We start from the raw sequence: 288,358 nt of genomic DNA on the forward strand, positions 1-288,358 counted from the left end.
TTTGTGCGGTGGGAGACAGGGGTCTAGTCTCATTCTTCTACATATGGATAACCATTTTTTTTTTCCAGCACCATTTGTTAAAATGGCTGTGCCTTTTCCACAGTGTAAGTTTTTGGCACCTTTGTCAAGGATCAGATAACTACATCTGTGTGGGTTTATCTCTGAGTCTTTTGTTCTGTTCCATTGGTCTGTATGTTTGTTTTTATGCCAGTACCATGCAGTTTTTGTTACGATAGCTCTGTAGTATAATCTAAAGTCCAGTATTGTGATGCCTCCAGCATTGCTTTTTTGGTTCATAATTGTTATGACTATTCTGGGTTTTTTATTCTTCTGAATGAATTTTAAGACTTTTTTTCTAGTTCTGTGAAGAATGTCATTGATATTATTATGGGAATTGCTTTGAATCTGGATATTTCTTCTAGTACTTTGACTATTTTAACAATATTAATTTTGCCTATCCATGAACATGGGACGCCTTTCTACTTCTTGTGTCTTTTTCAATTTTCTGAGAAATAATTTTCATGAAAGATCTCATGTATTTTAGAATTAGAGCAAGTCCTAAAGAGTGCAAGGTTATCTAAACATTCTCCTTTAAGATGTTACAATGGTTGGAAAATAAGAGAGGAACTTTTTTCAATACCAACTGATCAGCTCTTTTGGGGGCAATTATCTCAGCAATTTCCCTTCTTGCAGTATGTGAACCATGAACCGTATACCTGTTGGTCCTATAATCTTTCTATCACCCACATGGACTTGTTTGTGCACAGGCACATGCACACACACATACACAAACACACACACACACCACTGTCATCACCACCACCAACAGTAACATGAGTATGTTTGTGTATTTGAGCATAGATATGCTCTAAGGATAAGAAATGCAGAAACAGCAAGAGGGATTTCAAGGCAAGTGCAAGAATTTTCCATTCCTAGATTTCTTTTTTTATTTCTTTTTTTAGTTGTAGTGGATGCAATACCTTTATTTCATTTATTTATTTATATGTGGGCTGAGGATCAAACCCAGTGCCCCACACATGCTAGGCAAGTGCTCTGCCACTGAACTATAACCCCAGCCCCATATTCCTAGATTTTATAATTAATAATATCAACTGAGATGCGGTGGGCACTTATTAATTGGTAGGTACAACTCCTCTTAATCTGTGACTTCATTTGAAGATTGGGTCCAGATAGGCTACCTCCCATAGGTTGAGTCGACTGAGGTGCTGTTTGGTCATTCCAGTCTCTAAGAGGAAAACAGGAAATTTGTCACCAACTGATTCACTGGTCTTGGGATAGTTTCATGTGTTTGGGAGCATGCAGGGACTTTGTGTGTATAATTCTCCTTTTTTTTTTGGTATTAATACAAGTTCCATCAGGTGACAGTTTCTCAACAAATGTTTCTTGTGATCAAACAAATGAGAATTGGATAAGCCAGACAACCCACTTTCAATAATGAGGAGGTGGAAATCACTTGGAAGGATTTAGGGGTGAGTTCAGTCTGGGTAGAAATCCAGCTGCTTCTTCCTGTCATTGGCAAGGTACTTAATCTTGCCAAGCTGGATCTTCTTCTACTTTCAGGAACACAGTGAGGACTAAATGAAGATGAACTTTGTAAAATGACTAGCATGTCTTTGGCAGACGTATGTTGAATGTCGAATAAATGAACATCTCACGTTTATCATATTTCATAAGGAAAGCAAGTTCTTTTACCTTTAACACCCAATATCTAAACATTTAATTTTGGCTGTGAAGTTTCACATATGGTAATAAAGACACTTGTGAGATATATGCCGAATATTCTAGAATGATGGTAACTGACAATAGTAGCATCTATTATTTACAGACCACTTGTGTACTTTGTGTTTTGCTAAGGGTACCTCATGGAATTTTTTTCATCTTTACAATTACCCTATGAGTGAGGTGAAATTGTGTTTTATGGACAATAAAACTGAGATTCATATTATGCGTGTGCATAATCATTTGCCTCATAAGTGGCAAATGAAAACTCAAATAGAAGTCTGCCTGACAGCAGGTCCCGAGCTCCCAAGCTTTTCTATGCTTTTCATAAAATTCATGACTCTACCATGTAATTCATACAACTGTTAAAAAAATCAATATTCTAAATACAATGAAACCACACACACAACCTTTTAATTTTTATTTATATTTCTTAGTTTAAGAATTACACACTAGCCAACATTATTATATATTTACATGCTGAAACTGGCTGCAATAAGTTTAAATTCAAGAAAATAATTCTTATGTGCTATTCATTTATAATCCTCATTTTTTACTATCTCATGTATCCCAGAGGTTTTAGTATAGTTCTCTTTTTAGAAAGACATGAAAACGGATGCAGTGATACCCACTCATGTTTGCATTTCGTAGACATTGGAAAATGTGCATTATGTGCATGTTAAGAAAGGCTATTAGGTCATCAGTAAGGCTGATAATCACTACATTGTGAAGAAACTAGAATATCACTTTTATAAAAGGACAGTTCAGAACTATGCAGGGACAGTATTTATAACAGAACTATTTAAACACCCATGCAAAGGAAAATTAAAAATGTATGGAACTAATTATAGGCAACTTTGTTTGAGTTAATTATGGTTAAAATTACCATGGCTGAATTCTAATTATTGAACCAAAAAATAATATAAGCTGAGGGAACTGTCAACTTGTTTCAAATGGTGCAAGGACATAGATATGGCATCAGATTAGAGGACAATGTGACAGGGGAGTGACATTTGGTTTAGGAACTCAAAGAACATAAAAATTTTGTTTTTTATCATTTTGGATCATATTTATCACAAAAGCACTTCTTGAAGCAAATTAAAATTCGATGTCAGAAATTTTAACATCTACAGCAATATTCTACTTCATTTTCTAAAAACTAAGCTATTTAAGAGTGTTTCCCCCACCCACCCCCACTTTTAAAAATCATGTCTTTAGGGAAGTATCTTTATGAGCATTCTGCTGCCTCCTTACTAGTTTCTACAATCTTCCTAGTGCATTTGGAAAATGTTTTGTAAACCTTTGGTGTGAAGCAGTGTCTCCCCCCCCCCCATTTCCCGTTTTTTTTTTCCCCCCCCTTTTAAAAAATAATTCTGGCATCTTTGGTTGAAAGGAACAATACTATCTATGGACAAAAAGGCTACTGTTTAAAAGAAAAAAAAAAAAAAACCTTCTAGTGTGCATTGTGTGTAGCAATTTTCTGGAGCTGGTATGAATAAGCATTTTTATTTTCTGTAGTGCCATCAATGCAAAGTTTTGCTTTTTGAAAACTAATATTTAATTTGCCAACTTTGGTTTCTAGTAGTCTGACATATTAAAAAAAAACTCTATTAAGTTATCAATAATAATTTCTCCTTCTTTCCATTTGCTGTTTATAAGGCTAGCTCTTGTTTTTCAAACTGACTACAGAAAACACTACTGGGTTTCTCACAGCACAGGGAGAGGGAGAGGAAGTGAACTAGAGGGGAGCGAAAGATTACGAATGTTTGTGCGTGTGTGTGTATGTGTGCATGTGTGTGCGAACTGAAACCCTTCTGTCTGGGATTCCCAAACCATGTATGCAAAAGGGTGTTTAAATTACTCTGCTGGGGCACTCCAGTAACTGTACTTAGTAAATACAAACAAAAAATTCAGAAAAAAACAACAACAACAGTTATTTGTATCTATTGACTATTCATTTACAGCATGTTTGATTATTTACATAGTATTATAACACATCAACTGAAGCCATAAACAGAATTAGCACGTTGCCTTACCATAAAATACAAATTAGAAGTTAAAAATATTTAAGAAATCTGTTTTAGTATTTACACACTCTCAGTGAAAGTCATGGTTGCTCACGTAACATGTACTTTGTACACTTAGCGAAACGGCATGATTGCTACAGTTGTATTTTTCCCTAACCAACAGGGTGGGGTTTTGTTTCATTTTTTTTTTTTTCTCCTCCGGGGAGGAATTTTTTTTATCATTTTCCATTTTCTTAAGACATTTTTGCTTTTAAATCACTGATGGACAATGTTGTTTGTATCCTTGAAAAAGAGCAATTAGACAGGCAATGTGAGAACTAGTTAACTTGGATGTTCCGAGGTACAGTACTATTGTAGTGTCAAACTCTGCAAAGGTTCATAAGAACCGTGGGCATTGATGCGTTGATATGAGAAATGCTCAGTACCCTGTATTACTTATTTCAGTATGTTGATTGTTGGTTGCTAAATTAAAAATACATATACACTGGTTTGGTGAAGGAAACAAAATGTATTAGCTTATTCCTTTTGTTTTCCAACATATGGATGCATATATATGCATGTATGTTTACATGGATTTATATATACACATATACACATGTAGATATGTTGTAAGACCTGTGTTTGTTGATGTTGTCTTGCGGTTTCTGATTTTGAATATGAAGTTAATCATAAAACTGGAGCACAGTTACCTATAGAAAATGGGAATCGTCTTAGTTGCCAATTTAATGCAGGTCTTGCTTAAAATAAACGTGGTTCCTTTCTCCATTATGCATGCGTTCCACTGCACTTTCTTTACGTGTTGTGCTTTTGTAAGCTGATGAGTTTTTTTTTTTTTGTATTCCTAATGCTAGAAGGTAAAGTCTTTTGGTTTACAAATCATCATCATCAGTAGTAGTAGTAATATTTTACTTAGCACTGCTTTTGAAGACATGAGAAAAGGTCTAGATGGCACTTCTTGAGTCTTTTCCCCTGTTATTGAATTGCAGTAGAAAGAATTGTAACATTCCTTTGCAAACACATGATTATGTTGCATGAGTTTTCAATTCTGAAGTGCATTTCATACCTACTAGCAGTCATGTACAATATATATATACAGGTTGAGATCAAAGATTTCATTTAGACTGTGCATTTTAGAGTCAGATTGCCTATGAATTTCACAAAGATGAGAAAACACCTTAATTGCTGGCTATCTTGCAGTTTTATAATCAAAAGAAAAACTATACATATGTATAAACTGATAGTAATACCATATCAGAATTGCAAAAACACACCTTTGTGGTCCTTTAGTTTAACTACTGGCTACCAAGCTGACTAGTTGTCTGGATTTATCAGGCCTAGCACCCTTCCTTGCATTTGATGACTGTACTCAAATTCAACTAAACATGTAGCTTAGAATAAATTCTACATCTACTGTTATTTCTGGACAGAATGAGTCAGGTTTTTTTCTATCTATGTTTACTGAGTACCAATATATGACTTTTGATCTATGACATACATTCTGAGGTTCCATCTTTTTTCCTTTGCCTAGTTTCTTTACATCACTGAGAGCAGAAATGAATTCCTGGTCATATGCATCTGAGGCTCATGCTATGAAGATGTATCCCTCTGCAATGATTTAGATTGTTGACTTGCCTGGACATCCAAAATTTTGTTGTAATCATAAATGACAATATTAAGAATTTTTATGGCTTTTATGGAAAATGCAAATCAGAGCCTGCTTCTAGACTTGGGCTCTGAGTTATGTCTAGAAAAATTTTTCTGAAGTGACGTTTTAGACTTGTGCCCCTGAGTTATTGATATGCTCCTTCCTGTTATTTCTACTCAAACTTTACCCCCTGGCCACAAGGGGCAGGCACTTTTATTAGTGTGATGTCCAATAAATGATTGCCTAGGAAAAAGCATGTCCCTGGAGAAACTTGAGAAATCTCTACTCTGAGCCTACAGGGAAGAGCCTTGGTCAGATTCTGCCCAGAGATTATACTCAGAGGTGTTCAAGTATGTAATGGAAAATGAGAGCCAGACTTTCTAGGGAAGTCTGATGAAAAAAATTTCATCCCACCTTGGGGCAAATTCAGAAAGTTGAATGACAAACTTTTTATTTTCTTATGTTGTTTTTCTCTAATAGTTGGAGCAGAAGAGCAACAGGACTCCATAATATTCCAAACTATTGAATCACAGGGGGAAGAAAACACACATTTTATCCACAAGAAGGTAACTGGCCTTGGCTCATATGCATGATTAGGAATGTTACTTTGAAAAGAGGAGACTTTTGTTTTCTAAGTAGAAAAGGCAAAGTCATCTTATGAGAAAAAGTTCAGTCAAATCAACTTTACAGAAAATTTAGCCATTCACTATTTTCTACACGAAAAGCAAAATATGAGCCTCACATTGATAGGAATAAAATATTATCAGCCGATTGTCATTTCTGTCCAACATATGAATGCATATGTCCAAGTAGTATAAAAAGAAGCAAATGGAGTAATTTAAAATAGAATAAAACCAATACACCACATCAACTTAACTATCAGTTATATATTTTCCTGCAATATCAACGGAGGCTCATTACTTTCAACACATTAATGTGGCTCTGTTGTTATCCTATTGTTCTCTAGCTTTCAAATTTTTCTTGATTAAGCAGATCGCAATAGACAGAGTGGAAGCACCCTTAAGAAAATCAAACCCAGTGAACCCACAAACTCTTTTCATGCACATACTCTTTAAAGTATTGTTTGCTTTCAAAAATATAAAGGTGAACTTCATTGCACATATGAAAACATAGTTCACGTGGCCTCCCAAAGGCTTACTGTGCCTGTCTCCTAAGAATGTTATCAGAATTTTGGAAGCAAGAAAAGCTGAAGAGGACCATTAATCCTTTAAAGCAATGAACAAATCCTCTTTTTGAAATACCCTATTAAATTCAAAAAATAAACTTAGAGGGAAATGTTGCAGAGACACCTGGCACTCTCTAAGGAAGATAACCTGTGTTTTAGCCATGCCTGTGTCTCTACAGTTCCGCATGACTTCCAATCTAACCTGAACATCTAAGATACTTCTAGTTCCACTAACTTTCCTATTCCCTGGATGTATTCTGATTATATAAAGTATAAAAACCTCTTTAGATATGCTGTCAATCTCTCATAATGCTAGAAAATAAATCCCTCTTTCTCTACCCTTTGCCACTGGACACAGTATGCACAGGCCAGATGTTGTGGGAAGGTGATAAGGGTTATGCTTGCTTGCTTTAAATTTGTTACAACACTCATTTCTGGATTTTTGACTTTGCTCTGTGTTGTTAACTCTTATTTTATCCACCTAGGAAATAGCTTTTTGCAAAATATTCTTTTTGGCTTCCATGTATGATAATGTTCAGAAGAGTCCCTACCTCTAAATGCCAAAATGAAAGACATCCTAGTTAATTCTCAAAGCTCGAACACAGACAATGGTCAAATTGGTTGACTGAGTCTCTGCCTTGACCCCAGTCCCTTTGTCTCCGCACCCTAATCCTGCTCCAACTATACGAGAATCTACCAGTTCAGTGGCCATTATCTCCCCATGACACTACGATCACCTTGATAACACAGGCACAGACCATCTCAAATTAACATGTGTGCATGGTATTGCTGAGAGTGTTCCGTGAGCACAGTGCCATCTCAACTGCATGCCAACCTTGAAAATGAACACAGAGAGTATCTGGATGTGACCACGTCTTAGGAAAATGACTGACAATGCTATTGAGCCTACTCAGACCATCTTCTCAATGATTCCCCTCTGAGTAGCTGCATACTATGCAGATAAAATGGAATGCTCAAGCTCAATCTCGCCATCATGGGTACAAATCATTTGCATTTTATCTGGAAAACCACAAGGACCTTAGTGTATTCATTACTTAGAAGAAGCAACCCAAATGGTATGAAATGGACCACAGGATAGGCCAGCAACTAAGGTATTTTAGCATCACTTTTGTCCTGGATTGATGTGTTTTCCAAGTCTTACGTCAGGCTGTACAACTGTTCTGAGGAGGAATCTAGTCCTTGATTCCTGTGGGAGGCCATGTTTTAGTTCACGTAATAAAGCCAATAGACAATGTTGAAGAAGGAAAAAACCACTGGAAAGAATATGCGGGACCACCGATCTATGGCGTTCACATCAGTCAAGTCGGGGATGGTGATCTTCAGCTGCGAGGCGCGTCTCCGCAGGCGACTTTTCTTCTGTGCCACGTGTCGTTCCAGAGCATTTCGGCCAAAACTATGCCTGGGCAACCCGGCTTTCCGGTACTGGATGTTGGAGGCATCGTAGGCCATCATGGTGCTCCTGGGGTCCCCGAGTCCCATCACCTGCCTCCGATGTGGCCATTTCGTTTTTTATCTCCAGCGTGCTCAGTAAGATGTTTTCGTGGGGGTCCATCTGCAAGGGAGAAGAAGCAGAAAAGACAACCAAAATAGTAATAAGCCTTTGTTGGTGCTTACAATGCAAGGAACTGCATTAGGAACACTTAGGGCTGAATTTGTCATAGTGGGAAAGACAACTAGCTAGCTTTGCTATTCCATTCTGGAGTTTGAAGTGTGGTTCCTTCCATCTCCCTAAGCTCACTGATTTTCAATTTTCCAATCTATGCAGTGGTGTGATAATCCATCCCTGGAGAATTGTAGTAATTATGCAATTTTATAATACAGAATAGACTGCTGCTAGTACCGCTATCATTATTTGTTCAGGGTACGCAAAGAACTGGAAGGCAGGACATGCTTTAAAGAATTTGTAGTCTTTATATGAACATATAAAGTATTAAACTATAGTAGGTAGGAGATGAAGTCAGGTAGTGAATTACAGAATTATGCTCATAATAGTTGCCTGATGATAGATTAATGACAAAACCTGAAGTAAAAATAGCAGGTAACTCTCAAGGACTGACTATATATGACAAGCACTTCTTCATATAATTTCATTTCGTTGATACTTTTTAACACCCACAGAAGAGATGTCACCTTAAATTTGCAATGTCAATATAAATAAGGTAAAGGAATCATTTTGAGCAGTATAAAACAGGCCACATGTGACTTGCCAGAACACAAGGGAATTCAGAACAAGGAATTTGAAAATAAAAGGATAACAAACAGACAGTTGGAGGTAGAGGTGTGAGTCTGGGGAGGGACGGGATTGAAAGGGAAGAGAAAGGGACAGGATTAGAGAAGAGAGCATGTCCAGAGTGGACTTGCTCAGTTGAACTCTCTTAATTCAACTCTCTTTTTAAAATGTTTTCTGCTTGTAGATGGACACAATTCCTTTATTTTATTTATTTATTTTTTACATGAGACTGAGGATCAAACCCAGTGCCTCACATGTGCTAGGCAAGCTCTCTACCATTGAGCTACAAAGCCAGACCTGATTCATCTCTCTTGATGCATTCTTCTTTTATTTTATTTTTTTTTCTTTTGTTTTTTGTTTTTTTTGGGTTACTGGGGATTGAACTCAGGGACACTGAAACACTGAGCCACATCCCCAGTCCTATTTTGTCTTTTATTTAGAGACAGGGTCTCACCAGTTACTTAGCATCTCACTTTTGCTGAGGCTGCCTGTGAACTCCCCAATCCTCCTGTCTCAGCCTCCCAAGCCTCTGTGATTGCAGGTGTGTGCCACTGTGCTCGGCTCTAGATGATTTCTTCTTGCAGAGTGAAAAGTAAAGGATGAATACTGACATCACGATTCTCAAACATTAAATTATATAATGCTTTGTGCTGTGTTAAGATTAGGGTGCCTTAACTTTTTTTTTCTTTTTCTTTTTTTTTTTGTGGTACTGGGGATCGAACTCAGGCTTGCGAGGCAAGCACTCTACCAGCTGAGCTATTTCCCCAGCCCTAGGGTGCCTTAATTTTAAAAGGCTCACTTGTTACATATGATAAAACCTAGCCATATCAAGTTATCATTAATAATAGACTATATTTATTTTGGTAGAGAATAAGGATATACCAATTGCCATTAAAATTTTGGATTTACAAAGTAAAGAAAAAAATGAACAGTGATAGTCACCAATGACACATGGAAACAAGGTTACCAAAACATTTAATTGGAAAATTCAATGTTCTGAGCTTCATGAATTATGTAGATAGCAAAAAAGGTTTATATGTTAACAATTATTTTTCAAATGTGTTTTACTGGCCCTGAATTATAAATTAAAATCTAAAATCTTTTGAGAAACAGAAGTTATAAAATATAGAACATGCTGGAATATATTAGTTGACCAATTAATCTGCCCCTTGATCAGCTAGTCTGTATGTTTATTATGGTAGCATTTTGCATAGTGAAAAAAATAAACAAATATATTATTAAAATTAATTTTAAACATTTCTAAGACCTGGAAACTAAACTAAATAAATTTTGAAAGAAAAGGCCGATTAGTGGTTTTAGTGATGGATTCCTGATCCCCAGGGAAGCAAAGAAACAGTTAAAGGCTGGTGCTGTTTTCCAGTTCTTGGCAGCAACTGCTTGCCTGAGGCTCATAATCATACTCTTAAAAGGCATTCTTCTCCCAGTTTATAGCTGAAGGCATTCATCAAACTTCCAGATACTAAATGGAACTGGGACTCAAACCTTGATCATTAAAATTCAAAGGGGAGAAGTGGGAGGGTACCATATTCCAAAACCCAAAAACACAAAGCTGGTGGAAATGGAACACCTATTGCTCCTTGCTATTTCAATAATGTGCTTATTGTTCTGTTCTTCTCTGGGTTGTTAACTCTTTTTTTAATCACCTAGAAAATATTTTTTTAGCAAACATCCCTTTGACCACTGTGCATGATGATACTCAGGACTCTCCCCGTCTCAAACACCAGGACTATTGCTTTTTTACTGAGCAACTATAATAAGAATATATGAGTTGATACCAGAATTGGCTGAGTTAAAAGTATCAACAACAGTAACAACCACAATGGAAACTATAGGCAATGGACTACTGTGAGGGGAAACTTGTTCCAGGTTTAAAACAAATGATCCTTGGATAATTCATTTAATCTTAGTGGGTTCCCATCTTATTGCTTACAGAATTCAAAAGCTCATTTAGAAAATTCCTGAAGTCTTATTGACTTATTTACCCATTTCACAAATTAACAAGTTATTGATTAAACATCCTCAGTGTGCCTGACACTGCTAAATATTCTAGATGCAGTTTAGGGGAAGTTAGCATCGTGGCAGGGTCCCCGAAGGTAGTAACAGTCTCCAGAAAGAACTGGCTTTGGAGTCAAAAGACTGTACTTTGGGTCAACCATTTGTTATTTGTCACCTGGGAAAAATAAATGTCTCTGGATTTAGGTTTCTTCAACTATATTGGTATCTAAAAATGAGATTTTGGGAGACTAACTGAATTAAAATATATGAGAAGAACCTGAGACAATAAAGCACTAAACAAAATTAATTGTTACATCATGCTGTTAATGAAGTAGGATATATACAGGTTCCAATGACATAAAAAGAATAGGAAAAAAAATACATAACCATGCTCCCCACCCAAAGATAAGGGTATTTATAGTTGCCCAGCCTTGCACTATGTAAGGTCTCAAAAATTTACAACCAATCTCGTTATAAAAATACAATAGACATTAATTGAATGAATAAATTTGATGTTCTGGACAAGGGATGGGGACTGGCCTTTCTGTGGGTAAAGCTAATCATGCCATCCCTACTGGACATCTGGTCAGGTGGCAGTGGGAGTGTGTCGGTGCCAGAGAAGATGTATTGAACAGTAACATCAACTAATGAGGTGCTGCTGCTCCTTGGGGTGAGTCACATCATTATAATACTTCATCCTTAACATAAGCCTTGTATAGACTCAATTAAGGCCATTAATAGTCAAGGAACAAATAAACCTGAACAAGAAAAGTAACATTTCTCTAGAAATTCCCTATGCATAACCAGGGAGCTGTGGAGAGGGTTAAGGTATAACCATCTTCATAGGTAATTAACCTCTCAACAGGGACAGAACGAAGCCAGTTGTAGTTCATTAGGCTGCACATCATAGTGAAGGCGCAAGACACTGCTTGGATTATCCCATCCTGTATTTCCTTGAAGGACCAATTTCTCTACTAGCACAGGTGGTTCAGTCAACACCTGGGATTGCACCTGTTGCCTATTAGGAGGGGAATGAAGGATGTGGCTCCAATCTCTGAGTTCTGGACTCAGACAACCCAGGATTTGATTCTGGGGTGACAGCTTTGAGACCCTTGGGAAAATCATTCAACTTCTCTGATATAGAGTTTACTCAGATGTAGAGTGGGGAAAATACTGATTCCAGTCCACTGGGGATGTTTTAAGAAATAAATCACAGTACATGGAAAAAGTACTTAGCCCTACTTTGAACATAGCAAAAAATTGTAACTGATCTCTTTATAAAAATGCAATAGATATTCATTGAATGATTACATTCGATCTTCTACTGCCGTGTTGTTAAATGTCATCGACAGATAAACAAACCAGAACTTTGAAACAATCATAATTAAAAAAAAAAATCCTTGCTTCCATTCATGGTTTCTGTAAAGTGCTGAGAACAAGGATTAGTAGCTATTAAATACTATATGTTTTTGTTACCGAACATAAATAAATAAACTGAATATGGTAAATAAATCTAGACCAAATTATTTTCAGTTGTAAGAAACAGAAACTGCATTTCACTTCCTAGGTGAAGAGGGAGCAACATGCTGATAGACAGTACTAGGTGTCCAGGTTCACAGAGCCCACCAGCTTCACCCTAACCTCAGAAGAAAAAGGAGCCCAGAGGCCAAGGCCCCAGAAAGACATTGTCTGTGCTGGTGTGGCAGAGTCGGGAGGGTCTGACGTGTCTTTCCTCATGACACTTTGAAATTCCATTAAATGCTGGTTATGGGGAATTACATTTGTTTCATACCTGTCAGATACACACACCACACACACACACACACACACGTGTACATATGAATGTATATATACATATATACACATATATATACACATATATACATATACATATACATACACACACACACACACACACACATATATATATATATATATTTTTTTTTTTTTTTTTTTTTTTGGTATGGGGGATTGAACCCAGGGGTGCTAACCACTGAGTCCCATCCCCAGCCCTTTTTGTATTTTATTTTGACACAGGATCTCCCTAAGTTGCTTAGGGCCTCACTAAGTTGCTGAGGCTGGCTTTGAATTCAGGATCCTCCTGCTTCAGCCTACCAAGTTGCTGGGATTACAGGCATGTGCCACCACACCTGGCTCAGATCATATTTCTAATAAGGGCACACACAAGGTCTGTCTAATTCATCATGTCCCCAAACTTCTGGCATATTCTTAGCATACACTAGATAAATGAAACCAATTCTTTATTTTACTTTGGTAACTCAATCTCTTTGTGAGGCATCAGTAAGATGGACTTAAGTTTGCAATACCAGTCTGAAGACTGGAAATTCATGGGACCACTTCTTGAGTTCCTTCCCTGCTCCAAGGTTTCTGCCTCTAGTTACACGGTTCTCTTTCTAGAGCAGCATGCTCCAGGTGCCTGAAATTTGGAAGCTTTATTGTCATGGTGCCATGAACCACTTCCATTTCACAACAGATGCCCCATTCTTACTCCAGGGAAGGATAGCTAGCATGTAGTACCTAGAAGCTATGACTAAGAACTTGTAAACTGATCCCCTTTGGTTATCCCAGTACCCCTGTAGGGCAGGCATAAAACATTTCTAGCTTGGAAAGAAGAAACAGAGAGGTTAGGAAACTTAATACAAGTTCACACAGTGAATAAATTGGCAGAGCAGAAGTTAGACTCAGGAGTCTTTCACTCGGCCATCCTGAGACATGGCAGCAGCCCAGATACCCAGCAACAGTTCAGAGCTCATAAAAGAAGACCCTCTCAGTATATGGCAGGGAATGTCATCTGGAATCTTGCAAATTTTTCTTACTGAGGCATGGTGAGCGTGTTAGGAATTAAATGTCACTAAAAGTTGACTAAAGTTCTGTCAACTTCAACACTTTCAGAAAGGAGAGAAAACATCTGGATTGTGGCTGCTCATAAGGCTCACTCATTCCAAGAGCTGTCAGGAAAACCACAACTTTCCCATTCTTAGTTCCTGTGGCTCTGGTGGGGTGTTCACCAGCCAGAGCACTCCTGACACCATGATTGGCTCAGGGAGGGGCAGATGTCTTTTCTGAGCCAATGCCATGTGGCAATGATCATTCAGATAGACACACCAAAGTGAAGACTCTCAAATGCTGACCCTGGGTTTGCATCTAGAAGCACATGGCCCTGAATCTACACATTCTACTGAGATATTTTAACAGTGAAGGCAGATTCTATCTTAGAATCAAAAGAGAGTTCTCAGCTGGATGCTACTATCTTTCTGCATCTGCCCATGTCTGATTTGCTGACACTAAGCAAGCACATTCCTCCCTTCCTCCTTATTTCTTTTCCTCTCTCCCTCTCTTTCCTCCTCTTCTTCTCCCTCCTTCGCTTCCTTCTTATTCCTCTCTCTTTCTCTGTTCCCCTGCTTTCTTTCTCAAACCATCAGGAGTTGGGCTTATGTTTTTTTGAGATGCAGAGAATCCTGAGAAACGATCCATCACTTTGAAAGGTTTCAACAACTCTGCAATTCAGACAGAGCAGGAAAGAAATCAGAGGAATTTCACTTGCATAATATTGTTTTTCCTTACTCAAATTGGAATGAAGGAGACCCATTAAAACAATATCATCTTCAGTATGTTGCACAGAGTAGGGCGTCAATATTTTTGGCTGGGACTTAAGAACCCAACAGTTCCTAGGTTGTTACATGGACTATATTTTGTTTTCTTGTCTTCATCTTATTTATTGTTCTTGTTTTCCCAACAAAAGGTATAAACTGTGCTATGAGTCATCTTCCCAGGTCAAGTGCAAAGATAACAGAGGAGATGGACAGACTTAAAAGTGGTTTAAGGGACAAAGGAGGAAAGCCTTGAGGGAAACTCCTTAAAGTTTATTTACTTTTCATCTCCATCACTGTTTATGGAACAAGAGAACAACTTTTCATGGCTTGCTCTTCAATTCAATAATAATTGCCCTTCCATCGCTTCCATTGAGGTATTTATTTTCACAATGTGTTTTGTATATGATGTTGGTGATAGTCTATTGCCAGTGGCAATAGACTATCACCAACATCATATACAAAATCATATTCAAAAGTTGTTGAAACCTTTCAAAGTGATGGATCTTATCTCAGGATTCTCTGCATCTCAAAAAAACATAAGCCCAATAAGCAGTGGCAATAGACTATTGTCCCAAACTTGAATGTTCGTCAGAATCCCCTGGAGGCCTTATTAAAACAGATCTCCAGTCCCCACTGCCAGAGTTATGGACTCCGTAAGTCTGGAATGAATTTCAATAATCTTAATTTCTAACAAGTTTCTAGTGAAGCTTGGCTGTTTGTTTAGGGTCCATGCTTGGAAAACCCCTCATCTAATGGAAAATGGTAGAAAGCCATGACTTCAAATAAAAAGCAGCAGAGGCCAGAAAAATAATGCAAAATTGAATACCTCCCAGCTGAAAAGCAGCTTTCCCAGAGAACATATGTAGCTGTTGTTTATTATTTACTAGGCATCGTATTAAAGGTTTTATGCAATTATCATTTAGTCCTGATATTGACAATAATCCTATCTAAGAGGTATTACTAATGTCCCCATTTTAAAAATGAGGAGCTTGAGGATTAGGGGTAGTTAGTGATTTGTTCAGAGTTCAGTTGGTAAGTAGTGGAGCTGGTACTTAATCTTTTTTTCCCATGGTTCCTCTTCTTAATTACCAGACTGTACAATGGATATCTTGAGACTTTACTCAGTTATGAGTTTTGTCTTAGAATGCTGTGCATCTGAATATACTGAGGTAACAAATTTTTAGAAAAAGGAGGGCACAGCCAATGTCTCATGAATTTAGCTCATTTTAAAACTGAGCACGCACACCAGCCTGTCCCATCTTCCTCTTCACGTGAGCTGTGAAGACCCTGGAGAAACCACAGCTCTCTCCCTAGTTTTATTAGGACATTAACGAGAGACAATTTTCTTATAACTAATCAGAAGGGATATCTCCACTGTCCTAGAAAACATAACAAAATATTCATCAAAAATTTGTTTCTCTTCGCATTCATTTTCACCTATTCAAAGAGAAGTGAGGATTTTGTCGAGAGTAGTTGAAGTGAGAGAGATGGAAATGAAGGAAAAAGAAGTGAAAAGGGAGGAAGAGAGAGCTCAGTGGACAGACGCTGTTCTTGTGCGTAGACCACCTTGGCAAGGAGTGCTGGGCAGGCCTTAAGGGCCTTCAGTCCAGGGTTCTACACTACCTGCTGTCCATGCTCAAGTTTATACTTATGCATCCATTCCTGACGAAATGGATTTTGATGAGGCTCTGTTAAGCAGACTGATGCCCACAGAGAATGTCTCCTGATTGCTATTCAACAATCTGCTCTTGAAACTATCCTTTATCTGGGGTTAATTGTGCTTATCAATCAAGAGTCGAGTGCTAAGTTTTGGGAAATAGACTGATTCACACCCGCATTCCAGAAACTTCTGCAATGATCCCTTGTGAATGAGGGCAGCTTATACACTGACCAACGCCACTGCTCTACTGGGTAGAGGGAGGAACATTCCTGCAGCATTGGCTTATTTTCCAGAATGACCCCATGCAGTGGTGGTTCTGACAATGGTAAATTCACATTAAATGTTTTGGATTAAGAGGGTTTATGTTGCTTCTTCTTGTCCCCATCCGAACATTTTCACAATTAGGAAAGAAACATGTTTGGTTAATAGAGTTCCGTTTTGCTTTTAAAAGAGACTGCATTAACCACCAAAGGGTGGGCCTTATTTTCATAAAATAGTCAGTTAATTCCAGGTTTGGTTTCAAGTTTACCACTTTCTTTCCTACACCTTTCTCCATGAGAGGTAGATGCTCTGAAGACATGGCCTTAGAATAGCCTACAGTCATATATAGAAAAACAAATCATATCCCTCCGTGGCGGAACAGCAACACACAAGCTTATCTTGGGAAGGGAGAATGGTGTAATTTTAAATCCCAATTCACCTCTCATATCATCAAAAGAAGAGTGAGAAACTGTAAAATTCCAAGAAATCCTCACTGTGCGATTTCCAATTACTCTGGGTAGGAGATCTTGTTTTATCGTCCATGAAATGACATTGTGACCTGTGAGACTTGAACTGCTAAGGCAATGAACTGCTAACCATGTGGGAATATCCAAAGCGCTCTTTCCAGAGGAAAAACACTCTGAAACTACCTGGCATGCATTCAGTGCTCTAAGAGGTGAAAGAAAGTTCACCCACCAGAATGTGGAGCAGAGATTGGTGGACAGCAAGAGAGGCCAACATCTTTGACTCTTTAAATCTCTGAGTCAAAGTGAAAAGAGAAATTATAACCAAACGGAGGAAGTTTAAAACTGGAAAGGAAATATAGGAGAACATGGCTGAAGGATCCAGGTAGTTGCAGGAGGGTAGTCTTTTGTTTTTATTATTGTTACTGTTGGTATAGAAGGATTTCGTTTTTTGCTTTTAAAAACACATTTTAGGGCTGGGGTTGTGGACTCAGTGGTAGAGCACTTGCCTCGCATGCATGGGGCACTGGGTTCAATCCTCAACACCACATAAATACATTTTAAAAAATCAGGGTATTGTGTTCATCTACAACTAAAAAAAAATTAAAAGATTTCAATTGACATATAATAATTATATGTGTTTGCAGCAATATGGATTACCCTAGAGGAGATTATGTTAAGTGAAACAATCCAGATACAGGAAGACAAGTACCATAGGATCTGGTCATTTCTGGACTCTTATAAAAAGATAGCCATTTTTAATAAAAGTCAGTAGGAATAAAAGCTGGGACTTTGTTTTTCACTCTGACTTCCTTACTTCTACTGTATAGTGCCTCCTCTCACAAAACCAGACTGGTAGCATGGAGTCAGGACTACCACCAATCTGTAACAATCCTGCCCATCTGTTACAATTTGGATATGAGAGGTGTTCCCCAAAAGGTCATGTGTGAGACAATGTAAGAATGTTCAGATGTAACCTTGTTTAATGGATTAATTCACTAATACGAGTTAACTGGGTGGTAACCATAAGCAGGTAGGATGTGGTGGGAGGCAGTGGGTCACCAGGACTGTACCTTTGGGAGTTCTGTTTTGTCCCTGATGAGTGGAGCACCCTCTGTTGCCTGGTTGCCACATCCTGAGCTGTTTTCCTCCACAATGCCCTTCCACCATTATGACTGGACTCACCTCAGACCCAGAGCTATGGAGTCAGTTGGCAGAGAACTGAACCTCTGGAACCATGAGCCAAAATAAAATTTTCCTCCTCTGTGTTGTTTCTGTCAGGTCTTTTGATCACAGTGACACAAAGATGACTAAAACACCCTCAAAACACAGAAGTTCCTGGCTACATCAAAGCTAGTTAAATAGTTGAAAATATTTAAATTTATGTTTACAGATTCCAACTTTGTGCTCTTTCTACTAATTATCTTCGTGTAGGATGAAGAAATACAAAGTGGACCCTGGCAGCTCTAAAACATGCTGCTATGTATTTATCGTTTTGATTTTCAATATCTAAATTCTCATGGTTACACATCTCAACCCTCAGCAAACTCTTTAGTAAAGAAACACATTAATGAATTCATTCTTCATGGATCAGTGACCTGTCTGGTTCTCCTTCGCTAAAGTTGTGATAAGGTGAAAAGATTCTGCTGCCCACACACAAAAGCCCATCTGGTCAAGCAGGGAGATGAAATGAGCTTGGGAAAGCTTTAGGTTAACTGAGTTGAGGGAAAATGATGTTTTCAGAGGCAGTAGGAGGCGGACCTCAGGAGCAGAAGGAGAACAGGAAGGTTTTCCTTCCCAGACGACACCAGAAGAAAAGACTTTCACATGAAAGTTGTAATTAACAGCCTCAGTAGTAAGGAATCCTATGATAAGCTTGAACTGTCTTCAAATTGACATTCTTACCCTTTTTGGTCTTTTTTTATGTAGGTTTCTGCCCTTTTCAAACCCCAAAGGCAGAGTGAAAAGAATACGGACCTCAGTAATGAGTACAGGTTCTAACCCTGGCTTACTGCATCTGGGCCTCCGTGTATTTTCAGCAGGAAATAAATGTAGGTGGGCTAAGGGAAATCTCTGCACACCCCTCTACCAGTTCAATCTTCTCTCTGGAAGCTGACAGAATCACTCTGTCCCCAAAGATGGGAAGCACGGGCAGGACATGGGCCTTGCTGCCTTATGTATCTGCAATGCTGACCGCCACCTTTGACACAAAGTAAGCCTTCAAGACAAAACGTGCTAAATTGCATTTCTGACAAGGTTAGTCTAAGCCTGGGATCACCCATTCAAATTGGGTGAGGAAGGTCATATAAAATGCAAAGCAGGTGAAATGGAGAACAGGAAGAAGTTGGTCCTGTCCTGAACCAAACTGGGAAACACAAGCCCTCCTGAAGCCCACTTCAATCTGAAGTGTCCAACATCACTTCAGTGGTCAAAATCACAACCGAGCATTCAGTCCCACCACTGTTGTAGCAAACTGCTTTTAGGTAATTTATAAAAATTTGCCTTCCACAATGAATCAAAATGCAGTCTGTAAAAAATTAAAAGATACATTAAAAAAATTGCCTTCCAGGTTTATTTAATCTGCAATTACCACTCAGCTATTTTTTTTTTTTAAATCTAGGGCATAACATTAAGAAATACAGATCAGGAAAATGTGCCTGGCAAAACTCCTGTCGTCTTGCAGCTCCCTTGCAAATCAGGATTTGGATCCCACACTAGCATTTCTTTCCCTCATCACGTGGGACCTCATAGCAGCAAACTTCCTCTGCATCAGAAATTCTCAAGCAGCCTCCCTAAGTTTGGGTGGCTTAGTGTCTTCTAATCCTTTGACTCTCACAGCAACAAGTTAATTTCCTCTAGAGAATGATTCCTTTCTCTAATTTATTAATTTATGTGGGATCCATTATGATTGACATATTAACTACAGATCACTGATTTTTTTAAAGAATATTTGGATTGATTTAGAAGGATGAATGTTAAATTTGGAGGAGAGTACTTTTCAAATTGCTACATTTAATATTGTTAAAGCGCAACAAGTAAATGCATGATAAATTGAATAATTTCTTTCAGAATGTTCCAGAATCCTTTCTGGGTGCCTCTTCTTAATTTAATGAAGTACATGCTACTAGTTTCTATTAAAGTCAAATAGAGGGAGTCATCTTCATTGTACAGGGGAAAAAAGAGACTGAGATGAGATTGAAGATCTCTGAATAGGGAACAAGTGAAGGAAGCTTATTTGTGATCTGTAAATTTTAATGAACATTTCTTTCCTTTAAAGGAGGATTGGAATTATTAAAGTATGGAATGCAGTTGGATTTTACAAGGTGCTCAAAACCATTTTTTTTTTTTTTAAAGAGACAGGGTCCTGCTCTGTTGCCCAGGCTGATTCTGAATTTCTGGGATTAAGAGATTCTCAGAGAGTCTCCTGCCTCATTCTCCCAAGTAGCTGGGACAACAGGTCCACTCCACTACAACTGCCTGAAAACCTTAATTTTGACAAGTTTTAGGGAGGTAGATGTGAGACTCTGCCTATGCAATTCTGATAACTCACAGAAATTTCAACAGGTGGGAGCTCATGTCCTGAAAGGAGAAGGCTTGTTTTAGTTCCATTATCACCTGCTTTATGGAGATACCTGATTTATCTTTTCATTCCCTGGTTCATCTACCTCAAAGCATCATGAGAGATGATTTGCTGAAGTTTCTATACATGTCATCCAATGAGTAACACAATTTCCCAGCCTACTTCTTTAATAATACCAAAGAAGACACTTGCTTGGTGTCTTTCTGCAAGGCTGGAGACATTCAAGTCAACTGTCTGTAATGCACAGAGGTGAGGGAAGGGGAAGAACAGATAACCTTTAGAAGAGGTAACACGTTTTTCCCAGAGACTTGCACATGCTCTCAGGTCACTAAGAGTTGGGGTGGGGGGACTGCGGCCACACTCCCCTCCCATCATAATCTTTCAGTGCCTGTGATGGTAAATAATGAAGGTGGAAGTTGATCATATTAAATTTCAAAATTAATCAGAAGGTCATGATTCACTTAAAAACTGTCTTTTAAATCTTCCCAGGTCACTGGGGGACTCATGATTTTCTTTTGTCCATGACTTTTGAAATGGACCCCAATCTTATTCCATAAAGTAATGAAGATGGATTTGGACATACCAATCCATTCACTGCCTCAGCTCTTGGTGAGAGGAAAATTATAAACTATTTCTAGCTTTCAACTAGTAGGAAAGAAACATCTGTCTCTTAGGCAAGGCACCAAAGTTTTAATCCATCTAAAATCTGACAATTCCTTCTCCCTGGAATATACTAACTCAAAAACAGAATCTCAGTCCACAGACTTCAAAATATTTCATCTAGACTATAATCAGCTCCACTTCACATCTGAGAGACACAGTCACTCTCTCTAATCTTACCCTCCATCTCCTGTTCTTCATCTAATTTGGCCAAGAAACCAGAAAGCTGACATAATACAAATCATATGGTCAGGACTTCCATGAACATGATTCAAAATTACAGCCTGAAGAAGTAGCAGTAGCTAGTGCCGCAGAATGTGCTGGGGACCTGAAATTCAAATTCTCTCCTACAGAATCTGAGTTTCCCTGGCTCCTGAATGAGAGGACACATGAAGGTCATGTCAAAACAGATGTCCAGAACAGAGATGGGTTGGTTGAGATATGTGGATTCTCACTAATTACTGAATCCTGTAAGTGTAAGTTGAGACTCACATTTAATATTTGTAAAAAGTACTCAGGAAAACTGACTTAGCAATAATTAAAAGCCACAGTTGTGTCAAAATGAACTAAAATGTGTCCTCATAAGCACTGTACACAACCAGGACAACTATGTGCCAAGGGCGTGTGACTATGGATCAAAAGTTGTCCTAGTGAATGTGAATGGCTTATGACTAATCAAAACAGAAGAACTGACAAAGTCCACACAGTTCTCTTAGTAGAACTTAATCGATGCTGAATGATATGAAGCTGTCTAAATAGAACTAAGGAATTCCTAATGTTTGCTTCTTTAGATAATTGAGAGCAGCAGGATTCTCATTCATCCTTCCTTACTCTTTCATGGCTTGCATCTTTCAGATCTCAGTTCAAATGTTCCTTCCCTAGAAAAAGTCTTTCTTGATACCCCTGCATTTTACCAGGTCACCACTGAATGCTATCAAAGCAATGTGAATACTTACTTCCCTGCCCTTATTAAATTAAGAAATATATATTATTATTTTTGTCAGAATTTGTTTATGGTGTGTCTTCTCATTGCAATATAGTATCTATGAGGGCAAAGTGCATGCTTGGTAAGATCTCAAGAAATATTTACTTAAATAGCAGAAAATACCACTAGTCAATGCCAGTGAGTATGCCACACTATGTTCCTGGCCCAATTTTTTTTTGGGAGGGGGCGGGTACCAGGGATTGAACTCAGGGACACTCAAGCGCTGAGCCACATTTTTGTATCTTATTTAGAGACAGGGTTTCACTGAGTTGCTTAGTGTCTTCCTGTAGCTGAGGCTGGCTTCAAATTCGAGATCCTTCTGTCTCAGCCTCCCAAGCTGCTGGAATTACAGGCATGAGCTGGAATTACAGTACCGTGCCTGGTCTGGCCCAGTTTTAAGCAATGCACATGGATTTACAGATCAATTCCTCACTACATTTCTTTGTGGTAGGAACAATGATTATCTCTCATACCATAGGGGAACGAACAGTGAAAAAAGGCTCTTGCTGAAAGTAGCACAATAAATAAGGGAGCTAAGGTTTTTTGCCCAAAAGTCAGATTTCAGTTCTGAGTTAAGACTCAAACTACACTGCCTCCTAGGACCTCATATACGTCCTCTTCAAAGAGTGAAATGCCGTATTGTTTTGAGAGGAAGACTGAGGCAATATGAATATTAGTGGTACCCCCATGGGAACTCCCACCAGTACAGAGGAAAGGAGATAAAGATCATGGGGGAGGAAAATGGTGTCCCTGGGCCTTAATCAGGACAGGGTCAGAGGGACCACAGACCTGTCAGGCTTGGGGGAAGCAAGGGGATGGGAAGGAGTCTCTGTGTCTGCACATTACACTAAGTGTCAAGCAGAACAACTTGAGGGGTCTGTCTTTTCTATATGGAGCCTTTCTGCTAACTTTAGTCTGACTACATTTAGAAAAAGTCACTTTATGAAACGAGAGGACTCCGTATTAGAAGAATATTTATCCCTAGACTGCAGGAACTCTCAGGGAGTTCCTATAAAAATTCATGCTCTTTTGGCCTGAAGTAGTGGTACTGTGTTTAAGAGTGTGGACGCTGAGGCCCGGATGCTCAAGGTAAAAGCAGACTGGGTTAAAGGCAAGGTCCCCCACACTATGGTCTTGAAGAAGATACCTAACCTTTGCGAGCCTCAGTGTCTTCAACTGATAAGAATAAAAGAATATCTGCTTATTGGATTGTTGTAAGGATTACATATGATAACTCATATAGAACACTGAATGCTACATATGATAGACTCAAGTAAGAGTGACTGCTAATATTGTAGAAGTGAGGGGGTAGTGGAACTGAACTAATTGCTGTCTTAATCAGGAAAGGTTTGGTTGTAAACTGGTTTCCAGCTCAAGCAGCTGTGGAGGAGACAGAAAGAGACAAAGCAGTTGCTCAGTCACTCTTTGCAAAACAAATATGTACATCAATCCAGGTGCTTCTCTTTGCCACAGCCGTTGGCAGAGAACTTCCTCTAGGTTTTGAGCTATGTGAATCTTCCTTCTAGCTTCAGTCTGCCAGGAAAATGTCCAAAGTTGAGAGCTCATTATTCACAGAAAGAAGAGACTGTGAATAATGTTTCTTTCTAGTGCTTAATTTGGAGACCTTTCTTGGTTCTTTATCCTTATAGAGGGCAGAGGCAAAAAGTAACTAAAAATATTCCATTTAGTTATCTGCCAACAGTATCAGTCAAAGTTTGGAAAAGGACAGCTTGCACTCATCAGCAAAACTAAGTTTTCAGACTATTTCTGGCTTCATTTATTTATGGGAAATAAGTCTTTCTTCCTCCAAATTAAATGCATCTATAAAGGGAGTTTCATTATGATAATAATGATAATATGAAATTACATTTTATGGATGGTATTATATGGTAGCATTTTAAATTTCAATAGCGATAAGAACATTTATATAGTTAATTAAATCTTGAAGACATGAGCTTTGGAGTCAGCTTTGAATTGCAACTCCTTTACTGATTAGCTGGGTGATTTAGGGTGAGTTCCATATTTTAGTTGAGCTTCAGTTTCCTCATCTTTAAAATTAAGTTACATCATGGCATTATTTGGAGGGTTATTTTAAGACTGAGGTAGGGTGTTTAAGGTGTGCTTTGGTTTGGATCTAAAATGTTCCTCAAAGTCATGTATTAAAGGATGGTTCCCAGCCTGTGTTGCTACTGGGAGGCACTAGAAACTTCACAAGGCAGAGCCTAGTGGGAGGTCTCCTGGTCACAGGGTAGGGGCATGCCCTTGAAGAGGACAGTGGGACCCTAGCCCCTCCTCTTCTTCTGTTTTACTTTTTCCTTTCAATCCCAGTCCTGAGGTTTTGCTCTGGCATGCCCCCTCCCCCCACACCCCATGATATGCTGCCATAAACCCAAAACCATGGAGCCAACTGGTCACAGGCTGAAATTTTCAAAACTGTGATACAAAGTAAAACTTTTCAATCTATAAATTGCTTTACCTCCAGCATTGTTATAGTAATGGAAAGCTGACTAACACCAAGAGCCCACCATCTTGTGTTCCAATGATGATTCCGACTTGCACAACAAAAGGAAAATGTTGCTGAGAGACTTGGGACTTACCACTGCTACAACTGGCACAGAAGATACAAATTGGCTGATTTGAATAGGCAGACAAATGAAATTCCTTTTAGTTTTCCTCTGCCCCCTCATAGTGGGTGTTCTGGTTGAATCTATCTCATTTATTGCAACAACAGTGGAACTTCCTGTCCCAGGTAGAAGCCTGGCTGCTTTAAATCAGTCTTGGTAAACCCATTCCCCTGAAGAGACAGGTTTGGGGATGGGAAGAACTAAGTCAACTAAGCCAGTGACAAGACAGGAAAGGCTTGCTGGAGGCTTTTGAAAACAAAACAAAACCAAACAAAACAAAACAAAAAACAAACAAACAAACAAAAAAACAGAAGTTCCCATCTCTCTTTTTGGATATGAATGAGGAGACAAGGAGCCTTGTCACTAATGGACATCATCTCATCAGAACAAGATAGATATTGGTAGTAAGATTTTCATTGGATGGCTTGTTCTTCCCCTACCCATGATCATATAGATCATATGTGATTGTCACAGGTCAGACATATTAAAGGTGGGAAGAAAAATCAAAGAGCCTCGATAAAAATTCAAAATAGTAACTTCAGTCATTTCAGATAAATCCAATCTAGAACCATGAGAGGTTGTGTGTGTGTGTCTGTGTTTGTGTCTGTATTTATTCTTTTCTAAAAGTATTAGTTTGGGGAGCAAAGTTCAATGTCATCCAAAAGAAATTGTAATAAAAATTCTCTCCATTTATTCGAACCCCTTACTTTTTGTCAAAGTGTTTTCATATCTTTTAGCTCATTCCTCTCCATAACATCAGAATTAATAAAAGTCCAAATCTGGACTCGCTCATCTCATGGATAAGAAAACTTAGGCCTACAGACATTCTCTTGCAATAGTAACAGAGCTTTTCAGAGACTAGCTAGGTTGAGTATCCTGCCTTCCTGAATCCAAATTGGATTCTGTGACTGGTTCTGCCAATTATAGAACTGAGGAAAGATATTTTAAAACAGCTTCACATGCAATCTGTGATTAAAATGTGCAACTTGGGGAGGAAAAAAAAATCTAGGTTTACATTCCAGCTTTCTTTAGTCCTCGTTCTACCATTTACGAGTCTGTGTGATCCTGAGTAAGCTACAGAAATGTCTGGGCTTCAGTTACTGCATATTAATGTGCGAGGAGTTTTTGAGGACTTGTTTCCTACTCATAAGCATATGATAGGTACTGCTAATTGACCAGTTGCTCCAAACTCAGCTACAGAATCCTCAGTATAGTTCTCAGGGCTGGGACTCAAAGTGTAACTCATTGGCACTTCCTGGGTTCCACTTTTGCTGTGCAGTGTGATCCACAGCGCTGCTTGGGCATCTCTGCAAAGTTTGACAGAAATGTACCTCTGAAATGTTGACAAGACCCTTAAGTCACTTCTGCACACATTAAAGATTAAGATGCAACAAGGAATGATACTTTATATCTCATGACATTCTAAAAGCCAATTGCCTACAGAATTAAAAGAAAAAAGGAATTTTCAAAGAACCTTGGGTAGTTCTCTAAGTGTGCTGAAGGGTCGTCATCCTCCACATCGTACTGAGTGGAGGGTTAATTGGTAATATTTTATGTTGTGCATGTGTGCTTCTTTTTTGGGATGCTGAATTAATCACAGGCAAGCTTCCAACTAAACCCTCAGGGGGAGAGTGAGCTGCAGAGGGAACTAGGAAATGCACTTTGGCCAGGGATCCTCACACAGCTGTGGTCAGTCAGCTTCTGTGCATTTGACCAATTACACGGTGAATTACCCCACTGAGTACTGTCACATGCGCCCTCTACCCTCACTGTCCAAAGTTCTGTTAGGAGGACTTCTGTTAGTCCAGTGTAGCCTGCCCAACATCTCTCCATCCCCTTCCAACACCTCCTCCCCCAGGGACTCTGGGACGGGCAGATGATGGTGGACAGGGAGAGCTATTAGTAAGCTGCAGATTGAGCTGGGGCATGAAGAAAGAATTATGAATTTAGTAAGCGAGGCAAGAATATCGAGCCCAGCTGAGAATCTGAAACTTTGCTGAAGAATAAAATCTCAAATACACTCTGGCTCAAATAGTGCAAACTCTCAAAACAGACCAAACAAACCCAGGTTCAAGTCCCAGGTTTGAGCTGGGTGTGGTGGCAAATGCCTGTAATCCAGGCTGCTTGGGAATCTGAGGTAGAAGGAGGGTAATTTGGAGTCCAGTCTGGGCAACTTGTGTCACCCTGTCTCAAAATAAAATAAAAAGGGATGGAAATGTAACTCAGTCATATAGCACGGGCCTAGGAGGTGTGAGATGCTGGGTTCAGTCCCCAGGACACCCCGGCCCCCACAAACACACACATGCCCCTAACAAAAAAAAAAAAAAAAAAAAACCCAAAGTCAAATCCCATGTTTTCCCACTTTGATCTATTTGAATTTGTTACATGCCTCTGGGCCTCAGTTTGGTCTTAAGTCTAATTTTAGATTATAGAAATACCTAGTGAGTAGGCAAGGTTTAAACTTTGGGAAGGAGCAGCATCATTTGGGGAATTTGTTAAAATTTATATTCTTGGAAAATTGGAAAATCTGATTCAAGAGTTAGAGATGGGGCTGAAGACTGTCTTTCTCAGAGTAGTGGCTATTCCAATTTGTGGCCCCAAGGATGACCCTCTGTACAATGTTGTTTGGGGCAGTGGATGCTGAGATATATCCAAGTAAAGGAACAGCCAGCTGCTGGCTTGATGAACGCTCATGGTAAACCTGAGCTTTAAATGGGGATCAGTGGTTCAGACATGGGAAGGGACATACTCATCTCTGTATGCTGGGCACAAGCAGCCACAGAACATTTTCCACTACACCACAGTTCCCCAGTGCACTCATGTTTCTCAGAGGTGCTTTGCTGTGACAAAGAGACTGAGGACAGATACAGATTATGAGGAACTGCCAAGTCCAGGAACAGAAGGCAGGGCTGCACAATGGGCAGGTCACCCTGGATCCCTGGGGCAGAGTTCAGTCTTTATTATGTATCTACTTTTGGCCTTAGGCTAGTCACTCATTCTCTCTGGGCATCAGTATCTTCATATACAACACCAAGAGACTTTTTAAACCTGTTAACAGAATTAAAACGCTGTTTTTCTGGAAGACATACACAGCCTGGCTGGAATGTGCAGGTTCTCATTACCCCTTCTGTTTTTCTTTTGCCTTAGATAAAATGTACTTTTACTCCATGAGGTTTTTCCTGACTGTGCATCTAAAGGTAACATTTCTTTCCTCTGAAATTTACTAGCAGACGATATCTGCACTGCGTGCTATTCATTCTGATTATCACACAGTATTTAAAAATATCATCCTGGTAGTGGGCTATTCCATCACACTGAGAGAGATGATGCTACTGAATTCAGGAACAACCCTGAAGAAACAGAAAAGTCTGAATTCTGTCCTTGTGATTCTCTCATGGCGGAAATCAACTCCGCAGTAACCCCTTCTTAAGTACCTACTGCTGCCCCAGGTAGTTTCTATGTACCCTCCATGTAACTCTGAAGAACACCCCTTCAGACCATAGCAAATGAGGAAACTGAGGTTCAGAGGGGTTTCCCATGCTTACTCATAAGTGACAGTATTGAGATCTGCACGGTGGGGCTGTCTCCAATCCAAAATCAGGTTGGTTTGATTGAGCTGGGTTTGCCTGTGGCCTTAATCACCAGACTAGTTTCCAGGAGCAACAACTGTACAAATTTTTCCTAAATGATCAGCACATTCATAATGTTCCTTCTAAATCTGTATCCCTTGAAGAAGAGTTTGGGGTCATCCTGCAACTGGCTACTGTAAGTTGAAAAAGTACAGCTGACTCTCAAAGGAATATAGCTCATATCTTCGGTTTCAGGGGGCCAAAATTCTCAACTGCTATTTTAAATGATCCCTGAGCTGAAAGTTTACCTAAATGCAGAATAGTGATTCCCAGAGATTGTGAAGGGTGTGTATGTGGTGGCGGGGGGCAGGAGAGAAAGAAGAACCCATTGGACAACTGGCATTAAAACAGAATGAGACAGAAATAAGTTCCAGCATTTTATAGCACAGTGGGGTGACTACAGATCACAATAAACATTTTAGGAACTAGAAAAGAGGAATTTGACCTCTCCAAACATAAAGCAATGATAAGGAGATGGAAATGTTAATTACCCTGATTTGAGCAGTAGTTTGTATAAGTGCACTGAATATTCACACTGAATCCATAAGTATGTGCAATTAATAAATAATTATTATCCTTGATCTTGAGGGGAAGAAACGTGAAAGTAAGTAAGTATTCCCATGTGAGGACTCCATTTGCAGTGAATTCTCAGAGGGGCAGCTTGGGGAGCCGGGACCTCCTACCTCCACTGTGATACATAGATTCTTAGCCTAACTCCCCACTAGGGAGCCAAAGCAGGTAGTCTCTGATCCACTGGGGGACGTTTACAAGACAGAGCCCTTGAAGCTGGTCCAGCTTCCAGAAATATTCTGCAGTAGAAACTAGTGGAAGTGTTGAGAGGCAAAGACACCGCTTGTTTATTGCTGAGGGAGATTTCGAAATTATGTCAGGGTCCATTTTTGTTCTGTCTCCCTGGGTGCCCTTTGTCAAAATTAAATCAGCATCAAGCAACCCTGCAAACCTCTTTGCAGCAGAGGACATAAAAAATTCTTAATTTCTTTAGGAACATGAGGAGGTACTTGCTGGAGGTACTGTTTTCTTTTTCTTAAAACAAAATAATTTAATATTAATAGAAAGATGGTTAATAAAAAATTAATGCCAGTCCTTGCTTCCCAGAGCTGCCCATGAAACACAGCTCTTTTTCTTTCTTTCTTTCTTTCTTTCTTTCTTTCTTTCTTTCTTTCTTTCTTTCTTTCTTTCTTTCTTTCTTTCTTTCTTTCTTTCTTTTCTCTTTCTTTCTTTCCTTCCTTCCTTCCTTCCTTCCTTCCTTCCTTCCTTCTTTCCTTCCTTCCTTCCTTTCTCTCTCTCTCTCTCTCTTTTTTTCTCCCTCCCTCCCTCCCTTCCTTCCTCACTCCCATTCTTTCTTTCTTTCTATAAACAGTTCATAATCTTTCCACAGTTTTATTGGCAAGAATTGCTCTCAGGATAGTGGAACTGCTACTGCATTTCCTAGAATCTGAGACTTTATTGAGTGTAAAATAAAACTATAAAATTCAGATATACTTAAAGGAAGGAAGAAAAATCAATATTCATAGTGAATTTAAGTTTCCTATTAACTTCAGGAGCTTTAGGAGGTGAATATATGCCTTAGAAACCATTGCATATGTTCTCCTTAAAGGCCATGTGAGTAATCCGCAGCTGGGTTTTGATAATGACCCAGGAACACGGTAGAGGTACGCTGCAGAGGTTGGATTTCAAATTCCAAAATGGAAACCAAGTCTGTGCTTCGGAGAAGGGTCACCTATCAACTCTTCCTGTGGTTTGCTAAATTTCATTGAGTGGTGATCTAGGTATTTCTGACATATTAAGTATGTTTACAGAATCAAACTTGTCAGTTGTGATTTCCATACTAGAAAAACACCAGATTTAAAGAAAATGGGTCATAACAAAGTCTTTGCTTTCTTGCAGAAAACAGGATGACCAGATAGGTTCACTGACTCAGAAGGGACACAGAGAGGCTCTGACAGCAAAGCAAAGGGACATGGCCAGAAGGGTCCAGCAGTGCTGGTCCCAGGAGTCTGTGCCAGAATGACATCCCATGTGCTGTGTTCTTTTTCACAGCCATTAAATGGGGTTAGCTTGGCCCTCTATGTATCTAGAAATTATTGATATAATTAAATAAGATTCCATCCGAATCATTTTGAAAAGGTTGAAACACTATCCCAGGATGCAATGTTATTATAATCTATTGTACCTGCCTGCTTAATTATCGCTATTTGACAGCTTACAACTATTTAAATTATATTCTAATTTATCTAGTATAAGAAGCATATCCTTTCAGATGAGTCATTTTTAGGACAGGAAAGTACATTTAGTTACTGCTAACTCAGGAAATTATTTTAGAATATTTCTCTCTATAGATTTTTCTCCCCACAATTTCCCAAAAGTAAACTTGCCAAAGAGTCTATAAGGAACAGTAGAATATACACCCTGTGTAAGTGTATATGCATTATACAGTAATTAATAGTAGCATGTAGTGGACATAATGAAAGTAGGTTTAACTGAAAGAAAGTGAGGTACCACAAGAAATTCAGGTGAGAAAACTGGAGTGTTCTAGAAGGACATGATGTTTGGGGTGAATCAGATATGGGGATCTCACCCTGATATCATGAGAGAGGTTGTCTAGAGTCATCTCACATATCTGGCTTAACATGTGTCCAGGTTGAGACCTGGGTCCTGAGTCTACTGACTATGCTCAAACTGGACTTCAAGAGAACTCTTGCCATTCAGAAGACTCACAAATTACAAATGTATGAATAACTGGATATGATGCAAATTAAAAACTCATGGCATGAACGATAGTTTGGAAAATATTTCTGAGAATCACATACCAAAGCATGATTAGTATCTTAGTTATATTTAGAACTTTTAAAACTGAGAACAAAGGGCACTTAAGATAAATGAATGAGGAAAAAAATAGCTAATTCACACAGAAGTCAATTAAAACAGCACAGACACATATGGAAAGATAGTCGGCTGTTAAGAAGTGCAAATTCACGAAAGATTACGCCCATAATAAGTTGCAAAGAGCAATCAGCAACCAAAGCTGCTGAAAGGACATTGAGAAAGAAAGTCTGCTCACACAGAGGTCAAAACAAACAGGAAATTATTTATTACAGAATATGCCAGTGTTTTTTCCTGGGGGTGAGGGAATTGGAGTCAGATGGTTTTAGCTTTCTTATATTTTTAACAATTATTCAAGTGAAAAATAACCATGTGCTTTAAAAATACAGTTAGGAAGATAAAAATATGCATTTATTGTAGAAAGAAAAGGATTATGGATAAGAATAGTAGGAGAGAAAGGAAAATTCAGCTATTGAGTATTTTTACAAGGCCAACTAATTATCATTCTTTCCTGGATTCAAGATTTTCTTTCATGTTTTTATCTAACACATGTTTTCATGCCATTTATATATATAAGTCTTTTTGACTTATTTAGTTTTCCCTCTTTTTAAAAAAATAGATCTTTGACTTCTAGAATTTAATTTTGAAGAAGTTGGATACATGGTACTACACCTAAATACTCATAAACGGTTGCTCACAGATGTTCATTGAATAATTCATACTCCCAATGATATGAAATGACATATTTATTAAGAACTTAATTTGATTATGTTTCTAAACCAATTTCTGTTCTCTTCATGTGGGATGCACTGAGCCACTGTTATACTACATTCATTACTGTGGTTTTATAGTTCACTTGAATTTCTAGTAGAAATATTCTTCTCTCATCAGTTTTCATTTTACTGATTATAATATGTATTATTTCATACACTTTCAAAATACTGTGTCAAATATATAAAACAAACCACCAAAGAAATAAAGCAGAAATTAATGTCCATTGTAACAACCAATGAAATAAAACTAAAATCATAGAATAAATCCCTTTAAAATGTTGTGTATTTGAATAAAATAAGGTTTCTTTCAGGGAAAACAAAATTTTCTTTCATTAGGAATTTACTGGTGAAAGAGCTTTCTTTTCTTTCCATTTTTGTTACCATTTACATCATTATTACATAAGATAGCCATGGAAACTTCCCTAACTTCTCATACTATTCCTATAAGATTTCCTACTTAATTTGTTTATACTTTGCTTCAATATTTTTTTTGATTTTTGCTTAAGAGTGAATTTGGTAATTCATTTATTCCTTCCTTTCCAAATTCCTTGTTTTTCTCATGTAAGTGAATTAGTTAATAATTTTTAAAACTTAATAGGGTGATGGTAAGTATCCATTTCTTTTTCTAGCCTTTACTGTTTCACCTTAAAGTGAAAAGCAAGAGACAAAGCTTTGGTTAGGCTGGTAGATAAACACCAGGAGGGAGAATGTGCTGGAAAGATCATTGCTCTCAAATTTTCTAAGGGATTTCAATTTAAAGCCAAGATTGAATTTTGGTATTTATTACAAGGGTGAAAAGTTTTTCACTCTTTCAACTTACATGATATGATAAATATTATCCTTTCCTTTTGAGACAACATTTTATGGTTATGTTATAATTTGCATTCAGTTTTCTGTAGATTCAAGTTGATCTAAAGATTTTGTTTCTTCTCAATATTCATTATTAAAGGGAATCCATAGTTTTGTTTTGCTTTTTTTTTTTGGTAAGAGATTGAACCCAGGGGTGCTTAACCACTGAGTCACATCCCCAGCCCTTTTTAAAATATTTTGAGACACGGTCTCACTGAGTTGCTTAGGGCTTCACTAAGTTGCTGAGGCTGGCTTTGAACTCTCAATCCTTCTGCCTCAGCCTCCCAAGCTGCTGGGATCACAGACATGCGCTACCATGCCCAGCTTCTTAGTTGTTTTCATGAACTTATTTTTCTTAAATATGAGTTGACATCATATTCATGTGGATTTCCAAATCCTAAGTTTTTCTTCTTATGATCTGAAGAATTTCAGTGCCACTGAAGGCACTTGATTTTTATTATCTGATAGGATTTATTATTGAAGAGTCTGTGTCAAACACTCTTTTGGAGTAGCAGTGAGATTTTTCTGTTAATTTAAGATGATGAAAATATGCCATTCTACGACAAATCGATTTATTAGTTTCTATAAAGATGGATTTGCCTTCATCTTCACCCTTTTAATCTCTTTCATCTCATTCTTGATCTTTGGTTTGTTATTCTCTTTTAATTTTTGGAGAGAAAAAAGGGATTACACCTGTAATTCCAGAAACTTGAAGGTTGAAACAGGAGGATTTCAAGTTCAAGGCCAGCTTTAGCAATTTAGTGAGACTCTATATCAAAATACAAAATAAAAGGGGCTGGGAATGTGACTCATGGGTGAAGAGCCCTGAGTTCAGTCCCCAATACAAACAAACAAAAACAAAACAAAACAAAAAGACTTTGACATGGCCCGGTGTGGTGGCTCAGGCCTGTAATTCCATTGGCTTGGGAGGCTGAGGCAAGAGGATCTCAAGTTCAAAGCCAGCCTCAGCAACTTAGTGAGGCTCTAAACAACTTAGCAAGACCCTGTCTCAAAACAAAATATAAAAATGGTTAGGGATGTGGTTCAGTGGTTAAGCAACCCTGGGTTCAATTCCTAGTACCAAAAATAAAACAAAATAAAAAAACATTTTGATATGAAGATTTTAAGTTTATTCCCCACCTCTAGTAAAAGAGTCATTATCTGTCTTTTGCATGAAGTCCTCAACACACTCAACACATTTGGTAGGTTTTTTTTTGTTTGTTTGTTTTTTGTTTTTTCACAATGGACATGCTGCTTCTTTGCTGAGATTCTTCATCTTGATGGAGACATTGCTATTGGGTTTTCTCATTTGCTGGACTATAGCTTAGGGATGTTTCTCTTGGGTCTGCTTATACTAATACTCTCCTTGATTTTGCATCTCTGCACTGTGCAGAATCTTGATCTGGGTTGGATGCTTTTGCTTTCATTTTGTTTTTCCATTACTGTTTTATCCTCTGTGATTTTGGACAGAGAAGAGAGAAACTGTACGTGGGGTTTGATTCTTCTGTTTTGCCACTTTAATACTTGACACAACTTGACAGTTTTGTAAGGAAATTGTGTGTGTGTGTGTGTGTGTGTGTGTGTGTGTGTGTGTGTGTACTGCCACACTATTCTATAGTGTCAGTAGAGATGCAAACTGTAACAGAATATCTTAAGGAGCAATATGGAAATATGCATCAACATTTCATTTTAAATGCACATAATTTTGGACGAAGCAATTACATTTTAAGAAATATGCTAGAAATTAATGGTGTGTGAATGTGTTAGCAATGGGATTCTTCTTTTAGAGTTGTTTGTAATGCGAAATCCCTTAGAAACAATGAAGACATCTAACGATAAGTGCTCACCAAGTAAATATTAAATAAATTGCGGTATGTACATTCAGTAAAATCTAGTCATTAGAAATGATGCATACTTAAATATACGAAGAGGTAAGTGGAACATTATAATAGATGATTTAGGTAAAAGAATGTCACTTAATGTGAATAAAATACAATAATATCAAGGATTGTGAGAGGGTAGAGGTGGTCTTCACTGCCTTTTATACATATTTTTAAGAATAATTATGAATTAGCTTTATAATCAGAAAAATAATAATAAAGTTAACAAATTGAAAAGAAAAACTGAGAAAGGCAAATACATACTCTATACCACCAGCTTGAGACTAATGCCAACTATGGGTGGAAGACTCTGCCTGGTACTGTATAAGGTCCTGAACAAAATTAACTCACTTAACCCTTGCAATAGCTCTGTAAGGCAGCAATTAGTGTTTTCAACTTTCAGAAGAGGAACTTGAAAGTTTAAACATGTCCAATGTCACACAGCTCATAAAAGACGGCGCCTGCATGTGAACTCAGCTCAGTCTGACTGACATCCTCCAGTCTCCCAGTGCCCCTCAGAATCACCACCAACATCTTGCTGATTTAGAGGTTCCAGGTTTAAGAGTAGAAAACTCATTATTTAAACTGTTGAATATTAATCCTTATTTCACACTCTGAATATGAACTTAAAAGAGGACTCAAAAAATAGAATCCAGACCATATCTGAGAGAAAGAAGTATAAAACCATAAGATATGAAAATTTATATTTTTAGTGAAAATCATTGAATATTGTTTAACAAACAATATTGTTAAACAAACTATTTTGAGAAACAGAGGACAAGTTCTTGAAAAACTGTGGTACTAAATAATTAGATCAGACAGTATCAACTTTTTCAAGTCATCAGCTAAACAATTTAATGTACCAAAGCAGCAAGTTTTCTTTAAAATATCCTCAAGGAAGGATATTTTAACCCAGTCACTAGAGCAATCACATGCTGTGCTTTGATTTTTAAAAAATACGACATTCTTCGACCTTTGTTGTTTTTAAATCGTAAATCCAAATTCTGACTTTTGTTCATGTTTTCTTCTAATGATTAACATTCTATACAGAATAGTGTCCAATCAAATCAATCTAATTTCAACAAAATGCACTGAAGTTAAGAAGTAAGAACAATAGCAACAACATAATTGAGATAACCCAAGAGTTTAGACACAGTAGGTGCTAGAATGTTGAGGGGATGAGACTAACACAGCAACTGACCTTTCAAACATCTCTTCTCTGGGAAGCTAACCACCTCTCAGGTAATTTCACAACATGTAATGAAAGGAACAAGTCACCCAACACCAAAATATAGTAGCGATTTCATAGATTATGCATATCTAACCCACCCCCCCAGCCCAAGGCAAAACAATGAGGCATCAAGGATTTCTAACTCAAGGCAATAAAAATAAAGAAGAGCATGGTACTTAGAAGCTGCAATAATAGAAGCTCACCTGGCATCAAGTCCTTTGAGGAAACATTCAATATTATTCACTGCCTCATCAAGAAACAGAAATCAGTAAAACAAAACAAAAAACCCTAGAGTTGAATAAGTGGATGATCGGGTAAGAAGGTAACCATGATCCTCATACCTCCTCTTCCTCCACTTGGGAGGGCAATAGGAACGACAATTTGCCAATTAAAATAGCAAACACATGAGGATTCAGAAACTAAACTCTAAATATTAGCAATAAATAGAGTTTTTGAAATTCATTTAAATCATGACTTTTTGACAAGGAATGATTTCAATTGGTGCCTTTTATCCATCATGATAATAGGGCTGAGCCTGCCAAGATGATACTTATTCATAAAATATATAATAAAGCAACAAGGACTTGATGCAAGTATAACATCCTTCCACACAAATTAATAATATAGGATAGAAAGTACAGGTTCCTGAGTTCTGAGTCAACAAATAGAAGAAATGTTTCATTTCCTGCTTACTCAACTAACCAGAAAAAAACAGCAACCAACAACAAAACCAAGAAATGCCAGCAAATGTTACGACACTCTATTCTCTTAAGAAAATGTAAAGGAATCTCAAAACAAGAGCCATTTGCTTTTTTCCTCTAGCTTAATAGCAGTTCCTCAATGGAACTGAGGCTTAGGTCCACCATAGCCATATTGAAAAAACAAACCCGAGATAACACCACGAGGGTCCATGAAAACCTGAATTTATCCCGAAATCTCTATGGATGCATGTCTATAAAGATGCAAAAATCTCAAACAGTACTTTAGAGGGAACGGCTAAGCAAATTGGTCCCAACAGAAATACAAATAAATGGATTAAAAACTGGCTATCTAACCGTATACAGAGAGAAATCGTAATTGGTAGTCCGTCTAGTTGGGGAGAGGTTTCCAGTGGGGTCCCACAAGGATCGATATTGGGTCCCATTTTGTTTAATATCTTTATAAAAAATCTGGAAGACAAAGTAGAGAATGTGCTAATTAAGTCGACTGATGCCAATAGATTGGGATGGGTAGTTAAAGTAAATTGGATATAGATAAATGCGACTGGTCTCTAGAAAGCACAGAGATAGAGCAATGCTAACAGAGTATGGGAATGCCAATTATTTGGGTTAAAAAATGTATTTTTAAAAATTAATTCCAAGCAGTAAAAATAGATTAAAGAAATCTTACTGGCTTTGCATTACAGAAGATTAGGCACAATGGAAAAAGACAATACAGAGAGTCACAACAACCATGAATGCAGAATAAAGAACACCTTCAAATGAAGATCTTTTGGGACAGCTTTATTTACAAAACTGGGGGTTGTAGGTTTCTCGATGCAACAAAGATATCAGAGGCATTTCAAATGTGTAATCAATAAGGTGGTTAATTAGGCAAGAATAACCAGCTTCTCAAACATGCATGCATCATGTACTTAGTGACTGGCAGAAAAATAAACCAGGAGAAAACATAAGACTTGAAGGAAAAACAAAGGAGAGTTGAAAATCTGAAGGTCTGAGCAAAAACAGGGAGAGAAATTAATCAAAAGCAAATTCTATCAGGAAACACTCAGGAATACACACATATACACAAGAAGTCAAGGGACAACAGGAGGACTCTCCTGACACTAGCAGGGAGATTGGATTTTTTTTTCTCTATTTTTACTCTTATTTTGGGAGGTAATATATTTTCTGAACTGCAGAGGACACTTGGAAAAAATACTTCATAGACCTCATATTGGTTTGAAGATTATTTAAAAAAATCTCAGTATTTCCTAATCTAATTTGTCACATGAAAACAACTATGAAAGTGACACTTGCTTATGGACTTCTATTTGCAGAGAGGTAGTCTTTTTTATTTTATTTTTTTAGGTAAAGTTAATTAAGGTGAATATATGAACTAATGTGGAATGAACTTTTCAATTTAACTTGAACTTTATTTTTTCATTTGTTAGCACTGTGGAATATACATTGACTTTGGCTGGGAAAACCCAAAGCATACCTCAGAAGTGTTTTCTTTGCTATGCAACATGGGCTGTGGCATTTTCTTTGAGCGTTTTAGTTTTTGCATCACTTAAATGATAGGACAGGAATTTAGAAGCTACAAATTTCCTTCTTCAAACAAAGAGTTAAGAGAAACTAACACAGAAATGGGAAAAGCATGGAAGCATCTGCTGAAGGAACAGTGGGTTCCCACCTGGGCGGGCTTCCCATTTTCATCCATACCTGACCCCAGAGGGCGCAGTTTAACAATAGGTTTAGGTGACTGGACACACTACTTCCAACTCTAGGAAATGATCAAAGGTGAAAAATTCAATCCCTCTCCTAGAGACTGATTTTTTTCCAGAGTATAAAATACTTAGCTGATGATATGTGCCCGATCTTTGAAAAAAGGTAACTTTAGAATTGCAGGTGAAAAGAAGGGACATGCTTGACAAGAAATAGTGGCATTACTCCTGACACCAATGCAAAAAAAAGTATTGGACAATCAGAACCCAGCGTGGATCCCCTCCAACCTTTCATACTGGGTTGAAAAAGAAACCTTAGGGACCCGGAATGATAGATGCATCTTTTTTATTTTAATCTGATCGAGATGTATTCCATTCTACAAAATCATTGATAAAACTTGACATAGTGGATTCATAAAAGTTTTATGATGAACACTCATTGGACGATGACTTCCTTGCTTTAACTTTAAAATTTCTGACAAACAACATTCCTTTCCATGTCAGATTCTCCTTAAGGGAAGTGACTGCCTCCTACCTGCTAGACCATGTAAAACACATGAGCAAGAGTCGCCAATAAGTCTGGAAAGTCTAAAATTTATTCTAAAAGTAATAATGTCTGACACTGATATTTTATTAATATTCACCACTTACTGAATCCTTATCCTGCATTGAGATCACGTTTGATAAATATTATTTGTTTAGAATAAAACAAACTTATTATTTTTTCGCCTGGGCCTCCGTTTCTCATGTTGGAGACTGAGGAGTGGATGCTCTGGGCTGGCCAAGTCTTTGCTGCAGATGGCTTCCCATGCACTAAAGGGTGTCCAGTAGCATGCCTAGCCTCGTCACACTGGATACTAGTATCAATGTCCTTCTTTTGGTTTCACATCCAAAAATCTCTTCAGACATTGCCAAGAATTCTCTGGGAGACAAAATCACCCCTGTCTGTGAAACACTGCACTGAAAGATCTCTAGATATCTTTCTTATTCTCTTGTATTTTATCACCTCAATTGTGTATCTATATGCAGCCCAGAGGGTGGGCTTTTCAACCTGGTGAGGAACCTGACAAGTGAAACTTTCTCTACTCCAGTTCAGTACGATTGAATGTAAAACATCTAAAGCTTTCCAGAGTTAGTTCCTATAAAATATCCACCATCCAGATCTTAAATTTATCATTTAAATGTAAATTAGTATGAAAAATAGGGTAGATGAAAGTGAAAGAGCTCAGATGCTATCTTATTAAGTCAGCCTTGCGTTAGGCAATTGATTTAAACTCATTTTAAGCTGCAGTCCTCTGAGATAGTTTCATTTATTCATTCTCTTTCCTTTACTAACACTATAATATTAGGTAAATCATGAAATGGATTTTAAGAATACTGTGACATTTGACAGCCCAAGAAAGCCATAAGGGTAGGTTGGAATCTACCAACCCAAAGATTCTACTAAGTGAAATCCTGGGCATGGGAAAGGAATGAGCAATTTCCTTGGCCCCATGGCTCATTGGCTTTCAAAGCCTATGCTTATCATTTGTCTCATTATTAACATCATCTTCTGAGAAAGAAGTGCCTTTGGTTAAAGAATGACTAAAATCAAGTAATAGAACTATGGGTGTGTGGGAAACAAATGTATCATAAGCTTCCATAGGGTTTACTTCAAATAAATCCCAGTGGTAGAGATTATTTATATGCTCTATCCTGAAATTAAACTGACAAAATTAAAAAATTAAAAATTAAACTAGACAAAATTAAAACATCAAATAAATAATCAATTATTGTTGTAGATAATAATTTCAGATGGTTTAAAGATTTTGTTGCTTTCCTTGTCCTATTACCACTTTACTGAATTCAATGGTACACATTGTTTGATAAACACTACTTAAAGCAGATACTAAGTCAAGATCTTTCTTTCTTTATCTATTTCAAAGGGTCTAAACTTGGATTACTGGGAAAAGCATACATAATTATACTATCTAGTGCAGCAAGTTCTACAAGATGATACCAGGTGAAGTTCTATTCTGGGATTAATGTGGATTAGTTCCACTGGGATTTTTGTCAAAAACCTCAAAGTGGTGATTCCTCAACTGGGCTGTAAATCAGAATTCCTGGGGAAACTTTAAAGAATATGAAAAAAAGGCACATGCCAAGATAATCAAATGAGAATTCTTGGGGGAGGGACTCTGCCTTCCATATTCTTTTTAATTCTCTGCAGATCATTCTATTTGGCTGCTAAGGTTAAAAAAGATTAAATAAACATGGTTTACTATTGTGTAGGAAATCTTTGACTATGCCTAACTTAAACAAGATGGTGGCCTCATGTGTTAAGTGTTTCAATGATAAGGGGTGTATTTTCAGGGTGTTAAATAATTCTGTGTCACTTAATGATAAAATGATTCCTCTTTTACCCTCCTAAACTTGTCTGATGACCTCAAGTGGGAAGTCTCAGTTTGTTCCTGAGGGAGTCTTAACAGATCTCTAGACTTGTTTATTATGCTTTTAAGTCAAAGAGAACAAATACTTCAGGTCCAAAGTTCTGTTATTTATATTTGTTTATTTAAGAAAATCTTCCAGCAAGTAATAATAATTAGAGTGACAAAGTGAATTTTTTATAAATTTTAAATAAAATCGGTAAATTAAAGAAATATAAAGTAAATAAAATAGACAATGTACTCATTTATGGGGAAAAATCATGTAGGTGATTCTCAAAGTTTTGGGAAAACCTACTGTTCATAGAAAGGGCTTTCAAAGCTTGGGTGGTGAGTTAGGGCCCTAATTGTGCCTTTCTCACTAAATGTATGTGTAATTTGGAGAAAGTTATCCACTCTCTCCCCTGGCCTTGGTTTCCTCATGTGTTGAGGAAGGCCATTAGCCTCAACTATTAGCATTCCTCTGTGCACTTAAGAAGCGAGAGGGCTCGCCCTCTGAATTTACCTTGTTGACATCCAGACGCATCTTCTCACTGTTGGCACTAGCAGCCTTCTCCGCTGCTTTCTTTTGGCGTTGGGGTCCTCTCCCAAAGAAGATGTAGTTGACCAAAGCATATTCCAGAAGGGCCATGAAAACAAAGACAAAGCACCCCATTAGGTACATATCAATGGCCTTCACATAGGGGATTTTGGGGAGAGTTTCCCGGAGGTGGGTGTTGATTGTGGTCATTGTTAGCACAGTTGTGATTCCTGAAAAAAAAAAAAAGAAACCAGTCAGAATTATGATGCTCTAATTTCCTTTCTGCTCTAACAATCACTGGAAAGGTTAACTTTACTCATTCATACAAACCCTAGTATATTTATTGGGCATTTATTATATACCAGCTCTGTGATGGACCCTGGAGATATGCATAAATTAGCTTACAGTGAACATTAATCACTTTCGGAGATTTCTTCATATTTTTCTTTTCATACTTATTATAAGTTGTGGGTAGCTATAAATATGAATTATGTGTTATCATAGACACATGCATAAAATGAGAATATACATGGGAAGACCATATATATAATATATATATAGAGAGAGTTCAGTTTTGTGATGTAGTGGGGAGGAGAACAGGACATGGAGGCGTCTGAGCTGATTTCTGAAGACTGAGTGAGCAATTTCCTGGTGAACCAGCCTGGGGGATCAATATTTAAAGTACAACTCAGGGTACTGGGGTAGAGACAACCCGATAAACAGGTTGGGTTTGGGACAGAATTCTCAGCCGTTAAAGGGATTTCAAGAAAAAGTATGGGTGCATTATTGATCAGGATGAATAGAATTGTGAGAAGAGTGGGGATTTAAGAAAGGGCTGCATGATGAGGAGTCCCAAGAGGAAGTTTAAGTTAAAGGCCAGTGTGAAGCACTGGCCAGCTTCAAGCAGGAGGCTTATAGACAAATTTAGGACAGTCACTCCGGTAGCAGTGTGGAGTAGGGGAGACAGCAGGTGAGACAATAAAGAACACCAGCTCAGAACCTTTTGGAAAAATCCATGTAAATGACAGAGGGGACCTAAAATAATATCAATGGTTCTGAGATCAATGAACACATTATCCAGATGACATTAAATGAACAACTGTCAACATTCAGAAACTGGAAGTGGAGATAGCAAAGAGGCAGGAGCTGTAGTTCCCATGTTTTAGGGTTGGACCGTTAGGCACACAATGCCCAGACAGATAGCATAGAGGTATTAGAGGAGTCCTTATGGGAAATGCCACACTGGGTTAGACTCTAATTGCTCATCCAGTGGAGTGGACAGTTCTGGTTGTGGGAAGTAGTTTCCCTTGAAATGGTAATTGGAAGGTAAAGAGCGTGGGAGTTCAGAGTCCTGAGCATGATAAATTCCAGTTTTGTAGCCAAAGAGTGATGTGAAAATAGACAAAGCTCAGAGGTTAAGATCACACAGATGGGAAGGTGTACCATCACTATTTAAACCAGGATCTTTTAATTCAGGAAAATATTCCCTTTAACACTGTCTTACAGCATATTTCAAAGGCTAAATTTTATTTCTATGACTTTTTGAGGACATAGTTTTCTGTTTCAATTTTTATCTAGCAATAACATCATAATTTTTATTTTGCTTTTATACTTTCTCATGAAAAGCTACAGAAAATATAGATTTGAGCCTTGGTTTTGCTTTATATTAGATAAAGTACATCTCTTTTCTTTAGTAAACATTTTGAAACATTTCCCAATTTTTCTCTTCATCATTTCAACTATAGGTTATCCTGTTTCACATAAACAATGTTGACATGACTGACTAAATCCTATTTTGAGGTATTTCTGAAAATAATAGCAAATTGCTCACGTAAAAAGATGTTTCAAAAATTTCCTTTAAAAAGTGAATAATTATTTATTGATCCTATAACACAAAGTAAGCAACAGAATTTAACTTTAGGAAAATAGAATATTCTCAAACTGTATTCAGTCCTTCATTCAGCAAACAATTACTGAGCACTGTTCCCCATGCAGGACACCATGGATATAAAACCAGATATGGATCTTTCCCTGGGGATCCTTCAGTGCTTTGGGAGGAAAATGCATCACATAACTAAAGAAACCAAGTTATACCTGTGACTAGTCTACACTGGGGAGTTCTATGGTGTTTTAAGAGTATATATCACAAGGTCTTGACTCAGTCCCAGAGGTCATTCATTCTACTCCCTTCCATCCTTGGGTTATCCACAATCCAGTCATAATAGTGGTCAATATGAATCCCTTCCAAGCTGAAATCAAATCATGTCACTTTCTGATCAATGGCAAAGCCTGTACCACAACCTATAAAAACCTTCATGATCTTTTATTCCTTCCTCCCCAACATCATCTTTACTATGCCTTTCGAACTCACTCTATATTGGCCTCAGGAGATTCGTGCAAACCTATTTATTTGGGCCTCAGGGTCCCAGAAGTAGCTGAGAATATCATCACCTACAGACCTACTTGGGTTTTCCTCTTTAACTCTGTGTTTTAGTGATAACTTCTGAGCTGAGATCAGCTGTGCTTTTCCTAAACTGTTCTTTGTGATATATCCAAGTCCTCTTACCTGGTTGATTTCCCTCTACAGATTTACCTATAATATAATGTGCATGGTTATTTGATTTGTTGTCTATTTGTTACTACTAGAATAAAACTTCCATAAGAGGACTGCTGTATCCAGTGCATAGTTGGTTAGTACATATCAGGAATTCAAAAAATAATTTCTGAATGAATAATGAATGACTTTCTAAGGAAGCAATAATGGAATTGGGATTTCATGGTGAAGAAGTCAACAATTCAATATTTTAAGGGGAATAGTCATAACTGAAAATAATGAAGACTGTGCAGAAGGTCATAAATTTACTTTACCTGGAGTTAATAACAAAAATGTTTAAGAAATATAATTTAGTCTCCTCCTCTGTCATTATAAAAGTGAAAAAAATTAGCCATATGATAAGCTATGCCACAGACGATTTCCAAGCATTCTTACTCTGCTGTTTTCTGTCCTCTGTATGCTGTTCAAAACCACTAAAAAAAATTCTAGACTTTTTTTTGCTTATCCATCCACTTCATATTGCATATCCTGCCTCATGATGGGGGAAAAAAAGTTGGAAGGGAGCTCTTCTCAGGTAAAGAAGCATAGAATAGATGCCAATTGAACAATTATGCAAGCAATATTACATGAAAGATGTTTCAATAAAAATATTAAACTGATGAATCTAATTTCATTACCAACAGCTATATGGTTAACTAATTTTGACATGGAAGAGCTTTAATTCGTGTTTAATTGATTTAATGGTGAATCAGATCACCCAAAGTCTGAAGGCTGAACTCTTGTAAGGTGCAAGGTCCAGCCTTGTCATGCATTACAAATCCCTGGGCTGGGACACTGCACACATATGCAGACATGTAAGCACAGAGCGAAACCCCACATGCAGTTGGAAAATGGCTTACCTAAGGCCACTCTTGCAGCTGAAGCATCATAATTAATCCAGAAAGAGACCCAGGAGAGGATGGTTATCAAGATGGAAGGCATATATGTTTGCAGGATGAAGTAGCCAATATTTCTCTTAAGCTTAAAGCTGAGGGACAATCTGGGATAGGACCCTAGAAAGGCAATTTTAGAATGTTATTATTATTAATCAATACCTACACAATGCTTTCTATTAAAGGTCCATAAACATTTTTATGAATGCCCTAAATTCAATTTCAGTTCTTGGTGAGGGGCACTTTTTTTTCTTCCTGCAAAAGCAGTCAGAGAGCACTGGGATTTTAATTAGCAGGAGCTACTCAGTGGCAGGAGCTACTCAGTGTGGAATACATCCCATACTCACCAGTAATTAAAAAGGATTCCTGCTTTTCCCTGCTCAGCCTCACACACTGTATGAACAGAGACCAATTCTCTACCATTGTGATGGCAAGACTATTTAGGAAAGCCCCTTTCTTCCCTTTCTTAATTGTCCCTCAGCAAATTCATCCTATAGCTTTTCTCCAACATAAGAATTAGGCTGCATGCTCTGATCATAGTAAATAAAAATCTTTTCTGTGTGGGTTTTCATGTGCATGCATCCTTTATTAGTCCTTAATAATTTCAATGCTTCAGTGAGAGTGCTAAAGGGATCCTTGATCCACCTGAAGGTGAAGGATCATTGCTTTTGAGCAACATTTGTGACAAATGCAAATAAAGGTACAGTTTACTAAATCTGGGTTCTTGGTTGTGGTGAACTTTGAATGAGAGACACTGGAGAGCACATTCTTACAATATAAAAAGTTCACTTTAATGAATTGCAAGGGAGATATTTCCATTATTTGAGAGAAGCTTTATTTAGTCTTCTTGGGCTAAATCACCTATCTTAATCTGAAAGTAAGAATATTTTAAGCAGCAACTCATCCCCATAGAGTTTTAGGGATTTTGGAAAAGTTTTCAGTTTGTCTTTTTCCTTTATCTTTTTTCTTTGTATTTTTAGGGATTTGGAGGACATCACACTTTGGAAATAGTTTTTTAAGCTAGAGGCAACTTGGTATGTTTACCAAATCACACAGTTCTTGCTCGAAGTGGTTGGCTTATAAGATTTAAATATCTTTTTGCCATTAAATTAAAATCTAGCAAATGATTGTCTTCCTGTGGTTCTTTTTTTTTTGTTAAAATAATGTAAAAATTATGTTGATGACATCAGGTCTGGCCATCTCAGTCTCAGGGTTGAAAGGGCAAAGATGGCAAAGACATCAGGATGACGTCAACGTCTGGAAGGGGCAGAAGGAAGACCATAAAATTATCCTCTGCTGCCTGGGGACTTTCACTGTGTCTGTCTAGGCTCCAGGATGACCATGCTAAGGAATGCATCAGCTGGGGACATCTCCGACCCGGGTCTTCAACTCTCTTTCTGTATTGTTTCTCAAAACTTAATCCCTTCTCTAGCAAATGAGGGACACGTAGAGGACCCTCTAAGCTTTGCTGGGGTGCCTTCTGGGGAGGAGCTGCCTGGGTTCTGGATGGAGCAACAGGCTCTATGGGGAGCAGGGTTTTCAGCAGAGTCTAAGCTTTCGGAGTCATGATCCTTCCTGGGACACAATCTCAGTGAAAGTGAAGTCTTTTGACAAAATGCGATAAAGATAACTTCTTTTCTTTCTTTCTTTCTTTTTTTTTTTTTTGTGGTCCTGGGGATTCTTTTCCCTGATACAAACCTGTGGAGAAAACAACCTTCTTGGTGATAAGTTTGTAGTCCACGATGGAGAACTGCGGGAGTTCAATCTTGGTCACTCCTGTTACGGCATTGTCATCCCCACGCCAGTAAAACTCAATGTCATCGGTGGTGTATCCATCTGTAAAAGGAAACACACACACGCACACACACACAAATAAATAAATAAATAAATAAAGGAACAAACACACAAAACAAAAAAAAGAACATCTGTTGAGAAGATGTTCTACGTGTAACTCTACGTGTAACAAAAGCTACAGCTCAAGACCGGAATGTGTCAATACCATATTCAGCGTCTAGAGTCTACTACACATTTAAACCCCACCCACCACTCTCATGAGGGAAGCAGGACTAGACCCCCAGGAGACAACACAGGTGCAGAGAAACTAACAGCTCATGGCCTCTTGCAACTGGGAATCACAGGTGGGGCTTGAACCTGGGTTTATCTGGTTAGAAACCTCACTCTATGAAACGCTATCACATGTCATTATTGTGTAACTCTAAATTGCACTCAGAGAGGGCCAGAAGAGGAGAAAACTCCTTGAAATGATCAGCTCAGTACTGACTGCTACCAAACTCTCCCCCATAACATCAAATATCTGAATTACGATATATTTGTGTTCATGTCAGAAGAGAGATGATGATGCAGTGGGTAGCTAATTCTTCAATATTCATATACATGATCTCTAAATCTGATTTTATAACACATCTAATCAAAAACCTCCCAAACTCCACACAACACTAATTCCAATAGTTCTGAGGAGTAGCGGACATGGTATGTGCACAGTTCTTTATCATACACCTACTGTGCTCATCAGTGCCCAGTCTTTGGGGAAAGGAGTATGTATGTGTGTATAACAAAGACCTGTTCTTTGTTCCAATGACACTTTTCAGTCCATGGGTCTAAGTACAATTTCAACAAATGAGCACAGATATCACTGATGGATACCCAAACGTCTAACTGTAATGAATAGCACAAACTGGGCCATAATCAGTGTTATACAAGGAAGCATGCAATGGAGTCCACTGTATATTAACAAAATTGTACAAACTTATTTGCTCCCCCCACCCAAGATATCTCCCCAACAAAAATGCACACATTTGCATGTATTACACTTAAATTGTTACCATATTTATCCCTTCAAAGGACTTTTGCATCTGGATTGTTTGCAAGTCTAAGAGGCAGGCAAGTCTAAGAGACACACAGACACAAATCATCAAGATTGCGGAAGTTCTTTGTCCTTTGATGTGCAACTGCCCCAAAGGATAACTGCACTTTTCTAAGGTCTAAATTTACCTAATATGGACACATAAAGCCTTGGTCTAGGGCAATATCTCAACTATCTCAACCTACTTTTTCATCAGTTCTTTGTACAGATCTCTGTTATGAAATAGTTCAGCATTAGTGATAATTCCACCACCAATAAACAATTTAGAATAACAAAAAGAAGGACAATAGCTTCTAGAATCCAACTAGGTAGTTAGAAGAGCATCCTAACATTGAATGAGTAATGTCTAAACACAAAAGGGGTATCTTTGAAACAGGAAGGTAATCATCTCCCTTGAAAGTGGCCCTAACTCAGATTCTCCTTGACTTCTATGATTAATGCATAGACATTATTACATTCCAACAGCCACTGACTGATTCAGTTCACAGGCCTCATTAGCCAGAAACCCATCCTGTTCACAGAGAGTGCAAGTTCAAAACCCAAACCCTGGACTCATCATTTCATGTGTCTGAGAATCCATCAGAGATTCCTAGTCAGTTAGTCAGTCACTGGCTTAAGACCTGACTGTTTATAATAAGCAGCTCAGATAATTCTATTTTAGTTGGCATGTAAAAATATTGAGAACCACTTGTTTAGCAGATAAAGAGAAAGATAAGGAAAAGAATTAAAATAACAGCAAACTTACTGAGCACTGCCATTATATGACTGGGAATTCTACTGAAAAACTTTACTTTCATTATTTCATTTAATCTTCACAATAATCATTCCACAGGAAGCAGTATTTATTTGCATTATAAATATTAGTCACCCATACTGCAAGTTAATTACTTTTATTTTCATTTCATAGTAGAGAAAACAGATTAAATAACTTGTTAAAAATTACCCATCTGGCGAGTAAAGAAATGTTGTCATGTTTATGTGATTGACCCAAAGACAGTGTTTTTCTACTGCATCTCCCCTCTAGGAAATACAAAACATAAGTACAAGAAAGTAAATACCCATTTTTGTAAAAACAAAATGCAGCCATCATCAAAGGAAGAGAAAAAGAAAAAAGTCACCTCAATATTTCCCATAATGGACTCAGTCTAAGCTAAGGAAGAGGATTTTGAATTCTCCAACTTCCTCTCCTTACCTTCCTAGTATTTACCTTTTTGTGTCCATCACTATAAATCTTACCACAGAAGTTATTTGTAAGTAGAGTACTGAGAATAACTATGGTGTTCCAACCCAGTGGTACAGGAGATGCCTACTGGTTGTTCAACAGGCAGGAACATTATCCAGAAAGATACACTTTTGTCAAAATGCCAGATGTTTGACAGTGTTTGCTAGTTAATATGTGGTAGGGAGCAGGTACTAGATAAATGTAATTGAATTGATAAAATGATAATTTTATACAGATGTGGACTTGGGTGGGTGGTTGTTTACACTGAAGCATTATTCAGATGTTCATTCATTGTGAAGAGACACAAGAGTGTTCACATCTCTGTCTCTTGCTCTGAGTATGGTCCCTGGCACAGTTGGCACTAAAACATTTTTTTTTAATGAATTTGAAGAATGTAATAAGAACTCTTAAGAATAATCCAGAGGTTCTTAATTTTATTTTTCTATGTAATAGTTTTTCCTAAATTACTTTCCTCTATTTTACTTTGTCCTCTATTTTCTCATCTACAAATTGGGATAATAAAAACGGTCACTTCACAGAGTTGCATCTTAGGTAAAAAATTATATAATGTTTTAAACAGACCTTGGCAGATAACGTTCAAAAATTTTAGTTGATAGTATTTAACAAGAATTATTAAAAATGAATGTCTAGCTTTTTACCATTTTGTCACCAGTTCTGAACACTATAAGCATTTCTAGAAGGAGAAGCTCAGCTTCTCCTTGAAGCTGAAATGAAATAATGCAAGTAAAGTTTTTCAGTAGAGTTCCCAGTCATATAAATGGCAGTGCTCAGTAAATTTGACCACACTATGGAACTCCAGAACAGTGCTCAGACATGGATATAAAAAATGTGAAGGTTATTTTGATGTCTAAGGTTTTGAAATTCAATACAATGAAGTAGCCTATTGTATGTACTTCTGAGCTACCACTGATCTTTAAGAGCAAAATCACCAGAAATCACTTTGGTTTACTGAATATGGAATCCTCCAGGTGGAAAGCAAATGGGTGCTTTTACATCATCCATTTCTGAAGAACAAAAGTGAATGATCCATGACACAGCCAGGGTGGGTCAAGTTCAAAACCCAGTTCAGCGAACTGCACAGGATTAGCTTAAAGTGGACCTACTTTCTTCTTACTTTCAGTCTTCTCTGGAGGAATATTTAACAGCCTTTCAAAGTGATTAAAAATGAAAAGAAAACATATGCAAATATATGTGACCTAACTTTCACAGCTTTCATAATGAGTGAAAAATAATTAGATTTCTTTAAAAAAAGATATCAGTAGGAGATGCATGGAAGTTCTTCATTAATGTATTGCAAATCAAACTTGTCTTTTATATTTTATTCATGGAATTCCAGAAACTGAGTCATTCAATTATTTTATATTGTTAGAATCAAAATGTAACCCACATAATAAATTCAGAAGGCCTATGAGTAAACCAAAATATAAATTCATTGTCATTTACCTGGAGGAATGAAAGCTATATGACATGCTACAAGCCTCTGATCAGGAAGGAAAAATACGTACATTTATAAATTAATATAAGATATGAATGATAGATACATTCTCTTTTACATACTAATAAAAACATGTACTCCACAAGATCTAAGGAACAGAAATGCCATTTTAAGCACATCCACAAAATAAATGAATACATTCTTACAATTGTGACATTATTTTATTATATAACATGATATTTTAAAAAAGATTTTCTGCCTCTGCTGTCAGTGTACATGCATATTTTGTTATTTATTAGGTAAATAGTTTATTTTAGAATGATTTATCATTCCCAAAGTCAAACCTGTACCAAGACATCAAACTATAGGCAGTTAGGAGGACACTGGGAGAAGCGAATTCCCGATGCCTCCATTTACTCTTTCTGGTGGAAAATCAAAGTGACTAATGGTTTTTTCTCATTATTTACTTAGCACCTTGTTCCTCAATTGGGTTGGTAAATGTATTAGGGCAATTATATATTTTATACTTCCCATTGTATCCAACAAAATCACAGTCACTTCTCAGTGGTTTGAATTCATTGATTCTCAGTCATCATACCCAGTGGGTAATGGGTGAGAATCACAGTCAGTGTTGTGTCCGTTCACAATAGAAACTGGTGGTTTTGATTTTTTAAGAAGCATCATAAGAACCACCTTACCTCAGATTTTCTTCCCTTTATGTGCACACTACACCACTTTACCTACTTTCTGACTCAAATGTTTCATTGTAAAAACTTAGCAAGCAACTCCCGATCAGTATTCAAAATTTCATGTGGTTCCTATTATTAGTCTGAAAGGAATTATTAGTAAGTCTTGATTTCTGTTCTAAGAGTCATTAATCCTATACTGTGCTTCATGGAAAAAGGATTCCACAAAATATTTGAGAGTAACAGCACATTTGGGCCACTGGCTATATAGAGTCACAAAATATTAAACACAGCAAAGAATAGGAAATTCTGCAATAAAGAATTCATTTACTTTAACTTAGCCATGTCATAACCCTAGTCTATTTCAACAGATAATTTTTTAGCATGTAAAAATGCCCACCTGCATGTAATCATTCTTTACATATTAGACCAGAATAATGAAGACTTTTTAGGGATGTCAAATACTGTCCTTTTTAATCGTGTCCCCAACAAAGTAAGGTAAGTACTTGAGAAGTCCCACAATCCCTCTGAACCTTATCTTGCTTCTTTAGTAAATAATATTTTTTTTCTCCAAAAAAGTTTCCAGCAGAGAAGAAAACATCTTGAATCACACAGAACTGCCTCGTAACAGAGAGAGGAATTTCAGGGGAGACAAACATTTTAGGAAAGTAATAGGATGATGTGCTCAGCAAGAAGGCAAGCACCTCTCACACTCTAACTTGAGTGGCCCTAATTAGAAGCGTATTGGTCCACAATCAGAATGCACTCACTCCAAGCACAGGCCCAGATGCTCTGCAAAAGTACAGGGGTTTTTCAGGAAGCAAAGAGACACACACTTGTCAGCCACAACTCTTCAATTTCAACAATGTGAAAGTGTTCCAAAGACACTCTGGGTGATTGCCCTGACTCCTTAATTGCATCTTATTCACTCTGCTCTTTGGATGGTCTGTTAGACACAAATGTTCTGCTGTCAAATCATTTCTAGACCTCAAGCAGTTTAAAATAATTGGCCTAGGGTAGGTCAGAATTGATTACCTAGTGTTATCTTCATAAGGACACCATCAAGTCGTGGCCTAGAATTCATCCTGCATCAAAGATAATCCATCTGTGTGTGTGTGTGTGTGTGTGTGTGTGTGTGTGTGTGTGAGATTACCATTTTTAAATTCAAATATTAAGATGAAAAATAACAGAAAATTTATAATAATCAAGTAAAATGTCAAATTGTGAGCTTTTGGCCATTTCTCCATTCGAATTTTAATGCATAACTCTGTATTTGTCATTTGTGTTTGGGTGTAGGGTTATCTGGTGTTGTTTCTGCAAGTTTAGCTCCACCATGTGTTTATTAAGTTTTTAAAAATTATTTTTGGAGAGATTAAGCAATTGCTGTAAAGATTCAGCAAAATTAAAATTAAAATATTAAAAATTTAAAATATTAAAAAACAAAAATAGCTGCAATAAATAATGATAGCATCTACCAATTGCAGAACCCTATGCATCTTCAGTTCTTTACACAGTTCTGTCTCTACAGAGAACTGGAGCAGGCTGTGGTTATCAGGACCTTCCCCCTGAATCTAACACTGATCTGCCCAAATGCATAGACTCTAAGTCCTAAAGTAAAATGAAAGAGCCAGAAAAGTTTTGGCTTAATTAACAGGTCGGGGCTTTTCAAACTTGATGTACATAGATATCACTTGTAAATATTGTTAGAATGCAGATTCTTTTAATAGGTGAAGACTTAGATTCTCCAGCGCTTATTAATTCCCAGGGGAGTTGATACTGTTTGTCCATGGACAGTCCTTGATATAGCAAGGGGTTAAAATATTTTACAGAATGAAAGTTGTTTACCATGACCAGGGAGTGAGGCAAAGAATATCTTGGATATAGTCTGATCCACAGCAGAACAAGTTTTTTTTTTGAAAAGTTTTATGAGCTCCAAAGTTAAAATATCTTCTCCTAGTTATGCCTTTCTTATGAGGGACAGAGAAGTTCCTGATGCTGTCTCTATCCAGAGACCTGGTTTTCTTTAATGGTTAATGACCTATAATCACCAACAGACACTAACAACAGAGACTACGAGATGGGGTTAGGTCCAAAATTTTCTCATTTATATTCACACCAGATTTATTTAAATGTTTAGCCTCATTAGGACTAAGACTACTGAACTCTTTAGACTTCTTCATCTTTTATTTATATTCCTCAATGAATTAGTCAGCAACCTTTTACGGGTTTCCTTTCTCTCCAAATTATAATACAAAAGCAACTACTGCTGCTTTATTTAAATAAGCAGATTGATGATGCTGTATCTATGCTTTAATAAGATAAAACAATGTGAAAACAAAAAAAAAATAAAGAAAATTTCCAGATGGCCTTCCCAGGTGGTCCAGAATTAAATAAGAATTCTTCAGTGTGATATTTGAAACTCCATTAGGTGGCTTCTATGTGCAAATCCATCTTCCATTACTCTTCTTCCTCTTTCAAGTCTCTCTTCTACTCATGCTCTTCAGTAATCCTCAGTAACCTCCTGACTCTCAGTTATTTCAAGTTATTTGTTACTTGAAACATTTTCCTGCTCACATCAAATATCGGAACCTTCTAAGGACCAACCTCGATTTCCACCAGGACCCTGTCTCATTTTCCTCTCTTTCCTTACTTCCTGTTTCCATAGTGCTCCAGCTTGATTTCTGTCTCTGTGCTTCTCACAGTTTTGTGTGACAGAATATGTGAATGGGCTGGTTTCTACACAATCCTATCAAGAACCATGTATGGTCCTTCTCTGTAGGTTTTCTTCTCCTTCATAAAGGTCTTAACTCTGGGTGTCACTTGGAATAGCTTGCTGAATTAACTGTGAACATACTAACACCTTGCCTGTGGTCGATCAGATTCCCTTTTGACAGGGTAGTCATTTGCTGAACTGCAAGTGGATAGGATCACAAACCTGGACGCCATTAGTGGTTGGGATGCATAAGTCCTATGCACTAGCCTCAATGTCATTAAAGGCAGTGCTGCTAGTACCAGGTCATAAAAGGAAGCTATCAGGTTGGAGCAAGGGCCCCTGTATTGAAGCAATCTTCCTGATGCTGCTTTTAATACACATTGTCATTCCTGAGGCAAACAAAATTACTGTTTGAGTGGTCACAGCCCTCTGGTAATGACTTCCTTGGGGCTGGTAGATTTTGGAAACCAATCTGCCACAAAATCTCCAGAGGTAGCCGACATCTACAGCTCAAATGCAGTAATGCTCCCTGGTGAGAAGTGGGTAGAGTCATACAGAAGAATTTGTTAACTCAAGAGTGATAATGGAAGATGTTTAAATTAACAAGGCCGATTGAATGATCGAGTAGATACAAACAGCTGTGTAATCAAATGCCATCAACTGTTACTCCAACCCATCAGCTTTCTAATAAGGGGTGACACAGGAAGTAAAGGACTAGCTGACTGATGGAACTGCTTTGGGTCTCTCATCTTAACCCATTCTTTGGTGTATCTTCCCTGGGACATGGGGTCAGTGAGGACTTGCTTCTTTAAGGGATGGCAGGCAGCATGCTCTTGCAGAGAAATTTTTGGTTTAAGAGTTGTTTGTGATATGGACTGTAAGTATGCATCCTAACTAATAAAAAAAATTTTATTCTGTCCCTACTCTCTAGATATATGTCCCTGCAATTGCTGGTATATGCTTTCTTATGAGTATTCAACACATCTAATCCAAATTACCTGGCAAGGTGTGCAGTTCCTTACTCAACTGTGACTTCTCATTGAGAATACACATTCTGTAAATTTGCAGTCTACATAGCTTGGTGTGGAGAGGTGGTGAGTATCAGATGTGCAGTAGGTGTTTACTGAGAGGGACTGAAACTGTGCTTGGTGAGAGGTTTATGTAAACAGCAGTAGGGAGGCCACAGGAGCTGATGGCTTACATGCCACTCATGCAGACAGACATGCACTGTTAAATATGGCACTGCTTTTTTATCTGGGGACATCAGGAGGAGATCACTGAACTGAGCCAGAGTAAGAGCTTCATCAAATGGCCACTAGTGTATGTTTTCCGAGCATTTCCTGTGTGAAACCAAGTGCATCATGAGCATTACCTCATCTAGTTCTTAATAAAACCCTCTGACACAGAAACTGTTTTCCTTATTTTACAGAGGAGCAACCTACAATTTAAAGAGGTTAAGTCGCCTGCCCTAGGGTCAGAAATGGGAACTGAATTCATTCCTCTTTAACACTTGCACTCAATCCCTCAGTTACCATATTTACCATCACACATAGGATTCAATGTCATGTTTTGGAATTATTCTGTAACACGATGGAAATATTTCTGTGCTGTTTTCCCTCACTGTATCCACTCCCCTTTGCAATGTGCTCTTACCATGAAGGGGTAGACTATTTCCCTACATCTTGAAGCTCAGAAGCCATAGTCACCTGCTTTTATCAAAGCAATGGTGAGCCAGTTCTGAGCCTACGCTGCAGGATGCTTTGAAGTGCACCCTTATTCTTTGGCAATCCTGCTGGATGACAAGGGGCATATGACAAGAGTGACCTTCCTTGTAGCAATCGGACAATAAGTCCCCAGCCTACCTGTGAGAGGACAACAGATGCATGAGTGAGTCCATCTAAAATCAGCAGTGCCTGGCTTAGGCTGGTAGAACCTCCCAGTTGACCTGTAGTCCACAGAGCCATAATAAGGGCTTTTGTTTTAATCCACTAGGTTTTGGGTTATATCTTTAAGTAGTAAATACTAATGGAGAACACTAGGTTCTATTTAAAACAGAAAACAAAGCCTTCTGGCCCCCGTGGAGTAGTGTGGCATATACAACTTCACTTCCAGGATAACATTCAGAAGCACAGCTGAACACTGCTGCAGGGAATCTCCCACTGTTTAATGAATATTAGAGGCTGAGCCATATGGCGTATCAAATCAGAAGACCTACCTAGATTTCTGTCCCTGTCCTGCTATATATGAGCCATAGAACCTTGAGCAACTCATATGCTCAAATCTCAGTTTTCACATCTGAAAAGATAATCTTGTTCTAATTCACTAATCCTCAAATTTTTGGTCCCGGTTGCCCTTCATGCCGAATAATTACTAAAAATTCCAAAAAACTGTTGTTTGTATGAGTTATGGCTATTAATATTTACCATGCTAGAAAATTAAAACATATATATATTTATAGATACTTATCATTAATTAGTTGAAACCAACAATAGTATCCTATTACTTGCTAATATGAATAAAAATTTCTATAGAGAATAACTATTTTTCTAAACAAAAAATATGAAAAGAGTATTAGTTGGAATTTCTGCAGACCTCTTTAATGTTAAGGATTTAATAGATGATAGCTGGATTCTCATGTTGGCTACTGCAGTTAGTTCTTGCAAAAACTCATTTCATGTAGCCTCTGGAAAGCATGACTGTACATTGTGAGAGAATGAGAGTAAGTGAGACAAATACAGTCTGGCATTGTTGAGAAGGAAGCTTTGACCTTTGAAGACATCTTCAGAAGGTCTCAGGTACTCCTAGGTGTTAAGTAAAGCTAAATAATTCATTAAATTTTAAAATCGTTGAAAATATGCCCAAACTATCAACCTGGTTTTCCAAGAAATAAAAATAATTCAATCTTCGATAGCTAAAGACTTAAAGGTCATCTTTATGTCTAAGTTAAGTAAAAAATGATATATATTTAAAATTCTTAAAATTTCATGTAAATCAAGTGATTGCCTTTGACGAAGTGGAACATGCATTTTTAAAATAGAAAAATAATGGATTTGTTCACAATTGAAGTTACTGTCCAGCCATATATGGCTCTCCACCTAGAGGAAGGTCTACATATTTACATATGTAAATAAAGTTAGCTGCCACTCCCTTGGCATGGCCCCTAAACACCTGTGCAATTTATGCACAGAAACAGGACCCTGGAAGTGATTTCACTAGTGAAGGGTTAGGAGTTCATATCTGGGACTTCTAACATGAAATAAAAATTTCCACCTTTAAAAAAAGTTATACAGAATTTTGCTTAAGAAGCACATACAGCCTTGACCAATGGTCATGTACATCTATTTTTTTTCCCTAAACTGTTGATTATATTCCTGACTTGGGACGAGAACCATTCCTTAATAGATAAAAAAGAAAAAAAAGAAAAACAAAACAAAACAAAAAACAAACAAACAAACAAAAAACAAACCCTGACACTGAAGATACTGAAGATGAAATACAAGACATGGAAAGATATAAAAAATTAAATAATCATCAAGAAAAGACCCAAATTCAGCCAAGTTAACTGAAGCATCCTTAGGTCTTCATTATTCTTTTATTCAGTTTGGACAGAACATTAGCCTGCACTTGTGCTTTTAAAGATATGTATAAAATGTTACTATTACTATCCACAAATGGTGGGTGGGGTTTTCTCCACCTCCCATCGAGCTTGGGTTGGACTTAATGTGCTTCTCACATACAGAACCAAGTGATGGAATTTCATTTGAGGTTATGACAAGGCTGAAGCTCCTTAGATGTGCTTGTGCATTTTCTTTCTTTCAGATTCCTTGCTCCTCCGTGATGTGAGTTATCCCATGGAAAGACCCATGTGCCGGGGAAGTCAGGGTGGAAATCAGGGAGGACTCCCACCAACACTCAGAGGACCTGAGGCCCTTAGTCCAATGGCTCCTAAGGAACTGAGACCTGCCAACACCTTGTGAGGCTGGAAGCTGACTCTTGCCCATTTCAGCCTTCGGATGAGACTGCAGCCCTAGACAACAGCTAGAATGCAACAGACTGAGAGCCAGAGTCACCTGGCTAAAATACCTCCTATTCCCAAATCTCAGAAACTATGAATAATTGCCTGTTGTTTAAAGTTTATGGATAATTTCTTAGTCAGAAATAAATAATAAACCGTTATATGATATAAGCACTCAATGAACTGAGTATAAAAGGAATGTTCTCAACCCTTAAAGACCATCTGACCAGTCTACAGTTAATATCCTAAGCACTGGTGAGGAGTGGAAAACTTTCCCTCGATCAGGAGCACGATAAGGATGCTCACTTTCACCACATGTACCCAACCCAGCACTTGAATTCCTCACCAAAGAAACACTTAAGAAAGACAAAGAAATGAGAGGAATACAAATTGGGAAGGAAGGACTTAAAAGATCCCTGTTTGCGGATGACATGATCAGACATACACACAATGTTAAGACTGAATTGAAAACTGATAGAACGAACACATTCAGTAAAGATGAAGAATACAAAATCAACATAGTAATCAATATTTCCATATATTAACAATAAACTATCTGAAAAAGAAATCAAGAAACCAATCCTATTTAAAATAGCTAAAAAATAGTTTGGAATAAATTTAACAAATGAGGTGGAATATCTGCACAATGAAAAGCAATGAACATGATAAAATAAACTAAAAATGATACAATAAAATGGAAAGACTCCTGACTGAAAAAATAAATATTGTTCTAACATCTATGCTGCCCCAAACAGTGTACAGATTTAGGACAATCCCTATTAAGATTCCAAAATCATTTTTCATGGAAATAGAAAAAAATGAAGAAAATTCATGTAGAACCAAAAAATCCTTGGATAGCTAATGCACTTATAAGCAAGAGATAACAGTTGTTCTTTGATACCTGAATTGAGCTTTGCTAAGGGGTATGCAGTAGGAGCTCATTGTAGTTAATTTGTTTTTCCCACAAACTCAAATTCAAGGGGCAGTTTTCTCTAAACCATATTATCTTTAAACAGCTACAGTTTTATATACCAATGGTTTTGATGATAAAAGGAAAAGAATAAAGAGCTAATATTACCAACATAGCAAACTAGCATTCAAACAGTGGCCATAGGACATGAAGTATAATTCAACTCTGCAGTATCCTCATGTATTACTGTGCCAACACATCTCCTCCAGGGTCTGTTAAATCTTGTTCTTGGGCTCTACCCCTTGGAGAATTTAACTGTGGAGACCTGTTTGGACCCAGGAGCCTTTTCCATATTTAACGAATGAACTAGCTGATTCTGACTCATGGGCCACATTTATGCATAAGAAGAAACTGTGCTCTAGAGCTTGAAAAAAATCCTTTAAAAATTCAAGAATGCCCTAGTAAATACTTATATTTATATTTTCTTAGACACAGGATATTGAGACTATAATTTTGAGATCTAGAAGAATAAATAGTATTCTATATCTCTATATCTCTATCTACCTATCCATCCATCTGCAATGTTAACACTTCTGCCTTTCCCAAATCATTTCCAGAAATGTGTCTGGGCTCTCTCTTCAAATCTAATTCTCCCTATCTCCCACTACTAATATCATAGACTGTGACTGCATCATCTTATGCTTGGAAATCTGTCACAGCTGGTTAACTGGCTCCACTCCTTCCACTTTTATGTCTCTACAATCTAGACCAGGCAGCGAGCTTTAGAAGAATAACCCAAGAGTGTCACTCTCCTTCCCATTTTACTGTAAAATAAAACAAACATCTTTATAGGACTGACTGTGGTCCTGATTACCTCTTTGAGGCCATCTTCTGCATTTTTTTCTGTTCTTTTGACCATGCTGCTCTGAACTTCTCTTTTACTCTTTCAATATCAAGTGCTCATTCCAGTTTCTGGGCCTTAGCACTTGCCTTCATTTCCTTCATGCAGACCTTCAGATGGATGTTGTCTGTTCTTTATCTAGGCCTGCTTCAGTGACCTCCTCATGAAGCCTGATCTCCTCATTCTACGCTGAGTTTCCCCAGGATCCCCCATGAGAACTCCTGAACTGCTTTCTACAATATTACCTCTTTTCATGTTATTTATAGTTGATCACTCAAAAACAATTATATAAGCTCCTATGGGTCAGGAATTTGTCTCCCTTGTTCACTGTGGGGGGTGTGTGTGTGTGTGTGTGTGTGTGTGTGCGTGCGTGAACATCTATGACATCGCTTGGTGCATAGCTAGTGCCTCAAATATGTTTTTGAATGAACAAGATGAATAAGTTGATTCTTAACTGTTGATTAACATCTGTACCATAGATAAAATCGGTCTTATCATCTATTGCATGTTCAAAATAATCTCAAGGCATCTTGAACAGGTGCAGAGTTTAACATATCAGATGAACAGCTGAACTTTCAAAAACCACCTAAAACATGAACACATAAAAGATATGCTCATGATTCTTCATTTAGATGGGAGCTTTGCCATTTCGTAATATGTACAATTGCATGGAGCCTTATTTTGTAGCCATATTACAAAGAAACAGATCCTTGGAGTACTATCTTTATTCAACAGGGGTGATGATATTTCTTCTGATACTTCTCTAAAATGCCTGACCTAAATCATGAACATATCTTGCTCAAAAGTCAACTTACATTATTAATTTGTTGACATAACAACTTTACTTCTCATATACCAGTCTGCTGTTAACCTCAAGGTTCTACAACATTACAAGGCATAATGGTGAATATGTGATTTTAACATAATAAAAACAAGAATGAGGTAAAGTAAATGGAAACATAGAGTATAGAATCAACACATTTACATGACCAGGACCAAGTGAAGGCAAAGGTAGATTGAATTTACTACATTTTTTCTCAAATTCGTGAATTTACCAAATGTGAGCAAACTGGTACTTAACTAGGCTAACTGAATAACAAATTTTCAGATTTACTGTAATAAAGAACCTTCAGAATAATTTAACATCATTTGAAACTAGCCATATGTTTCACAAGGTCTTAGATAATCTGAATCTGGGTTCTATCCATCTTCACAATTTATGCCGGAGATGTGACAGACTAAAAAGGGTGGCAAGGGTGGATAAATGACTCTTTCCTTATCCCTGCTATGGATGATATACTTGGGTTGATGTCTGCTTTAGGCTGTATCAATCATACTCCTTTTTAAAGAATCTGGATTCGAGATTTTGAGAGTCAGTTCACTTACAGTGCAATATGAAAAGATTATGGTTCTGTAAGGAAGGACAGAACTGGAACAGAGAGACCAAAATGGGCAATGAGAAGAAAGTGCAGCAAGTTCGTACGCAGAAACAGAACAATGAAGTCATGGGAAATGTGGATGGGACTCTTGAGAAAAATCAGGGGGTGCCAAGAGAGAAACAGAGAGATAGCCTCATACCTGGTGGGTGGTTTAGGTCCCCATTTCACAAAGAATCCTGGATATCCTTAGAATCCTGGATATTCCCAGAGAATTTGGGGCATCCTTTTGAGGAGGTCTCTGAGACTGTTTGTTGTTATCTTCTTATTCAGGAAATACTTATCAAGTGTCTACTATATGTCAGGTACTTATGATACATAGGTTTAAAAAATTATGAAAACCAACTACCCTTCTTGGGAACACATTTCAGCAGGGGAGACAGACAAAATTCAGTATTCATAAGAAATTGGTATGTTATATAGTATTATACACTATGCTTAAAAGTAATGTAAGTTAAATGTGCTTTGGAGAACTGAAAAAGTAAAGCAAGGTAAGAAGTATCTGTAGTCTTGAAAGGACAACAAGGTGCCCATTTCCTTGTAGGAAAGCTGGCACATGGACACAACAAGTGATGAAGGACTCAGCCATAAGCCCATTTGTGGAGGAGCATCCCAGGGAGAAAGGACAGTCATCACAAAGAAGCAAAGCCAGGGTCATGTGTGGTGCACTGAAGGAACAATGTCAAATTCAGTCAGCATGGCTGGAACTGAATGAACAAGAAGAGTAGCAGATGAGGTTAGAACTTCATATGCTATTGTTTGAAATGTGGCTTCTACTCTGAGTGAGGGTTTTAAACAAACAAAAAAAATATGACATCATCTGGCATGTGGGCAAAGAGGATTATTTTAAGTTTCTATGTTGAGAATGTTCCACATGGGAGTTGGTAGGATGAAGGGACACTAGTCAAAGATGCTTGCTGTCATGCACGTAAGAATCATGGTGCCTTAAAGCAGGGAGGTAGCAACAGAAATGATCTAAAGTAGTGGAGCGTTAGAAATATTTTGAAGTTCCAAAGAGCACTATATGTAGGATGGAAAATAAATAGAATGAACAATTATGATCCCAAGGTTGCTGTTCTGACTTGAGCAAATGGAAGGATGAGTTAGCATTGACTGATGGGAAAGGCCACATGTATTTTGGGTGTTGGAGAGAAGATATAGGGTGTTCAGTTTTAGATATACAAAATTGCAGATACAAATTCTGCCATTTGGGGAAAAAGTTTGGATTGAAGATAAATATTTGGGTGTAATCAATAGGCTGATTATATTCACAGCTTGGCAACTTTGTGAGATGGTTTACACAAGTGAACGTAGATAAGCAAGTAGTCTAAGAACTCAGTGTTGGTGTATGATGTATTAAGAATTTAGGCAAATGAGAAGAAAATCATAAAGAAGATTGAGAAAAAAAATGATAAGTAAGGTAAAGAGGAACTGGGGCTGGGGAGGTTGTTCCATGAAAGTAAAGAAGGAAAATGTAAAACCGAAGAGTCATCAACAGTGTTAAAACACCCAGCTAAAACAGGTCCCACCAGATGAATACTGAAGAATGTCCCTTTGAGGGGGCAATGTAGAGGTCATCAGCAACCATGATGGGCATAGCGAAGTCACGGTGGGAAGAAAAGGCATCCTGGGATAATTTCAAGGCACAATGGAAGAGGCTGGGGCTCAGTGGTAGAGCACCTGCCTAGCATGTGTGAGGCACTGGGTTCAAACTCAGCACCACATAAAAATAAATAAATAAATAATTGTATTGCATTCCTCTACACTAAAAAAAATATTTAAAAAAAAAAGATACAATGGAAATAGATGACTGAAGGAATTTGGGTACAAAAGGGAATAAGAAGTAGCAAGGCAACTAGCAGTGTTTGTTGAGTAAAATGAAGGTTATTACTATTTTGTTGTTAAATTAGAAGAAATAATTGCCTTCTTATAATACTGGCAACAGAGAATGAAAAATGACGATGAAGGAAGGAGGGTAAATGGCTGGAGCCATTCCCCTGAGTGGGCAAGATGAAGCAACTATATTTAGATGGAAGTATGACAGCAGCTGGGACGAGGTGGCTGTGGGGGTGTGGGTGCTGGTGGTGGGTGGGTGGAGGGGGTATTCTAAGTCCTCCTAGGATGATTCAGCTTTCTTATGAGGTGGAAAGCTAGACCAGTAGCCAAGAGTGAGCACGGGGGAGGAGGTGCTGAGGAAGTAAGGAAAGGGGAGAAACTATGACAGAGTTGTTCAGAAGAGAGGGGGGTGAAGCTCCAGGTAAGAAATTGTTATTATTCAGCCATAAAGAAGAATAATATTATGGCATTTGCAAATAAATGGATGGAATTAGAGAATATCATGCTAAGTGAAATAAGCCAATCCCCCAAAACCAAAGGTTGAATGTTTTCCCTGATAAGTGGAGAATGATATATAATGGGGGTGGGGGGTGGGGAGTGAGAGAAGAATGGGGGAACTTTAGATGATGTAGAAGGAAATGAGAGGGAGGTGTGTGTGTGAAAAAAGGTGGAATGAGGCAGACATCATTACCCTAGGTACATGTATGATTACATGAATGGTATGAATCTACATTGTGTGCAACCATAGAAACGAAATGATGGACCCCATTTGTGTACAATGAATCAAAATGCAGTCTGTAAAAAATTAAAAAATAAATAATAAAAAAATAGAAATTGTTATACAGTAACACTAAAGGCTTAGCTGGACTCTGTGGTCATGGGTTAAAAGCAGGACCAGTCATTACCCTTGACTTGGGTTTGTTGAAGGGGACTTTCCCTTCGTATCTGAAATACCTTAACCAGAATATAGAATGGCACAGAAACAGCCTTGCCTTCTGGGAAATCTAGGGATGGCAACATTTATTTGATATTTTAGTGATGAAAATCTCAGGCATTATTATGTGTTACTGTCTTTGGTTTGTATTGAAAATGGGGGGAAATCCTTGTTCATTTTATCACATTTAAATACATTTAGACATGTTTAATCCGAACTGTTGCAGATCTGTGGGTAAGATGTGCTGCAAAAAAATGCATATATACATATATATGCATTCAAAATTCAACAAGCGAGCTTGTGATGTGCTTGCTATTTTGTTTCAACTCTGTCATTTTGTAACCACTTAATTACTATGTAGAGCTGACAAAACAGTGCATTGTCTGGAGACCTCTGAGAAACATTGATAAACATCTGTAAACCTCAGATGTGTTTCACTGTTTCTGGTATCACTGTAGGTAAGTTTGAATTGAAGTGACCTCAAAGGAACAAGGTGGCACCTCCACCAGTTCACATGCACACACATAGTTCCTAAACTCATGATTTCTCCCCCTTAGGGTAGAAGGATGATGGAGGGATAGGTATGTCTTCACTAGAATAAGATGATGATGAGGATGAGGATGATGATGATAGATACTCACTTTAAGTCTACTTTTTAAACTTTACCATTCATTTTGGTAAACACTATGCTTTGGATTTTGTCTTAATAGACCATCCTATGAATGAGTTATTCCTATTCTCATTTTAATTTATAAAATGTCAAACATATTAAGAACTGTGATGTACAATATGGTAGACAGGGGATAAGGAGGAAAAACCAGTGGGGTTAGTGAATCTGTAATAACTCAAGCTATATTTTATCTTTTAAAAAATGGCAAAAGAGCAGGGGGCAATGGAACACACACTGTAATACCAGTGATGCGGAAGACTGAGGTAGGAGAATTGTAAGTTCAAGGCCAGCCTGGGCAACGCAGGGATACCCTATGTCAAATAAAAATAAAAAGAACTGGGGGTGTAGTTCAGTGGTATAGCACCTGGGTTAAGCCAAGTATTGGAGAGAGAAAGAGAGAGAGAGAGAGAGAGAGAGAGAGAGAGAGAGAGAGAGAGAGAGAGGAGAAGAAGAAGAAGAAGAAGAAGAAGAAGAAGAAGAAGAAGAAGAAGAAGAAGGAGGAGGAGGAGGAGGAGGAGGAGGAGGAGGAGGAGGAGGAGGAGGAGGAGGAGGAGGAGGAGGGGGGAGGGGGGGAGGAGGAGGAGGAAGAAGAAGAAAAAGAAAGAGGAAGAGGAGGAGGAGGAGGAAGAAGAAGAGGAAGAGGAGGAGGAGGAAGAAGAAGAGGAAGAGGAAGAGGAAGAGGAAGAAGAAGAAGAAGGAGAAGAAAAAGAGGAAGGAGGAAGAGGAAGAGGAGGAGGAGGAGGAAGAGGGGAGGGGGAGGGGGGAGGGGGGAGAAGGGGAAGGAGGGGAGGAGAGGAGAGGAGAGAGGGATTATTTCCACTACAGCAGTCTACTGAAACATCTCGGAAGGGATAGACCCTGCAGCAATGAACAAGGCTGCTGCCTTCATTGTTTTCTAACTGTAATTTCTCCCTAACAGCTACTACAGCTATTTAGAAGAACAGCTGTCTCCTAGACTGGAGCAGGGATATCTGACCGTATTAGATGAGCCTAGAATATATGATCATATTAGAAGGCCAAGAAGAAACCAAAGAACACAAGAGTTGTATCAAAAAGGCTCCATTGTTGTCTTAAGGAGGTTACCCTTTGCAAAAATGTTATCATTTGAATATTAATAAAAATGGAATTTGTAATGCATCAAAATCTTATAATATTCTTAAATCCAAATGTGCACCCACATACACACACTTAAACACACATACAACCTACGATGGTCAACAATGGAGAATAGTGGGGAACCAAGTCACTATTTTGAAAATTGGTAAATAAAGAGGAAGAACAAAGTCTTGTCCCTTGTCTACTATGATTATCAAGTAGATTATATGACGGAATTATTTTTCCATAAATATTCCAGCTAATAAATTAAGAAAGGACAATAGCAATTGTATAACTGACCATTCTACAATGAATTGATAAATGTAGTCTGCTAACACCACAAAAAGAGAAGAAATCAAATTTATCTATCTTCGGATGCAAAAACAATTCTCACTATAAAGTACTTTTCCCAAAAAAAAAAAAAAAAAAAAAAAAAAAAAACTCCATACACACACACAACTGGAAGTTTTTATGGTCTTAGACTTAAATACAAACCTGGGAGAGCAAACAAGCCCCAAAACAAAACAAGGAAGGAACCAGACAAAAGATTAGCGATAAGAATACCTTAAAGAGTAGGGCATTAGCATAATGCAAGCAGCATTCTTTCAGGCTGTGGGAAACTCTAAATTAAAAAATGAGTCAGGTTTTCTGACATAAAAATATAAGAAGAAAAAAGGAGAAAGAGGAGGCAAGAAAATTACACACGAAAAATTAGTTAAGAACAATTACAATACTATGGACTTCTTTTGAATCTTAATTGAGCAACCAAATTGTTTAAAAATGAGATAATTAAAAATGCATGAACACTGAATGAAATTTTGTTGATATTAAGAAATTAGTTCAAATTTTAGGTGTAATAATTGTTTTAATCCTGTTTTAAAAGCAGTTTTTATGTTTTGATGTTATAACTGAAATTCTTATGGATACGACTAATGTCTGAGATTCAATGTATAGTAGGAGTATGATTAAGAGTATGAATTAAGTAAAACTGTAAAAGCTGGGTCGTGGGTTCACAAGAGCTCATTACGGTATATTTGCTATTTTTTCTATATGGTTTAAATTTTCCATTGTAAAAAAACAAAATGAAAGAAAAAAGAATAGATCTTCTGTTTATGTACACAGCAAAAGTAGAGAACACGGCTGGGCTGAGATTTAACTGTAGGTTCATGATTTCTTTATTTATTTTCTTAATTAATTTATTTATTTTAGCTGCAACTTCCTCTTTTGGCAACAATATGAAGCAATTGAGTTATAAAGCAATCCTTAAACTGCAGAACAACAAGCTATATTTACAAATAAGGCCTACTGGAATGTTAGGAAAAGTTAGGCTTTTGAAGCATAGACAGCTATTTTCTGAATAACCAAACAGGCTATTACTGTTTTAGTCGCAATTTTAATCAAAAAAAGATTCTAAAAGAAGTTGACTTTCACTATTTGTGCTGTGTTTATGATTTCAACAAGGAAAAGAAAAGACTTGCTTCTTTCTGTTTTGCTGGAGATTGAATCCAGGGCCCTGTGCATGCTAGGAAAGTGCTCCACTACTGACCTACATACCCAGCCCCAAGTTACACTGTCTTTTGTAAAACTCATTTTTCTCTGCTTCACATTTTACTCAGGGTGTTCAAGTGATAAATATCACACAGTATTTTTAAAAAATCTAACACATTCAACATTTATTCTGTAAGCTTGGGATAATATGCACTTATGTGATTATACTATTTTCTATACTACCTCAATTTTCATTTGTGTATAATGAGTAGAAAATATACAAAAATCAATTCTTCATATTTATATACACATGTATATAGGATAATCTATGTGTGTGTATATTTATTTGTATTACTTGATAATGATTTTAATTTTTATACTGTAGGGTTTTCCTCATGGGTCATTTGTTAAATTCATCTGGACACTATGATAAATAGGAAGATTTATGACATAGATAATGGGTTTTTACTTTCTGTGGTGTTCACTGTGTTATATCCATCTCTTGGAACAGTCTAATACATAGCAGGTTTTTAATAAAACTATAATGAAGGGATACAGAATTCTCTGTTGAATTTTAAAGTGATGATATTAAAAAACATTCACACATATAATAACATACATATGAAAATGTGGATTAAAAGCAATTTAAAAATAATATATCTATTTCATCTACCCATTTCTTATTCTGTTATTCCTCGTTATGCATGCCTTTAGTGAGAAATAGAAAAATTATTATTTATGACATAGCACTCCAGACTTCCATTACCAGTACTGGGGAACAAAAAAAAAAAAAAAAAAAAAAGTATCATTCTAGTCACTATAATTATTGCATTCCATAAGCCAGATTTCTTGAAAATTCATTTTAAATTACAGATTAGTTTTGATATTCTTTAAAGAACTCTTCAATTATATGATAAAGTGACATCCCCAGAAGAACCATTCAAAAAGTATTTCCAAAAATTCTTTTATTAAGAAAGGCTTTCTGGGTTTCATTAGAAGATAATTTCACAACCAAATGTCACTCCCAAGGACTTCCTCCTATCTTCAGTCATGATAAAAAAATGTATGCTTTTTCAGATGAAGAAGGCTTTGGACATGTTAAGACAAGTTACTGGTTCCCCGGGAGCCTCAGGCAGTAGTGGAAGGACAGCTGAGAGGGGAGAGTTAACAGGAAGGACAGACCAATGCTCTTGACCACAGACTTACGATTAGACAGCTGAGGTTTATGCTTCTGCTTAGTCTGACATTTCACTTTTACAGAAAAAAATAGTAACCAACTCAATATTTTTCTCACATGTCAAACTCTCGAGATCCAGATTAAATGCTTGTTAGACATCTTGATCTTTCACCCATATTGTTTCTCCTTTCCTGAATAACTTTAAAACAAAATTCAGAATGTTTATCAAGCATTTCAATTTGTTTGATAATTTTTTCATGCCTATTTGTACCATCTTCTGGAATGCATGTTAATATGATAGGGCTGCATGTCTAAGTCCGTCATAATATGCTTAATATGACCTCATTAGCTACACTTCACTACTCCTGCCACCAGCACCACCACCACAACCTCTACCTTTTAATAACAAAATGTGCCAGGCGTTTTTATGCACATGAAGTATTCCTATTCGAAACACTATTATCACAGTTTTGCAGACCAAGAATTAGAAACACAAAGAGGTTAAGATATTTGCTCAAATTAACTAGTAAGTAACAGAGCCCTAATTCTCTTTGTTGCTTGTTCATATTCAAAGTGTTTTCTTATTCACTGTGCTTTGGAGCTTCCCTTGTTAACTGTTTTGTTCAAGTAGGATGCACATGAGTCTTTTTTAAAGTGTAATGAAAATGCTGGTAATTAATGACTCTGTTATTTTATTTTTATTCTTGTTATACAATGGGTTTGTGAATTTTTTTTTCTGTCTTTTAAATCTGACTATAATGCACAATTTGGGATAGTTTTTAGGGATAGGGTTAAGCCAGGTGGGTCCTTCATTCACCTGCAGTTCATACATACTGTGTGCTTCACGTGTCCAATGAGATGGCATTAAAGTTCTCAACTCATCTAGTAAGGGTTCTACAAAGTCAGCTAAGTTGGCACTTTTATATCAGGGAGCTTTTTGTTCTGGCCAATTCCTCAGAGATTCAATGATATAAAAAGTAACCTAGATTCCAAAGAATACAATAAACCATTTCGAAAGGAAATGACAGTCATAGAAAGGGAATCTCTTTCAAAGCTGCATCTAAAATGAAAAGTATGAGTGGCACTGCTAGCTCCAAGGCAGAAAGCTGCTGATGAAGCAGTGACCAAAGAATACCTATTATTTCTCCACTGTCAGGGGTTCCTATGTCTCTATTGCTCTTAGCTATGAAACGGGCAGGCTAATTGTTCTCCACACTTGGAAACTTGAATTTCATTCAAGTGAATGTGCAAAAGATTATAAATTTAGAACCAATCATTTGACATTATCTGAACAAAATCAGCAGAGATCTAATTTAAAAACAATTTTTTTCTCTCTAAATACCAGTCATCTGGGTACCTTGAGAGTAGGGATAATAGTCACTACTATTCTTATTAGCACAAGGTAAGAGCTCAATTAACTCTTAATTGAAAGAATGCATGCAAGAATACAGGAATGTCCTCCATTTTTTTAATAGAAAAGTCAAAACAGGATGACTGGGATAAGTTAGTTAAATCCAATGTGTTGATAAAAATGAACAAAGTATTGTTTAAAGAAAAATCTATTATGTTATAAATTCAGATGTTGCTTAAGATACATTTTACTACGGGAAAACTTTGTGAGACAATAAACGTTTTCTAATTTATTAATCTTTCAAGGCCCTGATTAGGAATCTTGTGATAGCTATAGTCCATATTAAATTCCAAATTCTGCTCTATGCAGTTTTAAAAATCACAGTTTAGCATTTTACAAGACAATTTCAAGTTTTAAAGATAGAGGAAATTTTCTGTACATGATTTAAAAAATACATTAAAATGCTATGACTTATTTCAAAGACATAGGTCAGTTGTGAAGATAAATGAGATAATCCACAAGAAGATGCTCAGCATTAAGGCCTAGTGCCTACTAAGAGCTTAGTCATTGTCAGATGTTGTTACTGCTATTGAAAATTCAAATACAATGGTAAGAATAACCAATCACATATTTTGAGTTCGCTTTAGTATTACGAGTGAGCATTGTTCAAACTTCTAAAACAGTAAGAAGGAATTGCCATCTTTTCTAGATTTTCCAATTTATGCTTTAGAATTTTTGGTTTGTGATATTTAATTCAATTTCCTCCTCATTTCCTACTAACAGTACAATTCATACTCACATGCACATTTGTTACTGGTCATATCTCTCTCAACTGCATTATTGAAAGACTAATTTTTCCTTATCTTCAAAATATCCTAAGAAATGTCACTTTGAGTGTCAGAAAATGTTACCACATGTTTAAAAGTTCAGTGGGAATCATATACACTTACAAAGACCACGTTTTGCTTCGAACATTAACACTGGGAAACAGACAACAGCATTTCACAGCCTTAAATGTCTCCTCCAAAGATAAGGAGGTATTTTAATGGGAAATTTTAAAGATTCATCTGGAATGAAACTCCTGAAGGGCACTTTCAGTCAGGCACATCAGCAGAGATTTAGTTCACTGCACACAGCATACTTGATATAGAAACCCCATGTCTGTTGTCTAATATGCACAGGTAACTCTAAGTTCTCTGCAATATTGTGATTTAGCTTTGTGACCTCATCTCACACAAATGACTTGTTAGGCATTAGAGAGGAAAGATATCAGATAAGGTGGAAAAACTGGAGGCCATTCAATCAAAGATAATAATATACACAAAGTATCAATACTTATCTGGAATGCACTATCAAAATGTCTACTCAACTGATGTGACTGTGACTTGCTGATGATGGAACCAGTTTATGGGAGACCTCTGTGTCACTGTTTTAAGTATTACAGACCCAAGACTGAGACAAAAGCAGCAAAATCTCTCTGATGCTGTAGTGTCTGTTTTCCCAGAACTGGGAAAGCAAAATTTCTCCTAGGCTAGGATTTAGGAAATGCACTCATCAGTTCAGATTTAAATACTGATTAAGACTGTGGTTTAGACATATCATAGTCAGCTTTGACAAGCCTTCCTGCAAAACAAAATGGGGATCATGGTACTTATTCCAAGCTATAGGGCTACTACAAAATTATAAAAGAAAATGTACGTGCAATTTCTTGAAATAGAAAAGCATTAATATTATGCTGTCTTGTTCACAATAATTGAACTCGGTTGTCTTTTAAATAGTCAGACTTCAAAGAGAGCAGTTGGCCCTATAAATCTCTCACATCCTTTTTGGTTTCTATTTCCCAAATTTCACTGATACTTTTCTAGCTATACTAGATTTTTATACTATCCTGAACTATTCAATCTTTTAAAAAATTTTTTAAAAATTTTATTTGTTCTAATTAGTTGTACATGACAGTAGAATGTATTTATGTATTCTGATAAATCATACATAAATAGAGTGTAATCTCTCATTTTTCTGATTGTACATGTTGTAGGATCACATCGGTCATGCAGTCATACATGTACATGAGGTAATAATGTCTGTTTCACTCTATGATCATTCCTTCCCCCATACCCCTTCCTCCCCCTTCACTCCCCTCTACCTAATATAAAGTAACTTTATTCAATTTTCTTTTTAATTTAAACCAGGAGATTTAAGCTTGTGCCTCTAAAGGTAATTCTCAGTTCTTTCTCATAACCAGTATTTGAATGCCAACCCCCACTACTATGGACAGGTAAAGATCTTCACTGCAAAAATTATCATATCATCCCTCACTCTCAAAGTCTTCAATGAGTTTTCAGTCACTAACTGGACACATACAAAATAATTTTAAAATCAAAATCGAATGGTTAGGTCTTGACCTCTGGGACGGAGGTTCTAGTTTGATATTATATGTAGACCTTAGGAATCACCTTAACTTTCTAAGCAGTGAGGCACACTAGAAAGCAAGGTTTTAGGAAGATCTACCTAGCAATATTTTAAAGATTACAGTGGAAGAGAGAAAAAACTTAAAGGTAAGGAGTTGGGAGAGTTGACAGGAGCCAAACACAGGCCGATAGGTACAGCTAAGACTCTCGCCGTTATTTGTTGCCAACATTTTAAAACTCCACAGGATTTCCAATTTCTCATGGAAAAAGTAAAATCTACCTCTGATGGCAACAGTCTCCCGAAGTGGAGACTGTCTACTGTAGACGCAGCACTTCCCACATCTGGTCTGACTTACCTACAGAAGCTGCCGGTATTTGAGGGCATGTCAATTTTTCAGTGCCAGTCCAAGTGACTGTGGCCCAGAGAAGACAGGAGAAAGACTTAGATGAAAGATGTGTTTGAAAGGTTAGATGAGAGATAGTAAAAGACATTCTGAAGGAGGATTCGCAGAGCTTGTTAAGAGCTTAGGTAGAAATAGTGAGGTCTGATTTTAGTTCATTGCCTTCTAAGTTTCTGGATTGATGGCTCATTATTTAATCTGTACTTGAGGTCAAGTGTTCACATTTAAAGAGGTACTTGGTGGTATAACATAAGGTTCCAAGTTTTTATAACAGATTCTGTGTCTCTAGATCTTGTTTTGTTTTAGAAGAAACTAGACATTGATTCGATTACGTATGTTGGCGACTAAGCAATGTTTATGGATGCCACTGGATCTGAATATCTACACTTGGCAACTTCTAGCTCCAGGGCTTCTAACCTTTAGATTTTTTTAGGTCTTATTATTAGAATAACTTGATTTAGAAATTCTGATAAAGTTCCCAGTTTCTCTCATGTGGTTGCAAAAGATTACCATACCCAAATCTATGCTGTGAAATAGATTTCCTGCAGGGAAACTGTCAGCTCCTGCTGTGAGACCATTGAATTGTTCTCAATTAAGGAGTTTGAAGAGGAACTTTTTTTTCCCCTTAAAATAATATTTTAAATGGCAGTTCTATTTTTGACTCTGTAGATAAGAATATGCATTAAATATGCATATCTCATGCAGATTTCTCATACATATGAGTGAATACCATCTCTTCATTTATAAAGATAAATTTTATATAAAGCAGACTTGAACTTTTCATTTAAACTGGAAAGAATAAACGATTTCTCGGAGAGAGAGAGTGAAAGAGAGAGAGACAGAAAGAGAGAAAAAGAAAGGAGGGGGTATGTGATTTTCCTACATCAGAAGTTAGGTTTATTTCATTGCTATTTAAATGGTGAGGGAAAGAAAGGAAAGGGAGAGGACACTAAAGAGGGAGAGGAAGACTGAGAGGAAGGAAGAGGGACAGAATGGATACCACACTCTTTGACATGGGATAATTAAATCAATCAAGATTTCATTAAAAAATAGTCAATGTGATTAGGTGGGTAAACCTTCCTTTCCTTCTTGGGAATGGATCTGCCAAGCTACATGTAGAATTTTCCTTATGGGTTTGCTATATTCAACAATAACTAAAATTTAATCATGTTAGTACTGATCTAAACCTTTAATACAATGTTCTTCAGTGTATGAGTGTTTTTGCCTTTCTTCAAAGTGTAATATTAAACGGTGGCTTTCTTATTGTGCACTAACTCAAGGAGGTAATTAATGATGTCAAGAAGTTTCTCTGACAGTTTCTCAGATATTTAATTTCATAATAAATGGAGCTGTTTCTGCTCTTCAGTGTTCTCCTTCCTGTATCTTCAGCCTGCTAAAGATCAGTTTATGATCAAAATCTTCCAGTAATTTTACCTATCATTTCAATATAATGAAGCCTCTGGCAAGAAGGGCTAGGAATCTTTTTCTTTTATGTAAATATTTGTTCAGTTGTCAATGGACTTTTAAACCAAGTGCCTTACACATGCAAGGCGAGTACTCTACCAATGAGCTACAACTCCAGCCCAGGACTAGGAACCTGAAGACAAATCACTAAGAAGTAAAAACAAAGTTAGGACTCAGTTTAGTATTGCATGACATTGGAATATGACCTTTCTCCTCTTCAAAAATGAGAAGGAAAAAAAAATTCAGATTATATATATATACAAAGGAGAAATACAATGAGGTAAACAAATATCAAGTGGTCTTTGATATTCTTTTTTCCTAAGCCATAAGCAGGTTTACCAATCTTAGGGAAGACAAATATAAATTTTTAGCTACAGTTTTGAGGGACATGACCTGTGTAGAAGTAGAGTGAAAATAATTTTAGGAGAACTATGTGACTTGGAATGACTGATCTGGAAAGAGGAATGAGAATAGACCTACCATCTAAATTTGTCAATATGTGCCAGGGTCTTTGCAGCCAAACTCTGTAAATCTGTCATTTCACCTAGAGGAAACTGAGCTCTAAAGTTCCCATTGGCTGTGGAACATCCAACATATCTGCTTTCTTTCTTCACTTCCAGAATTCAATTAAGTGTTTGGCAAAACCAGGTACTTAGTATCTCCCATCCAGAGAATTAAATCTTCTGCTACTTGTAAATAAAGTGATTTAGTAGTCCACACACTTCCAGTGGCCCCCTTCCATGTGACAGTAACAACCTGAACTCAACAGGCAGCAGCCACCTCTGATGTTCCCTGGAAAATCTAACTGGAAGAGGAGCCAAGTGGTCACTGAAGATGTCCCCATGACGACTAGGTTGGTGGAAAAACCACTGATTGGTGTGCACACGAAAGCCCCACTTCAGCTTTTGCGAAAGTCAACATACACTTTGTAACAGATGTCCCACAGAGCAGGAAGAGATGTTCCTAGCCTGTTTCCCGAAAAATTCATCTAGCAGTATTTAAGAGTTCTATGGTATTTAAGAATTCCAAAGTTACTTTTCCAACACTTTTTTCTAACCTCTTCCTCCTCTTAGCTTTGACAGCTGGTCAGACTGGGCACCAAGGGAGTGTTAAGACCTATTATTACCTTCAACCCCCTCTCTGACAAGAATCATAATCCATAATATAAAGGGGTGGATACTGCCATTAAAAAGCAACTCTTTGTTTCTCAGATTTGGGAAGAAATTCTCTTGGAGGGATACTTTCAGAAAGACCTTGAAGTTAAAGGACAAGGTAAAAATAATGACCAATTAAATTATATATATATATATATATATATATATATATTTATTTATATTTAAATCATGGATAAATAATTCTCGTGCAATAATCATGTATGCATATATGTATGCATGTATCATTTCTCTATAGCTACCTATCTGTCTGTCCATCAATCATCTATTATCTATTTTGGATCATTTCTAAAATATGTATCTACAAAGAATAAAAGACATAGTTCAATCTTTTTTAACAGCATTTAAAGCATCCTGTGGACCAGAAATTAAAGCCTGTTGATTTGAATTTCCGTGAAAAGAAAGCACTGATAGTATGGCAAGACAGAGAACCACGATCAGCCCATGCAACAGAGATTTAATCCAGAGCTGGTGTTCAGGAACAAGGGGAAGATCAGGTAACAACACTGAAGGAACTTTATACCATGCTAAGAGTCCAATGATGGGAGAGTCCCCAAAGTCCTTTTGTTCTATCCAAAAGGGAGTTAAACCTGTGGTTTATAAAACTATTGTATAATTCAATGATTGGCTAGTTGATGAAACTGAGTCTTGTCTGTTGAGTTTTTGTTATTACCTTTTTTTACCCAGAGCTGGCAAGGAAGTCAATTTAGCCCTGCAGATGTTTTGTCTTGGACAATCCCTAGTGTTGTGGATTTTAAAAATTCACTTGCCAAACATTTCAAATCCTACAACAGAGTTTGCAAGTTCTCTTTGGAAAATTAGAAAATGTGGCCCCTCTGGGACTATATGTGTGTACAAGATGCTCTTGCAAAGTCATGACCTTCTGCAGCTGATGGTGCCTATCTTCTTTAGGAAAACAATGGGCTCCACTAGTTCCTGTGTAGTCCCCAAAGCCCCTTGTTATTGTGCTTGTTCAATTTTACTTATTTTCTTCTAACCTACCTAACAGTCACTAGTAGCTCCTATTTTGGTCCATTTCTAAAAGTGTCCTCAAGTCTGAGATAGATACTCATTTACATCTGCCTTCCCTAAGACCCAGAATAACTTAACATCCACTAAGTTGTACTAATATTCATGCCACTCTCTTCTTTATATCATTCTGCTTAGCTAGAAAAAGCATTCATGAACCTGTTTTCCCTATATCGACATCATTTAGTTGTTATTAATAATAGAAGCTAATATTTATTGAATGCTAATTGTTTCTGATACCGGTCTAAACATGTTGCATGATTCATTAATTCAATGAAAATTCATATCAACTTGAATTGTGTATTATAATTCCTCTTTTTATAGATGAAGTAACTAAAGGACCAGTTAAGAAAGCAGTAATTCTCTTGCAATAGTGCATACCTGGACAGAATGACCACAAAGCCTACACTCCACTCTGCTATGCTGCATGGACGAAGCTCTGCTGCATCAAAATCACTATAACAGGGGCCTCCATTCAGGAATGAGCTGCACCTGCCACACTTACTAACACAGAACACGAATCTACAGGAAAAGCACTGGGGGTATCAACTATTTCAAACCAACACATTTGTTGCTTTCCAGATTGATGCATATACTTATGTATTTATTTTCTTCTTGGAAATTCCTAAGTACATGTAAATATGTGTTATATAAAGTTATCCCTTGGGCATCCGAGTGCAATGACTATGGTTAAGTAATCATAAAAAAATACCTAAGTAACATTCCTTTCTCATTTCACACACAAGAGAGAAATCAATCACAGACACAAAAGTTCTGCCTTTCTGGGCTAAATGTCCCCACAGATTCCCACTGATTCTGTGAATTACAGAAGCCTTTCAAACAGATAATGCATTTCAAGGGAATCAACCTCAGTGTGCTCATAAAATGAAGAAAAAGTTTTATGGTACTTACATCGCTTTTTGAATTCAGCTCCTTTGGGTTCACATCCATGGAGAACCTCATTAGAAAAATGCATCTTTCCCCCATTGATCCATTGATGAAAATACATTTTATCAGTCACCATGTACTAAGCCTTTCTACTTTTGGGCTATGGTCTCTGTTATGGCTTAGATAGGAGGTGTCCCCCACAAAAGCTCATGTGAGATAATACAAAAATTTTCAGAGTGAAATGATTAGATTAAGAGAGGCATAACCTAATTGGTGCATTAATCCAGTGGCTGGGCAGTAACTATAGACAGGTAAGGTGTGGCTGGAATTGGTCATGGGTGGTGATTTGGGGGTTTATATTTTTCCCTGGTGAGCAGAGCTCTCTCCACCTCACCTCCCCTTCTCTCTCTCTCTCTCTCTTTCCCTCTCTTTCTCTCTATTTCTTGCCTATCATGTTCTAAATTGCTTTACTCCACCATGCCCTTCCACCATGATGTCCTGCCTCATCTTGGCATTATAGTACACAATTAGAATGGATATGAATTTTCAACAAATTAATGAATCATGAAACATGCTTAGACCAGTGTCTGAAACAGAGTCAGCATTCAATAAATATTAGCTTCTATTATCTATGGAGTTCACCAACCTTGGACTGAACCTCTAAAACTATGAGCCAAAAATAAACTTTTCTTCCTCTAAGTATTTTAGTCAGGTATTTTGACCATAACAATGAACAAGCTGACAAAAACAGTTCTCTCTCTCTCTCTCTCTCTCTCTCTCTCTCTCTCTCTCTGATAGATCATCATGTGCAATAGATCCTTATGTCTCAGAAGTATTCAGGGTTATCCTGGGCAAAGAAGATGCAACATGCAAGTTGATTCTTTCCCAGTTACTTGCTCTCACCTGTATCCTCTGCATGCCAGGGATTTTTCTCCTTCAAATGGAATTTACTTGACAGCTTCTCCTTCTCTATGGCTGATCTCTTCACTAAGCACTATCCAGCTTTTTCAGATCACAACAATGCCTTCATTCTTCAAACCATGGTACTTTAAGTCTGTGCCAATCACTTGAGTTCCATCTTTCATCCCTCTTTTATGTTGTCATCTCTAGTCCAGTCCTCTCTCCTGAGCTCTATTCTTCTCTATTCAAGTGCTTTCTTGACAGCTCATCTAGATTCAAATGTCTAGAAGCATCTCAATGTTAACATGCTCAAAATGGTAATCCTTATTTCTATGATGAACTGGTTCCTCACATAAAGGTCTCCACTGCAGTAAAGACTCCATTCCTTCCATTCTTGAGTCCTCATTTGTCTCAACATACCCATCAGCATACACCACTGGCGTTTACTTCTAAGCATGCTGAATATCTCACCATTTCTCACAAACTCCTCTCCATGCAAGTTATCAAATCTCTAGGTTATTAGCAAAAGGCGTAAAAGTGGTTTGGCCTTTGCAAGTACTTTATTCTCTTCCTAGATATGGTCTTTTTCACAATAAACACAAGATTCAATCCCCAACTTCTTTCAGGTCTGTGTTCAAATCTCACCATACTGGAATGGCCTTCCAGGATTACCACATATAAATTACCAACTTTTACCTCACTGCTCTATACTTCCCTACCTTGCCTCATAGATCTTCATAGATGTAGCACCATCTCTCTCATTATATATTTATTGGTTTTACACCTGCTTTCTCAATCAAAGGTGATATTATCTTCTCAAGGGCAAGATTTTTTTTTAATTGCTCATGTCTAGCATTGAGAACAGTGATTGGCAGGTGATAGGAATTCAATATAGATTTGCTGAATAAATAAGTTAATAAATACTCCTCCTAGGTACAAAGCTGTATTCCTTATGTTTAACAATTTTTTTACAATATCTAGTTCTGTGTGAGACATAAACTGAAGATTTAGAAACTGATTATTTGCTTTTCACATTCTTCATTATTCAGGAATTTGAGCATTTAAGGTGAGTTCTTTCTAGCTCTCAGACACTAGCATGAATCATAGTCCACAGTAAGTATTCAATGACTATTTATCAAAAGAATGACTTCAAAACACCAAGCAGGAAGAGATCAAGTTTAAATCATTATAATAGAGGTTTTAAATATGTGGCCTGGAAACCAAATCTGAGAACAGACAAGCGCTGTTTAAAAATAATTTCTTATGAAAGTTTAAGTATCAGAACCCCTAGCAGCAGTGTCCTGGAGTCCTGGATGCCATCAGGAGAACGGCTGGAGAATGGCTTCTTGATTTCCAAATAGCATGTGATACTTTCTCGGCATTTCCTGCTTCTTTCCTGAATGTTGCCCACCTGACTTCTATAGTGATTTTGCCTCTGTGGTTCCACCTTTGGGCAAATAACACTCCTCATCATTCCATAACCAAAGATGGCTCCTGAAAAGTCAATATTATAGCAAAGTAAGAGAGAGGATTTTTGAGTCAAACAGGATTGGTTTCCAGTATTAGTCCCATTCCAGTTAAGATTAGAATGACTTTTACTTGATTTCTTTAAGCTTCAGGATTTATCTACATAAAAATAGGGATAATAAAAGGACATCATAAGGTTTAAATGAGATAATACCTTTAAGTAGTCCAGTATTTAAGCATATTCAATGATTGTTTGCTATGGTGTCATTGGTATGAGGAAGATGATATTGATTATAATTATTGGATGATAATTCTTGAACCACCAGAAAATAAAATTCTTATTTTGATTTATCACAAGCAAATTCAATTATTGATTTAGGTTATATAATTGACCACACAATCCAAATTCTGTAGTTGACCTTAACCTTCTGCTGCTGTTTCTATTTAACTCATAATCAAGATGAAACATCTCCTTGAATCAAAGTGTGCATTTTGATGAATTTTTTTATTATTTCTTCCATCAAATCTATATGATTAGGTAGTTAGGCCAAAACTGATTAAATAAAAAAAAAAAACCTTAAAATTAGCTTTACACTAATGGTTAAAAATTTTAATAAATGCTAAAACTTTGAAATCATTTATTGAATATCCCAAAGACATAGCCTCAACCATCTTTACAGAAAGATACAGAAACAAGATAAAGAAAAAAAGAGGGAAAGTGGAAGCCTCATTTAGATGCAGGTAATGGTTGATGGACAGAGTATTAACTGACCTTAGCTTATGCTAATAATGAGATAATGATATCAGAGCCAACCTTCCATCTACGATCATGCTCCAATTGGAATCAGCATGGTGTCAAGAGAATCCTAGAATGTAGATGAATTTAAATTTGTAAGAAATGACCTAATGCGGCGATCCAAGATGGCGGCCTAGAGGAAGACTGCACCCCCAGTCGCTCTAGAACCCAGGAGTTAAGAAGGGGAGGCATTGAGAGACTCGGACTGAAATAGAGCCACAGGTGAGTCTGCCCACTGGGTAAAGCTCGGCCCGGGTGGCAAGCCCAGATAGAGGTGGCTTATCGGAGCCGGGCAGGGCAGCTAGAGTCATCCACAGGCAGCCCTGCGCACTCCGGCGGTGGGCCCCGCCCACACAGCCAGCTTCTCCAGGTTCTCAGAACGGAACTGGCCCGCTAGTGAGAGCCTTTCTGACCAGAACAAGCTCCGAGTCCCGGAGCCACTGCAGCGCAACGTACTCCAGCACACAACCAGCTTCAGGGACCAGGATAGGGCAGCCAGAGACCTCCCCAAGTAGCCTGGACCCCTGCGGTGGGAGGTGCCTTCCAAGGCTAGCTTCTCAGACCAGAACGCCCAGTGAGAGGTTTTCTACATAGAACCAGCCACAAGTCCCTGAACCAACGGAGAGCTTCGATCTGCAAGCAGCCTCTGGGATCAGGGCAGGGCAGCCAGAGACCTCTTCAGGCGGCTCTGCCCACTCCGGTCGCAGGCTCTCTTCACGGGGCGATCCAAGATGGCGGCCTAGAGGGTGACTGCACCCCCAGTCGCTCCAGAACCCAGGAGTTAAGAAGGGGAGGCATTGAGAGACTCGGACTGAAATAGAGCCACAGGTGAGTCTGCCCACTGGGTAAAGCTCGGCCCGGATGGCAGGCCCAGATAGAGGTGGCTTATCGGAGCCAGGAAGGGCAGCTAGAGTCTTCCCAAGGTAGCCTTCCACACTCCGGCAGTGGCTCCTCTCACACGGCCAGCTGCACGGTGCAGGCCCACAGTGAGAGCATTTCCGCACAGAACCAGTTCCAAACCGTGGAACCAGTAGGGGGCTAGGGGCAGTTTTCTTCGGATGCGCTGCTTTATCAGATTCCTCCAAGACAACAGGCTACTGAAGGCTGGGAGGTGATACACTGGAAATCTACCGGGACACTATAAGCCAATAGCGGAAAACTGCAATATCTCAGGGTCCCACTGACAGCTGACCAATATGAGAAAACAAGGGAAGAAAATGTCCCAAACAAACCTAGATACTACATCAATAAAACCCAATGACAGCACAGCAGAAGAAATGTCAGAAAGGGAGTTCAGAATGTACGTAATTAAAATGATCAGGGAAGCTAATGAGGAGATGAAAGAGCAAATGCAGGCATTGAAGGAGGAGATGAAAGAGCAAATGCAGGCATTAAATGATCGCACCAATCAACAGTTAAAAGACCAAATACGGGAAGCAAGAGATCATTTCAATAAAGAGTTAGAGATACTGAAAAAAAAACAAACTGAAATCCTTGAAATGAAGGAAACAATAAACCAAGTTAAAAACTCCATAGAAACCATAAGCAATAGGATAGAACACCTGGAAGACAGAACCTCAGACATTGAAGACAAATTATTTAATCTTGAAAGCAAAGTTGGCCAAACAGAAAAAATGGTAAGAAATCATGAACAGAATCTATAAGAATTATGGGATATCATGAAAAGGCCAAATTTAAGAATTATTGGGATTGAGGAAGGCTTAGAGAAACAAACCAAAGGAATGAACAATCTATTCAATGAAATAATATCAGAAAATTTCCCAAATCTGAAGAATGAAATGGAAAACCAAGTACAAGAGGCTTATAGAACTCCAAACATACAAAATTACAACAGACCCACACCAAGGCACATTATTATGAAAATACCTAACATACAAAATAAAGACAGAATTTTAAAGGCCGCGAGAGAAAAGAATCAAATTACATTCAGAGGGAAACCAATAAGAATATCAGCATATTTTTCAATCCAGACCCTAATAGCTAGAAGGGCCTGGAACAACATATACCAAGCCCTGAAAGAAAACGGATGCCAACCAAGAATCTTATACCCAGCAAAACTTACCTTCAAATTTGACGATGAAATAAGATCCTTCCATGATAAACAAAAGCTAAAGGAATTTACAAAAAGAAAGCCAGCATTACAGAACATTCTCAGCAAAATATTCCATGAGGAAGAGATGAAAAACAACGATGCAAATCAGCAACAGGAGGAACTAGTCTAAAGGAATAGCCAAATAAAGGAGAAACCAAATCATGTCAAAAACAAATATGAGTCAATTGACTGGGAATACAAATCATATCACAATAATAACGCTGAATGTCAATGGCCTGAATTCATCAATCAAAAGACACAGACTGGCAGATTGGATTAAAAAGAAAAATCCAACAATATGCTGCCTGCAAGAGACTCATCTCATAGAAAGAGACACCCATAGACTAAAGGTGAAAGGATGGGGAAAAACATACCATGCACACGGACACAGCAAAAAAGCTGGAGTATCCATCCTCATTTCAGATAATGTGGACTTCAAACCAAAACTAGTCAGAAGGGATAAAGAAGGACATTACATGCTGCTTAAGGGAAGCATAAATCAGCAAGACATAACAATCATAAATATCTATGCCCCAAACAGTGGCTCATCCACGTAAGTCAAACAAATCCTTCTCAATTCCAGAAATCAAATAGACCACAACACAATAATACTAGGCAATTTTAACACACCTCTCTCACCACTGGATAGATCGTCCAAACAAAAATTGAATAAAGAAACTATAGATCTCAACAACACAATCAACAATTTAGACTTAACGGACATATATAGAATATACCATCCAACAAAGAACGAATACACCTTCTTCTCAGCAGCACATGGATCCTTCTCTAAAACAGACCATATTTTATGCCACAAAGCTACTGTTAGCAAATACAAGAAGATAGAGATACTACCTTGTACTCTATCAGATCATAATGGATTGAAATTAGAAATAAATGACAGAATAAAAAACAGAAACTTCTCCAAAACCTGGAGATTAAATAATACACTATTATATGATGAATGGATAACAGAAGACATCAGGAGGGAAATAAAAAAATTCTTAGAAGTAAACAAGAACAAAGACACATCATATCAAAATCTCTGGGACACTATGAAAGCAGTACTTAGAGGAAGATTTATTTCATGGGGTGCATTCAAAAAAAGAAGTAGAAATCAACAAATAAACGACTTAACACTACAGCTCAAAGCGCTAGAAAAAGAAGAGCAGACCAATACCAAAAGTAGTAGAAGACAGGAAATAGTTAAAATCAGAGCCGAAATCAACAAAATTGAAACAAAAGAAACAATTGGAAAAATTAACAAAATAAATAGTTGGTTCTTTGAAAAAATAAACAAAATTGATAAACCCTTAGTCACACTAACAAAGAGAAAGAGGGAGAAAACTCAAATTACTAAAATTCGGAATGAACAAGGAAACATCACAACAGACACGAGTGAAATACAAAACATAATTAGAAGCTATTTCGAAAATCTATACTCCAACAAAACAGAAAACCTCGAAGACATCAACAAATTTCTAGAGACATATGAATTACCTAAACTGAACGAGGAGGACATACACAACTTAAATAAACCAATTTCAAGCAATGAAATAGAAGAGGTCATCAAAAGCCTACCAACAAAGAAAAGTCCAGGACCAGATGGGTTCTCAGCCGAGTTCTACAAAACCTTTAAAGAAGAGCTCATTCCAATACTCCTCAAACTATTCCATGAAATAGAAGAGGAGGGAACCCTCCCAAACTCGTTCTATGAAGCCAATATCACCCTGATACCTAAACCAGACAGAGACACATCGAGAAAAGAAAATTTCAGACCAATATCCTTAATGAACATCGACGCAAAAATTCTCAACAAAATTTTAGCAAATCCCATACGAATATATATTAAAAAGATAGTGCACCATGATCAAGTGGGTTTTATCCCAGGGATGCAAGGTTGGTTCAACATTCGGAAATCAATAAATGTCATTCACCATATCAACAGACTTAAAGTTAAGAATCACATGATTATTTCAATAGATGCAGAAAAAGCATTCAATAAAATACAGCATCCCTTCATGCTCAAAACACTAGAAAAAATTGGGGTAATGGGAACATTCCTTAACATTATAAAGGCCATCTACGCTAAGCCCATGGCTAATATCATTCTAAATGGTGAAAAACTGAAAGCGTTCCCCCTAAAATCTGGAACAAGGCAGGGATGCCCTCTTTCACCGCTTCTATTCAACATCGTCCTTGAGACTCTAGCCACAGCAATCAGACAAACCAAAGAAATTAAAGGGATACGAATTGGAAAAGAAGAACTCAAACTATCCCTGTTCGCTGATGACATGATTATGTATTTAGAGGAACCTGGAAATTCCACCAGAAAACTTTTAGAACTCGTAAGTGAATTCAGTAAAGTAGCAGGTTACAAGATCAATGCTCATAAATCCAATGCATTTTTATACATAAGTGATGAATCTTCAGAAAGAGAAATTAGGACAACTACCCCATTCACAATAGCCTCAAAAAAAATAAAATACTTGGGAATCAATCTCACAAAAGAGGTGAAAGACCTCTACAATGAGAACTACAGAACACTAAAGAAAGAAATTCAAGAAAACCTTAGAAAATGGAAAGATCTCCCATGTTCCTGGATAGGCAGAATTAATATTGTCAAAATGGCTATACTACCTAAAGTGCTATACAGATTCAATGCAATTCCAATTAAAATCCCAATGATGTACCTTGCAGAAATAGAGCAACTAATTATGAAATTCATCTGGAAGAATAAAAAACCTAGAATAGCTAAAGCAATCCTCAGTAGCAAGAGCGAAGCAGGGGGTATTGCAATACCAGATCTTCAACTCTACTACAAAGCAATAGTAACAAAAACGGCATGGTATTGGTACCAAAATAGACAGGTAGATCAATGGTACAGAATAGAGGACATGGACACAAACCCAAATAAATACAATTTTCTCATACTAGACAAAGGGGCCAAAAATATGCAATGGAGAAAAGATAGCCTCTTCAACAAATGGTGCTGGGAAAACTGGAAAACCATATGCAATAGAATGAAATTAAACCCCTATCTCTCACCCTGCACAAAGCTCAACTCAAAATGGATCAAGGACCTCGGAATCAGACCAGAGACCCTGCATCTTATAGAAGAAAAAGTAGGTACAAATCTTCAACTTGTTGGCTTAGGATCAGACTTCCTTAACAGGACTCCCATAGCACAAGAAATAAAAGCAAGAATCAACAACTGGGATAGATTCAAACTAAAAAGCTTTCTCTCAGCAAAGGAAACTATCAGAAATGTGAAGAGAGAGCCTACGGAGTGGGAGAATATCTTTGCCAACCATACCTCAGATAGAGCGCTAATTTCCAGAATCTATAAAGAACTCAAAAAACTCTACACGAAGAACAAATAATCCGATCAACAAATGGTCTAAGGAAATGAACAGACACTTCACAGAAGAAGATGTACAAGTAATCACCAGATATATGAAAAAATGTTCAACATCCCTAGTAATAAGGGAAATGCCAATCAAAACTACCCTAAGATTTCATCTCACCCCAATTAGAATGGCGATTATCAAGAATACAAGCAACAATAGGTGTTGGCGAGGATGTGGTGAAAAAGGAACACTCATACATTGCTGGTGGGGTTGCAAATTAGTGCAGCCACTCTGGAAAGCAGTGTGGAGATTCCTCAGAAAGCTTGGAATGGAAACACCATTTGACCCAGCTATCCCACTCCTTGGCCTATACCCAAAGGTCTTAAAATCAGCATACTACAGAGATACAGCCACATCAATGTTCATTGCTGCTCAATTCACCATAGCCAGATTGTGGAACCAACCTAGATGCCCTTCAGTTGATGAATGGATAAAGAAACTGTGGCATATTTATACAATGGAATATTACTCCGCAATGAAGAATGATAAAATTATGGCATTTGTAGGCAAATGGACGAAATTGGAGAATATCATGCTAAGTGAGATAAGCCAATCTCAAAAAACTAAAGGACGAATGATCTCGCTGATAAGCGGATGAGGACATATAATGGGGGGTGGGAGGGTATAGCATTAGGTTTAGGGTTAGGTTTAGGGTTAGGGATAAGGAGAGCGGTAAGAATGAAGGAAAGAAGAACAGTATAGAGGGAAAAGAGGGGTGGGAGGGGTGGGGGGAAGGGAAAAAAATAAACATCATTGCCCTATGTAAAAAAAAAAAGTAAAAAAAATAAAATATTAAAAAAAAAAAAAAGAAATGACCTAATGCATAACTAAAAAGGCCCAACAGAGGTAAATGTCTGAACTGAAGCCCATATGAGGAAAGATGAGGAAGAATGCCTCCTTCCCAATTTGACCACAGCTTAAATCAGAATAAAATAAGGTACTCAGGAAATAGCTGGGCTGCAGACAATTTCAATTGCTGCTTATGTAAGGATATTTATAGCACTGCTGGATTGATATAGTACTGGTGAATTTAGCCAGTGGGTTAAATGAATATACGTTATTAACACAATGAAAATTATCTGTAGGAAAATAAAATGCTCCCCGCTCTAATACTTGTGGATATCAAGGATACTTATCAATATCTTTGTTTTAGTCAACTTTTTCCCTGCTGTAACCTAAAGAACTGATAAGAATAATTTTAGTGGTTTAAAAGTTTATTTGGGGGCTCATGGTTTCTAAGGTCTCAGTCCACAGACAGTTGACTCCGTTCCTTGGGACTTGAGGGGAAGCATAACAACATGGTGGAAGAGTGTGGTGATGGTAGGGAAGCAGCTCAAGACATCACACCAGAAAGCAGAGAGAGATGGTTGCTCCACAAGGACAAAATGTAAACCCCAAACACACTTCCCCAATGACCTGCCTCCTCCAGTCACATCCCTATCTACTCACAGTTACCATCCAGTTAATCCAAATCAGTGAATTAATATATTGATTAGGTTAAGGATCTCATAACCCAATCAATTTACTTCTAAATTCTTTTGCACTGATTCACAGGTGAGCTTTCATGGGGTGGGGGGGGCACTTCTCATCTAAACCATAAAAATCCTCAGTGTTCCTAAAAAATGATACAAACTCTTAATGTACTTTGCTTTCCATAATACATTTTAATTACTGCTGTATGAGGGTCAATTCTACCACAGATTCAAATCAAACTGGAGAAATAAATATATACTGAGAATTTTCAAAATGTTTAAAAGACAGTTTTGATATATATCACACACACACAAAAAAAACTATATATGAACACTGTAAAGGAGGAAGGAGGGAAAGAAAGTAAACTCAGAGGGAGGGAAATAAAAAGTACCTGTAGAACTTAGAGCAGCCATGACAGATTATTTAAATATACATGTCCACATAATAACATTCAAAGGTTTATCTAAATTAAGATAAAGCTACTTCTGCTCTGTATCTGAAATGAAGCATTAAAAAAATGTAAGTCACAATTGGCACATGTTAAGGTTTGGGTGCAGGGTCTTTTTAAAATATAGTTGAGAGTGAGCATCACCTGATGAGTCGTTTAGTGTCAAATGGCCTTTGTGTATGTTGGTGGAGACTTGTTGTGTGGAGTTAGTCTTGTAGCCAACCAGCATCTTATATAACCCAGTGGAAAGCAGATCCTTACAGGGATTCCCCATCCTGCCTCTTCAGGAACTAGTCACAAGTCCCCCAAGAAAGCTTTTCACATCTGCAGAAAGTGTTTATTAAGGGAGAAACACAAAACAAGAAGCCATTGCTGACTGATTTAATTCATATCTCTAAGAAATGAGTTTTCCTAGCAAAAAATGCAACTGAAATCATTATACCTGACCATAATTGTTTTGCTCTTAAACTATTAGCAGTCTTATTAAAAAAAATAAATAAATAATCAGAGTGGCCAAAGTCTGTCAAGGACCAATGAACAGGAATTGTTCTAGATTGCAAGTTCTTTGATGTCAGGGTCCATTTTCATCTGGAAAGCAATTTACACACTACGCCAGGATAAGTATGTGATGCCTTATGGAATTACTTGTTTGGGCTAGGTTATGTTTAGTGTAGAAGTCTAAAGAACTCTATTTTTCTCCTTACAAGAGAGCCCTTATTATATTTATAAATCAGTTACTTGCTTTGTGAAACTTATCTCTTCTACATAAATAAACAGATTATGTTTGCAAATCAACTTATATAGTCCTTTCTAATTCATAATTTTTCTGATCATAAGTTTACTACTGCATATTTAACCAACACGCATAATACTGTTCAGGTTGAAAATTCAGTGAGAATTTTTTCCCTCTTTGGATTTGATTTTAATTTTTATTACTCCCTGTTTCTTTTGGAGGAAGAATTAGGGGAAGTATGATACTAAATATGTAAGACAACACTTACTAGCTTTATCTTTGCAAAATTTACTTAACCTTTTGGAGACCATTTCATTATTGTAAATTTGAATGATGATAATAGCTAATAGGAAATGGTTGTATTGCTTAAGTAATCTTAATTATATAGCTGGGCAGTGCTTAGTAATTGTTGTTAATACTAATAAGGAGAATAAAAATGTTGTCTCACAAATGCCAAAATGTGAATTACTGGAGGAAAGAAGTTATTATTTCTACATCAATCTTAATTTCCTAAAATACCTATAATTAAATACTTGCAAAGCTAGGCAGTTGGACTGAGGTCATGTAATTATTATTATATTATTTTTATATACAGTTCTGGAGGCAAAATCTGTTTTCCCTAAAAGGTCATTTCTGGCTTTGAAGAAATATCCATCATGGTGATACACAAGTGGAAAACTTGTTATGAGAATTCCTGAGAATAAAGAAACACCATTTCCCAAATCTAGTTGCTAAAAACAATACTTGATAGAAGTAGATTAAAATCATTCTGGCTTGAAAGATAAATTTATTAATAGTAAAATGCCACAAAAAGTCTCAATAATGTAATAAAGGGGCCAGTTTGAAAAGCACATCTTCAAATTTTAAAGCAAAAATTATAGTATAAATATGGAACTGGTTATATTTAATTTAAGTTGGAGGACTTCCTGGAATTCTGGATGTGTGGTGCAAATGAACATGTTTGCAGGCGTCACAGGAGAGCAGGTCAAAGCAACTCATTTTAAGGCAATCCAGAGAAGAGGATTTCTAAAGGATTTCAACTAGATTAGAAACAATGGTCCTCATTCTCACTAGTCTTCACCGAACCACCTTCTCTTGCTTTCTTGTTTAAAGCACCTCAGAAAGATGGTAGTTTTCACTTTGAATGAAACATGAAACATACCTGACTCTTCCATGAAGCACCTAACTGACCTTCTCCACACACGCATGCAAAGTTAGGTACTGGCCAAGCAGACAGGTACTAAATCGAAATGACAACATCCTCAGGAACTGGTGCTCAGTGGAGAAGAGAGCTATTTGAAACAAACCCACAGTTGTTTAAGCAATAAAAGACATATTTGCTAACCACCAATAAAAACCAAAGCAAAACCAAAATGAAAGATAACACAAGACTTGATACTGTCTTCACACTACGGAGTTTATAATGAGCTGCTCACAACCTCCTTAATATTAAAAGAATAATATCACTACTACAAAGTGTGTGTGTGTGTGTGTGTGTGTGTGTGTGTCTGTGTGTGTGTCTGTGTGTTTGTGTGTGTGTTTGCTGTTCCTGAGCTTTAGGAGTTTTCCACCTGAGAAATGTTTGTATTTGTAAACACTTCAAATATCTAAGCAATTTTTTAAAAAGTCATACAGCAATCACAGAACAATGTACCTCCAAAGCGATCTCTATTCAGATTAAAAATAATACATTTTACCTATCCAAGAACATGGGAGATCTTTCCATCTTCCAAGGTTTTCTTTAATTTCTTTCTTTAGTGTTCTGTAGTTCTCATTGTAGAGGTCTTTCACCTCTTTTGTGAGATTGATTCCCAAGTATTTTATTTTTTTCGATGCTATTGTGAATGGGGTAGTTTTCCTAATTTCTCTATCTGAAGATTCATCACTTATGTATAAAAATGCATTGGATTTATGAGCATTGATCTTGTAACCTGCTACTTTACTGAATTCACTTATGAGTTCTAAAAGTTTTCTGTTGGAATTTTCAGGTTCCTCTAAATGTGTAATCATGTCATCAGCCAAAAGGGATAGTTTGAGTTCTTCTTTTCCAATTCGTATCCCTTTAATTTCTTTGGTTTGTCTAATTGCTCTGGCTAGAGTTTCAAGGACGATATTGAATAGAAGTGGTGAAAGAGGGCATCCCTGCCTTGTTCCAGTTTTTAGGGGGAATGCTTTCAGTTTTTCATCATTTAGAATGATATTGGCCATGCGCTTAGCGTAGATGGCCTTTACAATGTTAAGGAATGTTCCCACTACCCCAATTTTTTCTAGTATTTTGAGCATGAAGGGATGCTGTATTTTATTGAATGCTTTTTCTGCATCTATTGAAATAATCATGTGATCCTTAACTTTAAGTCTGTTGATATGGTGAATGACATTTATTGATTTCCAGATGTTGAACCAATTAATATTGTCAAAATGGCCATACTACCGAAAGTACTATACAGATTAAATGCAATTCCAATTAAAATCCCAATGATGTACCTTACAGAAATAGAGCAAGCAATTATGAAATTCATCTGGAAGAATAAAAAACTCAGAATAGCTAAAGCAATCCTCAGTAGAAAGAGCAAAGCAGGGGGTATTGCAATACCAGATCTTCAACTCTATTACAAAGCAATAGTAACAAAAACGGCATGGTATTGGTACCAAAACAGACAGGTAGATCAATGGTACAGAATAGAGGACATGGACACAAACCCAAATAAATACAATTTTCTCATACTAGACAAAGGGGCCAAAAATATGCAATGGAGAAAAGATAGCCTCTTCAACAAATGGTGATGGGAAAACTGGAAATCCATATGCAATAGAATGAAATTAAACCCCTATCTCTCACCCTGCACAAAACTCAACTCAAAATGGATCAAGGACCTCAGAATCAGACCAGAGACCCTGCATCTTATAGAAGAAAAAGTAGGTCTAAATCTTCAACTTGTTGGCTTAGGATCAGACTTTCTTAACAGGACTCCCATAGCACAAGAAATAAAAGCAAGAATCAATAACTGGGATAGATTCAAACTAAAAAGCTTTCTCTCAGCAAAGGAAACTATCAGTAATGTGAAGAGAGAGTCTACAGAGTGGGAGAATATCTTTGCCACTCATACTTCTGATAGAGCGCTAATTTCCAGAATCTATAAAGAACTCAAAAAATTCTACACGAAGAATACAAATAATCCAATCAACAAATGGGCTAAGGAAATGAACAGACACTTCACAGAAGAAGATGTACAAGCAATCAACAGATATATGAAAAAATGTTCAACATCTCTAGTAATAAGAGAAATGCAAATCAAAGCTACCCTAAAATTCCATCTCACCCCAATTAGAATGGCGATTATCAAGAATACAAGCAACAATAGGTGTTGGCAAGGATGTGGGGAGAAAGGTACACTCATACATTGCTGGTGGGGCTGCAAATTAGTGCAGCCACTCTGGGAAGCAGTGTGGAGATTCCTCAGAAAGCTTGGAATGGAAACACCATTTGACCCAGCTATCCCACTCCTTGGCCTATACCCAAAGGTCTTAAAATCAGCATACTACATAGATACAACCACATCAATGTTCGTAGCTGCTCAATTCACCATAACCAGATTGTGGAACCAACATAGATGCCCTTCAGTTGATAAATGGATAAAGAAACTGTGGCATATATATACAATGGAATATTACTCCGCCATGAAGAATGATAAAATTATGGCATTTGCCGGCAAATGGATGAAATTGGAGAATATCATGCTAAGTGAGATAAGCCAATCTCAAAAAACTAAAGGACGGATGATCTTGCTGAAAAGCGGATGAAGACATATAATGGGGGGTGGGAGGGGTTAGCATTAGGATTAGGGTTAGGTTTAGGGTTAGGGTTAAGGAGGGGGGCAAGAATGGAGGAAGGAAGGACTGTATAGAGGGAAAAGAGGGGTGGGAGGGGTGGGGGGAAGGGAAAAAATAACAGAATGAATCAAACAACATTACCCTATGTAAATTTATGATTGCACAAATGGTATGCTTTGACTCCATGTACAAATGGAGAAACAACATGTATCCCATTTGTTTACAATAAAAAAAATAATAATAATGCAGTTTCCCCAACTCTATCCCATTTCTATTACATTGACTTTTATCTTTTCCAAGTGTGCAAGTGTTCTGGGTGATGAACACACTTTCTGGCCATGTGGCAGAGTTTCATACATTAATTCTAGTAGCCATTTAAATATGATTTCACTGCCTGCCATGTCCATTGATCTCTTCTTTCTGACTCAATTCAGATTTCACTAACAGAACTTCACTAGCTTCACTCCTTTGGTTGAAAGGAAACAAAGGGCTGAACATGTGTTGAACTGTAAATGTCGTTTCTAGAAGGGGTAACACTTGGAACCACTGTTTCGTCAGAGTATAAAAGAAATAATTGCATTCTTTATAGAGAGCAAATGTGACAAAATATGGGGGGAAATCCTGAAGGAGGAAAGGAGCAAGGTGCTGAAAGAGAGACAAAGGACACAATTCACTGCAGTAACAGACAAGTGATCAATGCCTGCAAACTCTACAGAGTTCATCGCTTACGAATCCTTCCTAAGTCACTTACCTATCCTTCCGTAAACTTCTTGCTCAGGGTCTTTCTTCTACAGGGTCAGATTCAGTATGCTCTAGAATGCTAGTAGTGCTCTAGTATGCACTTTAAGTGGAAGCATTTTGATACAAGTGGTCCAAGGGGGATGCATTGATAAACAAGTTTGAAATAGAATTCATGATTATTAGAATCAGGTCTGCCTTATTCTGCAATTTCCTTCCACAAAAGTACCTTTTCTTGGACACTTCAGGAACTGGATATTTTAAGGTGGGTTTGAGGATTGTGAAAAACTTAGGAAAAACATGCTACATGTGCGTCAGGAATTCTTGAACCGGTCCCCTTCCTTTCCTTCTCTCCTGCAGCAGTGCGATTCACATTGAGAGTGTGAATTGTCACCTGGGCCCTGGAAAGCAACTTGATTATTTTGTGGAAACCAGGTCACCTTCACTGTAGCTTACCAAAAGTCTGGACTTTATGAATTTCTGTCTTTTTTCCTGACAGATGCAAGTCTTTGGAAGTCAAGTGCACCAACTTGGACCCAACTGCAGGTAGTAATAACTGATTCCCCCTCATGAGTTGGGAACTGAGCGGCACTGTGACTGTCAGGAGGGATTAGCTTCCTGTGTGAAGTCTCAAGAGCAATGCTGAGTCACTTAACTGTTCAGGACATGCAATTCTGTGAAAATTGAATCTGACTATTTTAAATCAGAAAGTAAAGATGAGCTGAGGGAATAGCTCAGGGTACAGGGCTTGCCCTGTATATGCAAGACACTGGGTGAATCTGCAGCAAAGAGTTTCTAGAGGTGAGTTCAACCAAGTTTTTAGCAATGCAGAGCCTTGTGACAACACAAATGTTATAAGCATGAGTACGAACTGTTACAGACGTCGCATGGGGTCCGAATGAGAGTGCAGTGAAGCGGGGGTGAGACAGTTGTGCATTGGCACAAAACACAAATGTGACCAGAGATCAATTCTTCTCAAGATTTTAAAAGGAGATAAAGAAATGGGCTTTACCGAATGTGGAGGTGAGTGGGAAGGGATCAAGGAAAAGATAGAGAACTCTCATTATAAATAAATAAACACAACTTTACTTGACTTCAGGGGCCCCATCACCAAGTTCAGAACTAGGAAAGATGAGGAAAAACAGGTGCTGTGTTCAAATGGCAGGTGTCAAGGGACCGTGGGCCTCTTTACACATACACTTACTTCCCTTTTAATCTTTGCATTGACGGAGACATGAACTTTGGAACCACGCAGTACTAAGTTCAAATCCCAGCCTCTGCATTTTCCAGGCTGAAAGACTTTGGGAAAATCACTTAAACATCCTGAGCATTTATAAAATGAATTTTGTAATAGCTACTGTTGGAACTATGCAAATCTATGAAAGCACTGGGTGCAAACCCTTGGAATTAGGAGGATTCAGTATATAGACTCTATCACCATCACGGGCCCTCCTGCCCCTGCAACAGCATTATCATCCTAAGGATTTAGGATACAGAAAAGGATGTGATGCTAACCATGCCTTCCTCTGCTAAGACAAGAGCGGATCCATGGTAGGGAATTAAGGGTAGAAGGAAAGTCTACAGGTGAGTTGTATGGATAATTCATTTATTATGTGCATATATTCTGTCATGGTTGACTGGTTGAAGCCTTGGGTTGAGGCCACATTCCTAGAGAAGTGGCTGAGCTTTATTCTAAACTGTATGAGTGGATGTTCAGGATACTCTTTACAAAAAGAAAAATGTTCTCTGCCACTTGGAGGTAGGTAGGAGCCAGGTAGGGTGATATTACGTATGGTTCTCCAAGTTGAAGATGAAATAATAAAGAATATTGAAATGGCTAAGAGCATGAGATTTGGAGTGAGAAAATTCGGGTTTATATCTAGTCTCTTGTTAGCTTTGCAATTTGAATCAAAAGATTAATCTCTCTGAATTCATTTTTTCATCTGTTAAAGGAGTATAATATCTACTTTATAAGTCTGCTATGTAGATCAACAGGTAATATTATATACACTGTATGGAAATGGATGTGCACTGTATTCTCAATGCATGCTAATCCATTAATATTTCTAATAAGTAATATTATCTGGTTGCATGTTAGACTTTCTGTTCATTGCCATTTTGATATGGTCACACCTTTAGTGAAGTACTCCTGAAAGAATCAGTCTAATCTTAGCCTTGCTGTATGCATGAAGAAAATATTTGTTTTGGCCACACTTGGTCCAAGGTGTTGAAAGGAAAAAGGAGGAGCAAAAAAAGGAAAGAAGGGGGAAGAACAGGGAGATGAACCTACATGTGGCAAACAGGGGCAAATGTCAGGCTGTGAGGTTTCGCTCCTTCCACTCCCAGGTAGAGCTCTATTCTCTGCAGTCAGCCTGAAGTCTGGAGAGTATGTTATTATGGAATAAGGAAATATTCCATCAGAGACATTGCCAAAGTTATTTAGATAACAATCAGACTGAGGGGCGACACATTTTAAGCTCCCTGCCTCCTAGGATAGGACATATCTATTTTCCTCATTGCTTCTGTTAATTATGGTTTGAACTCCTACAATCCTCTATTGAGTCACTGTCTTTAATCATGCATGTAAATGATGCTGTATTCATAGTATTTCCATAATGGAAAATCCTGCTTATTCCAAGACATTCTTTTTTTCACTAGGTAAGTGAGCATCTGGATGTCACTCTTATCCCATGTGTCCTCCTTTCTGGGCACACTCACTGTCACATGACTTGCCTCCCAAGGACCTGGGTTCCACTTCTTGTTATAGAATCTTCTGGATTATGTCATGTGTTTAGAGTGGTAGCCACATGGCTCAATGCCATACAGTGTTCCACGCTCACCATATAATATGGTCAGACAGGCCTATTGTTCACATTGACAAACCAGGCTTCCATTTCTCTCTTAAGCAAGCCTGTAGATTCCCAGAGCCTTTTGGTCCGGACATGCATTCATTCCTTTGTGCAAGTCTTTTGGCAATTCCCAAGGAGAGGCTGCCAAGAATCCAGAGCCTCTGCTTATCCTACAAAATGGACCCTGGATGGACATCAAAAGAATAGGGCTTTAAAGACTTCATTTTTGTCCTCTTGCTGTGTATTCAGGATTTTTTTTTCCATATTCATTTGAAAAATATTTAAGTGACAAAAACTGCTTGTATTCAAGGTCTATAATGTGAAGACTGGTACACACATGCACTGTGTAATGATTATCATAAATTAATTAGCACGTCCACTGCCATCCATGCAGTACTTGAGATCCCTGAAACCTGATCCTTGTATACCCTTTTATCAGGATCTCCCCAGTTCCCTCTTTACCCAGCAACTGACAAGTGCCATTCTATTCTGTTTTGAGTTCAGCATTTTTAGTTTCCATTAATGAGTTCACATGATATTTATCTTTCAGTTTATTTTCAACTCCCTTAAATTCTTATTATGGACTCTTCCAACATTTAACTGGGAAAACAGTTAATATAAGTGACATTACCATTATCTAGCTCTAAGTATCATCACTTCAGAGCCAACAATGCTTTTCTGTTCTTATGTTGTCTAATACAGCTGCCACTTGTCACTCGTCAATTAAAATCAAATTAAAATTAACCAATTAAAATGAATTAAAGCTAAAACTAAACAACAAAAATTTCAGTCCCTCACTTGTACTGGCCACAGTTCAAGAGCTTAGGAGTTATACAAGGCGAATAACTCCCACATTAGGAAGCTCAGGAGTTATACGTGGTGAATAACTCCCACATTAGGAAGCTCTACAAACCAGTTGAACATGTCCACCATTGCAGAACACTGCATTGAACAGGGCTGAACTAGATCCCACCCTCCCACACAAATCACAGATTATGTTGAAGCAGACCTCCAGGTCTCACATCTAAACAGAACACCAAGAAATTCACAATAATTACTTAATGCCGAATAAGCAGTTCAAGTTGAAATTTTCCCATTATAATCAAGTTTCTTAACTTGCAGGTACCTTCAAGTTTTCAGTAAAATTCTGAAATGATATGAAAAATTGTGTTTATATATATAGATAGATAGATAAATAGTATGTATGTATAATATATATATATATATATTTATTTATTTCCCCTGGGGTGCTTATTTATGTATCAACTACATAATTTAAAAGATGAAGCATTTTAAATGAGATGGGCTTCATAACACCATATGGGATAGTGAATTTATTCCTTAAGATAGATTTCTGCAAACATCATATTTTCTTTAATTCATTAGATCATAGATGAGTGTCTGGATTCTGCATCTGTCCATGGCAGTGTGTAATCATGGCGGGTATGGAGTAGGGTGGGCCATGCTTTCTAGTTTCTCTTTGATGCAATTAGAAGAAGATTTCCTCAGAACAGTGGAGGTTATGCCAGGAGTCTTTGACAGTAACTGTTAAGTGTTGGATTTCCTCCATTTATCCTGTCACTCACCTAACCCATACTCACTCACAGAACTGGCCATGTACCAGGACCATGATAAGTTCTTGGTTTGGATTTAAGTATGAGATGATCTCCTAATGGACCCTTGCCTGGAATTCAAATTTGATTCCTGGGATAGCTAGCGTTACTGAGAATAATTTTGTCAAAGCCTAGGGACAAGTTGAGAAAAGGGGAGTGTTCTTAGTTCAACAACAAATAGTTATCCAGTCTTTACGATAAGGCAGGCCCTGCACTAGGTGAACCAGAGGGACACAGTCATTTTCTCATACAAACCCCATGCTCCCATTCTATTTTGCCTAACACCCCCATTTTCTGTTAACCATGGAAGAACCGTCTCTTGATGTGTAGTGTTTGGGGTAATAGGAATGAGAAGATGAGATCATGCAGCTTTACATTTCTTGTAGCCCTCTTCTTTCCAAATCACAGTTTACCTATTCCCTTTTTATATATGCTTTTCCCAGACATTCATGAAATTGACGACAGAATAAGCAATCCCCATCTACAGCCCCAGCTCCCTGGTAAACATCCAGAAAACACACAGTCTCTGCTCCTCTCCAGTCTTCTTTAAGCTAAGAGCCCCCATCCCAAGAGCTGGGATGGGCATTTCCTTCCACTATAGATGCAAATCTCTGCCTAGTGTATCTGCATCTCTACCTACTCTGCACATACTCCCGATTGAATTCCACCACATCAATCATCTTTGAAATGTTTACTGCAAAAATCTTTCATAAACATTTCTCTGCAAGCACATTTCTGGCAAACTTTTCTTTCCTTGCTTCTTCCTTGTTTGTAATGTGCACAGCCCTTCTCTTCTGGAAAATTCTTTATACAACAAACATTAACCACCTTAGTTATTGATGCTTATAATTGTTACTTTACATTTATTTTTAGTATTTCAAGATTGTTATTTTTCATTTTTTTTGGGGGGGGAACAAAAGGTTTTGGGTGGCAAAATGGGAAAGAGCAGGATTGATTGTAGTTTTTTTGTATTCAGTGATGCATGCCAGTAATCCCAGTGGCTTGGGAGGCTGAGGCAGGCAGATCTCGAGTTCAAAGTCAGTTTCAGAAACAATAGGCACTAAGCAACTCAGTGAGACTCTGTCTCTAACTAAAATACAAAAAAAGGACTGGAGATGTGCTCAGTGGTCGAGTGTCCCCAAATTCGATCCCTAGTACCCATCCCTCCCCAAAAAAAAGAGTCACTATAATGATAATGTGGGAAAGCAACATTCTTCTGTGAAACCAACAAACATTAATTGACCATTCGCTCTGGGTCTTGCCCTGTGCTAACCACTAGATATGAAATAATGAGTGACATTCACATGGTCCCTACTGTGGCAATACTTTATCTATAATGGGGACACTGGCATTAGACATAAGAGTATCAGAGTATAGGAGTGCAGTCCTTCAGTGACATTTCCCAATAAAAGAGCAGAGGGATTAGCAAAATGGCAGGTAAATCCAGTCTCTGTGGGGGAAATAGAGTTTAAATTAGAAGTGTACTGCTGCATTGACACTTCAGTTGTTACATTTAAGAAGTTTTGTTAAGTTTTATCCTTGTTCTTCCTAAGTGGTGGTGGTTGTTGCCATTGTTAGGGAGAAAATGAAATTATCACCTTAGGAAGAAAATCCAAATATCTGTTTTGGGTGTTGGCACCTACTTTTTATGTGTCCTTTGACAGCTGATTTATAAATTCTGTACCTCAGTTCGCCCTCTTTATAAAATTAGGGAACAAAAGTCCACTCTGGAACTGTAGCAGATAGTTGGGATAATTAAGCATGATGAAGACTACAAAATTATCTCGTAGACAATGAGGGGCTACCCAGATGTTGCCTGTGACATTCTTTTGCTGCTGAGTTGTTGGGAGGTACTTGGCAGTTCAAGTCAAGGCTGTGGGATGGAAGTGTCTCTCCAAACTTCCTTCCTCACTTCCACTTAGCTGCACCAGCCTAGGTAAGTTGTTTACCTTGTCCACGAGTCTGTGTCCTTGCCCCCGAAAGCAGTAACAATACCTGGAGTTCATACACTTATTACAGGCATGAAGTGACATAAGTCAAGTACAACATTGGGAAGTCTGGAACACTGCCTGCCACAGATGAGCTTTCCACAGCTGCTACCTCTCGTACATGTGAGAGTGTGAAAATATGTGCACACATGCCTGCGTGCATGCAAGTGGCGTGCAATGCAATACATGGGCCTACATATTCGGAAGGTGATAGGATGCAGAAGGATCTCTGGACTTCACTAGGTATTTCTTAAGCACTTCCTACTCAAATTGTTTCTTTTCTGCTTCTCTCTCTTCATGTCCAAATTCTTCTGCTAATATGATCACTAGTCGTGCCCACGAGTCTGTGTTTTGACACAGTGCACCCAGCATCATTTCACCCATAGGAGCTTTGCACTTTGCCTAGGCAGTCTCAGAGATTCATCTTGTCCAGTGAACTTTACCAACATCTGCAGTAGTGACATGATTTCCCTCATAAAATTTCTCAGCCCCAAGGACCCTTACTATGATTTAATGCCACAGGAATCACTTAAATAATTTTCAGTATTATCCAGTTCTCTCCACAGCAAAGCCAGTCTAGAAGATGAAAGAGGAACTTAGCCTGGCACCAGGATACTCTACACTTGTGCTAAATTTGCACCAACCCCTTACAGTCCTTTGGTTAACAGCGAACAGGCCTTATTCCTCATACATCCCAGCAAGCTGCCTGCCACACAGAATCCTGTCAAAGTCCAGGAGCTCCACTTGTTACGGAACACTGGGTTATACCAATACATTGGAAGAAAATACAAAAATATATAAGAAAATATTTTTATTAACTTGGGATAGTGAAATATCATAAGAAAAACTCAAAGCTTAAAAGTCGAAAAGCACAAAGACAAGCTGATGAGACAGCATTAAAAAAATACTACTATGCTAGGATGAAATTCATCAGGAACCAGGTGAGAAGACAACTGGGAAGAAGTGAAAGACATTCTTTCTAAATAAAGTACAAAGGATTGGGTGTGGTGGTGCACACCTGTAATCCTAGCTACTCAGGAGGCTGAGACAGGAGGATGGCCAGTTTCAGGCCAGTCTTCGCAACTTAATGAGACTCTTATCAAAAGATAAAGGTGCAGAGATGTATCTCAGTGATAAAGCACCTCTGGGTTCCATTCCCAGTATTAGAGAGAGAGAATGAATATTAATATTCTCCAAATCAAACATAAAGAATGAAAAATTGAAAATGATAAAAGGATGAGCATAACAGGCAAAAAATGATAGAAGAAAAATATGAGTATCTAATAAGTACTTGAAGAAGTGTTCAAATTCACTTGTGACTAGGGAAAACACAGGTTAAATGGAGAAAAACTGTCTCTACTCATCAGGCTGGCAAAATTTTTTTTTTATAATATTGATAAAATACAATGTAAATTTTCAATTTATGGAATTCTTTAGAAATTTGATGATATCTATAAAAGTTTTATAAACGTTGCATTCCATCAGTAAGTCCAGTTCTCAATTGAATATCCTATAAAAACCAAAGGAGTACAAAAACAGGTGTAAGATGTTCTTTATTGGTCCACTGTCTGTGAGAGGGAAAACTTAGAGAAGACATAAAACATAATGAACAGAAGAATGACTAAAGAATTCAGGGCACAGCAATCTGATGAACAGCTACGGACGTATTGAAAACAGTGAGTCCATCTATCAGTACCGACTGTACAGGATGCTCATGATACAGAAAAGCCCGTGTCGAATATAGCTCTAAAGGTCACACAGTCTCTTAGATTGTTATCCCTGGACAATGAGAGGGAGGATGATAAGACAATTTCATATGTTTGTGTTTGTATCTCATTATGAAATACAAACGTAATATTTTGTCATTAAAATAAATTGTCCCTTCTTTAATCGTGTGGCAATGTTTACTTGGCCTGCTGTCCTGGTATTCCCCATGGTGCAAATCTGGAGACTGCTCCTTCTAACAAGGTATGTTAATCACGCTGGGGTTGTTGGTATAAGAGGTTTATTCACCCCCACATGGGACTTCCTGTGTCTGAGCAGGTTCTCAGTTGAGTACCAACACCACCAAATCTCCCTTGGGGAAGTGAGCAGCTATAATCATTGAAGCTTTCACCAGCCTCATACATTCTGGTTTGCTCAGATCAATTGAACAATTTGTCTGTCAGATGTATTCAGTTGAATAATTTGACAAAAGGATAAACTATTCAACTGATCTGCATTGACAATATAAGGCTACATTGTATCTTATAATAAATGTCTGTTTGGAGAGTTGGCATAAAAATTTTCCAAAACAAAACCACTAAAAAATGAAATTTGAATTTGACGCACAAATGAAGGATAAGCTGAGGAATTTGATCCCTAAGAACAAATTATTTAAGTGATCTGTTTGCACTATTGAGAATGTATCCTTTGAGATTACAGAAGTAATATGAAACTTTTCTAAGGTTTATGATTCAAACTGTAATTTTTTTCTCAAAGCTAAGACTCTGGATTTCAAAGAACATGTATATTAATTCATTGGTGCAAATACCGAGTGCAAGGTGTCTATACCATAAAGAATCCATACACTACTAATGTGAATCACTGCTCAGATTTTTCTGTTTTTATGCTGAAGCATGTAATAAATTCCATGTAAACTGATCTGAAAAAGTTCATTCTTCATGCCAATCTATTTTCATTAGTTTAAGGATGGTAAGTTTAAACTTAACACTGAAAACTAGAAACTCTAAAATCAAATGCAACATAACATAATAAACTGTTGGTTTAAATAGTTAAGCTACTCACAACTGAGGTACCTAGAAATATTTTTAAATGTCATGCTTTTAAACAATAAACCTAAGACCATTAAGTCCTGGTATATATAAATACACAAAGTCTAATAGCCTGTGGATTTAATTTCAACTATACCCTATAAAACTAACACACAGAGACGACAACAGGCTTTGAAAGAAAGCATCCAAAACATAGATGGGTCCCAATATAAACAATAAAGCTATGATTTGGGGTCACAAACTAAGCACATGTTCTTTAAATTAAAAGTTGCTCTTCTTTCACTTGAAGTAAATAACTAAGAATGCATAGGAAGATTTGAGATAATAGAAAATTCCGTTGAATACATATTCTTCTAAAGGTATTTTTTTGGTGTATAAAGTAATGAATATTGTATAAATGGACTGCCAGTCTCTTGCTCTCACTTATAAAAACATTTCTGAAAGACTCAGCAGAAAAGACATGCAAAACTGCATTCATCAAAGCTGTCAGTAGAAGGCTTTAAAAATAATAATTTAAAGACATACCATTTCATAAACTTATTACTTATAACAAATAATAAATGATTCACATTTTTTTTAAACTGAGAAGTAAAATTTGCTTAGGATGCTGGCTTTTTATTATATAAGTCACTTTTGCTGGCACAAAAATTTTCCAATGGAAACACATAACATTCTTGATTAATTCTAACTCTAGAAGAGGTATGATGGGAGATGCATTGGCTACTATGCCTCTAGTAATTCTCATGTCACATAAAAATCACCCTAAAAATCAGATAATGTCCTAGCAGTTTTTAAAACTCTTTCTCCTGCTGATAAAATAGCATAAAGTTACTGCATCACCTAATCTTCAGCCACCCTCACTGGCAGCATGTTGATTAATATTCATGTTATTAATCAGATATAATATTCCTGGAGATAATAATTTCACTTTATCTTTGGTAGTTGTGGCAAAAATGTTGCATACAATATTCACATGGTGCATATATCGAAAATAAATGTAATTGAAGGCTTTATTTATTTCAATGAATATTTTTTTCAAAATCATGGGCTATCAAGGAGAAAATGACTTATAACACAGATGTTCTAGCCCTGATTCTGTCATTAACCAGATCAATGACCTGGAAAATATTGATTACTTATCTGTAAAATTGGATTGTTAAACTAGAGAATATATAACTCTCAATTCAGTGCGCTTTCTTATAATACCAGACAAAGGAAGCAGTTCCAGAATTTGATGCACCCAAGTTGAGGCTGAAACCATTAAAAGTTAAGGTTTTAAGTGTTTGTAATTATCCAGATGGTCCAGTTTAGTGGGTGCCTCAGAACTGACCTTAACTTGTTCACCATGTCAAATTGTAGACAACTAAACTTCTAAAATACTCTTCCCAAATTCTTTACTTTGCTGAATCATGTTAAAAGTGTGAGAAAAAAAATTGAACCTTGACTAAATATCATCTTCGTACTGAAGCATAAATCAATGGGATTTGTTTCGTAAGCATAATCCTTCACAGATCTCATATTTGATATTATCTCTGCAGGCAGACAGAATGTGTGCCTGTGAATGTATATGGGGAGAGGGGGAGGGAGAAAGAGACAGGAGAGGAAAAGAGATGGACAGGCAGAGAAGATGGAGGGATTAAGGAATTGTTTGGGAGTATGTTTTGACCAACATCAATTCATGGAATCTTTTTTCAAAGGTGATTTCACCAACATATCAATTTCTAGAATAACTCAAAACTCCCTAGAATACATCTTAATTCTAATATTTGTCATGGTCTTCTCTCAAGTAAGAAAAAATTATAAGAACTAAACTTTTTTTTTGCTTAAAAAGTAAATAGTATGCACTTTGGATTTGGAAAGATTTAGAATAATTGATGTTTTCCAGAGACATTAAGAGTAATGCAACTAGAACATCACTAAAATTTTCCTGAGCTTAAATTTTTTCAATCCCAAGATAATGATAATTATAATAATAAACATTCATACTACATAGGGTTGTTTGACCATAAAATTTAGCAATGTATATAAAGCATTGTACCCAACACTTTTTACTTGGTGCTAGTTTCCTTTAAAGAAAGTCTGAAATAAACTGGCATATGATACACTTATAGCCCAAGCTTACATGACCAATTATAACGGCTTAACTATATTGGACTTTATACAGTCAAATGTGAATATATCAGTGGAGGCATGTTATCTGCTGCCCTTAATTGCTCAATTTTGTGTGCTTCCTTCAAGAGGACTAACCTGCCCATGGAAAAATATCAGACAAACTGAAATTGAGGGGCATTCTCAAAAAATACTAGCCCAGTAGTATTCTTCTAAAGTGTCAGGGGCATGGGACAAAAAGAAAACTTGAGAGACATATTAAGGGAGACTAAAAAGGTGATATAAATCAATGCAAGATTCTGGACTAGATTCTGTAGTTTTTTTTTTTTTTTTTTTTTTTTTTTTTTTTTTTTTTGGGGGGGGGTGCTGGGGATCGAACCCAGGGCCTTGTTCTTACAAGGCAAGCACTCTATCAACTGAGTTATCTCCCCAGCCCCTGGACTAGATTCTGAAACAGGAAAAGGATGATAGTGGAAAACACAGTGAAATCTAAATAAAGGCTTATTAACGGGATTTTACCACCATTGAATTTTTTCAGTTTTATATATGTTTATGTGAAATGTTGAGGGAAGGCTGGATGAGGAGCGTGAGGGAACTCTCTACTCTCTTTGTCACGTCTTGTAAACCTGAGGCTGCTTCAAAATGTAAAAGTTAGCAAAGCTTAGGTGGAACCCGGCCACATATCCTTCTTACAGTGACCAGCTCTTGGCAACTTGTACCATCTCCTTCCTCCCAGGTCTGGAAGTCCAGGCTCCTTGTACTAAAGGGGCTTCAGCACTGTCTCATACTCATCAAGTTCCTACACCAACACCCGTGTGCCAAGAAAAATGGTTCAAAATATTACACTATACTTAATCATGTGCATCTGTTTAGGCTTCAAAGAAGAAGCAAAAATAGAAAATTTATGTTTCAGGGGCTGTCAGTGTTGTTGGACAGAACTCATTCCTGCTCGGTTCTGAGGAATACCTTCTTTCATGATCCTAATGAATTAACCAGCAGAGGCAGTTCTATGGCAATTAGGTTATGTAAATGTCTTGCCACAAAGACACATCATTAGGTTATATTTTTAAACTTCCATATGTCACCCTAACTTAGCAGAGAGAAACATGCAATGCGGTCTTCATGACAGATTTTCTTAAATTCAGTGGTTTTTCCCATTTCTCCTGACATTTTGTTGCAATTTTAATACTCTGCACATTGGCATTTGACAGTTTTGCTTGAACTAACTTTGTCAAGCAGGAGCATATGTTTTAAAATGGCAAGCCCTGCCCCCCATATTTTTTCTGAGAATGGAAGGTCAATTTACCAAGGCAGATGTTTTAAAAATCTGTAATATTAGATAAGGGTTAATAGGCTATCTACTTCACAGAAAAACTTCCATTTAATTTCTTGAGTCACTGAGATACTCTCCTGGGGTGGGGTGGGGTGGGAGTAAGAAGAAATTGAATGCAAAATTGTTTCACAGGGTGGAATCAGGCCTTGTTCTATTTGGAATACAAATTCTGAATTCTCACGTGGGTTAGAAAACACAGTATCGTGGCCAACAAAGAATTCATAATGCTAGCCTTAGGAATGATGCCCGGAGAGCAAATGAGGACAACAAATTAAGAAATGTCTCTTTCTCTAAGTAAGATCTAAGTAAAAATGTTTCATTATTTCTCTACTTGGAGAATAACAGGTACTGACCCACAGACATCAATAAGATGTAAGGGAAAAATTCTCTTCTAGAGTACCAAAGGCAAGGGACAAAGAATGCACCACCAAATCAAAATAGCATCTATTGATGCTCCGTTGCTCTGACAGGGGACTGAATCAGATTGTGTCCCCACACCAGAGCAACTTCTAGCCCTAACTTCTAAGGCAAACGTTGGGCTATCTGTGAAGCATTTCAAGACTATTCCAGAAGGACTGGGAGTAGGATTAGAGCCATAATGTGTGGGTTGCAAAACTAAAATATGGGTTCCCTTGCTCAGAAATTAAGACTTTCAGAGCAGTGCCAGCAGGGCATTACTCCAGTGTGAAATTCCTCTAATCATGGGGTCCTGTGCACCTGTCCAAACCCAATCCCATGAAGCCACCTCTGGGGCAGACAGAGCTGTGCTCAAAGCTCACTTCCGTCACTTACTCAGATGCAAAAATATTTATCTAGGATCTTGATAAAAAGGTCTGTGTGATAGTATTTATGGTTCTCCTCATCTCATCCTTGTATAGAAATCATTAGATATTTAGTAAAGCAAGAATAATGATAAAATTTTGGACTAAAAGAACACCTAGTGACTACCTGGTCTATCTCCTCCATTCTGTGTCCCTAGCCAGTGACTCTCACTTAGGTCTCCTGTCCCAAAATACAGTGCTCTTTCAGTAATTTCCTGATCCAAGGGTGGTTGTTAAGATTTCAGGCACTGGAATCCAACAGCCTGGGCCTAAATTCTGGCTCTATTCCTCTGTGTAACTTAGGCGAAGTTGCATACCTTCTCTACAATTCGTGTTTCTCATCTGAAAATGGGAACATTAATAGTAATTTTGACAATTATATGAACTACTGCATAAAAATAAATCAAATATTAATTGGTATATAGAACATTTTAAAAATATCAGTTATTAATGTTTCACTTCCAAAAAACATCTTCTTTTGAAAGTCAATAGATAATCATATTGATTAGTAGTTCAAAGTTAAAGGTTCATGTGGATCTATAGACGGTTGAATAACTTTATAAAATAAGTATTTTATTAATGAGTTGATGTGTATGTGGCAGGGTTATTCTTATATGCCATGCAAACTTTTTGTTAAAAATTTAGATTAAATGTGTGGATATCATTACAAAATTTATTAAAGGTTAATTTTGCAACAGATTTTTGTTTTGTTTTTTGTTTCAGCATGGGAATGCAGAAATGACTGACATAAGGAACGACTAAAGCAAATAAGATAAAATTACGTAATGAGGCTTGATTGTTTTATGAAAAACATATGAAAGATATTTGATTGAAAAATTGAATGAAAACTCCATATAAGATCACAAGACTGTGATTTGTCTGGAAGTAAGTACGAGTTTAAGAGTATCCAGTGAAGGAAAGGGTGAAAAGCTATCAAATTTTAGTGTCATTTAATAGCAAGTTCAGGTCTAAAGTTTCCCATTAATTTTTGCAACTCTTTAAAGAGGTAATAATTATTTTGAGCATGTGGGCTATACGAAAAGGACATGACTAGATTTGGCCCATGGGTCACAGTTTGCCAAGTCTGGTCTAATTTAAAAGCAGAGATTGTCAAAGTTCCTACAGTTACATGAAGCCTGTAAGAAACCACTTTCTATATAAGAATGCACATACACTGAAAATAAATTGGTAGAAAAAGATTGATAATGGCTAAAAGCAACCATGATCATAATGCCAGAATTGGTTCTTTTAACATGAAATAAAATATGGGTGAGCCAAAAAAAAAAAGTTACAAGAGAAACAATAAAAAGAGAAATTTCATAATGATAGAAGGGAAAGTTCATCAGTAAGTCATAAAGATAATCAATGTGAATACCACAAATAATAGCCTAAAGAGACATGAAGCAAATATTTACAGAATTAAAAATAATTACACAGAGTTAGTTAGAATGTTTTCACCTTCTTTTCCAAAATTAGATAGAACTAGAAAAAAAATTTAATGAAAATATTGAAGACAGAGAAAACTACCAGAGCCAAAAGATAGTTCTTGGAAAATACTACAATTGACAAACATGTAGCAACACTTATCAGAGAGAGAAAGAGAGAGAGACAGAGAGAGAGAGAGAAAGGCCAAACTCCAAGATGAAGAAGAAAAAGAGGTTATCACTACAGACACTTTGGGCATGAAAAAGAAACTAAATGAATACTACGAACAACTTCATGCAAATTTCTACATCTTCGAAGAAAATGAAAAAAACATCTTAAGCAACTTACCAAGAACAACACAAGAAGAAATAGAAAATTCTATCTGTAAAAGCACTATATCTATTTGAAGTCTAAAGCTATCCAAAACTTCCTCAAAAAAGTGCCAGACCCAGATGACTTTACTTGTGAATTTTATCACACAGTCAAGAGAGAAAAAAAGTACCATGCAAACATTTTAACGCAAACAATTTCATGCAAACATTTTCAGAAAACAGAGGAAAGGCAATGTCTTGATTTCATTTTTTTGAGGCCAGCATAACTCCAAGACCAATTCCTGACAAACACATTATCCAAAAAGAAAATAGTACAATCCAATCCTCCTTGTGATGCAAAAATCTCTAACAAAGTTAGAATATCACATCTACCAATATGTAAAAATGACAATAAATCATGAGCAATTAAGCTGATACCAGGAGTGCCACTCTGGTTTATCATTCGAATTCCAATTGCATAAGGAAAAGCCAGTCCAAACCATATTTTATTTAATGTTAAAAGAACCAATTCTGGCATTATGATCATGGTTGCTTTTAGCCATTATCAATCTTTTTTCTACCAATTTATTTTCAGTGTATGTGCATCCTTATATATAAAGTGGTTTCTTACAGGCTTCATGTAACTGTAGGAACTTTGACAATCTCTGCTTTTAAACTCCTCCCAGTGGGATTCATCATGACAAACTCATACATGCATAGAAATCATTTATGAAGAGATATATTTTACATTTGGAGTTTCTAACTCCATGAAATGCATTAATCCCATTTTTCCTTGCTCTTATTTGTTTTTGAGGAAGAAGTGATGGCTTCAGTTTGAGGTTAAAGCAGAACAGAGACCTCGGAATGAAGCAAATAAAAAAACTAACGTGGTTTGGACTGGCTTTTCCTTATGCAACCATCCATCCATCCATCCATCCATCCATCCATCCATCATGCATTATAAAACACATGTTTCTAAGTTGTCAAAGCACTTTGTATTCATCTTTTTGAACATAATGAGAAGAAAATCCATCAGCACGTGAATACATATACAAAATGTGATATATACACGCTGGAAGCTTACTTAGCCACAAAGAAGAACAAAATTTTGTCACTTGCAGATAACTGGATGGAACTGGAGAACATAATGTTAAGTGAAATAAGACAGACTCATAAAGTCAAGGATTCTATGTTTTCTCTTATATGTGGAAGCTCGAGAGTAAATAGGTAAATAAAAACATCTCATGAAAGTAAAAGGGACACCGTTGGAGGACATGCACTGGAGGAAAGGGGTAGGAACATAAAGGGGAGATACTAGGCAATAAAACTGATCATATTACATCATATACAAGTACAAATATCACAATAAATCACACTTGTATAATTAAAATCCACCAATTTGAAAAAAGAGCATGTACTTACCTCATGGTGCTTATATTCAAAAAAGAAAGGAAGACCCTGATTATAAAGTAGCACAAATAAATATCACGATTACAAAAAGTTTTATGAAGAAGTTTGTTGAGAAAGGAATTAAGGAAGGCTTTGCTAAGAAATAAATTCCAGTTTTAGATTTGAAGGTGAATAGGAGCTAGCTAAGCAAAAAAAAAAAAAAAAAAAACAGAAGAAAATATATTAGAGGCAAAGAGAGCAGCAAGTAAAATGTCCCTGAGGCTATTCAAGAAAAATATTCCCCTAGTACAATGAATTTGCTCTCTGAATCTTAGCTAAAAATGGTTAGGCTGAAGAGCCAAGGCTGCCCATGCCAGCCCCCTCACCTCCTACCCTCAGCCATCAAGCGCTAATTCCCTACAAATCCATGTAGGTTGCAAGAATATAATTGTTAGTACATCCACTTTCGGGTACTTGTGATTAAGAATGTAAGCGGAAGGTCCAGGAAAATGTGTCAAGGAGAAGTTTCTTTTCTTGTGATCATCTTTCTGTGCTCTACAGCCAAAGCGAGAAACTTACTTTAGGTGGGGATTTTAGATCATCATTTTCTATGTAGTACACTGTGATTCAGAAGTTGTCCTCAGATATTTTTGGTTCTATTGTTGAGTTATAGATGCACATAACAGTTAACCAACAAGCTCAAAATATCAGTAATTGGACCTAGAAGAGTAACAATTTAAATTAGCCCTGTAAGGAAGCTGAAGAGCACCCTAATTCAAATGCATTTCCAACTTTCCTCCTGGGTAGTAGTTGGATCATAAGATCGCTGCAACTTCAAAATGTGAGGACAGAGTGATCAGAGGAACTATGATTTCTCAATGCTCCAGGACTGTGACTATCATTTACTTGGCAATGGAGAGTTGCTCAGATTATTCTGGAAAAAATCGATAATATTCTCATTGTCTCAGATTGAGAGAGATGGTTAAAATAAGCATTCCAAACTCTCTCCCACCTGTTTCTTTGTTTGTTTGTTTGTTTGCTTGTTTGTTTGTGATAAATACCCTCCTATGCTCTTGATTTGTTTTTTGACTTATTTATATTTCTCCCTATTCTTCCTATGATTTCCCAAGAATGGTAAGGTATCAGTAGGTATGCACTAAATTGAATAAACAGCTTTAGTTTCAAGTTTACCTTGTTTTCATTAACTAAGTGTATGAATTGCCATAACATGGTTAAATCACCGCCTTCTTAGTCTGTGGAGGTTACTTCACAATACCTAGATCAAGTATCCCTTTGCACCCAATGCAGATATTCAATTTTATTTGCCAATTAAACCTGAAGAAAGCTGGGGAAAAGTTTTAAAAATGACTGAACTTGCAGTATAAATTGATTCCAATCTCAACACTTCCTGTTGTTTTCTAAATTCTTAAATCCCCCTTTTCCCCACTTGTAAAGTAGGGATGACTTTATACCTACACAAGAGGTTACTATGCAGATTAAATGAAATAGTCAATGGAAAGAGATTAGCCAAAGTGCACAACTCAAGATGGCATTTTAAGTGGTAGTACTATGTTGAAACTTATTTTTTTTTTTAACTTGAAACTTTAAAGAGGGTGTGGTGGCTCATGCCTATAATCCCAGTGGCTTGAGAGGCTAAGGCAGGAAGATCATGAGTTCGAAGTCAGGCTCAGCAATTCAGCCAGTCCCTGGTAACTTGTGGAGATCTTGTCTCTAAATAAAATGTAAAAAAGGGCTGGGGGAGTAGCTCAATGGTTAAGCAACCCTGGGTTCAATACCCAGTACAAAAAAAAAAAAAAAAGTTTTGAAGAAGGTTCTTTTAATGCATCTTCACAACCAAAAATTGTATTCAGCTAGCATGGTCTTTACCAAAGGAACTAAAAAGAGAAGGGAGAAATTGGAAAGACAGTCAAATAACAAGTTTGCTGCTGCATATATAAGCAATTTATAATGCACTGTCTGTTGTTTACTTATTAAGTGATTCTGATATAATTACAATTCAAAGCAGCCACTATGATTCAACTCAAGGCCAGTTCATTCTTAATGTATTGTTCCTGTTTCTGTCCATCAACCTTTACCATTTGGCAGTGAATTTGATTAAATGTACACTCAAGTAGTACTTTATGTCAGAATTTTAAGTATAAACAAAATGTTTCAGAATTTATAACCAGAATACATATTTATTTCTATAGGTGGTTGAAAGGGGGCATTTGAAATCCATTAAACTAAGAGTGGCTTTATTTTGGTGAGAAATAGATCTTTTAAAACTTCCTATTTATTGGGGAAAAAAAAACTAAAAAAAAAAAGGAACTAGCAAAGATTTAGAAGATTCCTGGCTCCTTATGGATACAATGATCCCAAGATAACCATACCAACTAAGTATAAGCACTTTCCTTAATAACAGGAACAAAAACGACGAGGGTCACTTTCCATCGTAAAATGGTTTAACAAGTCAATGCCCAGTTCCACTGCTAGGACTCAGGTGTCATCTTTGCTGGGATGCTTTTAATGTAGACACAGTTCAGTGGAGAGCTGATCCAGAGCATGATCCATGGGGAGAGACCGTCTGGGACCGAATCCTGACTCCGCACCTCATTAGCTGTGTGACCTTTACTTAATCTCTTTGTGCCTAATCTTATTCTCATCAGGCTGAAATATTAAATGAGACAGTGAATGTCATGCCCTTAGTACACAGTAAGTATCCAAAAAATTATCAATAGATTCGTAGAAATAGATCTATGAGACTATAGGACAATTCACACAAAGTATCTAATATTTTCATTTAAATAGCCTGAAGTCACTTGCCAAAGAGATTGTGAGGAAGAAGGTTGATAAATCCCAATAGAGGTACATATACATTAGGGGATTCCTAATTCCAATATTTTGAATGTTTTAAAGGATGTATCTAAAGTGAACCTTAGTGAAATAAATATAGTGAACTGATAGATGTATGGACTGCCTGTCATACACAAAGCACCAAAGGAGATACAAAGGCCAGACACCAAGGTTTTTAGCTGCAAGCAGTGGAAACTGGCATGGGCTAAATCAAATAGAAGAGGTATTTATTAAATTGATAAGGAGCAGCTTATAGAAGGCAAGGGACCAGTGGTGGAAGCTATACATTCAGGAACAAGTTCCAGATTTACAGAGCACACCTATTCTGGTAAATTCATCAGGGCCAGCTCCACGGGGCTGGGTATCACAGTTCTTTGCAGATGCCATTGACATGTGCCACCAAGCACTGCCACCCACCCACTACCATGGCTGATTCCTTTCTTAGTCTGGACTTTTCTCTCATTACTAGTTCTTATGCCACAGATTTCAAATTCAAGGTTATACGATTTGTGGTGTCTTGGTCTTGGCACCCCAAGGAAGCTGAAAGTGAATGTCTGGCTTGTTAGGCTTCCATTATGGGAGATGGAATCTCTTACAAAATATAGGTCTCTTTATATCCAGTGTTCTGACATAGGTTGGGAGAAGAAAGTAACAAATATCCTCTAGAAACATATAGTTTATTAGGTAGGATTGAATTAGGACAGAATTATTAGGAATAAATTAATTATAATACAAAAAATATGTTAATCCAATATTAGGCTACAAACAAGGAAGTGATAAATACAACATTTAAAGATGTAGGCTCTAAAATCAGACCAACCTGTGTTCAAATCCCAGCTTAAAAACAAGATATTAACTCACTGAAAACTATATTCCCAACTTTGATTTTATTTATAGTTATAAATGTGATCCAGGATCTGCCAATCAGATGCAGTCCACCAATCAGGACTGGACTGAAAGGCAAAACAGTGACCTTAATCTCTTTGTGCTCACAGCATCTACAGTGAATATTACCTAAGAAGCAGTAGAGTTTGGTTCTAGCAGCCAGAGCAGAGCCCACTGCATTCAGTGTTTGGTCACAGTATCCTAGAAGAATGGGTATCTGCCTTGGCAAGAGAAGGCTGGACTGTGATTTTGGGGAGTCATATCCAAAAACTCAGCCAATAGACTTTTTTTGTTAGTACTTCTAAGAATTCTGTAAACCAAATAACCCCCCTTATGCTTAAATCAGCTATATCAGGTTCTCTTCTCTTCAACTAAACCTTAATACATTTACTTGCTGACCTGAGTGGCATTAGAGAAGTTACATAATTTCTCTAAGACCCATGTCCTCGTCTTTGAAGTGGAAATGATATCAGTAGCTACCACATGAGAGCACAAGGTGAGATGAAGTATGTGTACAGACAGCACAAAGCCAGGCAGAAAGTAACCTGTAATAAATGGTAGTTCCTACTCATGACAGTGAGGATAGTGATCATGCTAATAATGCAATAATCATGGGGTTGGCTGTAATGGAGTTCGGGCAGGGGTGGACAGTGGACTCTGGAGGCTGTCATAAAGAAAGAGGTCAATGATTTGCAAAAACTAACCAGCTTGTTTGACAGTCCATGGAAAAGTAAGTATCTTTAAGCAGTAATACAGGGAACCAAGTTCAGAATCTGAGAAAAGACTGTCTGAGTTCAATAGGCTGCAACTATCTAAGGAAAACAACAGGCATCCTCTGGAAGTGCTCCAGGGAAGGTCTGCAGGTGTCTTTATGCCTCTGGCTTATAGCATTCACATCGGGCTTTACAAAGTGCTTTCCAGCCGTCACTAAAAATGCTAAGGAACCCACAAATGTGGCATTTTCACCTAATTAGAAGCATGTACAAAATGAAGCCCAGCCAGGAAGACAGGTTGCGGGATGATAGCATTGCTGGCATCTTTCCTGAGCCTAAAGGAAAACTAAATAAACAAGTTTGTGCTTCCACATCTTCTCTCTATGAAATTTGCCATGGAGACATTTGTAATATGCAGTGAGGACCTATATACTGCATTTTTTTGATCGAATGGGTAATTTCAAAGCAAGATAAACATTAACAGTGGAAACTTAAAAGAAGGTGGCTGTCACCTTCAGAAAGGTGAATGTACACCAGGTGGGTTTCTTGCAGAGCCTCATCAAACACAGTGTCATGAGAGGTTTAGGAATTCACTTAGCTGTTAAGAAAATGCTTCAGTTCCGAGAACCCGTGATGGGAATCCGTATCTTAGTAATTGCTCCACGCTGTTCTACAGGCTGAAAGCTCAGCTCTGTGCCAACACATTGCTAAGCTTCGCAGCGGTGCCTACCACGTGGTCAAAGGGCTGCATTTTCCTGAACTCTGGACTTATCTGGTTACCAAATGGACTGTTTTAGTCTGTTTTTCAATCATATCAATTTTTGATAATTCCAAATTATTTCTGTCCAATTATTTCAATGTGTAAAATAACCCTAATGCTCCTGAAAGATTAAATTATTTCTACTTATACCCATGCATTTTATATTGGAAAAAAATGTCCATGTAACCTATAAGTCTCATCAAACATCATCATGAATGTAAACTAAGTGCGAAGAAGTTAAAACCATAAAACTTTCATCCTGGAAATTTAAGTAGGCGCTTTCCAGTAAAATATTATTCAAATTTATATATGAAATTATAAATTTGATACTTTCTATGATATGGCAATTCGACTACTGTGACTTCATCTCACACTAGAGTTACTCAACAGACTCTTCTGAGTTGATGAAAACACTGTCCCTATTTGCACCGTCTAAGGAGGACCACACCAGGAGGGCTCACTCGCTGCTCACTGATATCACCTGCAGAGCTTCTAACTTACCGATTCAATAGATCTATGGTGGGGTTCCATCATTTGGAATTTCACAATATTTCCAACATGCATCAAGACTGAGAACCTGTGTCCTAGAGAACTGATAAATTCAGACTCTGAGCTTATACATGGAACCATTTCCCTGTCATGTAAGTGACTGTGGAGATCACACACTGGATGACACTAAGAAAACACCTCCAACCAAGTGAAGCTGTTGGAGTCCTCGTTTAGGTTATTTATCCTACTGAAGACAGAAATAGATGGGGGCCCCAAAGAGCCTTGGGCATCTCTACGAATGGAGAAAAACAATTCCAGTTACATCAGTTCCTCCTGGTAGTGAAAGGAAGAAATAATCTACAGTGCCCAAGTCCCAGATCAAAGTCTCAATTAAATGTGAGAGGCACCAGCCTGCTCTACTCAAGAGGGTACTTGGCAAGTGAGCCCAGTTCCCTTCCTGGAGGTGGAAGACCACCATGCACAAGTGTGGAAGAAATCCAGATGGGTTCAGACAACCCCTATTAGCTACTTGTTCTGATCAAACTAAGCCTTTATTATAAACATGAATTGATACCAAGATCAGGAGACATGTACAAAAAAATCAACAGCAAGAGAAATAAGGAACGAGGTAACAAACACACATTATCACAAGAGGGAACAGAAAGGGAAGGGGGCAAAAGTGAACTTGAAAATAAATAGGCATCCTTAAAATCAAAATGGCATTCCACAGGACAAGAGACTGTGGAAAACAGGTAACCAAAAGTAAAGAGTTCTCAGAAATTGAAAACATGGTTGCCAAACAAAATATTTACTAATGAAATTTTTAAAAATAAAAATATTTATTAGTATGATTTATCAAAATGTATAAATGCAATCTACTGTCATGGACAACTAAGTAGAACAAATAAAATAAAATAAAAATAAATAAGTAAATATTAGCAATCTGGAAGATAAAATTCTATGCATTTTAGTTCACATTCATAGTAGGCTGAGACAGGAGACTCAAGACTTATCTAATAGGAATCTCAGAAAGAGAGAACAAACAATATAAAAAGAGGAAGTGAAAAATGTGAAAAAAAAATAACATTTCTTTGTACCAGGGAAAAACACACACTTAAGATCAAAACGGTTTGTTTTCAATATTAGGACATTCCCTTTATATCCAAGTCAATATGATGGAAGAGATGAAAGGACAGATATCTTGAAGTCCAGATAGACCCTGAGGTCAGAGTTAATACCTGAAGAGGTACCAAAAGTTCTAAGTACACATTCAGGCAGTCTTCTGTGGTCACCAGGGACTCATAACTGCTAAACCAAGACCACCTTCCAGCAAAGTGTCTCCACAGTAAGGATTCCCAGGAAGATTGACCCCTCAATTTCACAATACTAGATTCAATTCCAGACATTATCACAACAGTGATGCAAATTAAATTTGTACGCAGTGACTCTGTGGAGCATTTTCAATGCTCTTTGCGATTTCCTTGATGAATAATTATGACTAAGCCTTGCTGAAGTTTCACAGAAATAAGTTTCTAATTCAAATATTTCCAAGGTCAGCTAAAATTCTTGGGAGCTTCATTAACACCCTCCACTCCATCTCTCCTTTACATGTGTATGTGCACAGGCACATGTATACGCACCTTATCTTCTGTTGAGTCTTAAGTAGATCAAAAGACTCAAGAGGGATTAAATTATTTAGAAAGGCAAAAAAAAAAATAATAATAGGGCCTTAACCTTATTGCACAAGGATGTAACTGTAAAATGTAATCCTATGAGAAAAATCTGAGAAAAGAAAGATTACTAGCTGAATAACAATAGACCATCAGCAACACATGCTCTGTCCTACTTGAAATCTTAGCAGGGAGGTGATGTTCATCTCTTCCTGAGCAGCATGCTCCCCGAGGTATATGTATATGAGATCTGCAACCTTATATAAACCATTGCTTGCCTGATTGTCCTCTAATTAAAATCCTTTGATTTCTGCTGGTGCCAAGCAACCCTCAATGCATAGCCACTTAGAAATTATCCAGTTCCATCACTGGTCCAATGAAAGAACTTCTTCATCCCCAGGAAATGGTGTGATTTTTCCACTGGCTGCAATTGCTATGAAATTTTCTGTTTTTAACTTTTCAACCTCAAATTGTCTTTTGGCATCTTTCAGGGTTGGTCAAATTTTGCCCTTAGGGTAGACGTAGTGTTTTCTCTTAAGAGGAAATTCTGTACTTAATTGAAAATAGCCCTCCTGTTCAAACACAACATCCCCCCACTAGCCTAAATTTCCCTTTCTTGGGGTAAATGTGTCTTCCAACCCCCAATTCCAGTTTCTTCTACTGGGTCCTTCAAATGCCCTGGTTTATGTATATATGCATTTTGGTTTTTTGGATTACTGAATATTCTTGAAGTGTTGTGACTCTGAGCACTACATTCCAGGTATAATATGATAATGATGATGATGGTGTTTATAATGATAAAGGCCACTGCGTATGAAAATGTCACTGTCAAGCATTGCACAAAAATCTGTCTAGTTTATCTCATTATTTATAAGGATCACAATTTTATACAGGAAACCATACTAACAGGTCTCTCTCTCTCACTCACTCATACTCTCTCTCTCTCTCTCTCTATATATATATATATAAATAATATATAATAATATATGTAATAATAATAAATATACATTTATATATATATATATATATATGTTTATGTATTTTAAACTTCCTGTATACCCCTCTAGGACAGAGCCCTATCCACTTACTACTTTCCTCTGTTACTGGTCTACTCACCTACTCCAAGGTACCACGATTTTTACTTTGGGATGCAAGAACACAAGGCACTCTTCTTGCTTCTATGTTTCCCAAAATATTACAGTTGTATTTACTAGTCTATATTTACAGTTGTATTAGCTAGTCTGTAGCATATCTGGCTTCAAGATTAAAGTTGAGCATTTGCTATAGTATATTTGCATTGAATACCTCAAATGCTCAAATGTATAAATCTATATTGATCTCTTCAAAAAGAATGAGTTAAAATGGAATTGTTAAATAAAGAAAACAGTCTTCATTCCATCAATAATCTATCGGCAAGTTGTCTTAAGATTTCCAAAGTGGGATTCCGTTAGACAGCAATAGGCATATTTCTACCCTCTGCTTTCCTACAGCACAGTGAATACCTCTTAGGATGAGGAGTTTGTACCAGAAGGGACCTTTGCCTTCAGCAGCCATGGAAGCTTTACCTGATCAGCAGGTGGTGGCCTTCTTTGGCCAGTTTAAATATTAATAAAACCACAAATGGACTGACATCTAAGTATAGCTGTTAAAGCAGTTTTAAATCTACATCTTTGGAGGTTGAAGCTAGTTATTAATTCTATTTCCTGAGGCAGAAGTAAAAGAAGTTCATTTGCATTTTAGACTGTGGATGTAGGTGGATGAATCATTCTGAGAGGAGGTAAATAGCACTACAGGTGAGATAAACCTGGAATGTCACTGTAAGGACCAGAATAAACTCCACAAAAGTTGAGAAAGGCAAAGCTGTGCTAAGCGTCCATCTTTAGCTGCATTTACTAGTTCTCGAACTTATGCAAACCTGCGGCAGAATGGGACTCTTTTTTGGGGGAAGCGGGTACCAGGAATTGAATGCAGGGGCACTTAACCACTGAGCTACATTCTCAGCCCCCACTTTTTCAAAATTTTTCATTTTGAGACAGTTTCCTTAAGGTGCTTAGAGCCTCACAAAATTGCTGATGCTGACCTCAAACTTCTGATCTTCCTGCCTCAGACTCCTGAGATTAAAGGTGTGTATTCACATGCCTGGCTAAAATGGGACTTTTTTAATATGATAAAACTTCTATTATTATGGTATTATTATTAATTACTTCTATTATTATGGTATTATTATTAATTACTGAAGTTGCTATTTATGAGATGGCTACCACATCCATAGTAATGTGCAGCATTCTTCATCTACAGTATTACATTTATTCCTCATAAAACCTCATGGGATAGATATAATTGTCCCCATTTTAACCACGAGGAAATTAAGGTCTGGGTAAATAGGGTGACCTCCCCAATATCACTCCAATGATCAGTGACTTTAGAGACCAGAAAGAAGTGTCTGATGCTGTCAAAAAGGTCAGTGTATAGGATATATGTTTTAAGACCTCAAAAGACAGGTCTGGCTGTCCACCTCAGTCCACACTTGGAACAGCCTGCTAGGAAAGAGCAAAGTTCTGCACCTTATGATTCATTGTGGATCCCACAGAGGTTGAGACGGCCTGGAAAGCCAACAGAGTTAGGAGAGCACCAAACTCACCCTTAAGACATTGTGTCTTCATTATCTACTCACCCTAAGATAGGATGAGATACCAAAGGAGGAGAAAAAAAAGGACCCTTTGTATTTTTAACTACTTGAGCTAGTTATCAAAGGGAGCAGTTGGGAGAATTCCATATTCCCTTCCAGACAAGGAGTTCACATGTCCCCAGTGGAGAACCTGGAACTGGGGCTGGAAACAGAATAGGGCTTCCTTGCTCTTCTGAGGGACGGAACAGGTCGTGATGAGGTCAGGTAGCTAACATTGGTATTAGAAAGCTTAGCTGGTGCAGAATTAGCAGAGCCACCCCTGACTATTCCCATTTTGAAGATATATGATTTTCTCCCCATCCCATTTTTCGCAGTTTTTCATTTCTGGATGGAACATACTAAGGAGATATAGTTCTTATGAATGTTCTTGACACTTAGTAATAAATTCCAATACAGAAATAATAAATGATACCAAGTTTGCCAAAGCTTTGGAAATCCATTGCTGCCAAATATAATTTTAGACTGATAGCACGAGTCAAAGATTTCTCTCTTTTTAAAAATATATAAAGTTCTAATCACACTGTCAAGAGGTCACAGCATAATATTATACTGTGAGTTTCCTTAGTATGGTCCATAAAAAAATGAAAAATTGTGAAAGTGGGGTATGCAGAGAATCACATATCTTCAAAATTGGAATAGTCAGGAGGGGCGGCTCTGTTAATTCTGCAACTGCTTAGCTTTCTTATACCAGTATCAGCTACCTTGGAAGAAATATTTGACTTGTACTAACAGTCTTAAATTATATTTGGCATCAATGGATTTCCAAAGCATTGGCAAATTTGGGACCATGCATTATTTTTGTACTGGAATTTATTATTAAGTAGCCAGAACATTTAAAGAATTATGCTTACATGGGGTTGGTGTTAACTGATACTTTTAGTGTAACACACTCATAGAAAAATAGGAAAGTGTTATAGTTCCTTTCCCAACCTGTCCTGAAACGTTCAGAGAAAAATCCAGATGAGATATGTCCATAAATTTGTAAATTCCCATGTTCTGTAGACAAAAAATGATGAGTAGTCTCTGATCAAAGAGATGACAAGAACGTGTGGATGAAAGACAGCTTTAAGAGAGAGAAATGGAAGCACCTCACAGTGAATTCTCCTTTCTATTTTGGCAGTTTGGCTCATGGCCTGTATAGTGATAAGTATATCAGGGCCCATTAAATTCTTCAGATTCCATTGATTCTATAGGAGTCTCTGTCGTTTTAAATTTAAGAACAGTAATGAAGCAAACATAGTCCATTCTGACCACCTAAAGTCCTCAGCACTTTATTTCAAGGCTTCTCTCTAAATTCTCTTTAAGAGAATACTAAATACCTGGATAACACCTTTGACTAATGCAATTTTGTATTCATATATGTATTTATTTACATTAGATTCATCTTCCTCACCATAGAGAGCAGAAAGAATGTCTATTGTTCTTTCCATTATACTAAAGCTTATTAGAATTCCTGGCAAATAATTAATGCTCAATAAATAACAAATGAGTAAATTCCTAAATCAATGAATAAATGAATGAGCAAAGAACTCATTCCTAATATTCCCTCACTCCAAGTCATTGGGAATCAAGAATCACGTTATCTTCTCTGAAACAGAACCAATAAACTCAGAATACACTGACAAGGTGTTAATGATTTAGCAATGCTACTATTAGGGTTGATTTCATTTGAGAAAGGGAGGGAGGAAATATGAGAAGGAGAAAAAAGGGAAGGAGGTAGAAGGAGGAAGATGAGGGAGGGAGGGAGGAAAGAAGAGAGAACAAATTAGTGGATAAATAAGGTGGAATGCTAGTCATCAACTGGAAGCTAATTGTTTAAGGGGAAGGAAGGTGAGTTTCACTCTGCTCAATTAGGAAACCATTTCTAATAACAAAGTCTGGGAATCTGCATGTTGTTAATGCAATCTGATATTTCATTCTCTATAGCAATGATCTGCTATCTCTCTATACATTATTAAGTACCAATTTCCCTTAGGGAAAATTTCCTGATTTTTAGAATTGGGGGGATAAGAATGGAGATTTTTAAAAATCTGGTTCCTCAAAACCAGTCTTTCCTAAGGTAAACCAAGTATTAACCACATCCGCATAGGTCTACTCTACCATTAAGGGGCGAGTGATTTTGGACAAATAATTATAATTTTTTGAGTCTGTTTTCCTAGCTATAAAGACAGGAATATCAATATCTACTTCATTTCACAGAGTAACAAATTTTAAATGAAATATATAAATCCTAGTGAATTACCATGTCACTTTTAAAGTATTTATATCAAAATTTAATAACATCATAAAATATTTGGGTGCCCAGGTCCTTAGGTATCAGTTTAAAACAAAAAGGCTGAGGTGCTGTGGAATGAGATTGATCAAATTATATTATGTGCATGCATGAATATGGCATATCCACTACTATGTATATTTATGAACTACTACTAACAATTATTTAAAAACCCAAAAGGCCTAATTTACTTACTGGAGAGGGATATAAAAGACTCAAATGAAGTAAGAGCTTTGAAAATGCTTCATCCATGTAGAAGTGTGATTATTTAAAATCTCCAGAGATTCTACCTCAAAAAAATGCTCTTATCACAAAAAATTCATGAGTGGTGCACAACAACATACTTTTTAAAGAAATAATCTTACATCAACAATGTGAAACTGTCAAAGAGTTTGAATTTTGAGCAATATTTTACCATAAATTGAAGCACAAGTCAAAAAAATGCAACATGCAATGATACCATCCTAAAAATATTTACATAAAATCAATCAATGATTTCCCATAGACCAAGTTCTTCAAATAGTTTTGTAAGGCAAAGATCTTAATTGGAAAACAATGATTATTTGGAATATTAGTAAGCAATCAGCTTTTACAAAATACACCTAAATTTAATTATCCTATCTTAATGAAACTATCTTTTGAATTGTTCAAAATACCCACAATGTGTCATAAATGCGGTATATCTGCTCAGAGCAGGGATCTGGAGTCACATGGTCTGTCACAGTTAAAATTCCTCACAAAGGATAAGAGTGTTCTCACTGCACTCTAGCTTCTCAGTACCTAGAAAACTGGACGTAAAATTGTCAGCTCCCAACTATTTGGTTGACAAAGAAAAAGGAATTCAAAATGTTCTTCCACTTCAGACAATCCCTTGTGTGACTTCTGAAATGAAGACAGGTCACCAAATCAGCATTTTAGCCCAACCAACAGGGCAGGTGACTGAATCAACATGGAAGCTAAAACCACAGCTTAGAAAAGCTACCATGTTTCAGAAGAGCAAAAGCAACACACACACACACACACACACACACACACACACACACACACACATATACCCACCTTGCTTTTCACATGGTCTTCAGCAAGAATATAAACTTAAGACACCAAAAACAGTTTCAAAACTAGAACAAAACATTCCATTAATCCATAATCCATGGACGTTTTAACTAATCTGGAAGACTACGTTCACTTAACAATTACAAAAAGAGACAAAGAGAGGCAGACCATTGGAGAACTTTCTGACACTCTGCTACCTGCACCTATTTTCTCAAGCCTGTTGTGACTGTGTTCACCAACTCCATACTTTGAATGCCTGGAATAGTCTTTGGTCTCCTTCCAGAATCCTATCATCTTCCTTTTATTCCCAGATTATTTCTTCCATAAACATCCCTTCAAAGGAATAAAAGGGTGGCACCATTATGGAGGGAAGACGCTATTTGTCACTGCCTCCCTCCACTAAATTCTGTGTGCTCGCAGAACTTCTGCAGGACTTCGGTCAGCACAGGAACCACTGTAGGAGCCCTCACCTGCAGAGAACCTCAAAGCAGAGTTCACTCTAGCTGAATTCACAGAGAGACTTACAGCTTTCAATTTCCAAGGTGCAGTTTTGTTCATCCAGTGGGTACCGCCGCAGGTCCATCATGCAGGCAGCCGTGGTTGTGATTCTAGAAGAGAAAGAGAAGTATGTGTTGTTATCAGGGCCATGACCTGAGCTGGAAAGTTAAACCCTGGTGTTGAAGAGGATAAACTGGACTCTCAGGGTGACTGCGATTTAGCCTAAGCTCTAAGGAAAAGAAGTGATGCAACTTTTGATAAACATTTTCCTTTGAAAGTCTCCTGCTGTTTAGCAAGTAGAGACTGGACTACATCTGTATTTCCCCAAGAGTGGACCATTAACTACTTGCATCAAAATCACCTGACCATGTTTGACAGACAGGCAGTTCCCGTGTCTGGGTGAAGTGGGATGAACTGTCCCTAGACTGTTTTATAAACCTCACAGGTGAATGAGAACCGTGACAAGCACTATTCCTCTTCCTCTCAGGTTTCCTCCTTCCTTTCTCGAGACCCTAAAATCTACTCTTCCAAAAACCTTACCTTCGATCTACCATTTTTCACCTTTCTCTATATAGTATTTTGCAAGTACTTTAATATTTTAAACATTTACCTCTGCTGAAGGAAACTAAGACTGCAGATTAATGTTGCATTTGACCAATTTATGCTTATTGTGAGGAGCACCACACTCTGTGCTGGGATAGCAAAGTATGATGTAGCTCTGGCTTGGAAGAACGAGTTCATAGGTAGAACTTCTCTTTTGCAATTAAAAATGTCATGAGTACATTTTAAACCTGTAATCCAGGTAGGATGAGTGCATGGAATTCTTTAGAACAGGATGGGATTCTCAACTAGCAATGGAAAATATTTGATTAACTTACTTAATATAAAGAACCCTTGCCGCTTTGACTTGATTCCTTTCCTACAAACGTTTGTTTTGTTAATTTTTGTTTTCCTTTTTCATAAGTCTGATGCTCACTCCAATTCCTTCCTTTCCTTCAGCACATTCTGTTGGCTGCTCTGCTTCATTTCCTTACTGTCTCCATTGCCTCCTCCTGAGTGGGTGTCCCCCTGCCTCAGATCTGAGTCCCTACAGTAACTTCACCTCCCAGCCTCTCCATTTGCCTCCCTACTATGCATTATCCACACAGGAGAATAAATTAGATTTTATGACTCCTCTGCTTAAATATTTCAGTTGTTCTTCCAAGAAAATCCAAAATCCTTGCTGTGGCCTATTGCATCTTGAATACTCTGTTCCTGTCTTTCTTCCCTGTCCCATCTCACAACGTGTCCTCACTATCTTTCAGTCTTTGCACCTGTCCCCTCTGCCTAGAACAGGAGTCTTTCAGGTGGGCACAGAGCCCTCTTTTCTGATCTTTCAACTCCAAATCACCTCCCCAAGAAGCCCTTCTCCAGCTGACTACCCAAAGAGGCTGCCATGACTATGGTCCATCTCAGCTTTCTGTTCATCTCCTTCAAGCAATTGCCACAATCTGAAATTTTCTTGCTTATTCATTTTCCTTAGAACTATTTCTTCCAATAAAGTTTAAGCTGTTTAAGGGCATAGATTCCACTCTATTTACTGCAAGGCACTCAATATATTATCTGTTGAATGGATAAATATGTAGATTTATAATGATGGAAGCAGTTGGTATTGCTCACTAAAAATCTTTGTATTTGGGGGATTATTTTATGGCATTTTTATATGCTTTTTAAACTTTATAATGTGTCTTAGGTTATAAGCATTGTTTTCATTATTTTTTTTCTCCTCATCTGAGGCACCGAGGATTCGAACCACAGTCCTTGCACATGCTAGACAAGCACTCTCCCAAACGAGTTATTTCTTCAGCTCTTGTTTTCATATTTTTAACAAATAGATATAATTTAACCCATTTAAGCAAACCTACATAAATAGTACTACAGTTTATCTTCTTACCAATTTGATTACTTTTGTTTTCACTGGGATTTTCTGAATTTCTATATACCATAAATTCTATTAAAATTAGCATCCACATCTCACTCTTTTCTCAGAGTTAAAACATTAAAATTTATTTTAACTAAGTGATACTTATAATAATTTCTCACTAGTCCACTGATTTTTTTTGTTCGTTTGTGTTTTTATATGTAGATACAATTTGAATTGCCATTAAAACATGGAGACGTGAATATATAGAACAGAAGTTTTCAAGGGAAAATAGATTAGATACATGATAGGCATACCAAACACCAGTACTACATATGTAAAATAGCAGAATTAATTCCTATCTGCAGAAATAGAGAAAATTTAATTCCTTGAATAAGATGAATACAAAAGACATGAATGGTACAAGGCATACGCATAATAGAGCAGGAGACAAACAGAGAAGAACAAACTGTTTAAGTGAGGCGAAGCTGCAACGTTGCTATAGGCTGTGGTCACTCTTTGTGATAATGCACATTCATGGCAATTGTCATCTCTGAACTAGGGCTTTGGACCAGGAAAAATAAAATAGCTAACGCTCTCACAGGAGCAAGAAGTCTTCTTCATATCTTAAAAATAATTAGAAGGAAGTGTTTTCCTCACAACATTCATATTTATGTCAGTGTCTTACTGTTTTTAAATGGCACAATACACTTTATAAAGATAATAGATATTAAAATGTTTTCTGTTCACTCTTTACAAAGAATTGGTAAGTGTCTCTTATTGGACAAAAGTATAAACTTCAGAGCCAAAATCAACCATTTGGAATCCTGATCATACAAAGAAGAATGACCTTGGACAAGCCATTTGTAGTTTCTGATACTTGGTTGCCCTATTTTGCAAATAAAAACTTGCCATCCTAATTTGTTATAGGATGGCAAAAATAGGAAGGGATTTGTAACTAATAATATTTTCTGCAACTTTTGTGGTAGTCACTACTACCAGCTAATGAGTAGATAGCTTGATAACACATTTTACCACAGGTACAGACACCTGTTTATATAAATGAAGAGATGTAGAATATAGAAACTTTTTTTAAAAAGTGGATATATATGTATGTATATATATGAATGTACATAACTTCTCACCACATAAATATGCAACATAAATAATCACTTTACATGTGTATATGTAAGCTCTGTAAGACAGATTATATAGATGCATAACAAAGCTGCATCCTTTCCCAGTGCTTTCTGGATCAGGAACCACAAACTATTTTGTCATGTTTGTATTTGAAGTACACATGACTGGCATGTGTCACCAATTTAAGATGATGATGATGATGATGATTATAATAACAATAATAAAAAACAAAAAAGAAAACATCTATGGTTTTAAGCATTCTCAAACTAAAGATTTTAAGGCAAGTCTCCTTTAAGTACCTGATTTATGTAAAAATTCTCAAGTAATTTGAGAGTTAAGTCATTGTTACTGAAGAAGCTATCCTGGAATGAATCTTATTCAGAAAAGCCTAGCAATAAGCATCTGAATCTGTTCCTTGGGACTTTTTGATTTAAAACAGGACAGAGGCTCTACAGGAATGAGTCAATACAATAAACGCAGTTAATGGGTTTTTCGTGAACATGCCTCTCTGGATCCTGATAAACTTCCGTAATGGCCTTAAATATCTCAACGCCTCTACAATACCAGGAGACTGTGAAGTGAGGCTAGAAGCCTTTTGGGCAGGTATCCTGATTTAAGTTTTAAGACTACATGTATGGTGATAGTTCTGTCTTCAATCAAAGGAAACGATAACAGTGCATGATGCCTCTGGAAGGTGCCTCATTTACCTGTGGCAGATCATCTATAGTTAAAGAGGGCAACATCTTTTATGGGGATGGATTGTACCACGTGATGAAAGCTTTGCCTGGGAAATACCAATATTCTGCTTGGGCCAAGAGCTCTTTGAATAAGTTTTTTATTACTTAGCCACTGGCTACTGTCACCCCACAATGACTTTTGTCATAAAACACTAATGCGAACAAGAAAACTAAGTACACAACATAGCCCAAGGAGTCACTAAAAGCATGTATAAAACCAAGAAATACAACAGCTTTTGCCCCAAAGCCATAACAGACATTTTATAGTGTTATGACCTGAGATTTAATGATGCTACCACATCATTCAAAATTTGGATATGATATTGTGAATCCAAGTTTGGATAAGACCAAAGGCAACTGTTAAGTAATAACTGATGGTTTTGTCACTCAGTCAAAATGAAAAGCCGAAGAATTATAATCAGTGTGACATTGCTTAGGCCTTTCTGCAGACCCTTTAGGATTCAGAGTCAAAACAGATACTTGAGCATGTGAAAACTTGGTTAGAGTTTCAACCAGAGTTTCTTTATCCATTCACCTATTGAAGGGCATCTAGGTTGGTTCCACAATCTGGCTATTGTGAATTGAGCTGCTATAAACAATGATGTGACTGTGTCACAATAGTATGCTGATTTTATGTCCTTTGGGTACAGGTCAAGGAGTGGAATATAGACAGTGGAATATTACTCAGCCATAAGGAAGAATAAAATTATGGCATTTGCAGGTAACTGGATGCAGTTGGAGAATATCATACTAAGTGAGATAAATCAATTCCAAAAAAGCAAAGGTCAAATGTTTTCTCTGATAAGTGGATGCTGATACATAATGGGGGGGGTTAAGGGAAAAATGGAGGAACTTTGGATTGTGTAGAGGGAAATGAGGAGAGGTGAGAGGGCAGGGGAAAGGAGAGATGGTGGAATCATTACCCAAGGTCCATGTATAATTACACCAATGGTGTGACTCTACATCATGTACAACCAGAGAAATGAAAGGTTGTGCTCCATTTGTGCACAATGAATCAAAATGCATTCTGCTGTCATGTATAACTAAATAGAACGAACAATTAAAAATAATTTTAAAAAGAATTTCAACCAGAGGTTATAAGGAAGTGAATGAAGTGACTTTGAACTTGTGCTTTGCTTGTTTTCTTTATATAGATGACAATCTAATTCCATAAGAAATTTTGTGAACATCTTCATGTGAAAAGAAAATCAGATGACTTTTTCACGACTATCTGAAACCTGCTGTTCTGATGCACAGCGTACTTTCACTTCACTAAAATATGCATTTACTTAAAAGTATGACATATTGGATTTATGAAGGATAAAAGGATCTTCTGGCACTAGTGTGCATCATTACCAGAGAAAAATCAACAAGTTAAAAGGTCAGTTATCAAAAATATATCAATACGTATTTTTGCAAGCTTTAAAGCAAAACAAAAAAAACTAAGTTCAGAATTTCAGGTAATGCAAATAAAAGATCCAAATACTGCAGTTAAACATTAGTAAATGAACTCAAATTTTGAATACTTCTCATCTGATCCTTTTCCCTCAGAGTGCTTTAAAAACTTTTGTTGTCCTATTCTGAAAGAAGACTTGACATTGTTCTGTATCTTGTAACCATTTTGGTTGGGAAACTTACCTCTCCTCTATAACTCTCATTACTTTTGCTCTTTATGGAGTAAATGGGTAGAACACTGTTATGAGAGATAGGTGACTTTGGCTTTGGCTCTCTCAATGGTGACAAACACACTTAACTGATCACTCACTAATAAGTTCAAGACACCATTCCTTGTTACTGAAATGTATCTTCTCGATTAAGTCTAATTGTTACTCTCATCTTATAGATGGGAAAATCGAGACAATGGTAAAGTGATTTTCCCTAAGAATCATACAGTGAATGGGAGAGCCTGGATGTGAATTTGGGATGCTTGACTCCACAGTCCACATATTTCATAAAATGCTATAACTAACTAAATAGATGACCTTGGTAAAGTAATTCAGCCTCTCTGGAAGATTGGTCAATTTCTTATATTCCAAACAAGCTTAGAAATTCTATAATCCTATGAAAACACATCATGTTCTGTGACCTTGTATATTTTGTAATTTTGTTTTACCCACACATCCAAATGCAGTATTTCACAGCTGTTCATTCTGTTTCAGTCAATTATGTAGATCAGCCCACCCCAGTGGAACGCACACAGGCCTCCCCCCAAGGAATTCCATTTAATATTCTCCCGATTGAAGGTCTCCCTCAGCAATTTTTTTTTCTTTTTTGTCATTCTATCCTCTTCATTTACCTCCACAGAGGCCTTAAGCTTAAATTAAACTCTCCAAGACTCATGCATAATTGTTTCTAAAAGCTCTTTATAAGTCCTCACAGAGTCACATGCACTACTATGCTCAACTTCGTAATCACCAAAAAAAGTAAGATTGCTAGCAATCATGTTCCCATTTGATAAATCATGCATTTCAGATTAGAGCTATTTGTACTCTTCCACAGCTGTCTGGCCTTCTGTGACTCTTTGATTTTCTGGAATCTTATCCTCTGCAAAGATACTGTGACCGTTAAGGGGCTGCACAGGTTTCTGGATTCTGTCACAAAAGCAGGCACTGTTATGAAAGACAATTTCTTAAATAGCATGCCTGTGCAATCCAAACAAGAGCCTCTGATGAAATCTCATTTTGTGAACATACAAATCCTACTTAATAAAAAATATTAGTAGATAAATACCTACCAACCTAAGTATTATTCTTCTGTTGTCAATCTGTTGTTTACCCCTCTCCAATACTGCATTACTGGTTTTCACATCTACAAATTGATGCTTACATCAGGAGTGGGGATATCCCCACTTCTTCCTAAACTATGCCTCAATGGAAGGGTAAGTCTCTGAGAAAAAGCAATTGTTCTATTTTTTGACTCATAATCGAACAAGTGAAATCTGACTTTGTATCACATTAAGAAATTTAACTGAGGAGTAGGATAACTGGGTCAAAAGGTGGGTTCATTCCAAGTTTTCTAAGGAATTCCATAGGGCATTCCAAAGTGGTTGCACCTATTTACAACTCCCCCAGCAATGTAAAAGTGTGCCTTTTTCCCCACATCCATGCCAACACCTATTATTGCTTGTGTTTTTGAGAACAGTCATTCTAATTGGAGTAAGATGAAATCTTAGGGTGGTTTTAATTTTAATTTCTCTAACTACTACAGATGTTGAACACTTTTTCAGATATTTATTAATCACCTGTATATCTTCTTCTATAAATGTCCAGTTCCTCAGCCCATTTATTGATTGGGTTCAAAGGACTTAAAATCAGCATACTACAGTAACTCAGTCACATTAATGTTTATAGCAGCTCAATTCACAATAGCTAGATTGTGGAACCAACCTAGATGCCTTTCAATAGATGAATAGATAAAGAAAATGTGGTATATATACACAATGGAATATTATTCAATTATAAAGAAGAATAAAAGTATGGCATTGGCAGGTAAATGGATGGATTTGGAGAATATAAAGCTAAGTGAAATCAGCCAATCCCAAAAAACCAAAGGCCAAATGTTTTCTCTGATAAATGGATGATGATACATAATGGGGTTGGGGGTATGGGAGGTGAGAGAAGGATGAAGGAACTTTGGATTATGTAGAGGGAAATGAGAGAGGGGAGGGGGCAGAGGTAAGAAAGATGGTGGACTGAGACAGACATCATTACCCAATGTACATGTATTATTACATGAATGGTGTGAATCTACATTGTGTACAACCATAGAAATGAAAAGTTATACTCCATTTGTGTATACTGAAACAAAGTGCAGTCTGTAGAAATAAAAAAGAGTTTTTAAAAATTAAAAAAAATAAAGTGGGTTTCCTATAGAAAAAAAAAAAAAAAAGAAATTTAACTGAATGAGAATCACCTTACAGACTAGGAATACAATAAAAGATGGGACTCTGATTATTTCAAGTGATTTTTTCATAATGTAAAAACAATGTTTCAAATATGCTGGATATATTTTTAAATGCATTCATTATAACATAACATATTTTATTTAGATATATGATACATTAGAGACATAACATTTCAGAACAAATACCTTAGTTTCAAATCAGTCTTTTTTTTGAACAAAATTTTTTAAAAAGTGGCCCACAGATGTCAATTCACAGCAGACCAGAGAGCCGAGGGCAACCTGTCCAGAGGGTGAGGGTGCTGTCTGTCTATTTGCAAATCATCCTTTTATTGCACTCTCCTCAAATTATCCCATTTTCAGTGTGCCATCTGTTTCCTGTTGGGTTCCTGGCTGATAGAATACATTATAGAAATGTATTTAAAATCTGAGGTTCTTACCAGTTAGGCTGTCAAAAGAAATTAGGGTCCTCTGTCTTGGGAAATGGGGAGAAGGACATGACTGTTTCCTCTATCTTAAATGAACCTCCTCCTTGCTATCTTTCTGGTCTCAGTTCATCATGGCCCACCTAAGAAGTCTCCCCCCTTGCTCGAGCTAATCCCTGCCCTCCACTGGCCACTCCCTCATCCATCTTATTTCCTTCAGAATATCTCTCATTATCTAAAATGGTCCTGTGCATAGATTTGCTAATTGTTATTTTCTGTTTCCTCTAGTAGACTCAGGTCTGTCCAAAGCAGAGTTCCCCATAGCAGACCCCGAAGGATGTTGATTAAGGTTCAACACCTGTGAAAAGAAGGGGGCTGAGGGACTGGTCCTCACCCAACACAGAAGTTCTGGCCAGAGAGCTGCCATTGGAGTGGGAGAACTAGGACAGCAGTGGTCCTTCAACACCTCCCTTCCCCCACCACACGCCATCTTCCAGGTGACAGAGGGAACCTATGCCTGACTCCTTCCTCTGTGGCTTTCCGTCTCTGTCTCTCTTTCTGACCATCTCTGTAAACACTTGCTGAATTCACTGGGCGACATATTCTCTGGTTGATCCAAGCTCTAACCTGGCCTCACAGTTTCCCTGCTGTACAAAGTTGCAACTATTATAACCTTAACCACTGAAACAAAACAGGCTTTACTGTTGCTACTGCCGCTGTTATTTTTTTAAACGTGAAAAATAAATTACTCAGAGCTGTCTGCTATCACATACCCATAACTCAGGATACATTTTGACTTCAACAAAATTCATAAACACCATCATCTCAAGCCTTTCTGCCACTCAGGTGTCTAAAGGTAAAAAAATTTCATTTAAATGGTGTTCTTTTTTTTTACTCTTTAGAAGTGAGGTAGTTTATATAAAATAGGTAGTAAATACAAGGAAAATGTTTAACAGCATTAGAAACCACTAATTTGCATTCAACATACAAATTAAACCCTGACAATTGGTGTTTATATAATCAGCACAAAATTAAAGAAAGTATAGTATCAGGTACTATATATTCTGCAGAAAAAATGATCCTCTTATGCACACTGCTGGGGAGAATGTACAAACATTGTGGAGGGTAATTTGACAACATTAAGAAAAACCCACTGAATGTACAAACCTTTGATAATGAAATTCCACTTTAAGAACTTAGTGTGAAAAGAAAATAATACAAATCTATACACAAGGACCGTTTCGGTCAGCTTTCCAGGGCTGCGACAAAATGCACAGTGGGCAGGTAGATTACTAAAAGTATAGTAAAAGCAGCAATGAAAATAGGGTTGATTTCTGTTTTCTAAAGTTTTCTGTTGTTTCACTGTTTCTGCAATGAATGTGTACTGTTTGTCTCTGAAGAGTGTTATGAAGACCATTTTCCCCATCAGTATCTGTCTACCAAGGTTACTCATTGCTGCTGACTCTATTTGCATAGCATTGATCCTCTGTAAGGATTGGAAATGTTGGTCAGCATGACTGAGTCAAAGGAAGCCACTTCTATAGTTTGCATGTGTCATTAAAATATCGGTAGACATATCATCACTTAATTATGGGTTCTCAAAGTAGAAGAGATGATTAAACGATATCCATCCAAATGTCTTTCTGAAGACTGAGCTCCTTCCATAAGATCTCTATAATTATTTTTCTAATGAATTTATCCAGTGACTTGGAACTCACTCTCTCTGAAAGGAACCCATTCCATCTTTGGAAAGCTATGATTACTAGATAATTTTTTCTATATTTAACAGTAGTTTTGATTTTTTAATTGCAAATTATTTATTCATGTACTTGGTAGGATTTTTCCCCCTTTGTCCAGAGAATGTTTTGTTTCCCTTTCTCTTAGGAATCCATTAGAGTTTTTGACATTGTGTTCTCATCAAAGCTGTCAATCATTGATATTTTTGTTCCGATTCTGCTTTTACCTCGGGAAAATCCTCTGTCTTAAGATAAAAGATTTCAATTTGTTTTGTGGTTTCATATTTTATACCTAATTCTTCAGCCCATCAGGAATCGAGGTTGATACAGCCTGCAATTTTCATGGAATCAGAAGGGTACCATCTTTCTCTTGACGAATTGTCAATTTTTTTAATAATGAAGTAGGGGGTTTGATAAATTCTCATAGTTACTAATAAGACTACAAATTGGTCCAACTTTTATCCAGGGTGACTTGGATCTCAGGAACCTTTTGCATCATGACCCTGTAGGTTTACACCTGGTCATTTTTAAAGGGAATTTAAGTGACAGGGAAATGATTGGAGAAGAGGACTGAGAAGACCACGCATGGGTGTTCCCTTCTGCAAGACTGTGACAGAACCGGTGGGCATGTGCCTGGTGGGCCAACACAGAACCATCCCGCACACAGGCCCGGAGTTCAAGACCTCTTGAAAGAAGCCTCAGAGCCCACAGCTCTGGTCTTGATTTCATTTCTGGCTGTGGGGCTTTGAAGCAGCATATGAAGGGGAAGCACTAATATGAAGAAGTTCCTGCGGAACCCTGGATAATCACTTACCCAGGATTCTGAGAACCATGGCCACAAGAATTGACCCAAAAAGCAATGGGATGATTTTTCTTCTGATTTAGGGGAATCATTTCATTTTCCCTGAAGCTGGTACTCACTTAGATGTTGGGGGAGTGGTGTGTGCGGGGGGCGGGGGGGGGGGTAAGGGTGTGGAGGGCAGGTGCATCTGGACAACTGAAATAAGAAGGGGACCTGGAACTCAGAAAGACTAAATCAGACAAACAGAAAGATGGTTGTCAGAAAAAAAAAAAAGCAGAATTTACTGAAATGCCTTCAAAAACGCATCCACATCTGTAATGCAGGTTGTTTAAAAACACAAAGGAAAAAAAAAAAAAAAGAAAATTGCCTTGATTCCAAATGATGGCACCTCGGGGTAAGAAGCTAAGCTGCCTAAATAATGAATTAAAGCAGAATGAAATGAATCATAATACAAAGAAACTCAGGCTCATTGCAAAGAAGGAGTTCAAAGAAACAGAGAAGGCTCACAAAAAAGAATGAAAATATGTTGAAAGAGATACACAATTTATAATAAATGTCACTAAAATGTTATTGTAAAACATCATCAGAAGGACAGGGGTGACAAAAATCACACCTGATCCCTGGGAGAAAAAAGAAGATTGATAATAGATGACATCAGAAGAGAAAAGGCATATGACACTGTTTTCACATAGACCATCTCCTTTCATCCAGGCTGGGAGATGGGAAGAGGGTTAGAAAAATGAGAGGGCGGGCAACTATCTTAAAGAACAGCTGCACTGTGGGTCTTCCCACCAATCTCCCACCCTAGTCTCTGTCTTTTCTCTGTCTCTGTCTGTTTCTTTCTTGAAAGAAAAGAAATGAAAAGAAAGACGGCAAAGGGTAGTAAATGCTAGTGAGTATTAAAACCCGACTGTTCATTGTTTCACACGTGGCTGCGTGAGCTCTGTTGTTCCAACTGGAAAAGCAAGTGAAGACAGACAGGTGCACTAAGCAACTCCATTTCTTCATGAGGGCCCTGGGGAGTGATGATCAGCTATTCCCATTTTCTGCTACAGACCAAGCAGGACGCTACGGTCATAAGCCTAACATGAAGGACGTGGGGATTCAGGCTAAACAGAAAGATGACTTAGCTGAGAGCGGGACTGTAAAATAATGAGATGACTCTCCGGGGTAGATGGCAGAGTTTCCTTTCTGGAGCCAAAGTGTCAAGACCAGGCTCCTTTGTCAAGGTGACATAGCAGGGGCCATTCCTGCCACATGAGGGTGGTTTTGGAAATCGCTTGCACTTTCCGGTTCACTAACACAGGAGCAAATGCTGAAATCTTCCGCAGCTTCAGCATACCTTTGCTAATCTGACTTCTAATGGGTTCGAGCTTAACAAAACAGACTGCGACTTCCGAGGTCGCTAAATGTAATCACACATCTAAAGAGCTGCAATACAGTCTATGAACACTGAAGTATTTCCACACATGCTTAGTGACTACAAGGGCGAGGTAGAGAGATGTGTCTTTGTCAGGTAATTATCAACAAAATGGCTTAGGAGTAGTCTCAAAGCACTGGACGCAACATTACCTTTTGGGTATAATTTTCATGCTCAAGTGTCCCGTTAGTTAAGGCATCTGTGGTGGTATAACACTACAATGTAGCTAATGAGCAATTATTTCCAGAGCAATTATTTTTAAGTGATTAAGATGCATTGTACCACTGTGACACAACTGGTTTTACATTTGTTTCCGCAATAGCCTCCTTCTTCCCCACACAACCCAACCCAAAGCGTATCAGACTCTCTACCTGAGAGGAAAAAATGATAGTCTTAACAATGAGCAAATACTTGTCATTCCTCAGGAAAATACAAGGCAACAAGCTAAAGGCTACTAATTTTTTTTTAACATTTTATTGTGTGCGTGTGTCTGTGTGTGTATACGTACATATATATACATATATATATATATATATATATATACATATTTAAAACATGGTGTAAATGGAATACAGTTGCATACCACAGTCATCATGTTGTACCTTCAACGTCTGGACTTGTTCATCCTGCCCACCCCAGCCTTTGTGCCGTTTGACCTAGTGCTCCCCATTTCCTCCCCTGCCCCACACTGGTAGGCACTCTTTTATTATCTGTCATTAGGGAATTAAGGATGAGTATAAGTATTAAATTAGTATATAAATTTATAATCTAAAATATCAAAGTGTTCAAGTTTTTCATGATTTGGATAATGAAATTCAGAAAAGTATTAAGTTCCAGAATTGTATTAGAGTTGAATGACAGTAAGTGGACTGACTAATGTGAATCTATTCCTAGAGAGCCTTCATTCTGTAGGACATTTGCTAGGTAGCTCCGTAGAAGGCATTTTATAAAGTTATCAAGATACAGGGCTTGACTTCAATAACAAGCAAAACCCAGATGCGAGATAAACTGATCAGGAAGGTAATAGCTGCTCTGGTTTGTTTCTTGAGTGTTCCTTGAAGGCCCATGTGTTGAAGCCTTGATCAGCAACCCATGACCCTAATGGCTCCCACTGGGACCTTTAGGAAGGAAGTTAGATCATTGGAGATGTGCCCTGAAGGAGATATTAGAACCTCAGATACCCCCTCTTCTCTTTTCTCTCTTTTTTGCTTTCTGATCACCATGAGATAAATGGGCCTCCTTTGCTTCATGCTCCTTCCAAGATGTACTATGCTGTCTCAAGTTTAAATCATCAGGGCAAAATGACCATGGACTGACACCTCTGAAGTCAAGAGCCAAAATAAACCTTTCTTCTTTATACATTGTTTACCTCAGATATTTTGTCACAGTGACAGAAAACTGACTACAATAGCACTGTAACCCCATATGTATTATTTAACCTCTTTGAGGTTCAAGAATAACAGTACAGGAACAATAACAGCATATACCACTGAATATGCATGAAGGACTAAAACAATATGATACTTTGGCATGGAATAAGCATTCCTACAATGTTTCGGCATGAACAAAACTAATTATGCTTATGTTTATTTATATTTATTTCTATTAGGCATCACATGTTAAATACCAATTATTTGTATACAAGATTTCCAGTCAGGAGGGTGATGACTGAAGCAGTCATTGCAGAGAAAGTGAACTATAAACCACATGATACAAGGTGGACAAGAGTTTGCTAGATAGTGTGTGTAGCTGGAAGGGTTATTTAGTCAGCATAAAGCAGTATGATAGCATTTGACCAGAGCCAGGACAAAGTGATAAAATGTAAAGAGTAACTCGAGTGGTAACCAATTTGGCAAAATTTAAACTGGCAAAGTTGGATTATGGCAAACAGTGATTGACTATAAATTCCAGACTAGCTAGTTTAAGCATGATCCATTGAAATTTGCACAGCATGATTATAATATAGAACAAAGAATGCTAAAATTGTAATCTAATCCAAAAGTCAGAAAGTCAAACACCTATAGGATCCAATGTATGACCTCTATAGTATGAGGATTAGCCTTAACGTAAGACAGGGAATGGTGGGGAATGTGGTGAACTAGAGGAAACATATTCTATCTAAACAAGTGCTCTTTGAGTGTATCCTTCAAAGGCTTATGTGTTGAACTTTAATCCCCATTGGAAAGCATTAAGAGCCTGGAAACTCAATCACAACTTGTGGTGTTTGGAGATGGGGATTTTTAGAGGTGATTAGAATCAGATGAAGTCATTAGGATGGAGTCCCCGTGATTGAATTCTTGTGGCTTATAAAAAATAGAATGAAACAAAAAGAAGACCATCAACCTTGGACCAGAATGGATGAGCCCAAATTAACCTCTTCTATTACTTACCCAGTCTGTGGTACCATGTTATTGGCAAGAGAAAACAGACCAATATAATACATCTCACCATAAGCTATTGTCATGGGTGAAGTAAGTATTCTCAACATTTAGATTTTTTTGAGGTAACGAAGAAACATAAACTTGAAAACGAGCCACGCTCATTTAAAAAAGTCCTATGCCAAATATTTCAGTAATTGGATCTGTTCTAAGGGTGGATTTTAAGCAGCACTTGTTATGATCTGTAATTTAATAATTGATTAAAATCAACCCCTGAGAAACTAAGTGGTTCACCTTAATTGACAAAGAGTCAGCAGTGACCAAAGATGGCTGTGCCTGAGACCTGCCTAAAGTTCACTGGGGGAGAAGAGTTTATCTAAGTCAGTAAGAAATCATGAGCAGGTGCCCAAAGCAGCATCTGAGAGCTTCTGGTGCAGATTATCACTTTAATAATGCAGGTGCCTGAATTTTAGTTTATTTTTATTATAGCCTCTAAGTAAGCAGTGTAGCAGATGAAAGGACAAAAAATATTATGAATCAAATGTTTGTCCTCTTTTATTGGTGTTAGTTCAGAATGGAGGAAAGAATATGCCCTGGAATCATTCAGCCACTTAAGACGTGGGCACAAACACCAGGGTTCACTGTTTCCCAGTTGTGCAGCTGGAGGGGTCATGAGCTTGTCTTCAGAGAAGCAATAATGATGCCTAGCGTACACAGTCACTGTGAGGATAACATGGAATTGGATAGCTTGATGATATGCTGTCACTACCATTTAAGTGACAAGGTCATAAAATTTTGTTTAAAAACACTAAGAAAGTCAGGAAAGAAAAAATCGATTCAAGGATCAGGAAAGGATGTTCCGATATAAGTATTTATGGTCAAGTTCCCTGGGAAGTGTAATGTTAAAGCCCACCATGATAATAGCCAGTTAAATTACTAAGAGTCTACTTTCCCATTCACATAACACAGGTAGGTGGGTTACCTACGGAATAGTTCTCAGGATGTAAGTGCCTGCATGTCATCCCTTTGAGTTCTCTGAGGAACTATTTCTGCTAAAGCAGAAATAAGTATGGGTGGGTTACCTATGGTATTGTTAGTAAACTTTTTATAATGCATTACATGAGAGAAGAGTTGTGAGTTAAAGTCAATATGCACAGTGAAGGAAATGAGAGGGATTACTATAAATTTTTCAGAAAATTGATGAGTTGGAGAAATAAGCAAGATTTGAAATAGAACAGGAAGACTTTTGTGGATTCACAAATGTGTATCCAAAGACACAGGCTTAGCATTTTGGGAAAGGGGTGGGGTGACGTTTGGAACCAGTCTTGGATTTCAATCTGGACCTGACGTTTCCAAGTCTTAGATTCAGGGGATACTATAAATTCCTCTAAATTTTAGTTTCCTTTTCTGTAAAATGTAGATTTTAAAAATGCTTATTCTGTATTGCTGCCTGTGAGAATTCAAACAAGACAATCTCAGGAGAAACTTAGAACAATCACTTTTAAGTCCTAAGGGTTCGATATTTGTTACCTGCTCCTGTCCTCATTGCTGTAATCCATCTGAACACCCTAAGAGAGGTCAAGGGGAAAATGGTGAAATAGTCTTTAAATGAAAGAAAGAATGGAGTGACACAAACACAATTTAAAAAATTGCTATAGTTGCATGCATCATATGATGACATTTATATTGAATGTATATGCCTTATAACAGGACTATAGCAGCAAATCCACAGTCATGCCTTTTTTTTACATAACTGGCTGGAATGCTCTGAAAAACAAGCTTCCAAAGCAAGAGGGAACACAGGAAGGATAGCTTGGACTTTCATCATAATTGTTCAAAACTCCACAACTCCAAAGGTAATGCGCTTATGGACAATGAACAATTTCTACAGATTCCACTGCACAGAATTTTTACTACTTCCTCTATTAATGTGTTATTTTTAAAGAAGTGCTGCAAAACACAATGAAAGATATAGCACTTCCATCCTCAGATTCATTTGAAAATAATCAAAGATTAGAAATTTGATTTTCTTAATTCTGGAAAACACAATTTCATACTTAAAGTATAATCACTGTCACATTTTATTTAAGTCGCTATTGAACTGCTACTACTTATAAGAGTGATGTATTAGTTATAAAATTAAATTAAAATGTTATTTTATCTATCCGTTTGAAAAACTATGTCAGGTGCTTCACAATAAGTCACATGCAGAATAATGCTTTATAGAAGTCACAGGCTGAATTTAACCAACTCTTTCAAATGTACAGCATATTGTTTTAAACTGTGAGACTGAATTCCTTTCAGAACAAGATAGGGTCTCCAGTTGTTCTAAGTCCCTACTCTTCACATTAGACCGGTTCCAGATTCACTCCACTCAATAATGAAACAAGCCCTAGTGTGTGTCTGGGTTTGTGACCTTGACTCCCAGATGCTTGATCTGCCCCAAAACAGATATTAGCTATTCAAGAGCAACATAAAATCAAGGTTCAAATACAATGACCCAACAGTTGTCCTTTTTCATAGGAACATAAGTATGTTGGAATAAGACTAACACCACTTAAACTGTGAGCTTATTCCATTTTAGAGTAAAATAACTCTTTTGCAAGTCAAATGGATACCTCTATGAGTTAACTGTGCACTGAACAATCAATTCAGGTAAATAAGAGTGCCCTCAGAGAACTCAAAGAGATGACATGTAGGCACTTACATCCTGAGAACTATACACATGTGCTCTGGAGGCCAATTTGGGGATGTGCCACCACATCTATACAAGTGTTCATGCTTTTAAACTCCTTATTAACATACAACCTTTTAAAACTTTTCATTGAAATAACCTGAGTAACAGCACCCACATGAAGATGGAAGATGTGATGAGAATTATTATAGAATAACACTTTATAGGGACCAAATTTTTGGACTGCAGCACCAGATGCCCTCCCTATTTCCCTTCCACCAGTACCTCTCCCCAAAGGGAACCACTCTCCCAACTTCAGCTCTCACTGATTGGTTTTGTCTCTTTTGTACTCCACATAAAAGCAATGCTAGAGTAGGCTTTCTTTTGTGTCTGGCTTTTGTTGCTCAATGAGACCTTTGAGATACATGCTTATTCTTTATGGGGATGGAGATATCGCAAGCACACGGACCAGGACCATCTGATAACATTTGCAAAATGCTCCAATAAGATGTGCTTAACGGAACTCATTCTATACTCCTTTGTATATGGGGGGAGGATTTGGAAGAACTATGCACAGAAAAAATTAAAACATAAGAAAATTCATAAATATAACTCAAAGCAATATTAACGATGTATCTTTATGAAGGCTCTTTTCTCTTTCAACATTTCAAATTCTTTACTGTCCAGATCTCCAATGATGATCATACATTATTTAGATATCCAGAAAACAAAGTATTACAGTCATTAAAAGAAGGGGCTAGGCGAAAGGAGAGAGAAAGGGGGAGAAGGAGGGGTGGAAATTTCTAAATAAATTCTTAGAGGATTGTGAATAGAAAGGTCAGCAATTTTTTCAGATATCCGCTATTTTGAAAAACAAAATTTACAATAATGCCAACAATTATGCTGTGAATCTTAGTAGTCCATAAAATCTATAGATATACAGACATGGAATAATTATATACTAAGCTGCATGAATATGTGAGCAACATTTGTTGGCTACAAAAGATGACTTGAATTTAAGCTTATAGATAGATTATTTTTTCTCTAACATAGAAGCGATAGCTCAGAAAAGAATATCATTCACACTTTATGGATCTTCAGACTGAAAAAGTGACACTTTGTCAATTAAAATGTCATGTTATCATAGAAAATTAAGGCAGAAGAGGCAATATAAAGTAATCATATATTTTCAGTAGCCCAAAGACCTAGATCCAATATTCTTCTCTATCATTGACAGCTGTGTGACTGTGGGCACAAGACTTAACACTTCTGAGATTTGTTTTTCCTCTATGGAAAAAGTACCCACCTCTAAGAGAGAAAGCACATGAAACGTGTGTTATAGTATCTGGCACAAAATACTCAGTCAATGTGAGTTAAAATGAAAGACTAAGCAAATAAATAAATGGAAAATAAACACGTGAAAAATATAGCGAGCAAAAGTGTACACTCTGTGTTCATTTGGGGAAGGTACTTGTAATGATACTTCCACTCTAGTGCGGCATCTCTGCCACTAGGACATGGAGGCATCCCTTTCACTGGCCAGTGGCCACGTAGAAAGCTTCATGGAAACCAAGCCATGCTATCCTCCATGGGAGTTGTAAATAACAGCACCAGGGATCTCCTCTTGTCAGCACAGAGATCGTGGGTACGTGCCCATTCCTAGTGCTGAGCAATCTGCCTGCACTGTTGCATGCAGGACCTCACTGTCCTGGGGACCCTTGGATTCCAGGATGGCAGCCACTTAGTGACCACTACCTGGGTCAGAGCTCACAGATTTCCCAGGCACTGACGCTCATTCTGCTCTCCCCTGTCACTGTATTCCCTTTTAATTTCTCTCCTCTTTTGTGATCCCAGAGTCCCCCTCTAGCCCTGTGACATGTTTCCCCATCTGTTCACGCAGATGGTGCTATCCAGCAAAGTCAAAAGCCCAGTGTCCCCGAATTGCTCTTGATTCAGTTGGTTCTCTTTACCTCAGAGCAGTGGGAAAAATAAATAAGGAAGGAGAAGTCACATTCTGAAGCATGGGGATGTCACTGTCCACAAAAGGAATACACTCAAGTTCAGTACCTGACTTGAGATAAATGCTGCCTATACAGGAAATTCCTTGCCCTGAGCTTCCCTCAAACCCAAACTGACTGCAATAGTTGACAGCACCAGGAATACAGAATTGGACCTTCCCTAGCCCCAGCTCTCTGCAGTGAGCAACTTGGCTATGTATATTTTACACTATTCTCTCCATGAGTACAGAAATTGAAAATTTGCAAAGATGAAATAAATAACTCTTTGTAATTAAAAAAGGTTACCATTTCAACCATTCCATTTATAATGGGGGAAAAAAAAGAAAAAAGACACACAGAAGTCTGAGTATCAAATTGTAACCACAAAACCTCCAGAAAGGAAAAGTAGCCCAAAGCTATACTATCTTTCTTTTCTAAGAAGTCTGTCATTTTGCCAATAAAATAACCATTAAAACTAAAACCTGTTCAGGGACCAGACTTAATTCAGCCTCTCTGGTGATTTTGGAACTTGAAGTTCCCCAAATCAGAATGTCTGTTAGTTCACATTATTAGGAACCTGGCCTCTCAGAGTAGTGAATCCATTTTTCTTCTGATTAGAAGCTCACTTTCACACAGGGTTGATTTCTCCCCTCGGTTCTTTCAGGGTGTACCTCCATCCAGCCCTGTCCAGTCCTGCAGTGGGTGCAGTTCTCCTTCTCCAAGGTAACTTAAGTGAAGACCAAGCTGAGGTTCATGTTACCCTGTCATTAGGGGTGATGCTTCACCACTGAGACACTCAGGAACTTATCAAGATTCCTTGAAATAACCATGAGCCAATCACATTCCTATCATAGTGAAAATGCAATTCATTCACACACTAATTAGTTAAGGAAGAGACAAATGGGGTGGAGTGCAGCACGGTGTTTCTCATTATCATAAGCATCATTTACATCCCTATGAGACTGACCCTTGTGTTCCTTATATCTAATTTCCCAAAGAGAAAATCAGACTCTGAATCCAACCAACTGGGTTCAAATACTTAAGACTTAGGAGTAATACTGTTTGGGGAAAATGTGATTCTTTTGCCCACATGGTTGTCTCTCTTCTCTCTTGCCACTGTTTGCTTTGCCTCCTATCTCAGGGAATATGTGTGTGCGCCTGGGCACGCACACTCACTCCGCAGTAGAGTCAGCATCCTCCAAATAGCAAGGTTGCACACCCACACAAGACAAGACACAGGACATCTCCACTTTGCAAGCAGTGAAAAAAATCAGTAAGAAGCTACGCATTTTTAGTTACATAATATTTGATTACCAAGAACAAAAGAGAATAATCCCCTTAAACTTGGCCATGATGAATTTCTGAGATATGCATTTGAAAAGACTGAACTCTTACTAGAAAATGTTTTCTCACTGACTCCTCTTTGGTAGGAGGCCAACGTAAGTCACCTGGGTACAACTCTCTACCTGACTTCTCTGCATATCGTTTAAAATACTGCACTGATTGTAAATGTTAGGTAGTGTAAGAAAATACCATGCTACTGGAAATTTCTGCACAGTCAACTTATATTTTCATTTAAGTCCCAGAGTGGGAAGTTGAATTCATGACAATTTCTGATCCTACTCTTTTTACAAAATGCCTTATTATCACCTGTTGAAATTGACATTATCTCAAGCACGATCTCATGGCTAAGGTAGTCGTCTTCATCAATAAACAGAAACACCATGCACTGTCTACTAGATAGGACAATAAGACATTTTTCACCTCAGTAAAACATAATCTTTGATGATTAGTTTCCACATGATATCAGTTTGATTTTATGCTTCTCTATGTATTCCTATTAACTTTATCTTGGCATGCAAATCTGCTATTAGGTGTTATTTTGCATGAGTTGCCTTCACTGAGAGTTGAATGACAAATGAATTTGAGATCAAGCCTGCAGAAAGCACAGACCCCATTCAACTGACAGTCAAATAGACTGATGATAGAAAGTTCTGTTTGTTCTTTTCATTCAACAATTTTTTTTAATTGACTTTTGTGGACAGGCACTGTTCAAGATGTTGGGATACAAGCAGTGGGAACAAAACAGAGGGTCATGGAGTTGACAATCTACAGAGAGGAGAGCCCAAATAAGTATAGTATACAATGCATTTAGTTGTAAAGAAGATAGAATGAAATGATGTCAAATAGTTTAGAAAGTTCTTCTTGAGGGTACATGTGTTTGTTCTACCCTTAGGACCATTGTGATTTTGTTCTTTCTAACTAGAAACTCATTTCTTAAGATATCTGCTTGTCTGGTTTTCAGTAATAACACCTCAAATCAAATGTCTCTTCCTAAAGTAGAAGTCTACCTCTGTCTTAACAGTCATTTTATACAATTTAGATTATTCTGTTCAATTTTCTTCAATAAATTTCATCATAATTTGTAAGCCTTACATTTATCATTAAATATCCCTTTTGCTGGGGTTTATACCTCTTCTTCTATAAGTACAAGCTTCTGGAGGTAGGCACTGTACCTGTGTGGCTTAGTCACTCATGCCCCTCCCAACCTCCACCTACAACAATGAGAGATGTTGACGTAGGAGCTGATAGGATGGACTGATGCATAAATGAATTAATGTTCAATGATTCACTGAAATACAATCAGTCCATTTCATTCAATGTAAGTTACAATTACTAATAGAGTCGCTAGTTTCCTTTCAGAATACTGCCATAGACATTCCTAATATTTAGGAAGTCAGAATACATAGTTACATTCAGCTATTAGTCTTACAAAAATTCTGAGTATGTCTCAGTCTGCTCTTCCTCCTCCTACTCCATGCAGTAGGTTACTTCTATGAATTAAAAGGTATTAAAACATCATGAAGGATTCAGGCTTTGAAGCCAGTCTTGGAATCTAGTCTTTGTTTTAGCATGTAGAGTTGTGCTACTTGGAACAAGTTACTAGATTTGTGTAAACCTCAATATTCCTTTCTTTTAAAATAAAATAATTTTTTTTATTTGTGTTTGATCACATTCCTATAAGTTAAGTGGTATTATTTTCAACACAGAGCTGGCAGTTGACTTTCAAAAATACTCAACCCCCATATTCTTGATTCCACTGTTTGGCTCATTTACTTATCTTACCCTACTTCTTTTCATTACTTGATCACATATAGGATTCCCCCACTAAACTCCAAGTTTTTAAGCCAGAGATTGGTTGTCTCATTGGTCTTTGTAGATCTTCAATAACCAATGTGTTAATGGAAATAAAATAGATCTGGTAGCATCATATCCTATGTTGTGGTTTGAATATGAAGGGTTTCTCATATTTCCTGGGTTAATCAAGGAAATTCAGAGGTAAAATGATGAGATTAGGAGAGCTGTAACCTAACCGGTCCATCAGAGTTTAGACTGACTGGGTGACTGGGTATTAACTGTAGACTGATGGGGTGTGACTGGAGGAGGTGGGTCATGGCGCTGGGCCCTAGAAGGGTGCAATTTCTCTGCGACCCTTCCTCTCTCTCTGTTTCCTGACCACCATGAGTAGAGCAGCACTTCTCTGCCATGCCCTTCTGCCATGAGGTTCTGCCTCATCTTGAGCCCAGAGCAATGGAGTCATTTGACCATGGACTGAACCTCTGAAACCATGTTCCAAAATAAACTTTTCCTCTTCTAAGTTGTTCTTATCAGGTATTTTGGTCACAGTGATGAAAATCTGAGTAACACAGCTCACATCACAATGGACAAGCAGAACAGGTCAAGGTTAGGCAAATGCAGCAATGCTAGTAATGGCAACTAACCTTTACAAACAATATGTGCCCAGCACTTAATACCACTGCAGAGTAGGCACTATGAAGTTCTATTTGACTGATAAGGGAGCTGAAGGCCAGAATGTTGGAGCACAGCTAAGTTGTGATAGAGAGAGGCCTTGAAATAAGGAAGTCAGATCCCAAGTCCAAGTTCTTCCAACTCTGCAATCTTGCTACTCCACTGGCTTTGTGTTCTTTGGCTTCATTATGCAATGATGTAAAATGCACAGATGCTTTCCAGTGTGTTGATGCCAGAAGGATCTTTGTTCTTTATTCTGATCATTTCAGTAGTTTCCCTTAGTTGTCAGCCTATTACAGCTGCTAAAATATAAAGTCCTAATTATTTTCTCCATTATGTCTAGAGAGAACAATCCAACATGGAATTAGCCTCTTCCTCCAAGGATATATAGCCATTCAGCATTGTGTTGCCTTTTATTCTGTCCATAGAGTGCAGAAAATGAGCTATTACTGAGAAGTAAGAGAGCTTGTTTATTTCATAATACAGTGAATATGACTGGGGTCTTCAACCTATTACACTAGTTTGGTTGCCAAAGAGAAGACTTGCTAATTGGTGACCCCCAAAATAAAGAGGTAGAGATAAGTGAGAAATCTTCCTCTTCTATCCATTTAGCAAAACAAGTAACTCAAACTTTTACCAAAAGTATTTTAACTAAAAAATAAATGAATAAGGTGGGGTGGGAGTTCATTTACATAGCTTGGATTATTGTTTATCTTCTTTTTTTCTCCCTCTCCATGAGGAATAAAGATGAAACAGCTATCATTACTTGCTCCAGAAAATAAATATAGGTTTTCTTCAGTGTACTTGGTGATCTTCCTCAATAGTCTGGGAGACAAAGGTAACTTTCCAGGTGCCTGACAGTTAGAGCCACAGCTAATGGCTCCACATTCACTCCCTCCGGGATGAGTACTGGTGCTAAGTTAGCGTCAAGAATGAGGTTTGCATATACTTGAAATGAAAGTTTACAGGCTATCCCTTGATCCGGCAGAAAAACCTGTGAGAGGAGTAACTTGCAGTGGCCTTAGAGTCTCTGGGAGCTTTAGAGGCCATTCTAATAAACTGCCCACTCTGTGTGGCCTCCTTACAGTCAGTGAAAAATGTTCCTCCTGTTTCTAACTAAATTGGGGATTGACCTAATCTTGCAGTGGTCACTTTTCTCTAGTCTGGAGCTCTCTCTGAACTCTACAATATGGCTGTATAATTCTGAAATAAAACAGAATTCAAAAATCCCTAAGCCCCAAATGACTACCAATAGTGCATGGAGTGTTTTCACTTGAACTTGGGAGTTCCAAGTGAAACAAAATCGACCTTTCATTTTTAAGGATTTTTAAGTAGTTACATAAGATAAACTCCTTCAAGAAAAAGAAACATGAAGGAAGTGATTATATTGTTACACCTGATGAAAAACTTCATATCCTGTGGGAACAGCTACAGGTTAGCCGGAAATAACACAGATTTGTATTGCGTAAAGCTGAGAAATCCTGACTTATCAACTTCTGCATGATGACTATGATTTCTCTTTAGATGTCAGATGAATGGCTACTCAAAGTTCCTTTCAGGACCTTGGAAATTTAGGCACTCCATCTCTCCATTCTTTTCCTTACATCAATATTTTTGGTACCAGCTTTTGCATTCATGTACCGGGACAAAGACTGCATTCTTGTTTACTGCAGAGAGTAACTGAGAAAGTGGGTTTTGAGTTCAACTCAGAGCCTTGAAACTCATTAATAAATTACTTACTCCCCAAAACCTCAGTTTCCTCAATTATACAATAGAGGTAATAGTAGCCTGCTTCCTGAGATTATTTGCTGTAATGAGAAAACACACAGTTTGCTGCAAATAAAATTCACTGATTTTATGCAATCAGAATGGTACAAAAATCTCTTTAACTGTGATCAGAGAAATCTCATTAAACTAATGCTGTGAATTACCCACACTGCTTCAAGGTTTTATTTATGGAAGTCCCTTCTGTGATTCATGAGTTTTAATATAAGACCAATAGAAGAAAACATGTTGATACACACATGTATACACATGTGCACATGCACATATACACATATATGCACATTTACACATATATCATACATACCTACATATGTGTATATAAATGTAAAAGTACATACATACATACGCATATGCAGGTACATATTCATAATACCAACAATAGTAAACATCCACTAGGAAATACTTTGTAATAAAATAAAACAAAGCAAAATAAAATGAAGACCTAGGTTCTTTTCATGTTTGCAGAGGGTTCACACATAATGATATCAGCAATATGTAAGTTCTACCTCTGAATCTTCTGTAACTAAGTTATACATACATAGACATTTTTATAGCCTATGGACAACATATCCTCAGTGCTTCTCCTCTTTGCCAATTCAGGGACACTACAATATTCATTCTTCAGTCTGCAGTAGGAGATTCGTGTCTTTTTCAGGAATGCAGTTGGCTTCTTGCCTGCTTGAAAATCCCTGGGGTCTCTGATTATTCCTTTGTCCTTCAGAGGTAAACTTTATACCTTTGGCCTCAGTGCCAACGTTCAATGCTGCGAATGCTAGGTAGCTGGTCAGCCATGAACAAGAGGGTGAGGGAAGAACAATAAAGGGTGGTAACCAACAGGGAGAATGTCAGACATATACAGCAAAGAGAGTCCATAGGTCACAGGACTGGGGCTCGCAGAAGACTTCATCAAAGCAGACAAGCAGCTGGAATATGGGAAGTAGTGTTTCAAACCTCCCCCAGTCGTAGTTAGGGAACTAGGAACTAGCATCTAGGAACAAGGGAACTAGCATCTCAAGACCATATCACACTCATCCCTCTTGACCAGGTAGTCTCCCCTTGTGGCTAGGTCATCACAATCCTCACAAAAAAGTTGCTGAGTGCTAAACAAAGCAGGTAGTAACCACTTTGGGGAATGAGCAACATAGGTGAGAACAAGGGACCCGCAATTCTTAAATACCCTGATTCTGTAAGAACCGGGTCATGCTCCCCAGAGGGCAGCCCACTCAGTGTCTGTCCTCAATATCTCTCCTCTCATTCTAATAAACTCCTGCTTGTTATTCTGTGAGATTTGTTTAACATTCGTCCTGCAAAATCACAAGAACTGGTGTCTATGGATCTACAGGGCCACTTCAACTGTGCAGAGCGTCTCCTCTGTGACAAAAACACAGCCCAAGTCAACTTTCTTCTGAAGTCAAAGGACACAGGACAAGGAGGGACCCATCTAGGCGACAGTAAAGGATACTCACTGATGACAGGAACATGATGAGTCAGCAATATTTAGGAAGAAGGAAGGTGGCCAGACTTTTCCTCTGTATATATTTTTATGCAAATATCCAGCAAAATTTGAACCAAAAAAGCCCTGGTTTCCCATTTCCAAAGTCTGACGGATGGTGTGCTTCTGACCCTAGTATTATTGATTCAGATTTGAACGATTGGCTACTAATGTCAGCCAGACAATGACAACTCTAAGTTGTATAGTAACATCCTAGGCAGCAGCAGCTGAAGAAGCAATAAAAACGAGAACAATCCCTGGTTTGGAAGTTAGAAGTTTGAGATTCAGCTCTGCTTTACCAGTATTGCTATGATATAGGTACAACTGCTGTCCTCTCCAAATCTCCCCTTAAACCAGAAGATGAACCTGAAAATGCTTCAAATGACCTCCAAATACATTTATTTTTAATTTAAATAATTCTATCTTGTGGAAAAAAATATGGAAAGAAATGTCTTTCTACTGTCATGTATGACTAATTAAACACATTTAAAAATTAAAAAAAAATTAACAACATCTTCCGAAAGAAGGATGTATTGTATACCACTCCATTTTATGAGTCTTTCCTCACACGGATGCAAGCAGAGAGATTTTGTTTGATTTTGCTTTGTTTTTCTTCTGCTTGAAAGCTGGGAGAACTTAGAGAATAGGTCATCATGCTCTGACCAGGACTCTATCAGTCCTGCTAATAAAATCTCTTTTGTTCTAACAAAATATATGCACTGGATAGCTCAATGAAAATGAATTAAGCCAATTAGGAAATCCAAGTTAAAAATTGATATATTAATGTTTAATAGGCTGTATTCCAGCATGGGGTAGCTACTCAGTTATCCCTGTGGTAAAACTTTTGGAGAAGAGAAAGATGAAATTAATAAAACCCTGCTTGTCTAAGTCCATTACAGGCTGACATTATCCTTTGCCATTTTCCCAATGACAGAACAGACATAGCAGGAGGTGGCTGAATTGCCTTCTGCTTCCTGCTGGATCTTTCTTTAAGAATGTGAAACTTTAATTAGAAGTGACAAGTTTCTGATCCAATGTTATATACGTGAAGTCAAGGCCTCCCTCCTCGCATAAAAACAAACTGCTATTTTTAGAGGGGTCGGCCATGATGGAAAGCAAGAAAGCCATTCCTTCCAGAATTGTCCTAGTGAAGTCAGTAGCAGTGCCGCTCCAGAGACTTTCCTTTAACAAATTACGACCACACAACTGTAAGATGAAACACCACCGCAAATAGCTTGGCCTGGCTCTCCTTGCAATATGAAGTAAATGTTAAGTAATAGCCCTACATTTTACAGCAATGACCACAAGCACACTTTCTCCTTATGTGGGAACCATCACCCACATCCTATACTGGCTGAAGAAATATAACCTAAATATGTCCTATAACATTTAAAGAATGAAATCGAGGAGGGTTTTATCGACATGGCAACCAGACACATCATGCATTGTTTAAAAAAAAAAAAAAAACACAAAATGGTACGAATAGTGTTAGTTTTTATTTAAAAAACTGTATATATACTTTGAAGAAAACTATATGAAAGTGTATAGAATAAGGAATATGTAACAGTTATCTCTGAGTAGCAGGATCAGGGCAAATTTTTTTTTTCATAATTTAATGCTATTTCTAAATTTTCAAGGAGAAATGAATATCATTCATAATTGAAGGTTTTCTTTGTATTGTTTTTGAAGGCTTTTTGATGTGACAAATATTTATGATGAAAAGTTAACTGTCATAAATAACAATGCCCAATATGGAGTTTAGATTCTGTTTTTATAAAAATATCCACTATTTTGTTTGCAAAAGAGATATCATCTATTGATAATTCACATTAACTGCTCCTTTCTATGAAAAAGTAATGATATTATTTTCATATTTTTAATGAACCAAAATAATTTTTCAAGGAGATAAATACCATTGCCAGATCATGAAAAATGTTAAATGCTGCTGCATGCATGATTAAATGGAAGTCCTAAAAAGATATTTGCCTGGTATTAGCAAAACCACTGTTATAGGTTTTAGGAGCTAGAATAAACATTTACAAATCATTTAAGTAAATACTTAGATGCATCACTAATTTTCAGACTAGACTATTGGTCTCTAACTCCCTGAATAGTATAATTATTCATTCGTTTTAAAATGTTATATATATTTACTTTTAACATATGTATACTATAAACAAATAACAATCTGAATTATGTATATGTAATGTTATGATGGTCAACACTAGATGAAACTCATTCTTACCGGCTGTGCTTTAGCTGGGTTTATGGATAGAAATTCTATACTTTCTATGTCATTTTTTATCTGATTGGGTCAATGTTATTTGGGAACAGAGTACACTTCAATTCATTTGAAATATCTGCCACATAATTTGCTACAAATTCTTCCATCTAGTCCACTGAAAAATCTTTCATTGACACTTCTATAGCTTGGTTACTGCCACAACAACATTCTTCCTTCACCTGGCCATATCTCTTGATTAAAATCTCTAAAGAGTATAGTAAAATACAAGAAGTTTTTGATTTTATTATAAAAATGGAGTAATTGGGCTTCAGCTGCAGCCAGGAGTGTGACTTCTGTGGTCTGAATATTCATTTCCTTCAGATTCATGAGCTGGCCCTAATCAGTAATGTGAGGGTATGAGGAGGCCAGGCCCCTGGAGGAGGTTAGATCCTGAGGGCACAGCTATCAGGAATGCGATCAGTGCTCTTACAAAAGTGTCTCCACCAGGTGACACAGCTGCCTTCCTTTCCCTAGGTGAGGACACAGGAAGGTGTCTTCCACCAGTCAGGAACAGCACCTCATGAAACAGAACCTCAGAAGCTGCCGTGCCTTCACCTTGTACTTCCAGGCTCCTTTTGTACCTATCCAAAGTTATAAGCCACCCTATTTATGGTATTTTGCTACAACAGCCAGAAAAGAATAAGACAGTGAGACTATATTCAAAGATTTCATTATTCTTCAGACACAAATCACAGTTTTCTGTTAGAAAAAAAAAAAAATTCGTGACTCTTTACCATAGCTTTTCAAATAGTGTTGAGAAAAATGGATGAGTGATAAGACGCCAAGAGAAGAAAAGGAAAGGTTTGGTTTACGAAGAATCATGCAGTGCTTGATTAAATGAAAGTTACTGAGCTCACACTTCAAATGGGCCACGGGCATGAGCCACAAGGCAGTTTTTAAAGACTGTCATGGCCGCTTGGGTCTTAAGCCAGGCACCTGTTTCCTTACTCCTGAGCTCAAGCAGCCACGTGCTGGAGATAACTGGTTTCCCCATACATCTGTATCCTCAGCACATCTGACCGTCCTCTCAGTCTTCTTTGTAGTTCTTTCTCATTCAAGAACAGACTGGCAGAGACTGTCTCTTTCTCTTCCGTGCACTTGCTCACTGCCATTCACCTGGTTCTAAACAAAGGACCTCCTGTCTTCTTGCACAAAATAATGAAAATATAATGAATAAGACTCAAATTTGCTACCCATCTATGAATTCACTTATTTAGTAATTTTAAGTAACATTGAACACTTACTATCCACCCATCAGGGTGCGATTCCAAATAAAGAATTTCATTTCTAGTCTGATGTTTGTGCATTCTTTTACATTCATGGATCATTGATACAAAAATGACAGAGTTATAACAAAATTCATATCACCAAATTCACCCCTGGAGAATAAAATCAAAGTTCAGCAAGAAGTGAGAGACCAAAGACCAAATTAAAGCCCACGCTCCATTACACTGCCCTTGGTTAAGAACCTGGTCGATGTGCACAGTTTTGTCCACTTATCCACCCTCGCTGCACTAGGACTCTGTTCCCTGAGTCTAAAATTATTATCAAGCTGAAGAACAATGGAATAACTGACAGGAAGCTGCACACCTGAGCTTCTGGAGAAGGGGAAACAGAGATCCTATCAGGATCAGAACTTAGCCTATCACAGTAGGATCTTAACTATTTTCCATATTTCTAAGTCTCAGTCATCATCATTTGAATTTTTAAGGGTCATGCTACCTTGCTGCGGGTTTGCTGCAGAGAAGTTGGTGCACTATACTCAAAACTCATGCTAACCAAAAACAATGCATCCCCGTGAGTAGACTTAGCACACTTGCTGTTCGCAGTCAGAAGCAATGGGTATGCGCTTGCAGGAGACTCTCACAAGGATGTTAGACAGGTATTAGCTGAAGATCTTTGACCATGCTTTTTGGATGGTGGCTTAGACTGGTCACCTGTGGTCGTGAATGCCACCCACTGAGCCACACATCCTCTGAAATGAGATGGCCCTTCTGTAAATACAGCTCTTCAAAGCAAAGGTGTGCTTAGATGTTTCTCCACCTCCAAAAGGTCAGAAGACATTTGGCTACAGCTCTCTTAAATTATGAGTCATATTTTCTAGATAATAGAACTAGAGGACCACGGATTTTTGAAACAGAACTATCTCCTTTTCCAAATTTTATTATGAATATTTTCAAATATACAGACGAGTAGAAAGAATGACACAATGAACACCTATGTACCCAGTGAATTCAACAAGCATTAAGATTTTGCCATCTTACTGTGTTTTAATGCCTGAATATTTCACTGAAAAAGACCCTCGGAAAGAAACTTGCTCAGATCCTGTAAGTGAGTGTCTCTCCCTCCTCCTTCACTGCTGGCCTTTACAGATCTCAAGGGGCTGCGAGTTTATACCCTTAGCTAATACCTTGAACTCACTTGGCGTTCAGCTCAAAGGCCTTGTTCTACCCAATTCCTTGGCCACTGCCCTGGTATTTAAAGTTCTACCTGTCTCAGCCTTTGATATCCAGTTCTGGAAGACTGCCTTTCAGTTTGCTTTATTCAGGCCAATGAATTTGCCGACACCAAGTTCTTCACCATGATCTTATCTATGACCTAGGAATCTACATAACCCAAATCATCTTTTTAGTAAACTGGAACTGGAGTAAACCTTAAGACCTAAAGACACACTTGTTATTTTGGACCTAATCTGATCAATCAAGTTTAAAGTCTGTATCAATAGATCTAATGAAAGCTTTTTCCATCAAGTTTTTCTTCACTTCTTTTTAATTTTTTTTGCCAGGTATTCTCAGGTAAGTCCTACTATTTATTCCCAACTTACCAGTATGTAAAGAACAGGACAGAGTGATGAAGAGTAATAACTCTGCATTCAGATGATTGTGACCCTTTGCACCATGGCAATATAATTTTATAAATGATTTCATTTATTTATGCTCAATGGAGAAAAAAATACAACCTACTTTGTAGACCTAAAGTTAATATTAAATGAGATAATATATGCATAGTTCTTGCAAAGTGAGAACAATGATAAAGTCTTTCTTAAGTATTATCTTCTGATATTAATATTAATATTTTAAGCATTGTTTCAATACCGCCACTATTGAATATTGACACAAGATAAATCTCCTGCTAGCTCGCCAGCAACAGAGAATGCCAAAATTGTGGGTGGATGAGCAGGAGGAGGGTCTAAGCATCTCTGCATCAACCCGGTCAGTGGTCATTTTAATTGAATTCCTTTTACTTATCTATTACAAATAATCCTCCTGGAGTTGAGAAAGGAAGAGCATGTCTGCATTAGAGTACCAGTTAAGAAATGAATTGTTCTACTATTTATCCATAAAAACTGAAATGAGGTATTCATAAATTTTCTGAAAATTAATCTTCTGAATTAACAATACAATTGAGAGAACAATCACAGTTTGTGAGGTTGCTCTGTGCACGTCAGATGCATTCGAAACCTGCATAGTTTATCAGCAACCCTTTTGAGGAAGTGGGGATGGGAGAAGGATGATTTCCTACCATTAAGTGTCCAAAGCATAGGAATGGTAACCATTTGGTCTTAATAATACAAAGGAGTACAAATGAGTAAATGAGTAGTCATTCTTTTTCTTATTTTTGGTATGACTACTAACAATGTAAAGATGTCAGTTCATTATCTATATTAGTATTCCTTGTCTCTCTCAATTCCAAAGACATTCTGATTGCTGATTTTCCTGTCCACTCAACTTTTTATATATGCTTTCACAAGTTCATTCCCAAGGTTCACTGAGTTGCTATTTATAGTGTAGGTCCTTTGTCAGTACTGGATTTAATATTATTACTATTATTATTATTATTATTATTATTATTATTATTATTTTGGTGGTGGGGATTGAACCCAGGGGTGATTCATCACTGAGTCCCATTCCCAGTCCTTTTTAATATTTTATTTAGAGATAGGGTCTCACTGAGTTGGTTAGGGCCTCACTAAGTTGCTAAGGCTGGTTTTGAACTCCCAATCCTCCAGTCTTGGACTCCCAAGTTGCTGGGATTACAGGCATGTGTCAATACACCCAGTGTTAGTACTGGATTTAAAAGAGAATAGGACATGATCTCTGCCCTAAAGGTGAGTATTCCAGGGAAACAGTAAGAGCCTGGGATGACTTCTGTGTGAATTCTCTGAAGATGCGATGATTTGATGGGAAAGTACGTCCGTCACAGGGCCTGCTGCTTGGTCAATGCTTGCCATTTGCCTCCCACTATTCCCTGCTGAATGGCCAACTTATTATTTCTGTATCTCCCTCTGCCTTCTTCCAGATTCCTATCTCTCTCTATGCTTAACCTGTAAGAAGTGTGAGCTACAACCTTTCCAAAGTACCCTATTCTCCACTGCCACATAGCTACTCATTCATCAAGGTCTTTGTGATTGCCTGTGTTGTGTGGTTGACTTCAAGTTATATGTTTAGCAAAATGAATCTGCTGAACATAATTATTTCCATTAGTACTTTCACAGTGACTGATGTGGTGGGATCTTTTCATACACTATTCAATGTATTTTCTCTCTGTTTCCTTCCTTCCTAAGGCACGTATGTGAGCAGTGTGGGTGTCTAATCATTGCTTTGCCTGCAGGGCTCCCTCTCTGGACTTCCCTGGGTTCTTCCCCTCCCTTGATAGTCAAATGCCATTCTCTATGCAACCATGCTAAACAGAATCTGAATCTCAGTGTGTAAAATAATACATGAGTCAAGCAGAAAACAAAAATGAGATAGAACAGATAAGAAAAATATTCAAGTAGAGGCATCCCTGTGTAGCATTTGGGTCTGGTTTTGAAACTGGAAGAGAGTTCAAATTCCATCTCCAATCTCCAATTTTTTTTTTCTTTTTTTTTTTTTGGTGTGTGTGTGTGTGATCTTGGGCTAGGTTCATCATCTTTTGTTTGTTCATTTGAATGTAAAGTAATAACAATTTCAAATATGTGGGGATACTGTAAGGATTAACTATAGTACCTTCCCCCCTTATCCTTGGGAGGGATGTTTTCCAAGATCTCCGGTGGATATCCAGTGGCCTGAAGTCATGGGGGATACCAAACCCTATGTATACTATGCTTTCTCCTATGCATGAAAATCTGTGGTACAGTTCTATTTATAAAACAAAGCACAGCAAAGGATTAATAACAGTAATAATAAAATACAAAACTATAATAACACAATAATTGAGTTTATGTGAATGTGCTCTCTCTCAAATTTTCTTATTGCACTCACCGTCTGATGTGATGCTATGAGGTGATGCAAAGACTGTGTGATGATTTGCAGGGATGTCATGGACACAGGCACTGTGATGCAGCATTAGCCTACCGCTGACCTTCTGACGCTGTCAGGAGGAGGAGCATCTGCTGCGGTTGATCTGGGATCATGGAGCCATGACAATATTGATGGGTTGATGTCAGGATGAGGTGATGTCAGTGGTTGGTGATCTTTGGTAGCTGACTGCAGAGAACTTTTGGAAGAACATCATAACCTGAAGTTGTTGCTGTCCCTTTTGAACTCATCCACGTATTGCTGAGGAGACGTAATCCTTCAGTGACCACATGAATAACGTTAATGTTGCATTCCATCTGAGGATCACATTCCATAGTCTTGTCCCTTAATGTCTGAATCATTAGGAATCCTTAAGCAAATTTTAGTAATGCCCACACTGCTGGTTCTGCTTCAGGTTTTGCTTCTTCATCCTATTCTGTCTCTACAGGAGACTCAATGAGTACTTAAAATTCCTCATTTGTTAACACTTCTTGATGGCCTCCCATATGTTGTTCCCCTTCTTCACCAAGTATGCTGGCAAATCCTTCTCCACCTACTTGCCTTGTCCTGGAAATGATTTTCTTAACTTCTCCGTCAATCCCTGGGAAGACTTTACCATAATTTATTACCTCATTCCTTAAGTTACTCCAGAAGATATTGACAATTTCTTGTTTCAATTCATCATTTGAATCTTTGATGGATACTATTTCATCAGCAATAGTGAATTATTCCCATTGCTGTATTATATCCAGATTAAGGTCTATATCAATTGCTGACCTAATGCAATCAAATGCCAGGTGGGTATCAGTGGTCTTGACAAACTGTGAACAATGCTCTGGTCAAGGAGCTGAAGCAATGAAACTGTATTTGGAGGTAAAAAATACAACCTGAGCATTTTGATTTACATTGCAGATTCAAGATGGCCAGGGACACTGTCTACTACTAATAGAACTTCAAATTCCAACATTTCCTCTTCCAAGTATTTTCTCACTTTTGAGATGAAGCACTAGTAGAACTTTTTCAAAGACAGGATGGCTGTTGCCCATCTTTCTGATTATGTTTCCAGAACATGAGCAGATAATTCATTTTGTTTCAAGTGCATGTGGATTCTCTACTCTCCACCGTAAACCTGACCTTATCACATGCCCTGTTTCCACACAGTATCAGAGTTAAAAACCTGTCCTTCCATACTTTATGACCTGGGTTCTATTGCACGTCTTAGTTCAAAAGAGCTCAGTTTCACTGCATCCGAAGATATGCTTTGGATGCTATCCTTTGTCCTTAATTAACTTCTTCAATCTGCCAGAAATGTGGCAGCAGCTTCTTCATCAGCAGATGCAGCCTCTCCATAAATTTTGTATTTTTCAGTTAAACCTATTTCTAAATTGGCGTGACCATTCTTTTCTTGCAGTAAATGGTTTGGTGTCCATTGTTTCTGGGGATCCTGTGCCGAAGCCTTCTTAGGCTCAGTTCTTTCTAGCAGAGGACACTGCTGTCAGTTGGAACATGTTTTCTTGACATATCTTCCACCCACAATTTTAATGCTTTTTCCCTCTTAACTAAGCACTTATCACATATTGTGGTTAGAACTCTTACAATTTGAGGTGTGAGAGCAAACTAGCAAGAATTTCTTTTTCCTTCTTTAAAATTTTGCAGTTAAAAGATTCATTGCTTACCATGGATCTTAGCAAATTAATGTATGATGCCTTTTCTTTCCTTATTAACTCAAGCACATTCATCTTTTCACTTAAAGGAAACACTTTACAACTTGTCTTTGGCATATGTCAACTGCCAATTTGACTTATGTGAACTGGCAACTTAGGGCCATAGTAAGAAAACTAAGAGTTATCTGAATGCAAACACTGTGATACCTTGAGAGCTGATCTGATTACCAAGACAGTTACCAAGTGACTAACAATTGGGCAGCATATGCAGCAGGAAAACACTGTACAAAAAGATGATTCACATCCCAGGTAGAAGAGAGCAAGATGGCAACTAAGATTTTATCACATAACTCAGAATGGTGCACAATTTAAACATGGAGTTTATTTCTAGAATTTTCCATATATTTTCAGACCACACAGCTGAAACTGAAGAAAGTCAAATTGTGGATAAGGGGAAGACGACTGTATGATAATGCCTGGGAAGCACTTAGCTCAACGAGTTTAACCCCAACAAGTGTTCAATCAATGGATAATACTATTGTTATTATCACTGCTATTCTATAAAATGGAATAGATAAGAGACAAATGAAAATGTTAAAATTTAGAATTTCTTTCTCTATAATGCATTTTTGATGAATGTCATTTCATCAGCAACAGTGAAATGTTCCCATCAGTCCACTATGTACAGATTAAGGTTGTCTGCATTAGTTATTGATCAAATACAATCAAATACCAGGTGAATAGAGTAGATGCAAACTATAATGGAAAGAAATTCCCTACATTGTATTATTTTCAGAAATATATATATATATATGTATATGTCTTTTTTCTTCATTTCCCCCCAGGATACCATATATTCTATTAATACAAAATAAAATTTAAAAGTAAAAACTGTCTAATTTGAAATTATCCTCATCCAAATAGTATAGCATCTCAACGCTTTGCTGACATGGAGGTACCTTCAAAAATACGTTTAAATACACTATTAATAAACATGAGACAACTACTTTGTTTATTTGCAGGTCAGAATGCTCCTTGGAGGGTGCGAGGGCACACTAAGCCTGCCTGTCATCAGAGGACCATGACCCAGTTCAGGCAGCTCAGGAGCAATTTATAAAACAGAGCATCTGCCACATTCAAACACAATCATTTGGCATCCATGATTTTTTTTCCATTCTAAAGAAACCCTGCATCTCAGTTATTTTGACATTGTTCATCCCTATTCCTTAAAGAAAGCAGCTTTAGGATCAGCAGCTGATATTGGAAGATAATTCAGAAAAAAACTCAGTCTTAGCTGGAGCTAAGTCCCTTTGTAAACATGCTCTCCTAAGCTCTCAGATATTTACAGGATAGGAGGCTTTAACTGTTTATCAGCAAAATTGCAGGCGGAGTACGGAAAATGGCACAATACTCTTCTGTTATAAAAATCAATAATTATTTTGTTCAGGAAAAGTTAAATATTAAAATGGATACTACAGACCTGAGGCCATAAAGGACTGTGCCATCTGGATGCAGGCGGATCATGCGGTTTTTGACAGTCACTCCATGCACAAAGGACTTCTTATCGTTCAGGAAGTAGGTGTCAGGCACCCAGAGCTGATCTGCCACTCTGTTGTCCAAAGTCAAGTTTAAAGGTATTACGTTATAGGACAGCCTCTTGTCTCTCCAGGCTTGCTGAAAGTACATTGTCAAGGTGTAATCCTGTGGACATAAGAAAAGTTTTTATTTGTTACCAAAATAGACTCATGGGATAGACAAGCGCCTCATTGTTAATGAGCAAAAATATATATGAACCACACACTGTAAACTACCGAGAGATAAGGATGTAGTAATTTATTAAATGCATCTTTTTAAACAACTACTATGTCCCATACGTGCACTTTGGTAGGTGCCAGGAATACAGAAGTGAAGAGAATATATCCAAATGAATGACGTTTATTCTATATTTCCCAGGAGGGAGATCCTAAGACATAAATACTTGATAATTAATATATTAATTAACATGGAACAGTTTTTTTAAAGAAAAATATCATCCCTGTTTCTGAAAGTGTAGTATACAGGATTACAGTAAGTATGACATAGCATTTTTTCTCAAAAATAGCCATGTACTTGTTTTCTTGTGTTCTAAAAGAATGAATGAGCACATCAGACCTAAGATTTCATCTATTCATTCATTCAACTAGTGTGTAATTTGTAACTATGATGTGACAGGCACCATGAAAGAACTGGGGATAAAAATGGTTAAAAATAAAAAAGGTTAAATATATGCTCTCAGGGAATTTTGAAATAAAGCATTGAAAAACGAACAAAATATTATCGAATAATGCTCCATTTTATGATGCAAATAAAGCAGAACATGAAATACTTGGCTGGGATTGCAAAGAAAGACCTCTTTAAGGAGTTAGCATAGTGTTGAGAAGTATGGAGCCCATACCAGTGGCTCTGAGCAGAACATCCCAAGCATAGGAGAGTCTGCAAAGGACCTGAGACAACATGGGGTGGCACATGTGAAGAAGAGAACAGAGACTTCCTTGTCAGAGTCCCGTCATGCACAGAGTAGTTATGGACCAGTCAAGAAAAAAGCCTCATGAAGTTCACACTTCAGTACCAAATGCAAATTTAAAATAATGCTTTAGAAAGGAGTTAATTTATTATTGTAGCAACTGCAAGAGTTAAAACATGAAAATTCTAATCAGTCTAATCCAGGTGGGTTTCCCACCAGAGCTGACATTTTCCCTGAGACTCAGATGACTTTCTAGCTAACTGAACAACATTAACTCAATCAATACAGCATGGGAATTTAAATCCACAGATTATGGATCAACCTGCTGGGCTCCTTGCTTTTCAGAAAACGAAATGCGACAAGGGAGCACTGATCTTGGAGTCTCAGTTCCGTTATTTCACAACTCTTTCTAGGGTGTATATTTACATCATCTCTATGTTACTTCTGTTAGAATAACTATAAACAGGGCTTTTAATCCAAGCCTGATCTAATCAGGTAACTATGATGGGAATTAAATGTATAACTGAAGTGAAATTTATAAACTACAAAAGCTATACATTATAAATGAATCACCTGCATGTTTATTGTAAGATTTTATCCACTAGAGGCCTATGGGTACAATGTAATTGCTCTCTCCTCTCCATCTGAATGACTAAGTGAAGGACCAAATGTTCATTTGAAAAAGATAATTACAATTCTAGTTCAAAATCAATTCACTATGCCCTATTTGGGGGTTTCAAGAAAAAAGAAACTAGAATGATCTATTAATCATCTCTGCAACTCTAGGCTCAACACAGTGCCTGGGGCACAAACAGTGAATCAAGGAGTGTCCTATAAGGCACGCCTGTTGGATTTCTGCCCATAACTGAATAGTTCTGTGTATAAGACACACTTTGATCTTCATGAAATCCTCACTTCCCACACTTGGTTGAGATTTATAATCCTAATTTAGTTACACTATTTGAAGGCATAATTTATAAGGTTATATGCTATAAACATGGAACAGTTTTTTTAAAGAAAAATATCATCCCCTGTAAAAATTGTAAAATGTTTTCCATGGTTTCACAAACATACATATTTGTAACTCATTCACAAGTCCATGTGCAGCCTTTTAAATTTATGACCAAACTTCTATTCTAACAAAAGATATATTAACATTCTAAGGGCATATCAAATATGTCAGGGTGGCCTTCATTTCTGCAGTCTTCTGTTTTAATGCAAGGTCTCTAGAAAAGCATTTTATTTATAATATAAAAATAACCTTGAAGATTCACAAATTATATAGCTTGAAATCAGAAGAAAGACCAGATGTGTTGTTTTTCATGTGTGTACATTACAAATAACCTAAAAAGAGGACATAAATGGAAAATTTGATTAGTACTCTGAGAGAATAAATTCAGTCATTTCCATTTCTTGCAGATAAAATGAAAATTTAATTATTATTTGTACTAGAAAATAAAGCTATTTATGCTTTCTTGTAAATAAATCCCCTCGAGAGTTAGGAGATTCTGGAAGGTGCTAGAGCTTACCAATCAGTTGAGATGTGTTTGGACACATGAAATTATATTGTCTTTGGGGCGAAATAAATGGTAATATTGTGTGATCCTGTGTTACATGCTAACTCCTGTTATTTGTCAGCAAGTTACTGCCTACTAAGAAATGCCCCCAGACAGACCCTGGTAATTCTGCAAACTGTCACATCAATTTTCAATTCATTTATTTTTAAATTACACAACTTGACACTATCAAAAAAGGAAGAAGTTCTTGCATCTGAATGTATGCTATTACACATAAAATTTTAAAACGTGGACCTGCTTTCTCTCCTCCCTATACCTTTATGCACCTGAGCTAAATCCTTTGAACTTCCACATTGAGATAACCCCACCTCCACCTTGGGAAGCTGTCTCACAGTTGGTTTATTCAAACCGAAAAGCCCCAAATAAACTACTTCTGGGTGTTCTTCAATCCATGTTATCCCTAAACAGGAAGGGTTTTAGATGATTAAAACTAAAGCCAAAGGATTTTCAACATTAAATAAGTTAGAGTAAGCCTTCGATATGCTCTTTCTCCAACTAATTACAAGTACAAATCCTGATCCTGGAAGGAATAAAATAGCATCTAACTGTGAATTCTGTAGAGCAAATTGGGGAGGCAGGCAGGCAGATTGGGGAGGGCAGCAAAATAGAAGAAAGACCAGCACAGATGGAGGTTCATATTTGCTTTATTTTTCTTCTACTTCTCTTATCTACTTAAAGTAAAACACACATGCACACACACACACCGAGTCAAAAGCATGCATGCCTAAATAAATGGAGATATAGAGTATGTCCCTCAGTTCAACGAGTGAACTGTTAAGAAGCCAAGTCTCCCTGATTTAATCTAGAGATGAAACTCAATCCCAATCAAGATCTTACTTAGAAGATTTTTTGTGCACATTGACAAAATGGTTCTAAAGTTTATGTGGAAAACAAAGGAAGAACAGCCTAAAGATGCTGAAAGGAAAAAACAAAGTTGGAGGTTTGACTTTGCTTGTAAGAGTTACTCTTAAGCTAGACCAAGATGGTGCAGGACCATTGATAGAAACACAGTCTGACAGAACAGGAAGGTCTAAAAACAAAACCATACACCAGTATGTTCACTTGTACTGTGTCAAAGGCACAAAGGTCACAGAATGTCTAATGTTTTCAGCAAATGAACTAGATCAACAGGAACACCTATATGCAAACAGACATAGAGACTTCGTGCAGAGTTCACACCATAAAAAAGACTCCAAACCCATGAGAGATTTCAGTGAAACAAGTAAAACTGCAGAACCTTGAAATGAAACACAAGAAATCTCTCTGAACTTGAGTTAGGCAGAGACTTCTCTGATGAAAAATCAAAAGAAAAATCAATAAAACAAGAAATTGGCCAACTGCATCTTAATGAAATCTGAAATTCTGCTGCAAGAAAAGAGTGAAAATACGAACCACAGACTGGGATGAAATAGTGACAGTTCACACATGTGACAACATAAAGGTGTAAAGAATCCTCAAAACTCATCAAACAAGTCAATGAGAAATACACAAAAGACATGAGCTACACTTAGCTACAGAAGACATACAAACGATGAACTCACGAACTCATGAGTCATGGAAAAACAAATTAAAAACTAGAAAGAGAGCCTGGCATGGTGGTACAGGTCTGTAATCCTAGCAGCTTGAGAGGCTGAGGCAGGAGGATTGCAAGTTCAAAGCCAGCCTCAACAACTCTGTGAGGCCCCAAGCAACTCAGCAATACCTTGTCTCAAAATAAAAAACATTAAAAGGGGTGGGGATGGGGTTCAGTGGTTAAGCACCCTTGAGTTCAATCACAGGTACAAAAGAAAAACAAACAAACAAACAAACAAAACATAAAGAGATCCTACTACACTTCCATTAGAAAAGGTGGAGTAAAAACATGAAAAACTGGGAAATTCCAAGTACTGAAATGCACCACCACTGAAAATTCTTCCATATTACAAGCAGAAATACAAAACTACTAGCCACTTGGGAAATAATTTGACAATTTCTTACACAGGTAACATACATTTGATCTAAGATCTAGAAATCCCATTCTTGGGTGCAAACATTACAGCAGCTCCATTTCAGTGGTTCGAACAGGAAGCTGTCTGAACATTCCTCAACAGATGAAGAAATAAACAAACCGTAAGTGCAGTCATAAAACAAAATACTACTCAGCAATGAAAAAGAAAAAAATTTATCAAAATATGAAGCAACATCAATGGTTTTACAAATATGGTTATTTAAATCAAAGAAGCCAGGATCAAAAAGATATGCATTATAGGATTCCATTTATATGACATTCTGGAAAAGGAAAAAACCATATGGGCAAAAAACGGGTGATTTCCTGACTCAGTGTGGGGAGGTTGACTTGGAAGGGTGAGCAGGAGGAAATGATGTGGTGATCATGCTGTTCTGCATCTTCCTAGCTGTGGGGGTTACAGGATGCTATGCATTTGTTGAAACTTGGGTAGGTGCTTTTTAAAAGCATGTCTTGAATCAGACACACCCAACAGTCCCACCTCCCTGCAGAATGACCTTGAGTGAATCTGTTTGAGTCACAGACTTGTTTCCAACTCTAAAGAAATGGATGAAGTTGGAGAATATCATGCTAAGTGAAATAAGCCAATCCAAAAAAGCCAAAGGCCCAATGATCTCACTGATAAGCGAATGATGACACAAAATTTGCCATAAATTGTCTCCTTCGGGAATGGGGGAGGGGTGTCATATGACCCCCCAGAGGGCCTGACAAGACCACCCTAAATGGTCATAGACTCTCAAACCCCACTGTGTACAATGAGGCCCGTGGACCTGGCAGCTTCCAAGGCCACTTCTAGGAATAAAATCGGTCCATGCTAGGTAGCGCTTTGCTGAGCCCAAATTCAAAAGCATGTTTTCCTGTAAAAATCTTTTAAACATCTAGGATCTCTTCATTTTTATGTTTTTTGTTTTGCTATCTTTGTAATTTTCGTATATCGAGATTTAAACTTTTCCTGTTTCCTTGGTTTGGAATTCTGGAAAATAAAGAGTGAAACAAATTTGTGCGTATGTGTTTTTCTTTCTTCTCTCTTAACTTTATTCTTTTTGGAATGGCCTATTGTTTTTTGGTCAGTTTTTCTACTTGGGTACACAGTAACTGTTACTGGAAATTTGGGAATTTGGAGATACACATACACACACACCAAAAATTCTGCAGCTTTGTCACTGTCTTTTAAATCTCCTTCCATTTATTTTATTTTATACTTTGAAACAAAAATAGTGCAGAGAGTTCCTCTGTAGTACATTTTAAAAAAAATAAAAAAAATAAATAAAAAAATAAATAAAAAAAAATAAAAGTCTTCAAAAAAAAAAAAAACTTCCTCTAAGAGTAAAATTTTCTGTGATAATAAAACAACATCAAATTAGAAAGTTCATTTTCTTATCTTTTTTTATAATTAACTAAAGTATAAAGATTATTAAAATAGCACACCTTTATTAACTAATGTCCTTTTCTGGTCCAAACTTGACCTTCGTTCCTACCCTCCTGGAACCTGTGCCAATTCCGCAATCTTTCCTTATTTTTGATGATGTCAGTACTTTTTTGAAGAGAAGGAGGGTTATTTGGTTGAATGTTTTCCAGTTTTGGTTTATCTGATGTGTCTTTAAGATTAGGTTGAGATTTTTTTCAGTTTGGGCCAGAATGTCACCTTGACAATATCATATAAGTCATACAAGGAACAAAGAACATCACTCTATCTTATTCCTGGTGATATCATCTTGAATAGTGGTTAAGGTAGTATCTGCCAGGCTTCTCCACTGTGAACGATTTCTTTGCAATTAATAAATACCTTGGGGTAGGTATTTCGGGACTAAGGCAAGTGATAACATTATAGAGCTTATTTCTAATAATCACTGTTTTTTTTTTTTCATCTTTCTAAGTCTCTATTTCTCTTTGTCATCAACACTGAACTGATATGATAACTAAGTTGACAGTGTGACAATTGGCAAGACAAGCCAAAATAAGAAAACCCCAACATAAACCCCTGAAGGTGTTCTACCATTAAATAGTGAGAAGTGGCTCCTTGCAGATCACTTTCCATTGACCTAATAATTTCCCAGACCTGTGGCATTGTCCTGGCCACTTCCAGTTCAGGACTTGCTTTCTGGAGGTTGGGTGCAATATCTCCTAGTCTGTGGGTGGGTGGCCTATACCCCCCTGGACCTGAATCACTGCTCACTCATCAAGTTTTACTTTCATCTCATCCTTCCTCTACCTCTGAGCTTTCCACGTGCTTTTGTCTTCTCTAGGCACCTAAGCATTTCTAGTCTATGGAGCTTCTCATTCCTTCTTCCAAAGACTATGATATGGGAAAAAACTGTTATATAATTGTTGCTTTTCTTCCTTCCATTTCTCTATCTGGGGAGAAGACAGCAGAGTAAGGGAGTTGTTTTCATATATGTCTGGGCTGCTATTTAAGGGTGAAAAGACACATTACATTTTCTTTTTCAATAACCGGGTGCTAAATTTTGTTTCCATCAGTGATAAGGTATGGATGTTTAATTTTTTTTTATGATAGCAACATTTTTCAAGCTTTGAAAATTACTGCTACTGTGCTAAAATCCTGAACTTTAGTGATGAGTCTTGCTTGTTGATTTCTTCTCAGATAATACTTTGTCTCCAAAATTAGATGTTTCCAGAGAAATGCCAATTTGTTATAAAGCTTTTATAATTTAGAAAAACTAATTTAACTTTCTTTTAATTACCCCTTGCTGAAAGAATAACAGTTTCTAATATACTATTATTTATTCTTTTTCTTTAGCTTATAGTTTACCAAAACTGAGGGTCTGAGTTGAGAATTTGAGGCCTGACTTTTTTAAGACAGGGCTAATGTTTTCAAGGCAGAAAAATACCTCTGATTTAGGAAGTACAAGTACATGTTTAATTTAAATGCAATACCAGTTTCATGTGAAAAAAATGTGCATGTTGTTTAGCATGCACATTTATCATGCAGGGCATGTTTCAATTTAGGGAAAATTTAGGAAAGTCTTTCCTTCTTTTCTAGTTAGTATTTCCATTATTTTTAAAGTGTGACACAAAAGAATTTAATTTCAAAGATTAGGATGCCAGACTACTTTTTACATTTAAAATCTTATGAATTTGTTTCCTCGTATAAGAAAAAGACATTACACTTGAAGTATAAATTATCACCTAAATAATTGTAAAATCAAAACCAACTTTATATAGTGTTATGATTTGCATCTGGAATCCCCCCCGAAACTCGTGAATTAAGAGCATGGTCCTCAGAGACGGAAGGATTGGATTGTGAGGCTGTAACCTCCTCAGTGGATTAATCCATTTGACAGATTAATAATTTGAATATACTAGATGGTAATTGTAAGCAGAAAAGGCCACTGGGGGCCTGACCTTGGGGACTGTGTCGGTCCCTGGCCCCTTCCTACCTTACTCTCTGTTTCTCAGCTGCCATGAGTAGACAGCTATTAGTCACCATGGCCTTCTGCCATGATGTTTCTGCCTTGGAGCTGGCCAACCAGGGGCTGAATCCTCAGAAACCGTGAAAATAGATAGATATTTTGAAACCCCTCTAAGTTGTTCTTTTCAGGCATTTTGGTGGCAGCAATGAACCATCACAGGCTGAGACCTCCTTGAGAGTAAAGATTGCACTTCACTCACTTGTACCGTCAACATTTAGCACACTATCTGGTAAAGGGAAAGAACGGTATTCGCCTGTTCTTGAGAACATGTGCGGAGATCTCTAAGATATGCATAATTTTGGTTCCAATTTTGCCCTCTAGGGATATTTTTAGAAAATAATTAAGTAGTAAGTTTTCACAGCTTTCCTTCCAAATATTGTCACAAATCTCTTACATCTGTCTCCAATACTAACAATCTATTATAAGGCACTATTATGTGTGAGCTATTTAATGCCATTGGTACTGTCTCCTGTCTCACCCTTGCCCTGTAAAGGGTACCCATAACGCAGATAGAGCACATGTCTTCCTTGAATAATATAATTCAAAGGCTTCTGCTTGCACTCAGAATAAAATCCAAACCGACTACCATGGCCTTACATGATCTGGACCCCAGCTATTTTTTGGCTCGCTTCTCATGTTCTTCGGCTTTTCCTTCACATCAAATTGCTAAGCCCATCCACACCAATCTTTTCTGTTTTGCAGATACTTCAAACTCTTGGAAGAATTTACAAACCTTGTCTTCACAACCGACTGAAAAGCTCTATCTCCAAGAGTAGTTAGCTCTTCCCTGATACTCAGAACTCAACTCAAATCCAATAAAGACTTGAATCTTAGGGCTGGGGCTACAGCTCAGTTGGTAGAGTGCCTGCTTCACAAGCACAAGGCCCTGGGTTCGATCCCCAGCATAGCCAAAAAAAAAAAAAAGACTTGAATCTTCAATATGAAACTAAGTGGAGTACAAATATACAATGAAACATATACAACAGAAATATTACAAAATGATCAACATGCTCAATTTTCTTAATAGAGTATTAATATAGATGATTATATATATTTTTTAATGATTTATTTCTTTTGATTCATTGTAAACAAATAGGGTGCAACTTGTTTCTCTGGTTGTACATGAAGTAGAGGCATACCATTTGTGTAATCATACATTTACATAGGGGGATGATGTCTGTCTCATTCTGTTATTTTTCCTTCCCGCCACTCCTCCCACCCCTCTTTTTCCTATATACAATCCATCCTTCCTCCATTCTTGCCTCCCTCCCACCCCCCATTATGTGTCATCATCCACTTATCAAAGAGATCATTTGGCCTTTGGTATTTTGGGATTGACTTATCTCACTTAGCATGATATTCTCCAGCTTCATCCATTTGCCTGCAAATGCCATAATTTTATTCTTCTTTATGGCTGAGTAATATTCCATGGTGTATATATACCACAGTTTCTCTATCCATTCATCAATTGAAGGGCATCTAGGTTGGTTCCACAATCTGGCTATTGTGAATTGAGCAGCTATGAACATTGATGTGGCTACATCACTGTAGTATGCTGATTTTAAGTCCTTTGGGTATAGGCCGAGGAGTGGGATAGCTGGGTCAAATGGTGGTTCCATTCCAAGTTTTCTAAGGTACATATTATTTTGAAATGTTGAAAGAAAAACAATGTGTACAACATGACTTAATTTTGAAAATATATAGACTGTACTAAAGACTCCAAAAGAAAATATATTAACGGGGATATATCTGTGGTGAGATGTCATATGACTTTAACTCTTCATGTTAATCTGTATTTTTTTGTGTGTTATAAACAAGTCATCACTTCTTTACGTAGTGATACAGGCATCTGATCTTTAGCACAGGTGGACCTTCATGGATGTTTGTGTTCATGGATACACTAAAAATTTTCACTTCTTCATGCTTCCTCCATGGGCTTAAAATTTGGTTATTAAAATCTCTTAAATTCCTAAACCCCCAAGGAATTTTTTCTTCTCCCCACCTACTGGCATTTGAAAGTTAGTTTTTTTTTTTTCTTTTCTTTATCTTTTTCTTTTTCCCACTTGTTTCAAATACCCTAAGAGACACCTGCGTTGGTGCTCTTTTATTTTTCTTAGTTGTTGTCATTCTGTCAGTAAAGGTGCTAGGGTCAGAGACAAGGATTTCCAAAGGACATGACTTATCTATTTAAAGTAAAGGCAACTCTGAGAAGCATGCAAATTTTCCAACAAGCTGTTTCCACCTTCCTAGCTCTTGAAAATGTTCTGTCTTCCTCGTCTGAGCCCACAAACTGATGATCTAATTATAGGTCATGGTAATATGTCCACATTGCCAACCTCCTAAACTAGAATGTAATGGAGTAAAGCTCAGCTCCCCCCTAATAGAAGCCATCACACCAGATGTTCGATTGCAGCATTCTGGAAGAAGCACATGGTATCAGCCCTGACTAATTGTTAGACACACATTTGGGACGTGGGACCTGCAACTAAGATCATCCATAAGGGAAATCCAAGTTCAGAAGCAACTAATGATTTTCTTGCATTGAAACTAAAATACATATGTTCAAGGCAGTGAGCTTTTTCACTATTTTGCATACTTCTCTTTGCATTTTATTACAGACTTACCCTCTCAGTGACCATAGGACTGAGCACAAATAGTTCTAAGAATGTTTAAAAAAATACAGCCAACTATCACTGACCATCTCTGTCTTTTATCTTTATATGTAATATGCCCAGTAGTGGACTCAATTCACCTTGACATATCAGCATTAAAAATATACATTATATGCATGATCTATTACCTATCAATTTCTGCTTATTATTCCACAAGTTTTTCTCAAATTATTTGAGAGTATTTTTTCTTCTCATTTGTCTGGACCCAATTTTAAATACCGAGCCTTGTCCCTTAGGTCCATGCATTTTACACACATTCTTTCACCTATCATCACAATAGCAGTGTAAGATTCACATAGATTTACCCCTTGCTGGCTGCTCTCAGACCTTGGGCATGCTACCTGACCTCCCTGAGAGATCATGCTCTGTGAAACAAAGGAAATTATAGCTACTGTTAGCAAATAAACTCACCCAAGGAATGCAAAGAGTAGAAGGCTTGGCTCACATTCAGTGTCCTAGAAACATTGTTATTAGCCTTATTCTCATCATTTGCATTTCCAGGTGATTCATCTGAGACAGAATGGTGAACAATATTTCCAAGCCATGATTTGGCTATAGAGTTTTTGGGTCATTTAAGCACATTATTATATGAAAGTCACTCTGGAACACCCACCTTCCTGGTAAATTTGAGTTTGTCTCTATTATTTCCCATCATTGTTTCCATTCCCCTCCACCTTCCTCCAAAACTTAAGAAAACATGAACAAACAATATATGTACACATACTACGCTATACAGCAACAATAACAACCACAACGGCAAAAACTAAAACAATTTTGAGCATGTATAATAAATAAATTCTATCTTGGCAAGAGAAAAATAAAGAATGACTATTGATTTCTAGGCAGTTCCTATGGTTTGAAAACTGAAGTTGTGTACACATGCAAGTGTTCCCCATGTGCTCAGAGACCCGATTTTACACAAAGGTGATTGCATTAACTCACTTGAACTATGAAGAAGGATGAAAACAACCTAGTTTTGTAGAACCAACTCATTGCAAAAGTCATAAATTAAGGGACAAGTCAAGGAAAAAGTGCATATAAGGGACATAAGTTCATGAAAATAAAATACAAAACAAAACTTTTTCTTGGCAAGAGCAGAGGAATAATAGTTAAAGATTCCATTCGTTTCATGTGTAAGACACCAAGTTGGGAGTAATTTTGCTTAACGCACAGGGCACATTTGAATAGGAGTCCAACCCCACTGAAACCTAATTTTGCATCTTTCTTTGGTGAATTCTTCGAAAAAATGATAACATTTGCTTTACTCCTGCTGCCCTTTCCCATGTTGTGTTAATAAATTTGTTTCATTCTCAGAAAAATATCTGAATATCATCAACCACTATTATATCCTAAAGGCACTTCAACCATGTCAGACTTGCCAAATGGACACCTCTGCATTTGTTGACATTTTATGATTCAGAGTCAAAACAAACCTTGTATCCATTAATGGTTGGGAGCTCTGCCAAGGAAGACCGAGGCCCCCAAAACCAGGGGCCCTGCTTTCACCAGAATATCAGTCTAGTAGGAGAGAACGACCATCATCAAGTAAGCAAACACTGTTTTCTGAGGCAATCCAGCACATGAAAAACACGGTAAAGGTTGTGAAAAGTTCTGGATGTGGGAAGACAGTCACATTGGAAAGGGTAGATGAGGAATCTGTGAGCAGGTGGTATCTGAGCAGAGAACTGAATGAGTGGGGATAAGCCTAGCCACTTCCTATCTTCCTATCTTCCTAAGATAGGAAGAAAGAGAGTCCTGAGCCCAGGAATCAGTGTCAAGGCCCTGGAGTAGGAAAGGCTTGGAGAAGAGACCAGCTCTTGGTCATAATGTGTTTATGGTCACCCGCTCTGCCTTCTCTGAGCGTGCTGAAGACCTAGAGACTTGCATACAGCTTTGATAAGCCAGGCCTTCCAGATATGGCTAGGCATCTCTGCAGTCTCCCCTATCATCTTGGAAACAAAGTCAATTCAGCCAAAAGATTCATTTGTTCAGGATGTTTTGCTCAGCTTTCCTCACAACTTTACTATTTAAGAAACTCTGAATGAATTTTCTTCCTCTCTTCCATCCCCATTCTAACACCCTGGCTGATGATACGAGGTAACTCCAAATCCTGGAGATGATGGCACTCAATAGCAGGCAAGCCAGCTGTGATTACCTTTAAAGCTTTGATTTATGTGTGCTGGTTACATTTGCATTCACAATAAGTTTAAGGAAACACCAGGAGGAAGAAGGATTATCTTGTTGATTTGGCTTACAAAGATAACAATTTATTCATTCACTTTCAATTGAATAATGAAAGTTATCATATATAAATAGAATGATATAAAAGTATTTTAGGAATCTACCAATAAGGAAAAGCCCAGAACCAGATGACTTCACTGGTGAGTTCTACCAAACATCTGAAGAATTAATACCAGAGCCAAACTTTTCCAAAAGACAGGAGAGGAAGAAACATGTTCAAACTCATTCTATACACTCAGCTTTATTACAGTACCAAAATCAGATAAAGATGCTACAAGAAAATAAAGGTATATTTCTGATAAATAATGCAAAAAAAATCCTCATCAAAATAATATTAAACAGAATTGGAACAGTGCATCAAAAGAATTATACACCATGACAATGTAGAACTTATTCCTGGAATATAAGGGTGGTTCAACATATAAAAATCAAAGAATATAATAAACCACCTTTTTAAAATGAAGGAAAAAATCACATGGTCATATCAATTGATTCAGAAAAAGTATTTGACAAAATTCAGCAACAGTTTCAACAAATTTCTAGTATGAAAACATTGAGCATACTAAGGAGGGAAACTGCCTGCTCATAATAAAGGCCACATATGAAAAACCCAAAGCCAACATCATAATCACATGGAAGACTGAAAGCTTTTCCATTATTATAGGAACAGGACGATTGTGTCTATTATTACTACATCAATTCAACATAGCATTGGAAGTCCTAGCCAGTGCAGTTAGACAAGAAAAAGACAGAAAAGACATTCAAATTGGAAAGAGAGAGAGAAAATTATCTCTCTTTACAGAAGACATAATCTTATATGTACAAAACCCTTAAACATTGTACAAAAAAGTTATAACTAATAAATGAATTAAGAAAAGTTGCAAATTACAAATCAACACTCAAAAATTTGTTGCATTTTGAAATATTAGCAATGTACAGCATGAAATGAAAATTAAGAAAACAATTTCATTTGCCAATAGCAACAAAAAAGAATAAAATAGGAATAAATTTAATCAAGGTATTTAAAGACTTGTACTCTTAAATCTACAAGGGGTAGTGAGGCTGTGGCTCAGTGGTAAATCCCTTGTCTCCCATGCATGGGGCACTGGGTTTGATCCTCAGCACCACATAAATAAATAAAAGCATATTGTGTTCATCTACAACTAAAAAGAAAATTAAAAGAAAAACCTATAATGGTACTGAAAGTGATGAAAGAATAAAGATAAATGGAAATAAAATCTATGTTCATGAACTAGAAATTCTAATAGTTTGAAGACAATACTGCTCAAATCAATCCACAGTTTCAATGTAATTTCTATCAAAATCCAAATGCTTTTTTTGCAGAAGTAGAAAACTCTATTTAAAATTCATGAGAAATCTCAAGGACCCTCAAATAGGTAAAGAAGGAGGAAGAGGAGGAGGAGCAGGAGAAGGAGGATGAGGAGAAAGAGGAAGAGGAGGAGGAGAAGGAGGATGAGGAAGAAGAGGAGGAGAAGAGGAGAAGAAGAAAAAGAAACTTGGAGAAAAAGAGGGAACAAAATGGGAAGTCTCATAGTTCCTAACTTCAAAACTTATTACCATAGAGAGCTCAGAAATAAACCCTTGCACATATGGAAAATTATCTCAAGCAAAGGTGTCAAGACTACTCAACAGCAGGGAATAATCTCAACAAATGGTACTGGGAAAACTGAATATCCACATGTAAAAGAATAAGGTTGGGCTCCTATCCTACCCAATATACAAAAGATAGCAATAGATTAGAGACTGAAACATAATATCTACAACTAAAAATCTCTGGGAAGAAAGCACTGGGGAGAACTTTCATGACAACGAATTTAGCAATGACTTCTTGGATAGGACCATTAGCATAAGCAGCAAAAGCAAAAATAGACAAAGAGGTCTTCATCGAACTTGAAACAATCAGCAGAATGAAAGGGAAACCTATGCATTGGGAGAAAGTATTTGTAAACCACACATTTGATAAGGTGTTAGCATCCAGAATATATAAATAACTCCTATGACTCAACAACATAAAGCCAAACAACCTGATTTAAAAATGGGCTAAAGCCCAGAATATACTTCTCTAAGATAATACATATATGGTCAAAAAATAAATAAATAAATAAAAGATGCTAAACATTGCTAATTTTTACAGAAATACAAATCAAAATAACCAAGAAAAAGCATCTCACACATACTAGGGTAGATACTATAAACAAACAAAAACAAACCATACAAACTAAGTGCTGATGAAAATGTGGAGAAATTAGAATCCTCATATTATTGTTGAGAATGTGAAATGATGCAGCTGGTATAGAAAAGAGTATGGCTGTTCTTCAAAAATACAAAAACAGAATTGCCAAATGACCCAGCAATCCTGCTTCTGGGTGTAGACATAAGAATTCAAAGCAGGGGGCATATCTCAGGCAGAGCACTTGCCCCCATGCATAAGCCCCTGGGTTCAATCCCCTGGAATCACAAAAATCAAATAAAACCAAAAAGAGCATCTTAAAGAAATAGTCACACACCCACATTCTTAACCATAGGACTCACAATAACCAAAAGACAGAAATGTCTGCCAATGGATGAACAGATAAAATGCTACAACATGGAAGACATTTGAGGACATCGAGTGAAACAAACTAGGGACAAAACTTCAAATACTTCATAAATCCACTTACATGAAAATCTAGACTAATCGAATTCATAAAGGAAGAAAGAACAATAGTGGTTTTCAGGAGCAGGGAGAGGAGTTTAATAGGCACACATTTTAGTCTTGAAAGATGAAAAGATATCTGGAGACAGGTGAAAAGTAATAACAAATGTTCAATTTTTTTTCTAAGTATATGATGGATGCTCATTATTTCAGGTACTGTGCATGGTACATGTGGGATGATTTCACAAATCAATAATCTTCTCTCTAAGTTTTGGTTTTTGTAGTTATATAACAAACATTCTTTTAACTTTTTAACAGGAAACAGTGTCATAAAAATGTAAGAAAAACTGGAATTCTTTCCTTCTCCTTTAGCACAAATGCACGAGGAAAAAAAGTCACTAACCACTAACTTTCTATCCCCACAGGGTGATGCAGAGATTAGTTTGACCAATGTGATTAACTTGGGACACATATGTTTTCTAGGAAGGAAAGAAAAGCAAGTAAAATTGTGCCTGATGCCTCTGATACATGGCACCACCAAGTTATTTTTTAAAACCTCACCTTGGAAAACAGCTTGCATACATTCACTCCCTTACTTGCAAATCAAATAAATGCTCTTAGTGATCATTGATGTAAACTACTATCTCAGTCAGATGTGGAACATCTGATAGTGATCTCAAAAGTGATCTCTGAGGAACTTTAGATTATGTAGAAGGAAATGAGAGGGAGGGGGTATGAAAAATGGTGGAATGAGACAGACATCATTACCCTATGTATATGTATGATTACACAAATGGTGTCGTGCACAACCATAGAAACGAATGATGTGCCCGATTTGTGTACAATGAATCAAAATGCAGTCTGTAAAATATAAGAAAAATAAATAAATTTTTAAAAAGTGATCTCTGAAATCTGAGTCAAGTTTGGTTTTTTAAAATTTGTTTTAATTAGTCACACATGGCAGTAGAATGCATTTTGACACATTGTGCCCAAAAGGAGCACAATTTCTCCTTCCTCTGGCTGAACATGCTGGTAGACTCAGCGTCACGCTGTAGTGTAATCATACATGTATATAGGGTAATAATGTCCATCTCATTCCACCATCCTTCCCATCCCTCCCCCCTCCCCCCTGCACCATCCAAAGCCCTTCATTCTTTTCTCCCCTCCCCCATTATGGATCAGCATTTGCTTATCAGAGAAAACATTTGGCCTTTGGTTTCCTGGATTTGGCTTATTTTGCTTAGCATGATATTCTCCAAACCAACCAAGTTTTAAAATCCATTTATGCCTACAGCACACTGGCTAGAGGTACATATTATTATGCATACCAAAACAAAATTATTTACAACATGCTCCTTGTGGTTTTTGATTCCCCATGGAGTTTTCCATAATGGTTCATTAATCTGCTGGTTACAAAATAATAACTTCACAAGATATATTGGGAAAGCAAATGGATATCCCACATAGATTTTCATGAGTATTTGTTATGGTTGACTGCAATCCCTACTTATCCTATTATGTGTTTGTATTTCAAATAAATGTCCTACCTTATTTACTCATACTTATGATGAACAATGCCAATCTAAAGTAAATTGACTAGTTTATTTTTCCCTTGATTCTGAACAGTGATTTTATAAGAAAAGTGGAAAAAAGTATGAGAAAATTGACAGAAAGAGACAAGAAGTGCTATGTGGACCCTTTTCAATATTTCAGATTCTTATTTTCATCCTGCTCAGCATGGGCTGGGATCATTCTCTCTGAAGCAGCAGACTCTGCAGAGATCTGACAATTCTAAAAGGAAAGGACATTTTAAAATGAGTACATATCACTGTGTTCATACTTTTGACAAGCTTGTAGAAGTTGAGAAGAAGGCCAATTTGCAGACCTAGACTGAAGCAAAGAGAATATGCTTAAGTCAATCCTTCCAAGAGAATACCTGATGGTTCAGATGAAGCATAAATGCATATGACTGCTTTTGAAGGCAAAGCCAATTTTTTTTTTTTTAAAGGAGACCAAACTGGCATCGGGCACAGAGAGTTTTATCATTCTCTGTATCAGACATTCTTCATATCCACAGAACAAACTAACGACCAGGATTTCTGGGGTTGAAGTGGCACTCCATCCCTTTACCACTCCACTGTATACCTTACTTTCCGCAAGTTCCAGGTTAGCATGTACATGATCTTTCTGAAACCTGTGTCCTAATGGCCCCACTCTAGGCTACTCCCCGTAAGATCTCTAGACATGACTGCCAGTAATCTTTTAAAAGAATGCTTTAAGGACTTCACTCTCATGAAATCTTTATAGAAAATATGCATACTATGAAAAAACATGATGAAGAAAACTTAAGCAGCTCAAAATACCACAGTCACCATGAGAACACTGGATCTTTCTTTAGGTAATTCTTTCAATACCATGCTCTCAGTATCACACATCTAAGATCTCACAGCATGTAACTGGAGTGCACGTGCGAGTGTGCGTGCACACACACACACTCCCACCCCTATTACTTCATAACCTCTGTATTCTATGAGAACACCATTCCCGGAACTAATTTTCCCCTCTCCACACCACGCCCACCCCTTGCCAACTTCACGATGTCATCAAATGCAAGCTCTCCCACTTTCGGACCACAGAGAGCCTCTTTTTTCCTTTTTATGACTCTGGATGAAGGCAGGGCCTCCAAACATAAAGAGCCAACATCCCTTAGTCACAACAGAGAGGAAAACTGCCTTTTAAAACGGGAACACGTTAACAGGTCTGTTCTGAGTGAGAAATAAACTTCTAATGTGTCAATTCACTGGAATTTTGGAGCCGATTACAGAATCTGGTGTTACTTTAATACTGAAAAGTTTAATAAACCCATTCTGTATTTAGCTCTTAAATTCATTGATTATGATGAAACTAGGTTTTTGGTGGCCAGATCTCTGATTTCCTGTGCCACCTTCAGCAAGACACGTCCTGCAATCTCTGCAAGCTAGAGATAATCATGCCTGCAGAGTAAATTATTTTAAGAATTAAAGAGCACAATAAGTGCTTCTGTGCAAAGTAGGCATGGGCACCAGCAGTTATTATTTAAACAAGCAAATAAAACAAGCAACCATTCTTAATAAGATATCAGTTGTCATTCTTGCAGTCAACCAAAGACACATATTAGCATTCTTTCCCACTAGTTAGGAACTCACCTACTTCTCAAGAGGATTTGAATTAGTTGATTACAAATGTGTTTACCAGGAATCAGTGTCGAGTCTGAGATCACTAAAGGATAAACCTGGTCATATCAGGGCCCATAGATCACTTCATGAAATTTAAAAAGTGCTATTTTATCCACTAGGAAATGTTTCAAAGTTTATGTTTTGATGGTGAGTGTGATAATGCTTCTCATTTTAGCATATTTAAAAAGAAATGACAAGAAAACATTCATTCCCACTGTCAACTAAACTATAAGGTCATCAATTTGAGTTTTAGATCAACAGTGAATTTACTTTTCCTTCTTGACTAGTAGACAGATGTGACAGATGAAAACCAAATATGAAGCATTACATGAATACTCAGTAACAAATAAACATCTATTTAAGCAACAAATGCCATGTGACCAAATACGTGATAACTTATTTTGTATCAAGTGTTTTTCAAAGTACAACACACTGGCCTGATTTTAAAGTGTTCTCTGAAGTAAAGATTAAAGCAATTAGATAAATAGAATCACAAATTAAATATGCAGAGTCTTTGTATTAAAGTTAATATGTATAAAAAACCCTGGAACGGAATAGGAACTTAGTGAATAGTTTGTGTTGTCATTTTTAGTGCTTTCTCTTCCATAAATCTTCTAATGACTATACTTACTTACTTCTGAAAGAAAATTGCCATAGATTTAGCAGAACCCGGTGGCAGATCATGCTCTTCCTTATAAAGTAAAATAAATTTCTGATTTCCCCAAGGAAAAAAAAAAAAAAAACGGAGATTTAAAAAATTTCATGTGGCACAAATATCAATTACAATAGCCCTGCTTTTTGAATCATTGTCTCTTCAAGGAGAACATTATCTACCCCCACCCAAACCAGAGCATACTAATAAGGTACAGTGTATTTCATCCAAAGTTGGCATTAACCACGGTGGGACTGAATCCATTCAAGAAAATTAATAAAAATATGTTAAGACTTAAACAAAGGTTAACGTAACCTGACCCCTGGGCTCTGAGGGCAGAGCTGTCAGTATGCGTTCAGGACTTAGTAACACACTGAAAACATGGAGTCTAACTTGAATGACAGTCAAAGAGAGCAAGTGTCTTTCCCGCCTTCCAGAGTAAGTGAGCCAGAAGCAGTGGAGGCCCCTGAACCTCTGACCTTCATGGGAAATCCAATTCCTAGAACAGGAAGCTCCTTAAGCCAATCTAAGTTTACAAAAGAGGAAACTAAAACCCCAAAACTTATCATTCTTCCCCAAACTGCATGGGCACTTAGTCTGGGTGGAGACTACACCGCAGGGTGTCAAGCAACCCAGACTCAAGCTCTTCTCACCCTCAGGTTCACCATGAGCAATGAGCTCGAGCTCGGTTGCTTTAAACTTTCCCATTCAGCACTGAAATGCCTCCAAGGACGTGGGTGGCGAAGTGGCACTGGAAGCGCGCCCCTCACCAGGCATGCGTGTGTGCCTCGGTTTCAGAGATCTAGGAAAGGAAACGACATGCTCTCTGCAGAAGGAGACTGCCAAAACTGCGCTGCTCAGCCTTTCCAGCACAGCTCCTCTGTTCTTTCGGTTCCGGTGGTATGAGTGGTTGTCACTGTGACATTTTTCAAAGTCCTACAACCTTCCTTCTCACTTCAGTTCTTCTTTCTCAAGACTACTTCATGGCAGAAAGGGTCATCTTTTTAAGTTAATTAATTTTAATAGTGCATCATAACTACATATAAAGGTAGGAATCATTATGCCTCTTCATACATTCACATAATTTGATAAATCTCATTCCCCAGTATCTTTCCTGTTCCTCTCTCCTCCCTTCCAGTGATTCACTTGTTCTACTCTACTGATCTCCCTTCTATTAAGATTATGTAATCACTGCATAATTATATTTAAAGTGTATATAAACAATACATATAATACACATTACATATGCAATACATAATATATAATGTATATATATATACACAATATATATATACGTACCCATGCAAGATTCATTGTAGTATATCCATACATAACACAATTTGGCAGATTTCACTCCTTACCACTTTCCCTTCCCCTCCTCCTCTCTCCCCCTTGATGTTCTTCTTCTATGCTATTGGTCTATCTTCTGTTTTCCTTCCTGAGATCCATCTTTTCTCATTCCTTTTTCGCTCCTCATCTTTCTTGCTAACTTCCACATGTGAGAGAAAACACTTGACCCTTAACTTTCTGAGTCTGGCTTATTTCACTTACTAGCAAATGACACAATTTCAATCTTTATGACTGAGTAAAACCCTACTGTGTGTATGTATATATATATATATATATATATACATATATATATATATATATATCACATTTTCTTCAATCATTCATCTGTTGATGGGCACGTATGCTGGTTCTATAACTTGGCTTTTGTGAATTGAGCTATTACAAACATAGATGTGGCTGTATCACTGTAGTATGCTGATATAAAATCCTTTGGATATATACTGAGGAGTGGGATAGCTGGGTCAAATGGTGGTTTGACCTAGTTTATTGAGGAATCTCCATATGATTTTCAAAGTGACTGTACTAATTTGCAGTACCACCAAGAATGAATGAGTGTACCTTTTCCCCACATCCTTGCTAGCAATTATTATTTGTATTCTTGATGGTGGCCATTCTGACTGATGTTAGATGAAATCTCAGGGTAATTTTAATTTGCATTTCACTGATTCCTGAGGATGTTGCACATTTTTATTTCACATATTTGTTAGCCATTTGAATTTCTTAGAAAGGGAAATCTTTAATGTCTGTTAATATTGAAGCTCTTTTCCATTTATAAATTCAATTGATCACTGGGTCATTGTCAAACCTACCTAAATAGTAGTTATTCTCTCCTCTACAGAATTCAATCTACAAGCACTTGTCTTAGAAAGGCAGTACCCCACAGGCTAGGACATGGCCACATAACTTCTTCTTAGAAACATACTTGATGAATCTGAATTCAGAAAATTCAAAGGATGCCCAACCCCCTAGCATATGAGCCATTGATAAAGTTCTGCCCTACTTCACAGAGAGGTTGAGGAGACTTTCATTGTGAGTTTAGTATTTCATTCCATATTCAACAGTTTGAAAACTAGGCAGCAACATTTCAATTTCACTTGAGAATCTGGAATTGCATAGAACATTTCATATGGGCCCCTGCTAAGATTATCATATAAATCACCAGCCCAGACAAAATGTGTTCCACAAAGCAGGAGTTCCACTAAAACATTTCTCAATAAGTGTGCCATGGGCCAATGTGTTAGGAAAACACTACACATATCCTATGTTTTCTTGGATATTTGCCATGCATATTAGTTTAATGGCGATGAGAAGTCCTGAAGTAAATAAACTTCTTAGCCTTGTTTATTCCAGGATTTTGCAAACTCATTTGACTGTGTAATGAATCGCAGTGCTTTGAAGCACATCTTGAGGAAGGATCACATGGCAACAACCCCGTAATCAGCCTTTCTGTCATTTAGTTTGATGCTTCAGTGACGTAGGAAGGACCTATTGGTTTTTATTTCTGTCTTAACCTGTGAGTTATATCAAGAGCAGGTTCCTTGATCTTTTGATTAATGATATAATCCTGGGGCTAAACAGAGCACATAAATTGCCTCTCAAAAGTGATTCTGTATTAATAAGTAGAATGAATTCATTATTAAAAACTTAAGATTTTAGGGAGAAAAATGAGTAAAACAACAGCAAAACATTCTGTTAGGTTACTGGCCTGATGTCCTCACTGACTCAGTGTTCTAAAAAAAAGGGACTGAACTAAATTAAAATAAACTATGTATGATGGATTCCTGGATTCAGAATCCTGGTTCAGAAAAGTTCATTGTTCAAGAAAGAGGATTTTGGAGCATTCTAATGTGATATGCTATAAGAATAAACAAACACATTTTGATAGAAACCAAGAACTGATAGTTCAAAACACAGAATAAAGCATCATAAAATACATATGTGTGTATACAAAATCTACCCAAAATACATTAAAACAGTAAAAGTGATGGCATTATTATGCATTTGTTTTCTTTTTTCCAACCTGCCTTCTTAATGAAACAATTCTGCCCAAATCCCTGACAGATGGTAACCCAAATTCTACTTGGATACTCCCAGTAACACAAACCTCTACCTGGCAAGGAAGGCACTGCACTGATAGGTCTTTAGGACTGTAAGAAATGTGCTTCCCTGGGGTGCTCACCCATTTGCATGCTTACTGCTGATGCTCTTTGAAAAATGCAACTGATGTGGGCCTTGAAAAATTTACCATCGATTTAGGCACAAAGGGAATGGAAAAAGGAGGGGGAGGAGGAGGAAAGCAAGAGCAGCACCAGATCTCCACTTTGAACATGTTCCATGTCTACCTGATTATGAACCTTCCTGTCTTGATTCAATCTTTATTTTCTTTATTCATGGGTGGCTTCTGTGACTACAACAGGTGTTTTATAACTACTCCCAGATTTTAAACATCAATACAAAATTATCTTGGAAAAAAATTTATTTCCTGGAAATAGAGTGGATGTGTTTGCCATCCACTCTAGTGTGACCAACTTGTGTTCATTTCTGTCCTCTGGGGATGTCTTCTTCACTAAACTACACTGGATGCTCTGTGGATGCCCTGTCATGTGGGTGACTGCAACTGGACACGTCTTCACTGAGAAAGGACCCACTTTTCAAGCACAACAGAGGAAAAAGATCAGAGAGTCCGAAGCGTGTTGGCTGGGGAAAAGACTCTCTAAAGAAGCTGTGTTTGTCCAGGAATTCCTCCTCCTACTCCATCTCCTCCCAAAGGAAGCTAAGCCTGCTGTTTATATACACCTATGGAAACATTAGGTTATGCATAATATCGAATATATTAAAGAACATCTGACTATGATAGGATGGAGTATCTATTTTACGTAATCAAGTGTACACATGCACTTTTGTCTCTGTCCCACAGCCCCTCTGTGTTCAGGCCACTACTGCACCTCACCTGGGTCACTACAGGTGGCCTCACTTCATCCAGCCTTGTTACTTCTCAAACATTCTCCACACTTGTCCCCAACACAGCTTCCCAAAATGCAATTCTTCTCCTTCCGTCACCCTTTCTATGTGTCCCTCAGTACTGTTCTAGAGTCTTCAGGCTGGAATCCAAACTTCTCCTTCTGCTCTATTAGGACTTGCCCAAGCTAACAGCTCAGACTACTGAACATGGAACTTCTTTAAGTTCCTTGATCTGTGAGGCCTTCCAACATCCAGACCTTTGTCCATGCTGTTTCTTCCATCTTTATCACTCTTTTACTCCCCTCTTAAGTCCAGCAACTCCTATTCATCCTTTAGGTTGCAAAACATGTGCTACTTCCTTTGGAAAGCCCTGTCTTCATTCCTCACCTTCACTGCCTCTTCCCCCTTATCCAAATCTGGTTGCATGTCCTCCAATATGCTGTGACAACACTGTGTATTACTTCTGGAGCAGAGTTCATCGTACTGAATTGTAAGTGCTCATTTGCACTTCTCTCTGAGGTACTATGAACTGTATTAAGGCAGGAATTATACTTTACATACTCAGCCTATATGTGCAGTGTCTGGTATTAGTTCACAGTAAAGCAGTTGATAATGTTGTTTGGGAACTCACTGATATTAAGGAAAGAGGCCACCACCCTGGCCTTGGGAGGACCTCATTCTTTTTACAGCATACATGGGATTTCTTCTTCAGGTTTCAGCTCATGTATCTGGTGTGATCTCTATTGATTAGCAGGTTCTCCAGGCACATAATATAACCCTTTGTAAATTCACCTTAAAATACCTACGAAAGCCTGTGTTTGTGTGATTGATTGATCATCTTTTCTGATTATCTTTCTACTTCTAGACTTTTATTCTAGGTGGGGAACTGGACATGGTTCTGGTTATTATGGTCAATATTGTATCCTAGCACCACCAATGACTAGCACAATGAGTAAATACTTAAAAATATTTGTTGAATGTATGGGTGAATCAAAAGATGGATATATAGATAAAGTAACTGTGAATTCAACAACAGAAGGAAGATAGACCCCAAATCACAAGGAATACTTAGAAGAGAAGGTCTGAAGATACCTTCAGGGAAGGAAGTAAAGTACGTGCAGATTCATTTGGTCTTATGTTAGGAAGATCAATACATTGAGGAAAGAAAGGAATTATCTGACTCTGAATTTAGAAGCATGACTAAGGGCAGTTGTTTGAGGAGAATACTGGACTCAACAGAAGATATAATTTTCTGAAAATTGCAGCTATTGAACTGGAGAAATCTAATGTAGAAAAAAGGAATATTCTGTCAGACCAGGGTAGGGTACAGATACAGGATAAAAAGTCATATCAGAGTCATTGTAAATATCAATGATACATGAGAAGGTATGTATGTCAGATAAAAGCTTAAACTTAATAAAAATTTCATTGTGACCACAGCCAAGGTAATAAATAACAACTTCTATTCAGCTCAAGTACTGAGACCCTCAATGTGCAAAACATGCTGTTATGCTGTTATTATATTGAAATATAATAATAAACTAAAAGTATAGATAATGTTAACCTGTTTTACTTTTTTCAAAAAAAGAAACCTGAGAGCTTTATGACTTGTTCAAAGAAACAGTTATAAGACAGAACAGGATTCAAACTGATCACTGCTTCCAAGGTCACCATAATTGCAAGCTAAAATGCACAGAGTGGAATGGACAACACAGATTAAGTATCATTTATCCAATATACTTAGACCCAAAATGTTTTGGATTGCAGATTATCTTTGGATTCTGGAATATCTACACATACCTATGAGACAATTGGGTCTAGAACCCATATCTAAACACAAAACCCATTTAAGTTTCATGGTCATCTAATAAATTTAGCTAAAAATAATTATATGATACCTCAAGAGCACCTGTGTTGATTGCCATTCATCAGAAGCAGGTATGGAATTTTCCACTTGTGGTACCATTTCCATGGTTAGAGAGTTTCCAATTTTCTAGCATGTCAAATTTCAGATTTTCTTTAGGGATGCTCAACCTGCAGTAGAGTTTAGGACAGGGAGGAAGAGGCACTTGGTGTTTCTACCTACCCAGCTTGCATTTCTGGTTACAGTGACCCAGTGACTGCCTGGGGAAATCATCCCCCTTCCTCACCGTAGTCATATAATTTAGATGGTATCAACTCCTAAGATGGTCAAAGATAGACCTGGCTAGATTATTTCAGCCTCCTGGTACAGAGATGTTCTGGGGACTGCAGGCAGGTCAATGGTACTCACTACCTCATTTCTCATGTGCCTTGAAATTGTGCACCTTCACACACACACAAACTGTGGAGGAGGAAGTTCTCCATTTGGAAAACACCTGCCAGGAAATAAAGGTAACAAACTAGCCAGTACAGCCAAAAGATGGAAAACAGTTGATTTCTGATGGGTTTGTGTGAGCATCTAGACTCAGCCATGCCTGAAACCAAAATAATCCCTGGTCATTTTAATTAGTGAGTCAATACAGTCCCTCTTTGCTTAAGCCTGTTTGTGTTCTGTTTCTGTCACTGGCCATGAGTGAATAGTGACTAATATGTGGAAATTTTACTATTGGTTAGTCACACACAGATGGATCCACAATGAACTTTGAAGAATATATAAAATTGGCAGAGAGAAGGAGAAAGGAAAAACTAGTGGGCTCCCTGCTTGGAAATAAGCATCACAAAATTTTCAGAGTTCTCCAAGTGTGGTCTGTATCATTCATCCACTATAACTGAACAGTCTCCATAACTAAAGACATTGCTCATTGACTCTGAACTCCTGGAAATGCACACCTGCAGGCACTCTGTCAACAATGATGGATTGCATTTTAACCTCCTGCACATATCACTGACAAAGATTCCCATCCCACGTCTGATATGTTCCAGCCTGGTTCACATGGCACCATAACACCCTTGCTTGAGTACACAGAGGTTAGTCCAGAAGGACCGCACATCAGTGTGGAGGCATCCGTTTGTGCCAAGTCAAGTCAGCTGTGTCATGCATGAATTTATACCTCAACTTGCATTCATTATGCAACCCTAGAAAAGAGAGGGAGATGCTTTTCCCTCCCACTCAGTCCTATCTTTCTAAGTTTCATCCTCCACAGCTAGAGATAATAAATACTCATTTCAAAGAGCCATCAACTCAACACGGGGGCTCTGCTCTCTTCGAAAATGCCAGAAAAGTCACTGTCATGAACTACTTCATACAAATGCTTTTGGACATCAGTGAGGAGAGCTCACCCAATTCATGTATGTTTCAAATTCCTGAAAGAGAAGGAGTCTTTACCAAACCTCTCAAGAACAAAACAAAAATTAGCTCTTGGATTCAGCAACTAAACAGGGTTCTCCCTAAGCAAAATTCAAATAGACTGAGTACCTTGTTCCCCATCCTGTCCTCATGCTATTCAACAGCCAAGAAACTGTAATTCTTTTCAGGTCTGCCTCTTAGTAGACCCACAGATTCTAAAAATGTTGCTCCTCCAATTTTGCTGGTAAAACCTGCTCATGTTTTGCCCCTTGCTATTCTGTTGGATGACCAGCTAATCTGGGAAATTAATTCAAGTGGTTTGGTATGCCAAACTACACACACACACACACACACACACACACACATGTGCGCACATATATATGTAGTTTAAAACACCAAAGTAATATATATATATATATATATGTAATGACAAAATATACATGCATATTTAACAACTATATGTGTGTGTTTATATTCCTGCTTTTTGAGACGAATTTTCAGAGATCTCCAATTTTATTTTGTCACAGTGGTAAAATGAGACAAAATGTAAGTTGGCATAGGTAATAAGAAAGGTCTTGGGGCTAGTCATTTTATTCCCCATTTCCTACACTCTTAATTGTTTCAAGTGAAAAATGTCATGTCTGTTAAATTGCTAATGTTACTATTTGGTTGAGAATTATGGAACTTGAATGACCGAAAGGGAAATGTGAAATAAATTTCTGGCATATGGAAACAAACAGAAAGGTTTGGGAAAAGGTCTTAAGTAAGCCTGCTTGGATTTAGAACTCAGACCTGCTCTGTTCTTTCTCGGTTGTATGAATTTGGGCTGGTCATTTATTCTTTTTCTCTACTTCCTCATATGTAAAATAGTAATATTAATTCTCAACTCACCAAGCAACTGTGACCATTAAACAAAGTAACATGAAAAAAAGCCCTTCTCCTAGGGCCCAACTTAGAGTAGCATGGAAAGATGGTAGCGGAGTTATGGAAATTACTAGAGGTTAATGAGAACTCCCCAACTGCTATCCTAAATTCCTATGTGTTCATGTTTTTATTACCCAGGATTTGAAAGAAGAGTGTACCTACTGCTAAGACTCTAAAGCTACTCACAAAACCAAGATGATCCAGTGACACAGGTCAAAAATTCCTTAAGAACTAGAAGGGACCAGAGTATGTACACCTGGGTAAGAATGCCAGGTACATCTGCCATATAACTTACCCAAGTGGAGGACACCATAGAGAGTAACCTGAAGACAGGGCTTGAACCAAGAGTTTCGGAGCTATGTTTTCAGTTTTACTTTTTCATTTTCTTATAAGGAACTTAACACCCTACTAGCTTCAAAAGAGCCACCAAGCCCCATCCTGATGTGGACATGTAAGTCCATCCTAGGAATAGATTTCCAGGCAAAGTAAACTTTGTCCTTCAGCTTCTCTTATGGAAAGATGAACTATTTCTCATACTGTGGTTTTTATTCTTCTTTTCCTATCATGCATTATCTCACTTTAATCATGCAGTTTGGGTGAGAAATGACTGCATAAGTATGTTCATCTGATTAGGAAGATAGTGGTGAAAACTTTAATTGTATGGAAATAATTATTGCCTCTGACTTCCTTCTGATTACTGACTTTTGATTACAGAATGTTTTGAGGAAATCTCTCAGTTGTTAAGATGGATGATTTTTGGACATTATGGTTATCTTTTTAGTATTGCCAAGTGCTAAAATTAATTTCTCTTCTAAACTCCTGTCTAATTAAACCAGTATTCACAGCACCAAAAACAAACTTTTCAGTCTACAGCAAAACACGTTTGCTCCTTTGTTACTAATTTTGTGTAGTTGTGTTTCAGAACAAAATACATACAAAAGCTGTATGTAGGTTAATATCATGGCTATACAGTAAGCAACAGATATCATTTCAGCTTGAGTAAAAAGAAGCACTTGGCATGCTCATGAATCAGAAATACTCTCCTGGCTGCCATTATTTTGTTTCATCATGTTAAGTGCCTAAACTTCAAGTTTGTGTCAAGAGGTAAACCTCTTCCTGAGATCAGAGACATTTTGAAATAAGATGTATGAAAATTCAAGCTGAATTGGAACCACAGACTCTAATGAAACAGCCACTGTTCTTGGAACAAATGGATGATTAGCATTGAGGATGAATGACGAGTAACAAGAGTAACAAAGCTCTCAGAAATAGATGTGCTAATCACAGTTTCTTCCTTGCAGAGAAGAGCAGCCCAGTTTCAGCCTAAACTATTCATCATGTAGTAATGTGAGTTCAAGAAAACATAGGAAGATCCGCAAAATTACGTGAAAGCCTCTTTTTATTAGTAACCCATGAAAAAAGAAACTTCAATGAGTCAGATGAAAATAAGTAATATTTATTAAGCATGTATTTCCTACCAGGCACTTTACATGGATTAGATCACTCAATCTTCATTAGTAGCCTTAGGGGAGTGCATACTGCCATTACCCGCCTTTCTCGTGTAAGACAAACATCTCAGGTCAAGCAAAGTAAATGAGTTTGTCAATGCTGCACAGATAGGAAATGAGGGAATTTGAACTCAAACCCAGGAAACTAGACTAAGTATCAGTCTTCACTGGGACAGCAGCTTAGTGAAAAGACTCACTATACCACTTCATTCACTAGAACAACATTTCAGCAGCATATACTTTTTCTCCATTTACCAAGGTAAACAAAACTGCACTGAAGGGATTATATAGTGAAGGAGCTGTCCTTTCAGAAGAAAGAAAATGCCACCCTAAAATGTGTGGCATTAGACTAAAAGTCCCTGCTTACGTTAAGCCTAGTATCCTTAGATCCACTGTGGTCACCACTCGAGGACTACAAGAATACAAACTCCTTCTCTTTATGAGATTGCACTGTTTTTATAGACTTAAATCCTCAGTTAAATAAAATGCTTCCCTAAAGCATGCCAATGAGTCTCATATTATGGTTCATGGGGCAGGGAATACAGAAAATGGTTTTTGGCATAAGAAAATCTAATGTTTGTGCTACAGGCATAGAAAGTGATCACTAGACTTCAGAGAAAACAAAATCTGCCCACGAATCAATGCTTTCAGTGGTTGTTAGGGGGAAATATTTCCTCAGCTGCAAATGTATTCAATTATATAACCATTTAAGTAATTTACCTGTACTTACTATCTGTACCTAGGAGACTTTTATTGGTTTCCCAAATTAGCTTATTTTGTCTTGGATTCCAAATTCAATTTCTAAAAGTAGAAGTTGCGCGTCCAGCATTTTGGGAGATAAACATAAATCTCCATTTAAGGAAAAAACACAAGTCGGAAGAAATCATCCACAGAAACAGTTTAAAGCCAGAGAAGTAGTTCACAAGTGCGGTTTACAGCTTTCTTGTGATGTGAACTTGGGTACGTTACTTGGAATTACAAATCCTTTCACGAATTATAGAAGAGAGATGATGAATGCCTCCTGGTAGAACCTATCTTAGGCTTAACTGAGATAGTACCCTTAAGCACTTACCATGCTGAACAGCACCGTGTTGTCTTCAACCAGCACCCAGAATTATTAATGTCTACCGAACTCTCAAGTTTTATACTGTTAAAAATTGCACCAGTTTTACAGAGGGGGAGATGTGGGTCTAAAATTAGTGACTAACTGGATCAAGACACCAAAGTCATGCTGTGCATGTCATGCACAAATTTTGGTCAGAGCGAAGAAAAGAAGCTGAAACCCAGATTTGCTCCCAGGTAAACGTCTTCAAAACATTCTCCAGCCGTACTTCCAGAGTAAAAAAAATGTTCTCACATGCTGACTGCTCCTCAGTTAGGTCTGAACATTCCCTTGTCCTGGGTCTTTCTACAAAAGGCATGTGGGCTACCCCTACTTAGAGTTCCTCTTCCTGTCTCTAGAAATTCCTTGCAACCTGAGAGGCTCTGAGGCATCACAGGCTACCAATACTTCTCTTCATCTGTCAAAGAATAATCTTCTTCATCAAAAGGGAACACTTCTGGGGTAGATAAAGTCAGCATTATGAAAAGAAAAGCATTCTAATCATAATCAACTTGGCCATAACAACAAAATTGATTTTTTTAAAAAAGAGGTAACTATTTGTCTTCTAAAACACAGGAAAATAATAGCAATAATGTTAATGATTATAAAAGAAGACAAGTTTCCCATGTATGATATAGGGGCTCCAGCCAATTACTTAGAAGGAGAAAACTGATGCTATACAGGAAATATTAAACCTGAACAGATAGAAGCTTTTCTCTATGGGAGTTGAGCCACTGACTCTTGACATGTCACTGCTTAGTGTCTCTTAAGAGAGGAATGTTTTTACTTATAGTTTATGTGCTCACCGCAAAACTTCTATTAACTTGCCATTAATGTCTTCTCTCATTTTAAAACTTTTTCATCATTGATACAAAGGAGACATATTACAGATGAAAAAACTTTATTGTAAGTGGTTCCAACCTAATTCTGGAAAAGAAGTAGGAGAAAAATATCTTCTAATTTATCAAGTTCAAATTTTATCATACAAGTCATTAATCATTTTAGATATTTATTCCTTTCCCTACTGATCTTAAATGTCACTTTTCATGTGTTAAGTTTCATTGATCTACTTAATTCATAAATTTGTTCTTTGAAATAAAAGACTCCCAGGTTACTCTTTAAAATCAATCACACTGACATTTTAATGTAAATTACATTGTTTCCCAATAAATTTGAGAGAATTTAGGTCATTGGAATATCAGAGTTTCAAGAAAATTTGTATTTGTAAAATTATTGAGGTTCAATTTGGTACTTCCTACCATAAATAACTATACATACTTCAAGGCATAGTTCCACTATAATGTAATGTATTCTTGCTGGTACAGAGAAAAATCACCAAGTTTTGTATATTTATATGTTATCTGGCCACTTCAACAGAATATCTTTTAAGCATCTACAGAGAATGTAATCTATTTTTACCTTGAATCCTTTAATATAGTAAATTACACTAATATATTTGCTAATATTAAAGCATTATTGATTTAAAAAACCCTACTTGATAAGGTAGAACCTTCCATAATATCATTACAAAATAGACATCTGTGTTCACAATAAGGAATGATTTCTAATAAGATCTCAAATTCAAATACCTATGGTAGGCAAGCACTTCAGTCAATAGGGTGGTGGTGACAGAGTTAAAATACAACAAAAAACATTATATGAATTGCTTGTATATTCCATGGTGTTCTAAGATTATATTTGATGATGCAAAAATAAGAATTTGAATATTACTATATTATAAATGAGGAGAAATTGTGAAAGTTGGCTTAATTTTTTTCTCTACAATACTAGTTTCAATATGAAATATAAATCTTCGGTGTTTTCCTATCTATAGCTAGATGCCAAAAGGCTATGGATATATATTTCCTGGTGTGAGTGTGTAAGATGAAGGAAAACATTTCTAGTCACTCCTGAGGTGTAAAGAGGTGAACTTATCTTCCTAAGTAGAAAAGTATTAAATGTGAACAGAATTCTAAATACTGCCAAAGTCTGCACTGTACAGTATACTTGATATTTCTCCAGGCAGCATATGATAATGTTTCTCGTTTCTGGAATATTTTACATTTTCAAGCCTGAAATTCCACTTGGTATCCTCATCTATTTTTTTAAAAAAAATCTAAATTAAGTTCAAATCAGAAAGCAAAGACACCATTGACATTTATCATAATGCTTCCTCAAACAGAATATATTCCATTACTTAGAAACTTTGTGAGTATATGAGAGAAAAAAGTATAAAATAACCTATACGAAATCCTTTTCATTGGTTATAGCTTTCTAAATTAATTTTCCCAGTAGTCTAACATTTGAAATGATAACTCTTTTTTTATCTTATAAAATATCCCTTCTTTGAAGGGATCATTGTTGATGTTTCCAAAGGAAAACAAAATCATGATACTATCATATATTACAATTGACAATTCTCAAAGTTATTATTTTCATTTTTATAATTACTTTAAAATTTCAATCATGTATTATTCTACGTTCATGTGATTATAGGATTACTTGAACACTGTTACCATAACTAAAGTTTTCTTTTTTCTTCTTTCTTGAACATACTGGGATCAAACCTAGGCTAGTACTCTACCATTGAGCTACATCCCCAGTCCTCTATTTTAAGATTTTTTTCAAGATAGGGTCTTGCTAATTTGCCCAGGCTGGCCTCAAACTTGATATCCTCCTGCCTTGCTCTCACAAATGGTTTGGATTAAGGCGTGTGTCACCATGTCCAGTGGCAAACTTTCCTTAAATAAGTCCTACCTCATATACTTGTAAAACTAGATGGCGTGGCATTTACAGTTTCTTGAATCTTAACAGCTTGTTCAAAAACAAAAATAATGGAGAAAGTTCAATTATTATTTCATAACAAAAATACTATAGAAGAAAGGGCAGGTTGATATAGTATAGTAATTTGAAAATAAATGAATGGTTTAATAACATTTAAAAAGGCATTTCACTTTCATTCATTTTAAGTTTTTTTTTAATGATTTACTCCCCCTTAGAAAAATTTAAAGATGGTTGCCCTGAATTACCCCAAATTTTCTCTCTAGCAAGAGACTCTTGAGAAATGAAATGCCAGCATTTCAAAATAATGGATTCTGTCCTCCAGAGGGTAGATGGTATTCAAGACTCCATGATTAAAATTATAGTCATAAGTAAATTGTGGTCTCTGAAATTATTTGTGAGATTTCAACCATGCTACTAGTTAGACAAAAGTCAGGATCAACAGCAAAACGAAATATGCTAGTCTAAAGGCAGCAGTGTTAAGACCTCCTCACTGTTGGTAGCATGCAAAAGAGGGACTGTACAGTTTCATTGCCTTAGACTGGCTATAATTAACTGGAAAAAAATAAACAAAAATTTGAAAGATAAGCTGAGCTTCTCCTTGGTTCACTATTGTAAACTTTCATCTTACACATTCAGCAATCAAGTAGGACTTTCCATTTCCATCCCTCACTGGACACAGAGGTCACGAGCAACATGCCAACCCATAGAGCAAAGTCTAGACTGATGAACCATTGGCAACAACTCACCAAAATGCCATCATGGAGGCAATGGGGGAAGAGCAGTAAAATTCCAAGACACCATGGTAGTCACTGACTCTATTCCTTACCAGCTCTGTGACTGAACTTGGAGTAGTCATGTAAACTTAGCAATTCATTTTTTCTATCCACAAAATAATTACCATACTACTTCCTTAGTTAGTTGTTAGAAAGAGTAAAGAATTTAATTGTTCAAATCCTCCCAACAGGTACAAGGTACAAAGTAACTGCACATCATTTCTTAAATTTTCAATTTATTTTATTTCCAATTAATATTATTTTTCTCAAAAATCAAGAGATTTATTGATTTTCTAATAAAAAGTAAGTGTAGAAAACAGAAAAGAATAAACGAAGTTAATAATCAACTAAAATCTACCACTTAGAATAGCAACCATGAAAGAGTATAGAACCTTCCAAAGCACAAAATCTTTTACGACCATAGTACCCATGCTGTTTTGCTATTTGTTTTTTACTTTAAATATATTTTAGATATATGCTACCTCATCAAGTTATTGTCTACAGAGGATTTCCCTCAATTTTAGAGACTCTTATTGGATAATGTGGTTTTATTGTTATTTACATTTTACACTAATATTGACAACTGTGTGAGGAGCATCCTTAAACACTGCATCTTTATGAACCTGGAAAAATGTTTCCTTAGAGAATGATTTGATCATATCTATTATCATTAGTACTTGATTAAACTATTACATAATAATGGCTGTGTTCCCTATAAGATTCATTGCCCTCAACTTCCTTTTGGGCTTTGTTCACTCAAAAATGCATAACTCAAAAATACTCAACATTTCAGGAGAGTCACCCTGATGCTAGAGTTTTGTATCTTATATATAAAATGCTCAGAAACTGAGTTCGAAGTCATTGAACCTCCCAAGGTGAGTTCTAACTGACCAAGTCCATGCATTATATTTCTGATCAAAGCCACATTGCCTCAAGCTCACAGGTAATTCAGAATGATTGCATCTCTTCTTTCAATATACAAGGAAGCAGGGTTTCTTGGAAATGGTTCACTTGACATCTGTCAAACCTCTCCCAGACCCTGATCTTTGAGACTGGCTACAAGGACTGAACCTGGAGGATAGAGCTCCAGGTACGGTGATGGTCATTAACACTGCCCAGCACAGAGGCATTATGATCACTGGAGTGTTCTATCTCATGGGCAGAGTCCCATCCAAGCTCAGCAGGTCATAATCATGTGATCCCATCATCAAATTTAAATACACTCCCTTAAAAACAAAACAAAACAAGAAAAACAACACTAGACTTTCCCAGGACGCCTGGGCTAAATTCAGTCAGTCTTGATGCTGAGGTAGAATCATGAAAATGGTAATATGAGGAAGTACAATCAACACAACATTACCAATAGAGCCTTCTCTTCACAACATCCCCTTGTCCTTTATAGCTCAAAGTCCTCTAAATGCATTACACATGCTAAGTTTTGTTACAACCTTTCAGGTTCCTTGGTTGGACAGAGGCAAAGTCATAAGCAACTTATTTCTTTTCTTCTCCAGGTAGGCTGCTGGCCTGTCCTCAAATTGACTCAGCTCAACCCACATCCAGCGAGGCTGCTTCCATTCTTGGAGTGTAGCCATCCCTTTATATGCCTATATACTTTGGGTGAAATTTTCCTTTACTGGGCTTTCTTGGTCAAATTCAAGAGCACAGAAAATTTCCTTGACTGTTTTCAGTACGAGATGTTGAGATGTTTCTTAGAAAATCGTTTGGTAATAACGACTTTTAGTTCCACTTTGGGAACTAAAGAGTGCATACGTAGCTTCATCCAAAATATTTACTGAAATATTTTAGTAAGTGGTGCAGACAGGAAAATAATTCATGATTAAACAAAATTTATAAGGATTTTCATTAGTATTTGAGCATTTGTTATGTGTCAAAACTAAATGATACAAATAAAGGAAGAAAGAAGTGAATGAAATAAATGTCTTACAACATATCATGATTGATCCTTGCAAGAATTCCAATAGCAAAGAATGTGTCTCCTGGACATCTTTGAAGAATCACCACTTTTCCTTTCATAAGGAGTTGATAAACACTCAAATTAATTATCATTTTATCTCTTCTACTCAATTTCAAAATGGTACCAATACCATTCTATTTTAGGATTAACTGTAGACCAAAACTATCCTATCTCTGTACCTCTGTGCTCTTAGCTGTGATACACTGAATCTGCCATGACCTTGTATATTGGCTTAAAAAAAAAAAAGACTATAACATTTCACTCACCAAATCCAGGACAGCAATCCATTAAGTTTCTTCTTGCAGGTATATTTTATGGAACATCATGCATCTAACCCCTTTATCTAATACTAGCTTATTAATCACTATATTTCAATAATAAATCAAAATAAAGAAACATTCTATCAGATAATTCTCTTACTTGAGAGAAAGGTCATATACTACTTCCTGAGGCCCAAATTTTGAGCAATAACAAGTGGCAAACATGGAGAGAGCAAACTGGGGTTTCAAGCCATTTATCACAACGCCCACTGGATAGATTCTATAAAAGAGGAACATGAAAAAGTCAAGTGTTTTGTTCTCATTCTGAGGGGTGGGGAGGAAGAGGGGCAAACCATGGTAAATGTGAATGCCAACTAATTGCCTTGCTTGTCTCTATTAATAATTGTTTTCAGAGAAAGTACTATATCCTGTAGCCCTTCACATTCTCTGATGAGGAAAATTGATTTCATGGTTCAAATACCAAGCCTACTGGCTAGGAAAGCAATGAAAAAACTAAGTCATTCAAAAGCAATAAAAAAAAAAAAGAAAAGTTGTTCAAAATCCCCAGGATGTAAGTTCTACAAGTCCTGTGGGTGTAGAATTGCAGTGTTTTAAAATTTGCATATGTGGGCTCTCCGTGAGTTTATTTCCTAAGATGAGGAAAGGAGGGTAATGTTGCTGAGTCTTCTACATAGAAAAGTTCTGGGAATGTTCAGAACTGAATATTAAGGTTACTGTGCATTGTGTGTCCTTAATTAAGTAAATTAAGAACCTCCCTCTTTCTTACACTGTTTCATTTTCTGTGCGTATTTGGTTGGCTATTTATTTTCTTTTTGATTTTTCATGAGTATATGAAAACAGGGACTGGAATGGGTGACGTCGAAGTTGATATAGAGCAATGGAAAGACCGTGGGTCCAGGAATCCAACAAATGGAGCTCCATTTGTAAAATGGATACCAAGTAGGTTAGATTTCCATTACTGTGACAAGGTGACTGAGAAAATCAACTTAAAGGAGGAAAGACTTATTTTGGCTCATGGTTTCAGAGATTTCAGTCCATAGTTGCTTAGTCCTGTTGCCTATGGGCCTGTGGTGAGGCAAAACAGCATGGTAAGGAGCATGTAGCAGAGGAAACTGCCCAACTTATGATAACCAGGAAGAAAAAACGAGAGAAAGAGAGAGGGAAAGGAGCTGGAGTCCCAAATACCTCCTACAAAGGCATATCCCCAGTTATCTAAGTTCTACCCACTAGGCCCCACCTCCCAAAGCTTCCACCATCTCCCAATAGCATCATAGGCTGGCAAAGAAGCCTTTAGTATGTGAGCTTCACATTGAAAATTTAAACCATAACAATGCATGATTTTTATGGGAATTAGTTAGCAAAATGTGTATAAAGTGTCTATTTCTCAGGTCACTGGTTAATAGATGTGTTTGGTTTATTTGCTTGGTTTTTGCAATTTCTGCTGTTCTGGTTTTGCTTTCTCATTCCTATTAGTTTATAACCACTCTTCAAATAATATTCTGAGGTAAGACCACCAGGTCTCCCTAAACCCTCAGTGATCACAGGCCCTTGCACACATACTCTTTTTCATTGAGAAAGTAAAATTTCAATTCATTAAAAAGAGACTGTTAATAGGTAATTTGCATTTCAAGTTTTATGCTATGAAAAGTATATTGAATCAGATAAAAGAAGGTCAAGATTTCTCCAAATCTTTTAAACTCAGTTTTTCACTACTAACTAAATTTTTCTTGGTATTTGTTAAAGGGCATGTATCATCTAATTGATGTTTCAAGTGACAAACGCTCAATGATTAGTGAAGTCCCTGAAAAAAGATCTTTAATAAATGGTTCTCTAAAAACCACATATATTATAAACTCATTGAATAGATTATAAAACTATACTGAAGTCAAGGAGAAAACAAGGACCTATACACATGCATGAGATTTGCATCCAAAAAGTCTGAACTTCTTAAAATGAAATGATCTACCCCATTTCATTTGTGTACAATAAATCAAAATGTAGTCTGTAAAAAAATAAAAAATAAATAAATAATTTTTAAAAAATATACTTTGTGCCAAGTTTCTGTTGCAAACAAACAAAACTTGTGGGGGAGAGTTCTCTGAGTAGTATTAAAAGGATGAGAAAATAATCTGCTGTTGGCAATGTGGAATTAATTACCTTTCAATCACAGATCTTTCAGCAGACAGTTGTGATTTTCCACAATCCATTGTAAACTGCATTTGCTTTTCAGTGCTATATTTTTGAAACCGTTAACTATGCTATTTCCCTTCTGCCAGTTTAAAAGACAGTGACCTAATTATGCTTAAGATTTTTCAATGTTAATGGCACAGTTTTAGAGACCTACCATTTAAAGTGTTTGGTCTTAAGTTACTGCTACTCTTTTTCATTATTACACAAGTTTTCTTAACCTATTTTCCAAAAATAATCTAGTGAAACTCATTTGACATTGAAACTCATTTTCTTTTAGGTGTATTGTGCATCTTTCTGTATTTAAATCTAGGCACTTATGTATTTCATCCTTTCTACAAGGATAAGAATGCTGAAATGAGATGATAAATAACTAAGAAATGTGAAATCAATAAACCTTACTTAGTTACTTAAATTATTTTACACATAAGTAGAAAATGAATGTAAAGGACAAAATATAAAATTAAATTGTGTATTTTAAATAATGATGCATCATAAAATTATTTTTATTATTTTATACTTGTATAAATGTTTATATATTTAATATAAAACATTTATATTACCTTATATAAAATAATATATGTATAATGTAATTTATAAAAAATGTTTATAGAGCCATTATTTTATGGAAGCTTAATATAACATCCTTTTATTGATGGGGAAAATATATGATGCAAATCAGAATCTAAAACAAGGTGAGAAAATAAAATTGTTTTGGTACAATGAACCTCACTACACTATAGGTTTACATATGCTACAATGTGGATGATACTAAATAAATAAAATACAATTATTTAAAAGATCAGTAGTTTTATTATTGAAAAGTCATAGAAGATGCAATTTCTTTATTAGATGTAGATATGGAACATGCACTTGTACACAAAAGTATGTACTTAATAATCTATGAATCGAAAGTTTTCTTAGTTAGGCACTGTGGCTCATGCTCACAATCCAAGCAGTTTGGGAAGATGAAACAGAAGGATCCCATGTTCAAAGCTAGCCTCAGCAACTCAGCCAGGCCTTAAGCAACTTAGTGAGACTCTGTCTTGAAATAAAATATTTTAAAAGGGCTGGGTCCAATCCCTGGTATAAAAAAATAGATAAGCATTAAGAAATAAAAACATTTCTATCTAAAATAGATAAGCAATAAGAAATGAAAACACATTTCTGACTATCTGGTTATGAGGAATAATGATAAAAAGTGATCAAATAATATAAAGTACACTTATAAATTATGTTTCAGTATTGGACATTAGATAGCACAAGATTACGATCCTTTGGCAAAAGAAGGAAGACTCCCAATTCCCATGACTTCCAGACTAGGATTTCCGTCCAAAGCACAACAAAGGAAACTATACTGTAAACAGGGAAAAGAAGCCTGGCTAGGCAAAAGAAACAGAGATCAAGATTTGAGGCTTCTGAGGCAGCTTGAATTTATGGGACAAAGTACTGCATAGGGTTCTGACATAGAAATTGCATATAAAAGAAATCCCAGGAACCTCCACAGGGGTTTCCTATTGAGACTTGGCTAAAAACTAAATATTCATCAGCAGGGCAAAACTTTGTAAGAATTTGCAAAACATATCTTCTGGAGATCTGTTAGTTGAATGAGAATTTCACAGTTCATATCATGTTTTCAGATGCTGAATTTCAACTGGATCAGAGAACAAAGATTTTAGACTAGAGGAAGCAGAAAATGTGCTGATATAAAAAAGAAAAAATAGTCAATGAAAGAAGACCACAGGGGTTTTCTGTTTAACAGTTTTGTTTTTTCTTTCTGTTTCTAGAAACTGTGTCATTCTTTAATAAAGATTTTAAAGCAACTTTTATAAATATTTTAATGGATTCAAAGGAAAAGGTGTGCATAATAAGAAAACAGATGGGGAATTACAGCTGATATAGAGAAAACTATTTAAAAAAAATAAACAGAAATCTGAAAATTGAAAAGGAAGATTAAAAAGGTAACCAAAATATTTTCTATGGAAAAAATGGGAAAAGAAACAAAAAAACATATAGGACAAATGGAACAGAAATAGCAATGCAGTTGATTTAAACACCCCAAATATATAAAAATTATACTAAATATAAATGCAACTCAACTATATATTCCATTTGTCAGATAGAGATGGTCAAAATGGGTAAGAAAGGAAGATTCACTTGGCTGTCCATAAAAGAGACATTTTAAATATAAATACCCAAAGAAAGATTAAAGAATATAATTATTAACTAATCATAAGAAAATTGCACCAGTTACATTAAAACTGGAAAAATGAACTTCTGACAAGAAATATGTTTAAATACAAAGATGGACTCTTTCAGTGATAAAAACATCAACACATCAAAGATATAAATGAAATCTGTATGCATCTAAACACAGAGCTGTGAAATATATAAAGCAAAACCTGACAGATCTAAAGGAAAAAGTAGATAAAAATCCACAACTTTTATTTTGCATTGTAACAATACTCTCACTAGTTGGCAGATAAAATAGACCAAAAAAACAAGGAAAATGAAGATGTGAACAATTCATATCTAAATAAACTAATTAAGATTTATAGCACAAAATAATTAATAAATTATTCATTATCTGAATGATTCATATCTAAATAACCTAATTAATATTTATAGCACAAAATAATTAAAAATGATTACTCTGAATAATACACATATTTTCTAGTGCATAGAAAGTGCTTAAGTTAATAACCTGTATAGTAGAACATTCTATGATCTCCAATAATATATACCATATTTTCTAACAAGAAGAAAATCACATTTGGTTTCAATAACAGCAGGAAGAAAACTTTGGATAATTTCACAATATATAAAATCAAACAAAAATAAAACAAGTCATAAAATACACACAATTATAAGAAATAATAAAATATCTTGCAATAAAGTTTATAAAAATACTTCAGAATTTTGGAATGCTGCCAAAACAGTTTTGAGAGTCTAATTTGTAGCATTATATGTTTATATTTGGAAAAAAAGAAAGGCTTAGAATTATTTACATAGAATTTTCCTTAAGGAATGACAAAAAGAAGTGCAAAATCAGTCAAAATGAAAAAGAAATAATATTAACATGAAACCCAACAAAACAGAAGAAATGAGACAAAAAGCAGTTTCTTTGAAAATGTCAACCATATTGAGAAACTCTTTGCCACACTGAAGAGAGGGAGAGAGAGTCAGACAAATAAGAGAATCCCAAACACCAATATCTAGAATGGAAAGAGGGACTATCACCACAAAGGCTAAAGGCATAGAAGGATAATGAGGAAATATTGTGAACAACTTTCCATGTATACATTTTATCAATCTGATGAAAAGTGACCAAATCATTTAGAGTAACAATTCTTGGAGAAAACATAGAGTAGCCCAATATCTGGAATAAACATGATTCCAAATGAAAAAAACAGGTTTGCAAACAAATAAGCCTTCCTTACACCACCAAATGTCTGCAGAGGTGAGTTGTATCAAAATTAAAGCAAAAATGTCACTAATTCTAGACAAGTATCTTTAACATTCCTAGTTTTTTATTGAGGTCAGAATAGTACTTACAACACAATTGAGAAAGCATATTAGCAGAAAAGAAAATTACACACCTATTTCCCACATGAACATAGACATGAAAAATCCTTAACAGAATATTAGCAAATAAAATCTAGTGATATATTAAGGGGTTAATACAGCATGATCTGAAGGAGGTTATACCAGAGATGTCAACAGGCTTCAAAACTTTTAAAATAACTATTAAACTTCATTTATTCATTCAAGTTACAAAAGAAAAACAAATGATCATATTAATAATTTCAGAAAAAACATGTGGCAAAATTTATTACTAATTCATGAGTTAAAGGAAATCCATAGAAATTAGAAAGGAACTTTCTCATTCTAATAAAGAATATATATGTACATACACACACACACACACACACGTGTGTATAAATAATGCTGATACCATCATACTTAATTTTCAGAAACACATTAAATAATGAGAAGTGAAATCATAAAGACTAGAAAGGAAGTCTGAAAACTGTTATTCACAGATGATATGGTTGTATACATAGAAAATCCTAAAGAATCTACAAACAAATAACAGTACTATGACTAATAAAGGAATTTAGAAAGTTCACAGAATGAGAAGCCAACAAATGTACAACTGAAAAATAAATTGTCACAATATTTTTAAAAACATAAAAGTACAAAACACTTGAGGAACATTTTAACAAATAATAAATAATACCTCTACATTCATGAGATAAAGACCTGTGTAAATAAAGAAATTTATTCTGCTCAAGGACAGAAGATAAAATATAGTTAAGATGTCAATTCCCCCAGATTGATCTATGAATGTGACACAACTAAAATTAAATTTCAACAGGCATTTTGGTAGAAATTAACTAGCTTTTTCTAATTTATATGGACCTTCATAAGACCTATAATAACTAAAAGAATTATGTTCAAAAATAACCAAGCTGAAGGCTTTGTATTATCTGCTTTCAAGTCTTACTCTGATGTATGTATCTACAAATTACTGCCCACAAAATGATTCTTGATTTGGTAAATAAAATTTCAGTGAAACAAATATACCTGTGTCTGTATTATCTCTATGTTTTCATTCTATAATGTCAAAAATGAGTAATTATGAGAAAGCCCTTATGGCTTGTAAACCCAAAATCTGTGTTTTGTACTCCTCTGAGAAAAAGTATACCAACCATTTCTAAAGCTACCATAATCAAGATGGTAGTATTGGTGTAAGAGACAAGTAGAACAATATAACAGGCTAAAATACAGAAACAGAACCACACTTAGGTATTTTCATTTCTAACAAAGGCACCAATGCAATTAAATGGAAACGGATCAGTATTTTAAACAAAAAATATTGGTAAACTAGATACCTATAGAGAAAAAAAAATGAAACTTGACTCCCCACCTTAACCTATAGAGAAAAATTAATTGAAGTGGTATCATCACCTAAAAATAAAAGCAACAACTATCAAACTTCTAGGAGAAGACACAGGAGAATACCTTGGTAAACTTTGGATAGTGAAAATTTTTTTGACTAGGACATAGGAAGCATTCATTGTGTTAAAAAACACTGACAAAATGAACTCCCTAAAAATGTTTAAACTTCTATTTGTCAAAAGGCTCTTAAGCCATCTGTTAATCAGTGTTTTGTCACTCTAACCAAAATATCCAACAAGAACAATTCAAAGGAGGCAAAGTTTATTTTGGCTGACAGTTCTGAAGGTTCATTCCATGGTCTGCTGACTCTATTGCTCTAAGTAAAACAATGAGGCAGAACATAGAGGGGGAAGTGAAGGAGGAAAGCTGCTCCCAAGGCAGCCAGGATGCAGAGAGAGAAATTGGGGAAGGGGCTGAGGGACTATGGATCCTTCCAGGGCATGCCCCAAGTGATCCACTCTTCCAGCCAAGCCCCACCTGCCTACAGTTACCACTCAGTCAGTGCACCCAAACTAAGATGGTCTGAATAGATTACAGTTTATAATCCAATCACTTCACCTCTGAATATTCTTGCATTAATACAGGAGTTTTGCAGGAAACACCTCAGACCAAACAAGCCTAAACTGGGAACACTCTATGAAATATCTCGCCAGAGCTCTTTGAAATCATCAAGGTCATGAAAGGCAAGGAAAACTTGAGAATAGTCTGTCCTAGAATGAAAACCAAGTGCAATGTGGTATCCTGGATTGGAAAAAAAGACATTATTAGAAACATCTGGAAAATCAGAAAAAGAAATCTATAGGGTATGTACAGTATTGCATCAATGTTAACGTCTTCATTTTGATAAATGCACCATGGTTATGTAAGATGTTACTATTAGAGGAACCGAGGCAAATGGTATTTGGGAACTCTCTGTACTATCACTGCAGTTCTTCTGTAAATCTAAAATTATTCTGAAATAAAAATAAAAGGGTGTTATGAAAGTGAGTAGGCCAATCACAGACCAAAAGAAAATTTATTTTTATATGTGTGTACGTGTGTGTGCATGTGTCTTATAAGGGACTACACCCAGAATATGTACGTAATTGCTACAATTCAATAATAAACTGACACATAACCCAATTAAAAATGAATAGAACCCTAAAAGAATCACTTCACAAAAGAAGATATGCAAACTGGCCAATAAGCACATGAAAAATTGCTTAACAGCATTAGTCATCAGAAAAAATCCAAATTGAAGCCACAATGAAATACCACTACACCCCCTTTAGAATGGCTAAATTTAAAAGGAGAAATAACAACTGTTGGCAAAAATGAAGAGCAGTCCAAATTTTCTATACATGCTGGTGGAAAACTGTGAAATGAAAAACTACTTTAGAGAAGAGTTCATCAGTCTTATAAAGTTAGACATGTCTATATCAAGACCCAGTAATCCCACTTCTAGATGTTTATCCAAGAAGAATGGAAATTTATGTATACAAAAAATATATATACAAAAACGGAGTTTCTGTATTACTAACTACCTACTCAGGCACTATGCAGAAGGCTTTCTACATATAAACCTATTTGCCCCTCACTAAAACTCTATGTAAATCGATCCAATCATGTTACATGCATGTATGAATATATCACAATGAATTCCATTTTTCAAGTATAACTATAATGTATCAATTAAGAAACAACAAATAAATAGAAGGAAGACCAGTAGAGTAAAAGAAGGGGATCACAGAGAGGGGAAGCGGAAGGAAAAGGGAGGTCCTAGGGATCAAAATGGTACAAATTATGTTGTATCCATTTATGAATATGTCAAAATGAACTTCACTATTATCTACAACTATAATGTACAAGTAAAAACATTAGAAATCCTCTGCAGCTATATATGCTTTGTATTCATTCAATGATTCCACAAATTTTAATAAGAACTTAGGTTATGGGACTGGGTATTATAGCTCAGCGATAGAGCACTTGCCTAGCATGTGTGATGCACTGGGTTTGATTCTCAGCACCACATATAAATAAGAAAAAAAGCCCATTGACAATTTAAAAAGTATATTAATAAAAGGAACTTAGGTTAAGCTAAGCAATGTTTTAGGGACTGGGGATATGAGAAACTAGATATCAAGTTCCCTGTTCTCATAAACTTTAGACAGGTGATAAACTGAAAGGACAGTAGCAGGGGTTGTAACAGGGTCCCCATTTTATAGATGAGGATTTAGAGGTGGGCAATGAGATTTAAATCCAATTTCCCAGAACAACTTGACCGTGACACTCTGCCACCATGCTAAAAGAATAATACATTCCTTGTCTCTCAAGCCAGTGACCATTCTCTCCAGCAGTCACTTTAAGAAGTAGAGGGACATCAAAGAAAAACTATATAAGTAATTTTTAAATTAAATTTGTATTGAGGAAAATGAACTGCTGAGTTTTTCAAAGGGAAACTAAGACTGGCTCTCCTGTTTCTATGAAGAAGAGACAATTAAGTACAGCGCCAAAGGATATAGCCAGTTGACAAAAAGAGAGTGCTTTGTATTTTGCCCTGACACAAATTCACAACAGTGTAGGCCAAATTATGCGCTCTGTACTCTTAATTAGTTTCACGTGTCATCAAGATGGTCATCTTTGTTCAGGCCTTCATAATCATGGATCGTTCTGCTAATATTAGAAAAATAAGGCATAGAAATCTGTAAACCAACATCGTGTAGGTTAGGTAGAATTAATTTGCCAGAACAACCTCATTTTCTCAGAGCTATTCTCTCTTTGGAGAGTCTTTGTGGCCCATTTTTAATGAATAATGTTTAATTCCATTATAGAGAGCTATATAAAGAAATGAGGCAACACTACCTAAACAGAGCACGGGACATTTCTTATTTCATTCACTTTGAATTAGCCTCCAACTCACAGATGTAAAACATGGCATGTAAAATGTATTCTCCAACTCAATTGCCCAAGCAACCGACATAACATTGCAAAGAACATATCAAATATGAGGGCCAGAGGAGGAGATATCTCTCAGTAGGAGAGCTGTGTTCAGCATGCTTAAGGCCCTGGGTGCAATCTCAGTGCCAATAAATAAATGACTGAATAATAAAACTTATAGATGTTTAAAATAAATGAATATGTTTAGCTGAGCAAACTGCAGTGATTTCCATCTACCCCAGCATCTTGCAATACGAACGAGCTTTTCGGTAACATCTCCATAGTGTCTTCATATATTACGAGTTACCATCAGCTCTATAAATCAATATGTACCATACTTGGTTGCAATGCTTTGCAAACTGGGCACACGATGCTAATTTTGCTTTCTGAAAAGCATCTGTCCCATTTTCTGCATAAAGGACACCAGCTCAGACATCATGTTCTCTGAAGAACCTTCTCTGTCACCCTCAAAGAGCTAATTGTCCTGTTCGAACCATCTCTGTACCTTACATACATTTGTGTTGATTACTGTGTTCAAAGCATTATATTAGACCATTGACTGACTTACATGTATACCTTGAAACACTTCCCAAGCCTCTCTGCCTCTCATTTTACATCTTCAGATCCCTCTTCAGCTTGTGGCCCCCATGATCCTTCTATAAAGTTAATTTATGATCATACCTGTCACATTAGGATTGAGTTGCACCTTCTCAGAAAATCCCTGTTTAATTTAAAATAAAAGAATAAAGTTATCCCACTATGACTTTTAAAACTTTATTTTATAGTATAGTATTCGTGAACTTTTATATTTCAGCCTGGAATTCCACTATAGCCTTGAGAACCATGGATCTCTTTATTTGCCTATCTATGAGTGTATTCAAATAATCTGACATTGATGCAAATAACCTAACATTACTTTTGGCATTGGAACTTCAATTTTCAAAAGACCTTATGGAAATAAGGCAAGGAGGGGAAAAAGTTCATTTTTCAAGATGATTTCAATATCCTGGTTTTTTTTTTTTTACATATTTTTTTAAGTTGTAGATGGACACGATACCTTTTAGTTTTTTTAATTTTTATAAAATAAAAATTATTGAATCCAGTGCCTCACACTTGCTAGGGAACTGCTCTACCACTGAGCTAGGACCCCAGTTCCTAAATATCCTGTTTTTGTAGTTGAGGTCCTGGATTGTATTCTTTCTACAGAAGAGTCAAGATAATGCTGATCATGTTATGGTAAAAATCATGATACTAACTACATTTGGACTGTGTGTACCCATTTTGACAATTGAATACTCCGTAATCTCATAGTAAAAAATGTTGGCCTACAATAATTGAGAAAGCAGTAACATCACTTATGTATAAAACACAATCATTTTAGGCATAACTTTCATGAATAGATTCACCTTGACAGCAAAAGTTAGTATTTTCCCATGTGAAAATATGGAGGGGAAAGTTAAAAAAGAAAGGCCAAAGCACTTCATAAGTCTTGCTCTTTTATTTTGTAAGTTGTATAGGACCATTTTCTTTTTATATCCCAAAGTTTATGTTCATTTTGCTCTTTGCAAACTGTAACATACACAATCTCCAAGAAAAATTAAAAAAAAAAACAAAACTACTTCCCTATTTTATCTTAAGTTGTTCTTATTAAGCTACCAATGAAGACAGAATAACAAAATAACATTTGGTCATCATTCAAATTGAAGGTGCAAAATGATAACACTCCAGGACAAGAAATATAACCAACTACTATTTTTAGTCTATGTATATTATACAGTTCTTATTTTCATAAATTGATGGTTATATTAACATGCTAGGGCTACCATAACAAATGTATGGGTAGTTTTAGAAATAGTTTTGTTGTATCACAGGTGTGGAGGCAAGAAGTTCAAATCAAGGTGTTTATAAGACAGGCTGCTATTGAGGGCTGTGAGGGAAGGATTGTTCCAGAACTCTATCTCTGTCTCGTAGATACCTGTCTTCTCTAACTCCTCTTATCATCTTCCCTTTATAAGTGTGTCTGCCTAAATCTCCCTTTCCTAGTCATACTGTATTGGCCTACCTCTTTAACTCATTTTAATTCGATTACCTCTGTAAAGACTATTCCTAAATAAGGTCACATTCTGAGTCAGTGGGGGTCAGTACAACAACATAAGACTTTTGGGGTGTACAACTGATTCCAGAACAATTGTTAATTATTACCAAGGCAAGCTAATTTTATTTTAAAATCATTTTATAGTAGCACACTTAGGTTTAGCTAAAGCTCTGTTTCTGTGATCTCCCCAAAACCAACTATCCATAAAACTCAATTAAAACTGACCATCAATAGAAATTGCCACAGCAACCACACATACACTGAAAATGCTAACTTCAAAGAGACTGGAGCTATAATACACTACCAAAAGCATCATTTTGTTGCTTTTTCAAAAACAAATTCATTTCAAAGTCAGGCATTTTGGGCTACAATTCATTTGAAGCAAGAAAGCAGATGTTTTCCATATAGTTGTACTCTTCCCATGCCAAATATATCAGCTAAGTGTGATTTCATTCCAGAATTTCATGATTGAAGCTCCAGAGACCACAGTGATGTGCTCAACACCTGACACTTTTGCTTAAATTATTACAAATGTGTTTACTGGTTATCTGGCCAGAGTGTAGACACTCTTCCCTCACCTCTCCCCAAGAGTAGCCTCTCTGGTCCTTCACAGCTCAGTTGCAATGCAACCTCTTTGAAATGTCAATCACTTCTTCTAAAAGAGTCCCCACCCTTAGTTGCCCTCTCATGCATCCACCTGTTCAGTTTCTGCACAGAATACTGTGTAATTTTCTTATTTGCATGTTGACTTGATTATTGTTTGTCTACTGCAGTAGAATAAGCATCATAAGAGAAAACATCTGGTCTGACTTGTTCATCTTTTTATCTCTAGATATAGTGTCTGCCCTAGAGCAAATGCTTAATGAGTATCTGTTGAATAAATAAATGAAAACAAGAATGAGACTTGCCTTCCCTCTATTCCTAAAAGTGTGTGTATGTAGATATATGTAGATATACATACACATATATTTATATGTGCATATATATATTCATTTCTAACAAACTTATAAGGTAGACTATTCCCAAACATTCCTCATTTTGCATGCAAATGATATGCACTAATTATAAAACTTGCACAGTGAATCCAGTCACAGTAGAATCATAGCCTTTTAGACAACTCTGTAGTACTCTGCAGTTTTCCAGATTCCTCGGCCAAGATAAATGTCTACATGCCACTCTGAATTCCAGTCATCTCAAACTTTGACATGAATTTTGAATCAAACCAGCCTCCTTTATTCATGATATGTGTAAGCATAGGGGATTGCCTTCTCTTTCCAATCTCTCATTTCCTCACACTAAATATACCTTACTCTCAGAATTGCTAATGACTTTTAAATAAGAAAATGTATATAGACCCACACCTAGTGCTCATTAAGGAGTAACTGTAATACCATTTATCAATATTTGTCAATGTAGTCATATAGAATAAGGGTTGTTCATGAAGGTCAGTTAATTTTCCCTGTTACTGAGTGCACTTAAATATGACTTAGATAGGCAAGAGGACCATGTTATGCAAACTACTTTGCTTGCATAAGTAGGTGCTGAAGTCAAACTCTTTTATAAAAGACAATATTGTTTCTCTTTAAAATCTCCTTCTGATCATTTCCAAATTAAAACCTTCAACAGATTTCTCTGAAATTGTATTTAGCACTTCTACTAAATATGAATGGAAATGGAATTCAAATTCTTTTTTAAAATTCAAAAGTAAAAGAAACTGTTTTGTTTTCAACAATATGAGTTTATTATTGAAAAATATGTTCTCTTCTACCCAGGAGATTATTTGCAAAACAGATTGGTTTAATTTGGAAAATGAATGAGTATATCATAGCACACAAGGATAGCTGTGAGAAACTAAATTTTACGAGAGATTTTTCTGTTTTTATTTTTCCTTAGCATTTTAATTATCTGGAAAGAAAAGATGTTTAAGTTCTGATATGCTTCACATATCCCATTAATTCCACAGTGGATTTAAGTTATTTTAAACGTCACTGATTTTTAATTACCATGCAAATGTATTAACTAAGCTTCTTAGAGCTAAAGGTTAGAAGCACATGTAGAAGAGCTGATAAAAGAATTTCTCCCTTTTATGTTTTTAACAACAACAAAAAAAATAATTCATGAATCCCTACTTTGTGGCTGGAACTCTTCAAGATTATTTCAGATAAAATAAAAATGTAATTCTCAAATAGTTTCACAAGATTAGCATATTCATTTTGATAGGTAAGAAAACACGTTCAGGTTCAATCTACAGACTAAGGAACTCAAACCAAGAGAGACAAGGAGCATACAGATAGAACAAAAAGATGAGCACCACACGCTGTCACAAAGGTGACACCTCAGGCCTGAGCAACCTGGCACACCACAGTCAACCAGATGCCAGGGAAGCTTCTCTGCTTGGCACTTCAGAGAGGTGTATCAAGAGGCAGTTACTCTAGAAAATGATGGTGAACTTTGAAGTTGTGCTTGCAGACTTTGAGTCTGGACTCGTACATTTGCCAATGAAGTAGGCATGAGTATTTTACTTTATCTTTACCCTCATTTTCCTCATCTGCAAAATAATGATTGCTAGCAAACGTGCACACAGTAGGACTTAAATGAGTGAAAGGTTTTATAAATATTTTGTTGAGGAACATTAACTCCTTTGTTCGTGTATACTGATCATCAATATTTTGGCTAGTATCTGTTGAGTAGGTAGTATACATGAAATTAGCAATGACTTTATATGGATTATTTTATTTAATAGTCACAGTAGTTTTTTGACTTAGATATTATTACCTTTCTTTCTTTTCTAATGAGGAAACTATATAAACTGGTCTAGCTCTTAGGCTTGGTAAGTGATTACCTGATTTCCAAATCCCTCTTAAATCCTACGCATAGCATGGCTTTTGTAAAGTACACACGATTTCATCACAGTAAATTCATACAATCACTTCTATGCCCATATTATAGAAGGAAGTGAACATGAGACAGGCAAAGAAATTTCCCAAAGATAAATAACTAATAAGGGACCAAACAAATACCAACTTGCCATTTCAAAACTTCAAGAGCAGTGTAGCTTCTGAAGAACCATACTCTTCTGAATACAGGTGCTACAGGGTTTGCAAAGAAAGTGAAATGGACTTATTTCTTCTCCTTTAGAAAGCTCTAAGTGCCAAGGATTTTATTCTCCTAAGGGCCACATCCAGCACATTTCATTGAATGTTCACACTAAAAAGCTACAAATTTATATTTTCCCCAAACTGTGTTTCATCCATGCTCAAATGATCACAAGACAAGAACAAAAATGAAGCTCTAACCCAAGGAACTGCAAAATATGAGTTGCCATGTCTATTGGTTCCCAATCCCTCAGATGTCTCTTCTTTTGTTTCTGGCAACAACCTACACTCTCCTAAGAGAATGAATAAACCCTCACTTCTTTCATGTCTCTAAGGCAGCACCAATTTGTCAGTTAGGCTTTGATGCTCTGCTCTGTTCTGTGACTAAATTTTAATGGCTCAGACAGCTCCTCTGGTATGAATACATGAATTTCTAGGACAGAAAGTGACATGATGAAGGATATTATAAGGAACATTCATTAGGTGTTTGGGACCCAAATCTTTCACAAAAGACAGTACAGATGAAGTGAAGCTGAAGTGAGACGAATGTTATCAGATGTATGGGGTTGTAATTGTGGCGCCTCTGAAAGAAATAAAAACTTCTGCTTAGAGTCCTCCCTGGGTTTATGTCAATGACATTGAGAAAGCCTCTCACAGCATCCTTGGAGAGCTAAGATGGTCATATCTGCCAACATGGAAGATCGTTCATCGGATAGGACACTCTAGCTTCTTCTACTGTGGTTAGCTCAATTGAGTTTAAATTGTACAGGAAAGGATGAGGTCCTTACAAAAAGAATGTGAGTTAAGTTTAAAAAGATGAACTTCCGCTGGGCTTGGTACTCTTGCACCAGCGACTGTGGTTGAAGTCAGTGGAGGTAATATACAGTTACAAATATATTTTTATATGCCTGTGCTTCTCATCCCCATTCTGGACTGGAAGAAAACCTGACCAGGAGATTGATACAAACTCCTTCTCCAAGGATCAAGGGTAAATTAGCTGGGTATTGCAGCAATTACAGTGGCCCCCTACCAACATCACACTCTATGCTCAGGATGCCCAAAAATGTCAGAGTAATTCAAAGAATTATGCTTCCCATGCTGTAAATATTAGTCCAACAGACACATGGATAAAGAAAATGTGGAGCTTTACTCAGTCATGAAGAAAAATGAAATTATGTCATTTGCAGGAAAATGGATGGAAATGGAGAATATCTTGTTAAAAATGAAACTAGACTCAGAAAGTCAAGGGTTATGTGTTTCCTCTTACATTTGGAAGGTGCAGAGAAAAAAGGAAAAATGAATCTTAGGAAAATAGGAGACCAGTAATAGAGTAGGAGGGGACCAGAATGAGGCTGGAGGAGAAGGAAGGGGGAAGTTATGGGGAATGAAACTGGCCAAATCATGCTATGTGCGTGTATGAGCATACCACATTGGATTCCACCATTATGTATGATTATATTGCACCAATAAAAAAACATTTAAAAAAATCAGTCTAAAGGCCAAGTCCAACGAACACATCCTACTTAAATTCTGGTGAGAAAAAAAAAAAAAAACCTATTTGACTAAAATAACTCACAGGTGACAAAATAAAATTAGAAACTTTGAATCTGGCCATGAAAGAACACTGAGTTACATTGGAGGAAGAGAATTTTAGTTGACTTCTGTCTACTATGTAGAAAAAACTAATCTTTGAATATTTCATAGAAAATAAAAAGTATAAACGGGAAAAATCCCTTTGAGAACATGCAAAAGCAGTCACTTTTCAGAACTGCTGAGCTAGAACAACATCCATGATTGAAAAAAAAAATGAATTATAAGAAAAAAAGGACTCAGTTTTAATCTGTCACTTAAGTGCGGGCCTCATACAAACCTCTGCTATAGTGACATTGCAATCCCTTGCTGTTCATCATATTGTGACTAAAAAATAGGTTTTCAGAAATGAGTTCAGGGGCTGGGGTTGTGGTTCAGTGGTGGAGCACTTGCCTAGCATGTGTGAGGCACTGGGTTTGATTCTCAGCACTGCATATAAATAAATAAAAATAAAGGTCCATTAACAACTAAATTTTTTTTAAATTGAATTCAAATATCTCAAATGGTAAATTAAAATCCTCTGAGTTCTCTTGACTAATGTGATCATTCATAGTAGAAGGCACATTTGGTGGTGAAAAATGGAAATAAATATCTACTATTATCAATGACCCCATCATAAAGCAGTCTTTTAAAGATGAGGCTACTAGTCTATACAATTCTTGATTATTGAGAGCACAAATATTTGCAAACACTGCATCCTGCATACATCAAAGATTTCCAAAAGTTCTAAATATAATATGCTCTAAATATATCCACATAACTGGGAAATGTTTTGACTCTTGCGGGGTAGTAGGAAACACACAGACAAAGTCACTGAGTATATTAAGAAGACATTCTAAAGCATGTTCATTTTTTCTTTTTAATTTACTTTTCATTAGTGCATTATAATTACATATAATTGTGGGATTCTTTATTTTCAAAGGTAAGGCAAGACATGTTACAAACTATGACTTATTAATTAAATCAGAACTCTGTGCCATACCCCTAGCACAAGCTATTGACATACTTCCAATATTAGATTTTAATTTAAATTGGAATTTACCTACTCAAAGAGCTTTGGAAAGCAGTAGGGGCTGTTTCTTAGACATCAACATAAAAACTACTTTTGAGCTTTAAAAGGCTGACAAGTAGCCTTGGGTCAGCGTTTATGAAGTGGTAATGAACGTGTTCCAATGGTCGCTTTGGAGGCTGGAGTGAAAGGGGAAGTGGATGTCGCTATCTTGAAAACTCCCATGCCCTCTAGCACATAACAGAAAAGAGATGAACAGGAAGGCAAGAGGGTACAGGGTCCCTCTTGGAAACCTTGAACCAGAAGGGAAACCATAATACTTTGAAAGAGAAAAGGAATCCATCCATGCACATGTACAGACAGGGAGAAACTTTGTACTGCTTCTTTCCATTATCTTACAATTGAAAACCACGTTGCTAAACACAATGACTGTATTTAGCCTCCACTAAAGCATCACCCCTTGTTTGAACAGGAGCGTGTTTGCCCAAAATAGACTCATGGATTTCTAGTGTAGGTTGATGCAGCTCTCCTATAGATACTTACACTTCAAGAATCATTCTCCCACTAAAGATGGCCACACATCTGCTGATGCAGGAGAAACCAGCATTCTCATATTAAAGAAGTAGACTATTTTTAAACAATCTTGTCGTATGTAAGTCTCACCAAAGATGGGGCAGTAATTAAATGAGACATGAGGACTATCAATAAATGGTTCCTAATTGCTAAAGGAAATGCAGGTTAAAGAAACAAGTCTAAATTCAGAAAAATCCCATACACTGTTTTATGGGGAACTGAAATAATAACATCACAATTTAAGAAGACCAAAAAAAAAAAAAAAAGGCATTAAAATGCTGTAATTAAATGCCTTAAAATGAGCAAAGGTGGGGAAAGATAAGACTTAGCAGGTCATTCTACAATTTCTTTAATACATAAATCTTATGATCTAAAAGTTAAGTCCAAGATACCATTCCAATAAGGAAAACAAGGTTAAAGTGAAGCAGAAAAAAAATACATTTGAGTGAGTTTTTTTTTTAATGGACTCTAACAGCATGCTCACCTTTTCTTTTTACAGTTCTCTTATGCAGTGTTGGTTTTCCCTCTTTAGCCAATGTTGATATTAGATTTTGCATTAAAATGCAGCATAAAATGAGCCATAGTTACTTTTTTTTAGGCTAAATGAATGCCAACTGAGATATAAGAACATTAATGATAAGAGGAAAGGGTTTGGAACAACCTTAAAAGAGAAATAACCCCCTGCTTCCAACTAGACAGGATATTACAGAAGTTAGATAATTAGAAAGTATTTCTGCAGCTGCCTCCAGTAGTAGGTAGAGAGGAGTGGCTTTACAAATATATGAAAAAGTGCTCATACTCTCTAGTAATTAGAGAAATTCAAATCAAAACCACCCTAAGATTTCATCTCACTCCAATTAGAATGGCCGTTATCAAGAACAAAAGCAATAATAAATGTTGGCGTGGACGTGGGGAAAAAGTCACACTCATACATTGCTGGTGGAGTTGAAAATTGGAGCAGTCACTCTGGAAAGCAGTATGAAGATTCCTCAGAAAACTTGGAATGGACCCACCATTAGATCCAGCTATCCCACTCCTATGTTTATAGCCAAAGGATTTAAAATCAGTCTACTACAGTAATGCAGTCACATCAATATTTATAGCTGCTCAATTCACAATAGCTAGATGGTGGAACCAACCTAGATACCATTCAACAGATGAATGGATAAAGAAACTCTGGTATATATACACAATGGAATATTACTTGGCCATAAAGAATAAAATTATGGCTTTTGCAGGTAAATAGATGGAACTGGAGAATCTCGTGCTGAGTGAAAAAAGCCAATCCCAAAAAATCAAAGGTCAAATGTTTTTTCTGATAAATGGATGATGATACATAACAGGAGGATTGGGAGTAGAGAATAATGGAGGAACTTTGGGTTGTGTAGAGGGAAAAGGGATGGGAGAGGTTAGAGGAAGGAAAGACAGTGGACTAAAACAGACATCATTACCCTGTGTACATATATGATTACAAGAATGGTGTGAATCTACATTATGTACAACCATAGAAATGAAAAGCTGTACCCCATTTGTGTGCAATGAATCAAAATGCAGTCTGTAAAAATAAAAAAATAATAAATTTAAAAATTTGTGAAAAAAAAGATAGGTCTTCATGACTAAAATACATTACAATGAACTAGAATATTTTTAAAAGATATTGATTTTTAAGTTACTTACTAATCTGTGTTCACAGAAATATTAGTTAACCTTAAGCACATTTTCTAAAATGATAGGCGATCATTAACAAAAAAAGGTGCACATCAAAATCCCCCTATGTCACCTGTAACCTCAACACTTACCTACGTGATACTCAGCTCTTTCTTCATGAACTAAAGGGATACAAATTTAGTAAACTGGAAGGTGACATTTGCCTTGTTAATTTTCATTCTTAAACATTAATATTTTTAAAATTTTTTTCAGTTGTAGGTGGGCACAGTACCTTTATTTTATTTATTCATTTTTATGTGGTGCTGAGAATTGAACCCAGTGCCTTTACCTATGTTAGGTGAGTGCTTTACCACTGAGCTACAACACCAGCCCTCATATGCAATTAATTTAACAAAGAACAAATCATCATGAAACTATGTAGTCAGAAAACAAAACAATTCTATTACTTATTTTAGTCTGTTCAAATTCTTAATATTCAGTTATTGGTTACCCATTATTTCATCTTCTTTATTCATAACTTCTTTGGGATTAATGCTCCTTTTGACATAATGTAATGGCAACATTCACAGGTACCAAAACTGATTTTAATGAATGCTTCCTATACACATAAAGTACCCTAAAAACATAGCTATTGTCATATTTAATCTTCAATGAGTTTCACATGGGAAACTTACCTCCTTTCACAGTTGAGGACATTGAGGTTCAGACATTATATAACTTGCCTACATTCCCAAGTCCTTGAGATACAAGTGCTGGGTTCAGAACATGTACTGTAAGACATGTGCACCTATCCCGTGACAGTTCTCTGGCTAACCCCACAGAACAAAGCTCTGTTTTGTAGTGCATGCTCTGCAAATATGGAGAAAGCAAATTTGCATCATGAAATGAATGAAAAAGGAGTGTGGCTAAGTTCCTCATCACAGCGTTAGGGCTCAACAATCAATGAACTTCATGGAGCAATCAATAGCTGCTGCAATACTTTGCTCAGAAAACAGGTCTAACAAATCATACACTGATTTTGTAGCTCATCTGCTGGTCTACTTTGTTGGCTATGACAGAGAACATCCATGATTTATCATGTTTGATCAAATGTGTCAGTTCTTCAAAATTAGAGAAATCTGTGAACCAGGGAGGACCCTTGGTTTCACTGGTTTCTCCAGGTCCATCGAAATGAACGGCTGCTTAGTGAGTCCTAGTTGAGCTTTGGGGTTAACTATCAAGTTCATCAGCTCTAGAGGAATGTAATTGGTGCTTGCTCTAAGTCCTTAACCAGTGGGCACCTTAATCACTCTTTCTTAACAATTTTAAATGAAAAATCTTTTCCGCGATTAATCTTCCAATAATCTGCTTCCTGAATTCTTAACTAGAGCACTGAATTTGAGTTTGCACAATCAGAATTCTAGTTCAAAATTCTACTACTTGGTGGAATTTCTACATGTGACATTCAGTATTAGCAGGATACTTAACATCTCTAGAATTTATTTTCTAAGAACAAAGAAGGAAGGGAGAGAGAGGGAGGAGGAGAGAGAAAGAGGAAACACCAACACTTGTTATGTCTGCCTCCCAGATACTGTGGGAGATTATATTAAGGTATTTTCAAATTCGTCAAATGTGATGACAGTGTTAACATCGGTATCGTCACTGGTGGAGGTATTGATACTCAACAGGAAGGAGCATCAGTTGAACACAGCAAAGTTTTGAAGGCCATGGTCTTAATGCAAGCTGAAGGACAAAATCTACACCAAACCTTGGAGGTTGAGATCTGTGCAACTCTTTAATGTCAAAGTCATAATTCTCTGTCTCAGCAAAGTAGGTAAACCCAACTTTGAAAGGAGAAAGAGCCGCACCTTCAGAACATTTGTTTTATCTTTGACTATTTTTTACACTATGAGAATGACCTTGGCAACTATTTCCATACAAAACAGAGAAGACTGAGCCGCCTCTCTGGCATTACTAAGCTGCAAAATCAGTTCTTTAATGTTTTTCCCTCTATCATAGAATCCAAATAGAAGCCATACAGTCATGCAGGATGATACCTGCATCTCCCTGGGTGAAATCTGTGCTATTTTCAGTAAAAAAAGGGTGTCATTTTCTGTAAATGAACCTTGGATATTTATCTTTTGAAGATAAAGTTCTTGTTAGACTCATGTACATTTAATAACCCCCTAGGTGTTATCACACATTTAAGATTAAACACATGACTTGAAGTAAAAGTACCTCAAAAAGAGCTATACATAGAGCCAGTTTCCTGTTTTGCATTTTAGCTTTTCAATAAAATTCTCCTCAGACCTGTCAACAGATATTAGTATTCAGAAATATTAGCATCTAACAATCTTACTGCAGATTCCTGCAGACAGAGCACCTTGGGAGGATTATACTGCTAAAATTCTACAGAATTAGCAAAGAACTGATTCCGAAAAACAACCACAAAACCTTCAGTTGGAAAGAAACACATTTGCTGATAAAAACCCAACTATTGTCTGTCAGTTTTTTTTTTTATTTTTCCAAACCTTATAAGCAATGTTCTTTTCTTCCCTTATTCTTTTCAGTTTTGGTTGCACATTCATAAATTAAAAAAGAAAACTGATTTTTGTTATTAGTCAAACATTTTCAATATTTCTGAACTGGAAGGATATATTAATGCAATCCTTTTTCCACCCACAGAAATAGAACTAGAACTGAGAAAGAGAGAGAGAGTGAGAGAGAGAGAGGAAATATTACTCAAGGTCACACACTAGTAAGGGTATGTGACAGATTTAGAATTTAGGTCTTCTGAATTCTACCCTAGTACCTCTCCACTAAACAGCTTCTATGACCATTAAATTTTCACATGCTTTTCAAGATATTGCTACCTGTATTTGGTTCCCCTTTCATGTAAGCTGTGATAATGAATGTGTCAAGGTCCTGTGAAATCATGCAAAATTATATGTATGGGTATGTGATATTATTAATAGGTATTATTTATTGAGATGTATTATGTGTAGAGAGCTTCAATAAGCCTTCTCACATATTAATCATTATATTTTGGGAATAATCTTTTGGGGCTGATACCATTCTTTTTCTCGTTCTACTGATGAGAAAAGTGATGACTTAATAAATTAAATAATTTGAACCACATTACATAGGTCATAAACAGCAGAGCTAAGATTCCATGTCTCAGATCTTTAATTGCTCTGAAATGCTACCGGTGTTTATAAAAACATCAAGGGAAAAGCATGTACCTTACAAATTTTCAAAAGTAATCTTGTCTTCATCAGTATTAGGGGAAAAAAGTGTATTTCTACTAGCTGGAAAGGTAAGAACCAAATGCACTTAGTTCTGATCTAGCAATAAAAATCAGACTCTTTTTCATTCTGTTCCTTAAATACAATTCAACGAATTTTAAAGACATTCGATATTAAAAGACTGTGGAGGATTGCAGTTAAAACTTGACTTTATTTACGTGACAGGCTAAATTAGTTCACTGCTGATTTTTCTGCTTTCTGTACATCTGAAATATTATGGTATATTTACTTACAGTTAAGTCACAACAATTAAAACACATTTTATGTACAATCTGGTATTCCTGCTTAGCTCTGCTCTTGGGTTAGTTTTTAATCTTAGTCACAATTTCAGTGCACAAAATTCAGAAATAAATACTGTCAGCCTAAAGATGTCAAGTTAGATCTGCTGGCCAACAAATAAGAAGCATTCTTTGAAGAGTTCTGCATATACTACTGTCACCTCTATTGATATGCAGAGTCTTACATAACTGTAGAACTACTGTGATAATGCAGTACAAAGGTTTCCAAAACAAATTCCAAAATTCAGCTGAAACAACCTGGAGTAAAAACTGCTGGTTGAATGCAGGCAATGATAACTTTTAAACAAAACTATAATTTGGTTGCACCATAAATTCTTAGGAGAAAGAAGCACTAATAAAAGGGATTATTGGCTATTTTAACATTAATGTAATTCCTTTCTTATGTAACCACTCTGAGTCAGATCCTTTTTAGCTAAACTTGGCTATGGTTCGAACAGCCAAGGAAACAGAAATGGTCTTGACTTCCCTAAGCAGAGTCTAATGGGCTATGAGATTAATTGTTCTATAGGATAAAGCTATAATGGATGGAGGATATAAAGATTTTACTGATTCCAATTCTTAGATTAATAAAAATAGTAATCTTCTCAAAAGCATCCATACATTATTAGGTCATAAAACTTACTAAATTAATACAAAGCAAATTTGAACACTAGGTATAGTCACCCTGTTGGTTGTACATTGGAGATGATGACACTAGAATATGCAGAACTATGTTATTTACAGCGGTGTTGTAGTTGTATATTTTAGTAACATATACTAAACCAAGGCTTCACTGTCAAAAGACCAAGCCTGCCTGATACAGTGGTTCAGAAGAAAGCATGAAATCATTAAAGAGTAGCACATTGATACTTTAATATAAAATCATTCATCCAGGATAGACATTCTATTTTGCAAGGATAAATGTATATTCAGTAAACTCATGCAAAATTGTAAGGAATATCAGCTTTCTTCTAATGTACCTAGATTAAGTTACAAGAAGTATATTTTCCTGTTCAAAAAAGTATATCTTTTCATGCTGACCCATGTGATATTATCATTTTACATTATGTCCCATTTTACTCCAGTATTTCACTTAAGTTTACCAGTATCAAATCATTCAAACTATAGGTTATGAGCTCTTTTAAAAAGAAGTAATCAATTTTACAGTCTTATGTGTGTGTGTGTGTCTACCACAACCAAATACCTCATGTTATGGACAACACTGGCCTAGTTTATAGAAATGCTTTTCTATTGTAATTTCTGAACTTTTGCCTTTTTCTTGAAGGTATATCTGACTTAATCAAAACAAAGTTTAAAATTCAACTGAAGAATCTAAATTTCCTAAAATATATATGACATATTTCCTCTGAATATTAGTAACATATTTTGAGATACTTTCTAGCAATCTTGAACTCCATGCACAACTAAAGCATTCTTAGATGAATGGATCAACATGATCATCAAAACTGTTCAGTAAAGCAGACTGTCAATCAATGTATTCAAAATGATCCAATCAATTATCACCTTCGACTACTATAGCAGGAGGGCTTCACAATCCTCAATTTTAAGGAGATCAAACATCCAGATATAAGTCGTGTTCTGTTTTAGTATTGAATGCAGCCAAGTCAACACCCAGAAGCAGATATGAGAGAGGATACGCACATATGGTGTGTCAGTTACACTGACTGTAACTGCAGTCAACAAGAAATATCTCTCAACCACAAATTACAATTATATCATTCAGACTTTGAGGAACAGAAAATATAGTTTGGACATAGCACATGAGGATGATTTTGCTGACTATCTTCAAAAATTTTTCCTTACTGTTATAACACAATATACAAGACACAAATGGAGTAACTAAGCAGAGGCTATTGTTTTAATCTAAATTTTACTGGATAAAGTTAAAGACATTGAAGGGACCTTTAAAATTAAACGCTCAGTGGTAATTCATGTTGATTCTTTGGGCCAAGTGAACTATTGGTAGAAGATTAAAATTAAAATATAACAATCACTGATTCCATGTTGAAATTGATTAAGAATATAATAAACTTGAAAGAACTGCACAAGGTCTCTGCATATGTCTTTCTAGTGTGTTAGCAACACCAAGGGTACCTCATACAAATGCTGAAATGGGAGCCAAAACTGTAAAGCTAGAAGACAAATGTTCTCAGGAGGTTATTTGACATTTGTTCATTTGGCCAAGAATCAAAAATAATCATTTGAATATAAAAATCCCATTCACAATAATCATAAAAACTGCAAAGTACCAAAGAATATATTTAACAAGAATTATGTAGGGCCTACAGGAATAAATTTAACAAGAAATGTGCAAGACCTACATGTAGAAAACCATAAAATTTTACTGAAGAACATAAAAGAATATGTATAAATGGAAAGAAATATCATGTTCCTCAATAGGAAGAACCACTACTCTTGAGAAGTAAATTTCCTTTACATTCCTTAATAAATCTCAAAAGAATTTAGTACCTTTACAAAAAACAGTGGTAGCATTTTTTAACTTACTAAGATTTAAGGATTTTATGAATGCCTAACTTCTTCATGATGATCAAATACAAATAAGTATAAACATAATAAGAAAGATTTGTCTTACATTTAATGTTAGAGTAAATAAAATCATGTGATATTATACAAAAATACAAATATTAATGAAGCAATTACAGAGTACAAATGTGGACCTAAGACTTGTGGAATTCATCATATGATAAATAACACTGGGATCACTAATAAGAGCATAGGTTGTTTTACTAAATTTTATTGTGATAACTATCAATTTACTTACCTACAAATACCTGTTTCTGCTTCAGAACTTTTCCCAAAAATACATTTCAAATTAATTTTTATGTAACAAAAAATCTACAAAATATTTAAAGAACATTTGCATTCTTAATGATAGCAAATTAAAGAGAATATAGAGTATACAAAAAGAAAAAGAAAGGGAAACAGACCTTAAGGTATCAGCGATGCTTTATTAAGCCATGGAGGGGCACATTTTTTGAGAGGGAAAATGACACCTCACTACAATGGGGTCTGAATTGTAGAGGGTTTTTGGCAGAGTCACATCATGGGAGGCGTTGGTCAGTTACTTTTGGTGGGCTTACTTTCAGTGGGTAGGGGAATTTTGGCAGATAAGGGAGATTGCAACAGGTCAGACTCCTGAGCTCCCTTTTTCCCTGAGGTTTCTGTTAAATCTCCATTTCCTTCACTTATTTTCTAAATATTTTGGCGAAGACAAGTGATTTCAAGGTCTGAAAACCAAGATCAAAAACTACAAAATAAAAAAATTAATATACGCTAATGCATACAAATATAAAGTCTGCAGGACAATAAAATATATTACTTACAAACTTCTTACACAAGGTAATTTTTCTGTAATATATGGTGTAAGGCTTTATATCCTTACTATGTAAGTCCTAAAAAATCAATAATTAGAAAAGAACAAAAAAGGATTCCTTCAGAAGTAGATAAAATCAGTAAATGACATGAAAAGGCAATTCAGAGTGAAGAAATAAAAATAACCTTTAAACACAAAAATGTATTTTAGGTAATTGGCAGTAAAGCTTAATTAATATAGGAAATAATCAATTTTAGCTATCAGAGTAGCAAAGATGAAAACAATATACATACTTAGAAGTCTAAGACAGGGAAGGGAGGCTATGTAAACAGAACACATATATGGCACATTTTTAAGGAAGCAATGCTTTGCAGTAAGTATCAATATCTAAGATGTGCACATCCTGGGGTCCAGTCAGCCAACTACCAAGAATTTGCCAAGGGAATAATTTTACAGTCAAACATGCACATACAAAGTGTTCAATAGAGTTTAGTTCAAAATAGCAAAATTTCTCCAAATGCTCATAATGTCAATTAACAGAAGACTGATTTAGTACATATAGTGTAGGTATACAATGAATTTTTATGCAACAATGAAAAAATTGGAGATAGCATCTAATGTTCATGAAAGAATAAATACAAAAATCATATTTCAAAACATGATGTGATACCATTCTTTTTTATTTCATGTGTATACATGTGATATCCCATGAAGTCTGAAGGTAATCATTTCTGAACAACAATATTAATATACAACTTTAGAACTGGGGCTGCATCTCAATAGCAGAAGGCTTGCCTCGTATGTGTGAGGCACTGGGTTCAATCCTTAGCACCACATAAAAATAAATAAATAAAATAAAGGCATTCTGTCGATCTACAACTACAAAACAATTTTTTGAAAAATATACAACTTTACTTTCTATTTTTTATTATAGTTACCATTTTTATAACGGACAGGAATAAGCAATGAAAACAATGCAGTCTAAAACACACCAGAATATGGAGAAATTTATAAGAGAAATCAGCCTGCTTTATAAATCCAACCTAACACTCGGAAGTTACTTTATATCTTTCATTTAAATTTCCTTATTAACCAATATAGAAACTATTGTCCAGAATTTCACTGGGAACAAATATGGGAACTTTCAGGCCTCCTGCTTTTGATCTCATCTTTTCACATAAATACAGAAACTTTTATATTTATATTATAGAAACTATTAAAATGCAATGCCTTTTTGGTATTGTTTCCTTTCTAAAGAAATATAGGACTTGGTAATTCTTTTAAATGTTGCACATATACAAACAATGTTTTACATATATGACATATCTAACCTAATTTTTATTCTTAATTTTTTGTCAATCCAGTTGAATACGTGATAAACTAGAAGAAAGGAAAAGAGAGTAGAAACATTATGTTCTAGCAACATACTCTTATCAGATTTGAACACAAGTTTATTCAGAGTGAAGTCTTTTGAACTGATCTTGAAACACATCATAATTACTATTTTATACAAATGCTAACCATCAGTTAACTGAGTATTCTGAGATAGGTACTGCCTCATTAAAATAGCAAGTAGGACAGGAAGGGCTGATATTTTCTTAGCTCTAAAAGCCTCTTGTAAAATTTTGTCAAAATCTAATTTTGCTCCTAATTCTCGGGATTAGCATACACATCTTTCAGAACAGATTTCTGTTTTGAGCAGGAATTGAATTCATTCCACAGAAATGAAAGATGATTTACAAAAATGAAGAAAAATATAAATCTTAATCTTTAATTTACCCACAAATCCTTGTGCTATTGAAACAGTTACTAGTTAAATTGATATATAAATGATTTGAACCATCTTCCTTTGCAATACTACCAGACTTTATTCTATACAATCAATTTGTCTGATTTTTCTGAGTTTCCCAAAAGTTATCTGAGAATCTGGAATGTGGACCATTGACCATCATTCTGGAGTATTAAGATGTTGGCCCATCCACTCAATTTTTTTTTCCTAATTCTCTTTCCTTTAATTTTAGAACACAAAATAAATGACATAAGGGGAAATCAGACTTCAATCCTTGTTCCAAAACTTTCTAGATGCTGCATAAAGAGGACTGTCTTTTCTTAGTTTTGGTTCATTCTAGCTTCAGAGAAATCTTTTAACTCTCAGCCTACCCACCTGTAAAATGTGGCAATGCTTATTTCCCTGAGTTTTTTAAAAGATTGAGTAATAATTGTAAAATAGCATTTCATTTCACAGTATTTCATAAGAAAAGGTGAGTTTCAGTAGTTAGTAGACATAATCAGTTACAGCCCAGTTATTTGTCAAAGTTATAATACAATTTTTCAAATCCTGTATTTCACTGAGTCTTTCAAAATAAAGTATTTGTATGTAAACTATGAAATGCTTAAAAACCCAGAGCAACAATGCACATAGTTTGATTTTTTTTTATTTAATATCATGTAAATTCAAAAGGTCAAGATCTGGGGATATAGCTGTGTGCTACAGTGCATGAGTACCATGTTCAAGGCCTGAGGTTCAATCCCCAGGACCAAAAACAAAACACAAAAACCAAAAAGTCAAGTCCCTAATTATGTACACATTCTTATAGGACACATCCTTGTTGCATAACTTGAATATTCTTGCACACCAAACAAACTTAGCTATGAGGCACAAAGAAAGTCTTCTATTTCTCAAGTACTTAAGACACACAAGCCACAGATATTTATCATTCCAACTCTCTCCACCTCCCTCTCTGGGTCTCTCTGCAAAGTCCAACAGCACAGGCAGAATCTATTCTTACCCTAGGGACACAGTGCACTAAAATGATAACAGAATAGGAAACCCAGAGCTCAGAGACTGCTGCTACGTTCTTAAATGGGAATATGATCAATGAGGACAGATTTTTATCCAAATCTGAGAATTTTAAAAGCAGCACATATTTACAACATTTACCACTTTGACTAAAGCAACCTAATAGAGGAAGTTGCATTAAACAACAAATTTCTACCTAACTGGTAAATTACCTAGGATGAGGATCTGCACCAGTGGTAAACTACCAAGACAAAGTAAATTTAAAAAGGGGTGGGAGGGGGTGGGAATGGAAAAACAGACAGTATTACCCTATATATATGTATGATTACATGAATGGCATGAATACACATTGTGTACAATAGAAATGAAAAGCTGCACCCCATTTGTGTACAATGAATCAAAATGTGTCTGTAAAAATAAAAAATATTTTAACTAAAAAATAAAAAAATTTAAAAAATTAAAAACATGATTCTCAGAACTGACTCATCAAATAAATAGGAAGAGTGGTATTCTCTCTTAGAAAACAAGCCAGTTAATATGTTAAAATAAGAGCTGATCTTTCTACATAACCAGACAGTAATACATTTGCCAGAAAATATTTCTCTGTAGTGTTCAAAAGAAACTGGCACAATGATTTTATTAGATTTCTTACAGAACAGAACTTGGCCTCTAAAACCTGAGGTCTAAGAAAAAGCAGCCGGCATCAGAAGGAAATAAAGTAACTTTCTGCTTTTCTTGTGGTCTCAAATTCTATATAAATCTTTCATCTCTAAGTTTGGTAAGAACTTAAAATATTACGACTTTTAAAATAAAGGTGTCATTCTCTAGTGAATTCTGTTTTAAAAATGGTTTGCCATACAGACACACAAATGGGATTCAAGTAAACATTTAGGAGCATTCTTCCAACAAATGAGCTAGACTCAAATATAGACAGCCCAGTACATCAATCCCACCAGTGTGGGAAGTACTGTGGCTTAACCACGCTTGAAAGAGAAATGATGTACACAGCCCATCAGAGAACCCTGCAAGAGATCTTCCTTCAGCATAGCAACTCAAACGTTCACTTGGCCAAAGGAACAAATATGCATTTTCAAAATATATCTCAAAGCTTCTTGGAAGTGAAGGAAAAAGAATACAACACTAATATTTCATTTTTTTTTGAATTATGGTGGCTTCAATGACAAGTGCAAAGAAATGGTGATTAGATTTTAACCAACTAATTGGTATTTATTCACTCATATTTACAATTCTTTATCATTTCTGCTTCCTATTTATGGTATTTGTTTAAAATGGCCCTTAAGTTGTTTCATCCAAGGTTCAAGTTAAAAATATTCCTTGAAACAACTGATGAAGTCAACACCGTCACAAAAACTGGTTAAGTTTGAAAGATGACTTGTGCAATTTGCTTAAAATCCAACCATCCAATGATATAGTCCTTTGCCAACTGAGTTAACTTACAGTACCAAGAATCAGAAAAATTCCGTTATGACTTTAAAACCAACACTTACTTTTGAGAGAGATGCACAGTATACTCTGAAACACTACTATTTCTGTGTTAATGCTTTAGGGGTTACAATGTAGGAGAAAATGTGACTATATTCATGAAAAACATCAATTACTTTTAAATTATCTCAGTTTAAATTCTACTATGTAATCCTTCCCATTAATAGACTAATATGCAAAATGAAACCACCTTGATTTGCTACTATTTATGAGATTCTTATTTTCATGGGAAGTGAAAAACTTTAAACAAGTGTCAAAGTGAGTATGAGATAAAATATTATAATTTGTTACTTTTTAAAAATCTTTAAATTTCTATCTTGGATAGTTTTGATAATATATCATTTAATGCACATAGGTAAATTGATTCATATACATGTAGTGAGCAAGTCAATCCGGAGGTTTAAAGTCTCAGCAATAACCAGCATGTGACCCTGAGCAAATTAATTACTCAAAACTTAAATTTCTCCTCTGTAAAATGATCACAGATAAGATCCTTCAATTATGAAGTTGTTGGAAGTTTAATTTAGGTAAAACATAATGTGCATCTTGATATGGGCACTGAACACATGGTAAGTGCTCAATAATGATTAGTTCTTACTAGACACATACAAGAATAGATGTCTAGGTGGTTGAAATTATGAATTAATCTTCACAATTTTGGTTCAAAAATTTGTCACTATATTTGACAAATTCTAGGTAGATAGCATTCAAATATAGGTGTATGTATATGCATGTACATATATATGTGTTTATACACATATATAAATATATACATGCTTATACATGAACACAGATGACTTACAAAAGAGGCACCTACTTATGCAACTGTTACATAAAACTAAAAGATAAACATTAGAAGTCATTTTTCAACTAGCATAGATCCATGAAACTTTTATTGTAAAATGGAATTTTTAGATTATTTAAATTATTAGAAAAAATTCAAAGTTCTAATAACTATAGTTAAAATCTTCCAATCTATATGAAGCGATTGGGTCAAAGTAACAAAATATATTAATAAACATATTCATAATGATATGATTCATTATATATTAGTGTTCAAATATGACATGTTAATATATAATTAGATATTAATTATGATAACATTGACACTCCAAAGATATTATAAATTATATAATCTTATGGAAATATAATTGCAATAGATATGAATTAATACGAGTATTTCATATAAATAATTTTAAAAGATGCATAATTATGAAACAGATTTATCTATATGAAGTGCTTGGGTCAAAATAACAAGATTTACTGAGAAATAACATCATTTTAATTAAAGTAAAAACTAAAGTAGCAGAGTGAAAATTGGCTTTGAGAGATTAATTATTTCATTAAAAGTGTTGTTGTGGTTTGGGTCTGGAATGTCTCTCATAGGCCAATGTGGTACAGCAGGGGTCCCCAACTCCTAGCACTACTGGGAGGGGCTGGGACCTTTAAGGGGCGGGGCCAAGGGGGAGGAAGTTAGGTCCTTGGGGGATACCTTCCTCTCTCTTTGCTTCCAGGCTGCCAGCACATGAACAGGACTCATCTACATCATTTTCCAGTTATGCTTTACTGTGCTGCCACAGGGCAAAGCACCAGGGCCAGGTGACCAGGGACTGAAAACCTCTGAAACCATGAGCCAAAACAAATCTTTCCTCCCTTTAAGTTGATTAGCTCAAGTATTTTGTTTTTTGTTTCATAGTAATGGATATCTGACTAAACCAGAGTCATGGATAAGTCTGTGGGTAAACAGTTTTTAATTTTTTTACTTAACGGTCTGGCACCGATGGGGAACTGAATTATTGATCTTTGAGGCATCAATATCAAGGCGCTCCATCAGTCAGGCCTTACATTAAAGCATATCCTTCAGGCACAACAATGAAGCAGCCACAAGTAATTACAGAAAGGAATTACAGTGACATTTACCTACATCAAGTGCGTGACACTACCACCACTACTGAGCAAGCAAATATCCATCTTTTAAATAAAGAAGGATTATACAAATCATATACTAATTAATGTGTCTACTAAAATGTCAATATTTTCTGATGTTTTTCAGACATTTTAAACTAACTAATGTTGCTATTATCTATTTATTCATAGTACCAAAAAATGTGCTATGTTGTTCATCTCTCCCCTTATTATATAGACAATTCAATTTTTCTAAATACAACATATGTGTCAATAAAATTAGTGTGGATATTCTAAATGGCAGTTTTTAAAGGTAAATACTTTTTAGCTTTTGTAGTCTTACACTCAGTAGTGTCCCCTGCTTTTACATTTGTTTCTTGTGAAAATGCTGAAGACTCAGGTCAAAGCCTGTACCTAAGAAATCTTAATATCTACTCTGCAGAGCTCTCAAGGTAATATGCAATTAAGCTTCCCCCTACATATGCACCCCTACCATTCCCATCCACTTACTTCCTGTGCAAACTTAAAAATTCTATGACCTCTCTAGTCCTTAGCTTCCAGATTTGTAAAAGGCAATGCTGATTCCCAGTTCATAGTCTTTCTGTGAGTTAAGTGAGATAATCATACACATCCTAGATTTTTGTCTTAGTAACTCTGTTATTACTAACATGCAATGGTTATTCATATTGTCCATGTCCCACTTCACTCTCCAACATGACGATTCCCCTTACTCTCCATCTATTGAAATTGCCTTGTTCTTTCTTTCTCAGTTCAAGCTCTCCCTGTTCCATGAAATCTTCCTCCACAAATTTCAGTCACTCAATACATTTGGGTCTTTATCATTATAAAAGCCTTACTACAACCAGAGACTGGTCAGTTGTTGGCCAGTACCATTATTGGTGATAATATTCACTTTACTTCCCTTTTACTAGTGTTCTGAACACAGCATCCTTCACCCTGATGGTATCTCCACTAGAGTCATCTAGAGAGCTTGTAAACATGAACAATCCTGAAATCCACCTCTGACCTGCCAAATTAGTTTCTGAGCATAGATTCAGGAAGTATGAATATTAATACGAAACTGATAATATTCTTGCACAAAAAATGTTTATGAATCACTGTAAAAATTTTAATTGTCAACATTTTATTTCTAGTTCTTTACCTGAGGAATATGGCACATTCCTGTCCCACCTCTGAAACATTGTTAGCTCCATTTTCCCCTCATTTCTTCCTTCAGTAATTATGATTAATTCTTCTAGCTTCTAGAGAAAGGTTCAACTCTGATATAAAAACTGTCTCAAAGCCTTCTACAATACAGCCTTACTCGTATAGCGCCAGTTTAGGTAGCAATTGTTACACATTTTTTGGTAGCCTGGCCACGATTGTCCTTCAACTACTCCTCCAACAAACTCAGTCCATATTTCCTGAGCATCTAGTAATTATCAGGCATGAGCTCAGCTCTGGGGATGCACAGAAACCTGGCCTCAAAATCTGTGATCCTCCTCTATGGCTCACTCACATATCACTTTTCTAAGATACACGTGGATTCACTCTAAAACTTCATTAATTTAATTGTCCCTATTGTGTTAGGAGAGAATTTATATCATCTTCAATCGCTTAAAGAATTACTTTTAAGTTAAGGCCTCCTGGCAAGAAAATGGAAAGTAGGTGCCAAATTACAGAGCAAGGAAATGAGACTTGGCAGTAGAGATACCAATAGAATGTGAACAAAACAGAGCACCAACACAAGTCGATGGCTCAACACGTCCCCCATATTTTTCCATAAAAATCCTGACAAGATAGTGTAAACTCTTTTATCTCCTTATTTAATAAAATACATACTTTGCAAATAAAATGAATGATTGGTAGTAACATAAATCTTGTGTTTCTATCTTTAAAAACTCATAGCCTAGCCAGGCGTGGTGGCCCATGCCTGTAATCCCAGGGTTCAGGAGGCTGAGGCAGGAGGATCTTGAGTTCAAAGCCAGCCTCAGCAACAGCCAGGCACTAAGCAACTCAGTGAGACCTGTCTCTTAATAAAATACAAAATAAGACTGGAGATGTGGCTCAGTGGTTGAGTGCCTCTGAGTTCAATCTCTGGTACCACGCCCCTTGCGCCAAAAAAACAAAAAACTCACAGTCTTCTAATTTTTTTCTTTCTCTTTTAAAGGCCTGTTTTAAGGTATATATATGTCATCCAAAAACAGTGTGATTTTGGAAAAACTGAATAATGCCAGGATAGAAGTTGAGTAAAGATTAGCTGTGTCAAAGTAATAAGTCAAAGTAGTAAATAATACTGTCAAATACATATTTAAACCTACACGTTATGTAAATTCAGTTCTCTATTTTGCATATGACTTTCATACTATCATTAATGGTGCAAAAGTAAAAGTAAATAATGTGTCCCTTGATTTTCAAATAGTCTACAAGTAGAATTCTGGCTAATAAACTATAAATGGAATTAATAGATTCCCATTTTGAAGATATAGTCAATTAATTAAAAAAAGAAATTGTGAATGTGCTCCTATGTGTGCATGCGTGTGTAAAAGCAAAGACTGTGGAAAAATACGCACTCATTGACATGGGTGGTAGAACTGGTGTACACTTTTTAGAAATAACACTGTAAAAATAGCCCTGGTCTATTATATCAAAATACACAGTATAACATTTCACCTACGAGATAACTAAGTAGAATGTGGGAAATATGAATAATAGACAAGAACTAGGATATAACACAGGCAAATTAAAACAGGTTGAATGGAAAGATGAGGATGTGATGCTGGTTAGTATTTTTAAATTGCTTTTTCCACAATATCCCACTAACCATAAGTGAAAATGGCAATTGCACTCAAGAGCCCTCGCTTGCTAAGGGAGTCTCCTTGCCTCCACTTGCCAGGTAGCAGGCCACCACCCTCACACCACGCTTCTGCAAGGGAACAGTGTTGATCCCTGGGGCATGCTTGGCAATTTCTAGAGACATTTTTGGTTTTCACAGTTTCCTGATCTCTGCAACTGGCAGAGATCAGGCATGCTGTGAAATATCATGAAGTGCACAATGCAGCCCTCCACAGCAGAGCGTCACCTGGCTCAAAATGCCAACAGCACCACATAAGAAACCTGCTACAGAGAACCTGCAAAACAAGCCTGTGTTCCTCCTAAAAGTAAGCCCACCTTCCCCACCAAAGAACATTTTCTGACTTATATTCTTGTGGGAATTCCAAGCAATGTCATCCTTTGGGGGAAAAAACAGCTAAAACACACAGACGCACTTTTCAAATATAAAACCCAAGGTATTTCCTTCACCTGTTTTCTCTTACAGGCTAAGCCCAAAGTCAGCTCCTCACTTCATGCCCAGGCAACAAAAGCATTATTCAGTGCCATAAAGTAACAGTAAGGGTTTGCTCCAAACATTAGCCAAGAGAAACAGATTTAGAAACTATCAAGTGTGTAGTTATTTAAAATTGACGAAATATGAGGTCTGGCAAATATGAGGTGAAAACAACCAACTTTAAGCAAATTATTTTTAGGAACAACCAATCAGAATGCACAAATTATTCAATCACAACCAAGAGAACAAGTGCAGCTGTAAATCAGACCTTAAAACAAAAAAAAAAAAAAAAAAGAAAGAAAGAAAAGGGTGTGGTCTTTCCACACAATGTCCACCTACAGCTTAAAACCAAAACGTTCTTGAGAATGAATAAGGCAACATTTCATTGCAGTTATATATCATAAATTATTAACCTGGAAGGTTACCTGACAGAATTTGCTGAAGCTCTAGAAATATTATTAGACAGCTAACAAATGGCACCCATATGCAATAAAAGAAATGATGACAAGAGCAACACCCCCAACTCCTCAAGACCCTGCATAAATTTTCCTTTACTGCTTGGGAATTGTGCTAAATAGATGTAATATACAATATAAGTTTCCCAAGTACAGGAACCATGTCTTGTATTTAACCCATACTGAATACAACACCTACTTGAAACCATCACTTCAATAAAATCAAAACATTGTGAAGATAAAGAGCAACAAGAGTAATAGAAGTATTTCATGAAGGAGCAGTTCGGTTTGATCCACTCAGTGACTCCAAAACAAGAATAAAAATAGCTGTGACAAAACAGGTTGACATGGAATGAAAATGATCAAAGAAGAAAGCCTTGCAACATTTGAAAGCACCATGTAACCAGGCTAAGAACCAGGGATGGGAAGGTGATCACTTGCTACCTGTGTGACCTTGAATAAGCCACTTCACCTCTCTGGGTCTCCAGTTCCTCCTTTGGATTTTAGCGATCTCAGTTTCTACAGGAGGTTTATTAAGATGAAGAACATTAACACAATATCTGTGTAAGTTAAGGGCTCAGTAAACACTAGGTGACATTATTATATTACTGTGATACCAAGCTGCTACTGCTGCTGCTGATGGAGATTGCTGAGCACTGTACACATGGAGGAGGAAGAGAAGGAGGAGGAGAGGAGAAAGGGAAGGAGAAAAAGCACTTGTAGAAAGAGCTTGCCAAAAGAGAGTAGGAGTTTCTAAGCACACCTGGTGTAGAATTAAAGCCTGCCAGTGGCCACTGAGTTCACATACCCTTCATGGGATCATGGTCATGCTTCCCGAGTGACCTCACTCACCTCTTCCCCACAACAGCCAAAGTTAGCCCCTGAATCTCAAGAGAAAATGTCTCCTGCTACTGAGAATGTGTAGGTCTTCAGGCAAGGAAGCCTGCAGCCTCCTTCCTGATCCTTCCACCACCTCCTCTTTGCATCTTCAACCTGCTTCCTTCTAAACAGTATTTCCCTCCAACTCACATGATTCCTTTTCATCAGTTTCCGTCTCCCCACTTCCCTTCAGATCCAGACATTTCAAAGTGTAGTCTCCACCCACCAAACCTCCTCTGGCTGCACTGTACAAACGTGTCCTCTTACAACATCTGGGAGACGAGTCTCACAACTAATTTCAGCTGATTCTTGGGGCATCTGACACAGCTGGCCATTTGCTGCTCTTTTATGTGCTCCTGCATGTGGGTTTCTAAGACATTACCATCAGGAGGACCTCACTCTTCCTCCGTGCCTGCTCCTTAGCTATCGATCTCTTTTCTAGGTTCCTTTTCGATTTTCTATCACTTAAAATGACAGTGCTCACCAGATCTTACTTTGGACAGTCTTCTCCATTCCTTCTCTGCATCTAGTTAGTTCTAAGTGCCACTTTCACACTGACAATGCTCAAGTCTATCACTCGAGTCATTACTTTTTCCATAACTAAGGAATCACCTAACTCCACTTGGATGTTCCTTGTGCATAGAAAATTCAGCATTTCCCAAACTCAACTACTCACTGTCCACCCACGTATTTCATCCGCCCAGCATCCACTGCCCTTCCTGTCCTCCCCGTAGTGATCAATGACACCACTGGAAATGGGATTTACCAAAATCCACTTCTACTCTGTAAACGCACCAAGTTCACCTCTTCTCATTTCCACCCCTGTCTTCATTGGTCAATACTTCCCAGGTTTCTGCAGCCAGTGTTCATCTCATCTCCCAACCTTAGGTCTTGTTCCAGATCAGCCCACCTACCGCCCTTCACACTACCTCCTAGAGGTGTTATCTGCTCTTGTGATTCTCCCAGGGACATCTCTTCATGGGTCCCTACTGTCTTTGGGAAAGAATCTGAACTTACTAGATAAGACACAAAATTGGCTACCTCCTATGGCTTCAAAACCAGTTCTGTCACCCCTTACTCCCCCTGCAGTCACTTAAACCTATTTTCAAATCCCTAATACCATTTATTTTTCCTGAGTCACACCCTCTCTTATATGCCTTTTTTTTTTTCCTGCTTGGAACACTGGTCCACAGATCTCTAACCTCTTCTTCATGAAGCTAATTTCTGTGCAGTGCCTCTGTATTCTATATGGTACTATATTCTGTCAATTTTCCCTTCAAAGCACTTGTGATCCTATGCTGATCTTTTAGATGGTGGATGTCTCCCAGCTGAGTTCTATGATTCTCTGCTCTATTTCTTCACATATAGATAGTTCAGTGTGTGGTGAACAACCATGAATTCCTGCTAAGAAAGTGAATTCCTCATTCATTATTTGTAGCATTCACCCACTGGAGGAGACACTGCCTTGTCTAGATATAAATTATAAACATGATAGAATAAGATAGAACAAATGTCTGAAATATAAGGCAACTTGAAATACCAAACATGAAATGACTGGTGAAACTAACAAGTAATGAAGGAACTGATAGGAGATAGACCACTGTGCACACACTTGTGCACCTCCCTGGCAAAAAAGGGTTAGAGAAAAGATAAAACTTAAGCTAAACAGAAGCACAATAAGCACCTGATGTGGAATTTAAGATTCATAAGCACCTAAATGTTAAGTTTCATGAGGTCAAGGGACAGACTTGTCTTGTTCACTACTCTGTCCATGAGATCTTACACATGCTTGGCTCATAGTGGCTGCTAAATAAGTATTGGTTGAATGGAATTTTAAACTGTGCAGCTGGTGATGCAAGAAACATCTGTTTAAAAAAAAAGAGAGAGATACTTTTCTCCATTTGCTATTCCATAAAAAGGTAATTTGTGTATGTGTTTACTAGAACTCTTTCCTCAAAAGTGAAATATTGCTTCACTCGTTGGTTGGCAAATGTGTTGCTTCAAGATGGAGAAGAATCTGCTTTAAATGAAGAGAAAGCTATTTCAGTCCATAATCCTCAGAGCCAAATTTGAATCTTAAAATGCACTTTTCATCAAAGAATCTTAACAAAAAGATTCCTGCCAATTTAACCAAAACATCTAAAAATATTTCATTCCAAAGCCAAGCTTCCTGCTCAGGAGCATTCTAATTGAGATCTCATTCTTCCAAAGATCTTCCATGGGGTGACACTCTCCTGAGTCTCATGGCTTAGATACCATTGCCACCTTCCTAAGAACTCACAACTCTAAGCCATTTAGGTATTCTGCATTTTCTTAATGCTTTTCTAAATTCCCAAGTTTTCCTGGAAATTCTTCATATCCAATAGAGTTACTATTACAACCAAGCAGGAGAAACTGTAACTCTGAGTTGCAAGTCAACTTAACATGCTCCTTCTCATTCCAAACATGAGCAAACTGAGACCTAATGAGGTACATTATCAATGCAAGGACACTTAGGACAGAAGCAGGAGTGGATACTTTGTCTCTTAGATGCTAGAAGAGCATGAATTTCTGTTCATGGAGCACCAATACACTAACATATCATTTTTTTTTTTTATTTCTGGTGATCACCTGAGACAGGTAAAATGGAACTGTTACTTTCCATTAACAGGAAGGAAACTGAGTTCACTCAGGCTGTGAATGTCCTCAGCAGTACAACTACCATCCAATACTCCTGATTCAGTCCAGGGTCTTTTCATCATTGTCACTTCTAAGAAGCATCACATTGACATGGATGGACATTTTTTTCTTCAACACAAATGAGTCAACAGCAATTTAAAATGGTCTAGTGCCAGCATTTTTCAAAGGAAGATGTGCTAGAATAAGAAAGTCACAATTACCAGAGGCTACAGTCCAAAAAGTAGAATGAGGGAGATATATGCATGTTAATCAACTGTGAAATTTAACTTAAATAATTAAACAATCATTCTTTAGGAACTGAATCTAACCAAAAGACCTTAACCTTTTTAGAAATGTGTTTTAAGGACAATATACCACAAACATCACAAACATCTTCTTTTACTTAAGCACTAGTGATGGAATTACTTATCTGTTGCTGTGAAGCTTGTAGCCATATTTAAAAATAAAGTAACAACAACATATATAACAAAAATTTTCTTTGGAGGATTAGTTTTAGATTCTTTAGATTGCTAGCTTAAATGATGCTCATTTTTTAACAAGCTACAGTTGAACGTGTCCATGAGTGTCAGCATTAGGCTAAGAAAGGAATCAGGATTCAAACTTTTAACACTTAGTTCTAATCAGTAATGCTGCAGTGCTGTCCCATTTACAACTTGACATTTATTTTTGTACTTTCAACATCCCATGATTTTCAGCAACAGTAAATAGCTTTAAATGATAACACCTCTCCTTAGCTGGATCTATATTTTGACTTGCAGGTCTTGGCATGGTGTCCACCTGAAAGACCTCTCCAAAAATGTTTCATGAAGGGAAACATGAATAAAACTTAAGAAAGGAAAAGAAAACAAATACTCTACCACTCCAAACAATTTTCTATGTAATTCACTTAAGTTCTTGGTTAACCAACTGCAATAAACTAGGCATCTCAAGATTGTCTCTGGATTCTAGATTTTTCCTCCCATTTTCTCACAAAATACCATTTTAGTGATGTTGTAAAGAAGCAAGTTTTAAAATAAAATTTGAGAGGAGAAAAAGAGCATGAATAAAGAAAAACAGAAAAGTGTCTGATTCAACCACATGTAGGACACACAGACTCACACATGACTTCTATATAACTTTGTTTTCAGCAACACAATTTAGATTCAAGTACCTGGAACTTAGGAGATATACACATTAGGACCATTTTCTATTTTTATGTTGAAACTCAGAATACAAACTGATGAAAAACCTTGAATCCCAAAAAAGTGAATATCTGTATAGCTGAGAAATTCGTTTAAGAAACATTCTCTATCCACACAGGGAATCTCTTAATGTGTGGTTCTGCACATCCAATATTGTCTTTGATCAGCATACACATCCATATAAAAAAAAACTTTGACAAAAATTAGAACACAAGAAGAGTCATGCCACTACAAAATTGCTGAAATAGTTGAACATTCCCTTAAGTTTTCATAAGATGCTTCAGAATCTTGCCACAATCCCACACTATCACTTATTTTTGGACAATGGATAAGGTTATACTGGCTATTTAGGTTCCTGTTTGTTTAAATTCTAGGAATATGGAAATGTGTATAATGTTGAGAGTCGGTTCAAAACCTAGTACTTTGGGCCTCTTGGGTAAATAAATAAATGTCCTAATTCTCAGGCTGGCTAAGAAGTGTCTGCATAAAATCTTCCACACTACACCCCCTTCTTTAGTTACCCATCCACTTTCTGGATAGAAGGATGCCATGGCACAATATCCTTAAATGTGCTGTGTGCTCTGTCAAAAGTAACCCTGGAGACTTACATCAAAATGTGGTCCATATAGATGGACTTTTCCAAAGGAGAAAACTTTACAAACACAGAGTAGAAAAGTTATCATAGAAATGTCCCAAGTTAGTGGGGGAATCTGGGACACTTATAGTCATGCATATCTGCAGTGCCCCAATGGGGGCAGCAGGGGGCGCTCCTGCATGAAGCAAACCCCCCACAAGTGCTTCCCGTTTGGGGAACACAGAGGCTTTTTCTCTTAGCCCCAAGTTCAAGAAGATAGCCAGTAAAGAGAGTAGCTGTCAATAAATCATACAAGCTTAGGACAGACACTAGGTGAGTAACTTTCCAGAAGTGACTAGAGATAACACATGGAACTGAGTCCGCCCTTTGGGAACTGAGTGACAATTTTTATTTTTGTTTTCAAGAACAAAACGGATTAAAGCCTATGGCAAGCAATAAGGATGAGGAAGGGGGTTTTCATTAACTATAAAGAGGTGATTTCCAAAAGCAACAAGTGAGCCTCAGTATCCCAGATTTGTTTATTTAGCCTCTTTACCATAATTGAGTTTGTAGGTTATACTCTGTTAAATAATTTTCTGTTAAAACAAAACAAAACAAAACAAAAAACTCTTTCCTTTTCTCCTAACCTAACCCCATTCTAGAAAATCACTTCATGAACTGAATTTTCTATGGAGCTTAAAGAAAGATGGCATCTGCAGGGGTCTCCAGCATGTGGCTACCTTTTACAAGCAAACATGTGATTCGTATATCTCACTCCACAACAAGATACAAGTATCAGAACCAGGTTGGAAACAATATTAAGGACCAACACAAGCCAGCTCTGTAACCTCAAACACAGTGAATTTCAAGGCAAAATTCCATGCCCTTTCCCACTCCTCATACATATATTCCCACATATCCCACCCTCAATGGCTAGCTCCCTCCTTATCCCTGTTTCCAATTAAAGGTCCTCAGAGACATAGCCATAAACCTCAGTACTCACCATATTGACTTCAGAAACCATGTCGATGCTGGCAATGTCAATGTTCATTCCCACAGCCACCGGGGGACCTGCAAACCAACGTGGTCAGCCATGTGATTTCTGAGAACTTATTCATTCTTAAAAAGAGTTGTCTCTGGGCATAGGACACCCTGACTCAAACCCCTCTCCACCATTAATCCTCAAATGCTTCACTTTCCTGCTCCTTTGCAAAAATAGTGGGAGACACCCACTCCTCTAGGAACTGCTCCACTGAATATGCACACACGTGTGCTGGTGGTTGAGCGATTTCAGCGCTGTCTACATATGTAGATGTCTCAGCTTGTGAATGCACAAAACTTAGAGAAGCATAGGAATCATTCTAGAGGAGAGAATTTTTATATATTGCACTGAAACCCCCTCCTCCTCATTCTTCCCCACACCCCTTCTCTGTGTGTAGGTTTTAACTCTTAAAGTGCCAGAAGAGTCTAAAGCAAAACGGAATGGGCACATCAGTATATTTAGGTTTGCAGTGAGAGATGTCATTTCCCACCTACCCTATCTGCTCCCCCTACCCTCTCATCCAACAGCCCCTCCCCTTCTCCCTCCAGGCTCTGGAGGCTTGGAGGAGTGGATAATATTCAGACATGAGCCACTTTAAACCGTGGCCAAAGGAACTCTTCCAAAGTAGGCGGGCGCAGGGGGTTAATGCCACCTCTCCACCAATTGCCTGCACATCTTGTTCTCAAAAATGTTCACAATGGCCTTCTGTAAGACAGATTCTCTGGGCACACCATTAACTAAACTTAACAGGCTTGTCTCTCACGGAAGCAAAGACAGTAAAGCAAAGGATTTCTAACAGTGAAGGAGATGGAAAGCAAGTCACCAATTCTGAGTTCTCACTAAGAGGGTCTCTGAGAGACCTCTCAAGTATGGGATAGTAACACCCCAGGGTAAGTTTTGATCCGTTTTTCAATGTGGGAAAACAGAGATACATTCAGTGCACCACATGCACCCTCAACTAAGGGGGAGGAAGAGAGCGCACACAAAGCTCAAAAGGCAGCTTCAGCTATAGCTGGGCTGTTTCTTATTTGCAAGGCAACCCCATTACCTCCAAAATCTGGTCTCAGACGAATGTCATAGCCTTTCAGCAGTCTATCCACCGTCTCTTTAACCAGCGACATATTACTAGGGTCATTGACACTAAAAAAAGAAATGACAATAAACAGGCATCAAAAAGGAAGCAAGCACATCGTCTTCAGCATCCTTGCTCACAGAGGTATGCAGACAGAATTCCTCCAAGTAAGAAAGGAAAAAGACACTTACCTCTGCGCGCAGACAGCGGCGATTATTAAGGGGAATGACCAAATCCCAAAGTAGCCCCTTTTCCGGACTCTCCACATCCCTTTAGTTTTTGATGGGATTGAGGGTTTCAGTGAAGAGAGGAGATCCAACTTAGTCTGCCCAGTGCAGTAATTCTAATGTGAGGCGCATGCGCACGGCGTACCAAAACATCAAAGGGGCAGCGGCGGCTGCCGGGGACCGAGCAGATTTCCTTGTTTAAAAAAAAAAAAAAAATTAAAGGGGAAAAAGGAAAAACATATACATGTATAATATATACATATTTGAATAATATAAAAAATCACCCCACAGGAGCATTCCAGAATAAAATTTTTGTTGTTCTTTTTTTAAAACAAAAACAACTACAGCGCCTGGTAAGTTTCAGTAGTTGCAGGAGGCAGTTTTTCACCTCGCGGGTTGTGGATTTTCGGTGTGTGTATGCGTGTGTGTGTGTGTGTGTGTGTGTGTCCGTCCTCTCAAATATGCAAAACCAGATTAAGAATTTAAAGGAGAGCAGGTGTCGGGTGCGAATGGAAGACGGGTGCCTGGAAGCCCACTTCTGGTCTGAGCAGGCAGACGGGGAGCAGGAGTTTGAACTTTATTTCCTTGGTGAACAGCATCCCCTGCCTGGGGCAAGACCAGCGTGGGGGTGGGGATGAGCAGCCGGGGTTGGGGGTGGGTGGGAAAGGGAATCAGAGGCGGAGGGAGGGAGGTAGAAACCAATGGGAGGCGTGTAGAGCAACCCCATGGATTTGGGGCGGGTGGGGGGAGTGCGGAGAATAAGAAAGAAATGGAAAACATTTTTTTTAATAGGAAAAAAAAAAAAAGAACAAAAAGAATAAAACGATGCTCAGTCTGTTTCGGGAGTCAAAGAGCAATCTCTTCTTCACTACTCACGAGCGATTCCTTTCTCTTCCTCCTCACCCTTTGCCCCCTATTCCCAGAGATGAAAACCTCGGGGTCCTGGTTTCTGGCGGTGTGACGTTCCTGACCCGCTAGTACCGGTTATTTATAGCAGGAGGGGGAGGGGGCGAGGGGAGCAGAAAGGCAAGGCTGTCTCTCCAGGTTTGGGTCTGAATCTGCATTGGGAACCTACTAGTGGGCAGGGTGGGGTTGGGATGCGGGGGAAATGGGATCTGGGGGCGTGAGGGCCGCGGGAGTGGGGGCGTTGGGCAGTGCTGCAGCACAGGTGCGGGGGACCAGAGGGCGTGGGCAGCCGCACGGTGCGGGAAGGGCAGGTGGCGGGCAGGGTGGGACGCGCCTGGGCCGGGCCCCCTACACTCCCTCGAACGCACGCGCACCCGCGCGCACACACACGTGCAGGCACACTCCCCACCGCTGCGCGCCCTCCTTACCTCGCGGGCTCGCGCTCGCTGCCCACTTCGGCGGCACTCACAGCGGGAGCCTCCAACCCCTGGGTCGGGTTTGGAGAGCTGGACACCGGCCGTTCAAGGACTGCGCCCCTAGATCCAACAAGCTCCAGCGGTCCCTAGAAGGCAGGCAAAATGAAGGAGAGGCTCGCGACTGCCCGAGGCAGCGGGTTCTCCCTGGGTTTCCGCGCCACCTCTTCCTTTCTTCCCTTCCCCAGACCGGAGGGACTTGCACACCCGAGGCTGCCTCTTTCCCTCCTGCCTGAGGCCCCGATCGGTTCACTACGGCCACAGGGACCCAGAGAAGTCAGCAAGATTAGGGTGGGGAGTGAAAGAGGAAGGAGGTGCTCAATTCACTAAAGAAATGTTTCCTCCGCTCCAGAGAAAGGGACCCCAAGGCACGGAAGTCAGGGCCATCTGGAGGAGCCCGAGACCGAAACTACTGACTCTCGGAGAGTCACCCCGAGTTTACCTTGGAAAGGGATAAAGGGACGGGGCAGGTGCTTCCGCTCCCTTGGCCCCCACTCCCTGGGGAAGAACAGGACGAGCCAGAGCTCAAACCCGCATTCCGGACCTCAATGGTTAGCCTCCAACTACTACTCCTAAACGTTGTAACCATTAACTTAGAGCCCCTACTACGTGCTGGGAAATACTACATTAATTACTTCTTACAACAGTTCTAGCTTTTAGTTATCACTTCAGTGTCCCCATTTTATGGATTTAAAAATTGGTGCACTGAGAAGCTATGGAACTTGCCCAAGGTCACTCGGGTGGAGAGAGGTAAAACCAAGATTGCACTTCGGAAACAGCGTTCCTAACCACCAGACTAGACAACTTCAAGTCCCGATCCCTGACTGCTGCCAGATCTTCGCTGCGGCCCGCTGACCTCCCGAACCTGCGGTGGCGGTGACAGGAGCCGGCGCAAAAGTGGTGCCAAGCTGGTACCTGCAAGACCCTGTGGAGGGTGGGGCCAGGAGCTGCAGGGTCTCGGCAGGCAGCCGGCATCGCGCTGCAGGTTCGAGGACTTTGCAGCACTAGGGGCCATTCTGGGTCCTGATCCAGGCTACAATCGTGACCCACATACCGCCTGATAACCTCACCTCCCCCACCTTGATCAGAGGGTCATTCTGGGGCAGTTTAGGGAAGACTACAAAGAAAGTGTGAAGGCTGGGTGGTTTCCCTGGGAGGGAGGACGGACAGGAAGGGGGAGCTGTGTGCTTTCATCGACTAAGGAAGTTTCTAGGTTACAGACAGGTAAAACAGCACTTTAAACACCACGTACAGACAGGGCGCACATCTGCAGCGTGGCGCTATATCAGGCTCCGAAACTCGCTGGAGGCATCCAAAGGAAAACACTGGAGGAAGGGTAGGAGGTGGGGAGAAGGAAAGGGAATCTCTAAATCTATCTGTATTTACTTGGGTTGACAGTTACAGACCTATGGCCAAGGCAAAGAGCTCACTTTCATTCGTGCCCGCCCCCTCTCCTCGTATTGCATACAGTGGGAATCTTTTACACAAGCTAACTATAATGAAGAGGCAGAAAAAGTTTGGATTATCAGCATTGTAACCAGAGGATTCAGGAAATAGTTTGAACTTCAGGTAACCAAATGAAGAATCCCTAGAAAGTTCCTCTCTCCCTGAAAATATCTAAAAATAGGACTTGCCTTCTGACCATATTACCAGCCCCTTCTACTAGGTTCACATCAGTTTAGGTTCTTAGAACAAAATTTGATCAATGAAAGAAGCCACATGTATTCTCACCCAACTAAAACAATGATAAAGACCCAGTGAGTACTTAAAATATGTGTTGAAGACCTACTGTGTACCTAAAATTAAATAAGTTAAATAAAAGTAGTTTGCATCTCAACAAGGACAATAGTACAGTACAAGTTGAGCATAAAGAACTGGAGGTAAATCTTTCCCTTCAAAATCTAAAGCTCAAATATTTAGTAACTTTATAACTTGGACAAGTCATCTAACACCCCCAAGCCTCAACTTCCTTTCCTGGAAAAATAGTAAGAACAAGCACTGGGGATAATGAACTGAAAAGGCAGACACGATCCTTATCTTGAAGTTTTCACTCTACTGTGAAGGAGAAAACTATTATAGAAATAGTTGTAAATGTACCATGTGAAGTGAAAACAACAGGAGATCACAGAATCCACAGTTGATCCATGAAACTCATTCTGAGGTTGTAGGTAAAACTTACCTGAAGAAATTCAGTTGAAATTTGAAAGATAGGTCAGCCTGATACAAGAAAGAACATTCCAGGCAGAAGAACTCATGAGAATAAATATCCTAGGTCAGGAGGGCATGGCATAAATGAAGAAGGAGAAGGAAGAACAGTAAGACTGTTCTTGCAATGGACCAGGGTAAGAATGCTATTGACACAGTTAGGAGCTGGAAAGGGTGACTGGGACCATGGGTGGGGTGAAGCAGAAGTGTGACAGATGAGTTTTAATCACACTGGAGGCTGTAAGGGATGTGTCAGGAAGAATTTGCAAGAACCTGGTGAGAGATGATGCTGGTTTGAATTAGGATAGTGACAATGAAAATGAACACAAGTGACTACAGCCATGTGGGAGAAGCTGCTAACCTCTGTGACAGATGGGACATGGAGAATGAGGTTTGAGCAGGATTCAGGGATGACTCACGCATTTCTGGTTGGAGTAACTCAGTAGTGGTGGTAGAAGAGAGTTGATGGAGATGATTATCTATTCATTTTGGTCATACTGAGTTCCTAGCAATCCAAGTTATCCTGGGCACTTTCCTCTATGCAACTAAAGCTCATAATGAAGGACGGGCTAGGGTCTATGCAAACTTTCCAAGTTCCATCCAGACACTGTGCTTCCCTTTCCTTCTCTGATTTTTTTCTTTATAATTTGTAACTATGTGACTATATTTTACCTCCTTTTTCATCTTCCTGCAAGGAAATAAATTTTAACATGATTTTTTTCTCATTGTTGTTTACAAAATTTAGTACCCATAGAATATACCCAAGACCTATTTTTGAGGGAATGTGTGTATATTTGATGATTCTACAGTCGGGATGATCTAGAACTGAAATTTTTGGCAAAAGATGGTGACAGCCATCTGAGGCTTCAGTCAAATTCAGATTGACCCTAAAGGTAGGAAGAAAATTGATAGTGTTATCAAAGTCAATGAAAAAGAATATTCTAGTAAGGAAGGCTAGTCAAATGTATTAAATCCTTTAAAAACTTCCAAAATTTTCAAAAAGGTATTACATACTCATGGTATGAAATTCAAAAGGCATGTTACACTGTCCCCTTGCTAATGTGATTCTATCCCTAGGGACAAATAATTTAGTTTACTTGTAGGATGGTAATGAGGTTTTCTAACTTGTAACTTTTACCTACTATTGAACAAGTATGGGATTACCTACAGGTTTCAGGTGGTCCCTCCTGATCTGCTACTAGAAAGCAATAGCAATGGGGGTTTTGGAGAAGGTCCTCATGGAAGGTGGATCACCATCTTCACTAATGCTTTTAAACATTTGAATTTTTATATAATTATATAATTGTTTTTAAAAATGAACAGTGACTCTCAGCTTTGAATATTGGTTACATTGTTAAAATCATGTTCAGAAATTTTGGTAATATTGATTAGGAAGAAAGTTAGAAATAATACGTTGAAAGAAAATACCATATATGCATGTGTTTATTATTTTCCATACATATAATAGCACAAACTTTCGAGCTATAAATCAAGTGTTGCCAGGTATATGGGTTCCTAGAGCGTCTATATTATAAAAATGAGAACTATTTAAATAATCTTTTGGTATATCATATATATGAGTGTGTTCTAATACTTTATATGCTAAAGGATATGCCTAGAACCGTTTAAGCTTTATTAAATATTTTTACCTTTATGTTAGTAACAAATGCCCCTTCATTTATTCTTCTGGTAAACTTTGCCTTCACAAACACGGGGAAAAATCTTAATAACCATAAATTTCATATTATGGTTTATGGATTAATGGTATATTTACTCTGTGGAATTAAAAATGTAAATTCAATGAGCTTTGAGTCTTGTGCCTCCCTCAGTAGGTAGCATTACCACTGAAACTGCATTTCTGAAAATTTTTTGGCCACGGTAAACCTTATGAGATAGAAATCACTTCAAAATATTTAACCTAAAATATATTGTTAGTATTAATATTCAGATAAATAGATCAATGTGTCAACCACTGTTCCAAATGCTTTATGTAAGATAGTATACTTAATCCTCTAAATATGCCTGTAAATTTGTTAATTATTTGATCCAAATTTTAGATGTGAGGGAATCAAAGCAAAAATTAAGTTGCTCTGAGTTCATACAATTTAGAAAGAAAATGTTAAAGGTTTCAGCCCTTTCTTATAACTATGTGACTTTGAAATAAAATTTCTGTAGATTTGTCTATTCCAAATTCTTAGCCTTTCTCATCCACTGAATTAATGGAACAGAAATAAAATTTTAGCCAAGGCAGAGGAGATCTCTTTAACAAGCAAATGACTAATACCACTAGGAAATTTAGAGGCTTGAGTTATTGGACATCTTTTGAAGAAGTAGACCTTTTGGCACCACCTCAGATTAATCAATCTTTAAGGGTGTAGAAAGAAAAGTGTGTCTTGAAGTACAAAATGAAATTAGTGAAGCTTCAAATGGAGGTGAAATTGTTCTATGAGGAAATTACCTAGACTCTGACACCACAGGATGCTAATTATATTCATATACAGTCTCAGCAGTAATAAAACACCACAGCCCAGTGCCAGAAAGGGATGAAATGGGAAGGAAGTCCTTTAGGCCAACCATTTCTCAAAACCTGAAGAAAGGGAAGAGGTGTGCCTTACTAGTGCAAATACTGTGCAAAACCGACACACCAGGATTAGTACAGAGAGTCTATGGGATAGTTTCTCAAGTCCTCCCTCAGAATGGCCATTGAAGAAAGTCTGAAAATAAGAAACCAAACATGCACAGTTGGTTTTTCTAGAACGTAGCTCACACTTCCCTAAGGTCTTTCCTGATGCTTCTTTACCAGAACTATTGATTCACATAGATATCACAGCAAGAGAGCCTAGAGTTTATAAGCCTTTGAAAGTCTATCAAAAATTTTGAAATTCTGAATCATGTACCTATTGGTTCCAAATTTAAGAAGCAAACTGCAATGTTAAAATTAATGACTACTTAAATAAATGCCCACAAAATGTAATACTATGTCTACAGTTACACGAAATTGAGATTAATATGGGAAATAGACCTTCAGTATTCTTTATTTTATATGTTAAGTGACCTTCAGAAGTTAGAGGATTTGGGCATGTCATGGTCTCAGGAAGTCCCAGGTGCCTGCAGCCTCCAGTGGAGTTAATCCGTTCCCACTTCTGTGCATCTAAAGACAATTGTTGAATCTTTATCTTCCCCCCTGAAAGCCCCTTTGCAACCTTCTCCCTTGCTAATTCTATAAGAGACAACACTTTTGTATTTTACTTTTGATTTTATTTTTTCTGAAGTGCTGAAGTGCAGTGTGTTTACCTAGCTTGTATTAGGTTCTTAGCAATAATTATAATTGCAATTATTATTCATAGTTAATACTTATTGAATGTTTGCTTATTAATTTGCTTGCTCTGTGTGAACACCAGTAATTCACTAGATGAAAGAATCAATGGGTGAACGAATGAATGAATGAATGAATACACCAATCTAGGACATCTGAGGTTATCATATTCATGTCAACTATGGATGATTTCTTCTTACATTTTATCAACTCACAGAGTCATATGTGGAAACATTTGTTCTGAAAACTGAAAATAGTCATGGTGCAACTGCATAATCAGAAGTAAATGCATGCAGGAATTGACAGGAAAACTCAAAGGCATTATGAGTAAGAATGGCTAGAGACAGAAATCCCCAACAAATGAATATTTGAGAACTTAGAAATATCAGTAAAAAAATTATAAAGTTAGTATTTAATAATTGCATTATCTTCACTTCTACATTATCAGTACTTATTGAATAAATGAACCCTAGATTGAATGAATTTCATAAAAAGAACTTTTTTGCATGTAGGCATTTATAATATTAGTACTCATGGTATTGTTTCTCAAATTATTTTTAATAATGTGACTTTTCCTTAATAATAGAAATATTCCTTCACATTTAGCATTTAACTATGCAAATCATGTTGATACTAAATGACCTTTTGTGATACTTCCTGATATGCTAGTCTCTCTGTACTTCATTTAATTCTTACCCAATACTATGAGGTAAAATTCTAATATTACCTCCATTTCACAATATTCTGAAGGTGTCAGATTTTGTGGTTAAGAAAAACTTCTCTTCAGAAAAGAGGAATGGAGAATAAGTAGTCAAAGTCTGTCAGAGTGAAGATTTCTTTCACTGGAAACCAAAGAGAGGTGATCAAACCCTGTTTTCTTTCATTTGTTTTAGCATAGTTCCTTCATGATAGAAACTGCATGAAGACACGATTGGCTCCTAGTTCCTGAAAAGATTAATTTGGTTTAGTGTGAAATAAATGATTGAGAACAATGAAGAGAAGCACTCCTATTGTCTGTGAGGTTGAGCAATGTCATTGCTATGCAAGAAGAAGTTCTTATTAGGCAAGGAAGTCTCACTGCCAATTTGCACCAATGTATATATTTTTAAATATAATTTATCTTAAGCTACTTCAGAGTTAACTGCTGTAGCTATTGATGCATCCACAGCAGCAGTGAGTGCTTTGGGGATTTGGTGTGTCCCAGGGTGCACTTCAGTGTGAACCATGAATGGGTAAAGAGATAATTTTGAATATCAAATGGAGGTTGTAACTATGTGGTGTGTGTGTGTGTGTGTGTGTGTGTGTGTGTGTTGCATGGTATTACAAAATTTTTTAAAAGTCTTAGTTTGTGTCAATTCTGATTAAGTCACCCAGAAAGTCACAGTTCAGTGCTACGATGACAATAACATCTTCCACAGACTTATTTGCCCATTTTCACTGAGATTTGTAAGTCTCCAGAGGCAAAATATTTTTTTCATCTTGTTGGTTATATTTCATTTGTGGTCAGTATTATTAGAATTCTCCAATTGCAAGGATACCATTTTTCTTTTAAATACATGGATTTAAATTAAAGATGAGCAAACATAAGGAAAAAAGAAAAACTAGCTGAGTTGATGGTACTTGGATTTGACAAAAAAGAAACAGATAATATGCATGCAACTATTTGGGAAACTTTGACTAAAATCATTTGCCAGAGTTCTGTAAAAGAAATTATTATAATTTAAACTTGAGTGAGAGTCTCTTAACTCTTAAATACCTATGATTATCTGAACTCACCAGGGTGGGTGCTCAATAGAGGTAAGATGTGAGGTGAACCTGAGCAGTAAGAATGTCTGAGAGGGAGTATCAAAATCTAATCCAGCAGTTCAGTGACATACTTAGCCTCTATGTATGTGGAAATGCTCTCCAAGGAACAGAAAGATGAATTAGACAGAATTCCTTCCCTTCTGGATTTTAATGGTAGCAAGAGGAGGAAGAGAGCCACCATGGTTACTAGTAGAAACAGGATATTAATGTCATAAGAAAAGCATAAAGTAAAAGAACATAAACCATGAAGTAAGAGATCAGAGTTGGCTGGAAGTAAATGGGAAAGCCAAAATAGACCCTGAAGAATGGGTAAAGTATTATTGAAGTTATTAGCAGATGATGGGAAAGTTTGAGTAAGTTTCCTCATAAATGTAGTGTCTGACTAAAGTAAATAGATAAATGGCTGCAAAGTCAGCCAAGATGTTGAAATCTTTGATGTCAGAATGAGGATTTCAAATTGTGTGGCTAGATGTTATGTACCCTGGGACTCAGCCTTCCTTCCATCTCCTGTCTGCCATGTTATAGTTACTACATCATTTTGATCAGGGCTCAGCAGACTTTGTATGATAGCAAATGTTTTGGGTTTTGCAGGACACTCAGCTCTGCAATAGTAGCATGAAAACAACTGTAGACAAGCCTGATTAATAAAGATAGTCATGGTTTAAGGAGCAAGAGACAAGGTGGGGAAATAACCTAGTAAGATTTTTATCAGGAAAAAATAATAAATAATCAAACAGGCAAAACACTTCTTAAATCATGTCAGCAGCATTGGTAATTTGAGAGGGTCTCTTGCCATTTCCATTATGTAAAGAGGCAGTGGAGTATTTGAAAAGTCTGCCTGGCATCAGAGTTCCTTTCAATCTTCCTATAAAGTTGCAGTGACTAGAGGAAGAAAATTTTAGATCTCAGATTCTTTTAAAATTAGACTGCAAAGCACTTAAGAATTTATTGGAAGGAAATGGAATGTAAAAATTGATGTTTATTTAATTGTTTTATCGGTTTCCTCATAAGAGATGTGATATATCTCTTATGAGGTATATCAGAAACTGGCTGCCCCCTTCCAACTTACCAACCTGGAGAGAGAAATATAAATGGATAGAAGAAAAGAAAACCATTAAGAAGCCATTTCTCCTTAAACTGAAGTTGTACTAACCCCTGGTAAAATGTTGGTTAAAAAAAATGGCAAAATTTAAAGATAAAAAATCAAATATCAGTTAAAACAAACGTAGCAAATCAAACTCATGGATTTGAAAAAGACCCTCAAGTAATTGATGAAGATAATTCATACAAATTTTTATGGATAATACAGGAAACTTCAAATAGATAACCTAGATTGCAGCAGGAATCTCTGGTCTATACTTTAAAACAAGTTAGTTTATAAATTTTCTTTCATTGTCAAGGAACAAAGAAGACAATGTTAGTGCAGACTCCCTGGATACCCATTATCCCATGTAGTAGTGAAGAACAGGACAATTCTGCAGAGTCTCCTCGTGGGATCAGGTGGAGACCTACTCCCTGTTTGGCTTTTGCTTTTTGTCTTGCCCTTGCTTACTTTCTCCCTTTTCTCTGTCTTACTTTCATCTGTACAGGAATCAAGTCTGCTTCAGGGAATTGAACTTGAGATTGAGAAAGTTTAAGACAGAAACTTTGAAAGTTTGAGGTGCATTCTAGGGAACACCTTTGTTTCTGGAAAAGAAGACATCCTTCCTGGGACTCTGCAGATGATGAAAATGCAATCACGAGTTATGTAAGAACATAACTAGTTGCTTGTCATTTTTTATAATACTAACAATCATGAGTTATGTAAGAACATAACTAGTTGCTTGTCATTTTTTATAATACTAACTATGTGATTTGGGGCACAAATCACAACCTTTCCCTGACTCTCAGTTGTCTGAATTAGAAAAGACCAGGTGTGTGCTAAAGTGTCTTTCAGATCACAATTTCTATGATATAAAACAGGGGTCAGCAAGTGATGGACCGCCTCCCCCCCCCTTTTTTTTAAATTTTTATTTTTTTTATTGTAAACAAATGGGATACATGTTGTTTCTGTATTTGTACGTGGCGTAAAGGCATACCATTTGTGTAATCATAAATTTACATAGGGTAATGTTTGATTCATTCTGTTATCTTTTCCCTTCCCCCCACCCTTCACACCCCTCCTTTCCCTCTATACAGTCCTTCCTTCCTCCATTCTTGCCCCCCTCCCTAACCCTAACTCTAACCCTAACACTAACCCCTCCCACCCCCCATTATGTGTCATCATCCACTTATTAGCGATATCATTTGTCCTTTGGTTTTTTGAGATTGGCTTATCTCACTTAGCATGATATTCTCCAATTTCATCCATTTGCCTGCAAATGCCATAATTTTATCATTCTTTGTGGCTGAGTAATATTCCATTGTATATATATATATCACAGTTTCTTTATCCATTCATCAATTGAAGGACATCTAGGTTGGTTCCACAATCTGGCTATGGTGAACTGAGTAGCTATGAACATTGATGTGGCTGTATCTCTGTAGTATGCTGATTTTAAGTCCTTTGGGTAGTCTACCCTTTTTAATTGAGGTATTGTCTATGCCTGTTTCCATGTTACCACTGCAGAATTGAGTAGCCTATGCCTGTTACCATCATCTTCAACATTTTTTAAAATACATGAGGAAACCCAGGCAAAATAAGGTCAAGTATCTTTGCCAATATAGGATGAGTACTGGCATTGGTGACATTCACATCCAGACAATCTGCCAAGAGTTGATGCTAAACTGCCTTTATAAGGAAAAGCCACAATGAAAATGGGTGTGTGAACCTTCTGACTCACAGTAAAAACATCACGTTTGCTTTGTTTTTAGTAGTGGGGTTCACAGCAACAGGAAATCAGGTGGAAAAACATGAATGGAGGAGGAGAGGGGCGGCAAGTCTACAAGCTCGGCAAAGTTAGAAAATAACACCATGGATAAAACATAACCTGAAAATATAACATTTTCATCATCACATGCAGTTTTAAAATGTGATTTTGTGTTTTCTTCATTTTTCCTCTTGGTGAAAATCGCAGACACATTCACAAACAAATTCACTACTAAAATGCTTGACTTGGTCCTGAGCACACAGGCATCCTGTGTCTGGGAGCGGAACAGATCGTTTTATGCCACTTCTCACCTCTCATCTCCTTCCCACTTCCTCTGAGATTGCAATTCTGCTTAGGCAACATGATGAATGACAAAGCTAAGGGTTGATAATTTTGCTGTCGACAGTCCCTGGTGTTTTGTAACATTTGGGGGTTTTAGATCCCATTGAAAGTAAATCTTCAAAATATATGTGTGTGTCCTTTTCCACTGAGGTAAAGACTCTTTTGGTGTAAAAAGTTCATGCATGAGCATAAACTGAAGAAGGAAATGTGGAAAAGGGAGTGGACGGAATCAATTTACAATCTATCTTCCTTAAATGACAACTAGAATTTCAATTGTGGAGAAATAGTTTCATCTGGTACAAATTCTTCTCTCTCTCCTTTTCTATTTTTTTCTTTTGGTAAATATCTTTATCACTCATAGGGGTTTCTTTTGTCTTCATTGGTTCTTTTTAGTTAAATCTGACAATAGGATTCATTTTGACATAATTATAGAAGCATGGATTATAATTTGTTCTAATTCATAGGGTTTTAACAATCATGTACTATGAGAACCTGGCACAAATAACTTGCTTTGGGCCATTATAGCTCTAATTTAATACTTTTCTTAATGCTTCTTAATGCACGTAAAGTGGCTGATAAATTTCTTACTCTGCCCAGGTCAGAACTTTCTTAAATTACCACTTTTAGCAGTGTTTGGGTCTGTGACAAGGTTAAAACAGTCTGTACGTCTCTCCCTCCTCTCAGCCTGCTTGATTGCCTGAGTTTTTAATTGTGCTAGCTATTCTGATGCTAAGTATTTACTACACTTTACTTCATTTACTTTTCATAATAACCTTCAGTTTTCAGAGTGCCATCCACAATTTCAGATGAGGAAACTGAGGTGGTAAAAAGTTAAAGGACTTGCCCAAATTTATATGAACCCACAGAATAAAGATCCATAAATCCTTCAATACGTAGATGAAACATGAGAAATACAGGTTGCCAAGTCGGAACCAGATACTAGTGATGAGTCTAGATCCACAGGGTGAAGGTAGAGAACAAATTGATGACATGATAGTCATCCAGATACTTAGAGAAGTAAACATTTAATGGGGTCAGAAGTCTCACAGAGATTGGAAATTTAGAAACAGATGTCTCATATTCAGAACGGCCCCAGAACTAAGAACCAGGATGGGAGATTCATTACCTCCAGCACTTACATTGGTACATAAGATTTAAGGGAAACTAAATTTGAAGCAAATATTTTCTAAACTTGTGAAAGGATATCGGTACCTACTCTATGTTGAGCCTTCTGTATATTAATTATTTAAACTGTGCACAAACACACATGAAGCAAAACCCAGAAAGGTCAGTTACCTTGTCTTCGAATACACAGATAGCAAGGTAGAATATGGATATGGGTAACATTAGAAAGCTTGCTGGCACTTGACTATGAACTAAAATCATGTACATTATACAGGGGTTCTACTACAAGCTGATGAAAGAAAAGCATTCTAATAACTTGGAAAATTCTTAAGTTTTGTTTTTTCTTAAAAATTGAAAGTAGCAGGAGGACAGTATACATATATTTTGAAAAAAACTTCAATTTATTACTTAATTAACATTCATCTGCTCTGAAGGAAGTGTATATTATTATTCACTTATATTTTAAGTCTATGTGAGTTATTATTTGTAGATACGCAAAATACTGAATCTTCCTAGAAAAATGTAAGGAAAATCAATGAGGAAAAAACCAATTGTATCTCCTGAAGAGTGATAAAATAATTTAAAACAGGCTGTATAAAAATATAAATTGTGCCTCCCTAATAATTTATTTTAGGAGATTTCTCCACAAAGAATATAATGCATTTAGAATGTATAACCTACATTTGTCAAAAATCCTTCACCAAGATTTGACTGTTAGGAAACCAATTCCAAAATAAAGAAACAAACCCTCGGAGGCATTAGAACTGTTGCTGAACTTCTGTTGACAGTCCACATGCACCTTTAGAGAAAAGAATAGCAGCTATGGCATCTAATTTCCTTGACCTAACACTAAATCGCTATTCTGAAACAGGAAGCTTACTTTATATTTCATCTGGGTTCATTTTCCTGATCTCATTTCCTACACCCAGGTTTCCTTCTTCCACATGGTTGTTTTACTTGTGCTGTCTTCCTGCACAACCCTCGGGGGTGCAGGATGAACTTTACTACCTGGTCTTCCAGACACTCCATGTTAAGGCCCAGAGTTACTTCTGGAATCTCACCTCCTTCCTTCTCTCCCTCCTCCACTCCATCTCCACCAGCCATATGCACCAAGCAGCCTCCTGTCTCTGAGCTGTCCCTTACTCTCCCTGCCTAGATTACTTTTCCCCCAGCTCTTCCCGGGGTTGCATATTTATGTCATGGTTCACATAAGATCTGCTTATAGTGGCCAATGCTGTATTTCCCCAACACCAGCCAGTTACACTCTGTTACCTTACAGCTCTGCAATGTCTGAACATCTGAATCCTAACACATTTTTTTAACTTGTCATTCCATTAAAATGTAATCTTAAAGGTCTATCTTCTTCAACACAGTATCCAATATATCTGACACACAATAAGTTTGAAATAAAATTTATATCAAATGAACAACTGAATTTCAAATCCTGTCATGAATCCTTCTTCTTTGACTCAGAATTGCCTTCTTCCTCTAATCAGTTATAAGAGTCACGCTTTTTGAAAATTATTATGTGAGGCACTTTACACGTTGCATATTTTAATCCTTACAACAACTCAACAAGGTTATTACTGATATGCCCATGGAAAGCTAATAAACATCAAAACCAGAAAGTAAAGTTTAGATAATTTCAAAGCTGATCAATTTGTCATTAGCCATATAACTTTTGCTATCTGACAATCGGTAACCCCCTTGATGGTGCTGTTGCTCACCTGATCACATGGTGTCTTGTTTGCTCTTCCCTTACCCACATCATAGGTATAATTTTTATAACCTGGATGGGGTGGGGAGATCTTCTAATACTTTGTTAAGTTTTTCTAATTTTTTTTTAAATTCCAATAGCTAAGGGAACTTTTGTAAGGCATACCATGGACATGTTTTCAGTGCTTGTTGAGGTGAATTGATTAAAGGAATAGACAGATGGTACAGATAAAGAAAATCCCACAGGAAGCTCTTGAGAGTGCACACTGGTTCTGTATGAATGGCGTCCCATGTCCCAACGAATATGGAGTAGGAGCCATCACTAATTCTCTTGTGCACAGAAACGCTAGAACAACAGAGTCAGGTGAAAATTAACCAGACACACAGTTTACTTATGGAAATTTACTTGGAGTAAAATATTTCTCCAGTAGATCACCTCGTCATATTATAAAATTCTCATCTCAGATGAACTCTTATCCTCAGGTTACTCTCTGCTTCTGGGGAATGTTCTTGAATTCACATTGCTACTCATTGACTTCCTGTAGGTGAATGGTTTTCTAAAAAAACCAGGAGGCTATGGAATGGGAACACTACATATGTTGGTTATTTTTTAAGCATCCACTGAGAACACTGGAGTGAGAAAAAACAATTACAAATAAATTAGATCACCAACTAAGGATGGGAATTTTTTAAATGTTATTTTTAGGAATTAAACCATTGTTCACTTAGAAACAGTTAACACTCAATACCTTGGCTAAGTACCTACCGCATACCAGGTGTTTTTATGCACTAGAAATACACTGGTAAAACAAACATGGATGTTCAAGGAAAGTACATTTCTGTAGGGAATGAGTTATCAACTGCATCTAAAAGTATATACAGTCATAACACTTTACGAAAACGTGTTTTAAGAAAAGAAGGGGAAAGCATGAGGGAAGATTTCAGAGGAGGGTGTGCTGAGAGGCCAGGGTGCTCTATATGAAGAAATCACATGGAAGTTGGAACCTGAAGGTGTGACCAGGCATAGAGTAGTAGCCACAGGGGTTCTGGTGGAAAAGGGGAGGGGAGATGAGAGGAACAGAGGAACAGGGTCTGAGAAATCCCCTTCCCATTTTGAGAAAAATAAAATAGACTGATGTGTTCCAGGCACCTTAGCATGGATGAAGTAAATGAACATTTGAGATTACAAATAGAGAAGCAGACATTCGGGAAGCAAAACAAATAAGACCAAGGTATCGACAGTGGCAGTCGAAAATACCTTGCAATGTGTGTTTTTGGGGGATAGACTTGATTTGATAAGACGCTTCTGTATTCTTTTGCAAAGTCCCCATGAAACCACTCGGCTCATCATTTAAAAGCAGTCATTGAATGTCTGTATGACCCAGGGCCAACCACACTGTGGGGATGTCACCTAGAAATGACCAATCATGCTGCAGCCATTCAGAGTGCATACAAACTGAGCATCAAAGCACATTCTTTTCATAAGATTAGAAAATTGTATTCAGTAGCCTTGGGTCATGGTAGGAGGGATGAATGAGAATTTGTGATTTAGACCAAGTATCAGGATCTAACTCCTTTTCATAGGTTGAATCCTGTCTGGGTTGCTTTCCAACTTTATAAGGATCAGAAAATGCATTCCTTCTTTGAGTCTCAGTTTATTATTTTGTAAACTGAGTGTATTGGAAAACTCTTACCTGACACAATTTATCTTCAGGGGATGGAGTTTGGCTTAATAGATAGCACACATTCTACCTGGATCTGAATGTCTGGCACATGATATAAACTTAATATTTAGTAATAACCATTATATTTTGCTGTAAATGAAGAAATACACTGATATTTTCTCTTTTATTATAATTTTTCAGATTGGGAGTATTTATTTGACTTTTGTCCTAATTGTCTGATAATTGAAACTACCAGAAATAATTGTTTCCTTGGTCACGGGATGGCTGGGTAGCTCCCAGGGTGATCCTAATGTCTGGGGATGGTGCAAGCCACGGACCTTGAGGCTTGAAGATGACAACACCATCCTGTTCCACTCTGCCTCCTGACCCACCTCAGGAAAGAATTCAAATAAGTGGCAAAATCGCCAAAGGACAGGTGAAGGAAGGCACACGCTGTGGTGTTGAAGAATCTGAAAGATTCATACAAATGTGTTCCCAGGGCTTTGTTTGCCCTACATCTCTGTCTGGTGGGAGTCTAACTGGCTGTGAACATTCACTCTCATCCTGGGATCCTACTTCCCACCATCTCTCTGCAGAACCCAGTAACAAGGCTAAAATTACTCTTTTGAGTCATTATCAGAAATATCTTTGCATCATAAAGTGTTAGTGCATGTCAGCAGCCTAAAAGTTTATGCACTTCTGAAAGTGTCTGATGGACCATCATGACTATCTTACACTGAAGATTTGAGATAACACCAGCTTGGGCTCTTGTCCCCACTCTTGCAAGGTAAATGTTCCTAAACTATCCTTTGATTATGTCAGCCCCCAGTGCAAAAGCTTCCCATGGTGCTCCCAACTACAGGACAACATCTAATCCCTGGGAATCAGCTTTCAAGACTTTGGATTCTCTGTCCCAACCATCCTTCATAAACACACCAATAGAAGCCCTGTATTTTGGCCACATGATCTCTTTACTGTATCCTGAACATACTTTGCATCTTTTGCTCACTATATCAGTGCTTCTCCAACTTTCATGAGTACCAATCACTTAGGAATTTTGTGAAAGCACCTATTTGTGCAACTGGTTGGAAGTACAAGTGAGTTTTTGCTTTCCTAACAGACTCTCAGGTGTGGCAACCAGAGCTGGTGCTAAAATCCCACCCGGGAAGCAGGACTCTGCACATAAAACCTATTGAGTGAACTAGAATTCTCTGCCTTCTCTTTGCCTATTCCATTCCTATTTGTTTTCAAGGCTTATGTGACAGTGATTCACTGAGATATTAATTTGGTATTGCTCCCCCTGTGGCGTTTCTCCCTTCCCCATCCGTTCCACAAAGACAGTGTGGCTTGATGTGAACTCTTGTCTGAAGAGAGATTTGTGTTTCTGGGTCACGAGAAAGGTGTTTTACCAAACACATCTTATTCTGTTTTATTCTTTCCTATATCCTCAATCATTGATAAAAGGTGTACTGGGTCTCGTGGGGAGGAAGAAACAGTTTGACTCTTGGAGAAGCAGGCAACAGTGAGAAGCATCCTTGGGTAGGAAGGGGCTGGGGATCTGAGGGGGCAAAACCAGAAATGAGATGGAGATGGTGCTCTGTAGTACGTAGGCACTGGAACCTTCTAACTGGGTTCTGCTCAACCTTGGCAGAACAGGCACCCCCAAATTGACACATTAGAGAATCTTGGCACCAAAGGAGGAAGCTGCTTCTTACTAATTTTAATGAGCGCTCAGAACTTCACAGCTTGACATTCTCAAAATTCCTAATATAATCCTGTTTACATCATTAATTTCAATATTATTCAGAATCCTGTGCAGCAACCAGGTACTAAATAATAAACTTTGATCATGATGATGCTTGTGCATTGATTACCTGCTCTTAAAAATCAATTTTCCGTGTGTCTCAGTGTCATACCTGTTAAGATAAACTTTAAGGCAGAGATTATGATTTGTGCTTTCTGGTAACTCATTAGTGATTAGTCTGGCATCTCATAAATAGTTGATTCACAGTAAATACTTGGCAATGCTATTGCAATACTATGGACTTTGATAACTTAGAAGAAGAGAAGGGAGAAAATTTTTCAATATAATTTTGGAAACCTGAGATGGGAGAAAGTACTGAATTTTAATCTATATTATTTCCATGTTGCTTGAGGAACTACAGTGCTCTCAATTTGAAGCAAGTGAACTTCAAGCTTAAACATATCTCAGAGAAGCTTACATTTTGTTGCTTACCAAGTAGGCTGACTGTTAAGGTACATGCAACTATGGAAACCAGAGTGGGGATGAGCAGACCAGTAAAGAGAATCTCTTCTTCTTCATCTGTTACATAAATAATTTTTGCCAAGCTTGTGAACCTAGAACATCAAGGCAGAAATCACTATTCTCTTTATCCAAATAAATAATTCACGTGGTTTTCAAGTAATAATCCTGATAGGCATTAGCAAGATATAACAGATTCAATTTCTTAAAATTCGGCTAGCCAGGGGTTAAACTCTATCCTAGCAACAGAAGCTTTACAGCTGCTGTCAGAAATACAGTAATTACTCTGGTCAACATTCTCCAAGAAACTCCAGCTGTCTTATCAAGCGTGCTTTGTCAGTAAGACTCCTTTCCTGTTAGGGCATGAGTCGCAGAATCACTGTGTTGGTGCCAGTAAAAGGGTTGGAGGGGAAAAAAAGAAAGAAAAAGACATTTCAGAAGCCTTGTTATTTATTTATTTTTTGCTTATATTGGATCCTGATATCTACTATCAGAATAACATATTGACCTTCAAAGAGACTAAAAATAAAAATCCTTTTTTATCAAAGTCTTTTCTTTGAAATGAAATCTTTAAGAAATCAATACTAATTACCGTCATCAGTGCAAATCTTAACTTACCTAACCAAAAACAAAAGTGAAGATGGCAGTAACATCTTTATGCTCAGAAATTTTGTCACCTCCATGTAACACCTTCTGGAGTGAGCTCAGAGATCAAGAGCATCATTTTGTTAGTGTAAATATTCACGAAAATTCTTGCTGTGGAGTTAGGTTATTCCAAGGGACTGTATAGTTTATTCAGTTACTTCTCCTGTCATTTTCTCTCTTTTCCTATGGGAAAACCTTTCAGGAACAGGAACCAGGACTATTGGACCTGTAGGTATGTGATGACAAGGATGTGAGGAAAGGAGACTGAAGAGTTGGTGTTAATGCCACCAATACCAAACCTAACCCCATGTTAGGACACTTCACAATGCAATGTTCCAGTAGAAGACCAGCACTGGTTATCATTATGTCCATCTCACTCAGAGTAAAAGTTCACTGACTTATCCTCCATGACCAGGTGCCGAAGCACTTTTTCAACCTCATCTAATGACATTCTTTACTTTGCAAGCCACATTTAGACAACTCAGACCTTTTTGGTTCTCAAACTTAGCCTTATCCTAACCACAGATTTTGCGCTGACTATTCCTTCTGGCTACAATTCTGGTCTTCTGACTATGTCGTCGTTCCCTGATCTTCATATGGTTGACCCCTGCTTGTAGCTCAAAGAGAGTTTACATGCTTCATCCTTCAAGAGGCCTCCCTTGATCTACTTTATGAATGAAGTAGCCACCCAGGAACCGTCTATCCACTTTAATTATGTGTATGACGTTAACCTCACCCGCTTGTTTTCATGCATCTTATGTGCATAAAGACCTTTCTCCACTTCCAGATAAGCTTCACAAAAGCAAGGATCTGATTGGTTTTATTCACTTCAGTATCATTGAGAATTCAAATGATTTCAGGAGCATAGAAGATACTCAACTTATTTTTGAAGGAGTGAATGATTTAAAAACAAGAACTTACCCTAGAGATTTTTAATAAAGGGATTCTTAAATTAAAATTCATAGATTGTATAAATATCTCTATATAAATTTTTTAAAGAGAAGCTATGGATTTCCACAGATTCTCAAAGTAGTTCCTGACCTACTGTTTCTATTCTCAACACGGGATCTGCTGAAGAGGTTTTGAGATGAGAATTCATGTGAAAGTGATGTTTTAAGAACTAGGGATCCTGGTGGTCTGGTGAAGAATTCCCTGTGTCTGCAGCAGCTCCTTAAAAATGTTTAATGATTATTGATCAATCCATTCTAATTCCCTTATTTTACAGAATGGGAATATTAGACTACTGAGGTGTAACAGTAATACAGTTAATTCATGAAATACATTTGGATCCTTTGCAAGGTCTTTCAGTTACCAGACTATCTATCTATTCACTTTTTAATTCAACAAATAAATATATAAAATGCAAGATTTTCTCTCAGGAAGTATGGAGAATACATAGATCAATAAATTATAACCCTGTTTTCAGTAATTCTGTAATATAGTAGAAGACAAAAATATATGTCAACAAGAAGCCCTATAAAAATCAGATAAAGAATCAAATGTTAGAGAGATTTAGAGAAGAGCATAATTATTTGTAGTTTAGATAATCAAGGAAGATTTAAATGAAGTTGAGATATTTGACAATTATGTTTTTTTCTTGTTAAAAGAAAATACATTCATTCATTGGAAGATATCTAAAGAAGTGCCTGTTATATTCTAGACGAGGTGATAATTACTAGGAATGTATTAGAAAATGAAAAAGACAGAGTCCCTCCTGCCATCAAATTTATATTTTATTTGAGTAATGACTTATGATAGGAAAATAAATAAACAATGTTCAATAATGATAAGTTCTTTGAAGATGATGAAACGAGAGTGAATGCAGAAAAGTGAGAGAAGAAGAGTTGAAGCTATTTTAAATGTCGTGGTTGGGAAGACCACCACGACATTCAAAATTCATATTGAGATCTGAAGATGGAGCCAGATCCAGAAAGAAAAAGACTTTAGAAAGAGAAACCCAGGCAATGTGACAAGCAAGTGAAAATGTTCTGAAGCATGAGTAACTTGAAATAGGTCAAGAAATAAAAAGGATAGTGATTTTGGACTTCACAAATCATTGGCAAATTTGATATGAGATTGTTGTAGGGAGATTGGCAGAGTTTTCTTAAAGTAAGGAATTTGCATTTTGAATGAGGTGAGTAAACATTTCTCGTGGTTTAAAACTCACTGAGGGTAGCACCTATAGGAAATTGGAATCTGAAATTTAAAAAAAAAAAAGCAGTATTACTTACAGTATTCCCAAAATGTAAGTGATTATGTATAAATATAATAAAATATGCAACAGATATATAAGCAGAAAACTAAAAAAAAATTAATAAAAACAAAAAAACTCAATAAATTCAGAAGTATTCTGGGTTCTTAGATTGGAAAACTTTATATTGCTAAGATTTTAGTTCTTCCCAATTTGAACTACATACATGCCAACTAAAATTCTAGCAAGCTATGTTATAGTGTTCAAAAAACTGATTCTAAAATTTATATACAAATGCAAAGGATATAGAATGGATCATATAATACTGAAGAAGGAAAATAAAATTGGAGAACTATACTACCTTACTATAAGACTTAATATAAAGCTACAGCAAACACAGCACCTTGTAATTGATGATAGAATAGACAAGGATCAATGTAACAAAATAGCTCAGGAATAAACTCACTCGCATTTAGTCATCTTATTTTTTTTTTAAAGGCCTAAAGACTATTCAATAGAGAAAGGATAATCTTTTTAACAAATGGTGCTAGAACAATTGGAAAGCTCATATCAAAATTATGTACCCAATCACAGATATTACACTTTACACAAAAATTAAATTAACATGTCCTATTGACTCAAATAGAAAATTAAAAACTATAACCATTATATAAGAAAGCATAGCAGAATAATCTATGTGACCTTAGACATGGTGATAACTCACATTTTAGATACAACTCCAAAAACACATTTCATGAAAGAACAAAAAAGTTGATAAGTTGGATTGAATTAAAATTAAAAGCTTTCACTCCGTAAAATGCTCAGAAAAGCTTACAGAAGCTCCATTTTTAATACTATTCTGCCATAAATGGATACAGAGCTTTTAAAATAAAAACCTAATTCAGGGCTGGAGCAAGGTATGTATGCAAGGTGAGCCTGAAGTCTATTGCAGTGGCAGAAACCAAGGAAGTGCTCAAAACAAATATGATAAAATGTCCTCCACTTATTACTACTTGGTATGAGAAAGGGCACAGAAGCCAACTGGAATATCTCCCAAGGGCCTACTTGTAATAATTGCAGAGGTAAAATAGATAACCGTATCAGATTATAACAAACTATAAAATAAATATGAATGAATCCATACCTACATAATTAAGTGACTAAGTAAATGAGAGAAGAAAAGGCAAATTTCCCCTGAAGATGAATTGCACATAATTTATACAGATACCCCACTTTCAAGGTGTCTGTGTGTGGGCGGGTATCATTCCATCCATCAGTATTAACTGTGCATGGTGTCTTCCTTCCAGAAAGTTCAGTAGGGAAAGGAGGAAAGAACAAATTTACAGAGGATAAACAGACACGTGGTGGTTTGTATCACAATGATGTCACGCTGGTAGCATGGACCTTGGTGTGTGTGTCACGATGCTGACGACCTTGCCACAGTAGCCTTTCTGCTGAAAACCACCAACTGCATTAAAATCATAAGAAGAAAGGAGAAGAAGAGCACACCAAACACCAATTCAGAGTCAGTCTACATAATGTCTGTCCCATACTCCTGATAACACTCAAAGTCATGAAAAATAAGCAACGTTTGAGATACACCTACCATGACATGTCATGAGGTGTCTTGGATAAGGTCCTGGAACAGAAAAATGACATTACATAAAATCTAAGGAAATGTTAAGGAAATTAGAGCTTCAGTTAATAGTGCTGTACCCACACTGGTTTATTAGTTATGACAAACACACTACATTAATTCCATGTAAATACAAGGAGTTGAATAATAGGGAAAATTGGATGTGGAACTCTTTTTACCCTCTTCACAATTCTTCGGTAAATCTGAAACTCTTTTAACATAAAACTTTTGCTGACATATTTCTGTGACTCTACAACCAAAAACAGAATAACTTAGAAGTCTACCAATAGTAAAACAGGTAAGCCAAATTCAGCCTGTGCTTACGTGGGAGCACTCTACCACACTTAAACAGCAACTTCCTGGTGCCTTCAACGTCATGGACGCATTTCAAGAACATTCTGCAGAGGAAAGAAGCCAGAATCATAAGAATGTATGCTGTGGGATTTCACTTATGTAATATTCGAAAACAAGCCAAAGGGAATTTAGGTGAAGGAATCAAAATAGTGGCTGCCTCTGAGAGGTGGGGTTTGGAACAGGGCATGGGAGAAATTTCTGGAGTATGGGATATGTTCTTTTTCTCAATTTTGGAATAGATGAGGCATATATTTATCAAAATGCATTACATTATAATTTTACAATCTGTGCCTTTCATGGTACGCACACGTTTTACTTCAAAAACTCCTACATTAAAAAAATTTTAAATTACTTAACTGTCATGGGGAGAATGAATTTTAAAGAACAAGAGTACTATTTAGGAAACAATCTAGGAAGCTACTGCAGAAGTCTAAAGGAGAAATGATGGTAACATAAAATTAGTAATACAACAAAATGAGGAAGATACATGTTTGTGGGTATATTTTGGAGCTGGAGGTAACTAGGACATGCTGTTTTATTAGATATGGAAATTAGAAATTCTTGTGGAAAGAACTTTGAACTTACTCAGTAGACCCAGATAGGAGTTTCGGCTTTGCCATTTTTCAATTGTGTGATCATGCACAAATAGCTTAATCTATCTGGGTCTTTAATATCTCATCTTTTAAGTGAGCTAATTAGACTTGTCCTACCTATCAGATTAAAGAAAGAATTGAACAAGAAATTATGTATGGAAATAGTTTATAACTCATACTCTACTGCAGATATTAAAATCATCAAATACATCATGTAAAGAGTGTTTCTGTACTGGATGTTATGTCATGTGTAATTTAATCATGAACCATAAGTAGATAAAATATTTGAGATCCATTTCTCTGTAGGGAAATCACAATTAAGAATCTCAAAGATTGTCCTAAATTACAAATCTGAGAGTACATGTCAGAAAACAAATTTTGAATGCATGATAAGAGATCACATTTTCAGTACTGAGAAAATTTTCTTACAGGGTCTAGTAGGAAAGTCTTCAAAATTCCACACACAGCTCTTACTGAAATGTGATGACATCACAAACAGTATAGTTTGCATCTGCTTGTAAATAAGCACAGAGAGCATTGTTATATCTTTGGAACAACTTACCCAGGGCTATGCCACTCTAACACTATGTTCAAAACTCTCCTGATAAGTCCAATATGACAACCAATCAAATGGTAGTCCACTAAGGTTTCCTAGGCAACTGACACACAGCTCAAGAAATAGATTGCACACAGTTAAGGAAAAAAATGCTGCAACAATTTTACCTTACTGATATTTTTCTTTCCAAAAGAGAACTATATGATTAGCAAGTATCAGCTTCAGAAAGCAAAGGAACTGTATTCCTGGCTCATTTCTCCTTTTCTTTTTTGCCTCCACTGTCTGCATACCTCAGATGTCATCAGTATGTAGTAACTAAGGTCTAAGTAGATGAAATGAGTCTCTTCCACTCACCTTAATATTCCAGGCTGTGAATTTAGCACCACTCACCCCCCCCACACACACACACACTCTCTCTCTCTCTCTCTCTCTCTCTCTCTCTCTCTCTCATGCACACACCAAACACACACACACACACACACACACACACACACACACACACACACCAAGGAGTAACTTTCTGAATTAAACAGAGCAGCAATAGCAAGGAGTTAAAGGGCTTGAATACACTTTCTAGTATCTATGAATATTATTGTCTTGTGAAACAGGATTGCAAATGATAAAATTACAAATAATGAGATGATTTGAAAAATGTGTTTAACTTCTTTGAAAGGACCATTGGGCTAATTATCCTTATGTTATCTTCATTCTGAACGGAGAATTGTTTAGGTTATATTTGTAGAAAAATCCAATTGAGTAATTATTGAAACACACATATTTGTCTCCTCATCTGCAGAATGTAGATTATGCCAAAGATATAGTAGTTGTCCAATAAAACTGTAGCAGTGGAGAAACAGTACTGAAGTTTTTGATTCTGTAACCTCCCTGCTCTATCCTCAACTCAAGGAACACTCATGATTATCTCAGTGGGCGATCAGCAAGTATCAGCTCTAGAAGGCAGGGGAATAGTATTTCTGGACTGTTTTCCCATTTCAAATTTGTCTACACTGTCTGCTTATCTAGGATGTCATCAGTATGTATTAGTGAAAATCTAAGTAGATGAGATAAGTCCCTCCCTCCCACCAGGATGTCTGTTTTGTTCTTTGAAAAGAACTGAAACTGAGGAATTATTTATTCAGAAAACATTTATTAAGTGCTTGCTATGTGCCTGATCCTTCAGAAGGTGAAATATGGACACTAAAAATAAACATCTGCATAGTAATGATGATACATGAAATAGTACAACTGAAAAAACACTCATGATGTTTACACTATATTTTCATACTACGTTCTTACATTATTTGTGGATCTCATTTTTGAAAGTTTTTTTTTTGTTGTTGTTCATATGTAGAAAGGAATATCTAGAGTGATATAAAATGCAACAAATGCTATCAAAAATCTCAGGGTAGTAGAATTTTAGGTCATCGTATAATTATTATAATAAAGTTGACTCTATGACCGTTTCCAGCAACACATTCACTAATGAATGGGTTTAAAAATGAGTGTATGAATATACAACTTTATACAGGCAACATCTGAATTTATGATACAGTGCCTGGCATTTGTTAAAGTGTTCAATACCTGTTTTGAATGCTTTCTATGTAATTCACACATATATACAAATAAAATGTACAACTATATACAGCAGAAACTTTTAGACTACTTAACAAGTTATTATCTACTTTAGAAAATTTAAAATGGACTAAGATTTTGTGTGTATAATGAACACTTTTATTACAAATTCATCAGTTTCATTGGGGCTAGATATTTCTTACTGAGATAGATTAGGCTACCTAGAATTGATCGTGTTGCTTCCAGAGTTTGGGATTTTATGAAAACTCTCAAATCTTTTATTTGGCTTTCTACATCCTTCTGGAGATGTCCTGAGCTGAGTCATCTGAAAGTGACAACAAGGTTGCAGAAGAAAAGAGGTCTGTCTGCTCCTCTGCTAAGTGTATCTCACCCAAGCAAAGACCACAAACGTAATCACAGCCTTGATTATTGTCTTTAAACTGTCAAAATACTCAATTTCAAATAACCTCTATTTTCTCCCCTGTGTGAATAGCCAAAGAGAGAGGAGAGAAAGAAAAATACTGCCCAGTACAGCTATTCTTGGATGATTTCTCTCAGGTGGGTAATCACTGGGATTAATTAGCCAGCGGTTGCTGTGAGAACTTGATCTTTTTCCTTGATTCTTCGCCTGCATCACCAGGTATTTTCTAAAATCAGACTGAACACGTCCATAAATTAAGGAGAGAAACTTCCCCAAGGAAGGAGCACTCACAGGTACCCATCCCAACAGCAGGAGTCGTGCTCTGAGAGCTGAGTGAGGCAGTGACTCGAAAAGTACATTTGTTTCCACCCACACCTTCTCCCACTAACAAATGCTATGGCTCTTGAGGCCAGAAATCTAGAATTCTATTCCAGCAAATACAGTTACAAAAAAAGGGGGGACTGTCAGATATGTAACACCTGCTTAAAATTGAATATCTGATTATTCACATATCCCCCAAATAATATTTTCCAAAGCCACCAAGTGTTACCTTCTGGAAATCTGTGCACATGTCTAAATAGGCCCATCATTAAACACATCTGGTCATGGAGCTGGCAGACTGGGAAATATGTAGTTGCCTGTTGGAACCGAATAAAATATCATCTCTCCCAAATTCCAATTCTCAGTTGGTTAAGTGTACCACCTACTTTCTGCTACTCTGGAGCACCATATTCTAGAAGCTTACCTAGACTTTCAACACAGAACCTGGGTTGGCATTAAACATCATTATTCATTTTCAAATAGACATTTCTAAGTCTGTGCTGGAGCTGTGGGAAGTAGCTGAGAAAATGAGGGGTAGAGAGAGGCAGTACCAATAAATGGCACCCATGTCTTCCTTCTGGTAGTTTGTAGTTGAGTACGTTCATTATTTTTCATGTAATAGCATTAATTTACATGTCCATTCTTTTGTGCAGATACCTTGAAATGGAACACAGAACATCCGGATCTCAGGTTATGTATTCTATTTAAGGAACTCTGCCTGTCACTCTGTGGGAGCCTTTGTTTTCCCAATTACTCCACTCTCTGGCTTGCTTATCTGTGATTTCATCTACATTAGACACTTTGGGAATCCCAGGACTCAACCTGAATTACAATCTCCATGAAGAATGGAAGAGCATCAAGGTGCTTCCAGGGAAGGAACTGCAAAGTTGGTTTGAGGTCCATCCGCAGGTTTTATTCATTCTTTGAAGCATCAGGAACTGTGGCCCTGGGCATCTTTCAATAAAATGGGTTTCACATGCGTCACCCTTGAAAGCACTCTGCGACATCCTATGATGTTTTCACATAGCCACCATATTTCTATTTAAAATTATTTGTAAGAGAAAAAGATGAGTCTTCAAGGGAAAGACGATGATCCTATATCATAGAATGACCTTGGTGTTTAAGTTTGCTAGATTATCTTCTTTCTGTTTCACCAATGAAGACACTGTGAATGAAGATTCTGAAGACCTCCCATTCCTTCTGCTTGCAAAATACAAATTAAATGAGATAATAAGTACCACATATTAAAAATCATTCAATTTTTTTTTTTTTTTTTGTTATGGGCCAGGCAATTGTGATAAGCCTTTTTCATATCTACGTACTTCTACAATAACCTGTTTGTGACACTGACTGGGGATATCTTTCAAATATTTCCATGTCTTTCCCAAGGTATATGATAAGACTATATTTTCCTTCATCCTTTAGGCCATATGATTTTCTTTGACCCTGACTTTATTGCTTGCAATACGTTCACTTTTATGTGATTTTCCTTAGACTTAGTGGCTCTAGAAAAGTCTTGGTTTTAATACTGTTTCTTTGGAATGGATTTTTACAGCTGAAATAAAATAATAAAAATATCACCTGTAGCTCTTGCAGTTTGCAAAGCATTTGCCCAAATATTAATTCATTATACCCTCACAATAACCCTGTGACTTAGACAGGACAGATTTGATTGTCCTGTTGTTCGGGAAGAAAAAAATATATAAGAACAGGAAAACACTCCTTTGTTGAGATACTCAAAGTCAAATAACTAGGCAATAGCCATATCTAGGATGGGAACTCTTGTCTCAAGAATTATTCTCCAATGACAATGGCAAGATGGAGGTTTGCAGAGCCAGTGAGTCCTGGCACAATAGGACAAACTTCACTAAGCTCTGCAAATAATTTGCAATTTTATTTTGTGATCAGGATCATTGACACCATTTTCAAACCACTCTTCACTGTGATCAATTCTAAAAATAGAAGTGATTTAAATTGCCAAAAAATAGTAGGACAAGTCAGGTTTAGATTGTAAAATGATCACAGTTGGAAAGTAACCTAAACAAATTCTAGACCAGGAACTCATTACAAACTCACCATAAATCTTATGAAGGACAGTATTATTATATCATTGTTATAGGATAAGAAAATCTAGGCACAGAAAAATTAGTAGTTAGCTGATGTGGTCAAGGTCATTTGGCTAAGCAAAGCCACCACTAATGAGAATACTTTAAACAGAGCTTATTTTATCTTTCAATTGTCTCTTTGCCTTTTCTAAAATGGAGAGATTACCAAGAAGTAATAACTTAAACTTATAAAAAAAACCTACTGGATCTTTGTGTGAGAGCAAACATGCCAGCAATTTGGCAATATACAGTTACCACCATGTAAGCATATTTAGATTTATTTTCAACTTAAAAAAATAATTTGTTCCCTTCAATAATCTTAAAGTTTTATTTCAAAGTAAGTTTATTTATTACTAATTAAGAATATGCTTGATTTAATGTTTCTTTTTATGACTTCATGTTACTTTGATTTTACATGACTAGAACCAAAGGTTTTCAAAATTCAGTTACTACAAAAGCACAATAAAGATCTATTAATGTTTCATGTAAGTCAAGGTCAATTTCAGGTATGATGGTACTTATTCTTTTGTAGAATGTTCATAGAATCATTTTCAAAAATGTTAATCTAGAAGGAAAATGAGAAAGTTTGTTAGTTTGGAGGATGGTTTTCCCTCTCTGATTTTAACTAGTTGAAAATGAGCAAGAATTAATTATTCACCAGAGTATGTTTGCTCAGCAAGTAGCTAAGCCAGAGCTAGAACCCAGAACACCAAGGCACTAGCTTCCTGGTGGCCTTCCAATGGTCAGCTATCTCTTACTTAACCAAACAAGGCTTCCCAGACCATTAAGACCTTCCCCAGTGCTTAGTCTGACATGTCAGAGAAGAAAGCCTGAATATTTTACATAAAAATCTCCTTTTACATCACCAGTGGAATTTCAGATATCATCTGAAACCACAATCAAATTAGCTCCAGAGATAGCAAAAACTTCGCTCCGAGGCACACATTTCACAATTCTCTTGAATAAGATTTGTGCCCAAACTTCAAGTGTCAGACACATTGCTAATTCTGAGTTTAGAATGTCTGTGATAGAGGGAGAATTATAATTCTGTTAAGTGCTTTGAACTCATACTTGCATGATTTTCCTGGGCATCTTTATATTTTCAAAAGTCTAAGTATTGAAGGTTTTTGACCTTGTTCTCGGCCCATTTTTAAAAGTGACAATTCGAGTCTTCATTTATATTCTTAAAAGCATATGTGTGTATCTATATCAGTTTATCTATAGATATATCTAACCTTCTTCTGTATCTGTTTCTATGTCTATAGATATATGTGTATGTGTATATATACAAATATATTTAAATAAAGAACTGTATATAGAGAATATAAATATAGAGAGCTAGATATAGATCTATGTAGATTTAGAGGCATAGATATATACACATACACACGTGTTTATACAGATGGCTCAGGATATAATATATAGATGTGAAACATTGGAAGAAAATAATTTGAATTATTTTTTCTTCCTCAAGTCCTATCACAAATATTAATTCCTCCCAAAAGTCTCTCTTCCTATTGGAAATTGTTGCTGCCTCCTTTAAATCCTTCCACAATATATTCTGCTCATGAAACTTTCTCAAGCCAACTTTGAAATAATAATATTGAGAACCAACACATGTGGAAGTGCCAAAAGGCACATAATTAACTCAATCTCAAACTTAAATCTGAGAATTAGCTGTTTTTCCCTTTGTTTTTTAAAAGGAGAAAAGCTTACAGAAGTTGAATAACTTTCCAAAGATCAAAATAAATAAATAAAGAAGTAAAATACCAGGGGGGAATTTGGACTAAGTTCTGCCTGACTTCAATGACTCATATGTGGTTTGGTTTCAAATACTCTTACTTTTACAAAATTTATTGAGTTTTACCATAGGCTGTGCTGTGCTCCCGGCAGTATGGTGGGCTGATGCTTCAGTGGGAAGAGAGCCAGTAGTGACATTTAACTGGTATGGATGCTCACACCATAGGCATGACTTTTTCCATTTCATCAGCTAAGACTCAGACAGAAAGTTATTGATTGAAGGATGATTACTTCTGTTTTGGGGTATTTTCACATCTAAAAAGTGGAACAGTATATCTCAGATAAGAGTTACCTAGGGTATGTCCCTAAATGAACATAGAAACTCCAACCAACCTTGTGGTTGACCATGAACTAATTAATGCATGTGTCAGGCAGAATCCAAACTATCTAGGCTCAAAAAACTGAATCCAGGTTTCAAAGATGGGTGTGGGAGGGCCTTATTTTTGGAATTTGAGTTCAGCAGTCTGATTAAAAAAATTAAACCCTCTTTAGAAAGATGAATACAATTCACAATGTTTTTTTATCAATAATTAACAATATTTGGGATATAATTTAAAGTAAAATATATAAACTAGATAGCATGATCCATACTCAGGACAAAATTCAATCAATGGAGACTAACCCAAGACGACCTGGCAAACATTTTAAAGTATCTATTATTATAGATCTAAATAAAAATAAAATTATAAAGAATAAAAAGAGTGAAATCATAGAATAAAATAGACACTATAAAAATTGAGTGGAAATTTAAGAACTGCAGACTACAATTTATGATATACAAAATTCATAGGATGTATTTAACATCATAATTGAAATGACAGAAGAAAAAGTCAGAGAAGTAGAGTAATAGGTATTATTCAAGCTAAAAATCAGAGGGGAAAAAACATTGGAAACTCAGGAGAAGGGTTTCAGAGATTTGTGGAGCAAGAGCAAAAGGTCTAACTTAAATATCATGAATAGGCAGGGAGGGGAAAGAGTAGGATGAAAAAAGATTCTTTCCCGATTTCAACAACAGGCGGAAGTTAAATGTTCTTAGAAAAATCAGAAATTAACGTTGTTTTCAGGAAAAATGGAAGGAAATTAAGAACATTGTTAAGTGAAATAAACCAAACTCAGAAAGTCAAGGATCATATGTTTCCTTTCATATGTGGGAGCTAAAGAGGAAAAGAGGAAAGAAAGGTGATGGGAGAGGGCTCATGAAAATTGAAGGGAGATCACTGGCGTAGAGGGAAAAGAACGGGGTAGGAGAGGCGGGAAGGGAAAGAGAAATACTGGGGTATGATACTGGACAAATTATAGTGTCATTGTGTGTGCAAATATGTGACAATGAGTCCCACGATTATGTACAATATAATGCACCAGTAAAAGTATGGGGAAAATAAAATAATTTTACAAAATTAAGAAATTCAGAAAACTCCAAGGGATAAATACAAAGAAAACTGCATTGGTTGATAAACAAAAAATAAAGAGAGAAATCTTTAAAGCAGTTTTTAAAATTAACACATTCCAGAAGTTTCTCAGCTTTCAGTGGGATCACATCCGGATTAGCACATCACAAGTTGAAGTTATCTTAAGTTGAAAATGCATTTGCTATGCCTAACCTAGCAAGCATCATAGGTTAATAATTGGTACTGTCACCGTGTGACTGACTGGGAGCCGTGCCCAGTGTTGCAGGAGTATTGTATTGCATATTGATGGCCCAGGAAAAGATCAGAGCTCAAACTATGGTTTCTCTTGAAAGCATGTGGCTCTGGCACCATCATAAATTTTAAAATAATCAGTTGAAACATGAAAGAGAACAATGATACAAATTATTGCTGAAGTCTCATCAGAAACCATGTTGTTAAGAAGACAGAGGAAAAATATATTTAAAGTACTGAGAGAAGGAAAAACCTGTCACTCAGCAATTTGTATCTGTGAAAAACATCACTCCAGATTGAAGAAGAAATAAAAATTTTCATGTATTTGAAAACAGGATTTGTTACCTTATCCCCAAGAAGAAATGCTAAAGGAAGTTTGGGCTACAGGAAAATGATTCCACATGAAACTTACATCTTTAAGGAGAATAAAAATACCTGCAAAAGCTAAATATGTAAGTTTAAGACACTATTCTTCACATTTATGCTATTTTTTTTATAATTTAGATAACCATTTAAATTAAATACAAGATTGTATTGTGATGTTTACAGCAGTGGTACATAAAATATATTAAACAACGACATTCCCCAAAATGGAGGAAATTAAGACTGTATGCTGCATGGAAACTTACATTTTATATAAATCAGTATAATAGTAAGTTTAATTAGGCTAGAAAACAATTAAGGATGTATATTATAATTTCTAGAAGAAACATTGGGTGAAAAGATAATCATAAGAGGAATAACTAAAATTCCAACAGAGGCATAGAAATATAATTCTAGAAAATACTTAAACCAAAAGAAGGCAAGAAAAGAAGGACAGAAGGGGAGAGAATGAAAGATGGAACCAACAGAAACAGCAAAATCAGACTAAATCCAATCCTACTAATAATTCCATTAAATGTAGATGTACTAAACATTCCCATTAAAGGCATAGATTGCCAGGGTGAATGAAAAAGCAGAATTTTTTTTTTTTTTGCTCAGTACAAATATTACATATTAAGTGTGAAGATACGGGTTACTTGAAAGTAAATGTTGTAAGAAAGATGACTTAGTTATACTAATATATTAATATCACTAACTATACAAAAAGTATATATATGACTGAAGGAGCTAGCTTATTAAAATGAATGGCAGGACTTAACAATCCTATGGTGTATGCGCATCATAACAGATTTCAAAACACATAAAGCAAACTTTGACAGAATTAAAAAGAGAAATAAATACATATGAAGACATAACATACCCTCTCAGTTATTGAAAAAAAAATAGCAAGACGAAGTAATCAGTAAAGGCATGGAGAACTGAACAGCACACTACTGCTTTGACATAATTGACATTTAGGGAACACTACACTCTAGAACATTAGTATACACCTTCTTGTTAAGTGCACATAGCACTTTCATTGAATTCCTAATAATAATGTCCTTGGGATGTTACTAATGAAATTAAATTACAAAGTAAATTAGAAATAAATAACAATAAGATATCTGGAAATTCCCAAATAGTTGAAAATTCAACAACATTAGACACTGCCATTAGAATCAAATAAGCAAGTCATAGACTGGAAGAAAATACTGGCTAGAACATACGTCTACTAAAACACATTCTGAATATAAAATCTCCTAAAAGGACAAGAAATTCATTAAATGTAGTACAACCACGAGAACACATAAATTGAGAATAAGCAGAACAACTGCTGAACATTGTTGGTTATAGTCATGGTGAATAAGGTAACAATCTGATACTGCCACACCCCCACCCAAAAGGTTGAAATTTTAAAAATATCAACAATTCCAAAAATGATGACACTGTAGAGCAACTGGAGTTCTTCTACATCTTGTTATGAAGTGACAACCCCACTTTGGAAAGATGTCTGATAATTTCAGATAAAATGACGTAAATACCTATGTGTTAGTCCATTCTGTTTCTGGATATTTACCCTCTCTCCTCACAAAAGAATGGGTTCCATAAAATCACAGGTACAATCATGGTCACAGAACTTTTATTCATAATAGTCAACAACTGGAAAAAAAAAAAAACAATGTAGTTCGGATCCACAGGAGAATGATTTAGACACACATATGCACACACACACACACACACACACACACACACCTGAGATACATGGAATGGAATGTTATTCCTCGGGAAACAGAAAGGAATTGCTGAGATTTTAAAGAATATGGACAAATCTCCCAATGTGCTAAGTGAAAGAAATTTTACCCCGTAGAGTACATACTGTGTAATTTTATTTGTATAAAATCTGAAAGCAGGAAAAATTAATCATGGTGCAGAATGCTGAGAAAGGGTGTCCCTCTCGGGTGGTAGGAATGGGGTTAGCTAGAAGAGAGCATGAGGAAGTTTGCTGCAAGCTTGGTTAGGACTGGCTTCTGTGATGTGTTTATTTGCCAACACTCACTATACTTAGGATGGGGATATTCTCCAGGAGGATGCCCTGTTCATTACAGCAGAGGGAGGTGGCCTTGAGGCTGCTGCCCCTCCATGCACTGATGTCCAGGGACTGAGTCTTTCATCCTTAATTCCTCATCCCCTCAGGCAGAGTGGTCTCAGATAAATTTACTTGGCAAATGATAATTAAATTGATGTTTCTGTCATCTTTTCCTGATTCTTTTCTTTGTTAAACACTTTTATCAATTGCAGTACCAGCAAATTCACAAATGTCAGTGTCAGATATTTTAAAAGGTACATATTAGAATTTTCATAGCATGTATGATTTCTGTGATAACACAGTCACAAATGCATAGTTTAAATATGATGAAGTTGGTATTTTTCATCCTCTGCCTTCTCAGATTAAGAACTATAATGATGAAGTATGAAGCTGAGTTAAATATCTGAGGCTCATTCATGTGATTTCCACTTGTGAATGAAAACCGTTTCAACCTGGTCTTTCACAAATCACCACCTTCATTGAGTACATCATCCAAGGAATTGTGAAAGAATTCGATTCTGTTATTGCTTGTAGCAACTTTCTAAAACTTAGTAAACTGGAGATGGAAATATCTACTAGAAAGCCTAATCATTGTTACAGAAGCTTGTAGAAGGAAGAGAAAATAAGCTGACCCAGCTTCTTACTTTAAATTTCCCTGACTGAGGCCTTCTTCCTTGGGAAGTTGTCCAGGAAAGATGACAAGTCATTCTAGGTCCTCCTAAAGAAAGGTGCTTTGCCAATGTTGGTGAGCATGTGGAGAAAAAGGAACCCTCAGACATCGTTGGAGGGAAGGTAAATTAGTAGTCATTAAGGAAAACATGATGGAGATTCCATAAAAATTAAAAATCAAGGTACCACATGATCCACCAGTACAGCTATTGGGCATATATTTAAAGGAAATGATCAGTAATGCCATAGTTAGAATCTGGAAAGCCCCCTAGAGATTCACACATTAAAGACTTGGTCCTCAACTTGCTGCTGTTGGCAGGTGGAGCATCCTCTAGGAGGCAGGGCTTAGAGGGAAGTCTACAGGTCTTTGAGAACATGACCTTGGCAGGGATGGTGAGACCCTAGTCCTTTCTTTCTCCTGGCCATGAGTTGTGCAAATTCACTCTGCCACACACTTCTGCCATAATGTTCTGTCTCTTCACAGGTCCAAAGCAATGGAGGCGATCAATCACAGTCTGGAACCCTTGAAACTGTGAGCCAAAATAACCTTTTTCTCTTCATAACTTGATTGTTTCAGGTATTTGTCATAGTGGCAGAAAGTTGATAAGTATGTGGAAGGGATTTCTGCACTACAGTGTTCACTGTAGCATTTTCCACAGTAGTTAAAAGTAGGAAAAAAACCTAAGTGTCCCTCAACAGATGAATGCATAAAGAAAATGTGGTACATATCATCACAATAGGACACTATTCAGCCCTCAAAAAGGAATAGAATTCTGTCTGTTTTGATGACATGAATAGAAGGGGAGGTTTTTTAAGTGAAAAAACCAAGCACAGAAAGACAAATACTACCAGATGTCACTCATCTACAGAATCCAAGAAAGTAGATGTCATAAAAGGTGAGAGTAGAAAGGTGGTTACCTGAGTCTGGGGACATAGAGGGACTAGGTGCTGGGTGATATTGCATGGCAGGATGATCAAAGTAAGAGGACAATGTGCTGTGTATTTCAAAACACTCAAAGATTTCAAATGTTTTCACCACAACAAAATGAAACCAAAGAGAAAGACATGTTCACCCTGATTAGAATGTGTACATGTATCGAAAGGTCGTATGGTATTACATAATTATGTACAGATTTTGTTTTATGTATTTAAAACAAGGACATCGAATGTTTGGACCATAAAGGAATGATGTTTAGGAGATAGCTATGTTTACCATGATTGGAGTCCTACACAGTTTACACATCCATCTAAGCTTCACGTGTCCCATCAATATGTAGAGTTTTATGTGTCAATTAAAAAAGTAAATAATAAAACAGTGTTTATATTGTAGCCAGACTTTTCTTGATTTCATCAAATACTCAAACGAGTGAAGTGAAAATATATAGAAATGAGAGACTGCCTACTTAATTAATTAATCCAAATATTAACTTGTTCTTATATCCCAAATGATAGCAACTCATGCTGGAGGACCTAATGTTTTGTCACACTTTTATTGATAAATATTTCCCCTGTGTTGACTAAATGCAAAACAGTTATTTTTAGTATGACCTCTCTTGGTCCCCTACATTTCATGCATTTAACTTCGTTTCTATTCCTATTCTTGGAAATTATGATTGAAGGTCACTCTGGTTTCAGCTTTACTTCAAAATAAGGAAATCAGTCTTTTTTCATACCTCAGACTTAAGCACTTTAAAATTGCAAATTAAAATCAAATCAGGCCTAGAAAATTTCCACAGGTGAAACAAATCCAGGCAGTGTTAGCTGAGCCAGTAAGTTCTAATTTTAAGGTTTCTGAAATTGTGTAAGTGTGCGCACGAAGGCTTGTGTTTTGTTGTAATCAGGATGACTCAGCTGTAACCTTCAAAATACTTCCCTTGTCATTGGATCAATTCAGCATTCCTCTTTTTACACTTTTTTTTTCCAAAATAACTATGTTGCATTCCAAGATTCCCAGACTCGTTTTTAATAAAGCTCTTATTCGCTAGCATTGTTGCATTAACTATAATGTTCATAAATGTTGTCTTGAAGATGATGACTACTGACAGTGTTTTAGGTTGAATTATGCTCCCTCATTGATATGTCCAAGTACAAAACCCCAGTGCCTCTGAATGAGGAAATAGGGTAGCTGCAGACATAATTAGCTAAGATTAAAACATACTGGAATAAGGAGTCTCCTAATCCAGTGCAGTAAGGTCCTTATAACAGGAGCAGTAGGACTTATACCCACATGCACAGGAAGACTGCTCTGTGAAAAGAAGTTATCAGCCTAGGAAGTTCAAGATTCGCAGCAAGTCCCTGGAAGCTAGGGGAGAGACCTGGGAAAGATCTTACTCCACAGTCTATAGACAGAACCAACCCTGGTGAAGACTTGGTTTTGGACTGCTTACCTCCATGATGGTGAGTCAATAAATTTTTGTGGTTGTAATCCATCAGTTTGTGGTACTTTCTTCCAACAATTCTAAGAAACCAATATGAAGAGAAATTAAAGGGTCAATTAAAACTTGGCCAGTAAATAGGAGAAGTAAGATGCAAGAAAAAGAGAGAGCTATTCTTGTTGAACCTGTCCTAAATCTTTTGGACAAGTCACTTTGCAAATGGTGAATGCCTTGTGAACATACCTTTTTGGGTAGTCTCTGCACCTAACAATTACTTGATCTCTCAGCCTGTGTGGTATGCTACATGCCTCCACCAAACCATGTTGTTTGAAATTTAAGATGGCCAATGCACAGGAATTCCCAAGTCTGTGAAGAATTGGAGAGCAGTGAAATTTTAGGTAATGTTGGGACTATTAATGACTAACTCCATAGCGAGGAACTGGAGGATTTTTCCACCTGAAGAAACACTTGTATTTCACTTCTGTGTCTCCCTTACATCTTTCTTATAATTGAACCGAATCCTACGATAAATTCAGAATCCAGTTCCATCCACATTTCTGCAAAATGACAGGATTTCATTTTTTTATGGCAGAATAAGAGTGTATGTGTGTATGTGTATATATAGTATATATGTATATATGCATGTATGAATATATACATATGCATGTATATATGTGTGTATATCTATTGTATATAATACACATAACATAAATGTATACATATGTAGTGTACATGCACACAATCACTATTTTCTTTACCTGGTCATCTATGAAAGACCCTTAGATTCCTTCAATTTCTTAACCATTTTGAATAGTGCCACAATGAACAGGAAAGGGTAGATGTTCTTCTGACATTCTGATTTCATTTCCTCTGGATATATACCCAGTAGTAGTAGTTCTAATTTTAAGTTTTTGAGGGCAATCTCCATACTATTTTTGTAATGACTGTTCCTACCTTCCCACCGGATACAGGGGTTCCCATTTCCCTCCATCTTTGCCAAACTCGTTATCTTTAATCTGTTTGATAACAGTTAATGTTATCAAGGTGACGTGATAGCTCTTCCTGGTTTTGATTTGCATTTCCCTGATGATTACTGATGTTGAGCACTTTTTCATTTACCTATCAGCCATTTTTATGTCTTTTTTTTTTGAGAAATGTCAGTTTAGATCTACTGCTCATTTTTAAATCATTTTCTTTGCTACAAATATTTTTATCTTTCTTATAAATTCTGAATATCAACCTCTTGTCAGATGAACAGTTTGCTAATATATTCCCCCATTGTGAGATATTCTCTGCATTCTGTTGATTGCTTCCTTTGCTTTGCAGAAGTTTTTAGTTTGGTGCAGTCCTATTTGTCTATCTTTAAATTTTCATTTCCTATGCTTTGGGAATCTTGTATAAAAAATCCTTTCACATTATAATGCCTTGGAGCATTTTCCCTGTTTTCTTCTAGTACTTTCATAGCTTCAGGTTTTATATTTAAGTTTTTATTTTATTTTGAGTTGATTTTTTTTAGCTGGTGGGAGATGGGGTCTATGTTTATTCTTCTGCATGTGGGTTTTCCATTTTCCCAGCAACATTTATTGAAATGACTATCCCCTTTCCAATGTGGGTTTTTTAGCATTTTTTAATGAAGATTTGTCAGCTGTAGATAAGGGGTCTTACTTCTAGGTTCTCTATTTTGTTACATTATTCTAGGTCTTTTTTACTGCCAGTGCCATACTGTTTTGATTACCGCAAACTTGTAGTTCATTTTAAAGCTAGATAGACTGATGCCTCCATTTATTTATGTATTTTTTTTCTTTGTTTTTGCTTTTACTTTTTAGGTTATTTGTGTGTGTGTGTGTGTGTGTGTGTGTGTGTGTGTGTGTGTTTTCCACATAAATGTTAGAATTGCTTTTCCTAGTTCTTCAAAGAATGTTACTACTATTTTGAGAGAAATTGCAATGAATCTGTAACAAACTCTGGGTAGGATAGATATTTTAATAATATACGTTCTACCAATTCATGAACATATTGGATATCTTTCCATATTGTCATGTCCTCTTCAATTTCTTTAATCACTGTGTTATAATTTTTATGGTAGAGAACTTTCACTTTTTGTTAAATTTATTCCAAGTGGGGTGTTTTTTGTAATTATTATAAACAAAATTGTTTTCTGGATTACTATTTAAGATAAATCTCTATTAGCATATAGCAATGCTACTTTTTTGTTGTTGTTGATTTTGTATTCTCCACTCTGAAGAATTCGTTCATTAGATCTAATTGTTTTTCAGTGAAGATTTTGGAGTTTCATATATATAAGTTTATGTTATCTGAAGATGATGACAAATTGACTTCCTTGCGAGTTTGAATGCCCGTTATTTCTTTCTCTTGCCTGATATCTCTAACTTGGACTTTCAGAATTATTTTAGATAAAAGTGTTAAAAGTGGGCACCCTTGACATGTTGCAGAACTTAGAAACTTTTCAACTTTTCCCCAATCCATATAAAATCATTCATTAACTTATATATGATCATTTTTTTGGTTGCAGTACATTCCTCCAATTCTTTATCTGTTTAGCATTTTATCATAAAGGCATATTAAATGTTATCAAATGTTTTTCATGTATTGAGATGACTGTTCTGCTTCTCCATTCTTTTGGTGTGATTGATCACATTTTTAAATCTATTCTTCTATTACAGTCATAAGTGCCCATAATCTTTCTTCATTTCTCTATTCTATTTTCCCTTCCAATTGTGTACTTTCAAATAACCCATTTTGAGTTCACTAATTCTTCTACTTGGTCTATCCTCCTATTGGTGCCATATGTTGCACTTTTTATTTCACTGAGTGTATTTCTTCAATTCAGGAATTTGAGTTTTAAAATTGCTTCCCTCTCTTTGTTAAGTGTCCTTGCTTGAGTATTGCAACAATTTCTGTTTTCTGCAAACTCTTGGAGTTTCCTTAAAGCAACTGCTTTTAATTCTCTGAGAGGTCTCCCATACTGATTACTCTCTGGGCAGTTCCTGGCACCTTATTTTAAATATTAAGTGATGTCATGTTTTCCTGAAATCTCAAAGTGTGTATTTAGCATGTGTCATTACCTGGATATTGAAGGAATTGAAATGTATTCCAGTCTCTGGGCAGAGACACAATGGAAGGATCAGCCCCATTCTTCTATGTTACACTCAGGGGCATCAATGCCAGCAAGTGGTATCACTCTCTGAGCCCATATCCTGCCATGACTATCAAAAGAGTTGGGTTGGACCAGGGTACACACTGCTGTGGCCTGCTACTGCTGAGGTGCACTTGTGACCCAAGACCACTGCAAACAGCTACAAATGATGCTAGATGGGATAGAAGTCCTACAAGCTCGAGTTGCATGCTTTCCCTTGGCAGTGAAGCTGTTCCAGACGCTTCCTGAATAGTCAGACATGGGGATGAGGACCATTAGTACTGCCAGTATTAACTTGTAACAGCTCAGCACTAAGTTCCAGGGAAAATTCTTGTGCTTCCTACACTGTCCTAACCCAGTGAATGGGATCTTTCACCATAATATGCTGTCCGAGGTTGGTACAGTGTTGTTGATGGCTGTCCCTTTCCCCTGTACAGATGCCAACCTGGTTTGCACCTGAATCTCAAAATAACAACGGTCCACACTGAGGGGGCAGTGGTGCAGGCTGATACAAGAGTGTCCAACCCACTGGGGTGCAGGTTTCTGCCTGATGTTGAGGCAGTTCTTGAACCTCACTTATGAGCAGTGGCCTGGAGATGGCTGTGCTATCTGAGGTTGGGGGAGAATTGGTGAAGATAGTTCCTTGTTCACTGAAGCTGTGGCTAAGGTGAGTCACACCTGAATCTCAAAACCACAAGGTCCGGCAATCTTTGCATAATGATAAGCGTGCTTTGTGCTCACCTTCAAGGCTAGAAATGACACAGGACAAAATTTGAGTTGACTTTACCAGCTTACAGCTCTCTGCCTGATGCTGGGACTAACATTGAAACTCTATCTCTGAGTTCTGTTCTGTGTACCAGGCCTTCAATTGCTATGGGTTGTTCAGTTTTATGGAAGTGGGGCCTGGTCCTGGGCTCCAAAGCAAAGAACTGGGGCAAAGCCCTGTGCTTGCTTTCATGCCCTGCTTCCCAATAGGTGGAGTTCTGCTCCTGCTCTGCTGCCTGGGGTGGCAGGAGGGATGGTGGTTGCAGTAAGTAGCCTGGACCAATGCAGTTCTGTGCGCTCAGTCTGTGTATTAACCTGGGGAAAGTCAGGAGGTTTTGCCCAGCACTGGGCTTCTCCATGGTGAGCCTAGTACTGGGTTTGGTGTAAGGTCTGTATTTAATTCCATCTCTCTTTCCCAACTGGGAGATGTCTTTGTCCATGCAAGGCCTTTCCTTCCTGACTTCTTTAATAAGTCTATTCATTTTGTTACAATAGAAGGAGGCATGCATTCTCTAATCTGATTCCCTTAGCTCTTGTGAAGGTAGATTTGTGCATGAATAACTGTTTGACTTGGTGTCTGTGGAGAGACCATCACCAGAGATCTGACTCAGTTGCCATCTTGCTTCACCTCACCCGTCCTCACAAGTCCTGGTGGAGCATATGTTAAAGTCATGAAGAGATAATTTACCACAGAATCCAAGGGTTATAATGAGAATACACATAATCCCCAACTTACTGTGGTTTGGCTTAAGTATTTTACGATGGGGTCATCCATCATTCTATTTTTCTCTTTCTGTAAAGTACTCAGCAAATTACCTGAGATATTCAATACCTGATTATTAAATAGACTGTGTGTTCCTTTATTTGCCCAACCTTAGGCTAAAGGAAGTGTATTGAGCATAGTTAAGGTAAACTATGTTGAGATATGATGCTAAATGAATTTTCTACTTATTCAATTTTCAACTTACTAATGAGTAAATCAGGATGTAACCTTATCATGTCTGGGAGCATTTATAATGGGATACTGATTCTGGGCTATTAAATACCCAAAACTCTACTTAAATAACACATCCACAGATGGCTAATATGAATAACTACTCTGTGGGAAGAACTGGACTGGGTAGTGAGTATTCAGAGTTAGATAAGACAAAGAAGTGTGTTGGGGCTGTGACTCCAAGGTACAGCACTTGCCAGTAAGTATAGTAGCATGATGGGTGTTGTATAACCAAGTGGAAGTGAAGTGCGAAAGAGAAAGAAGGTTAAAAATATTTTTTGTTTTGTCTGGGTCTTGGCAGGTCTCAGCGTAGGTAGAAGAGATGTTCAAAAGTCTGCACAGAATAAGTTGTTTGAACATAACTGGACAGATCAGTAAGGGTAGAGGAGACACTATTTATGTGTCAGCCTAATCTGTAGCTCATGCTTCAGTTCTTTCATTCTCCCCCAACCCCTCTTTCTTATTTACAAATTTTAAATGAATTTTTTTTAATATGGGGTACACGTTTTTTTATATCATGTAAAACATTAGTTAAGAATGGAATTAGACAGATCTAGTATATTTAAGTGATAGGGAATATTCTCATTTAATGCTTACATAGAAGTTGTCTTATGAACATATAAACAATAATTTAATATCATTCAAACATTGTATTGTGGTTCCATATTGCTTCGGTTTCTCCTGTGTTGGAACATCACTTTTCTGTGGGTAAATTCTTAAATTTGTTGGAGCCTTGAAATTTTAAATGCCTTAGGATTTTTATGATTAAAAGAGATAACGCATGCAAAGTTCTTAATGGGATATTTGACATAAAATAAATGTTTCATAAATGTAGCTGTTAGAATTATACTAAAAGTGATCTGATGTGATAATAACCAAATCTCTATTGAGCAGGATTAGCATAGATTCATTTTGCTCAGAAAGCTGGTCTTCAATCTGTAAATTAAAGATGACTTATTCATATGACCCCTTTTTAAAAAACCAATTGTCATAGAACATCGATCAAAGGATTAGATGCAGTTCAGTCTCTATCTTATTCCCAAACTTAGCTCAAGTTTGGGGAGGAACTCCAAATTTACTCTCAAGACCTGTTTCCTCACTTATAATATGATTTTAATAGCTTATATTGCCTTCCAACTTAAAAAAAAAGTATCATTTGGGTAACAATTGTCCTTCTTATCAGTCTGTGATTTTATTAAAATCATTTTACTGTAGGTAGTATATTCAGGCATTCATTCAGAGTATAAAAATGTTGATTCAGCAAATGTGTTATGGTTCCATTTTATAGCGATGTGTTTTATGCATTTATGTGCATTCAACATCAAGTACAGTATGTGCATGCCCATTTCAGAGTAAATATATGTATATGTGACATTTATAATCCTAAGAATATGCCTGTGGTTATACAAAAGAAGCAAAATATGGTAAAATATTTATTTTCTAAGTCTGGGTGAAATCTTTGAGACATTTTTCTTTTGAACTCTGCAAGTATACTGGATAAATGCTGAGTTAAACTAACGACTTTGAAATGTATGTTAGGAGACAGGTTTTGACTTGTGTAGCGAAGATACAGTGGGCCAATGTCAACGTACTTCTCCTCTGAAGTTTCTTGGACCTAATAGTGAGGTCCACTTCTAGGTATGATTCGGATGACAGTATCTAAGCTGAAAGCGATATGCCTCCTGTAATATAGGATCAATCCAAATGCTTTTGATCATCTTCAGAAAAGACTTGCCAAGCATATTAAACAGACTGAAGAGCTGGGGATTCAGGAAGGTCTTCTAGTTTAAATTCATTAAAATGTTGTATGAGGACAATTTTAATACTCAGTAGCTTTCTCTTGCTCCGATTGAAGCAATTGCTCTGGTATCCTGGCATATGGTTTTAATGCCGAAATGTATTATCTGTTACTCTCCACCAGTGAGCAAGGGTTGAACACCTGTATTGTACACTATGATCAGAAACCACACAAAATAAAAGAGAAACAATGACAAAAACCTATTTTCCTGCAAGGTTATCTGAACATGGTATAATTTAGAGAAAAGGGTGGAGAAGCTTAATTCCTGGAAAGATTGTCTGCAGTGTGAACAATCATGGGAGGGTGCAAAAGGGGTCCCTGCTATATTTGGTGGAGGACTGTGAAAATGAACACAGGGTAAATTCTAAGAATGCTTGATCCTTTGAGGTACTCAGAGGAACAGGGGTGGAAGGTAAACTAGCGGAGCATTTAGAAAAGAGTTCTGAACAACGAACCCAGCAGACCAAGATGATTACTTGAATCCTCCACCAATTATGGCAGAAGAATTAGCCAAATCACTTGATCTCTCTGAGCTTCCTGAACAAAATGAAATCCCTTGCATTGGTGTAACCTATCTCACATAATGACAACCAATTATGCAATACATATGAATATATAGCATTATATATTATGACTTGTAAGCTTTATTTGCTAATTCAAAAATGCAATGATCCACATTCATGAGGACCTAAAACACTGCAAGACATATATTGTGATAATATATGCATATTGGAGGTAAGTTATCTTTCTTCATATACATTCAATGTATTAAAGATAAGTCACAAGCATAAACTAAGTGGAGAATAACAGACAATTGATAATGACATATTTTCTATTATATAAACATGGCTTCCAGAAGCATTGAGTTTGTGTATTCACTGTTACACCCTCTTCTCCCAATCATTCCCTCTTGTTTGGCTCTACTTCTAACAGCTTCTTTTACAACAGTCTCCCCAAACATTATCCCAACCTTTTTTGCTGTATGCTTTCTCCCTGGATGTTCTTAATCACTTTTCCATCAATTCAAGGTACATATTTCAGTGGTGTAGACTGTACAATTAATTATGGCCAACAACTGTTCTGATTGTCCATGCCTTACTGTGGATTACCCATATTGCTCTAGTTATTAACTGTAAATTTTGTCTTTTATAACTCTTGTCCAAATTTCCTTCCTTCCTTTCAAACATCGAACCAGGAATTCTCACCAATATTTCAAATATAGTCAGTACATATTCTCCACACATTGGCTTTCTTCCTTATTGTGCTTACTTTGGTTTATGAAATGAGGGCTTTCTCTCACCAAGGCTCAAAATTGGGGTTTATTTTTTCAGTTGTCCCTCTCCATCCACGACTCATCCATTTCAGTCTCATCATTTTTGCTTTAGAATGCCTCTTGCGCAGTTCCGCCTTTCAGCTCTCACCCCTGCTATGTAAATAAGGGACCATTTGCCAGAAGCACAGTACTTACCAACTCCCTGTTCCTAGTTCATCATTTTTTCCATTCTTTTTTCAAAAATATGATTGCAGATTTATCCTGATTGTCACTAATTGTATCATTTTCTTAATTACAAAAACCTCCAAAGCTCTATCACTATCTAATAAAATCACCATGCAAAGGGATTCCTGTCCTAGGCCCAACACACCTTCCTTTCTGTATCTCCACCAATGTATTTTGTCCTCTGCACAAATGCACAGGAAAAAAGAAAAAAGAAAGATCAGAAAAGTCTCGATGGAAGAAGTGTTTGATAAGTGGTGGGACTCCTTTTTTAGGCTACGTAAAATCTGAATAGCTGGTTGCTGTGGCCCATGCCTGTAATCTCAGTGGCTAGGGAAACTGAGGCAGAAGAATCACAAGTTCAAATCCAGGCTCAGCGACTTATTGAGGCCCAAAGCAACTCAGTGAGACCCTGTCTTAAAATTAAAGATTAAAAAAAGGGCTGGGGATGTGGTTCAGTGGTTAAGTGCCCTGGTTTTAATTCCCGATTTAAAAAAAAGAAAAGAAACCTGAACAGATCCTTCATGATACTCAGCCTAAACCCACTCACTTAACAATGTTTTCCCTGATTTCCACAAGATAGAATGTGCTTTTTTTTTTTTTTTTCATCCTTCAGTGTGTTTTCTTTTTGTTCAGAAATGTCTTACCACCTTCTGCCTTGGACTATAGCAACTATTTGTCCATATAATTCTCCCTGATTCAATTTTAAGTTCCTTGAGAGTAAGGACTTTATTTTTTATTACCTGTAGTATTACCATTAAATAGGAAAATTCCAATAGGCAAAATAATTCTTATTTTGAATCTGTAATTGAAATAAAAAGACTTTATGTATAAAAAGTAGATGATAAAATATATACTAATGACCATCATCCTATCAGTGATCG

At 36.9% G+C, this 288,358-nt stretch overlaps 1 protein-coding gene across 1 annotated transcript; it reads right to left on the bottom strand.

Moving 5' to 3' along the window:
* Nucleotides 1-3,927: 3,927 nt before the first annotated feature.
* On the bottom strand, nt 3,928-242,903 carry Gabrb2 (gamma-aminobutyric acid type A receptor subunit beta2). The gene is given in 11 exon segments (XM_047556881.1): nt 3,928-8,101; nt 8,103-8,171; nt 41,273-41,517; nt 44,741-44,893; nt 46,472-46,609; nt 123,343-123,425; nt 160,219-160,439; nt 239,936-240,003; nt 241,023-241,114; nt 241,238-241,466; nt 242,608-242,903. Coding segments are annotated over 10 exon segments (1,425 nt in total). The 5' UTR covers nt 241,315-241,466; nt 242,608-242,903; the 3' UTR covers nt 3,928-7,822.
* Nucleotides 242,904-288,358: the final 45,455 nt, after the last annotated feature.

Source organism: Sciurus carolinensis, chromosome 6 (assembly GCF_902686445.1).
Source record: "Sciurus carolinensis chromosome 6, mSciCar1.2, whole genome shotgun sequence".
Lineage (NCBI taxonomy): Eukaryota > Metazoa > Chordata > Mammalia > Rodentia > Sciuridae > Sciurus > Sciurus carolinensis.